General features: G+C 34.8%; 20 protein-coding genes, 2 long non-coding RNA genes, 1 other non-coding gene and 10 pseudogenes across 37 annotated transcripts in view; 18 read left to right on the top strand and 15 right to left on the bottom strand.

Annotated features, from left to right (window-relative positions):
- Positions 1–2,244: 2,244 nt before the first annotated feature.
- On the top strand, positions 2,245–6,888 carry LOC143552246 (cell number regulator 6-like). Of its 3 annotated transcripts, none has more exons than XM_077042514.1 (5): positions 2,245–2,347; positions 2,419–2,528; positions 4,814–4,928; positions 5,576–5,847; positions 6,427–6,888. In XM_077042514.1, exons 2-5 carry the CDS (start codon positions 2,424–2,426, stop codon positions 6,667–6,669), a joined length of 735 nt encoding a protein of 244 aa, XP_076898629.1. In that variant the 5' UTR covers positions 2,245–2,347; positions 2,419–2,423; the 3' UTR covers positions 6,670–6,888. The 3 variants fall into 3 exon arrangements, with proteins under 3 accessions (XP_076898629.1, XP_076898631.1, XP_076898630.1); XM_077042516.1 differs by having other exon boundaries at positions 5,576–5,872; positions 6,367–6,522; XM_077042515.1 differs by having other exon boundaries at positions 2,289–2,347; positions 2,424–2,528.
- Positions 6,889–8,860: 1,972 nt separating this feature from the next.
- On the top strand, positions 8,861–13,842 carry LOC143552215 (NO-associated protein 1, chloroplastic/mitochondrial-like). The gene is made up of 12 exons (XM_077042488.1): positions 8,861–9,288; positions 10,644–10,829; positions 10,982–11,068; positions 11,176–11,255; positions 11,381–11,483; positions 11,610–11,655; positions 11,788–11,906; positions 12,012–12,125; positions 12,700–12,802; positions 12,911–13,002; positions 13,265–13,371; positions 13,480–13,842. The coding sequence occupies exons 1-12, from the start codon at positions 8,905–8,907 to the stop codon at positions 13,727–13,729; spliced, it is 1,671 nt and encodes a 556-aa protein (XP_076898603.1). The 5' UTR covers positions 8,861–8,904; the 3' UTR covers positions 13,730–13,842.
- A 3,728-nt stretch (positions 13,843–17,570) lies between these two features.
- LOC143552213 (F-box protein At5g51370-like) lies at positions 17,571–20,338 on the bottom strand. Its single transcript, XM_077042487.1, has 2 exons — positions 18,792–20,338; positions 17,571–17,952 (listed from the first exon to the last, which is right to left on the bottom strand). The coding sequence occupies exons 1-2, from the start codon at positions 20,030–20,032 to the stop codon at positions 17,679–17,681; spliced, it is 1,515 nt and encodes a 504-aa protein (XP_076898602.1). The 5' UTR covers positions 20,033–20,338; the 3' UTR covers positions 17,571–17,678.
- A 2,091-nt stretch (positions 20,339–22,429) lies between these two features.
- On the bottom strand, positions 22,430–24,492 carry LOC143552245 (nucleolar GTP-binding protein 1 pseudogene; annotated as a pseudogene).
- Positions 24,493–26,896: 2,404 nt separating this feature from the next.
- LOC143552260 (QWRF motif-containing protein 7-like) lies at positions 26,897–28,282 on the top strand (annotated as a pseudogene).
- Positions 28,283–28,484: 202 nt separating this feature from the next.
- On the bottom strand, positions 28,485–30,410 carry LOC143552244 (large ribosomal subunit protein eL15y-like). Its single transcript, XM_077042513.1, has 3 exons — positions 30,218–30,410; positions 28,971–29,168; positions 28,485–28,880 (listed from the first exon to the last, which is right to left on the bottom strand). Exons 1-3 carry the CDS (start codon positions 30,332–30,334, stop codon positions 28,635–28,637), a joined length of 561 nt encoding a protein of 186 aa, XP_076898628.1. The 5' UTR covers positions 30,335–30,410; the 3' UTR covers positions 28,485–28,634.
- A 2,010-nt stretch (positions 30,411–32,420) lies between these two features.
- LOC143552243 (autophagy-related protein 3-like) lies at positions 32,421–37,260 on the bottom strand (annotated as a pseudogene). Its single transcript, XR_013138616.1, has 10 exons — positions 36,898–37,260; positions 34,295–34,365; positions 34,031–34,147; positions 33,790–33,956; positions 33,595–33,680; positions 33,370–33,421; positions 33,212–33,277; positions 32,992–33,119; positions 32,758–32,905; positions 32,421–32,639 (listed from the first exon to the last, which is right to left on the bottom strand). The product of XR_013138616.1 is annotated as an autophagy-related protein 3-like (transcript).
- A 3,681-nt stretch (positions 37,261–40,941) lies between these two features.
- Positions 40,942–44,323, top strand: LOC143552259 (auxin efflux carrier component 5-like). Its single transcript, XM_077042527.1, has 6 exons — positions 40,942–40,949; positions 41,041–41,667; positions 42,283–42,407; positions 43,323–43,480; positions 43,560–43,636; positions 44,251–44,323. Exons 1-6 carry the CDS (start codon positions 40,942–40,944, stop codon positions 44,321–44,323), a joined length of 1,068 nt encoding a protein of 355 aa, XP_076898642.1.
- Positions 44,324–58,549: 14,226 nt separating this feature from the next.
- On the top strand, positions 58,550–61,874 carry LOC143552251 (uncharacterized; annotated as a pseudogene). The gene is made up of 2 exons (XR_013138617.1): positions 58,550–61,339; positions 61,406–61,874. The product of XR_013138617.1 is annotated as an uncharacterized LOC143552251 (transcript).
- Positions 61,875–68,224: 6,350 nt separating this feature from the next.
- On the top strand, positions 68,225–79,948 carry LOC143552212 (uncharacterized; annotated as a pseudogene).
- Positions 79,949–89,190: 9,242 nt separating this feature from the next.
- LOC143552257 (uncharacterized) lies at positions 89,191–92,435 on the top strand (annotated as a pseudogene). Its single transcript, XR_013138618.1, has 2 exons — positions 89,191–92,049; positions 92,116–92,435. The product of XR_013138618.1 is annotated as an uncharacterized LOC143552257 (transcript).
- A 9,681-nt stretch (positions 92,436–102,116) lies between these two features.
- Positions 102,117–105,180, top strand: LOC143552241 (uncharacterized; annotated as a pseudogene). Its single transcript, XR_013138615.1, has 2 exons — positions 102,117–104,780; positions 104,847–105,180. The product of XR_013138615.1 is annotated as an uncharacterized LOC143552241 (transcript).
- Positions 105,181–110,766: 5,586 nt separating this feature from the next.
- Positions 110,767–114,131, top strand: LOC143552240 (uncharacterized; annotated as a pseudogene). The gene is made up of 2 exons (XR_013138614.1): positions 110,767–113,661; positions 113,728–114,131. The product of XR_013138614.1 is annotated as an uncharacterized LOC143552240 (transcript).
- A 1,405-nt stretch (positions 114,132–115,536) lies between these two features.
- On the bottom strand, positions 115,537–117,506 carry LOC143552237 (uncharacterized; annotated as a pseudogene). Its single transcript, XR_013138613.1, has 5 exons — positions 117,414–117,506; positions 117,157–117,304; positions 116,853–117,079; positions 115,928–116,185; positions 115,537–115,866 (listed from the first exon to the last, which is right to left on the bottom strand). The product of XR_013138613.1 is annotated as an uncharacterized LOC143552237 (transcript).
- Positions 117,507–120,418: 2,912 nt separating this feature from the next.
- LOC143552239 (ceramide kinase-like) lies at positions 120,419–125,128 on the top strand. Its single transcript, XM_077042511.1, has 12 exons — positions 120,419–120,698; positions 121,956–122,096; positions 122,402–122,569; positions 122,643–122,735; positions 122,818–122,910; positions 123,002–123,230; positions 123,748–123,832; positions 123,917–124,066; positions 124,182–124,283; positions 124,356–124,694; positions 124,795–124,861; positions 124,944–125,128. Exons 1-12 carry the CDS (start codon positions 120,558–120,560, stop codon positions 125,079–125,081), a joined length of 1,746 nt encoding a protein of 581 aa, XP_076898626.1. The 5' UTR covers positions 120,419–120,557; the 3' UTR covers positions 125,082–125,128.
- Positions 125,129–131,328: 6,200 nt separating this feature from the next.
- On the top strand, positions 131,329–134,884 carry LOC143552236 (uncharacterized). Of its 6 annotated transcripts, XR_013138611.1 has the most exons (9): positions 131,329–131,414; positions 131,777–131,899; positions 132,553–132,634; positions 132,856–132,919; positions 133,098–133,148; positions 133,701–133,787; positions 133,857–133,996; positions 134,314–134,384; positions 134,636–134,884. It is a non-coding gene; the product is annotated as an uncharacterized LOC143552236 (long non-coding RNA). The 6 variants fall into 6 exon arrangements; XR_013138610.1 differs by having other exon boundaries at positions 132,856–133,787; XR_013138609.1 differs by having other exon boundaries at positions 132,553–133,148.
- A 348-nt stretch (positions 134,885–135,232) lies between these two features.
- On the top strand, positions 135,233–135,928 carry LOC143552256 (F-box protein At5g07610-like). The gene has a single exon (XM_077042526.1). It carries the CDS (start codon positions 135,233–135,235, stop codon positions 135,926–135,928), a length of 696 nt encoding a protein of 231 aa, XP_076898641.1.
- A 1,217-nt stretch (positions 135,929–137,145) lies between these two features.
- Positions 137,146–140,733, top strand: LOC143552211 (F-box protein At5g07610-like). The gene is made up of 2 exons (XM_077042486.1): positions 137,146–138,547; positions 140,466–140,733. The coding sequence occupies exon 1, from the start codon at positions 137,296–137,298 to the stop codon at positions 138,484–138,486; it is 1,191 nt and encodes a 396-aa protein (XP_076898601.1). The 5' UTR covers positions 137,146–137,295; the 3' UTR covers positions 138,487–138,547; positions 140,466–140,733.
- Positions 140,734–140,883: 150 nt separating this feature from the next.
- LOC143552235 (uncharacterized) lies at positions 140,884–151,288 on the top strand. Of its 2 annotated transcripts, none has more exons than XR_013138606.1 (5): positions 140,884–140,994; positions 142,246–143,750; positions 143,896–144,852; positions 145,309–145,445; positions 151,117–151,288. It is a non-coding gene; the product is annotated as an uncharacterized LOC143552235 (long non-coding RNA). The 2 variants fall into 2 exon arrangements; XR_013138605.1 differs by lacking the exon at positions 140,884–140,994 and adding an exon at positions 141,031–141,141 and having other exon boundaries at positions 141,227–143,750.
- On the top strand, positions 146,302–147,525 carry LOC143552216 (F-box protein At5g07610-like). Its single transcript, XM_077042489.1, has one exon. It carries the CDS (start codon positions 146,302–146,304, stop codon positions 147,517–147,519), a length of 1,218 nt encoding a protein of 405 aa, XP_076898604.1. The 3' UTR covers positions 147,520–147,525.
- A 433-nt stretch (positions 151,289–151,721) lies between the features above and the next one.
- Positions 151,722–154,094, top strand: LOC143552233 (F-box protein At5g07610-like). The gene has a single exon (XM_077042509.1). The coding sequence runs from the start codon at positions 152,857–152,859 to the stop codon at positions 154,066–154,068; it is 1,212 nt and encodes a 403-aa protein (XP_076898624.1). The 5' UTR covers positions 151,722–152,856; the 3' UTR covers positions 154,069–154,094.
- Positions 154,095–155,474: 1,380 nt separating this feature from the next.
- LOC143552255 (putative kinase-like protein TMKL1) lies at positions 155,475–157,299 on the bottom strand. The gene is made up of 2 exons (XM_077042525.1): positions 156,807–157,299; positions 155,475–156,027 (listed from the first exon to the last, which is right to left on the bottom strand). Exons 1-2 carry the CDS (start codon positions 157,297–157,299, stop codon positions 155,501–155,503), a joined length of 1,020 nt encoding a protein of 339 aa, XP_076898640.1. The 3' UTR covers positions 155,475–155,500.
- A 2,686-nt stretch (positions 157,300–159,985) lies between these two features.
- Positions 159,986–161,561, bottom strand: LOC143552210 (acid phosphatase 1-like). The gene is made up of 3 exons (XM_077042485.1): positions 161,173–161,561; positions 160,293–160,502; positions 159,986–160,224 (listed from the first exon to the last, which is right to left on the bottom strand). The coding sequence occupies exons 1-3, from the start codon at positions 161,559–161,561 to the stop codon at positions 160,047–160,049; spliced, it is 777 nt and encodes a 258-aa protein (XP_076898600.1). The 3' UTR covers positions 159,986–160,046.
- Positions 161,562–170,726: 9,165 nt separating this feature from the next.
- LOC143552234 (ethylene-responsive transcription factor 5-like) lies at positions 170,727–171,602 on the bottom strand. The gene has a single exon (XM_077042510.1). The coding sequence runs from the start codon at positions 171,511–171,513 to the stop codon at positions 170,779–170,781; it is 735 nt and encodes a 244-aa protein (XP_076898625.1). The 5' UTR covers positions 171,514–171,602; the 3' UTR covers positions 170,727–170,778.
- A 4,531-nt stretch (positions 171,603–176,133) lies between these two features.
- On the bottom strand, positions 176,134–186,606 carry LOC143552254 (polycomb group protein EMBRYONIC FLOWER 2-like). Its single transcript, XM_077042524.1, has 22 exons — positions 186,467–186,606; positions 181,978–182,081; positions 181,745–181,895; positions 181,425–181,474; positions 181,166–181,277; positions 180,907–181,066; positions 180,756–180,815; positions 180,523–180,656; positions 180,373–180,435; positions 180,184–180,290; positions 179,928–179,992; positions 179,577–179,629; positions 179,431–179,481; positions 179,292–179,345; positions 178,719–178,765; positions 178,557–178,633; positions 178,290–178,476; positions 178,151–178,199; positions 177,620–177,703; positions 177,454–177,533; positions 177,204–177,293; positions 176,134–176,442 (listed from the first exon to the last, which is right to left on the bottom strand). Exons 2-22 carry the CDS (start codon positions 182,010–182,012, stop codon positions 176,319–176,321), a joined length of 1,833 nt encoding a protein of 610 aa, XP_076898639.1. The 5' UTR covers positions 182,013–182,081; positions 186,467–186,606; the 3' UTR covers positions 176,134–176,318.
- On the bottom strand, positions 183,315–184,348 carry LOC143552209 (ethylene-responsive transcription factor ERF024 pseudogene; annotated as a pseudogene).
- A 3,987-nt stretch (positions 186,607–190,593) lies between the features above and the next one.
- On the bottom strand, positions 190,594–195,028 carry LOC143552208 (ras-related protein RABD2a-like). The gene is made up of 8 exons (XM_077042484.1): positions 194,794–195,028; positions 192,272–192,344; positions 192,113–192,160; positions 191,945–191,992; positions 191,780–191,851; positions 191,530–191,685; positions 190,910–191,013; positions 190,594–190,839 (listed from the first exon to the last, which is right to left on the bottom strand). The coding sequence occupies exons 1-8, from the start codon at positions 194,805–194,807 to the stop codon at positions 190,740–190,742; spliced, it is 615 nt and encodes a 204-aa protein (XP_076898599.1). The 5' UTR covers positions 194,808–195,028; the 3' UTR covers positions 190,594–190,739.
- A 4,728-nt stretch (positions 195,029–199,756) lies between these two features.
- Positions 199,757–199,828, bottom strand: TRNAQ-CUG (transfer RNA glutamine (anticodon CUG)). Its single transcript has one exon. It is a non-coding gene; the product is annotated as a tRNA-Gln (tRNA).
- A 12,457-nt stretch (positions 199,829–212,285) lies between these two features.
- On the top strand, positions 212,286–220,498 carry LOC143552232 (soluble starch synthase 1, chloroplastic/amyloplastic-like). The gene is made up of 15 exons (XM_077042508.1): positions 212,286–212,602; positions 214,250–214,630; positions 214,758–214,835; positions 217,385–217,509; positions 217,591–217,672; positions 217,732–217,905; positions 217,980–218,061; positions 218,208–218,299; positions 218,441–218,503; positions 218,587–218,676; positions 218,765–218,889; positions 218,985–219,093; positions 219,194–219,249; positions 219,333–219,372; positions 219,973–220,498. The coding sequence occupies exons 1-12, from the start codon at positions 212,321–212,323 to the stop codon at positions 219,007–219,009; spliced, it is 1,599 nt and encodes a 532-aa protein (XP_076898623.1). The 5' UTR covers positions 212,286–212,320; the 3' UTR covers positions 219,010–219,093; positions 219,194–219,249; positions 219,333–219,372; positions 219,973–220,498.
- Positions 220,499–223,465: 2,967 nt separating this feature from the next.
- On the top strand, positions 223,466–225,813 carry LOC143552207 (uncharacterized). Its single transcript, XM_077042483.1, has 2 exons — positions 223,466–224,383; positions 225,645–225,813. Exons 1-2 carry the CDS (start codon positions 223,673–223,675, stop codon positions 225,696–225,698), a joined length of 765 nt encoding a protein of 254 aa, XP_076898598.1. The 5' UTR covers positions 223,466–223,672; the 3' UTR covers positions 225,699–225,813.
- Positions 225,814–226,371: 558 nt separating this feature from the next.
- LOC143552253 (protein RKD4-like) lies at positions 226,372–227,507 on the bottom strand. The gene is made up of 2 exons (XM_077042523.1): positions 227,034–227,507; positions 226,372–226,527 (listed from the first exon to the last, which is right to left on the bottom strand). The coding sequence occupies exons 1-2, from the start codon at positions 227,505–227,507 to the stop codon at positions 226,372–226,374; spliced, it is 630 nt and encodes a 209-aa protein (XP_076898638.1).
- Positions 227,508–236,386: 8,879 nt separating this feature from the next.
- Positions 236,387–245,201, bottom strand: LOC143552231 (RNA-binding KH domain-containing protein RCF3-like). The gene is made up of 8 exons (XM_077042506.1): positions 244,364–245,201; positions 239,787–240,260; positions 238,785–239,033; positions 238,387–238,635; positions 237,716–237,801; positions 237,517–237,625; positions 237,293–237,419; positions 236,387–236,641 (listed from the first exon to the last, which is right to left on the bottom strand). The coding sequence occupies exons 1-8, from the start codon at positions 245,090–245,092 to the stop codon at positions 236,622–236,624; spliced, it is 2,043 nt and encodes a 680-aa protein (XP_076898621.1). The 5' UTR covers positions 245,093–245,201; the 3' UTR covers positions 236,387–236,621.
- A 10,910-nt stretch (positions 245,202–256,111) lies between these two features.
- Positions 256,112–259,637, bottom strand: part of LOC143552230 (importin subunit beta-1-like) — a 6,318-nt gene continuing 2,792 nt past the window's right edge. Inside the window, exons 2-3 of the mRNA XM_077042505.1 lie at positions 257,204–259,637; positions 256,112–257,126 (exon numbers count right to left, since the gene is read on the bottom strand). The exon at positions 257,204–259,637 is cut by the window's right edge and continues 19 nt beyond it. Coding sequence (XP_076898620.1) covers positions 256,928–257,126; positions 257,204–259,626 — 2,622 coding nt within the window. The 5' untranslated portion in view covers positions 259,627–259,637 and the 3' untranslated portion in view covers positions 256,112–256,927. The remainder of the gene's footprint in view (positions 257,127–257,203) is intronic.

The following is a 259,637-nucleotide window of genomic DNA, read 5'->3' as shown; positions in this document are numbered from 1 at the left end:
CGCGCCCGATTGAATACGGTTATGGTTCGAGTAAGTTTTACTCTTCTTTTGAATTGTTTTATCAAGTTAGGTTAATTTATTATTTGATTATATGTGTTATAAGCAAAGAAGAATATTTTGTTTTAATTTTAGCATTATAGTTTTTAAAAAAAAATTGATTTTGTGTTTTTTTAGGATACACGAAACCCGATTAACCCGACCCGAAAAAACCCAAATCCGAATTACCCGAACCCGAAAAACCCGTGAGAGATTTGGGTCGGGTTTCGGGTCAAGATTTAAAACTTTGAAACCCGAATAACCCGACCCGAAAAAACCCGAAACCCGAAAAACAAACCCAAAGAACACCCCTAATGACAATCACTAAAAAAATTGTGCAATTGTTATTTTGTCTCTAAACAAAATATGTAACATAGGGGTGTACAAGAAACCCAAAAATCCGACCCAAAACCGAAAAAACCGAACCGAAACAGAAACCGACGTTTTGGTTTTATGTTTTTTTGTAAAAACCGAACTAACGATTTGATTTTGATTTTGCATGTAACAAAAACTGAAAAAACAGACCGACCCGAATTTCTAGATTTTTAGTTTTTATTTTAAGTAATTTATTAGAATTTAATATATATGTAACTCAAATACTTTTGGCTAAATGCCTAAATGTATGATAGTCTATAGGGCTGTGCAATGGTTCAGAACCGCGAGAACCGAACCGGAACCAAAAACGAGTGAAAAGTAGAACCGGAACCGGAACCTATTATAGTAAACCGGTTCGGTTCCGGAACCGCTAAAGCCGGTTCTGGCTAGAACCGGTTCGATAATTTATTTATCAAATGAGTTATGCAAACTTTGCAAATTGCAAAACAAGTTTATACAATTGTATGTCTTCTTTCACGGTAAAACTAATTTATATTACAACATGAACATCCGTTATTAAAACCTAAGTGTTGAAGTTAAATAAATCATTAGCAACGATAGATTAATGAAAGATCATATCATTTTATATTAAATTACCATGATAGCTTAAATCAAAATTGATCATGGTTGCTAATTCTTGAACGCAAAACAAGAGGATTTGAATTAAAAAATGATTGAATGGATGCCGGTTAATAAGTTACTCTATAAAAAATGAGGATTGGTAAATTTATTTAAAACGTTTTGAATACTCCGGTTCTTCGGTTCCAAGTTTAGAACCGCCGGTTTTACCCGGAACCGAACCGGGAACCGTTTAATGCAAATTTTGAGAATCGAGAACCGAACTGGTACACGCATTAGCGGTTCTGAGGCACCGGTTTAGTTCCGGTTCCTCGGTTCTGACGGTTCCGAACCGTGTTTTGCTCACCCCAATAGTCTGTTAGTTAACAATTAACAAAGAGTAAACTGTGGTTTTCGTCTGACTAAATACGTGGTTTTAGTCAAATAGTTTCAAATTTGCGATTTTCGTCCATGTGGTTTCATTTCACTTGTAAATTAACCCGACATCACTAACCCCGTTAAGTGTGGTTGTTAAACCCATTAACATGCACCTCATGTGAGGGGTAGTTTTGTACTTTTCTCCCAAATAAACCCCAACCCTAATTCCCAAGTCCTCTCACGTGAAGTGTTGGCGGTTTATCTGGGGAGAATAAGGACAAAACTGTCCCTCTCGTGAGGTGCGCGTTGATGAGTTTAACGACCACAATTAACGGAGTTAGTGGGTCGGGTTTAATTGCAAATAGAATGAAACTATAGGGTCAAAAATTACAAATTTGAAACTATTGGACTAAAACTGCATTTGAACAAAACACAGAGACAAAAACTGCATTTATTATTACTACATTGATTCATTATTTTCGACAAACTTTCTTTCCGATCATAAAATTCCAAAATCAAACTTTTGGTTTTAGCTTAAAACCGCACCTCGCACAGGCGCACATAGAGGTGGGAAAATAAACATGCTAACTGAACCGACCCGAAAACTGAACCGAAACCGAAGCGGTTTGAAACCGATTATGTATAAACCGGTTTGGAACCGATTGAAACCGTCAGTTTGGAACCGGTTTGTAATTTTCTCCCCCAAACCTGGTTCCAAACCGGTTAACCGAACCGAAACCGATCAAAACCCAAACCGAAACCGATCGTAACCTCATTAAGAAACCGGTTTCAACCCGAACCGAAACCGATCATAAACTGTTTTTACTTTTGTTGATCAAACCGAACCAGTTTCAACTCAAACCGGTTTAGAGTTTTAAACCGGTTTGTGCACATCTAATCAGTAGCGTCTAAAATTAGAAACCAACCAGTTCTTCTTTTGTATCACACACACACACACACAACGAAGTTGTGTTTGACCAGCAGCTGAATTCAGTCAAAGGTACGTTGTTCAATCCACCTAGGGTTTCATATTAATTAACTTGATCAATCACTCGTTAGTTATTGTTATAGATCAGATGGCGGATGGTGATAATCCGTCGCGGTACGTGAAATTGAACAAGGATCAAGCGCCGGTTGAGGTCAATCCCGGTGAGCTTAATCAGCCGATCGAAGTGCCTCAGGTTTGATCATCAATTCGTCTTTATTTTACGGATCTGTTAGTTGATTAGCGTTTAGATCGTGTTTTATTAGGGTTTTGTAGACGGTTAGAGTGAATTGAGATGTGTACATTACAAGTTTGTGAAGTTTTTATGGTTTAGGTGTAATAGCTATAGGTGTACTTGTTAGACATTTGAAGTAAGTGTTCAGATCTGCCAGTTTCACTGTCATTGTTGTAGTTTTTTGGATCTGTTAGTTGATTTGAGTTTAGATCGTGTTACGTTAGCATTTTTCGGTTTTTGTAGACGTTCAGTGTGATTACTTGTCCATTAAGTGGTATGGACTATGGAGATATGTTACATTACATGATCACGAAGTATTTATGTTGTAGCTATTAAAGCCCTAGGTTTTGAGGATATGACTGTGTACTTGTTAGAAGTTTGAAGTAGCCAGATCTGTATAAGTTGCACTGTTGTTGTTGTAGTTTTTCAGATCTGCTAGTTGCTTTGTGTTTAGATCGTGTTACGTTAGCGTTTTTCGGTTTTTGTTGATGATCAGTGTGATTAAAGTATTCAGATCTGCAAGTTCCACTTTCGCTGTTGTAGTTTTTCGGACCTGTGAATAGCTTCGTGTTTAGATTGTGTTACGGTAGGGTTTTTCGGTTTTCGTAGACGATTATTGCAATTACTTGTCTGTTAAGTAGTATGGAGATATGTTACATTACATGAACCCCCTAGGTTTTGAGGAGTATAACAGTGTAAGTTTTTGTAATTCTTAGAAATTTGAAGTATCCAGATCTGCAAATTGCACTGTCGTCATCAGGTTTGATTGCATTGTGTGTATTTTACGGATTTTTTGGCGGATCTATATAATACGTAAATTACGTGATCGCATAGTATTAATGTTTTAGCTGTAAAAACCCTAGGTTTTGAGGAATATAATATAATTGTATTAAGTTGTACTACCTCTTAATAATTTGAAGTATCCAGATCTACAGATTGCACTGTCATTGTTATAATGTTTCATGCTTGATACAATGAAATTGAGAGGAAATGTTGTCCCTGTATGATCATCTTAGAACAATTTCACGCTTATGATCGTTTATAGAAGGCCAAGCCTGATCTATAATTTGTCTTTTACTGAATCTGTGAACAGAATGCTTAATCATTGACTTTTTTTTTCTTCTTGGCGATTATATTATTGCAATAGGATCATCACGTGGTTTCTCTGCATCAACAATGAATCACCACATAAATTAAAATAAATTTGCATATTGTGTACAAAGTAGGTTTAAAGTGAGAAGAAAAAAAAGTTCACGAGCTATTAGCAACAATCAGTCTGAGATATTAACTGACATGTGTGTTTCATAATTTGAAATTAACATAACAATTATCTGCATCATCCAATAGCAGCATCACCTATATTTGTGACATCTTCATCATATTGGTGATTGTATTTAGCGTTTTCTTGGTTTCTTGATTAATGTTGTTGACTATCTTCGTTGGTTAGTGGTAAAATAGGAGGATGACCATGGGTAAACGGGAATCCATTTCGAGGTCTTTTCTAGGGGATTCGGTGAAAATATGAATATTGAATTCATGGTTACTCCCATGGCCATCATCCTATTTTACCACCTACCATTGAAGATGATGGATAACCTTAATCAACAAACCAAGACAGCGTTGAATTAAATCTAAATATGATTAAGACGTTATAGCTATAAGTGATGCTGCTTTGGATGCTACACGTGATTGCTATGTTAATTTTAAAGTATGGCAGGCCGAGGGCTGTTCAAAAAGCTCGCGGCTCAAAGCTCGGGCTCGTGGCTCGCTCGATAAATGCTCAAATATAACTAGCTAAAAAACTTGATTTGAAACAACCTGAGCTGAGTTGACTCATTTTTGTAACCGAGCCAAAATCGACCAAGCCTAGCTGAGTTGCCTCATTTAATTTCGAGCTCGAAACCACTCTGGCTCGACTCGTGAACATCCGGAGGCGTATGCCAACTAGTATCTCAGGATGTTTGTTTGCTAAAGCTCGTGATCTTTTTTCTTTCAATTTGAACCTGTTTTGTGTTCAGATATGTCAATTTGTTTTGGTTTAATGTATGTGGTGATTTATCATTGATGCAGAGAAACTGAGAAAGTATGTGCTTAATCTCACTGCAATAACATATACGACTCTCATGACTGAATAAGTGATTCGTTTTTGACATGACTATATATTAATATAGGTGCAAGTGTATTAACACACCCAAGAAATGATTGTTTTTGAGATTTTCTCATGATTATTTTTTTTAAATTTACAGCTGAGTGTTCGCAAGTGCAATGAATGTGGACAGCCTTTACCCGAAAGTTTTGAGCCTCCCGCTGTTGAGCCTTGGACAACTGGTATATTTGGTTGTGCTGAAGATACAGAAAGCTGTAAGTTTTTCTTATCTCAGCAGTCTAACAGAATTGAGCTTTAATGTTCTTTATCCCCGTTGTTAGGTGGTTATTGCAAATTTAAATTCAAATGCTATAGACTGAAAGTACCACACAATACAGAACCAATACAAAACGAATATTAGAGAACAGCCAGAGCTGCATAAGCACTTGTTAAATAAGGTGGGACATTTGTGCGGTTACATAAGACGAATATTAAGTAAAGAACTGCCAGAGCTGCATATGCACTTGTTAAATATATTGGGACAGTTTTGCCTCGTGCGGTTATGTAACCGTCTTATTATTTATGTATCATAGACATAGTTAAAGCAGTAGGTATAAGTGTTAATATGGTTTTTGTAGTTTTGTACCTAAACTTGGTTATGTGTTGAACTTCTCTGCATTATGCATATTTGCTCTCCGGTTTTCAAATTATTTTTAAAGATTAACATGTTAAGGCTACAATCTAATTACATGTCACACAAACATAAGCTGATTTCTTATGTTTTCTAGTATTTATCAGTACATTTGCATGTATTACTATTTACTAGTTTTATACGCCTTTGGTGAAAACTGTAATGTCTAGTTTTGTTGGAAATATTTTGCTCTTGGTAATTATTTGTCAAAAACTTATTATTACATGTCAGGCTGGACTGGACTTTTTTGCCCTTGTGTTCTGTTTGGGAGAAACTATGAAAACTTGAGAGACGATTATGCATCTGCAACAACTCCATGTGTTCTTCATGCAATATTCATTGAAGGCGGCTTGGCAGTTGCTGCAACAACAGCCGCGTTGCATGGAATTATTGACCCGAGGACATCGTTTCTCATTTGTGAAGGGGTGTTGTTTGGTTGGTGGATGTGTGGTATTTACACTGGCATTGTCAGACAAATGCTACAAAAGAAATACCATCTTAAGGTAACAATTTCAATTTCTTTGGTCGGTCGGGCAATGGATCAAAACAGGTTTGTATAAACAAGTTGCTTTGTTCCTGGTCCAAATTGGTCAAGTTGGGTTGACCCTGATGGCCCAAAACAATTGTATCCTTTATAAAAAAAGAAAAGAAAAGAAGTAATTAGTGTGTCAAATATGATTATAATAGTAATTATGAATATAACGATTTAGGTTGTTTTATGTATAAAATACACTTTGGATCCATTTGACCCGTTTCTTTATTTTTATCAGTTTTACCTGATACATATAAACGTAACCCTAGAGTAGTTGACCCATAAATTTGGATAGTTATTTTTATAATACAATTTTCATAAATGTATTTTGTACATTTGCCATGGTTAATTCATATCCATACAAGTACAAACTTATATAATATCATATTTGACCAACAAAAAATTAGTATCAAATGTGTACCCATTCAAAACACTTAAATTTCGTGCTTACTCATTTCATTAAATACAATTTGTAATATGACTATTACAGCTAAGTGTAATTGTAGTCTTTTGAATTATGATATTTGTGTTCGGTTGTTTAAACGCGCAGAACGCACCATGTGACCCGTGTTTGGTGCACTGCTGTTTGCACTGGTGTGCTTTATGCCAAGAACACAGGGAAATGAAGGGCCGTCTTTCTGACAACTTTGTGATGCCAATGACTCTGGTCAACGCCCCACCCGTTCAACAAATGAACTCAGCCGAGGACAATCAAGGGTCGTCTTCTTCTGCACCGTCATCCTCTGCAAATGGACATGAACATCATACCAGCCTAGAGATGCGACCGCTATGAGCCATTACTTTTTATATCTATCAAGTTTCTTTTGCACACATGATATTGAATCGGTTGATTTTTAATGTTCGTTAATTATCGTTCGTTTGATAGGAGGGAGTATGGACTTAAGTTTAGATTTTAATTTTGCGCTTTATGATGGTTAACATCATATTATAATTACTGTTATTTTGGATGGGTTTTAATGAAGATACATGCCAATGGCTAAGTTGGGCATTAGTATATGTCTTGGTGTCTGTTTGCTGCCAAACTTATTGTTGCAGAATGCAATTTTATTATCAGTTTTATAAAGTTGAAGGAAATTTATTTTGATTTTATACTTCATTTAAACAAAATTAGATTTTAAGGGCATCCAAAATAGCAAGTTTTGAAATAATTTGGTACTTGTGTTAACTCAAATTACAACCAAGTTTATGAGTAAATTGCCATTTTTGTCTATGTGGTTTGTCGCATGTCATTGAAATAATTAATCACTTGCAGCGGCACGCAAAGAAATGACGAACTACTACTACCTACTTGACTGGTGCAATAGTATGTTGAGTTATTTTTTCTCCGAGCATCAAAATTACTAAATTTGTCGTGTATATAGACGTGTACGGTATAATACAGTTAACACAGTATATTACACAATATACGTATTCAAGACACAAATACAACATGTTTGAGCTCATGTTATATGCATAAAACAGCATAACCTTCATTTAGGGGTGTATATGAGCCGAGCCGAGCTCGACTAGGCTCTATCTTGGCTTGTTTTGACTTATGAGAGTTCGAGCCCGGCTTCGGAGTTGTTTTTTCAAGCTCGGTTTTGACTCTTTTATTATTTATCAATTACGATTTATTATAATATTTATACATTTTGAAAAAACCTTAAACGAGTCTAAACTTGGCTCAAGCTCGTCTGTGCAGTATGAAATTAACACATAGAAGTAGGGATGAGTGGGTACTAGAGGTTAGGGGTGTGTTTTTTAACCGTACCCGAATAAGGAACCCGAACTGAAACGGCCCGAGACCCGAATAACCCGATCCGTATTCACCCGAACCGATTAAACTCTTAACCCGAACCCGAGATAAAATATTCGGGTTGGTATTTGGGTTGAAATACCCTTATTCGGGTTGACCCGAATAACCCGAAGTATGATACATCGATGTATGTATCCTTATTTTTATAGGGTAGTTTAGCGGTGAAGTAACATAGTGACCATATTTCAACAATATTAATACTCTAATGTATCAATTACCATAAAACATGTTGAGAATGTATCTTCAATTCAAAAACTTAAATAGTATAGTATTAAACCAATATTTATTGAGCATGTTTCTTCAATCTACACAAGAATTGATCCTCATGCTACAACACTCCATCCCGTCTGATGCATGCTTGTATGATAAATTTCATGTTTTACTAAATATTATAAGTTATTATTGAATAAGGTTGTATATTACGGTTTTATAACGGCTTAGAATATGGTTTTTTTTTATATTGTTAAAGGTGGATAAATTTTTTTAATTTGTTAAACTCGAAACCCGACCCGAATTAACCCGACCCGTTTAACCCGAAACCCGAACAAACCGAACTTATTTGGGTCGGTTCTTGGGTTAATTTGTTTTGAGCTCAAACCCGAACAACCCGACCCGAACAAACCGAAACCCGAATAAATAACCCGAAGAACACCCCTACTAGAGGTGCACAAACCGGGTAATTCTCAGGATCCGAAACCGGGTAGAATCGGAACCGGATATGGTCAACAAAAGTCAAAACCGGTTCCGGGTATAGTATGGTATTTGACCGATTCCATGGGGGTTTTTTCGGGTTTTGGGTAGGGTTGGGTTTTGACCGGGTATTGACGGAACCGGTTCCACCGGGTCCGGTTCCGGGTACAGTTCTCGGGGGAAAACCAAAGCCCGGTTCGTACCCACGGGTCGGGTACGGAACCGGTTCTTTTGGGCACCTTTAGTGGGTATCGGTACCGAAATGTTCAGTTTGATACATGCGGTGTACTACCGTATCGGTATTGAAGGTAAAATTTGGGAAATACCAAGTTTTATTCAAGCCCAAGATCGAAAATGCTCGGCTCATTTTGAGCTCGAGACCTCAAGTAGCTTCCAAGCAACCCGACTCAAGTGTTCAAAATATAAAGAAACAAAAGTAGAGGGTCTACACAAACCAACAATATTCTCACCATAACTATATTAACTAAACAATAACAAGACAATAATAACAATAATAATAATATGACTCCTAAAACCCTCTCATCCCTCACCTCATTCACTCCATTTCTTCCTCACCAATTCAAACCCCCAAAACCCATTAATCCAAACCGGACAATAATCATCTGCAAATCAATTAACCCACAAACCCAACCCGAATTATCCGTTTCTCCACCCGACCCACATGGGTCCGGACCCGCTGCCCCGACCCGAGGAGACATATTTCTTGAAAGGCAACAGATTTTGGCAGCTAATGTTATTGAGAAGAAGAATAATAAGAAGAAAAAGAAGGAAAAGATTAGTGGTGTGTTGAAAGGTGTAAGCTTTAGTTGTTACGGGTGTGGAGCTCCGTTGCAGGTTGTGGAAATGGATGCTCCGGGTTATGTTGACCCGAATACTTATGAATTGGTATGTCTTTCAAACCCGGATATATGTTTTGAATTTTGAAATTGAGTTTGTTTGTATTAGAGTATCGACTAGGCTAAAGCTCGGCTCGTTTTGACTCAAGAGAGCTCGAGCTTTTGTTATTTATTAGTTAAAATTATATACTTTTTTAGTTATTGTTTTATATATTTTGAGAAAACCTTAAACGAGCCTAAGCCCGTCTCGAGCTCGTTTAGTACGTTAAATGAGCCAAAATCTTGGCTCGAGCTCGGCTGGTGAGTAGTTTGTTTATATATTTTTTTATAGTTAGTTGCATATATATTCATAATTATTATTTTTTATATATAATATAATGTATGTTATTTAATTAATTTTATTATATTTTTATATATAATAATTTTTGTATAAATATAGTGGATACAAATTATATAAATAGAAAGGTTGATTCTTTTCAAAAAAAAAAGAAAGTTGTTTAAGTTCAGGGGCCGGCTCGAGCTCGATGTGTGTAGTGTGGGTTCGAGCTCGTTTATTAAACGAGCCTTGATAAAAGCCTGGGCTTGATTCAAGTTTTTGATGAGCCGATCTCGAGGCTTGGCTCGCTTAGACCCCTATAGCTAACATACTAGTATATTAGCTTGCAAATATACTTTAGTGAGAAGTTCAAATGTTTCTAGTTCTTTTTCTAAAGCTTGAGCTTGGCTTGCGAGTCATTTTTTCAAGCTCAAGCTCGGCTCATATACTATTTTCAAATTTCAATTAATTTATTTAAATTTTTAGTTATATTTAAATATTTATTTGATGAAAACTGTAACGGGCCAAAGCTCAGATCGAGCTCGGTTGTGTAGCGTGAAATTAATACGTAGAAGTACAAAGGAGTTAAAAATTGAAAATATGCTAGGCTCGTTAAGGCTTGACGAGCCTAAATGATCTTCCCATACAAAGCTGAGCTCGGGCTTGATAACTAAACGAGCTTTATTCGGGCTCGATAAGGCTCGGATCGTTTTGAGCGCTTTATTGATCCGATCTCTAGCAGCTCGCGAGCGGCTCAGCTCGTTTGCACCCCACCCCTAGTGTTAAACTGTTAGTTGATAACATGGTAGGTTTTTAATTTAGGCAAAATTATTAGTTATCTGAATAATGAATAATTTAATACCATGGCAAAATTATTATTAGAATATAAATCTGTTTCTTTTTTTGGTAAATAAGTTAATTATTCTTTGGGCAACTTTGAGCAGATTAGTCAGCCATTTTTTTAGAAATCATTATTATTTTATGTTTTCGAAACAGCTATATTGCTATAAAATATAATGCAACTTGACCCATTTTCACACATTTTGATTTAGTTGGTTTGTTTTTTGGGGGTGCTATTTCATTTGCAGAAGAAGAAACATCGTCAGCTGAGGACGATTCTTTGTGGCAGGTGCCGCCTATTATCCCACGGTCACATGATCACCGCCGTTGGCGGCAATGGCGGGTATGCAGGCGGAAAGCAGTTCGTTACTGCAGTGGAGCTTCGGGAAAAGTTACGTCACTTGCGTCATGAAAAAGCTTTAATTGTAAAACTGGTAAGTCCAATCTGTTTAGGGTTGTCTGCTTACTTAATGATCTTTTAGTTTTACCAATATTATTACTAAAATTGTCACCTCTAATTATTAGGTTATTGATCTTTTAGTTTACAATACTAATGGTTTAGGGTTGTTTGCTTAATCTGTTTTAGGTTGATATAGTGGATTTCAATGGCAGTTTCTTGGCTCACGTGCGCGATCTTGCTGGCGCAAATCCAATAATATTAGTAATAACTAAGGTAATAATATATGTTTTTTTTTTCATTTTCTTTTTGTGATTAAAAGTTAACCGATCTTAATACTTTGCTAATTTTATTTATTTATTTTGTTTGTGCGGTTAATGAAGGCCGACCTTCTTCCGAAAGGGACTGATTTTAACTGTGTTGGTGATTGGGTTGTTGAAGCCACCATGAAAAAGAAGCTCAAGTAATAATTTTTATATATTTGTAATAGTTTTAAGTGTTAACTTTCTTGTTTGCTTTACTATTAGTATCAATCTATATTATTATAATATTTTTTTGTAATCATAAAAGTTTTGGTTTTTGTTGCAGTGTTTTAAGTGTCCATATAACAAGTTCAAAATCATTGGTTGGAATTACGGGAGTCGTGTCTGAAATTCAAAAGGAGAAGAAGGGTCGGGACGTGTATATCCTGGTTCGTAAAATTCACAGTTTCACTACATAAACACTTAAAGCTTTATGCTTTAATGCGTTAATTAGATCCAGTTTAAAAATGTCACGTAAAGCATTGACCTTAATTTATTTTTCTTTCTTTCTTTAGGGAGCAGCTAATGTCGGGAAATCTGCGTTTATCAATGCAGTATTGAGTAACTTACTTTGGAGTTGAGATTTGAGATTTTTAAAGTTCAATTTATTTATTTAGTTAGTTATTTACGTGTTAATTAATTTAATTGGTTCTCATGTAATGCAAGTATGTAACTTTAGTTGTAAAAATACAGAGATGCTATCAGATAACGATCCTGTTGCTGCAATGGCAAGAAAATATAAACCGATACAATCTGCTGTTCCCGGAACCACAGTCGGCCCGATTCAAATTAACGTGTTCCTTGGAGGAGGGGTATATGCATGTTACTCATTTGTTTCACGTTAAATATAAGAGAAAATTTTAATCTTTTTGTGAAATTATATTTTGTCATCTGAAGTTTAAAATTGTTGTATACAGAAAGTATATGATACACCTGGAGTTCATCTTCATCATAGACAAGCTGCAGTGGTTCATTCCCAAGATTTACCTGCCCTTGCCCCTCGCAGTCGGCTCAGAGGTCAATCATTTACAGTATGCACAATTCCTATTTCTTTTCTCTTTTTTTAAATTTCTTTTTGTTAGTTGGTGTTTGGGTTTACATTTGGATAAACAAATGTTGCTTCTGTTAACTATATATACACATTTTAACCTTATTAGAGATTTTTACTTTCATTTCTTAACTTGTCTTTTTTTTTTGGGGCAAAAATGCCATGTCGGTCATTTTATCAATTACTTTATTAAATAAACATATTTTGCGAAGTACATGATTATATGATCACACAACAGAAACACGTCCAAGTATAAATAATTTATAAGAATTTTATAAATAATGTAATCTAAAATTTATAGCCCTGATGTCTAATAATCAATTAATTACTAGCTAACCACAACATTTAGGCCCAAATTCATTATATGGGTCTTTTTTTTCAGCTAAACCGAAACCGAACGGTTTTCAAAAACTAAAAAACCCGAAATTTTGCTTTTGGTTCGTTTTGAGCTCAAAACCGGCCCATGTGCACCCCTCCATAACAACCAAACATCTCCTACCCTTATTTTATGTTTTATTTTATTTTCTTGATTTGTATGTTTTTGTCACCCATAACAGCAAGAGGTTGCTTTGGATCAATGGGTAAGCGAAAAAATGGAGTTTAACAGCTTGACAGGTTTTTCCGTATTCTGGGGTGGCCTCGTCCGAGTTGATATTTTAAAAGGTATCTAACTTTGTAACCATCACTAATCATACAATGCAAAATCTTGCGTTACCGGCCTTCTTTCACATCATCTTACTCATTCTGTACATGTTATTTCTATATTTTAGGTTCTTCCAGAAACTTGTTTAACATTTTATGGACCCAAGGCGGTAAAGCTTCATATTGTACCCACAAATAAAGCAGATGAATTTTACAAGGTATCATTTAAATGTTTAATATTGATAAAGGTTGCAATAAAAATCACTTTATCCAAAAGAGAAAATGATCATTATTGTTAGTCCATAGTGTTTGTAATCATATTTAAAACAATAATTATTTACATAATTAAGAAAAAAAAAACAAAAAATGATCGCGGACAAAACCGACTCAATCTTACTAAAAATAACATGTTTTGACTACTTGGGTCAAATATAAAAGTCAAAATTTTGACTCGATGAAGAATTCTTGTAACTTGTGCAGAAAGAGTTGGGAGGTTTTTTAACGCCTCCAAGTGGACAACAAGTACAAGATTGGGCAGGGCTCGAGACGGCCCGCCAGTTACAAATAACGTTTGACGACACACAAAGGTATGAACTCCATAACAGTAATCGGGTCAAACTAGTCAAAAAGCCATCCAAGTTGTAAAAAACTGGTACAAGTTTTGATCTTTATATGCATGATTCAACAACTTGCAGGCCTGCTTGTGATGTGGCGATCTCGGGTCTAGGCTGGATAACGGTTGAACCAGTTAGTCAAACACTTAAAGAACCCGAGTCAGATTTAGTACAAGAGACCAGGGTGATTTCGTTAGATGTTCATGTTCCAAAGGCGATTGAGATATTTGTGCGCCCCCCACTTCCGATCGGGAAGTTTGGGTCAGAATGGTATCAATATAGAGATTTGACTGAAAAAGAAGAAGAAACAAGACCCAAATGGTACTTTTGAGATCCTTATATTAGGGGGTGTATTTGTCACCTTCATTTTGTATTGTATTCTAGTAGATGTAAACTTGTGCGTTACGGTGGGGTAGTTGATAATATTCAAAACTTTTTATAGAATAGGCAACCGTCACGTAAACATAGAGGTGGACAACAAAACCGGTTCCTGGAACCGGTTCGGTGGAACCGAACCGGAACCGAACCGGTTCCTACCCGTTTTTCGTAGGAACCGGTTCGGTTCCGTTTCAACCCGACGATCCGGGACCGGTTTGACATTTTTGGAGGTGGACCGGGTAGGAACCGGAACCGAACCGGAACCGGTTCTAGCCGTTGGAGTAGTTCTAGCCGTTGGGAAACGGTTTTATGGCCGTTTTTTGACCGTTGGGGTCAAAAATGGCCGTTTTTTGGCTCCCCAAACACCCCACTACTAGTATAAATAGGTATTTGGTGTAATGGGTTCATCACAACACTCAAAACGCAAACCCGAACGCAAAAAAATACAAAAAAACGCTATTACAACGTTCTGAGTTCTCTAATCTCTTGTTTTCTCTTCTTCTATATTCATATTTGTGGTTATGGCTGCCTCACAATCATCGGTTGGTCAAGGTTCCACCGCCGGACCAAGTTTCGTTCGTATTGTACCTCATAATCGTAATCAAGAGATTTGGTGCAGTTGGGATTTAGTTGAATTGAGTGACCATTCATTGAAGGCTCGGTGCAAGTTTTGTGGGATTTATTTAAACCCACTTTCGAATTCAAATTTGAAGAAACACATCGAAAGACCGTATTGCAGGGCGTTGAAACAGAACGTCGAGTCGCAACAAACACAAATGGATAGTGAAGGCGGAATATTTACATACCAAATTGATCGAGTTCAAGATCGTATGGCGAAGTTTGTGATTCAAGAAGCTTTGCCGTTTAGCCACTTCGACAACCCTCGCTTAACCGCCATGATTCGAGATACGCTTCAACCACAATACACTCACGTAAGTCGTCATACTCTTAAACGTTATTGTTTAAAATTGTGGAAGAAGGCCAAAGAGGTACTAATTGCATATTTTGAAAATATAAATATGGGAATAAACTTAACTAGTGATGTTTGGTCGGCTCCACATGGTCTACCCGAATCTTATCTTTGTGTCACCGCTCATTGGGTAGACCCGTCATCGTGGGAAATGATGAAACGCACCATTGCTTTCGAACTCTTTGAGTATCCACATCCGGGAGATAATTTGTTTGAAATTTTAGATTATGTTATAAAAACTTATAAACTAGAAAATAAAATATTTTCAATGGCATTTGATAACGCGTCGAATAATACATCGGCGGTTGATAAATTAAAATTAAAATATACGCCGATTTGCAATGGTGTATTTTTTCACTCAAGGTGTGTTGCACATATCATTAATTTAATCGTGCAAGACGGACTTGCTTCGGATGAGGTTACATCGGTTATAAACGATTTTAGAGTAATGCTACATGAAGTTTTTAAGAAAAGTAAAAAAAGACAAATGGATTATAGAAAATTTTGTAAAGATACGGGAAGAAAAGCTTTGGGAGCTAATTGGGATGTACCTCATCGATGGAATTCCACTTGCATAATGTTTCAAAGTGCTTTGAAACAAAGAGAAACTTTACAAATGTTTCATTCTAGTCTTGCCGAGAATGATTTGGCAATCCCCTTTTCAAATGAGAAATGGGAAATTATCAATGACTTATCGACTTTTCTTGAAGTTTTTAAAACATCAACTACGAAACTATCGGGAACGTATTATCCGACAAGTCCCTTGGTTCTTTCGGAGTTATTTTTAATCGTTAACAATATTAAAGAATTTGAAAATAAAAGTCCAATGTTTTCAAACATCATATTACCAATGAAGTTTAAATTAAAAAAATACTTTCTTGAATTGCCACCGATTTTTACTTGCGCCGCCGCTTTAAACCCAATGTTAAAATGTTACGGGGGTTGAATGTGTGATAGACGAAATTTTTTCAGCCTTAGATATGCATGAAGTTGACCCAAACTTTTCAATAGAGGCACAAAATGATTTTAACTTGAATTTTAAATTTATGTATGACTTTTATATAAATAAATATGGGTCAAACATACACATGCCTACGCCGGGGGGGTCTTCATCAAGTTCAAGTGCTACTAGAGTACGAGACCCCATGATTAGCCTTATGAACACCGTTCACAACGTAACGGCTAAAAAACAAAGGGGTAACACCCCTTCAAGCGAACTAGGAAGGTATAGTGCATATGATTTCTCTACCGGTTTATCCGAAGAGGAATATGGCACTTTTGATGTTTTGGCTTGGTGGAAGGTAAAGGAAACCGAGTTTCCGATTCTTGCCACCATGGCCCGTGATTTACTAACCGCCCAAGCTTCTACGGTAGCTTCGGAATCTGCTTTTTCTCTTAGTGGCAGGGTAATATCGGTGAGAAGAATAAGACTGAATTCGGAGTCGGTGGAGATGTGCATTTGCTTGAAGGATCACTTGGACTCAATCGATCGTGTTCAACACGTAACTACTCTGGAAGACGAAACACCACTTGATGTTCGAGTGCACGACGAACAAGAAGGCGTTTCTACAAGTAATTCTGTTGAATAAGTCGCCACTCAATAATTACGACGAACAAGAAGGCTTTTTCTAGAAATAATATGTCACAACTTTATATTTATAAGTTTAATGTTTTGTTAGTTTGTTTTTGAATATTTTAAAATATGTAACCTTTTTTTTTTGAACTTCTTAAAGTAAATAAAATGAATTTTATGTTAATTGTTTTTTTATTTAACATGTTATACAAATACGAATCGTATAACACTGCTCTTGATTATAATTCAGCATTTGACTTGCGTAAGCCAAAAGACTATAATACATAGCAAACTCAACAAATGTAACACGATACAGATTTAAGTTCACCATTACACGATACACGATACAGACTAATCAATTCAAACACGCTGACACTCATAGCATTAAGTTCAATATGTTGTTTACCATTGCTCTGTGGGTGAACAACAAAAGTAGCATGAGCCTCTTCAGAAATCAGAAGAACACAAATCATCACCTACACAAGCAGCGGAAACGAAAAACGAAAAAAAAAATAATATTTTACACTGTAACCGGTTGGAACCGGTTACAGTGTAAGAACCGGTTTAGGAACCGGTCAGAACCGGTTCCACCGGTTCCGGGTCCGAGGGTTGGGGAACCGGTTCGGTTCCCTAACCGGTTCGACCATGGAACCGGTTTAAACAGTGATGTTGACTAATGGAACCGGTTCTGAACCGGTTCCGGTTCCTTTGACCAACCCGATTTGATCACCTATACGTAAACGTGTGTGTTGTGGTGTGGGCGTTGATATTTGATAACATTGTGAATTTTATATAAAAAGAAAAATAAATAGTGCTGAAACATGATAAAACAAAGCATGTAACATCGACGCATAAGCATTGTACAACTCATTTATGCGATAGATGGGGTTAACAAAAAGTACGAACTTGAAACGTCAAGGTTCAGTTGCAAAAATATTTAAAACGTACTGAAGTTGCGTAGTTAGCCAAACCTCAGGTTTAAAACAATGTGAAATTTAATAAAAAAATACAAAATGACCGTTTTATCCATGACTTAACGTACAAAATAGACGGGGCTAAAAAAGTACTAAAATGACATGTTTTTGAAACGTGAAACATCCAGTTGCAATGAATTCAAAAACGGTACTGAAGTTGCGTAATTAAAAAACCACAGGCCACAGGTATAGAAATGATAGCTAACTCTTTGTTATATAATGAGATATGATGATTTTATTCAAGTCTTTCTATGTAAAAACATTGCTTTCTTGATTACAACAACAATGCTATAAAAAGTTTACCTTGTACAATAATAATACAAGTGCACTGCAATGCACTATTACAAGTACACACAACAATAAACAAATTCACAGCTTTAGTTCTTCAAATTTGCAACTTTTTGAAAAACTTACCCCCTCGTTTAACGAATCCCGAGCTCGAGAGACTCGTTGAGAGAAGAGATCGATTATTGGGTGTCCATTTTAAGTCTTTAAGATTATAAAACAAAGTGGAGAGTGCAGGAGTGACTTCGTCTTCCTTGATGTTTTTACATGATATAACCCGCAGATTTTTGAGTTCTTTCAAAGAAAGGACCACGGATTCTAGACCGCCTGTTGTTAGCCTTGAGCATCCTTCTAGTGACAAGAATTTTAGCCTCCTGTTAGTAGAACACAAAACAAGTTTAGATTTTGTTTGTCTAAGGTTGCCAATTTCGACCCGTTTACTAATTGAATTGGTTGATTTGGTGTATATCTTTTATTTCTAATGGGTCAAACAGGTAAAATTTTATCTCTAAAGGGTCAAATGGGTAAGATAGAGCTTTATCTCTAAAAGGTCAAAAATTTTCACTTTACTGGTCAAAACAGGTAACACATGGTTTTATCTCTAAAGGGTCAAACGGGTGGTAAAAAAAGGGTTTTACCTTTAACGGGCCAAAAAGGTAAAGTAGGAAAACGTTAGCTAAAAAGGTTTTACGCTAAAAAATTTACCCGTTTTTATGCATCCGCAAGCATGACCTTTTTTTATATTCCAACTTTATTCAATCTTTCAGAAAAAAGACAACTTTTATATTTTTTATTTTTATAAATATTTTCAACCTTTAATCTTTAAAAAAGACAATGAACAGGGGATATGAATCTGCAATCCTTAATCATTGCTACTAGAGGAAAGATTCAAACAGTTTGTATAAAAGTAGTTCGATTCGTGCATTGTATTTTATTAATAAATAAAACACAAAAAAAGTTGGCAGTTCAACCGGATCCACATTGAAAGATTTTTCATCAAAAGCCTCAACGACAACCCGTTTTGACCCGTTACCCAAACTGCCCATCTCTAATTAACACCTTTTGTGGCACCCTTTTAAAATTACTAAACTTAAACAAGATACAATTTTTAATATAGAAACTTAAACCAGATGACTGCAAGCAAATCTTTAACATACCAACAAATAAAGAACAATAAACACTAAACTGAAAAATCAAGAAAACACAAAGGTACCTGCAAAGACCAGCACTAACAAACATGCCATCTTTCAATCCCCAACAATCTTTAACCACCAATTCTCTAACCGACCGACACACGACAAAAATCGCCCTCAAACTCTGCTTATCCCTCAACTGACACCTCTCCAAATGCAACCTTTCAAGCATCCGACAACAACCCAAATGCTCATCAAGTCCCGGGCTTTCATCAATCCGCTTACACGAAACCAACCTCAAACTTTTTAAATTCTCACAAAACGAAAGACCCAATAACCACCCGTCGTCCATCCTATGATCACCAAAAGTCAACTCTTCAAGCATCTGACAACACTGCCCGATCGCGCGTATCCCATCGTAACTCCCTTCACATCCTCTGAGCTCAAGCTTCACTAACCTCTTACACCCTTGTGCTAAAATAGTCAACCCTATATCCGACACCAACGACAAGTATAACCCGTCAACCGTCCCGATCAACTTCAGTATCTGCAAATTCTTAAACGCTGCAATCCCGCGCAGAACCTGATCATGACAGTTATGCAAAACCAGTTCTTGCATAGTCAAACACCCCTCTGCAAGATTTAATAATCCAATTTCGCTACAGTTTGCAACCACTAGCCGTTGCAGATTCGGGTACGAATTAGACAAAATTTGCAGCCCAAAATCCACTTCCGTGACATTTCGTAAATTAACGTTACTCGGTAAAAAAACATCCGAATCAACACGAAACGGGCCGAACTCACCTACCGAAAGACCCGAACTTTTTATACAGTTACTTGACACCACAATCCCATTAAGCAAATCAACATCTATAAGATTCGGAAACCGAAAAAACATCCGACCCGATACAACAAAGTCCCAATCGAACACCCTAACCGACTTAACCAACCGCCCGTGCAGACCCAACCATTTTTTCGATACCAACGAAAGACCCGAACTTTTTGAGTCATCGTAAACTTTCGACACGATTCGGAAGAGGGTTTCGTCCGAAAGCGGTGAAATATCCGGGAAATCAGAATCTGGGATTTCATTGTTTATGTTTAGGGTTTGGTTTACAGTTATCAAATTCTCGGGCTGCCGTGGCGGTGGTGGTGATGATGGTCTTGGTGGGGCCGGTGGTGGTTTCCGGTAGAAGGAACGGCGGCGGATGGCGGAGAAGACGACGTGATCAAGGGTTTTCTTGTTCTTTGACCAGAGAGTTGACCAGTTTAATGGTGAAGAATTGTTGGGGTTTTGATTCTCTAAAGAACAGGAAGACATTTGGAGTTTGATTTTGGAAGTGGGTTTGGGTTTGATTTGATTATTTTTGAGTTTGCATTTGGGTTTCAAGATTTGTGAGTTAGGGTTTTGATGGGTTCTTGATTTGGGGGTTTTTGAATTGAGTGTTAACGGCTCTTTTTATGAGGGTCCCACCAAGGTTTGAGTTTATTAATTTGCAACTTGCTAGATCTTATTTTTTTATATCTTGTATTTTAATGGCATTAATAATGATTTGGGGGAAAGAAACTAATGAGAACATGTTAAACATATGATCTATTTTATTTGATAAAGTCATGAAAATTAAACAATGAGAGCATATTTTATCCGGGCATTAAAGCGGTGCTATTTGTGTTTGGTTACGACCATTGTTTTTTATTTGATGATATTTAGGTATTATGTTTAAATCAAGTAGTGGGAATAGGTAGGTAGTAATATTATCAGTTACATACAATATTTATATTTGAATAATTCTGATAATTCAATAAATTAATATTAAATTTTCCTTAAAGGCTGGTTCAATATTAAAAAGTTTAAAAATATATTAATCACTAATTATATTACATATATATATATATTAAGTTGAAAGTGCTTGGTACTCACAAAAAATGACTGTGCTAGGCCTACCAATTTTAATGCACGCTGTACTTACATGCATATAATGAATATTTTGCTTGTCACTTGTTTCTGTCAGTTATACGTGTTTTTTCAACCTTTTTCATTTGGATTACCAGAAAATTTGGCCCCTCAATTTTCAAGGTGTTTCTCATGTTAATCAAACTTAGAATTTACTATGCTATTAAAGTTAAATTAGTTCGGTCATGTTTAAATTCCAATGCTTCAAATGGGTCAATGTTGAAAGCTTTGCTAAAATTTAAAGATGACATGTGTGAAACACAAATTTGCAGATCTAATAATCTTATGTAGTAGAATTGTGTCACACTACTTTTCATGTTTTAGGAAGGTTATTCAAATGATAATATGAATATGAAGACAACTGTTGGGAGTTTGTTATTTCACCAGTTCACCTACGGAAGATATGCAATTTTTAAGGCCTATTTCATGTATTGTTTTTAGGGTTTCTCTTTTGTTTTAGAAAAATGGTCGAGATTGACTTGCCTTGAGTTTAGTTATTTACCGTCTATGTTTCACATTTAAATAAAGGTGATTATGAGATTAATAAAACAGTTCCGTTTACCTGAGTTGCATCATACAATGAACTCGCAGTTTATTAGAAAAATGGTCGAGATTGGAGGCTAAAAACTTTGAAGCCGTTGGTCGAGTGGTTAGAAAGTTATCCGTGGCATCAATCAACGTCCCATTGCTTCACGAGTCTAAGGTGTCGCTATTAAGTTATCGCAATCCTAAGTTTTTAAACATTACTTGATATGTGTCACGCACTTTGCATATAACGAAACAAATTACTATATTCTGTAAATAGGGAGATGTTGCAGATGTTCGTAACGCGTTAGACACCGTTGCAACACTCTTAAAGAATATCGAATGCACAATCCCAAAACTCTCACAATGTAATATTTTACTTTTTAAAAACACACATTCATCTGAGATAAAAAAGTTACACGAGTCGTATCCATATTTGAAACAGACGGAGTAGTCTTGTTATCTGTTAACTGAGCTTTCGATTATCGCAAAAGAAGAAACCGAGTTATTGACCGGGCTACAAACATGGATGACTAATGTCTGAAGGTGTTCACTGCTTCATTTAACTACATACTATTCTGTTTAGAAATAAACATTAGTTTAAACAAATGTTTATTATTACACAGGCAAAAGAGGTCAACTAATTCAAACAAACTGAAAACAGTGATGGCAGCCAAATGTTCGTACCGCCGACAAACAACCTATATCTCGTGTTGTAGTTTAGAAGTTTAGAACACCATTGAACCGCCTTTTCCGGTGAACTAAAACTATTTTAGGTTGTTTTCTCTCAGTATATTCAATGTTTTATGTTTATACAATGTAGTTGGCTTAATTAGAACTAGAAACAAATTAATATATCAAAACAAAACATAACAAGTCATAAAATATCTCAAATAAAAAAATCATAGCTCGGTTCCGACAATAATAAACCAAAAACATTCTGAACTCGAAAACAGAATCTTAAAAGTTGAAACTAACAGATAAAACAAACAATATCAAGCGATAACAAACCTTAAACTTATCAACGGTAACGACGGAGTGACAAAGTGCTGTTCCTCTTCCATATGTGATTGATTACAAGCTTCTTTTTTTTCTCTAAAGATTTCACCAACTCTGTTAAAAAACAATACCTAAACGCTTGGCACTTATTATATTATTACTGTTACTGATCACCGTCATCCTGTAAAAAACCAAAGGATCATCAGACGTGCAAACAAAAAAAACATGAAAATAAATGAGATCACAACTTGTAAGCAATACTTACCAAAATTATGCCATCATAATCATCAACGCCTATCGGTTTTGCCTTTAGACCGCTTGCCCGAAAACAAATGTTTAGGTCTCAGATTAGGAATAACTCTATCACCCTCACCCTTTCTAGCGTCTTTGTTCCTCTTCTTAATAGAATCCCTACCCAGTTTAAACGCCTTAGCCTTTTGAACAGAATCTTTGAATCCTTCACCTGGAACCACCACATCCGTTGGCGGTCTTGACCTTGACCTGGACCCTGACCTGGACAACGACCTCAACCTCGTCTTCTTATTCGAACCCTCATCATCCACATTCATATCATCATCATCCCTTGACCTCTCCCTCTTCCGACCCCTTGACTTGCTTCTGGCCCGTTCCATGGCTTTAGACGGGTCAAGCCCCAAAGACGACAGCTGGCGACCCATTCTTTCAGAAGTGAACTTCCTATCCTTGTCAAACTTTCTTGGCACGATGGGTCGGCTTTCTGCAGTGCTCTTTTTGATTCTGTGTTCTCTGATGAGTAAGCTTTTCTTTTTCCTGATTGCAGCTAGCTCCTTTTGCTGTTCCGGGGTTAGATCCTCAACGTCCATGTCCACCTCATCATCTTCCTGCTCCTGCCGAAGACCCTCTTCTTTCTCCAACTCCTCGAGCCTTTGTAAAATATCAGGATCCACAAAATCATAAACATTATGCCCGTCAAGTATTTCAGGCATGTTATCTTCTTTCCATTCATCATTTGCAAGAAGATAATGTTTCTTCAAACTAGCAGAATAAACACCCGCACCACCGTTTTCTTCTTCAAGATCCTTTTCAAGTTTTTTCTTCTCTTTTTCTGCTTCTTTAGCTCTTGCTTCAAGAACCGCTTGTGGTATAAAAGCGGGCCGTTCTTTCTGATCACGCGGTTTTGGAACCGCAACATGAAAACGCTGCAAAACAGAGTCTATCTTTTTAGACTTCATTTTAACTTCAACTCTTTGATCTAACAACCGTTCACACGCAGCGTTTTTAACAGCAATCACACCCTCTTCGGTCAAAGTGCTCATAGTCAAAAGCACATCAGCACCTTCTCTCGCCTCGCCGCCTTGACCGATTAACATTTTCATCGCTTCCGACTTCATTTCCTCAACCAACTTCTTGGCATCCTCAGATATCCCTTCCAGTGACTGCAAATCCGTCTTGTTGCAAACAATAATCAGAGGCTTGTTCATAAACAAAGACTTGATACTGTGAAAGAGTGCTGCTTGTTGAGCAACCGTGTATCCACACGAACCAGAAATATCAAGAAAGAACAAAACAGCAGCTCTTAGATGTGCCAACGCAGTTATACTACACATTTCAATGATGTTACGATCTTCAAACGGTCTATCCAAAATCCCTGGTGTATCAATCACTTGATACCTCAGGTACTTATAATCAGTATGACCAACAAATAAAGACTTTGTTGTAAAAGCATACGGCTGCACATCAACATCGGCTCTTGTAATCTTGTTAATAAACGAACTTTTACCGACATTTGGATACCCGCATATCAATATCGTTCTTGTGTTGGGGTCAATAGAAGGAAGCCTCGCCATGTGTTGTCTGATTTGGTCAAGATACGCCAAACTCGGACCGATTCTTTTGGTGACAGTACACATACGACCAAGAGCCGCAACTTTCAACGCTTTGCACCGATAAAGCGAGTCGCCATATTTCAACAACTTCACATAATCTTTAGCGATTTTGGAAATGAGATTTCTCGCGGTGTTGATTTGACCAAGGGCGAGTTTGTAATGATCTTTGTTGTAAAGAACGTGAAGAAGATCGCCATAGAAAGGATGAATGTCGTCAAGCCTCGGGAAATCTTCGATGATGGTGGTAAGCTTTTCGTGAAAATTGGTCTGTGTGAATTTGACTTTTCGCATGTAGAACTGACGGATGCGATTGATTGCATAGCCCTTGTGAACGACCGTAGGTGTCTGCCTTTGTGTTCGGCTGAGTACTATATCAACGAAATCTTTCCCCGTTGGGACTTTAGTGATTTTCTTGAAATTGTACTGCACCATATCTGAAAATTATACTGCAAAAATGACAGGCATAATAATATTAATATTTAAAGTAATCAGCCATTAAAAAAACTACAGGTCAAAACATTAGGGGTGAGCACCGTTTGGTTCGGATATTGGGTGAAACCCAAACCCAAACCGAAGCTATCGGTTATTTTAGAATACCATCCAATCGGTTCTCGGTTATTCGGTTTCGGTTATTTTCGTTTTTTTTTGTGTGTAGACATTAAAACAAGATAATTTAAAAAACAGAGTACCTCGTTTATATTGAATTCAAAATACAAAAATATTCTTTCATTATCTTATTAATCTTCAAAGTTTAGACTCAGTCTTCAGCATCTTCATAATCTTCATCACCGTCAATGGTAGAAAACATAGGTTCGACTAATCGGTTCGGTTTTTTTAAAATGGATAACCGAACCTAAACCCAAAAATCGGTTTTTTGAAAAACAAAAAAATTAACCGTCGGTTAATGCTTCGGTTTGGTTTTTTTCGGTTCAGTTTGTTCGGTTATTCAGTTGTTAATTCGGTTTTCTGCTCACCCATACAAAACATGCCAAGCTGCTAGCGAGCATGAGAATTAATAATTAACAAAACCCTAAGCAATGACATCATCGATTACAATAACGTAAAAGAAATAATAAACCTGAAGAGTAAATATTTGATTGAGTTGATGAACAGATGTAAACATATAACGAAATTAATCAATCACGAAGTAGAAGAAGCATGAATTAGATGCTAAAGAATTGAAGGAGTTACCGGCTGAATAGTTGAAGACGACCTCTAAAACCCTAGACCGGCTTGCTGGCTGGCTGGGTACTATGCTTTTATTTATTATACGCTTTTTAGTCTTACAAATTGCAATTAGGTTTGAATGCATGGGCTTTAAAGGGGGCTAAATACATATCACAAAAACGTTTTTTTCCACTCATAAATACACTATTCATTTTACTGCAATTTAATAATATTATATTATATTATATTTTCTTATTAATTAACTTTTATTATATATTTGTTATCTATATTTATTTATATTCTAACTTTAAAAAAATACATAGAGATTTATATATCACTTGGTTTTTATTACTTTTACTTATTTTTTTTTACAAAAATTTAACAAACAAAAATTTTAAACTTTAAATTTGGGTAAGTCTCGGTTTTACATGTTTTATTTGTTGGTTAAACTATTTTTTTAACTATGCTTTCGTATTTCTTATAGTTGGTCTTACAATGATCGAAAGTTTTATCATGATTCAAAAATATCCCGTTATCACATGTTTTTATATCCACGCTTCGACGATTGCGCCTTTAAAATATGTTTTTTTCTTACAAATTCATGTTTACAAATTTATGTTTTTGCCGCCGGTATTAACAAAATTTGCATCGGTTCACAACAATAACGTTCTGGTTTTTTTGGTTTTAGATATGATAATTTGTTGTATTTTGGCATTGAGGGGTCTATTTCTTTTGTTTAGTTTCAATGTTGTAACTTGATACATGATGAATTCGCGTAAACTCACAACGCGTTCGTGGTTTAACGTTTTTACGTATGTTTTTTCGGTTCAATATTGGTCCCGTTGTGAAGCGTGGGCCTAAGTCCTAGTTGAATTTAAGAACTAAACTATTATAAAAAATATTTTTCCGGAAAACACCACCTGAACGCCGCCACCAACACCAATTGACTCACCGCAAACCAACCACCACCACTTGAGCACCATCAGCCAATTCCGAAAATGGTTCTGGGGTTCCGGCGACCTTAATAATTGAGACTTTTACTATCGAAAGGTTCTTAAATGTCTGATACAAAGTTACCAAGATGTTTGGAACAAAAATGTTGAGTTTTCGGGAAAATTATGAGTTTTCCGGAAAAAAAACGTTTTTCCGGCAACCTGAAACTAACGACGTTAGAATTTTATTAGGCGCGAACCGTTAGGAACAAATACGTTAAAAGCTGGGACCATCAAAAGCCAGTTCGTTAGTTGGGACCAGCAGTGACCAAAAGATGATTGTTTTGATTAATAAAAACCAATATTACTTTTTTTTTATATATATTTAAAGGAAACTATACTGCTTCTATATTACACTATTTTTCCTAAATAAGAATTAAACTGAAACCTTCATCAAGAGACATAAGCTCTATCTTTGAACAACTAGGCAAGTGGTTTTGGACCCTTAAGGAATCACAAAAGCCCATAATGGGTTCAAGTACTTACGTCATGGGAAACAATCAGACAAGACATGCTCTCAAGTCTCATTGTCTCAACATTGCATGGCAAGTCAACGGTTGACCTCAATAAATATATGCCAAACGTGCCCTCAACATAACATAGATACATTATATGTCAAAGGAAAAGATCCATGCAACCATAAATACCTTCAATCATTTTCTAATAACCACAACATATTCAAAATGGATCATCTTCGTCGATCGCGTAGTCATCACACTGCATCGTCGGTTGGAGCACGCCCTCCGTCCCGCTTGTCACGTTACAAAGGCGACAACCCCGACACATCTCCTTCGTTCACCAGAAGTAAAACTCGGTCAACGTCTACGAATAAAGCAAGAAGGTATAAAAATTCTGATTCGGATTCGGATAGTAATTCCATGATCCACCTTCCATAGCCAATGACTATCAACACTAGAGTTACTAGTCCCATAGTCAAGAATAAGTCAACTCAAGACCGTGGGGCAAACACTTTGCCACGGAGAAAGCCAACTTCTCCGTCTGCGTGGGCGCTGTCTCCGGGGCGGGTTGCTCCTATCCCGTCACCATCACCACCTGTAAAGTCGCCAAGTCCTGGCGGCAGGGTTGGTGGTGAGTGTGGCGGTGGAGGAATTAGCGGAGTTTTTAAGTACTTTAGGCAGAAAAAAATGAAGACAACCGAAGAGGCGGATAAGCGTTGTTTTACTTTGATGAATAATCGGTTATTGCAATGGCGGTTTGTTAATGCTAGGTGTGAAATTGCCATGTCTACTGTTAGAACCAAATCAGAGGTAACTAACTAACTAACTAACTAACAAGATCATGTTTGGCAAAAATGACAATGTGTTGCTAATGGTTATGTTTTATATAGAAGAAACTATTTAACGTGTGGCTCGAGATACTTGCAATAAGAAACTCGAACATGGTGAAGCGAATGGAAATTGAGAAGCTCAAAAACGACATCAAGTTGCATCATATAATGAACTCGCAGTTGTTCTTATTAGAAAAATGGACGAGAATGGAGGCTAAAAACTTTGAAGCTGTTGGTCGAGTGGTTAGAAAGTTATCAGTGGCATCGATCAACGTCCCGCTGCTTCACGAGTCTAAGGTGTCACTATTAAGTTATTGATATGTGTCGCACACTTTGCATATAACGAAACTAATTATATTTTTTGTAAACAGGGAGATGTTGCAGATGTCCGTGACGCGTTAGACACCGCTGCAACGCTCTTAAAGAGCATCGAATGCACAATCCCAAGACTCTCTCACGAGGTAATAATTTACTTTTTAAAAACACACATTCATCTAAAAGATTACACGAGTCGTATCCATATTTGAAACAGGCGGAAAAGTCCTGTTATCTGTTGACTGAGCTTTCGATTATCGCTAAAGAAGAAACCGAGTTATTGACCGAGCTGCTAACATGCATGACTAATGTTGTGTCTCTAAAGGTATTCACTGATCACTGCTTCATTCAACTACAAACTAATTAGTTTAGAATAAACTTTTAGTTTTAACTATCTAAACAAATGTTTATTATTACACAGGCAAAAGAGAGAAGCTTAAGAGGTCAACTAATTCAAACAAACTAAAAACAGTGACGGCAGCCAACTGTTCGCACCGCCGACTAACGGCCTGTATCTCGTGTTGTAGTTTAGAAGTTTAGAACACCATTGAACCGCCTTTTTCCAGTGAACTAAAACTATATTAGGTTTTTTTCTCAGTATATTCAATGTTTTATGTTTATAGAATATACTTGGTTGTAATAGAACTAAAAACAAATTAACATACCAAAACAAAACATAAGTCATAAAATATCTCAAATAACAGAATCATAACTCGGTTCCGACAATAATAAACCAAAAACATTCTGAACTCGAAAACAGAGTCTTAAAACTAACGGATAAAACAAACAATACCAAGCGATAACAAACCTTAAACTTATCAACGGTAACGACGGAGTGACAAAGTGTTGTTCCTCTTCCATGTCGCCCTTCGTGAAGGACGCTGCTTGTGGTTCAAGTGACCCTTACCGCGCAGACCACGGTACTTCTTACCAGCAGATGTCCCCCCACGAAGCTCTCTGTGCTTGTGAACCGGTTTGCAGATCCAGTTGCTCCTGGGGTCATTACGGATCGCAGCATGAGCCGCGTCAACCAAGATCACCTCAAAGTACTTATAAGTTGAGTCCTGCATTACAATTTACAGACTTGTACTTAGCACCAAAATGGTGTATAAACGCGTTGATGACGTTATAAAACTGATACTATTATAGCATACCTGATTGAGCCAGTATGAGTTAAGAACCTTGAGACCGGCCAATTTCCTGCCAGCTCGTTCTTCAGCAACCGACCTCTTGCTACGTTGAAACTTGAGTTGAGTCACACCTTGGTTGGTTGGCTTTCCGTACACAATACCCTTGGGAACTGGCCTCTTTCTTCCACCACGCCTCACACGAACTCGGTAGACCACATAACCCTAAAATAACAATAAAACAACGAACTCGCAAGTCAAACGGCTGTGTTTTAGGTTGTTAACAAACTAAGCAAGTGCAAGCAAAAACATAAACAAACCAGCTCATACACGGCTTGTGTATTCTAACATGTTAAAGCCTAAAAATAAACTTATTTAAAAAAACGAAGCCAAGCTTTGCTTGTCGACCTCAAGCCGGCTTGTAAAATTTTGAAATAATTAATACATTTTTTTAAAAGCTAATATTATATTATGACACTAATAGATAAATAACTTTATTTGGCTATACATAAAAATTATAACTAAAAAAATAAATTAAATCTAACACAAGTAAAATACGTAATAAAAAAAAACAAGTCAAAGCTGTGACAAGTTTACAAAACTACTCACCACCCGAGCTCGAGCACAGCTTGTTGACACAACTAATCAATCCAGCTTTTTAATTTTTCCTTTTTGTTTTTTTAAAAAAATAATAACATTAAAAAAAACACATCAAAGCTGATCCAAGTTTACTAAACTACTCACTAACCAAGCTCGAGGCTCAAACTTAAAAAACTTCTCACGAGCCAAACTCGAGCTCGGGCACAACTTGTTAACACTACTAATCAAGCCAGCTAATTAATCTTTACATTTTAATTTTAAAAAAATAATGACATTAAAAAAACAAGTCAAAGCTGATCCAAGTTTACAAAACTACTCACCAACCGAGCTCGCGGCTCAAACTTAAAAACTTCTCACAAGCCACAACTTAAAAACTTAAAAACTTGAGCTCAGGCACAACTTGTTAACACAACTAATCAGGCCAGCTAGCTAATCTTGACATTTTATTTAAAAAAAATATTGATACTAAAAAAACAAGTATATTTTTAACATTTAACATACATTTAATAATAATCCATAACCAATAAGATTTATAACACCATATGCATTAAGTTTATGAATGTGCAATTGTGCATAGATCTAAATAATAATAATAATAATAATAATAATAATACTGAATATGCAAATATAATGTAACAATAATTAAATAAAAAAAGTTTATAATATAAATCAACCTGTTTGGCTTTGTAACCCAAACGGCGGGCCTTATCGGGTCGGGTCGGGTGGGTGACCCGAACAATTGAAGGAAGCTGACGGTACTCCCAGCACCTGACACGCTGCATAAACCTCATCACATCGGATTGCTTCTTCCTCCATATCTCAGATACGTAACTGTAAGCACCTGTTAACAATAACAATAATAATAATAATAATAGATGTGACTGATTGATTGATTGATTAATTGAATAGATCATAATGCGATTGAGGAGAATATGTTGTTTACCCATTGTTGCTGATGCGTATGCTAGGGCTACTGCTAATGAGCGTTAGAGATTATTAGGGTTTTATGGTGTTTGGTATTTAAAGGATACTTATTGTTTGGGCTTGTATATGGTCCATTGAGTTTTGTGTCTATCGGGCCAAACTGTGGAGTTATGAGTTTATTTTTATTGTTTTATATAGTGCTGTTCACGAGCCCAGCCGAACCGAGCGAAGGTTTGCTCGTTGCTTGGCTCATTTACAACCGAACCGAGAGGCTGAAATTCGAACTGAGCGAAAACCGAAACGAGCCAAAATAAAATCGAGCATTTTTCGATCGAACATCGAGCGATTTCGAGCATTATTTATTTCCTTCACTTTAAAACTTTCAATAAGAAACAAGTTTGAAGGTTGTATATTATATATTTTATATATAAAATTAGTATTTTTTAAACAAACGTGTAATAGATTGTAAATTTTTATAAAACATAAGTTTGAAGTGAGATATAATGATCATGTAAACAAACTTATAGTATTCTAAAAACTTGAAGCGAACAAATAAAACTATAGAATTAACGGAATAGGAAAATTTTTAAGGGGTTAAAATAATTGCAAGCTTATATTTATGTGTTTCGTCTCTATATTTATATATTTGTTCATATATAATTATATATAAAATAAATAATATTCGAGCCGAACCGAACCGAGCAGACCTTTGCTCGTTGCTTGGCTCGTTTACAAACCGAACCGAGCAAAGCGGCTCGTTTACAATCGAGCGAGCATTTTCCGAGCAATTTCCGAGCGAGCGGCGAGCGAGTTCGAGCGACGAGCGATTTGGACGGCCCTAGTTTTAGATGTGTTATTTAATCTTGGATTTTTATAGAAAATTCTATAAAACAAATAAATTTATAATTTGTTTTTTAATGGAAATTTGGATTATTGATGGACGTTGGTCCACCTGGTCTTTTTCGTTCTCTAAGTAAAGATTCTTGGGGTTCTAGGTTGGCACGTGCTCGAATGTAAGCTAATACATAAGTTCCGACCTGACCTGAAGAAAAAAGAAACTTGAACCCTATTTTGTCACGGGTGGGACTTGAATATAAGACATTCCATTTTAATGAATGCTTCATTGCTCTAGGTGTTTCATCTCACCCACTTGAGCTGAGATCATTGACAAATAATTAAATAACTTTATAAATTGTAAGAGGGTTTTGTCTTTTTTGCATGTTTAGGTTTGTGGGTCTCTATGGGTGCATGATTGTAGTGCCTCATCACGTGTTTAGGCTCTATGGGTGCCGAGTTGCTAAATCACTACGTGTAGAATGATGGTTGGTGTAACGTTGGTTTGTATGTTATTATGTGCCAGCTCAAAAATACCTTAGTCTACCGAGTGTGTTGATGTATCAAGACGTGATCGACTCTTTTTTTATATGATAACATTTTTTTAAAGTAAAATTTAAACCTTTTTTGTATCAACATGACTATCTTTAAAAATTCTCAGTGATTCAAGTTTGATCAATATCTTCAGTTAGTTTCTTGTTTATATTTTTACAACATATCATTAAGTTTGATTGTAATCATCAAACTCATATCCAATTATTCAAGTTTTGAGTTGTCATATTTAACCCCATTCAATAATCAATTGTGTTCTAGTAGTATACATGCTTAACCAATTTAGTTAAAGCACATCGTCTAATTAACCCGTTTATTATAGCCCGCCAACTTGTTCATGGCATGTTTTACGCATTTACAACTTGACCACAACCCATTTACAGCCCGTTAATTCATTTGAGTCGCTTACATAAACAAGTTAAAAGAATCATATTCGGTCAACACGACTTAAGGCTCAAGCCATGCAGGCCACGACTATACTTGAAGATGGTTCGTGTTAACTGTTAACTTACATTACAAGTTACCATCATTCATCATACACAAGTAACACAACCACAAGACAAGACAACACAACTTCTTCAAACAGTTCCAAATAAATAGGTAAATAAAATATAAGTTTTCCAACAATTTACACTCCCAACAACTTCATTTACTTAGTTTTCTTTTAGCAAATGACACCCTTATACAACAAACCAAGCACCCAGCAAGAGAAACAATCCAACACCATCTTACAAGTTACACCACTCTAGCTTTGCACCACTCCTTGAGCCCATTTCCGCTTATAACCTGAAGCAAAACAAAACATTACAAAAACCGGTTTCAAACGGAATTTGAATGACAACTTGACAAGTTACCCAACACAACCATCTTGGAAGTAGAAGAAATTATCGGGTCACGAACAAACCTTTCAAGAAAGTACTTGGGTAACCTCAGAGGGTAGGAGATTGTGAATGAATCAGGTGCTGGAGCTCCCGAGATCAAAGTCCATGGTGTAATCATATTCGATGGTTGGAATCACAGTAGCAACAAACTTCAAGAACAAGAAGAGGTACCTGTTTCAACATATTTAATGCTTTTATGTTAAATTAAATTACACAAAGTAACTGAGATATATTTCAGTAAGATGGAAGAAAATTACTTGTCAACTTGTGGTTCAAGTCCGGCTGCTATTAAGGGTTCAATTAGTTTCTTCATCACAGCAGCATGTTTGCATGGGTGTACAGATGCATGTTTCCCAAATAAGTGCGGACGGTCTTCAATAGTTACCTGAGTATGATCAAATACATTCAAAAAGACCATTGATTTCAATGGCTAAGTGGTTGTTCGAGAACTATACATTACAACTATGTAATGCTTACCGTTTTGCGAGCATGATCTTGACTGACATCTTCTAAAACTAATTCTGGCTCAAGGAGCATCCTTGACTGTAACAGATAATGAGCAAAATGGTAATATGAGCACTCATATATTTAAATATTCAACTAATATTTGTGTACTCATGATTGATGTTTCTAACCTCATCATAACCTGTAAGCCAAACTCGAGGAGTTTGATAATATTTGTCATACCTGAAAGAAACATAACAATGGAACGTCATATAAACAGCAAACCAAAACGAATCTAAACAAATAAATGTTTCATCATAAACAGCAAAACCAGGAGAACTAATAGTCTAATACAAATAAACTGTAGACATATATTAACTTTCACCATAAAACAGAAATAGTGAGGTTATACTTACGTGATGCTGACATCATATGTTCGAGTCCTTAAAATATTGTCATCATCAGGCTCCTGAGCAACAAGATATGTAGGCTGAAGGGTTGCCTGAATATCGCAATGGAAACTTTCAGTAAAACTTTCTAATCTTATAATAATAATAATAACAATATTAATTATTAATAATAAAAAGAGCAATAGAATATGACTATCTTACAGGATCTGCCTCAACAAGGTTGTCAGATTCGTCAAATTCCTCCATGTCGGGAATATCATCATCTTCCTCAGTGCCAAAATATGAAGGAATTGACAGGATTGTACTCTTCTTGCTTATTTCTAGGGTTTCCATAGAAGGCACATTCTCCTCCTCGTCATCTTTGGTATCTACGAAAATAGTTAAACTAAGTTTAAAATATTGTAAAGAAACTAATATTTATAATCTCTAGAAGGATACATACCTTTTGGCTGTCCATGAGTAGCTAGCCAGCCATCATTATCTTCATCATCAAGCAATATCTCACCACCAGCAGCTTCATATTCTTCTTGTATTGATGCAACTCTTCTCAAACAAGGAACTAAATGAAGTCCATATTAATTTTAAGACATATATTGCATGAAAACAAACACATATAAGGTATTATAGATTCATGCTTCCTTTTGTAAGTGACCACATAAAAAATCAAAAAACTCAAATCTGAATGCAGATGGTAACACTATTTTACCATTTCTAGTGATCAGAAACTGTTTATCAGCTGGCAAATATGACTTCCTCTTGTTTGGATCACCTGATTCCCTACAAAGAAAATGAAAGTGAGTTAACTCATTCTTGTTACCATTGATAGAAACTTCTAGAGAGAGCTCGTTATCATAGAATAAGGACTTAACAGAATCTAAATGGCTATGGATATAGGGTGTAAATTATAATGGGTTATTTTCACCCACCACAGGATCATTTGTTATGAACCTTATTTGTGTTCTAAAGCTCAAAGTAATGCTCATCAAAATAAAAATAAAAAACTTTCAGAGAGCTCATTATCATAAAATACGGCCTTACAGAATCTAAATGACCATGGCTATAGGATGTAAACTATAATGCATGAATTGTCACCATATGATTATATTTCCATATACCTTATTCTTGTTTTAAACTCGAGGGTAATGCTCATTAAAAGAAACTTTTAGAGAAAATTAATTGCAGAACTTCAGGCCTAAGAGAATCTAAAGAACGAAATCCTAGGGTGTAAGTCGTAATGTGTATATTTCTTCAGCACTAAACTGATTCATAAGACTAATAAGGTTTTTTGAAGCTAGAGGTCCCCCTGAAAGCAGCCTCTCTGTCCTTCAGGATAGAGGTTACGCTTCACAGACCCTACTAATGCCCTTGCTATTGGTGGGACTTTTGACTGGGTGCGGTTGTTGTTGTTGTATAAGAATAATAAGGTTACCCCAAAAAAATAGGAATCTAATGAAGTAGATATGATCTATGAATATAACATAACAGCAACATAATAAAAAACACACTTTTCTTTGTTCCATCACCATGCTTATTTTAATGCATTAAAACTATAACACAGGCACTTAAAAGCTACAGGTATAGTAGCTCAACCCCAATAATCCGACTTATTATTTGAAAAAAGAGTACTTTTGGAACAACAAGTCAATACTACACATTATCTTTCACACATAGCTAATACATTATTAATCAGTGTAAAAGCCTTTCGTTGATGAGAGTAACAAACTGAAGTTATCAATATAGTCCAAACATAACAGGCTACAAAGAAAATATCAATCAATATTTTCAGGGAGGTAAGACCATTGCTTAGCAGATAAGTATGTTCAACTACAGAATGAATATACCAAGACCTATACATGGTCCTGAACATAACTTTTCTGTATATGTTACACACTTCTTCACGCCTGCTAATAAGAAATTATAAACTATAGGACTACACCATGTTTGTTATCATCACTTCATTTCTAACAAAAATATTATTCTGACTTGTGTCTAGATACTGAAAAGGTTGTGACTTGTGAATCCTATAACAAAAGTCATAGCTTATTACTCTACCGTGTAAACAGCTTCCGGTGACAGCAGAAACCACCCTAACACCCAATTTCTTAAAAGCAATCAACTTATTTGAGCTCCTAGGCAAATTACCTTTTCCCCCTTAATATCAATCCTGTCTGCTAATTCTGATAAGTTTAACTACAATATAACATCTACATACGACAGTTTAATAACAGATAAACAACTTAACAAAACATAATTTTAATCTACAATCACAGTTTAATCACAAATATGCCAGTTCAAAGCTTCGTTATGGTGTCCCAAGCTATGTTGTAGACAATTGCAGCATAAACTTAAATATTCGAAACCAGAAATAGAGGTATAAAATATTTAAATAAAGGTAAAACATTTAGAAAAACACAAACATACAAGGTTCGGTTCAGGTTCAGTTTCTTAATTCAGTTAACAAAGACGCATTAACCGTTACCATAACCAGATGATCAGTTATTCAGAGGGTGTTTGACTAAGCTTATTTAACTCCAAAAGTGCTTATTTACTTATGGCTTTTCCAAAGTAGTTTCTTAAAAAAGTGTTGGACTTTGGATTAGCTTTTGTGGTTGAAAAAACCAACAAGTAGGTAAAACGACCAAAAAAGACATTTTTATATATTTGCTAGTTTTACAGATAATGTAATGGTGGGTATATTTGTAAGCATTTATTTTTTGGCTTATGCTTATATCCTTACACAAATAAGCTTCTTCAAATAAGCTAAAAAACCATCTTCAAACAAGCTTCTTCAAATTAACCTATATAAGCTAATAAGCATAAGCTTAAAAAGCTAAACCAAACACCAAATTAAGCTTATTTTGTAAAAAAAGCTAAAAAAGCTAGGCCAAACACCCCCTTGGTATTCCAAAGGCAAAAAGCAAAACAAAATGCTTGGATTTCTGGCTTCTGAAAAAAAAACAGCTTTTTAACCCATAGCGCTTTCGTGTTACCCAAACATACTTATTTGCTTTAAGCATGCCCTTAGCTTTACTAGAGGTATAAAATTTGGATAAAGCACAAACATAAAAGGCCGTAACCATAACCAGATGATCAGTTATTCAGCTTCACTAACCCATAACCGTCGGTTTCGGTTTTGTTCGGTTATGGCTTATTTCGGTAAACTTTTCGGTTTTCGGGTTTCGGTTTTTTTCCTAGGCAAATCACCTTCAATAATCATGTGACTACTAAAACCACACCTCATGTTTCAATTCTATCAATCATAAATCAATTATATATAAACAATATAACGAAACCGGAAAGCGAATATACCATGACCAGGTAGGGCATTTGGAGACGAGATTATCACCGGCGATAACAAACTCCTGAACGCTTAATACGCCTTTCTCCTTAAACGCTGATACCGTCCTAGGGTTTGTAATCCTCTACCGTACCTTTAAACGCCTCGTGAAGCTTCTGCGATAACACCATATCGATCGATTCACCGCTGTAATTGGATCTCAATCTAATCGGATGATCAATTTGATTAGAGGATTGGAAAGCTGATCAATTGGAATCGGATCACAAACCCTAAAACGGATGAAATTGGGGATTTGGATTACGTGGTAGTAATAATAATAATAATATAAGCTTTACGTTAACACGAAGGCCCGGTATCGAGTGTACGACGTTCCTTAAAATAAAAGTTTCGTTTAGTCATCGAGCATGATCTCGAGCCTAGTATGGGAACTTGTTTAGGCTTGTCGAAACTTAGGGAGTGTTTGGGATTGCTTATTTTCATCAATTTATAACTTATAAACTTTTTGAAAAGTAATAAGGTGTTTGAGATTGCTTATGTTGTGCGAGGAAAATTCTATAAGTTACAATGTTGTAAATTATTAACTTAATGAAAAGTTATAAAGAGACAAAATAAGGAATCCCAAACACCCCCTTAATGAATAACGAGCCTGTTCTCGAGCCTTGTATATTTAAGGTTTACCTCTTTTGGACTTCTATGTATCTAATTAACACTTCAAAACCGAGCTAAAACTCGTTTAAGGTTTCTCTCAAATTATATAAATTATATGGAAAGTTTATATTAATTAATGGTGTATTGGTTTTTAGTAATCAAAATTATCGTCTTTTGGTCATTGCATGTTTCAACTAAAGAATTGGCTGATAAGATCCCACCTTTTATCATATTTGTTCTCAATGGTCTGCGACTAACATAATTCTGACGTTGTTAATTGCAGGTCATCGGAAATATGTTTTTGGCCGAAAAACTCAACATTTTCGTGCTAAACATCTTTGTAACATGGATCGGACCTTTAGGAACCTTTTTCTAATTAGCGAGGTCGCCATAACTCTATAATCATCTTCGAAATCGGTTGGTTACTAGTGATGGCGGTGTTTATGTTGAATTTTCCGATAAAAATGTGAGTTTTCCAGCCAAAAATGTTTTTTAGCGACCTGCAATTAACGACGCTAGGATGTTGTTAATCATGGACCGTTGGAAACAAATACGTTAAAAAAAGGGATCGTCAGCAACCAATTCGTTAGTTGAGACTGTCAGCAACCAAAAGATGATAGTTGAGATAAAAAAAAATATACTTTAATTAATTAATAAATCATAAACGAACCGAGTCCGAGCTTGAAAAAACAATTCTCTAGCCAAGCTTTAGAAAAAAAAAAGCTCTAATTCAAGCCCTTGTAAGTCAAAATGAGCTGAGTTGAGCTTTCGGCTTGGCTCGTTTACCCCATATTGGTTATGTAAGTGTGAAGAATGCTCTTTTTTAAGATGTTGTAACACATTATGTTATTTAAACTATCTGGTGTAATTTTTTTATTAACATTGTTTAATAACGAGCTTTCTTAACAAGGGCTCACGGGCGGCTGTCCTTGAACAAGATTTCTTAACCCTAACACTAGGGGCATGTTCATCCATTGACGCGCACCCCCAAAAATTAATCAAAGGCCTCGATAAACAACTTAATGATGTCGATAAGATAATCAGTGTAACACCCCAACCCAGACGGGCTGACGTGTCACTATAACATTGGTTTAGAAACAAGAGACATAATTCCATAAGTTTTAATGCCGAAATTACAACTGATGGATAACTCAAACTCGAAATACATCTACATGATTATCAGAAATACAAAGCTATTGAGCATCTTCATATTAATTAGTGTTTATTCCTCTCACCTCATCCGACCCAAAGTAACATGTGAATCTGTGTATACAAAAGTTTTGTGAAATGAGTTGAACGCCTATAACAAATCAGGCTCAAGTAATCATAAAATATCATTAGAAATGATCTCAAGATATGTCATACGATGACTTTTGCGACGCAAGATAATGCATTTCAATGAATTTAATCATACCATATGGATGTGAATACAAGCAAAACTGAATTAATAATACGCAACGACACGTAGGTGGCTACTTCTGCATAGCAATCACCCGAAATGTGTGGGTTGGCATACCCAACATGCATCCCTGAAAATAAAAAATCTTAGGATCCATCCATACGCCTCCTAATAGCCATATGTATGGCGTCTCTTAAGTACAGGTGTGATACATGAGAACTAGTTCCACGACTTACTATACATATTTGTATAAAGAATAACTTATATAAAATTAAAAAAATACATATTATACATATATGTGTACTTTTGTTAAACCGATATTTTTAATTTTTTTTATGAAACCGGTATGAAAAATAAATTTTGTTGGTTTTTTCTTTTTTTATTTTCGCTTTTTGTTTTATAATTTTTTTTAAAAAGAAAATTTTCTGTGGTTCAAAATGGTTCTCAAATTCTCAACTTCTAAATAGTTCTTACATGATCATAATCCTCTCTTTCTCTCTATATATACACATATATATATATATATATATATATATATATATATATAACCGTTACCAATATGTAAAACAAATCGTATTATGACGAGAACATAAAAAGTTACCCAGAAAACGAGGGGTAGAGGTGCACAAACCGGTTTTCTTACATAAACCGGTTTCGGTTTAAACTGAACCGGGTTGAAATCAAAGTAGTCAAAACCGGTTTTGTATCAAACCGGTTAGAAACCGAACCAGGTTGAAGGTCTGGAAACTCATAACTGATGAAACCAGTTCGGGTTGGTTTCAAACTGGCCTTAAATCGGTTCAAAACCGGTTTAAGCTGTGAATTAAAAAAAAACATTTGCAAACATTACATATGTATATTTAATGGCAGTTATGTAATGGAAGCATAATGGAAGCTGTATATTAAGGGGGTGTTTGGTAGAGATATTTGATTGGAGAGAAATGGAATTAGAAATATTTCTTTTGTTTGTTTTCCACTTTTCATTTATATTTCTCTTTATATTTCTCTAAAACTAGAGAATTCCATTTCTCTTTAAAACAAAGAGAAATCCATTTCTCAGCAGCCTCCTCATAGCATGTCACCACCTCGTCTCCGGCCACCACCCCGTCTCCGGCCACCACCCCGTCTCCGGCCGCCACCTCGTCTCCAAGTCTGCAACCGCCACCTCGTCTCCAAGTCTGCAACCACCACCCCGTCTCCGCCGTTCGCAGTGGTGAACACAGAGATGGTAACCGGTTGTAGGTTGCAGGTGGTACGGGTGAACGGAGATTAGGGTTTCAAGTGGTGGTTCGTGGTAGGTTAGGGTTTTCAGATGGTCGGGTGATTGTGGTCGCAGGTGGGTGACAGTGGTGGTGGAAATCGGCGGTGGTCGCAGGTGGCTTCTGATTATCATCATCATCATCGCCACCACAACCACCACCACAAAATCTCCAAAGAGGCAGTGATGACAGATCTGAGCCTCCTTTTTCTATATCTTATGTTCCAAAAATTTGAATCTTTTTAATTTCTTGTGTACTGTGGTTGAAGAAGGGGATTTGGTGGCGGCAGCCGGTGGTGGTGGGCTGTGGTTGAAGAAAGGGCTGTGGTGGTGGTGCTGGTGGTGTGGGGCTGTGGTGGTGGGGCTGGTGGGGCTGTGGTGGTGGTGCTGTGGTGGTGGTGGTGGTGGTGGTGGGGCTGTGGTGGTGAGTGGTGTCAGGTTGGGTGGAGGTGGGGTTGGGTATGGTAGAGTTCTCTGTTTATTTTCTCGTGTACCAAACAAGAGAAATGATTCTCATTCTTCATACCAATTCTCTTTCTCTACAATTCAATTTCCATTTCTATTTTCTCTCCTTTTCCATTCTCTGTACCAAACACCCCCTAAGTGACATTATGGCAACAACGGATATGTTTAGTAAATGAAAAACTTCTAATTCGGTTTCCAATTGCAACTGATATTATTTCCTTTTTTTCTGTAGTTTTTTGTACGTTTTATTTTCATTTTATTTTTCCTTGACAAAAGGTTCTCAAAATGTACGTGTATATATATGTATATAAATAATACTTCAATTCAACCAACTACAAAGTATAAAACACACAATTCTTTCTATAAATAGCCCTTTCCTTGAAGGGTTTCTATATTAATTAATTTCCTAGACATAATAGGACTAGAGGACATTTACAAGGTGGTAGAAGCCATAGTGCCACTTTATGTGGCTTTACTTTTAGGGTACGCTTCGGTAAGGTGGTGGCATATTTTTACACATGAACAATGTGACGCCATTAACCGGTTCGTATGCTACTTTACTCTCCCTCTTTTTACTTTCGATTTCACAGCCCACATCGACCCGTTCAACATGAACTATCGGTTTATTGGTGCGGACGCGATTTCAAAAATTATTATTGTAACCGTGCTAGCACTTTGGGCAATGCTTACCAACAAAGGAAGTTTTTCATGGTCCATAACAAGTTTCTCTTTGTCCACTTTAACCAATTCACTTGTTGTCGGTGTGCCCTTGGTTAGGGCTATGTATGGTCAAGAATTCGTGAACCTTGTTGTACAAGGTTTAGTGATCCAAGCCATTGTTTGGCTCACCGGTCTCTTGTTTGTGTTGGAATGTAGAAGAGCGGCAAAGATTAACAGCTCTGTCAATGTTTCGGAGCTAAGGGATTTGGAAGGCAACACGATAAGTGCGGATCAAGTAGTGGTCACTACTAAATCGGCATTCGGGTCGCGACCAGTAACAAAATTATTATTATTATTATAGTAACAAAATTCGATGGAGAAAACAATTTAAATTGAAATCAATGGAGAAAATGATTTAATATTCAATACTTTTGGGCTACAAATTAGGAAACTTATCGATTTCCGTTTCCAATAATTCCTATGTTTACAAAATCCAAAGACAACCAATCATTTACTTTGTTTCCGTTTTATAATCAAAATTTGGTCTTTTTTATTTTATGTTATGGCAATTTGACTTTGTTAAATTATGTTTTAAATTGGGAACATTGAACCGAACTTTATGTGACATCATAACGGTTTATGTGACATCATAACGGTTTGTATCGAAATGAACCAACCCCTACGAACGAACATATCGAATACGCTTCCACTAGCGAATTGCGTTCCCATGCTGGAGCGAACCGCGATCTACGTGACTATGTTATGTACTTTTTTTTTAAAATAAACTATTTATCGTACTCCAAAATTACACCACCCCGTACAATTGGACTTGAACCATTACCGCTTACTAGGAATTAATCCACCTTAATTAATAACAATTTGTTACCCGGCAATGGGTTACTACTTACAAGTTAGCTTTTTTATTCATTACTATCTAATTAGAAATTAATCTTTTGTAATTTGAACAAACCTTAAAAAAGGATATTTTTGTTGTTGGTTTTGTAGGTTTAACTGGTCAATGCCGGATATTGTTGAAGGATCAGTACTGATCATGTCAAAGGCAGGTACCGGCACTGCCATGTTTAGCATGGGTAAGGCAAATGCTAATAGCTTACTTTCCGAATAATTATTATATATAACAATTAAGGGGTTTGGTGCCGCTGGATCTTGATTGGTCCACGTGGCACCAATCCCGTCTAGCCACTTCAATTTTGATTTTGTTTTCGTAAAGTCCTTATTGGGCCAACTTGCGGCACTTTATCTAGTCTTTTTTGGTTTGCTTTAGTTGCGGTCAGAACGAATGTCAATTTTGTATTTTGTTTTGTTTTGTGTTAGTTCTGGTATCATAACGAAAGTGATGAAAACCGACCGAATTTGAGTAGACTAAACGTCTTTTGTTTTAGTTTCAGTACCATAACAAAGATGACGAAAACCGACCGAATGCTGTTTTTTTATTTTTTTATTTTAGTTCTAGTTTGTAATGAACTTGACAGAAACCAATCCAATTTGCGTAGACTTACCGCCTCAACGTCCGGGATCGACAACGGTCAGGTTTTACCAACACCCGAGTTTACCGGCCGACGTCTCCCCATTAATCCACCTCAAATTTTATTGTTTTTTGTTTTTATTTTGGTTTTACTTCCGGTGCAATAACAAACGAAACCGACCGAATTCGCTCGACTTGCCACCTTAACACTTGTGACCGATAACGCTTGGTTTTTACCATCGCCCGGATTTTATCAACCTATCCGCCCCGCCGGATAAAATACTAGTTTATATATAAATTATAATGCATAACTAGACTATGTGTTGCGGTGAGGTGGGGGCGCCACTCCGTGCCACCTCACCTTCTTTAAAGCGCCAAACCCATCTTTAATCAAATCCAACCACTGTTCACAACACATAGTCTTATCGGGAAACTTGGCAGTGACATGATATCACTTCTGATTAAGTAACCAAGTAACCATCATCCACAACACATAGTCTTATTAGGAAACTTGTTGTAGGTTTGTTCATGGCAAAGCAGGAGAAACTGATTGCGTGTGGAACACCTCTTACGGTTCTTGCCATTGTTCTCAAGTTCTTTGCCGGACCGGCAGCTATGGCTATCAGCTGCATCGCCGTTGGTCTGCATGGAGATGTATTACGTGTTGCCATTATTCAGGTGAGCACTTGCCATTGACCTTAATTAGTTATAACTTCCATTTGCAATAAATGTATACTGATGTCATTTTATGTTACAGTCTGCTATACCTCAGTCTATCACTTCGTTCATATACGCTAAAGAATATGGACTGCATGCAGAAGTTCTTAGCACTGCGTAAGTTTTGGTTTATTGTTCTTTTTTCTTTCACAAATACAGTATAATCTAGGGGTGTGCAAGAAATCGAAAAAACTGATCCAAAACCGAAAAAACCGAAAAATTCAAACCGAACAAAAACCGAAGGTTTGGTTTTATGTTTTTGTAAAAACCAAACTAATAGCACGGTTTTGGTTTTGCATGTAACAAAAACCGAAAAAACCGAACCGAAACGAAATTCTAGATTTTTATTTTTTTTAGTTTTTATTTTAAGTAATTTATAAGGATTTAATAAATGTAACTTAAATACTTTTGGCCAAATGTATAATGGTCTATTAGTTAAAAATTAACAAAACTATTTCTACCTAGATTCATTATTTTCGACAAACTTTCTTTTCGGCCTAAAATTTTCAAGGCTCAAATGGAAAAAACCGAAACCAAAACGAAAACCGAAATCAAACGGTTTTAAAATTTCAAAAACCGAAGTTTTGGTTTTTGGTTCGGTTTTAGCCCAAAACCGCACCGAACAGCACCACGCACGCCCCTAATATAATCGATTATATATAGTAACAACTAACAAGTCTTTATCTAAAATGTTATTTATTAGTGGAATATATATAATTTGTATTTCTCAGGGTTGTCATTGGCATGATTGTGACTCTCCCTCTTATGGTTGGTATCTATGCTGTCTTGGAATTTTTGCACTAATTCCTTCCCATGCAAGTGATCTAGCAATTAACGTTTAAAACTATTAACATAATTTTGAATATGTTAGAAAGTGATTCTAGGCTCATGATGAACACGTTACGACATATGGATGCATTTGAATTATGAATAAAGCCGTTTGGCTTAGTTTGTTAGCAGTCTGAGTATCAAGCTTTGTTTACGTTATTCAAGTTGTTCATGATCCTCTAAAGATCAAGTGTTTTGAGTTCTTTCTTATGTTTATTCGTGAGAATTTGCTCTTAAATATACCAACAAATTTGGTATCAGAGCCAATGAGTGCTCAAATGATTGTGTGTGATTCAGTTCAATCGATGTAATGGCTGAAGCTACCTACTCTACCATGCTTCCACTCCAATCTCGATCTTCAAAGGTGAAGGATACGAGTACTGGAGCATAAGGATGAAAGAAACTCTACGATCAAGATCTATGCTGCAAATTACACTCGGCATACAGAGTTGCACTTAGCTAATTAACAACAATTTCGGTGGCGTCACATCTTCATTCCTCAAGATATGAACTTAGCTAAGATGAAATTTTTTCTCAGTGGGTTCGAATTAACATGCTCTCTGGTTCTTTACCATACAAGATTTTGTGTCTTCGGGTTACTTACACTTTTCACTGTGAACCACAATCTCTTCTCTGGACACGTACCAAAGAGCTTATTTAGAGTATGACTTGAAAAGAACCAACTGTCTGGAAAAATCTCTCAAGATTTTGGGATATATCCTGTTAAATTAATGTTGACTTAGGAAAAGAAGTTGTACGAGAAAGTGGGAGAAGTAGTTGGAAGTTACTTGAAAGAGTAAATGGAGAACATGGAGTTCATGCTACGCGGGTTATGTTGCAGTTTGTTTTTTTTATCTATTTAAGTGATAGGCTAGTTTGTTTTTATTATCACTTTTCCATTCACAGTACTTTCAATTTCCCTTTGTAACTAGTTGTTTTTTTGAAGTTCAATATAAACCAGAAAATTGCCCCAAAATCTCTCTTGTTCTTCTCTGATTACCCCTAACATTTGGTACCAGAGCGTTCAAGGTTCGTGTATGCCAAAATATCTCAGATTCAACAACATGTCTGCCGTCGCTACAACCTCAACACCCCCGAAAGAAACCAGTTCCGTATCCCTTCAAATTCCAACATTAACGGCGAGCAATTACACCACGTGGGCGATCAAAGATGGAGACTGTGATGGATGCCCAAGGTATGTGGGAATCCATTGAGCCGTCGGTCGATACAGTAGATGACGAAAAGAAGAATAAAACCGCTCGTGCCTTCATTTTTCAAGCAATCCCGGAGGACGTCTTATTGCAAGTGGCAAAGAAAAAGACGGCGAAGGAGAGCTGGGACTCGCTAAAAACCCGGTACTTTGGCGCTCATAGAGTGCAGAGAGTACGGTTACACACGCTCAAGAGGGAGTTCGATTCGTTGAAGATGAAGGATGATGAAAGCATCGATGCGTTCGCCGGGAAATTGAGCGGGATGATATCCAAATACAGCAGTCTTGGAGAGACTCTTGAAGAAGGCATGTTGGTGCGGAAGCTTTTTGACTCAGTTCCAGAGAAGTATTTCCAACTAGTTGCATCCATCGAACAGTGTTCGGATATCGATTCGATGTTGTTCGAGGAGGCGATTGGTCATTTGAAGGCGTATGAGGATCGGCTAAACCAACGAAAGGGAGCAGTAACGGGTGATAACACCTTGTTATTCACCCGTAGTGTAACACCGTGAAAATTTCGAGTTCAAAGTATCAACTTTTCAAAGTCCAGGGACTGAAATTGCCAAATTCCAAACTTGAGGGTTAAAATGAAAAATCTATTTTCCTGACCCATCGCGCTACGCGATGAGTCAGAAGAGACTCCCATCGCGTACCGCGATGGGGTGTCTGACAATGTGTGACACGTGTGCCACGTGGCACACGGTGGCACCATGTGCTGCCACGTGGCAACAATGCCGCCACGTGTTGCCACGTGGAGCGGGCTCTGCCACGTGGCAGGCCTACACCTCTGCGTCATCAGGTCTATATCGCGGTGCGCGATAGGCCTGCCCAGGGACCTATCGCGTAGCGCGATGGGACCCAATTTGAGGTCTATAAATAGCGACCATGGGCACTTCATTCTGCACACCAATCTGAGCTCTCTAACCTCTCTCTACAAATACCATTCTCTCTCTAAAAATCCTCGTAAAACGTGCCATGATTTCCTCGATAAGCGTGCTTCGAATCTCTCGTTTGTGTACAACGTTTCCTTAAAGTTTGTGCTACCCTCCACCCTCATTCATCAAGAAGGCGTTGTTGTAATGGCAAAGAGTCCCGAAAGACGTGCTGACAAGTGTTGAAGTTGGCATATCAAAGTTGATCGAGAAAAGTAAAGCGGCGTCGGAGTGCTGCTTATTTCTCTAGAGTTTCGATACGCCACTAAGGCCGCGTAATAAGGAATACAATATAATTCAATATTATATTCAAGGCTTAAGCCTTAATTCGAGGTTATACTCGATGCCTCGATAAAAGAAAAGAAAAGAAAACATAACAAAGAAACAAATGAAAGTATGATTGTTGAATATTGTGATAACATATATATGTGTGTAAGTATATATGTATATATTCTTTGTTATGAGAATATTATTTAATGAATAAAGAATATTCTTAAATATTAAAAGAAAAGATTACGTTTCTTGGAGAAGAAGAAACGTCGGGTTTTCAATATAAATTAAAGGTTTATAATTTACTTTTAAACTGGAAGTTTTTAAGTAAATAAAGAACTGAACTAAAAGTTCAATCGAGGATTGAGATATAAGACTAAAGGTCTTAAGACGGATCGTGTATCCGACTAACAAATATTTATACTCGTACTATAGGTGCAATATAAAGAAAGGGAAAGACCCTTGGATGGTGAGTGAAGCCGATCCTAAAGAGATAAGGTGAATACGTCCCCAAACTTTTAAACTTTTTTTTTTAAATGAGTCAAACTTGTTATGTGAAATTGTTTACAAGGAACTATGTGTTCCTAAAACCGTTATAACTATGGGTATAAACCTAGCCCTCAGGCAGTGGTATACGTATGTCTGGATCCTTACATAGGTGGTACTATGCGATGTATGGGCATGATCGCACCACCCTTGGTCGTAGGACGCTTTCCTGCAGGGAGTACGACCCTATGTGGATATTTACGGGTACTTAACTAAGTCAAACGCTGCGGTGTTTGCTGAGGTGACCTAGCGTAGAGGCTCTAGTTTATAATGTGTTATTTGACTTTTGTTATTCCTAAGCCACGATGGGCCGAGGCAGGCGTAGTCTCGAGGGGTAATAAAGTAAAAAGAAGTTATTTTGTGTCAGCGTGTTCACCAGCATTCGTTGCTGACGTATTTTCTTACATTTTGCAGGTGAACAAGTTTAGCACTTGGAATGACGAAGTGCTTATATATCTGATGGCTCGGATTTGTTTTGTAATTACTTAATATGGTGGTTTGTAAACATAAACAAGAAATCTTTTGTTAACTTAAACGTGTATTTTATAATCCCGTCTTTATATATATAAGTTATATTTTCGATCCTTAAAGTTTTATAAGTCTTCCGCAAATAAACGTAACTCTGATTTATTTACAATATTGGTACCAACTGATGGGTCACGCTTCTAGGCCTAAGATAGGGGTTTGACACGTAGTGATGGGCAGCAAAACCAACGAGGAACCGGTAGAGGTTACTCACATGGAGGACGTGGTTGTGGTTCGTACCATGATCGAGGTGGTCGAAATGGGTCATGTGGAAGAGGTTCGAGTCGTGGTAGAGGAGGAAGCTGGGGTGGTGGTTCTCATCTGGAAACCGACAACCGAAAGGGGCGAGATAAGAGACACGTTAAGTGTTTCAAATGTGACCAAATGGGTCATTTTGCATCCGAGTGTACGGAGGGTAACGAGAAAAGGGGTGAAGCAAATTTTGTTAAAAAAGAGGAAGATGAAACAACTCTCATGTTGACCATCTGTGGTGAACAAGTACCAAAATTGGTACTATTAAATGAGAAGAATGTGTTCCCATGCACATATGAAAACCAAACAAAAGATAATCAAGAGATGTGGTACCTCGACAACGGTGCTAGCAACCACATGACCGGGGTAAAGGAATTTTTTGCTGAGTTGGATGATAAGGTTACGGGCCAAGTCAGTTTTGGAGACGGATCCAAAGTTCAGATCGAAGGGAAAGGTAAAATATTGTTCGAGTGCAAAAACGGTGACCAACTCTTGATCCCGGACGTTTATTCCATCCCGGCTTTAAGAAGTAACATCTTGAGCTTGGGACAAATGACTGAAGAAGGATATGAAGTGGGAATGAAGAAGGAATTCCTAAGGGTTTACAACGAGTTCGGGGACCTATTGATGAAGGTTGAACATTCGAAAAACAGGTTGTACAAGATCGGGTTAAAGACAACACGCCCGGTTTGCCTCGCTACAAAGATTGATGATGAAGCTTGGATTTGGCATGCTAGAATGGGGCATGTAAACTTCCGAGATATGGAGTTGATGGTTAAGAAAGGTTTGGTTAAAGGAGGGCCAAACATATCACACCCGGGTCAAATCTGTGAGGGGTGTTTAGTGGCGAAGCAGACGCGAGATCCCTTCCCATATGAAGCTGAGTGGCGAGCAAAGGAGCCACTCGAACTTGTTTATGCTGATTTGTGCGGGCCAATATCACCACAAACATTGGGAGGTAACAGATACTTCATGCTAATTGTTGATGATTATTGTCGATACATGTGGGTTTATATGATAAAAACGAAGGATAAGCTTTGTTGGTGTTCAAGCAATTCGAGGTAGAGGTCGAAAATGAAAGTTCACACAAAGTAAATATGCTTAGAACTGATCGAGGAGGTGAGTTCACCTCACATCAGTTTAACCAATTTTGCCAACAGGAGGGTATTCGAAGGCAATTAACGGCACCGTATACCCCACAACAAAATGGTGTTGTGGAGCGCCGTAATCGTTCTATACTCGCGGAAACCAGGTCACTGTTGAAGACGATGAAGGTGCCAGAGGTATTATGGGGGGAGCGGTGCGACATGCCGTTTATCTCCTTAATCGAATGTCTACAAAATCGGAGAAAAACATGACGCCATACGAAGGATGGAAAGGTAGAAAACCAGCACTTCATCACTTAAAAGTGTTTGGTTGTATTGCATATGTGAAGAAGCCCTCAGGTCATACCACGAAGCTCGATGACAGAAGTACTGCAATGGTATATTTGGGAGTTGAAAAAGGAAGTAAGGCTTACCGATTATTTAACCCTATAAACCAAAAGATTGTTATTTCTCGTGATGTTAAGTTTAATGAAAAAGGGATTTGGGCACCTGGAATGGTGCCCAAAATGAGCAAAGTGGGCCCAGCCCAAACTGGGTCAACATACAACTTCGTGAAGCATGTGCTGACCTAGGTCAAACTGAACAAACCAGCAACAACTATAATGACGGTGACACATCTACTCCTGTTAACAATCTCACACCTTCACCATCAATCAGATATGCAGAACAGGGAAGCTCGTCTGGTTCAAAATCAAACCCTAACAACACTATCTCGGTGAATCGATCAGAGTATGATCATACACCACCTCAAGGGTTTCGATATTTGAACGATTTATATGAAGAAACAGAGCCCATTGAAGATAATCTTGTTCAACTTTGTTGGTTGATGATGAACCAACAATATTTAAAGAAGCCACTGAGAAACAAGAATGACTGGATGCCATGAAAACTGAGTTGAGCTTAATCGAAAAAAACGAGACCTGGTCATTGGTCGAGTTACCTGTAGGTCACAAGGCAATTGGGCTGAGATGGGTTTTCAAGTTGAAGAAAGATGCAGAAGGTAAGGTGATCAAACATAAGGCCCGTTTGGTTGCAAAGGGGTATGTGCAAAAGAAAGACATCGATTTTGATGAGGTATACGCACCAGTGGCTCGAATGGAAACAATTCGTTTACTTCTGGCTATGGCAGCAAAGGAAGGTTGGTTTGTTCATTACCTAGATATCAAATCGGCTTTTCTAAACGGTGTTCTAATGAGGAAGTTTATGTGAGACAGTCGGATGGGTTTGTGATCCGGAAGAAGGAGAATATGGTGTATAAGTTGAAAAAGGCGTTGTATGGGCTTCGACAAGCGCCGAGAGCTTGGAACGTTCGGTTGGATGAAGTATTGAAAGAAATGGGTTTTGACAGGTGTGCTCAAGAACCAGCAGTTTATAAATTGAAAAATTTGTTTACTCTCCTTGTAGGTGTTTACGTCGACGATCTAATTGTAACCGGAACAGATGAGAAAAAGATCAATGATTTCAAGAAGAAAATGAAAACGGTGTTTGATATGAGTGACTTGGGTAGATTGTCTTACTACCTAGATATTGAAGTAGATCAGAAAGAGGATGACATCTCGATAAAACAGTCGGGTTATGCTAAACGAATCCTACAAATGGCTGGTATGTGGGGTTGTAATCTGGCAAAAATGCCAATGGAGTACAAGATAAGTTTGGCGAAAGATGAAGACGGGAAAGATGTGAACCCAACTGAATACAGGAGCCTCATTGGTAGTCTTCGTTATCTGATCCACACCATGCCGGATCTCGGGTTCCCGGTTGGTGCAGTCAGTAGGTACATGGAGAATCCAAAGGAAAGCCATTTTGCAGCAGTTAAACAGATTCTGAGGTACGTGAAGGGTACTATTAATTACGGGCTGAAGTATAAAAGAGGTGGAGATGGAAAGCTTGTGGGCTATTGTGACAGCAGCCATGGAACCGATGTGGATGATCGAAGAAGCACAAGTGGTATGGTGTTCTATTACTCAGGTAATCTAATAACTTGGTCATCTCAGAAACAGCGAACCGTAGCCTTATCTTCTTGTGAGGCAGAATTTATGGCTGCCACTTCTGCAGCGTGTCAAGCCATTTGGTTAAGAAATTTGGTCGGTGATTTAAAGGGTAATGAACCTGAAGTGGTCAAACTGTTAGTTGATAACGAGTCGGCCATCGCTCTTATGAAAAACCCTGGTTTCCACGGGCGTAGTAAGCACATCGAAACCAAGTACCATTTCATACGTGAATGTGTAGAACGAGGGCAGATACAAGTGGAACATGTGAGCGGGGATTTACAAAAGGCGGACATTTTGACCAAGGCATTGGGTCGGGTCAAGTATTGTGAAATGCGAGATCTGTTGGGTATGGATGAGACTGAAGGTCCAAGTCAACATTAAGGGGGAAAATGTTAAATTAATGTTGACTTAGGAAAAAAAGTTGTACGAGAAAATGGGAGAAGTAGTTGGAAGTTACTTGAAAGAGTAAATGGAGAACACGGAGTTCATGCTACGTGGGTTATGTTGCAGTTTGTTTTTTTATCTATTTAAGTGATAGGCTAGTTTGTTTTTATTATCACTTTTCCATTCACAGTACTTTCAATTTCCCTTTGTAACTAGTTTTTTTGAAGTTCAATATAAACCAGAAAATTGCCCCGAAATCTCTCTTGTTCTTCTCTGATTACCCCTAACATATCCGCCCAGAGTTGAAACTATAATTGAAAAATAATATAAAAAAATTGTAAATATATAAAAAATAATTAAGAAATAGTAAACAAGTCGAGCGTGATCCGAGTTTGAGCTTAAAAAACTACTAACAAGCTGATCTCGAGCTATAGAAATAGAGATCAAAACGAACGGAGTTGGAGCTCCGTGTAAGTTAATTGAACCGAGCTCGGGCTCGTCTTGGCTTGTTTGCACACATAATAATAATAATAATAATAATAATAATAATAAAAGCGGTCAAAATGGTTTTGATGGTCAAACATAAAAACGTAGTCAAAGCTAAGAAATATTAGGCGTGAACGTGTTCGGCAGGTAGAACCTGGCGGGGCTGTATTAAAAATATTTTACATTTTGGATATTAATGTGAAAGAGAGTTAAAACATGAAGTACGTTTTTTGCTATTTATTTTGCCAAAGAACGTCCACTGAAAAAACGATCAAATATAAAGAACGTATTTTGCAATTTTGACCATTCTTAATTATTATGAACAACAGGATCAAATACATTTTATTCTTAATATGAAAACGGTGAGAACCAATTTGTTGTTATGACCAGGTTTATTTTTATAGGTGTTTGCTGCTATTTTTTGTTCGTATTTGCTAATTTTCGATTATGAGACGTTATAAGTATTTGCTTATTTATATTTTGTTGTTATTATTAGATGTTTTCTTTTGCTGTTATAAGTATTTGCTGGTATATGCTGTTATTATTTTGTTCTTAATTTTGATTCTTTTGTTGTAGTTTTTAGGTTCTTTTCTTTGTTATTATAAGTCATTGTTTATGTAGATTGGTATTGTAGTTGGTATTGTTTCTTACGTTCGCATTTTTAAATAAATTGCCATTATTTCCTACATACTCATGTTAAAATCAAAATGTACATGAACCTTTCCCATTATGTTCATACCCTCCTTGCCGTGAAATGTTTTACTAAAGTAAATATGCTTGTCATAGACATCAGCATAGAAAAAGAGTGTATTCTATCCACTTTAAAATGTTAATTTAGTAAAGACTATTATCATTGAGAAAGCTCCCCGAACGGGTAGCCATGCCGATCAATATCCCGGGTAAAAAAAAAAAACACACACGATCACAACAACCAACCTTCGAATTTAGAACTAAACTTGATGAATTTGTAACCAATTTTTTTATGGTTTTAACTCGGTTCGATGATTTCTTAAACTCGTTGGTTACATGACGACCCAACGAGAAACATGATGATTTCTTGAACTCGTTGGGTCGTCATGTAATTGATTTTAGATTGGGAGTGTTGAATCGATGGTAATGGGTTGCCAGAAGTTAAGGGTCAGTGACCGTCTCAGAAGAAGAAACAATGTGAGTGCTCTTTTTTGGTTAAATGGACTTTAATTGGGCTGGGGTTACAAGCATAAAAACATAGATTAGGTTCCTAGTTACATGGTTAAATACTTAATCGGTTAAAGTCGAAAACTAATAGATGAATCTAAAACAAAATTTAAAAACATAAAAATCGGTGAAAGATGACTAATGTTACGCTTGAAAGATGGATTGCGGTGGATTAAAAGATGGCTAATTTTTTTTTAGTACAACAACTCACACGTTTATTATGCTATCTTTTTCTTTCCTCGTTTGGTTACATATTTTTTTGACAATCAATTACTATAAACCGTTTAAGCACACAAACAAGCATAAAGAATTGATCAACCGAAGAATTTACCAAATCCAAATCCAAAGTTAAAGTTTAAAGTACCAAAAATCTAACATACAACTCAACCCTACGCCCGGAGATGGTTATGAAGACTTTAGCCTTGCATCTTCATCTTAATAAGCTTGATTATGGAGTGGAAGGATGAAAGCATGGATGATTATGGTGATCGGTAGGTGTTAGGATGGTGTATGATGGCTCCAAAATCACCCAAGGATGTTAGGATACATAGAATAATCGATTTAGGGTTTATCCCGACTTAAATATGGAAGAAAACAAGCTCAAAACACAATTCCCGTCAGACCTGGCCGTAGCCTACGGCCAGGTCACCGTAGGCTACGACCCTTAAGCTCTGCCTTACGGCTCCCATTATATCATTTTCAGTTTCTTCTTGTTGAGAAACCCAAAATTCATATATTATGGGTTCCATAACGCAGTTCAATGGATTACTCATATCATATGGATGTGAATACAAGCAAAACTGAATTAATAATACGCGACGACACGTAGGTGGCTACTTCATAGCAATCACCTGAAATGTGTGGGTTGGCATACCCGACATCCATTCCCCGAAACTCAAATATCCTAGGATCGATCCATACACCTCCTAATATCCATATGTATGGCGTCTCATAAGTACAAGTGTGATACATGAGAACTAGTTCCACGACTTACTAAACGACCGATCACTCGCTATATGTGGTTGTTTTGCCACAAGTTTAAATCTGATGAGTCACATGACATGTATAAAGCTCGTTTTGCGGAAAATGGTTAGTTCAAACCGTGGGAATCGATTGTGATCAGACATTCAACATGGTTATTAAATTGAATACTATTAAGATCATTCTCAGTTTGGCTCTCTCACACAAATCATTCATCATTAGACGTGAAGAACACTTTTTTTACACAACCTATTAAGACCATTTTCAGTTTCGGTTTAGTTCATGTTCAGGTTCGTTTATTTTTTGGTCGAATTTTTTTCGGTTTTGTTTCATTTTTGTTCGTTTTGGCCAGTTTTCCCGGTTTCGTCCCGGTTCAGAATCGTTTTTTCGGTTTTAGATTTTTGTTTCGTTTTAGTTGTTTTTTCGGTTCGGTTTCGTTTTTTTATTTTGCTTCTTTTTGGTCTGGTTACTCGTAGCATACGTACCGGTGCTCGATTAAACATTTTTCTACCCATTTTCACCCAATTTTATCTTCGACCCATTCCAATTTTTTATATCTTTTAGTTTGACCCATTCTGACCATTAAGCATTTTACTTAAACCCAAAACAACCAATGGGGGTTATTATTATGACCCAAAATGACCCATATATAGTAACCCAAATGGGTTACATTTGCTAGGCTTACTTGTCTCATATCATGAAATTTTTAAAACTAATTCCATAACCGCTCCAATCTCCGTTGGGCTTTGGGTATAATGCTTTGGGTTTCAGGTATACCCGTCGGGCTCAGGTTTTCTGCCAGACCTACTCGCGAGCCCTTGTAGTTTCCATACACTTCAAATATAGGGTCGTTTGTCATTATGATTATTACAACTATCAAAGTGATAGTTTTGCAAAGTGTACCCTAGATTTTATTTACGGGATACTAACGTGGCCTCGTTGGCAAAATGGTGATGGCACTTTAATAACTAGAAGAGGTGGTCGACGATCCTGACTAAGTTATCGAGTACAGGTCCTTGGAGCCGGATCATAAAAATAAATTCAGCTTTTAAAGAGGTTGGAACAGATTTGGGCTTGTTTTCATGACTTGGTAAAAGACGGGACAAAGACATGGTTTTTGGTTAGATATTTGGATCGGGCCAATTCCTATAGGTGTCGATTTCCTAATCTACTCCGCTTGGATATTTGGTTGTGGATCGTCTATTTATGCTCGACGGGTGGATTTGTGGCTAATGGGAATGGATTAAAGAGTTTTCTGATGCAAATGAAATTGAGGAATTTAGACAACTTCTCCATCTCTTGTAAGAAATACTTTTGTGATTTGTTAGCAAGGGAGGATGTGGTCTTGTGAACTTGATGTTGAAAAAGTAAAGAAGAAATTTCTAATTAATTCGAATCCAGTCCGGGGTTTCCCTTTGATTAGAATAGTTTTGTCCTGAAGAAGGTCGGTTTTGTGGCTTGGAGGGTGGTTCTTGATCGACTTTCTACTTTTGATGTTTTGGTAAAACACAATATTTTGGTTAGTTTGTCTCTTTGTCCTATTTGTGGAGAGTTGGAGGAATCGGTGGAACACGTGTTAGTCTCATGTGGTTTTGCCAAAACCATGTGTAGTATTATTGCCCATTGGTGTAAGTTGTCTTCCATCTTTTTATTTAGTGTTCGGGATGTGTTGAAACTTCACAATCATTCGTCACTCTCCAATGAGGAAGCAAAAGTGACTCAAGCTATTTGCTTGATCGTGATTTGGTGCTTATGGAAATGGAGGAACTTGCTTGTCCATTCTGGGACCCCGATTCAACTGTCGAATTTGGTGGAGGAAATAAAAGTGATGGGATTCTCTTAGGAGGAGTAGTGTTCTTTTCAATTGTATGGGGTTGGGTGGGTACGTTTGTTTACTTGGATAGTTTCTTGTTTGGTGACTTTGGTGTGTTGGTGATTGTATCTTGGTATTTCCAGCGACTTGTTAGATGTTTTTATAATTTTTTTTGTTGATAAGAAAAAAAATATGACAGCTTTTGACATCTATTTTATTTTAGAAAAAAGAAAACTTAAAATAAACTAGATACATTTTGCACCGATTTATTTTGTCATATTTTTAAATTATGACACAACCTTTTGTTTGTGGTCGTCTTTCCATATGCAAAAAGAAGTCGTAGCCATAACGAAGGGTTGATTGCAACTAGTTAAAGAAAAATGCGCATGTGTTTGGAAGAAGAATTTGTAAAAGTCTTATATGTTAAGTCAAGATAACAAGTCGTCCACTTTGAAATGCTAAATTCGTAAAGACAATTATGATGTATATAGTGCTTGTGTGTTTAAATTTAAATACTTTTATCATGCAGGGAAAAACTAGTATAGCCTATGTTATTTGTTAATTCTTTAAAAGTTTCTTCATGTTTCTAAAACATTGATAACCTTTTTATACGATATTTTATACTTATAAAACTACATCATAAAATTGAGAATTTAGTTCTCTTTATTCAAAGTACCATTATGCTATACTTCTAAAATTTGATATATATTAAAAATCCAAATATGTTACGCGTATTAATACATACATATATATATATATATATATATATATGTGACCCGACCCGATTCAACCCGGCAAAAATGACTGAATAAAAAAAAGTTATATAGCGACTTTGACCAAACCCAAACGGCTAATTGGGATATTTTTTTCATATATAACTAAATTCCGGCCCAAAAATTTCCGACGCTGTAAGAAAATTGGTATGCCTTATATCACAGTACTATGTAACCGGTCCCATCATTTATAAATAGGGTATAGTGTTTAGTCCTAGACAACAGCTCAAAAACCAGTATAATTTAAAACCGTGTATTCTTACCCAACGTGGTACCGGGTACGACTTTTAGAAAGCGATTTGTTGGAGCATAAACTAGCTACCTATTTTTCATTTCTCTTCGATTTTTTAGTTGTTACCAATATTGTAACGCTTCTTTTTAGTATAAATATTTATAAGTGGATCTTTTGATCAATCTCAACACTCGGAAAGCTATATGCTCTTTTAAACCCTCAAAAACGCACTAAATGCTCCAAAAACACACACTAAGATGGCTTCCAAAAGTTTTCAATCTTGCGTTTGTGCTAGTTCTTCATCATGCCATGGAATCTTGATGGAAACTATTCCTACAACGACGAACCTAACTATTCGGGGACATTTTGGTTTATATAAATTGCCAAACGATCCAACAAAGCAATTGCCTTCACCATAGACTTTTTCAAGGAAGAGATTGTGGCCGTAGCAATCCACTTGACCATGAACTTTCCAAGAGGAGTGTAGGGATAAAATAGCTTAAATGTCCATTTTGAAATGCTAATTTTGAAAATTTGGAAACTTTAGAGTTTGAGTTTGGCTCACTTTAGGTTTTATTTTATAGCCAATCTGTTTCTAAATAATTTTTTGAGTTCAATCAGATCAGGCTCGTCTAATTTATTATTAATTAAAATATTTATATACATTTATAATTATTTAATACAAATTATTATATTTATATATAAAAATATATCTTATTTAGCTACTTTTTCATTATTTAATACACAACAATAGTTATTTATATATTATATATAATATTAAATAAAACATATATAAACAATAGGGGATCATTTAGCCATTTAGGTTCATGAGCATACTCAAGCTCGATACGCGAGACTCGGGCTTGGACAAGTTTATTAAAAAAACTTAATTTTAGGTCATAGTGTGCTTAAGCTTGACTTGATTTCAGATTTTAGCGAACATATACAGAATAGCTTACGCTTCTTTACAAATGTTAAGGCTCTATCATACTCTCATTTTTATAGAAAGTCCAAAGAGAAGAATTTGAATAAGGAGTGATTTAAATGTTATTCTAATTAAAATAGTGAAGACGTGGTGAGAATTCAGTAGGTGTCGGTTCGTTACAGTACTTGTATATATATATGCTATCACAACCCAATATAAACCTAAAAAAGAAAGTCATAATATGACCAAAAGGATACCCACACGTGTTCGATTTGTTGTGGTGACGGTTTAGTTATGCTCATTGAAACGTAACAAAAAAACGTTACATCGTAAACATAATTTTTATATAAAACCATGCAAATGTATCTAATTAAGCCCGTCTCGACAATTCCCCAGAGTTCTTGAGATATATAACCCTTTGGTAATTGACAACAATTCGATATTGAGGGTTATCATGATGAAGTGATAAGTCATTAGGGGGCCAATGTGTAATTTAATTTTCTATAAGTAATATGTCTTCTTGGTTACTAAAGCAAGTCTGTTGTGTGTCACATATATCTTACTGAGGTATACCATTAATTTGGTAACCTTCTAATTTTACAATCTTTCATGTCACTCTCCAAGGCGGTCATATTATTATTATTCACCTGTTATAATCTTTTGTGTGTTCCTACACTTGTGACTGCTACACCGACAATTGTAGCGTCTGCTCTTATAAAATGGAAAGCCAGCCTTGATAAACAAAGCCAATCAGCTCTCTCATCATGGGTTGGAAGCAACCCATGCCAAAACAACTGGACCGGAATCGTTTGCAGTAATGGTACTGCAGCTGCTGAAAGTGTGTAACAAGCATCATAGTTCAGTATGTAAACTTAACAGGTACACTTGATAATCTTGATACATGGTCACTACAAAATGTTGAAACTTTTGATCTTTCATACAACTCACTCTATGGCCACATTCCTTCCAGCATTGGGAACATGTCTAATCTCAGAAATTTAGCCCTGGCGTTTAATAACTTCTCAGGGAAAATTCCGTCCGAGATAGGAATGCTACGATCTTTGGGTGTGCTTTGGTTGGCCACTAACAGTCTTACTGGTCATATCCCGTATAGCATAGGTAACCTCACAAATCTAGCTTACCTTTATGCGTTCGATAACCTTCTTAATGGTCATATCCCAAATAACATAGGTAACCTCAAAAAACTAGTTTGGTTTGCCTTAAACGACAATGACCTTGAGGGACCCATCCCTTCAGAAATTGGAACACTGAGTTCGGTCCAAAACATCGACTTTTCTGCTAATTATCTTACTGGAGACATTCCTTCTTCCGTCGGAAATTTAACCACTCTCTGGCACCTTTATCTGTATAGTAATCACCTTTCTGGGTCCATTCCATCCGAACTTGCTAGGGCTCGGGATCTCCAAGATCTTGAGATTGGTAGGAACCTGATCACGGGTACCGTTCCAATTACCTTCCAAAATTTCACTAGGATAGAAAGGATTTACTTAAGTGATAACCTCATATCCGGGTCTATCCCAGAATATTTTGCAAATTACACTCAGCTTATAGAGTTGCACTTAGCTGATAACAAATTCAGTGGCTTCATACCCCCTGAATTAGGAAGGAGAGCAACCCTTGTTGCTTTGAGCCTGTTCATGAATAACCTCGTAGGTTCCATTCCTCTAGATATGAATATAACTAAGATGGAAATGTTTGCAGTGTCTAACAACATGCTTTCTGGCCCTTTACCAAACAATATATGTGTCTCTGGGTTACCTCAAATATTCGTTGTGAGCCAAAATCTCTTCTCCGGCCATTTACCAAAGAGCTTGAAAAATTGTAGTAGCTTAGTCCGAGTTCGGCTTGAAAACAACCAACTGACCGGAAACATATCTCAAGATTTTGGGATATATCCAGAGTTGGATTATATGGATTTGAGTCACAATATACTCTATGGTGAAGTATCCGGTAACTGGGGATTCTGTCCTAATTTAACTAGATTAAAGATATCCAACAACAATTTATCTGGGAAAATATCTACAGAGCTAGGAAGGGCAACAAAATTACTCGAGCTTAATCTTTCTTCAAATCACTTAGTTGGTGAAATCCCAATAACCTTTGGAAGATGAAGCTACTTGGACTACAATAAGATATCTGGTATTATTCCTTCGACGTTAGGAAATCTGTACAATTTAGAAGAACTTAACTTGGCACAAAATTCTTTTACTGGCCCAATCAATAACAATTTAGGGGAATACTTAAAGTTAAGGATCTTGAACTTAAGCAGTAATAAACTCGAGGGAGTTATTCCTGTACATATTTCCAAGTTGGAAAAGTTAGAATCACTTGACCTCTCTCACAATAATTTGACCGGAAGTATACCGCCACAGCTTGGGGGTTTGGCAGTTGTACAAACATTAAACCTCTCTCACAATAATCTCACAGGCTCTATTCCTTCAAGTTTCACTGCAATGTTAAGTTTAATCACAGTTGATGTATCGTTCAATCAGTTAGAGGGTCCACTACCAAAGATGCGAGCTTTTGAAGATGCTCCAATGGAGGCACTAGGACACAACAAGGGGTTATGCGGAAATCACACAGGATTAGTCTGTCCCATCCAACTAAGGAATCAAGGTAAAAACAAGAAGATTTCGATTGTGGTTCTGATCATACTTCCTACATTAGGAGTCTTGTTGCTTGTGTTTTTTATTATCTTCATATTATGCTATCTCCGTAAAAGAAACCTGAACGTAACCATTAGGCCACGAGAGACACAAACAAAACCTTTTACCATTTGGAGCTATGATGGGAAAATGGTGTACGAGAGAATCACTGAGGCCTTGGAGGACTTCGACTCGAAGTATGTTGTTGGTGTTGGTGGATACGGAACTGTTTATAAAGCAGAAATGTCATCTGAAGTTTTTCCGGTGAAAAAAGTTCACGCACCAGAAGATGGTGAGGTGCAAAATCTCAAGAGTTTTGAAAATGAGATACGAGCATTGACATAAATACGCCATCAAAACATTGTCAAACTCTACAGATTTTGTTCACACTCACGCCACTCGTTTTTGGTGTACGAGTTTTTGGCAGGTGGGAGCTTAAGGAACATATTGTCACACATGGAACAATCTGTTGAATTTGATTGGAAAAGAAGGGTGATGGCTGTTAAAAGTATTGCGAAGGCGTTATCCTATATGCATCATGATTGTTCACAGCCAATCATCCACAGAGACTTAACAAGCAACAATGTTCTATTTGATTCTGAATGGGTTGCTCATGTGTCTGATTTTGGCACCGCCAGGCTATTAAAGCCAGACTCATCCAACTGGACTTCTTTTGCCGGAACGTTTGGTTACATTTCTCCAGGTATAAATCAACCTTTTTACTACTAGTTGTATACACATGATGTTGACGTGAGATTTTGTTTTGCAGAGCTTGCATACACGATGGAGGTGAATGAGAAGTGTGATGTTTATAGCTTTGGCGTGGTGACATTAGAAGTTATAATGGGTAAGCATCCAGGAGATCTCCTCACATTTTTAGAAGACACACAAGGCGTATCTCATACTGAATTTTTGGACAAACGCCTTCCTCCACCCGTGGAACCAGTTGCTGAGCAAGTAAAATTACTTGTCGAGGTTGCATTCTCATGCGTGCATAAGAGCCCTCACTCAAGGCCGTCAATGATGAATATTACTCATAACCTCTCTAATGAGAGGCGTGCAGCCAAAAGAAACACGATTTCCGTCTGAACCTTTGAGAGGAACTTTCACTTCAAATATTCCTAATATATATCATAGTATGTTTGTTTACCTTTCATAGATAATACATGATCTGTTGTTCTATATTTTATGGATTTCTTGTTATCCCTCGTAACCTTGGAGAGGAACCTTTGCTTCAAATCTTAATATGATAATAGTTTGTTTTCATTTCATAAATAAACTTACATTCTTTGTCGTTCTATATTTTTATTAGAACTATAAACATTATTAGGTTTTATTTTATATTGTAATATACTTATTATTATAGGGTTAGAATTGTATTTTAGAAGTTAGGTTAATTGCTGCAGCCGTCATTAATATGCTTAACCGTCAAACGGTTATAGTGGCAGTTATCCTTATTATTGTGTATAAATACTCGATCAAAACTCTGGTATAATCACCAAGATTGATCTTACGTTAATAATACAAGAATCTTAGTTTATCAATTGTTGTTGTTATCCTAAATCGTTCAACCTGTGTTCTTTGATTTCCAATAATTTTTTGTATTTCTTTTTCGTATATGAACTTATTTTATGTACATTCAGTGGTTTGTTATAAAATTCACCCACAAGTTGCTCTCTTCTAACCAAATTAATCAATGGTTCATGCCATTGGGAGTATATAAAAACTGGTACGGTACCTGACTAGACAAAAACCTGTAATTCATGTTTATATCACAGTATTGGGTAACCGTATACTGTAAATAATTTATTTATAACTATAGATAACATATTTTAAACATAATACAAATTAAAATATCGTAAAATTAAAATCTAAACCGATTTGTGGAGGCGTTTTTTTCCATAGTGAATGTGCTGTGCACATCATTAACTTAATTGTGCACGACATAGTTAACCAAATTTCGGGTATAAAAGAATGTTTTAGACAAATTGAAGGGTTTACGGGGATTTCTTGAAGAACAAGTGGTTCTTGGCCAAAGTTGGTGAAATTCAACAGATAAGAAAGTCAAAATCGATTCAATTACACAAAATTGATAATCGATTCTTGTTTCTTCAAGTTTTTATCAATCTGAATCGTTTAAGAAGGTCAGATTTTAGGATCAACTTGATGATTCAAGCTGTGATTTCGTGATGTTGTGATCTTTTGGAGTCGGGGTTCGAGTTCGATATTTGGTTCAGAAATCTCAAAGTTGATGGTTGATGATATGTTTTAAGATCAAGTTGAAGATTATTTGATGTTCTAATACCTCATACACATCAATTCAAGGGCTTAATTAATCAGTTTTGATCAAATTTTAGCAATTGATGGCATCTCTGGTCAATCTTTATTCAATTATAAGATATGTGATTTAATAACCAGGGGCAATTTGGGTATTATAGTTTGTTTGGTGATTATGATTATGGGTCAAGTCACGGGTCAGGTTTATGATTGACTACGAGTCAACGAGGGAAAGTAATGGAAATTTGTTTTCTCATTTGGGATCTGGGCGAACTCGGAGAGACATCTTACTAGAAGGTTTTAACAATGAAGGAAATCCGATTTTGTAGGGACAATATTCTATATTAGTTTTAAGATTGTGTATGTCTTTATATTTGCTTAGAGTCGGTGTAATACGTACCTCAATACGTTTATTTTGTATCATGTTATGTAAACTTGGAGAAATGAGGGACCCTATATAAAGGGTCACTCAACCCATTTCTCCAACAACCTTTAAAAATAATCCTTTTGCAAAATCCTTGTTATCTAAAACTCTGTTTCTTTCTTCCCACCCTCAACTTACGGCTCCAAGCTCACCACCACAAGATCCGAGATCTCGGACCTTGCTAGTTGTTTCCGCCAACTAGTAGAGAGGTTGATCCAAGACAACTAGTTCTTAGTTTGTTGTGTTGTTTGATCCGGTCACGGGACCTACAGATTTGATAGATGTTGAATAATTTGATAGTAACCGAGCTTAAAACTCTTATGTCCAAAGGTGGATAAGAAGAATTGAACGAGTAACTTAGGAGAGTGTAATAAACTGGTAAAAATCAAAGTGAAAGATGTCGGGTGATTCATGAAGATGTTTGACAAAGTCAAGTAGATTTTGACAACATAATCCAAAAGGGAAATTGTCGGGTTAATTTATTATATGGATTGCGAATCAAAATAAGCGAGAACTCGATAACCTTTATAAAACGAAAACTGAGACAAATGTGAGAACTTCATCAATTTGTGGGAAAAGCGAGAAGCTCTTCAAAAGATAAAAATTTTTATGAGTTTTTGCGCAGGTGCCAGTTTCACATTTAGTGGGTTTTGTATATAGGATCGTATTTATTTAGTGTCACGTACTCACATGCGTATTCACTTCGGACTGGCATGGAGCTTTATGTGTATGTATGATGACTAATCATTTGTTCACGAAAACAATCATTTGATTATCAAAATACGCACATCCGTCTCATGAATATCAAGAAAAATTGTTTAGAGGTGATCTTAATTGGAATTTACGTTCGATATCATAACCTCAGTTACTGCTTTATTACCTATTTTTGTGTCCTGATTAACTCACACACTCTCTAATGTTACTTTTAAATCTACACATTTACTCACCATAAGTCCCATGTTAAAAAATTAATGTGTATATATAAATTTTCAAGTCTAGAATCCATGTACTTCAAATATATGGTCGCCACTCAATAGAGAAAAAATATTGCGCATGTACTGGGAGAGAATTTTTAATAGTCCTAAATGTTATGTAAAGATGACAAAGAATAAGCCGTCCGCTTTGAAGGTGGAAAACTTTTCATTATAAAATCCGATACACGCACTAACTCATGGATATGCTATTAAAATAAAAATTGCATCAGTGACCCCACTTCAAAGTATGCATATGCATCATATACAGATAATTTTTACCATGAAAAGTGTATAAATAACTAAAGTAATTATAACTACACTATTTTATTTTTTATAACATAGTTATTCTCGTTCAAGTAACTACACTGGTTATATGTAAGTTTAGTATATTAATTATATTTGTACCGGGTCTCACTCTTCAAAGTATAAAGCTAAGCTTAATTTCCTCCACCAACAAAAAGTTCATAGTTTTGATCTCTAAAAATCTTGGGATGGAGACATGCTAGCTTTATGGAAAAAAAAATCCTATCATTTCTTGTGTGCCCATTTTCTTGACAATTGACTAAAAGTTCTTATGGCATTCCACTTGGTCAAATCGAGAAATAAAAAATGGAGGACAAATTATTCTTGACCTTACAGTAGAGACGCATGCAGCCAAAAAGACAAGCTGATAGCATAAATAATAATATTTATATCTTCATTTCATAGTATTGGTTGTTTTATATTCTATGAACGTATTGCGCGTACACTCAGTGGCTGAAAACTAAAATTATATAACAAGAACATTAACCTGAAAGCTAGCATACAATATTAAGGAGACCAGGAGGAAGATCTTCATATAAACATAGACGTATAGATGAATAAATGTTAGATTACACACAATTTTGCAATAAACACCTACATTCAAAACACCAGGACAAGATGTATGGCATTAGTGAATGAACATATAGTCAAACTATCCTGTTGGCTTAAGAAAAATAGTCACTAAAGCTCTTAACTGAAAACATTTAATGACAGAATTCTCAGTCATCTTAGGTTCTATAAAAAGTTTTACCTACCTGTCTAGATGCTTAATCTTTAATACTCAAGCTTTCAAACCAAATAAGTTAAAAAAATCAGTAACATTCACGCGTTAGGGTAAGTAGGGTATACATCGTGTGCGTTTGATTAGTATAGCATTTTTTTTTATTATAAAACTAATGCAAAAGCTTTTATAGAGATTTATATAAACTATGTTGAACTGAAATGCCTATGATTAACATCCATTTAAATGCTAAAATATAACTATTATTCAACTAAGTAGGATTACCACTTGTTAACTCTATGTTCGATATAGTATCTTAATGGTTACATAGACATAACCTTTATTGATCGATTGACTAACTTTAGACAAAAACCACATCGTACGGCACCGACCAGACATCTACTACACATCTAGAGTCTCTCTAGGGTGAAATGGCACCATGGAGAAATTTGACAATAATTTGTCTAACAATTAACATGATCAACAATAACATCTAGAGTCTCCCTGGAACCCGACCCAAAACCCGATTGTAAAAATGGTATTCCTATCTAGGCTGGTACGGGTTTGACCGTTAGAAAGCGGCTTTATATAGCCATTGGAGCATGAAGTCATTAAACTAGCCGATTTTTGGTTTTTTTTCTACCATTGTAACCCTTCTTTTTTTTTTGCGTAAATATTAGTGGATGATTTGATTTAATTACAACACACCTATTTACTCTTTTAACCGCTCAAAAACACACTATAAACGCTCTAAATAACACACTAAATTGGCTTCCAATAGTTTTCTTTCGTTGGGTCTAGTTCTTCGTAAAGTCACAGTTGTGAGTTGGAAACTATTCCCACAATGAGGAACCTAACCATATGGGGACATTTTTGATATATGTAAAATGTCAGATGGTCACCTCAAAGTGCGACGCAAGCATTATCGTTTATTGTTATAGTAGGAGTCAAACACGGAATTAAAAAACAATTAGGTAATTATGTAAGGTGTTGAAAGGTGTTCCAGAACGAGGCCATGTAACAATGTCAAACGATGAAAATATTTGGAGTTAGGACGTTGAAGGCACTCGAGAAAGCATGGCAAAGTTTGTGACTCGAGATGGTTTGCCATTTGACCATTTTGCATGCCTCATTCAAAATGAATTTCCAAACGCGTTATAATTTAACCAACCCTTTTTAGAGCTTTATAAGCTTTAAGAGAGAATAAGGAGTAAGGGGGACACTCGCTTCATGAGAAATTTGAAACATGCCTTCTTTCTTCTCATGCGGAGCCTTGATAAAGTAACCGGTGGCAGGTTAGTACAGTTCTCTTGCGGATTTTTCCATGCGCTAATTCAGGAGCCTTCTTCTTTCTAAAAAGAAGAAGAAAGAAAAAAGGAAGGAAAAAAGAGAAGAAAGTGTGGTTAACATAAGTTGCACCACTCTTAGACACGATTAGTGGGAAAAAAAAAGGCTAAAAAGACTTTTACATTAAACTAACAACAATAATAACAATAATATAAATTATTAAGAATAATATATTATAGTAAAAGTATAATAATAAACAAAGTGGTCAAAATTAGAAAGGTGGTGAAAATTAACAAAAATATTAAGAGTGAAGTGTTCGGAGGGTAGAACCTTACGGGCTAGCAACTTTTGAATCTGTATATTCTTATGTTCATACCCTTCTTGCCGTGTCCATACCGTTCACCCCTAATAAGAACTCACCAACCGTTTAAAGTTTTCTAATAAATGTTTTATTAAAGTAAATATGCTTGTCATAATACATATCATCATAGAAAAAGGTACCTGCACATTTTTTGTTTCATTGTTTTCTTATTATGTAACGTCCAAACTTACGCTATCAAACTTGCACGTTGCAACAAGTACTAAACGAAGAATAAACTACAAAAATTTAACGTGGTTGGTTAAACGATTAGTTAAATATGTGAGTTAGAATACAAAAATAAAAACAGAATAAATAAATATTAATAGTGATAAAAAAAACCTTAAAATAAGACAAAGAAAATATGTAACATGGGAATAAATTGTTGTTTTGGCCTTTACTTTTAAGTTAGTTTGTTGTTTTGGCCCTTAAACGTTTTATCTTACTAAGAGATAATAGAAGTTAGTCTAAGGAGCCAAAACCACAATCAAATTTAAACGTTAGGGGCATAGTCAGATAAATCACGGTACACTCCGTTACGGGTATGCGGTTCGCTAGGCTAGACGAACTCGGTACGGAGGAGGGTAGGTTCATTTCGGTACGAACAGGTACAGTGTACCATGTAGTTCGGTTCAATGCACCACATTAAAATCTAGCTATTTATAATTTATATATATTATAAATTTAATTTAATACTTTTTATGTATAAATATATAAGTTTAATGATCAAATGTAAATTAGTGGTAATAGAGAGGGTTAATTGATAGAAACAAACTAATTTTACATCTTCCTCTTCCCGGCGAGGAAGTTTCAGTCTTAATTGATTTGAAATCGAAGAGTCGCAGGTTCTAACTGGTTTGGAGCGAAGTTCCAGAATTCCCTCCAAACAAGGAATGATCGAATTAAGTTAATTTGGATCGAACGTACCTTAAATTTTTTTTTTTTTCATAACTAAACATAATCATATTATACAAATATAGATATATAAAAAGAGCTATGAGACGTAAACCATATAGATGAAAAACAATTTACTCTTCAGCATATTAACAAGTAGCTAAGGTAAAATTACACTTATACCCATTCATTTAACATAAGAATGAAATGGAGGCTATGGAGCTAGTCATGTAAAGAAATGACAAGAAATGTAAACACATACATAATCTTTTCTTTCCTCATTCTATTTCCAAAAATACATCTTTGACCCTTCACATATCATCTTTTGTATACTCATGATTCTGAGAGTTATAGTTCTTTAGGGGGTCACCGTGTAATTTTATTTTCTATAAGTAACATTTATTCTAGGCATTGGCTTTCATAACCTTTTACTTCTATTTCCAGTATGTCCCTCTTATTAATTACACTTTTATTATTACTCTGTTGTTATAATCTTTTGTGTGTCCCTTCACTTGCAAGAGCTACACCAAACAGTGAAGCATCGGCTCTTTTAAAATGGAAAGCCAACCTTGATAAACAAAGCCAATCAGTTCTCTCATCATGGGTTGGAAGCAACCCGTGTCATAACAACTGGACAGGAATCGGTTGTAGTAACGGTACTGCAGCTGCACAAAGTGTTTGTGACAAACATCACCGTTAGATATGTGTACTTAACAGGTACACTTGGTGATCTTGATACGTATTCCTTACGAAATCTTGAAACTTTTGATCTTTCGTTTAATTTGCTCTATGGCCACATTCCTTCCAGCATTGGGAGCATGCCAATCTCAGACAATTATACCTAGGCGGTAATAACTTCTCAGGGGTGATTCCATCCGAGATAGGAATGCCAAAATCTTTAACTGATATTTCTTTGTATAGGAACGATCTTAGTGGTCATATCCCAGATACTGTTGGTAACCTCAAAAAGCTAGTTACTATTGACTTAGGTACCAATCAACTTGAGGGACCCATCCCTCCAGAAATTGGGAAAATGAGTTTGATCCAATACATTGACTTCTCTTCCAACAATCTTAATGGAGCCATTCCTTCCTCAATAGGAAATTTAACCTCTCTTTATTTCCTTTATCTGTATGGTAATCAACTGTCTGGGTCCATTCCATCTGACCTTGCTCGGGCTCGGGATCTCATAGATCTTGAGATTAGCGGTAACTATATCACAGGTACCATTCCAATTACTTTCCGAAATTTCAGTAGGCTAGGAAAGATGCACTTAAGTAATAATTTCATGTCCGGGTCGATTCCAAGTTATTTTGCAAATTACACTCTGCTTACAAAGTTGTCCTTATATAATAACAAGTTCAGTGGTTCCATCCTTCAGAAATTGGGACTTTGAGTGTGGTCCAAAATATTAACTTCTCTTTAAATAATCTTACTGGGGCCATTCCTTCTTCAATAGGAAATTTAACCTCTCTCCATTACCTTTCTCTGTATGGTAATCAACTTTTTGGGTCTGTCCCATCCGAACTTGCTCGTGATCTCATAGATCTTGATATTAGCACTAACCATATCACAGGCACCATCCCAGTTACCTTTAAAAATTTGACTAGGATAGAAAGGATTTACTTAGGTGAGAACTTCATATCTGGGTCGATTCCAAATTTTGTAACAAATTACACTCAGCTTGTAGACTTTGACATAGGTGCAAACAATTTCAGTGGCGTCATATCACCTGAATTGGGAAAGAGAACAGCTCTCGAAGGATTGGGCTTGCTCATGAATAATTTTGTGGGTTTCATTCCTCAAGATATGAATTTAACTAAGATGGAAATATTCTATTTATCTTATAACATGTTCTCTGGTCCTTTACCAGACAATATATGCGTCTCCGGGTCACTCACACATTTCACAGTGAACGACAATCTCTTCTCCGGCCACGTACCAAAGACCTTGAAAAACTGTAGTAGCTTAGTCAGAGTTCGCCTTGACAATAACCAACTGACCGGAAACATCTCTCAAGATTTTGGGATATATCCAGAGTTGGATTATATGGATTTGAGTTACAATAAGTTATATGGTGAGGTGTCTAGCAACTGGGGGTCGTGTCCAAAATTAACTAGCTTAAGGATATCCAACAACAACTTGTCTGGAAAAAGACCTTCAAATCTAGGAGAAGCGACAAGATTAGTAAGGCTTAATCTTTCATCAAATCACTTGGTCGGTGAAATTCCAACAAGCTTTAAAAGATTAAGCTCACTAATGAACTTGAACTTGGATGACAATAAGCTATCAGGTACAATTCCTTCAGAGTTAGGTAATTTGAACAACTTAGAAGAGCTTAACTTAGAAAAAAAAGTCTCTTATGGGGCCAATCAATGAAAAATTAGGAGAATGCTTAAAGTTAAGGATCTTGAACTTAAGTAGTAATAAACTTGAGGGAGCTATTCCTGTACAAATTTCCAAGTTGGGTCAGTTAGAATCCCTTGATCTAAGTGAAAACAATTTGACTGAGAGAATACCATCACAGCTTGGGGGGTTTGACTGTTATACAAACGTTAAACCTCTCTCACAATAATCTCACAGGCTCTATTCCTTCAAGTTTCACTGTGTTGAAAAGTTTAACCACAGTCGATATATCCTTTAATCAATCAGAGGGCCCACTTCCAAAGATGAAAGTATTTGAAGATGCTCCAATGAAGGCACTTGGACACAACAAAGGGTTATGCGGAAACAACACAGGGTTAGTATGTCCCATCCAACCAAGAATTCAAAGTAGTAAAAAGAAAGTTTCGACTGTGATTCCAATCATGCTTCCTATATTAGGATTCCTATTGCTCGTGTTTTTAACTGTCATCATATTATGCTATCTCCGTAAAAGAAACGCAAATGAAACCATTGGGCCACAAGAGACACGAGCAAAACCTTTTACCATTTGGAGCTATGATGGGAATATGGTGTATGAACGAATCATTGAGGCCTTGGAGAACTTTGACTCGAAGTATGTTGTTGGGGTTGGTGGATATGGAACTATTTATAAAGCAGAAATGTCACTTTTTATAAAGCAGAAATGTCATCTGAACTTTTTGCAGTGAAAAAAATTCATGCACCAGAAGATGGTGAGTTGCAAAATCTTAAGAGTTTTGAAAACGAGATCCAAACGTTGACAGAAATACGCCATCAAAATATCGTCAAACTCTACGGATTTTGTTCACATTCTCGCCACTCGGTTTTGGTGTATGAGTTCTTGGCAGGAGGGAGCTTAAGGAACATATTGCTTAAGGAACATGGAACAGGCTGTTGAATTTGATTGGAAAAAAAGGGTGATGGCTGTTAAAAGTATTGCGAAGGCATTATCCTATATGCACCATGATTGTTCACAACTGTAAAAAACAATGGATACCAGAAATACTAAAAACCTTTATTCACCAATCGATCTTGAATCTTACAGCGGAAGTCAACAACTCTTCAATACACAAGATCACAAACACAGTGATCTTATCACAAACTCTCAAACTATCTAACAGACTATCAGTTCATAGAACAATGAACCTAACCCTAGAACTTGCTATCGATTACAGAGAGAATAACAAGAAAAATCAAGAAGAGTTTGTTATTGTGTGTGTTAGATAATAAACTCTAACACCCCTTTTATATATCTCAAATTAATACAACTGAGATGATTAAGAGTTAATATCTCAGTTGTGATAAGAAATCTGCCCGAGGCCCAACAAAGCTCCAGCCCATCTCAGCAAGCTCCAGCCCATTAAAGCTCCAGCCCACCAGATCCAGTCAACGAGACCAATAAAATGAACCTCATTAAAAAAACAAAACAAACAATTACTTAAACAAAATATAACTAGAAAACAATATTGAATTGCAAGAAATAGAAAATAACATTTTACCATGAATATTTTCTACACCCCTCCTCAATTCAATAGCCGAAAACATCATGCATATGAAGCAACATGCACATCTTAGCATGATCATTTATCAACAATCCTTTAGTGAACACATCAACCACTTGATTCTTAGACTGAATGCTCACAGTTTTAATACAACCACTAGCAATTTTTGCTCTTAAGAAGAACAAATCCAACTCAAAATGTTTAGTCCTGTCATGGAAGACAGGATTGGCTGCAATAGATATTGCAGCAGTACTGTCACAAAACAAACTTATAGGTAAACAAACTTTTACCTTAAACTCACTCAAAAGATTTTTAATCCAAATTATTTCACATGCAGCTGAACACATTGCTCTGTATTCTGCCTCTGCAGAAGACCTTGACAAAGTATCTTGTTTTTTGATTTTCCAGGAAATTAAAGAATTTCCTAAGAAAACACAAAATCCTGTAACAGATTTTCTAGTTTCCAAACATTTGGCCGAGTCATAATCAGAATATGCACATAACTCAAACGAATCACTTTTGCTAAAAAGAATACTTTTACCAGGTGCCCCTTTTAGATACCTTAGTAACCTTAAAGCAATTTGTAAGTGTGATTTGCGAGGTTTATGCATATATTGACTTAGATAATGCACAGCATAAGCAATATCAGGTCTAGTATGACACAAATATATTAACTTACCAACAAGTTTTTGATAACCAGTAATATTAGTTAACATTTCATCACCTTTTTTCCACATATTGGCAATAATGAAATGTTGATCAATTGGGTTACTTACAGGTTTGCATCCTAACATGTCATACTCTGCAAGTAAGTCCAGACAATATTTCCTTTGTGATAAACACAATCCCATATCACTTTTAATTACTTCAATACCAAGGAAATATTTTAGTTCACCAAGATTTTTAATTAAAAACTTGGTTTTTAAATATTCCTTAACTTTCAAAATCTCAGATTGAGAATTACCAGTTAACACAATATCATCCGCATACACAAGTAGAACTAAAAATACAGATTTGTTAGACAAAACAAACATAGAATAATCACACATACTTTGAACAAAACCTAGTTCAAGTAACACTTTTACAAGTTTCTCATTCCACATTCTAGGAGCTTGCTTTAAACCATATAAAGACTTTTTTAATTTGCAAACCCTAGAATCATTTTTTGAATGATAACCTTCTGGTAAATCCATATAAACATCCTCATGTAAATCTCCATATAAAAAAACATTGTTAATATCTAACTGATATATAGACCAAGTATTTTGAACTGCTAGAGATAGAATACATCTCACAGTAACCATTTTCACAACAGGTGAAAAGGTTTCAAAAAAATCTACACCTTCTTTTTGACTAAAACCTTTAGCCACAAGTCTGGCCTTTTACCTTTCTATCTCTCCTATGGATTTATACTTTATTTTAAAAATCCATTTACAACCTATGGTCTTTCTATTAGAAGGTAATTCAACAAGATCCCATGTATCATTTCTATGAAGAGCTTCAAGCTCATTATTCATAGCAATCATCCAGTTAGGATCATTTACAGCCTCATGAAAGTTCCTAGGTTCACAACTTTTATTTAACACAGAAGCAAAGCACATATTATGAACAGACAAATTAGAGTAGTTTATCACTTTTTCCAAACCATATTTCACTTTTCCTTCAATAACAAAATCATTTAAAGTTTTTGGAAAAACTACATTCCTAGTAGACCTTCTAGGAATAGTAGGGATGTTCTCTTCAACATTAGTTCCCCAGAATTATCACCTATATGTTGGTGCATTTTGTGACCGTCGCTATGCAATTCTGTTCAGCGGAAACGAAGTACGAAGTTAGAACAACTTCGCCATAGGCGAAGTTGTAACAAGTTCGCCTACAGGCCCAAGCCCAAGCCCGCGAAGTTGTGTATCTATATATAGGTGTGTCTTGTTTAGGTTTGAGAATCCAGAAAATTAGAGTATTGTGTGTTCAGTTCAAGTAGCTAGAGAGAAACAGAGAGGCAGAGTCGTGTGGGACGGCCCGAGGTAGAGCTCACCTCGGGTCGGCCGTGTCTTTGTTTTTGTTCGTTTTGTAACATGGTTTGGTTATGATATAAAAGATCTGCAGATGTGTTTATCCCATTCGTGTGTTTGTTCGTGTATGTGTTTGTGTGTAATTGTGTTCTTCGTCTTCTACACCATTAAACGAGTCTAGGAGGATTCCGCACTCCTAGACCTCGTGCGGATCTCGTATCGATCGGCGACGCCCCGGGGGGACCTACAAGTGGTATCAGAGCCTTAGGCTCTTATGCTATGGTTCGAGATCTGCGTTTTGGTGTTTCTGGCACGTTTCTGATGCGTTTTTGGCCGAACAGCCGCCGCAGGCGAAGTTATGGGGTTCAGGCGAAGTTGTCGCTTAAATTTTAGGGTTTATGCGAAGTTATCAGTCAGACGAAGTTATGGACATGCGAAGTTATGGACAGGCGAAGTTAAGGAGGGGCGAAGTTGACTTTTAGGCGAAGTTGATTTTAGGCGAAGTTAAAAAAAAAATTAAAAAAAAAATTAAAAAAATTTGTTTGGAGTTTTTGTCTGTATGGCCAGGTGTACACGATTATTGTGAGACCGAAGACGTTGTTCCGTCAACGAGTGAAACTTGTTATCTCTTGGTCTTACGTGTGAACAAATACGTGTCAACTCTGGATTTGGAGTTGAGGTTGTGAATGGGATATTGATTGAAACTGGATATTGACACATATTTGGGTGTTTGTGGGCAATGAAATAGTTGTTGTTCGAGGTTGACCAACTGAAGAAAGTCAAATTGAACTGAAGGTTTTTGTCATTACTGGATTACGGTCAGAGCATATTATTTATGTTATTTTCAAGGCGTTCGAGAATTGGATCCTGAAACGTGATGCTTATTTATTAAAGTGTAAATTCTGGAACAAGTTGGATTTAATCGGGAATTATAGTGTTTATGTTCTTGATCGTTATCCCTGGTGATTGAAGATGCTTCGGATTAATTAATGGTCATGTGTGTTAGATTCTGTCAAGGTGGTTTTGTGATGAAATTGATCACTTGATGTTGAGTAGTTGAAGATTAAACCTTATCGTGTGCCGACGTGTTGGTGAAGTCGTGGAGGGAGCCTAACTTCACGTGTTGGTGAAGTTAGAAGAACTTCACGTGTTGTGAAGTCAGAAGGACTCACGTGATTGGTTGAGATGATCAATTAGGCACGGGGATGCATGCATTTCAAAGACCTCAATCTATATAGTCGGAGAAGCTTACACTGAAGGGGAGATCTGATATAGAAGACGCTGGGTGATTGGTAGATTTGTGAAGCTACAAGACAGTTTCAGACACGGCTGGTTGAAGAGCAAACAGAAGATCATCAGTTAAGAGGGAGTCTGTTGGTGCATGTTTTGTAACAGATGATCTTTTGTGTTTGTTAGAATTGAGAGCAACGGTCAAAGGGGAGTCTGTTGGTGCATTTTGTGACCGTCGCTATGCAATTCTGTTCAGCGGAAACGAAGTACGAAGTTAGAACAACTTCGCCATAGGCGAAGTTATAACAACTTCGCCATAGGCGAAGTTGTAACAACTTCTGCCATAGGCGAAGTTAGAACAACTTCGCCTTAGGCGAAGTTAGAACAACTTCGCCTTAGGCGAAGTTATAACAACTTCGCCTACAGGCCCAAGCCCAAGCCCGCGAAGTTGTGTATCTATATATAGGTGTGTCTTGTTTAGGTTTGAGAATCCAGAAAATTAGAGTATTGTGTGTTCAGTTCAAGTAGCTAGAGAGAAACAGAGAGGCAGAGTCGTGTGGGACGGCCCGAGGTAGAGCTCACCTCGGGTCGGCCGTGTCTTTGTTTTTGTTCGTTTTGTAACATGGTTTGGTTATGATATAAAAGATCTGCAGATGTGTTTATCCCATTTGTGTGTTTGTTCGTGTATGTGTTTGTGTGTAATTGTGTTCTTCGTCTTCTACACCATTAAACGAGTCTAGGAGGATTCCGCATTCCTAGACCTCGTGCGGATCTCGTATCGATCGGCGACGCCCCGGGGGACCTACACTATATCACTAGTTCCTATCTCATCCTGAACCCTACCAGTTTCAAATTCAATACCACTAGTTTGCTGATGTTCAGCCCTACTTACAATGGTATTAGCATCTGTCTCTGGCTGCTCAAACTCATGAGAGGAATCATTGTTTGGATCCTCATCATTGGGTAAAAGATCATCCACAGACTGTCCAGGGTTTAAACAATCATATAAGTCAAAACAATTTAAGTGTGTAATTTCAGAACTAGAATTAGTTTCTTGTAAAACTTCATTATTTTTAAAAGGAAAAATTGTTTCATAAAATTTTACATCTCTTGAAAACAAAAACTGTTTTTTCTCTAAACTCCACAACTTGTAACCTTTTTTACTATTAGAATAACCAACAAATACACACTTTTTAGCATTACTGCCAAACTTATTAGATTTGTTTAAAATAGTGCTAAAACACAAACACCCAAACATTCTAAGATGACCTAAAACAGGCTTAAATCCAAACACACACTCATATGGTGATTTACCATTCAACATAGATGAAGGGGTCCTGTTGATTAAATAAGTAGCAGTTAGAATACATTCAGACAGACCAGAAGTTTAAAGGAATTCTACTTTGAAATAACAAGGACCTAGCAACATTAAGCAAATGTCTATGCTTCCTTTCAACAATACCATTTTGTTGAGGAGTATGAACACAAGAAGTTTGATGAATGATACCATTATCAACACAAAAACATTTCATTTGATTATTAACAAATTCTGTACCATTATCACTTCTAAAGACCTTTACTAACTTGTTAAACTGAGTTTTGATCATATTTGAGAAACATTTAATATGATAAAAAACTTCATTTTTATTTTTCATTAAAAAAACCCACACAGCCCTTGAGTAATCATCAACAATTGTTAAGAAGAATCTAAACCCTCTTTGCTTGGAATCCTATAAGGTCCCCAAACATCAAGATGGATTAGTTCTCCTAAATTTTTTGAAACATGATCACTTAAGGGAAAAGGTTCTCTATGTTGTTTAGCCTTGTGGCAAACCTCACAAGGGGTATCATTCTCAATTTTGTTTATCTTTAAAGATTTCTTCAACACTTTCAACAAAATGTCAGAAGGATGACCTAACCTAGCATGCCAAAGATTAACACTACTACAGCTAGTATAACACACCTTATCAGACATAGAAGAACCACCACAAAAATACAATCCATCAAGCTGTTTACCAGCACCAGGACATTCTTTGTTAAAGAGTCCTGAATATAACAATTTTCTTCATTAAAGGATACAATCAACTTGCTATATTTAGCTAACTTATAAACAGATATCAAATTGACACAGTAACCAGGAACCACAAAGACATCACATAAAGTAACATTATCATTTATTCTAATATTACCAATTTTGGTTACAGTAGCACATGTACCATTTGGATGTCTAACTGTTATATTCAGATCAGAAACATCAACTTGATTTATCAAGTCCTTATCAGACATAACCATATGTTGGTTAGCCCAGAGTCAATCACCCAACCAGGACAAGACTCATTACTATTAAAACTGTTAAAGCTATACCAGCAACTAGAGTTACCAGAAAAAACCAAGGATTACAATTACCTGACACATTACAGCTTTGAACATTGTCACCAGGCTTATCATTCAAAAGACTTAACAATCTAGAGACTTGATCAGGAGTGAGTCCACCATTAGGAGGATTATTAGAAACACCTGGAACATCACTAACAACATTGTTATTTGTCACCACTTTCTTTCCTAAATTATTTATAGGTTTCATCCATGAAGAATAGCCAACAATCTCAAAAAAATTTTCAACACTATGACCCATTTTATTACAATGAGAACATTTAACACCTTGATTAGGGTTTCTAGCAATGTTTCTTTATACTCAAAATTTTGATTTGTCTTAGAGACAATCCAATTCCTTGGGTTTGTCCCTTTAAAGAACCATTGCTAGAATTCCTATGAGACTCTTCCCTAGAAACAATAGCAAAAACATCCTTAACAGTAGGAAGCTCCTCTTTTAACAACAAAGCAGTTCTAACAGATTCATAACTACTATCAAGACCCATCAAGAATTGCATTAGTTTGATTAAATGATTAAAGTTGTTAAATTCTTGAGAAGCATCACAAGTACAGGAAGGCAATTGCAAAATTTGATCCAGTTGTTTCCACATTATGTTTAACTTGTGATAGTATTCAGTAACAGACTGATTACTTTGTGTAAACATATTAATTTTTTGATACAGATTGAAAACAACAGACCCATCCACTTTATCATAAGTTTCTTTCAAATCTTTCCAAACTTCAGTAGCTAGTTTAGAGTAAACTTGCCCTAAATACAATTCTTCAGACACAGAATTCAACAACCAAGTAAGAACTACAGAATTGCACCTATCCCACGGTCTAGAAAGAACTACATCAGTATCAGATTTTTCACAAGTACCATCTATAAAACCAATTTTATTTTTCACTTGTAGAGCAAGCATCATAGCATTAGACCAAACCTTGTAATTCTCAGTCCCCTTCAATTTTATACTCACAATAGTGAGACTACTTGAATCACTAGCATGTAAGTACAAAGGATCACTAGCTTCAAGTTTGCTAACCAACGTATTATTATTAACAACACTACTAGAAGCATTATCATCACCCATATTAACAAATAAAGAAAAAACAATCACATAGAAAGAAACAAGAAACACACAACCCTAGAATGCTTAATGCAACACAACAACCGGGCAATTACCCCTCTGGTAACAACAAGATGCCTAAATGCACAAGAAAAGAGAAAGAATAGAAAGATGTAACCCGAGAGCGCCCAAGTTAGGGTATTCCTTCCAAGAGTCAAGACTGTAACCTTCACTTAGGGTTACAGATCTATGACAGAATATTGATCACACGAATAGATGACTAGAGATACACCGATCTTGAAGCGAAACGAAACCCAAATATTAGGGTTTCAACTCGAAACCCTAATTTATGATTATCACCCAAGCGTCTTCAGAAATCAAGAGCAACGTAACTATGATACCGTAAAAAAAATGGATACCAGAAATACTAAAAACCTTTATTCACCAATCGATCTTGAATCTTACAGCGGAAGTCAACAACTCTTCAATACACAAGATCACAAACACAGTGATCTTATCACAAACTCTCAAACTATCTAACAGATTATCAGCCCCTAGAACTTGCTATCGATTATAGAGAGAATAACAAGAAAAATCAAGAAGAGTTTGTTATTGTGTGTGTTAGATAATAAACTCTAACACCCCTTTTATATATCTCAAATACAACTGAGATGATTAAGAGTTAATATCTCAGTTGTGATAAGAAATCTGGCCCGAGGCCCAACAAAGCTCCAGCCCATCTCAGCAAGCTCCAGCCCATTAAAGCTTCAGCCCATCAAAGCTCCAGCCCATCAGATCCAGCCAACCAGACCAATAAAATGAACCTCGTTAAAAAAACAAAACAAACAATTACTTAAACATAATATAACTAGAAAACAATATTGAATTGCAAGAAATAGAAAATAACATTTTACCATGAATATTTTCTACAACAACCAATCATCCACAGGGAACAAGCGGCAATGTTCTATTTGATTTTGAATGGGTTGCTCATGTGTCTGATTTTGGCACCGCCAGACTATTGAAACCTGACTCATCCAACTGGACTTCTTTTGCCGGAACATATGGTTACATTGCTCCAGGTATAAATTGACCATTCAACTACTAATAGTATACACATGACGTTGACCTGAGATTTTGTTTCGCAGAGCTTGCATACATGATGGAAGTGAATGAGAAGTGTGATGTTTACAGCTTTGGTATGGTACATTAGAAGCTATAATGGGTAAGCATCCAGGAGATCTCGTCACATTGTTAGAAGACGCACAAGGCATACCTCATACTGAATTTTTGGACAACCGCCTTCCTCCACCCGTGGAACTAGTTGCTGAGCAAGTGAAATTACTTGTCGAGGTTGCATTCTCATGCGTGTGTGAGAACCCTCACTCTAGGCCGTCAATGATGAATATTACTCTTAACCTCTCTAATAAGAGGCGTGCAACTAAAAGAAACACGATTTCCCTCTGAAACTTGGAGAGGAACCTTCACTTCAATACTCTTAATATCGTAGTATGTTTGTTTTCCTTTCATAGATAAACTTACATGATATGTTGTTCTATATTAATTCTATGATTTTCTTTTTAGTATATGAACTTAATTTACGTACATCTAGTCGTTAAAAACTAGCACTATTCATAGGACAATATTTATGGAACCTACAACTAAACAACTTCAGAAGCATCGAAAACTCTTCCTCAAATTGCTGAAGTGATCTGCCGACTTCGTTTTCTCTATTTAATTCCCATCAAAAAGGCTAGAAGCCCTCTTACTATTGCAGCCCAATTTGTTTGATTTGAAGCCCAATAACTCATGTCATGTTACTACTGGAGCACATAAAGCCGGTACAGTACTTGACTGAAAAAGCCGGGTATGACCAACAACACGGTATTGTACGTAACCAGTTCTAAACCCGACCCTACCTATCGGTTATACATAGGATATAGTATTTCGTCCTAGACCCTGACTTGATCAGAAACCAGTTATTGTAAACCCCAGGTATTCCTACATAGCCTAGTATCGGGTTTGACCTTAGCAGCTTTATAGCCGTTGGAGCATGAAGCCATGAAACTATACCAGTTTTTATTTTTTGTTTTCTTATTTATTGATTTTTTATTTTTTACATTGTAAATCCTCTTTAATAGTACAAGTATTTAGTGGATGATTTGATTTAATGACAACACTGTAACGCTATCTGCCATTTTAAACGAAAAAAATGCACTATAAACGCTCCCAAAATACTAACACACTAATTATAGGGCTTCTGAAAGTTTTCAGTCTTTTGTTTCAATCTTTTGTTATTGCTGGTGCTGTCAAGCCATAGGATTGTGTTAGAAACCATTTCTACAACGAGGAACCTAACTATCTGGGGACATTTTGATTAATATAAAATGTCAATGGTCCCAACAAAGCGCCATTCAAGTATTGTGGTTCGTTTTTATAACAGGAATCAAACACGATTTTTGAAAAAAAAAAAAAAGTTAGAAAGCATGCAAGGTGTTAAAAGCCGTTCCTAAACGATAACTAGTATAACAATGACTTTTAACAGAAATATTTGGAGTTTCAATGTTGAAAGCACTCTAGAAAGCATGACAAAGTTCGCAACTTGAGTTGGTTTGTCGCTATACCACTTTGATAACGAGTGCTTGACGCGTCTCATCTAAAAAGAATTTCCAAACATGTTATAATTATGTAAGTTACCAAAATATCTAAATAGGACATTTTTTTAAAGGAGTGTAACAGTTTACTCAACTTATTTTACCTCTTGATAAGTTAAAATTCAAAAGTCCTTTTTGTTTGCCAAACAATTTGTATCTTTTTGAAAAATTAATAAGTTATAAGGAGACTCAAATAAGCAATCCAAACACCACCTTTGTTAACAAACCCTAAAAGTCTTATCCATCCTTTGTTTCAAGATCGAAATTATTTCGGCGAAATACCATCGGATTTTAAAAGCTTAATAAAACCCACCAAGTAATTATCACAATCGCCTTCACCATAAGACTTTTTCAAGGAGGAGATAGTGGCCGTCGCAATCGACTCGACCATAGAACTTACGAGGAGGAAGAAGAAGTAGGAACCGAGAGATCCAACCACGTTAGATGACCAAATAGATTAAATGCTCTTTTAATTTATAGGACCCCATCAGCCCTTGTAATTTTCGTAACACTTCAAACACTGGGTCGTCATAGACTCATAGTCATATCATATCATTAAATTGAAAAATTGATTTAGGAGAGATTTTTCAAATTGAAAGGATTTTTTTTATATTTTTTTAAGTAGGAAACAAAAAAGGAGTATAAATGATTTATATGAGAGAGAATGAATGATTTTGGTTTGTAGGCGATTCACAATCTAAAATGATGGATCTTGAAAGCTTTACATGAGTTGTCAGCTATTGTCAAGTAACATGAAAGTTTTGTTGGTGTTTCATCATTTGAAGTGAAAAAACTAGTTTGAATATTTTAGGATCCGTCATTTGAAATGACATCTTAAATCATACTCGTCAGACAAGTACATCTTTGATTTTGTGTGACAACATTTATCATGGAATAACTAAAAATATTCAAAATAGTTCCGCAATTTGAAATACGGAATATCGACAAAACTTTCACGTCTCCATATAAAAGCTGAAACACATGTAAAACTTGTAAATCCACCAATTAAAATGACGGATCATCTAAAACACAAAAAATAGTTCTATATCCTAAAAGCCATTTTCCCAACACTTTTCTTCCCATTTTTAAAAAAGAAAAAATATAGAGGCCAAGATAACAAGAGGTCATCATGGTACATTTGTCCATTTCCAATTGTTAAATTTGTAAAGATAGTTATAATTTAAAAATTAAAATCGAGATAACAAGAATAAGTCGTGTACATCTGTCCATTTTGAAAAGTTAGTTATTATTAATTTGTGCTTGAGTCTTGACTTAACTGTTAGACATTTTTATGACAATTTGATCACGATAAGTTTTACATACAAGTGGATGGTGCTAACTGCTAACTGCTAACTTGCTAAGACGCATATCCGAGTTGATTCAGACATGAGAATTCATAGACTTGGACTCTACCGAGCACTAATAGGACCGACTATACTTTCAGAACCCCACAATACGCTTTTAACTACGTCTCCCACTATTAGAACCGACTATACTTTCTAGGATGTGTGACTAGGGGTGTAAACTTTAATGACTTGGGCTCGATTTTGAGGTTGACTCCTTTCAGGTTTTATTTCTATAGCACGAGCTCAATTTGTAAATTAATAGTTTTTCAAGCTCAAACACAGATGTGGCTCGCGTAGCTTATTATTAATAAAATGTATTTGTACATTTATTATTATTATTATTATCATTATTTTGATATAAATATATGCTTAAAATATTTATATATAAATAATATATCTTATTTAGCTACATTTTCATATATAGTAATAGTTATTTATATTATATATAAAATATTAAATAAACATGTATAAACAATATGGGCTCTGTTAAGTTCATACATTCAAGCATGATAAGCAAAGCTTTGGCTTGGGCAGGTTTATTATACAAACTTAATTTTAGTTTAGAGTGTGTTTAAGCTCAACTTAATTCCATATTTTAGCGACTGGGCTGATTTAGGTTAAGGCTCTATCATACTCTTATTTACAGAAAATCCAAAGAGAAGACTTGCAATAAGAAGTAGAAAAAATTCCATTTTAAATTAGTGGTACTCAACTAGTGTGATGTGGTGAAGACGTAATGGAAATTCGGTCAGTATTGGCCCTTACAATTTTGGTGCAGTTGTTGTATATATGTTATAGCAACCTAAAAAATAAAGTCATAATATGACCAAAAGAATATGCACACGGGTTTGTTGTGGTGACAGATCGGTTATGCTCATCAAAACGTAACCGCAAAAAAATTACATCGTAATTTAACAAAATTGTAATTAATATAAAACGATGAAAAATGTATTTAACTATATTTTAGGTTTCACTTTATATAAAATACAAAATATAATATTCAATCATTTATTAAAAGGGGAAAAGACAAACTAAAGGGATTGGGGGGGGGGGGGGGGGGTGTTGAACTAGCCAACGGAGGGCAAACATGGGCCTGGAGGGATTCGATCCCATGCCTCAGCGTAACATACGCAAGAAACTTAGTGAACATGCATATTCATTATGCTTTTTTATTTCCGCTCAAATATTAAAAGTTTAATGTCTAGTATTATTGACACAACCACCACTTTTAATATATACAGTATAATAGAACACCACAAGCCATTGTAATTTCCACACACTTCAAATATAGGGTCATTCTACTCATATCAGAACCCCACAAGGCATTGTAATTTCCACACACTTCAAATATAGGGCCATTATTTAAGAAAAATGCGTTTGTATCGGGAGAAAAAATTTTAGAAGTCTTGATAGTTAAGTCAAGATAAGAATAAGAAATCAAGAATAAGTCAGGTACATCTGTCAATGTTTCATTTGTGGATCGATAAATTTCTAAAAATAATAAAAGTTATCCTCTAGACAGTTATTTATTCTACGTCATGAATCATGACTGCTTTCCTGTTATTGATTAGTATTTATTTATTATCAGTTTTATATGTTCTCAAATTTTGAATTATTACAAAATTGAGTTTTAGGATGACAATTTTGATTTTAACATCTAACATACACCCCTCCCTCTGTATATAAGGGTGGATGAAATGAGAGCAGAAGGGACGCAATGCCACCTCGATATTGGTGAACACCACCTCACCTCCCTTGATACCGACAAAAAAAAAGAAAATTTGGCTTGGTGACGCCGCGCTCCATCCCGTCGTCAACGGTAATATTAAAAAAAACAAACAATTATTTTTACCCCATAAATTAACCTTTATTCAACCAATTTATAAAAACATTAAAGTTCTGTTTGGTTGAAGGCAGTGGAATGAATAAGGAATAGAATGAACAAAGTAATGAAATGAATAATTACTATTCATTTGTTTTCTTTGGTTAAGTTATGAGAATGAAATGAATTAAAACTTTACGTTGTTTGGTTGAAAAAAAACGTATGAATAAAATACAAATATTAAAGATACACATGACTAAAATTATGAAAAGAAAACTAACAAAAAAAATGACAATAGCGACGGGTTGATGGTGGTGTCATAAGAACATCTTCAGAGGTGCCAACATGACATCATTTGAAATTTCAACAAAACCTTAAAGCATGGATGACACCGTTGAGGCGTGACATTAGAATTCTAACAGTTGATAGTAGGGATGAGATTTTTCCTGAATACCCGTACCCGTACATTTTCAGTACCCGTACTTGTACTCGAACCTGTACCCGTACGTGTCTATTGGGTACGACTATGGGTACCCAAATTTACTGATTAGAGGTACGGGTACTTTCGGGTACAGGTACGAGTACAAGTACGGGTATTATGGGTACTGGTACCCGTTTAGAATATGTAGGGGCTTTTATTAGATTTTCAACATTCATTACTTAACTTTCAAGCCGAATTTTCAAAACATAATATATATTAGTTGAATAAGTTCATTCTCTATCAATATATGTATATTCATATATTGTGTATTCGTATATTATTATTTCATGCATGTGTAATTATGTATATCATTTAATAACATGTATTAACTTTCTCTCTTGTTTTTCTATAAAAATTGAGGAAGCAATAAACAAATAAAAGGAAAAGAGAATGAATTTTATATTATGGTTGATTTGTTTCATTTTTAATTTTGGTATTAAGTTTTGGTTGCGGTATTACGGTTCTGGTTGTGGTAGCTGTTTTGGTATTACAGATAATTGATTGTCGATAGCGTACCGTTACCGATACCTAGTTTAGTGGAGATTTAAAAAAAATAAAAAAATAAAGGGGCACCAAAGCGAGTACCGTACCCAAAGCACCTGTACCCGTACCCGTACCCGTACCGGTACCCGTACTCGTACCTTATAATTCAGGTACGGGTATGGGTACCAAGATTTACTGATTTTGGGTACGGGTACTTTCGGGTACAGGTACGGATACATGTACGGGTATAGGTACGGGTACGGTCCCGATCTCATCCCTAGTTGATAGGTAAGGACCGTCCGTAGCATGCATTGGAACCCATTTTTAATTTTTATATTTAATAAAATCAACCACCTCCCGTTTTTAACCCACTTTAATTTAATTTTTATGGACTTTTATCTTTATATTTATTAACTATCAACCCATCTTTAATTTTATTTTTGTGTTATTTAAATTTCTTTCATCTTTTAAATCAAATTTCAAAGTATATCTATTCTAGTAATTATTTTTTATTATTTAATTTATTTAGTACACATGAATTATATAATAATTAATTATACACTCCAAAAAAGAGAATTCTGCGATTTGCCTCCCTGGTATATGGACCAATTCGACAGGTTTTGCGAAGATTGTGCCATTACATTTTTCGGGCGGGTTTTTTTGTCTCCTACCGTCAGTTGACCAAGCGTTGACTGACGGATGCCAAGGGCATTTTGGTAATCATCTAATAAATAATAATAATAATAATATGTTAGCAGCACCATCGTCATCGTCAATGAACAAATATAATACTAATTGTAACATGTGGATTTCTTATTCAAAATTAAATCACAAAAGTCACCATCGTTATCATAATCCTTGACCAAAACCAAAACCCAAAATCACTATACTGTCGGTATCATAATTTATCAAGATTACAAACAATTAACCAAAACCCAAAATCAATATACAACAAATTATCATCGTCGACCAAAATCAATATACCGCAACCCTCTCTCTCGTCACTTCAATTTGAACAGAGGAAGGCAATCGCCGTTTAATCGAAGTCCATTCATCTAATTCCGGTTAATCAGAACCCTAATCGAAACCCATTCACCGTCTTCCGCCCTAATCGAGAGCCTAACCGGAGTCCATTCATCTTATTCCAAAAAATCGAAACCCTAATCGAAGCTCGTTCACCGTTTTCAGGAGGCTCGTCTTCAACCCTAGTTATTACAGATCTTCAATGGTGGCGGTGGTAATGGAGGATTTCCGGTGGATGGCGGTCGGAGGTTGGATGGTGGATGGTGTTGGTGGTGAGGAGGTGGTGGGGGGTGGATGAACGAGAGAAAAAAAGAAAGAGAAAGACAGACTTTTTTGGATGATGATGATAAAGATATGTTAAAGAGATTAAGATGATGACGAGGAAGTTTTTAATGAAGTGATGAATATATATTTCATATAGTATATGTATAACAAATATTAGTTCAGTTCAACTGGTTGGTGTTGTTTGTTGTTAAACCGGGGGTCGGGGGTTCGAACCCCACCCACTACACGAAATTTGGATATTTAGTTTTAGGTTTAATTATAGACTCAAGGGTGAAAGGGTAATTTCATCGTTTGTTGGTCAGTCAACTGACGGCAAGGAGTCAGATTGACCCGCCCAAATATCACGATGGTCCAAAGTTCGAAAAATCTTTTCCAGTGTCAAACCTGTCGAATTGGTCCATATACTAGGGAGACAAATTGCAGAATTCACACAAAAAAATTGGCCTTAGACAACCATTATCTTACAAAAATAGTTGTATTAAACATAATGCATCCTTTTTGTTATATAATGCAATTGTTCTTTTTTTTTAAGGTTATAATATACCACAAACCGAGCTACATCTGGATAATGGGTAAGCGAGTAACAAGCTGCGCCGTTATCCCCTTTTGAATCGCAAAGCCTATTCTACTAAATATAAATCCTTGGTTCCTCGGGCTCTGCGAGTCACTGTGAACCACCTTCTGCACCCGCTCCAAGAAGCGAACAGCCTCGGGGGCTAGGGATCCAAATGTGTCGAAGGCAAATGGAATGAACACGTGCTGATTCTCCAAACACGCTGCCTCATGCTTAGCAACCTTCCTAGATTCCGCCCTCAAAACCGCCTGTCCCAGTACACGTTGCCTCATGCTTAGAAACTGTTCTTTTAAAAAAAGTTGCATTAGGTCTAATGCAATTGTTTTTGTAAAATATAAGGGTTAACGCAACCCAATTTTATAGCGGTGATAAAAAAAATAAACTGATATAAATCATATAAATGTAAAAGCAGGTGATGAGGTGACGATTTGAAGCAATGACTAGAAATAAATGTTCATGTAGGTTTGTTTGAAATATAATGTAACACGCTTAGTTGACGGTTTGAAACAATGATAGGTGTGTTGCATTGGGAACTCTAAAGATGATTATGTTTTCGTTATGAGATTGTTGTTTAAAAGCTGCATGCATGTAAATAATAGTTGTAATACAAACTGACGCTCAAATGTCGTACACCCATGTCCAATTTGTAGAATCATATTCGATTCGGTCCCTCCATCATAGATAGTAGGTTTCAATCCCACCATCTTAGAATTTTATATGCGGGTTTATCACCAAACTCCATGTGAATTATATAGGTTTGAGATCGTCTTAGAGCCATTTAGGAATTTATAACTTTGAAAACCATTTAGTACTAAAAAAAGCTTTTTAAGAAAATTAAAAAATTTATAAAACAAAAAAAAATGCGAAAACAAATAAATTTAATTTTATCCCGGTTTCATAAAACACTCAAAAAAATATCGGTTAGCAAAACTATACAAAATGTATAATACTTATTTTTTTAATTTTACATGTTTTATTTTTTATACACATATGTATAATTAAGATAAATGATAATGTACATATGTATACATTATGTAAATGGAGATTAAATAAAAATATATATATGTGTATAATTAGTTTTTTTTATGAAATTGGGATGAGAAAAATAAAAAAATTGTTTCTTTTTTACTTTTTTAAAATTTTAGTTTTTTTTTGTTTCATAATTTTTAATGGTTTTTTGTAATTCAAAATAATTCTTAAAGTTATTAATTTTAAAAAAATTTCTTAGGATCTTCACCTACTTTGTCACTAGGAGAGAGAAATACATGACAATAGAAGAGTTAAAGTGTATCCTGATTTTTAGATAGCGGAATACCTAGTTCCCAAAACAAATCATGTCATGTACATTTTTTTAAACGACCAACTAAGTAACGCCGGGTACTCTGTACACGGCCCCATTGGTTAAAGGTAGCCCGAGCCGTCAAGAGTCCAGACGGACGGAGCCCCTAGGGGTCCACCTATTGAGGAATTCCCCGAATAAAATCCGACCCCACGCACGTCAAACGGCACGACAGCGAGGAGCCGGTAAAACCTGGTGAGATCAGGCTTCGAACCCTGACAAGCCAGTGTCGTCTCTCGTATCTCACATATAAATTGGTGATAACGAGGTTTGAATCTCTTACCTCTCACTAGTAAAATGAGTGTTCTATCGTAGAGCCACATCCAATATATCATGTCATGTACCTAATACCTATTACAATTTTCCTAAACCACTTAATTCAAAAAATAAAATAAAAAATCATATTATGAAACTATGAAAGCTTGAGAACTGGAAGAATATGTAACTGTGTCCAAAGCTTCTGTAATTCTTGATACATTGGGCCTTTGTAAATTGTAACCCTTTCGCATCTACAATTTGGTGGTATAATTGACAATAACTCAACATAGAGGGTTATCATGATGAAGTGATTGGCCATTAGGGGGACAATGTGTAATTTAATTTTCTATATATAGGTAACATGTATTCTTGATTAGTAAAGCAAGTCTTTTGTGGTTTACAAACCTCAACTCTTTGTTTCTGTCTTTCATACGTCTTAAACTTGGATCTTTTTCTTCCTTAAGATGAGAGGCATACCATTTGGTAACCTTCAAATTTTACGATCTTTCATGTCCCTCTCCATGGCTGTAACATTATTATTATTATTATTATTATTATTATTATTATTATTATTATTATTAACCTCTTGTTATAATCTTTTGTGTGTTCCTACACTTGCAACTGCTACACCGACAACTGTAGCGTCTGCTCTTCTGAAATGGAAAGCCAGCCTTGATAAACAAAGCCAATCAGCTCTCTCGTCATGGGTTGGAAGCAACCCATGCCATAACAAATGGACCGGAATCGGTTGCAGTAACGGTACTGCAGCTGCTGAAAGTGTTGTAACAAGCATCATAGTTCAGTATGTAAACTTAACAGGTACACTTGATAATCTTGATACATGGTCACTACAAAATGTTGAAACTTTTGATCTTTCATACAACTCACTCTATGGCCACATTCCTTCCAGCATTGGGAACATGTCTAATCTCAGAAATTTAGCCTTGGCGTTTAATAACTTCTCAGGGAAAATTCCGTCCGAGATAGGAATGCTACGATCTTTGGGTGTGCTTTGGTTGGCCACTAACAGTCTTACTGGTCATATCCCGTATAGCATAGGTAACCTCACAAATCTAGCTTACCTTTATGCGATCGATAACCTTCTTAATGGTCATATCCCAAATAACATAGGTAACCTCAAAAAACTAGTTTGGCTTGCCTTAAATGACAATGACCTTGAAGGACCCATCCCTTCAGAAATTGGGACACTGAGTACGGTCCATAACATCGACTTTTCTAGTAATCATCATACTGGAGTCATTCCTTCTTCAGTAGGAAATCTAACCACTCTCTGGAACCTTTATCTGTATGGTAATCAACTTTCTGGGTCCATTCCATCCGAACTTGCTAGGGCTCAGGATCTCCAAGATCTTGAGATTGGTAGGAACCTGATCACGGGTACCATTCCCATTACTTTCCAAAATTTCAGTAGGCTAGGAAGGATGTACTTCAGTGATAACTTCATATCTGGGTCGATCCCTAAATATTTTGCAAATTACACTCAGCTTACAGAGTTGCACTTAGCTGATAACAAATTCAGTGGCTTCATACCCCCTGAATTAGGAACGAGAACACCCCTTGTTGCTTTGAGCCTGTTCATGAATAATCTTGTAGGTTCCATTCCTCTAGATATGAATCTAACTAAGATAGAAACGTTCTCACTATACGACAACATGCTCTCTGGTCCTTTACCAAACGACATCTGTATCTCCGGTCTTCTTACACATTTCACAGTGAGCTACAATCACTTCTCCGGTCATGTACCAAAGAGCTTGAAAAACTGTAGCAGCTTAATTAGAGTACGACTTGAAAATAACCAATTGACCGGAAACATCTCCCAAGATTTTGGGATATATCCGGAGTTGGATTATATAGATTTGAGTTACAATAAGTTCTACGGTGAGATGTCTAGCAACTGGGGATCCTGTCCTAATTTAACTAGCTTAAAGATATCCAACAACAAATTGTCTGGAAAAATACCTTCAGACCTAGGAGGAGCGATGAGATTAGTCCAGCTAAATCTTTCATCAAATCAGTTGGTTGGAGAAATCCCAACGAGCTTTAAAAGATTAAGCTCAATTGTGAGCTTGCACTTGGATGACAATAAGCTATCGGGTACAATCCCTTCAGAGTTGGGTAATTTGAACAACTTAGAAGAACTTAACTTAGCAAAAAATTATCTTACCGGCCCGATTAACGAAAATCTTGGAGAATGCTTAAAGTTAAGGATCTTGAACTTAAGCATTAATAAACTTGAGGGAGCTATTCCTGTACAAATTTCCAAGTTGGAAAAGTTAGAATCCCTTGATCTTAGTGAAAATAATTTGACTGGGAGAATACCGCCACAGCTTGGGGGTTTGGCGGTTGTACAAATGTTGAACCTCTCTCACAATAACCTCACAGGCTCCATTCCTTCAAGTTTCAAGGAAATGTTAAGTTTAACCACGGTTGATGTATCTTTCAATCAACTAGAGGGCCCACTTCCAAAGATGAAGGCATTTGAAGATGCTCCAATGGAGGCACTAGGACACAACAAGGGGTTATGCGGAAATCACACAGAATTAGTCTGTCCCATCCAACCAAAGAATCAAGGTAAAAAAAGAAGGTTTCGATTGTGATTCTGATCATACTTCCTATATTAGGATTCCTGTTGCTCGTGTTTTTAACTGTCATCATATTATGCTATCTCCCTAAAAGAAACCCAAATGAAACCATTAGGCCACAAGAGACACGAGCAAAACCTTTTACCATTTGGAGCTATGATGGGAAAATGGTGTACGAGAGAATCATTGAGGCCTTGGAAGACTTCAACTCGAAGTATGTTGTTGGTGTTGGTGGATACGGAACTGTTTATAAAGCGGAAATGTCAGCTGAAGTTTTTGCGGTGAAAAAAATTCACGCACCAGAAGATGGTGGGGTGCAAAATCTCAAGAGTTTTGAAAAAGAAATCCGAGCATTGACGGAGATACGTCATCAAAACATCGTCAAACTCTACGGATATTGTTCACATTCACGTCACTCGTTTTTGGTGTATGAGTTCTTGTCAGGAGGAAGCTTAAGGAACGTACTGAATCACAAGGAACAAGCTATTGAATTTGATTGGGAAAAAAGGTTGATGGCTGTTAAAAGTATTGCCAAGGCCTTATCCTATATGCACCATGATTGTTCACAACCAATCATCCATAGGGACTTATCAAGCAACAATGTTCTGTTCGATTCAGAATGGGTTGCTCATGTGTCTGATTTTGGCACCGCCAGACTATTGAAGCCTGACTCATCTAACTGGACTTCTTTTGCCGGAACGTTTGGTTACATTGCTCCTGGTATAAATCAACCTTTCAACTACTAATTTTATACATATGATGTTGACTTGAGATTTTGTTTCACAGAGCTTGCATACACAATGGAAGTGAATGAGAAGTGTGATGTTTACAGCTTTGGGGTGCTAACGCTAGAAGTTATAATGGGTAAACATCCAGGGGATCTCCTTACATTCTTAGAAGACACAAAAGACATATCTCATACTGAACTTTTGGACAAACGCCTTCCTCCACCTGTGGAACCAATTGCTGAGCAAGTGAAATTGCTTGTGGAGGTTGCATTCTCATGTGTTTGTAAGAGCCCTCACTCTAGGCCGTCAATGATGAATATTACTCATAGCCTCTCTAATGAGAGGCGTGCCGCCAAAAGAAACACGATTTCCCTCTGAAACACGATTTCCCTCTGAACCAGAGGAACCTTTGCTTCAAATCTTAATATGATAATATGTTTGTTTTCATTTCATAAATAAACTTACATTCTTTGTTGTTCTATATTCTTTGTATTTCTTTTTTGTATATGAACTTATTTTATGTACATTCAGTGGTTGTTTATAAGATTCACCCACAAGTTGCTCTCTTCTAACCAAATTAATCAATGGTTCATGTCATCGGGAGCATATAAAAACTGGTACGGTACCTAACCCTACAAAAACCTGTAATTCATGTTCATAACACAGTATTGGGTTTGTATACCGTAAATAATTTATTTATAACTATAGATAACATATTTTAAACATAATACAAATTAAAATAGCATCGTGGTTGCACACTAAAATTAAAATCTAAACCGATTTGTGGAGGCGTTTTTTTCGATAGTGAATGTGTTGTGCACATCATTAACTTAATTGTGCACGGCATACTTAACCAAATTGCGGGTATAAAAGAATGTTTTAGACAAATTGAAGGGTTTACGGGGATTTTTTTGAAGAACAAGTGGTTCTTGGCCAAAGTTGGTGAAAGTCAACAAATAAGAAAGTCAAAATCGGTTCAATTACACAAAACTGATAATCGATTCTTGTTTCTTCAAGTTTTTATCAATCTGAATCGTTTAAGAAGGTCAGATTTAGGATCAACTTGATGATTCAAGCTGTGATTACGTGATGTTGTGATCTTTTGGAGTCGGCTTCTAGTTCGATATTTGGTTCAGAAATCTCAAAGTTGATGGTTGATTATATGTTTTAAGATCAAGTTGAAGATTATTTGATGTTCTAATACCTCATACACATCAATTCAAGGGCTTAATTAATCAGTTTTGATCAAATTTTAGCAATTGATGGCATCTCTGGTCAATCTTTATTAAATTCTAAGATATGTGATTTAATAACCAGGGGCAATTTGGGTATTATAGTATTTGGAATTTGAAAATAGTTGGTTTGGTGATTATAATCATGGGTCAAGTCACGGGTCAGGTTAATGGTTGACTACGAGTGGTGATGGCTTGACCCAAAATAGCAAAACGGGACATATTTTGCAAAAGGAGAGACGTCAGGTATCTCATGAAGATGTGTGACAAAGTCAAACGCATTTGGTATCATAATACAAGGGGCAAATTGTTGGGTTAGCAAGAACTTAGTAACCTTCAAAGAAAAGCAAAAAATGAGAAAAATGCGAGAACTTCATCATTTGCGGAAAGACCAAGAAGGTCTTCAAAAGTGAAAACCATTTACGAGTTTTCACATAGGTGCTAGTTTTCGCTTTTAAAATACAAGGATAAGAAATGATAAGATTGGATAGAGGAAGAAAGGAAAAAAAATTATATACTTAAAAGACATTCTCAAGTTAAAATACAAGAAAAAAAAGAAAGTGTTAATTACATTCTTGAGTAGTTAGATTGGAAGGAAAAGATATGAAAAAAAATTATAATTTTACAATTGTGTCCTCATAGCAACATGGAAAAGAGAATTAAAATATGGTAAATTAGTAATATGGTAATGAGCTATAAACTTTCCCTTCACAATCGGGCCATATTTGACTGGAAAGTTTTGGAGAAAAAAAGCCCTAACTTTTCTTCTCATTCTCTTTTTTTTCTTTTAAAAACAAAACTCGAGAATGAAAAAAGAAAAACTTTCTTATCTTTTTCAAACCCTTAAATAAAAAACTCAAGAACCCACAAGGTAACCATCACAATCACCTTTTCCATAAGACTTTTTCGAGGAAGAGAGAGAGACTCTAACGTGTACGTAGTGCACTCCGCCATGAAACTTATCGAGGAAGTAGGAAGCGAGATATTTTGCCTGTTGGGAGTTAGATGAACAAACAGATTAAATTTTCTTTTAATTAATAGGAGCCCACCAGCCTTGTAATTTTCCTAACACTTCAGACACGGGTCGTCATAGTCATCATTAAATTGAATAATTGGTTTAGGAGAGAATTCTTCAATGTTAGAAGTCAAGATAACAAGGATAGTAGTACATTTGTCCATTTCGAATTTAAAAATCAATAATTAAAAGAAATGTTAAAGCTCCAATAAAATCTCAATTTTCTCTTCATGCTACAAGAAATCCAGCCATTTCCGGAAATATTGCCTCATGTTCGCCGCTAATGGCATGCCGGTGATGCCCGATCTGTGTGATTCGTCAGCAAAACTCCTGGCCATTAACCATATTAAAAGTCCTTTTCGTTATTCTTAATGGTATAGTATGAAAGCTTGAGAACAAGTGAAGCCTGTTTATGTGCGTAAAATTAAACTAGTAGATAGGGGTGTTAATTCGGGTTGTACTTTCAGGTTTTTTGGGTCCGGTTCCTTGGGCTTGAGAAATTTATTTCTAGCATTCATACTTGTCCCTAATCATCCGCGGATTCTTTGGGTTTGGGTTATGAATCGGAGATGTAATAGCATTTATCACGAACGACTAGGTCAAACGAGTTATTTGGGATTTTCGCATGATTATGGATACTTTCAGGTTTCAGGTTGCGGATAAAAATGATAGTCCTAGACCCTGACTTGATCAGAAAATGGTTATTATAAAACCCAGGTATTCCTACATATCCTGGTACCGGGTTTGACCGTAGCAGCTAATTTATAGCCGTTGGAGCATGATGAAACTATACCCGTTTTTATTTTTTGCTTATTTATTTATTATTAATTTTTTTATTTTTTACATTGTAAATCCTCCTTAATTGTACAAGTATGAAGTGTCTAGTGGATGATTTGATTTAATCACAACACTGTAACGCTATTTGCAATTTTAAACGAAAAAAGGCACTATAAACGCTCCCAAAATACTAACACACTAATTATAGGGCTTCTGATAGTTGTCAGTCTTTTGTCAAGCCATGGGATTGTGTTACAAGCCATTTCTACAACGAGGAAACTAACTATCATGGGGACATTTTGATTTATGTAAAATGTCAACGGTCCCAACAAAGCGCCATGCAAGTATTGCGGTTCATTTTTAAAACAGGGATCAAATACGATTTCGAAAAGAAAAAAGAACATTTAGAAAGCATGCAAGGTGTTGAAAGCCGTTCCTAAACGATAACTAGTAACTTAGGCAACTAGAAAGCATGACAAGGTGTAAGTTGAAAAACTAAAAAGCTAAAGAAAACAAAAACAAAGACTATAAGGAACTTAGGCAACTAGTTTTGAAGTATTTAATTTAATTAATATTTGTCAGTGTGGAAATTTATTCATTTAGCTAACTTAGTATAATAAAACTAACAGAGTTAATGTGTTGAGCCAAATTGAAAAGAAAATGTATACATAGGGACACGCACGAGAGAACGAAATTTTTTGTATGAAAATGAAGAAAGTGACAGAACCATAAGTAAAAAAATGATAGTTTACTCAATAAAATCACTATGCTTAATCTATCAAAATGACTAAAAAGAGCATTCTTTTTTAAAATAAGTGTAAGGGGTTTTGAGGGTTTGAGAAATGTAATGGGTATTACCAAACCCATAAGTTAATAAGTTGTTCTCCAACTTATAAAACATCCATATTTTACCTTGGTAATTAGTTAAAATCCAAAAGTTCTTTTTGTTTACCAAACATCTTATATAACTTATTAACTTTTTAAAAAGTTAATTAGTTATAAGGAGACTCGTATAAGCAAATCCCAAACACCACCTTTGTTAACAAACCATAAAAATCTTATCAATCTTTTGTGGACACCATCGAATTTCAAAATCTTAATAAAACCCACCAAGTAATTATCACAATCGCCTTCGCCATCGACTTTTTCAAGGAGGAGATAGTGGCCGTCGCAATCGACTCAACTATAGAACTTACGAGGAAGTGTAGGTTCTCTTTAGATGGATCTAACGACCTTACTCGAATCAATTCGTGTTGTTAGTTAGCGGAAATCACTAACAACACTCGGATCTCATATCTTAGTTTATAAACACAAAAGAGAAAAAATAGAAAGTGAGGTAGGTGGTGGAGAGAAAACTTCTCTTTTATTTCCAAGAGTGTTTTTAAGTTGGTGGAGAGTTAGTGGAGAATTGAGTAAAGTGTCCCTTTTATAGGGTCTCCATTTCTCAAATTTTTACATTTCGCCCGTACAAACTAAACGTATCGAGGTACATAATACACCGACTATTAGCAAATATAAAGACATACACAATCCTGATAATAATATAGAATATTAGCCATACAGATAATCATACTAATAAAAATCTATTTGCCTGGAAATTGATATTCAAAATCGAGGAATAGGTTTAGATTGCAAGCTAAGCTCTCGTTGATTCGTCAATTAGGATTCTTGTGGCTACATCATAGAAACACGGATACGACTGATTAGAAAGGTTCCAGGTATAAAAGATACTGGGAAAAATGACTAGAATGTCCATTTTACTCGTTAAAGTAAACAAAATGTCTATTTAGCCAACTTTTTTCATGTAATGTCCAGTTGTCCACCCTCAACCTTATTTATCTGCACATCTTTTAATCATTTGCCAGCAAGATTTTCAACTAATTAACGAGATTCTGCCACGCGTTATAAAAATCTCAGTGGAAGCAAAAAGATCTCGTCGGAATATGAAAAAAATCTCGTCATACGCCTAAAAATTCTCGTTGGCTCCAACAATATGTTTTTAACCTATTCACTTGACGGCTTTGTGATCGTCAAAGAATCTTGTTGGTTGAAAATTTCGTCGGCTAATTATTAACAAATGCGCAGGTTGACGCGATTGAGGGTAGACATTATAAGAAAAATCTGGTCAAATGACATTTTGTTACTTTAACAGGTCAAATGAACATTTTGGTCATTTACTGAAAGAAATTCGGGTTAAGGGTCAAGGAAGGTCCAAAAAAATAAAATAAATAAACAGGTGTATAGGTTTTTTAACGGGTGGATTTGAGTAGGTTGAATGTGGCCGGGGATATGGTGTGTGTCAATTTGCTTATATAGATCCTATGAAGGGAACAAGTGTAACTATAGTTACTTATTTACCAGCATACTTAGGAGTTTGAGATTTCAATCATCTTATCTTAAAAAGTTGTTTTATAATTTCTAAATCTTTATTTTTATTTTTATGAGTAATGGTCACATTTTTGTTTAAATTTAACATGTTGATGGACTTTAACGTGTAAAATATTGTTGAGGGACTTTAACGAGCAAAAACAAAAAGTATGTTGGTTTTTTATGGTATTTTCCCAATATTTATTTTTTTTTTTATTTTTTTTTTTATAATTTGGATTACTTCTTTCATTATATAGAAACATAGATATTACATCAACATAGCAGGTAGGCGGGCAACAAGCTACGCCACCACCTCTTTCTGAATTGCAAACCCTAACCTGCTAAAGACATACCCCTGCCCCTTTGGAGTCGACACATTGCTATGCACAACCCGTTGGACCCTGGTTAGGAAACGGATAGCTTCCGGTGCCAAGGAGCCAAATGTATCAAAAGCCAAAGGGACAAAAACATGTTGGTTCTCTTCGCAGGCTTTAGCATGTTTCTCCACCTTCTTCGTTTCAGCCCTTTTCATTGCTTGCCCAGCTACAAACCCATTATCCCTCAAACCAGCTAAGGGAGATACCCATGTGAGGTCAACACAAGCGTGTTTTCCCCCGGCCCAACCAAAGACGAGCAAATATGCCGGCCGTAGAGTGGATATCCCTTCCGTGGGGTCTGTAAGGAAGTTTACGGGGGCTTCCATTTTAGCTGATATCCCAGCTCGCCTTCCGTAATCTTTATTAATTACGAATTATTTAATATCTTCTTTATTCAAACATGTACGTGTAGTCGATGAATGAATTTCAAACATAGTTAAATAAATAAACAAGATGGTAAAATGGGTTATAGTGGTCAAAACTAAAAATTTAATTTCATAATGTATTCGGAAAATGGAACCCGGGTGGGCTTGTTCCGAAGTGGTACCAAGCATGTCGGGCCGGTGTTTCCATGGTACCGCACCTTACCGTGTCAATACCTTTCCCCTATAATAAGTCCTTGTAGTTTTCGAAAAGCTTCAAATCACTAGGTCTGTGATAGATATATCAATATAGAAGAAAAATATTGTGTGGCCATCAGTTATTAAAGAAAAAGCAGGACACATCCACCTTTACTTTTGTTTTGTTTTCTTCTTTTTTTAAACGGCTTACATCCATCCACTATAAAATTTATATTAATATTGATTTGTATATACATTTAGGGAAAAGTTAAATTGCACATGGAGACACAAATGTGAGAAATGTTTGTGGGCTCAAACCCACCCCCCCCCCCCCCCCTAAAAATAATAATAATAATAAAGTATAACTCATATATAAAAAAACAAAAACAAAACTAAAATGTTTTCCCCATTTTTCGAGTTTAAACCCCCCCTCCCCCTCCCTTAAAAATAATAATAATAACAAAATGATTTGACTAAGTAGTGTATAGATGTTTGTTATTTGAAATGCACTTACACACTGAAATTTGATGAGTCTAATTTCGAATTTAATCCTTATCGAACATAATAAATAAGTCGGTTTAGAATTTAAATGCTCTTAGAAAAAGGATGTTCTCTAAATAGTTATAGAAGGATTACGAAGATGCCATTGACACTCCTCTTTGATTAGGTATAGTGAGAATTTTAGTCCTAAAATTCAAGCTTTCATTCGATTGTTTTCTCAATGTACAAAATAAAAAATCGGGTATCCAACACAAAATCTAGTACAAAAACCAACAAAAAAAACACACAAAGCACAAAAAATTCAATAAAAACATTTCAGCACAAAAAAGTTAAAATCAGTAAAAAATTCAATACAAAAAACATAGCACAATAAAAATCTGGGGCAAAAATGTTGTACAATGAAGGGAAAAAATCCACTTTTTGTATTGAAAAAACTCAAAAAGTGAACAAAAGTGGCTATTTAAATATACCCTTCATAACCTTTTTTTGTTTCCTACACTTGGATCTTAACTGTTGATTACAACAATGGAAGGTTAGGATGTCTTCATAACCTACTGATATGATATATTATATTAATTAAAGTTTAATATATTAATTAAAATTTATCTATTATTTACTTTCCATATTATACTTTAATTGTATTTCCTTATTATATTTTCTTATTTTATATGTTTTCTTTTCCTATAAATTGTAATCGTTTCAATAAGAAAAATAATCAGATGATTGTCTCAAGTTCGATTTCTATTCTTCTCTTTTGTTCTTGGAGCCTAACCCACTTTACGGGTTTATTGGGAGATTGATCATCTTGAATTGGTCTCTATCAATTTGATGCTTTCATCAATTGTTCCCATACCTCCTTCACCGGGTGAAGACCTGATCATGGCCATGGTCGACAAAACTGATCGGCTATTGATCCAACAAGAATCATTCGCTGCCCAACAAGCCGCCTTAGCCAAGTTCAACTTTAACTCCCTCATTACCACCATGAATCAAATTACCGCTAACCTTGCCGCCGGTCTCACCAGAATTTCTCTGACACCTCCTCGATAATAACCGACCAAAAACAAGCCCTTCCACCCCTAATCTCAACACCTCCTCGATAATAACCGACCAAAAACAAGCCCTTCCACCCCTAATCTCGGCATCACCAACACCAACATATGCATCGTGCACCAACAACTCCAACTTCAATGCCCATGTCGCCACCCCCCATAATACCACTGACCCAATTTTTTTCCCGCTCCAAAGTGCCAAATTCAATTCCCACCTACAAATCTATTACTCCATGTACTACTATACTTAGTAGCTCCCGTCCCACCACACCCCTACTACCGATGTTATCAAAAGAACCCAAGTCTCCACCTTTCATAAAATCCCACTTTATGACATTATATGATGCCACCTTCTTTAGATTGCTTCAGCTGCATATGTGATTGACCGATTTCAGAATACTTGGCATTAACATAAACTAAGATATAATATAGAAAGCTTCTATTAAGGATGTAACTTTGAGTACAACAATTACCCATCGCTTTGGACGACTGATATAGAGATTCAACACATGATCTAAAGCAACGAGAAAATCATTTTTACAATGAACATTCTGAAACAATGAGAAGATAATTTATAGAACATGACATATGTAGGATCTATTAGGCTGCACTACATATCAACATTATTGAAGATAACTTTGATGTCTGGTAACAAAATGTGACCCTTTGAAGTGTGGCTGCTTGTCTGTTCGCGACACTTCCCCTGCTTATAAATAGTGGTCGTTTTTGGTCATTTTAGTTGGTCGTTGAATAAGATTGTGTTAGGGCTCGTGTTAGCTATTATTATAAAAGAATAGCAAGGACTAAATCGATTGTATCGTATCGTTGCCTTTATCATTAACATATTATGTTTGTTACTTGAATCTATTGGGTTTTTTACTTATTCCTTGTCTTTATTCTCTATTTTGATTTGATTACCACATCTATTGGTAATATAATGATCTGAATTGGTGTGTGATCAAGCTTGCACGAGACCTAGAGATAAACTTCTCAAAGTCTTTGTTAGATTCTAGCAAATTGTCAAGATAAAAGAATAAGTGAGGTATATCCATCCCAATTGACTCCCTGCTAAAATATCAATTTTGTAAGACTTTGATAGATCAAATCAATATGAGTAAATAACACGTCCTGTATGTACCAAGGAAATATTGAGTTTCGTCCTTAAATCAAGAAAATAATAAAAATATCCTTCTAAGTATAAGTTTTGTGACAAATTTCATAATTTATTTGTCTATTAAATTCAGTCATGTGCACTATATGTAAGGTGTTTATTTTGGTCTTTTTTTAACGGCTTAAATCCGCTATTACTCCTATATTTACATCATCACTTGCCTGGGTTAGAACCCATGGCCTCCCACTAAAAAGCAAAAGTCTCTACAAAGTAAGCTAGCTAACTAGTCCTAAAAAATATATATTAACAGACTAATAAAATTAATAGTTAAAAGAAATAATGGTATTTTAACCTCAAAATCTTTATTTATGTGATATACTTAAAAAGTAATATTCAAAAGAAATATTGCTTCATTCTCTCTCAATCTTCGCTTCTCTGACTATTAAAGTAGTATTACTAGTAACTAATAAATAATTTAAATGAATATTCATGAGCGAGATATGTACATATTCATGTTCGTTCGCTAATTTAAGTGAAAAAAATTATATTAGTACTAATAAGTTTTAGTAAATAAACGAACACAAACATGTTTGCGTATTTTTCAGAAACAGAAGCGGCCAGGAAGAACTTTTCAGAAAAAACAAACACCACCTGAATGGTGTTCACTAAAGTTTTTCACTGAACATATAGTGTTTATGAAAGCTTGAGAACAACTGAAGCCTGTTTGCGTATTTTTCTAAAATTAAACAACTTGCAGACACTAATAGTAATCCTTTTGGATCTACAACTTGGGGTGACATTAACAATTGGTCAACACAGAGAGTCATCATGATAAAGTGATAGGTCATCAGGGTGTCACCGTGTAATATTATTTTCTATAAGTAACATTAATCATACCCTGTGGCTGTTAGTAATTAAGAAAGTCTTGAGTTCTACAAACTTATTCCACAACTCTTTGCATCTCATACCATTTCATAACCTCTTCTTTCAAATGAGAGGGTCTTTCATGTCTCTCTCACTTGCAATTGTATTATTATTATTATTATTATTATTATTATTATTATTATTATTATTATCTTGTTATAATCTTGTGTGTGTCCCTTCACTTGCAACCGCTACACCAACAACAGTTGCATCTGCTCTTCTGAAATGGAAATCCAGCCTTGATATAACAAAGCCAGTCAGTTCTTTCATCATGGGTCGGAAGCAACCCGTGTCATAACAATTGGACGGGAATCGGTTGCAGTAACGGTAAAAGCGTTGTAACAAGTATCACAATTAAATCTCTAAGCTTAACAGGTACACTTGATGATCTTGATATGTCTTCATTACGAAATCTTGAAAGTTTAGATATTTCATATAACTTGCTTCATGGCCACATTTCTTCCAGCATAGGGAACATGACTAATCTCAGATATTTACACCTGGAATCTAATAACTTCTCAGGAATGATTCCATCAGAGATAGGAATGCTAAGTTCTTTAACTAATTTTTCTTTGGCGGCTAACAGTCTTACTGGTCTTATCCCATATAGCATAGGTAACCTCAGTAAAATGGTTTATCTTGACTTAGGTTTCAATAAACTTGAGGGGCCCATCCCTCCACAAATTGGGACAGTGAGTTTGCTCCAAAATATTAACTTGTCTGCTAATCATCTTACTGGAGTCATTCCTTCCTCAATAGGAAATTTAACCTCTCTCTGGTACCTTTATCTGTATTATAATCAACTTTCTGGGTCCATTCCATCCGAACTTGCTCGGGCTCAGGATCTCAAAGATCTTGTGATTGACAGAAACCATATCACAGGTACCATTCCAATTACATTCGGAAATTTCAGTAGGATAGAAATGATGACCTTAAGTGAGAACCTCATATCGGGGTCAATACCAAAGTCTTTTGCAAATTACACTCAGCTTACATATTTTCACTTAGGTGAGAACAATTTTAGTGGTTTCATACCATGTGAATTTGAAAGAGAACATCCCTTGCTCAATTTAGCTTGCACATGAATAATTTTGATGGTCTCATTCCTCAGGATATGAATCTAACTAAGTTGGAAATACTATCTATATCTAAAAATATGTTCTCTGGTCCTTTACCAGACAATATATGTGTTTCCGGGTTACTTGTAGCTTTCACTGTGAGCGGCAATCTCTTCTCAGGCCATGTACCAAAGAGCTTGAAAAACTGTAGAAGCTTAGTCAGAGTTCGGCTTGAAAATAACCAACTCACTGGAGACGTCTCTCAAGATTTTGGGATATACCCTGAGTTAATTTATATGGATTTGAGTTACAATAAGTTCTATGGTGAGGTGTCTAGCAAGTGGGGGTCATGTCCTAATTTAACTAGCTTAAAGATATCCAACAATAACTTGTCTGGAAAAATACCTTCAGAGCTCGGAGGAGCAACAAGATTAGTCCAGCTTAATCTTTCATCAAATCACTTGGTTGGTGACATCCCAAAGAGCTTTAAAAGATTAAGCTCACTGGTTAACTTGTACTTGGATGGTAATAAGCTGTCAGGTATAATTCCTTCAGAGTTGGGTTATTTGAACAACTTAGAAGAACTAAACTTAGCACAAAATTCCCTTAACGGCCCAATCAATGAAAATATAGGAGAATGCTTTAAGTTAAGGATCCTGAATTTAAGCAGTAATAAACTTGAGGGATCTATTCCTGTACAAATTTCCAAGCTCGAAAAGTTAGAAACCCTTGATCTTAGTAAAAATACTTTGACTGGGTGGATACCGCAACAGCTTAGGCGTTTGATGGTTGTAGAAACGTTGAACCTCTCTCACAATAACCTCACAGGATCTATTCCTTCAAGTTTCACTGAAATGTTAAGTTTAACCACAGTCGATGTATCCTTTAATCAGCTAGAGGGCCCACTTCCAAATATGCGAGTTTTCGAAGATGCTCCAATCGAAGCACTTGAACATAACAAGGGGTTATGCGGAAATCACACAAGATTAGATTGTGACATCCAACTAAGGAATCAAGGTAAAAAAATGAAGGTTTTAACTGTGGTTCTGATCATACTTCCTACATAGGGATTCTTGTTGCTCGTGTTTTTTATTGTCGTCATATTGTGCTATATACGTAAAAGATACCTTAATGTAACCATAAGGCCACAAGAGACACGAGCAAAGCCTTTTACCATTTGGAGCTACGATGGGAAAATGGTGTATGAGAGAATCATTGAGGCCTTGGAGGACTTCGACTCGAAGTATGTTGTTGGTGTTGGTGGATACGGAACTGTTTATAAAGCGGAAATGTTAGCTGAAGTTTTTGCGGTGAAAAAAATTCACGCACCAGAAGATGGTGAGGTGCAAAATCTCAAGAGTTTTGAAAATGAGATCCGAGCGTTGACAGAGATACGCCATAAAAACATCGTCAAACTCTACGGATTTTGTTCACATTCACGCCACTCGTTTTTGGTGTATGAGTTCTTGGCAGGAGGGAGCTTAAGAAACATACTGAATGACATGGAACTAGCTGTTGAATTTGATTGGAAAAAAAGGGTGATGGCTATTAAAAGTATTGCGAAGGCCTTATCCTATATGCACCATGATTGTTCACAACCAATCATCCATAGGGACTTAACAAGCAACAATGTAATATTCGATTCCGATTGGGTTGCTCATGTGTCTGATTTTGGCACCGCTAGGCTTTTAAAGCCTGACTCGTCCAACTGGACTTCTTTTGCTGGAACATTTGGTTACCTCGCTCCAGGTATAAATCAACATTTCAACTACTAATAGTATACGCATGATGTTGACGTGAGATTTTGTTTCGCAGAGCTTGCATACACGATGGAAGTGAATGAGAAGTGTGATGTTTACAGCTTCGGGGTGGTAACACTAGAAGTTATAATGGGTAAGCATCCAGGAGATCTCCTCACATTGTTAGAAGACACACAAGGCATACCTCATACTGAATTTTTGGACACACGCCTTCCTCCACCCGCGCAACCAGTTGCTGAGCAAGTGAATTTACTTGTCGAGGTTGCATTATCATGCGTGCATAAGAGCCCTCACTCTAGGCCGTCAATGATGAATATTACTCTTAACCTCTCTAATGAGAGGCGTGCAGCCGTGAGAAACATGATGTCCCTCTGAACCTCGGAGAGGAACCTTTGCTTCAAATCTTAATATCATAATATGTTTGTTTTCATTTCATAAATAAAAACTTGCATTCTTTGTTGTTATATTCTATGTATTTATTTTTACTGTATGAACTTATTTTATGTACATTCAGTGGTTGTTGATAACTATAACTACATCACAAGAACTTTTCATAGTACAATATTTAATGAAACTACTACCTTAAGTATAAATATAATATGTACATTCTCTGTCAGTTTACCATGTTTGTATTTAGTAATTTGCTGTTAAAGGGAGAACAAAAGAAAGCACAACTATAAGTATAAATATAATATGAACAAAAGACAAAGTAGTTAGTCCAATTTTCTTATTAAAACTTGATTTTAAAGAAGAAAACAACCAACAAGACCTAGTGTTGAATAGATATGTGCAGCAAAGCTAATTGAAAACAATCAAACCGTAGTTCTACCGGAGCAAACTAAGAAGCCATATACATAAATTATGTAATAAATAATATTAATTTAACGTCCAGAGGTTGCTTCTCTGTTTCCTTGTGCGCGGGCTACCTCCTAAGAGGAAACCATCAAGAACTCTCCATCAAATCGCCGACTATGATCAAAAAGGCTTGAAGCCGTCTTACGGTTGCAGCCAAGTAGTTTGATTTGAAGCCCAATAACTGTTTAAACAAATTAATTCATGGTTCATGACATTGGAGCACATAAAAACCGGTACGGTAACTGAACACAAAAAAACCGGTTATTGTAAAAACCATGTAATCTTACCCAATCCAGTACCAGGTATGACCACTATAAAGTGGCTTTTTAGCCGTTTGGAGCTTGAAACTATTTGAATCTTACGTGCGAACGGATTTTGCACTTGGTAAACGTTCGAGACGGGTGTGGTAAATCAAACGACCGAACATAAATAATATAAAGATAAATAAAGGAACGATCTCGTTGTCGGTTAAAGATTGATACATTAACCAAGAACCGACCCCACCCAAGGTGAGCTCGAGCTCCCCTTGGGTGGGTGATTTACACATTAGAAAACACACACATACAAAGATAATAAACAACATTTTATAGTCTAACAACATTCTAGAAGTTTTCCCGTTGAAGTTTAAATACGTGTCGAAGCTCTTGTCTCGGATCCGGAATTCTCGACCTCATTAATTATTAACTTGACCGTAAATATATAACTGGTTTCGTACTTTGATATCGCAAGTCACATTTTTGCCTTACAACCACCCCCCTTGACCTATGATATCAAAACATTGTCAAACCATGTCTCGCATTTTCGCCCGATAAACCGAAGCCTCTTCGATCACCGCCTCGAGGTATGACCCACATAATTCATTCATGAAGACGTTCTCGCTTCTTTATCCATCTCGGATTTTCAAGAAATATAGGTTAAGAAGGGCTCGGAGAAATACAAGGGACAACGATCAAATGACAAAGCTTATTATTTCCTTTTTAAGCGTCTTAAAAAATATAGAAATAATACGCTTTGAACACGGTCCAACAATGACGAAAACCATATCAATTTTGACTTTCTTCAGTTTGGTCAACCCCGAACATCATCAACAAAAAATAATCAACCATCTTTAGCCAAAAATTAACTTACATACATCTGGCACCAAAGAGATAATCTTAGTAGCCCAAATAGGAAAACAATGAGCTAGTTCATTATTAGCTTCAGCCCACAACTGTTATAAATATAGTCCACAACATATTCAGCCCATATACAACACCATATACAACACTCCCAAATTTCCACATCCATATAAGCCCATATCCTTTAAATGATTTTGATTAGGGCACACAAAAAATAAGGGGGTGTTAGGGATTCCTTATTTTACCTTCTTATAACTCTTCATTAAGTTAATAAGTTACAACATTGTAACTTATGAAACTTTTTCTCTCACAATATAAGCAATCCCAAACACCTTATTATTTCTCAAAAAGTTTATAAGTTATAAATTGGTAAAAATAAGCAATCCCAAAACCCCCCCTAAAACAAACCAGGAGATGGAAGCAATTAAGACGCACCCGCCAACCACTCTATCGGTGACCAGCGCCTGAAAATCGGATTCCGATCACCCCATCCGCCACCATTTCAAACACCGTCGCCGCCATCTTTTTCACTCCACCTCCGGCCACTCCATCTACCTCCACCATCAACCCAGCCACGGACCACCAGATGTGACACCGGTGGCGGCCGGCCATCTCAGCTCTAGGTTTATAAACTTCTTGGTAAACACTCCATCGCCGCCAATCTCCACCACGGCTGTCGGTTCTGGCCAGAAAATTGTTTACCACCGTAATCATTCAAAAACCATCACCGATAATGGACCAAGATGGATTTGCATTTCGTGTTTAGCCACCATCGCCACTAGATTCATTGCTGGAAAGGCGGGTCATGTCGGACCCTAGACGATGTCAGCCATTCGTGCTGAAAAACGGGCTCCAGTTGCAACCAAACACCATTAACACTATATATTTTCACATGCTGCTTCAACCACCCTTCCATCGATGTACTTAACCACCAGCAGAACCACAATCATCGTACACTAGTGCCCGGAAAACTTTCTTTAAATGAGGTTGAGAATCCAGATCTGCGAACAAGACGAACTTCAAACACCTTTATTTTCTCAAATCTTCAAACTTCATTTCCAAACTTCCAACTTTATTTTCAAAACTTCAACGGAATTAACGGCTCGGTTCGGGTAATAGCGGAAATAAAACCCGAATATCAAGAACAAAGTTGAATCAGTTGATTCGACCCGCTCTGATACCACTTGTAGGCCCCAAACGACCGGATCTTACGCGCAAACGGATTTTTCACTTGATAAATGTTCGAGACGGGTGTGGTAAATCAAACGACCAGGCATACATAATATAAAGATAAAATAAAGGAATGATCTTGTTGTCGGTTAAAGATTGATACATTAAGCAAGAACCGACCCCGCCTAAGGTGAGCTCCTCTTGGGTGAGTGATTTACACCTTCAAAAACACACACATACAAATATGATAAACAACATATTTATAGCCTAACAACATTCTAGAAGTTTTCCCATTTAAACACTTGTCGAAGATCTCGTTTCGGATCCGGAATTCTCGACCTCACTAAATATTAACTTGAACGTAAATATATAACAGGTTTCGTACTTTGATATCGCAAATCACATTTTTGGCCTTAAAGGGAACACGTTATTAACTCCTAAAGTAGAAGATGGTGATGCAAACACATTATTTTATAAAACTAGAAGAAGATGGTTAACTTTTACTTCTTTAATTTTACGCTTTTGTCAAAAGGTTACCGAAATACTATTTTTTTTAACTATGAACTTTTATAAAGGCAAAACACCAATTGAACAACACAAGACCAAACACACACAAAAAAAAAACAAAGGAAAAAAAAACTTTTTTGTGTTTTTTGGTGTTGTGTTGTTATCCGACTTATGGAGGCAGGGGTGTGGTTGGGTGTTTCGCTGTTGATTTGTTTATAAAAGTTCATAGTTCAAAAACATAAACAAAAGCACAACAACGTAACATTAAAGCATAATATTACATTGAAATTGAAAGCGTAATTTATTAAAGGGGAACAAATCGATTTTAGTAAACCGAAATTATTAAAGTGGACCAAAGCGTAATTTATTAACCACAAAATTAGCTCATAAAATTGCAGTGGACCAAATTAGGGGTGTTTTCTGGTTAATATTTTAGGCTTTAGGTCAGGTTTGGGTTTTTGAACAGGAAAATGACCCGATAACCGGCCCATACAAATTCAGGTTGGTAGGGTTCTGGATGTTCGGTTTTCGGGCTGTATGGCATTCGGGTTTAGATGTAAAAAGGGAAAAAATTCACAAAATATCATCATGTTACTAAATAAATATCATAAAAATTCAATCATCATATTATGACAATGTTCAAAAGTCCCGAACTAACTAATATTTTAAATACCAAAGACTTCAAATCAAAACACATCTATAAAGAATGATAAGGCAATAAATGTTCGGATTGTTTGGGTCGGGTTGTTGAGAGAAAAAAAAGATCATGTAACCAACCCATATAAGTATATGTTCGGGTTGGTCGGGTTAGTGTTTTTAGGGTATTCTCTAACTCAGGTTCAAATGTTTTGGTATTTGGGTACGGTTAAAAAAACACACCCCTAGACAAAATGGATTAGCAACAATTCACATGGAATTATTTTGCAGCAAAACTAAACTGATTTCCATTCAAGTAAATCGAAAATTATTTTTTGATAAGGACTACGAGGAAGTCAATTTTGATAAAAACGTAATTTGAATCAGTAACACTTTAAAATTACTCCATACGGTTGTGAGAATCAAAGCGTGATTTCAGTTTTCGGATCAAGTTAGTCAATGATTTAATGAAATAATTGAACCACAAATTTGATCCATGTCGTCACAAAATCATTCAATAAGGCCATGGGGTATACATTCAAGCTTCTTAACTCCATGTAGGTACCATGTCACCTACTTTACCTCATTTCACTCCATCTCACCTTGAACAAATTGTTTAACCCTCATTTACCTGTTTTTATTTAATGTAAAATTGATTCTTAAATTATTGTGGTTGTGTGTGTAGATGATTTCAAAGCCCATTAATACTTTAACGTGCCCACCTTGCATTTAACGCCTCTTAACCCATGATGGTAGTGGTATGTCACTCGTTAATCTGGTCAACTCAGCTTTAACGCCCTGAACGCTAAGGTATACCTCTGGGCCTAATCATTCTGGACATCAAAGTGTGATCTCAAAACAAAATTTGAACAAAGTGTGATTTTTTAATTAAAGCGTGATTTCAATTTAAGCACGATTTCAATCAAACAGACTATTAATGAATAAAAAAACTTTTAAGAAACCTTTTACAACTTGATGTTTTAATTTGTTACCGCCTAAATTATATTATATAATAAAATAGTAATCTTATATCAACCTAATACAAAAGAATAGTAATACACCAATACTATATTAACCAGCTCCAAGTGCAACTTGTTTGAGCATCTACAGAGAACTTTAACTTTTGACTTTTTCATCAAATTTTTTAGATTTATCGGTTAGATCATATTCATACGTATGTTCCAGTATTTTAATTTCATATAATAGTCAGAATAGATTTATGGTAGTTTTATTAATATGTATTATGCATGCTAGCCAATAAATCATGCTTATTTTTAAAACTTTTGATTACCTTTAAATCTAAACAAGGAAAGGTCAACCTTCACTAGAAAGTTAAAAGTTGACTAAAAAAGTCAACAATCCCCAGAAAACCCCGTTTCGACCCATAATCAGTCAAACTTTACCCATGAGTCAAATATAAACAAGCCAACAAACCGGCTAAACAAACCGTTATCCGATCCAATGAACACCCCTATTGGCATCTACAACTTTGGGGTGTAATTGACAACAAGTCAATATAAAGGGTTATCATGATGAAGTGATAGGTTATTAGGGGCCAATGTGTAATTTAATTTTCTATAGGTAACATGCATTCTTGGTTAGTAAAGCAAGCCTTTTGTGTTTTGCAAATCTCATCTCTTTGTTTCTGTCTTTCATGTATCTTAAAGATGGATCTTTTGCTTCCTTAAGATGAGAGGTATACCATTTGGTAACCTTCTAATTATACGATCTTTCATGTCCCTCGCCATGGCGGTAATATTATTATTATTATTATTATTATTATTATTATTCTCTTGTTATCATCTTTTGCGTGTTCCTACACTTGCAACTGCTACACCGACAATTGTAGCGTCTGCTCTTATAAAATGGAAAGCCAGCCTTGATAAACAAAGCCAATCAGCTCTCTCATCATGGGTTGGAAGCAACCCTTGCCTAAGTAATTGGACTGGAATCGGTTGCAGTAACGGTACAGAAAGTGATGTAATAACCATCAGAGTTCAGTATGTAAAGTTAACAGGTACACTTGATAATCTTGATACATGGCCACTACGGAATGTTGAAACTTTTGATCTTTCATTTAACTCGCTCTATGGTTCCATTCCTTCCAGCATTGGTAACATGTCCAATCTAAGATGTTTAGCCCTGGCTTCGAATAACCTCTCAGGGAAAATTCCGTCCGACATAGGAATGCTAAGATCTTTGGGTGTGCTTTGGTTAGGTAATAACAGTCTTACTGGTCATATTCCATATAGCATAGGTAACCTCACAAATCTAACGGAACTTTATTTGTTCAATAACAGTCTTACCGGTCATATCCCATATAGCATAGGTAACCTCAGAAACTTAGCTAGACTTCATTTGTTTAGTAACCGCCTTACTGGTCAAATCCCAAATAACATAGGTAACCTCAAAAAACTATTTATTCTTGAATCATATGACAATCAACTTGAAGGACCCATCCCTCCAGAAATTGGGACCTTGAGTTTGGTCCAAAACATAGACTTTTCTTATAATAATCTTACCGGAGTCATTCCTTCTTCGATAGGAAATTTAACTCATCTGTATTTCCTTTATCTATTTCATAATCAACTTTCTGGGTCCATTCCGTCCGCACTTGCTGGGGCTTGGAATCTCATAGATCTTCAGATTGGCATGAACCAAATTAGCGGTAACCGCTACCTTCCAAAATTTCAGTAGGCTAGGAACAATGTTACTTGATAACTTCATATCTGGGACGATTCCGAATTATTTAGTGAATTACACTCAGCTTAGAGTGTTGCATCTTGGTAATAACAACTTCAGTGGCTCCATACCTCATGAATTAGGCATGAGAACACCCCTTTCTCAGCTGTATTTGTTCATGAATAATCTTGTAGGTTTCATTCCTCAAGATATGAATCTAACTAAGATAGAAATGTTCCAACTGAATGACAACATGCTCTCTGGTCCTTTACCAAACGACGTCTGTATCTCCGGTTTACTTTCATATTTCTCAATAAGCCACAATCTCTTCTCCGGCCATGTACCAAAGAGCTTGAAAAACAGTAGCAGCTTATTTAGAGTACGGCTTGAAAATAACCAACTGACCGGAAACATCTCTCAAGATTTTGGGATATATCCAGAGTTGGATTATATGGATTTGAGTTACAATAGGTTCTACGGTGAGGTGTCTAGCAAAGGGATCCTGTCCTAAATTAACTAACTTAAAGATATCCAACAACAACTTGTCTGGAAAAATACCTTCAAAGCTAGGAGGAGCAACAAGATTAGTCCGACTTCATCTTTCATCAAATCACTTGGTTGGTGAAATCCCAGCCAGCTTGGATAGATTAAGCTCCCTAGCGAACTTGTACTTAGATGCCAATAGGCTATCAGGTACAATTCCTTTAGAGTTGGGTAATTTGAACAACTTAGAAGAACTGAACTTAGCACAAAATTCACTTATGGGGCCTATCAATGAAATTTTAGGAGAATGCTTAAAATTAAGGGTCCTGAACTTAAGCGATAATAAACTTGAGGGAGCTATTCCCATACAAATTTCCAAGTTGGAGAAGTTAGAATCCCTTGATCTAAGTAGAAATAATTTGACACGGACAATACCGCCACAGCTTGGAGGTTTGAAGGTTGTACAAATGTTGAACCTCTCTCACAATAACCTCACAGGCTCTATTCCTTCAAGTTTCACGGAAATGTTAAGTTTAACCACAGTTGATGTATCTTTCAATCAACTTGAGGGCCCACTTCCAAAGATGAGAGCATTTGAAGATGCTCCAGTGGAGGCACTTGGACACAACAAGGGGTTATGCAGAAATAACACAGGGTTAGTCTGTCCCATCCAACCAAGCAACCAAGGTAATAAAAAGAAGGTTACGATTGTGGTTCTGATCGTACTTCCTACATTGGGATTCTTATTGCTTGTGCTTATTATTGTCATCATGTTCTGCTATCTCCGTAAAAGAAACCCGAATGTAGCCATTAGGCCACCAGAGACACATGCGAAACCTTTTATCATTTGGAGCTATGATGGGAAAATGGTCTATGAGAGAATCATTGAGGCCTTGGAGGACTTTGACTCGAAGTATGTTGTGGGGGTTGGTGGATATGGAACTGTTTATAAAGCAGAAATGTCATCTGAACTTTTTGCGGTGAAAAAACTTCACGCACCAGAAGATGGTGAGGTGCAAAATCTCAAGAGTTTCGAAAAAGAGATCCGGGCATTGTCAGAAATACGCCATCAAAACATCGTAAAACTCTACGGATTTTGTTCACACTCACGCCACTCGTTTTTGGTGTATGAGTTCTTGGCAGGAGGGAGCTTAAGAAACATACTGAATGACATGGAACAGGCTGTTGAATTTGATTGGAAAAAAAGGGTGATGGCTGTTAAAAGTATTGCGAAGGCGTTATCCTATATGCACCATGATTGTTCACAGCCAATCATCCATAGGGACTTAACAAGCAACAATGTAATATTCGATTCCGATTGGGTTGCTCATGTGTCTGATTTTGGCACCACTAGGCTTTTAAAGCCTGACTCGTCCAACTGGACTTCTTTTGCTGGAACATTTGGTTACCTCGCTCCAGGTATAAATCAACATTTCAACTACTAATAGTATACGCATGATGTTGACGTGAGATTTTGTTTCGCAGAGCTTGCATACACGATGGAAGTGAATGAGAAGTGTGATGTTTACAGCTTCGGGGTGGTAACACTAGAAGTTATAATGGGTAAGCATCCAGGAGATCTCCTCACATTGTTAGAAGACACACAAGGCATACCTCATACTGAATTTTTGGACACACGCCTTCCTCCACCCGCGCAACCAGTTGCTGAGCAAGTGAATTTACTTGTCGAGGTTGCATTATCATGCGTGCATAAGAGCCCTCACTCTAGGCCGTCAATGATGAATATATTTCTTAACCTCTCTAATGAGAGGCGCGCAACGAAAAGAAACATGTTTTCCGTGTGAACCTTGGAGAGGAATTTTTGCTTCAAATCTTAATATCATAATATGTTTGTTTTCATTTCATAAATTAACTTGCATTCTTTGTTGTTATATTCATGTATTTATTTTTACTGTATGAACTTATTTTATGTACATTCAGTGGTTGTTGATAACTATAACTACGTCACAAGAACTTTTCATTGTACAATATTTTAAGGTACTACAACCATAAGTATAAAGGGTTTGGATCAAATACAAATTAAGTTAACCTGCTAACTACGAGAATCAAGTAGTATTATTATATATACAACATAGTTTAATTATAATATAGTGTAATTACATAATTAAATTACTTGAATATATAATTACAATACTTGATTATCACAATTAGTACGTTAATTTAATTTGTGCGTTAACTTTCCTCAAGTATAAATATATTATTTTACCATGTACATTTTTAGTTTGCTATTTAGAGAAGGGGGGGGAGGCATAATTATAAGTATAAATATATTATGAACGAAAAACAAAGTAGTTAACCCATTGTTCTTATTGAGACTTGATTGTAGAGAAGAATTCAAGACCTGGCTAGTTGAAACCAAGTGTCAAATGTCGATTTTGAGATTTTAAAGAGGGTTTGTTTAACAATTAACATAATCAAACAATAGTTAATGGTCACAATTTATACGAATTCAAGTGTTGAATGCAAATACGTGCATCAAAGTTAAACGGAAAACAATCAAATTGTTGTCCTGATTGTGAGCACCGGAGAAAACTAAGCCGCCATATACATGAATAAAACAAATAATATCCATTAAACGTTCAGCGGTTGCTTCTCTGATTCCTTGTGCGGTGGCTACCTCCTAAGAGGGAACCACCTCTCTGCCGTCAAAAGCGGCCCGAGCCAATTCAGACATGGAGAGTCAAAAAGAAATTAACACAGGTTCTATAGTGTTGTTACCCTGAGTACTAATATGATACCTAATGCCCAATTATTTTGCATTTTGAGTTCTTCTGTGGAAATAAATATTCCGGTTACGTTTTCTATTTCTGACTATCAGTTGATATGTCGGTTACTTTCACTAGACTTTACGTTTCGGTTACCATTATAGCCTATAGATGAAGGCCTGGTTGTAATGTTTGAAGATTATTGTTGATATTATAATAAACTTTCTTTCCATTTGAGGTTTATATAAACATACTTTTTGTTAATGTTTTTGGCGTCGGGGTATCAGTAGCGGTCTCTCTATCCCCTTTGATAAATGAAATACACATAACCCGTCAATAACTCTGCTATGATCAGTGAGATTTTACTAGATATTTTCGTTTGTTTACAAACGTTACTAGAACGTATCTGGTCTTTTTCGTTTCCATCCTAGCTAGCTCAATTTTCGTTACCTATAAGTAGCCTTTTTCCAAAAAAAACAACAATAAATTATATTCTTTACATCAAACCAGATGAAAAATAACAACAAAGTACAACGAAACTGCAGCATAACACATTTTTATGAAAATCGCTTAGGAATTGTCGAAAAAATATTACTTATTTGGTATCAACACAATGGAACCCGTTGTTTTCCTACTCTCAAGGTCTGAATGGGCTTGGACCGCTTGCGACAGAGAATACTGGTTGACCCGAACTCGCAAGACTCCCTTTTCAATATTAGAGAATACCTCTTCTGAAGCTGCAAGGAGGTCGCTACGTGCTTCTGTGTAAAGCAAAAACTGTGGAATGGTAAAAAAATACCGATTTGTATGTAAGGTGCCTATACGTTAGCTCCGGTTCTCCAGATGCCATCCCAAATGAAACCATGTATCCACACGTCTTCACGCACGCCAACGATCCCTTCATAACCACAAGTAGTTAATTAATTATGAGATTAAGTTTTGTTACAACTTTTAGTTACCTCAAATGTGGCTTTCCCAATAGAGTCATAGGCTACATCAACTCCTTTCCCGGATGTGATTTCCATAACGCGATCAACAAAGTTTTCTTCGTTATATATAATGACATGGTGGCATCCGTCTTCCTTTGCTTGAACCGCTTTCTCTTTTGTTGAAACGGTCCCAATAACTGTAGCCCCAAGCGCGTTCGCCCATTGGCACGCTAAAGATCCCACACCTCCCGCCACTGCATGGTAAAGTATTGTATGCCCAGGTCCAACCTAGATATAGCAAAATGATAGTTACATATTTTTTTAAAAGGACATTGGTTTTTATTGGTCCCGACTATCGTCTTTTGGTCACTGCCGGTCCCAACTAACGAATTGGCTGCTAACGGTCCCAACTTTTAACGTATTTGTTTCTAACAGACTGCGACTAATAGAATTCTAACGTCGTTAGTTTCAGGTCGCCGGAAAAACGTTTTTGGCCGGAAAACACACATTTTCTCCCGAAAACTCAGCAATTTTGTCCAAACATCATGCTAACTTTGTATCGTACCTTTAGGAACCTTTTTATAGTAAAAACCCCAATTATTGAGGTCACTGGAACCCTAGAACCATCGTCAGAATCAATTCATGGTGCTTAAGTGATGGTGGTTGGTTGGCGGTGAGTCAATTGGTGGTGGTGGCGGTGTTCAGGTGGTGTTTTCAGACAACAAATTGACTTTCCCGGCCAAAAACGTTTTTCCGGCGACCTGAAACTAACGACGTTAAGATTCTGTTAGCCGCGGACCGTCAGGAACAAATACATTAAAAGTTGGGACCATTAGTGACCAATTCGTTAGTTGGGACCAGCAATGACCAAAAGGCAATAGATGGGACCAATAAAAACCAATTTTCCTTATTAAAAAAGTTGAGGAACAATTGATTAAAAGAAATTTTGAATTACCTTAAAGCAGCGGCGGACTAGCACTTGAGCGGTTAATCCCTTAAAGATGGCAGCGGCAGCTATGATGGGTTCGATAGATGGCGATACTTGTACTACCCTTTCAGCTGGAAGTATATGTTCTTCCGCGTACGCGCACACTGGGAAACCGGCATATGCCACAATATCTCCAACCTTACAACTGGTGACTTCTGGACCTATTGCTATTACAACTCCAGCAGCCTCCATACCTTCATTTTGATATAAGTTAACTTAACTTTTGACTAATATTAATCATGATTTGGATAATGAATTAAAACTAATATACCTGGTGTGTAAGGCAATGGTGGAGAGTAACCAACCAGTAGGCCTTTACGCATATAAACGTCTAGATAGTTTATTCCAATCGCGATGTTTTTTATTTTGATTTCTCCGGTTTTCGGTTCTCCTAACACTACATCATCTAGTTTCATCATCTGTATCATTAACTCAATTACATTATTAAGCAAACACTAGCAAGAAGCCGAGAATTGGAGACGAAATTGCTTGAATATTAACTATTTACATAAAATAGATGAATCATACCTCAGGGGCTCCATGTTCATAAAGTCTAATTGCTTTAACCATGGTAAATATGAAAAAAATTTGTGGATTTTGGAAATTGGTGAAGAAGAGTCTTTTATATATGTTGCTAGCTAGGACTATATGGTCTCAATTCTTGGAATATCTTTATGGCATTTTGCAATGTCAATGTCACATTGTCACCTATTAATTAATTATAGTTTATGTTATAAGAAAACTGATTGTTGGTACCGTGTTGTTAAATGAATAACTAGCTTTTTGGTGTGATATGTGTAAGGTTATTTCAGTCTTCATAAAGTAACTTACCCTATACACATGTATCCTTTGCTTATATGATATTATAATCAGTAATTCATAGAATTTATTACCATTAAGAACTAATTGCAAGTTAAGAACACCCACAACAACAATCATTCACAAGAGTTGCCTCATCAGGTTCCAAATTTCTTTTAAAAACATGCATTTTTTCATAATAACAAATCTCCACAAACCGTCACATGATCACATACTTCTACAATTGGCCTGAAATTTGGCCTGCTTTTGGAATTGTGGCATTGATTGAAATGGGGTGTAATCATCCAATTTTATGTTGAAATGGATGTTTTAATGAGAATTGTATAGTATGGTAATAATAAATGGTTAAAGGAATGTGCTTTATTATTTCTAGATGTTAGTTATTAAAAAAAATTCTAGCCATTAAAAGCCCATTTTTTTTAATAAAAATTTGTATTCTTGATTAAACCATTGAGGCTGTTTATAATGGGGCCCGTCTCACCTTGTCCGACATTGGTTCTGATTCCCGGACTTTTAGCCCACATCAACCCTCCTCCACCTTGGTCTCGTCCACCAGCGTCACGTCTAACGACCTGCAAATTTCCTATTGTGAATGCTCTCGATCATACATGTATATTACAAATATATATTTCTTTAGGTTATATCACATCGTCATCACCATAACCTTATATTAATTATTAGTTTGCCGGCCTCATTTTATTTTGCGATGTGTAATTATATATTTAAATTTGTGTAAAACGCCATTTTTGTACGACAGTATATGTTATGTCCCTTTTTTTAATTTAAATGACTAATAGTTAGTAGGACAAAAGAACACATGAAACTATGAAAGTATACAATTTAAATAAGTGTCGTCCTCCATAAAGCCACCAAGTCGATAGAGTTCAAAACAACCTTTTTCTTTTATTTATTTTGGACTTTTATCACAATATGCCGGCTAAAATATGCTTCTTTTATTGGTATAAATATTGGTGCATTAATATGACCTTCAAAGTATTTGTAGACAAATGTGTCATTGGTAATGCAAACACCAATTACCTAAATTATATTACTAAAGAGAAAATGAATAATTTGAAGAAAAAAAATCAAAAATATATATTTTTTAATTTCATGAGTTCGAAATAACAATTTATAAATTTATTAAACAATTTTTATCACGTAAAACTAATATTAAACTTCATCTAAGTTTGTTAAAGAAAATCTAAAACTTTTTGAAAAAAATGCTTCTCGACGAGGCAACGTCTAATACGGATTTTATAAGTAAAAACAAAATTTTGAATTATATAAAATTAATTAGCATATGTTATTAAAACAACATTTGACGATATCAGGAATCAGGATAATGTATTATATAAATTGCATGTGGCTTAATGATAGAAAACTCACTTTACTAGTGAGAGGTAGGAGGTTCAAACTTCATTATCACCAATTTATATAGGAGATATGCTGGCTTGTCAGGGTTCGAGTCATGTTTTACCGGCTCCTCGTTGTCGTGACGTTTGGCGGGCGTGGAGGTCGGATTTTATCCGGGGAATCCCTCAATAGATGGACCGCTAAGGGCTCCGTCCGTCCGGACTCGTGGCCGGCTCGGGCTACCTTTAGTCAATGTGGGCCGCGTACAAAGTACCCGATATTACTTAGTTGGTCGTTAAAAAAAAGAATAATGTATTATGGTTCACTACGGGCCTTTCGGTTTTATTCTCATATATTCGTTTTTGTGGGCTAGCTAGTTTCTCTAGGCAGGCTTGAAAAGGCCTAATAAGATATTGGGTTAGGACTTAAGAAAACGTGACTTAATAGGGTTTTCTCATAATAATGGGCTTCCTTCTTGATAATGTTCTTATGTGAGTCAGGTTTAGAATGTTAAAATCAGTATAAACTGTTGACATTTCGTCTCAGCAGTATTAGAGATGTTTTCAAACGCTTTTAAAAAAGATTTAAAAAAACCGAAACAACCATGTTTCTTTTCGTCTCAACACCCATAAAATATTATAAGTTTTCAAAAAGGTTTGTTGTTAAGAAATTACATAATAAATTATTTCCTTGGATGTAAAAAGTAGACTTGCGTTTTGACCATATATGCTAAGATCGTGTTTTAACCGTAACAAAATTATGATAATCATATAAATACATATACATGTTTTTTATGGAACGCGTATAGAGTTACCTAGTTGGCTATGAGATTAGGTGCGAGATTACTTTTAAAGTTTCAGATGTATATGCGATTTAATGCTATACCTGTTTACCAGACCAATTACGCGATAACATAACCCATTTACCTTATTTATATACCCAACATGATTTTATCTTTAATTTCCAAATCCCAGTATTGTCTTCGTCAATTTTCCTTCGTCTTCCACAAACCATACACGAACAAACGACGATTACAATTAACCTCTGGTGGCTTCAATCATGACACATTTGATAGATAAATGTGCCAAACGATTACCCAACCAATTAAGGACAAAATTGCCCTTCATGTGAGGGGCATACTGATGGGTTTAACGAACAAAGTTAACGGGTTTAGTTGAGTCAGGTTTAATTACAAATAAAAACAATAATAACAAAAACAAAATTATTGGACAAAACCACAAATTTAAAATTGTTGTATTAAAACCATAGATTTAGTGAAACCATAAAGACAAAAACCACATTACGATCTCTATATTTATAAACTATAAATATAAATATAAATATACTCCCTTTTGACCCGAAAAAGTAGTTGATTTTTGACTTTACAAAACATTTCACTAGATCTCTATCGAACATACATATTTCAACTACCAAATCAATAACAGCTTCATTATCCCAACGATAATAATATCTTTAATAGTTTTGTGGGGTTTATGAGATATGCAGAGAAACCCAGATTGTTCAAATCATGATTCTCAGTCAACTTTGACTTCAAAGTTCTTCATGGATCAAGTTGGTGAAGTTGTTGTTACACTTAAACCAGATGTCTTATCTTGGAACTCAACGGAATCCACTTCAAATGTTTGTTTCGTTTCTTAATTCAATACATGAGTTTGGTTTGTTTATTGTCATGCTCATACTTGTTATGATTAATATTAATCTTATAGTTATTTTAGCTCAACACATTCAGATCACTTCAAATTAAGGGTGGCAAATGGGTTGGGTCGAAACGGGTCGTGGGTCGGAACGGGTCAATTAAAAAAGGGTTGTTTTGGTTCGGGTCAACAATTTCAGTAGGGGTGTGCAACAAACCGAAAAAATTGACCCGAAACCGAAAAAACCGAACCGAAACAAAAACCGATTATGTTTTTGTAAAAACCGCACTAGCGGTTCAGTTTTGGCTTTGTATGTAAAAAAAACCGAAAAACCGAACCGAACCGAATTCTAAATTTTTGTTTTCTATATTTTATATTAAGTAATTTATAAGAATTTAATAAATATGTAACTCAGATATTTTTTATCAAATGTATAATGGTCTATTATTTTACAATTAACAAAATTATTTATACTTAAATTCATTATTTTTTGCCACCTTTTTTTTCGGCCTAAAATTTTCAAGTTCAAATGGCAAAAACTGAAACCGAACCAAAACGAAAAACGAAAAAACCAAAACCGAACGGTTTCAAAAATTCCGAAAACCAAAGTTTTGGTTTTCGGTTTGGTTTTAGCCAAAAACCGCATCGAACCGCGCCACGCACACCCCTAAGTTTCGGGCTAGTTTTTTTTTCTTCTCTTTTTTAACGAGGACAACGGAGGAAACATTTTAGTGTTTTTATTTTTTTTGTTTTTTATTTATATTTTGTGTTATGCTTTTTTTAGAGGCTTTTGAACTTAATAACAAGGTGGAATTTCAAGTGACCATTTGACCCTTTTAGTTAAAGTATCTGACCCAAACCGACCCATATAATTTTCAAAACAACCCAAACTGACTCATTTGAAATGCTTTCGGTCAAGATTGCCACCTCTAGTTGTACCTGAACACAACCCATATGTTTATTGGCTATCTAAACTAGTCAGACAGTTGACGAATTGTCGGGTTGTAAATGTGTCAAAAACAAGTTGGCGGGTTAACCTTATAATTATAAAATATACGTTTTTTAACCTTTTATTTTATGTTTAAACAGGTTTAGAATGGATGAAACCGCCTATTTAATTAATTAAACGAATTAAACATGACAACCCGAAACCTTATTATTTTCGTGTTGTGCAGGGAATTACTGCACATTAGTATGCAATGTTGACTTTATGCATATGTTATAATTTGACTTGAATAAACAGGACAGCTCAAGTTGTTTAGGAATACTATATGCTTCCAAAACCGATACGTTTATCAATATTTCTGAGGTTTATGCTGTTGAGTTCACTGATTGGGGCTTTTTACATGAAACCGCAGGATGCTTGTCTGGTCATTTATCCAAGGTTTGTTTGTCGGGTCAATGGATTTGGGTTACGGGTTAATACGGGTTATGGTTCAAACATGTCAGATGGGTCAAAACGGGCTATGGTTCAAACGAGTCAAAACGGGCCAAGATTCTTTCGCGAAGTAAAACTAGAAGTGAAAATATGAGCGGGTCGTATTGTTTAGTAACGGGTCAACATGAATTAAGTAAAAAAACGGGTCAAACGATTAGTTGTAGTCAAGACGTTTGACCCGTTAAAGTTAAAAAATTATTAAATTCGACACCTTTTAAGGGCCTACCTTAAATTTGATTAGTTTCTTGCAGATGTACAGGTTCAGAGTGCACGGTGTCCAAATGTCAAAGAGTCAACCTTCGCTTTTGACTCCAGTTGTTTACACTTTTGGTCATGACAACAGGCAGACATGTAAAACATGGGTTAATCAATTAAACACGTTGCTTGGCATGCTAACCGACAGGCCTAACAGTCTTCTGGTATGTTTAATAATTAGCTCGTCACTTACTCTTAACGACAATCGTTTTCTAGTTTTTTATAAATCGTGATCAGGTTTTTGTTAACCCGAGGAGTGGAAAAGGAAATGGACGCCAAATTTGGGAAAATGTTGCTCCACTCTTTTCTCAAGCCGAAATAAAAACAAAGGTACCACACAACACTTGTGATTCAAAAAACGTGTTTTCAAATATTTTCGGTTTGTTAAATATTGATAAGTTTTATTTTATAGGTTATTGTGACAGAGCACGCAGGTCATGCTTTTGATGCAATGAGTTCTATTACAAATAAGGAGCTTGCTTCATATGATGGAGTTGTTGCTGTTGTAAGTTTTGTATTTCTAAACACTTGATAAAAATTCTTATAGTGTTTTTTTTTTTTAATATTTGAACTATATTATATATGATGTGATTCAGGGAGGTGATGGTCTTTTTAATGAGATCCTAAATGGTGTTTTGTTGTCAAGACATAAAGCTCCATACCCGCCGGTCACACCGGACCATGGTCAAACGGTTGATACCCATAATGCCATAGTTGACCAACCGCTGCCTTCAGGTGAGGATGAGTCACCTCTCTTAAGTTCATCACTTGATGAATCCTCACAAGTTCCAAATATTTTTAAGTTTTTGCAAAATTTGGATACAAGTCCCCGTATTTTGTTTTTTGCATGATTTGATCCCTTAACTTTTAAGAAACTTAACGATGAAGTCCCTGGATTTGTTTGTTTAATCTTCAACACAGACTTTTCTAAAAATAACAAAGGTCCTTCTCATATGTGATTTAAGTCTCCAATAGTTTTGTTAGTCTCTGAAAGTCTAGGGATATAATCAGTCAAACAAATAGTCAAAGGACTTATTGATGAATTCTGCAAAAGTCTATTTGGTTTTTTACAACTCTAGTGATATACATTTATCTTTCTAAAAAGTTATACATCATAAAAAATTCTAAGATACTGAATTATAGGTGAATTTATTATTATTATTATTATTATTGCTGCTGCTGCTGCTGACTTATGCATAATTTATAGAATAAAATTATGATTATAGTTGATGGGAAATAAGGTGTCATGTTATGACTTTATATGCTAACAAAATATGATTGTCCTTTTTGGTCATTTTACAATATCCTATTTTGATTCAATATTACATAATCTTTTAACCAGACCAAGATCCCGAGATTTCTTTCCCGAACGATCGATTTCGCTTTGGACTTATTCCTTCCGGGTCAACCGATGCTATTGTCATATGGTAATTTTCATGTCAAATGATTTTATATAATTTTATTTGTTTAACCATATGATGTCAAGAACTTGATATTCTATTGTCTTGCAGCACAACTGGAGCTCGGGATCCTGTTACATCAGCATTACAAATTATTACCGGTAAAAGAATACGCCTGGATATAGCTCAGATTGTAACATGGAAAACATCACAAATATCCAAACACGAGCCTCGTGTGCGATACACTGCTTCGTTCGCTGGGTAGACTCCTATCCTTTTTTCCTCGTGTGATGTAATTTCTTTATTCGTATTTTTCTTAACTATTATCATTAATTAATTTTTAGGTATATTTTTAAATTTTATTTAACGTTACTAGATATGGATTTTATGGCAATGTGATCAAAGAGAGCGAAAAGTATCGATGGATGGGGCCAAAAAGATATGATTACGCCGGAACAAAAGTGTTTCTTAAACACAGGTATCGTTTAATGTTTACAATTTTTTTCCCGGTCAATACTAATATTTCAAACCGAACCCGTTTGTTTTTAAGGTCATACAAGGCGGAGGTAGCGTTTACGAAAGTTGAACCAGAGAAAACCAACATGCAGACCAATCGAAAAAGATTAACGACATGTTGGGGCCTACCAAAGGACCCCAAAAGGGTCCCGTGTCGTTCCAAGTGTCACGTTTGTAACGCAAATCAATCGATGGACCCACAACAGGAATCAAAGTTGGTTACAGATAGAGGGCGGTTTCTTAGTATTGGTGCTGCGGTTATTTCGTGCAGAAATGAAAAGGCGCCTGATGGCTTGGTCGCTGATGCGCATCTTTCAGACGGGTTCTTGCATCTTATTTTGATCAAAGACTGCCCGCGCGCTTTCTATTTATGGTATTGTTTTTTAATTTTAACTGGTCAAAATTTTGTATTAAAATAAAAAAATAAAATAAAATAAAATAAAAACTAATTTGTCTCTATTTACGACGAGTAGGCACTTAACGCAACTAGCAAGGAAGGGTGGAAATCCATTGAACTTTGATTTTCTGGAACATTATAAGGTACAAGTTTTCGTTACTTTTGTTGTTGAATATAAACCGTTTTCTTTGTTCGTGTGCAATGTCGGGTTAATTTTTTGTGTAGACGACAACGTTCACATTCACTTCATTTGGGGAGGAGAGCGTGTGGAACGTTGATGGTGAGGTTCTTCTGGCTCACAAACTATCTGCACAAGTCTTTCGCGGGCTTGTTAATGTGTTTGCTTCTGGTCCAGAAACATAGTTTCATCAAATATGGAATGACAGTATTACCCTTGTAAACGTATCTTATTTTTGCATACTTTAGTACATATGGTTTCTCTAGTGAATTGGATATTGTGTTATAGAACAATGTCATTCGTGTTTCATCCTCCGTTACGACAAGATTTCGATCTCTCCTGGTCTTTTTATCCGCAACAAGTTCGTCCCGTTTGATGTTCAAGACCGAAGCCCTTGTCCAGACTTGTACACTGATCGTAACGTAATCAGAATCTTGCATTCGTGTAACGGCTTGTCTTGAATCCCGTTTCTATCTAAATATGTATGAAATGCTAGAGGACCATTCGGGGTGGTTTGTCGAGTTCAAAGTAGAGCTTGATGATCTTCCGGGTTTTCATCAAGATATGATCATGAGCTACCAACATCAATCAAGCCCTCATTTTCACAAATTCAAAATCATTGATGTTGTTAGATGCCAAGAAGATAAAGATACATTCATGGTGTTAAGATTTTTGACGAAGATCGTAAGGTACAATATTCGGGATAAGAGTTTTAAGCACCTATTCAATCGGACACACAGAAGTTCATCGATATGTCTAATCTTTAAGTTCATTCTAAACGACAATAATAAAATTTCTAAATTGCGGCCAACCTATGTGTGAATTGACGATTGCGTTTAGTTCGCCATTTGATATCTTTCTTTTAGAGTAAGTTTTTAGCTTGAAGAAGTAAAGTATTTGATATAATGCTTTATTAACTTGGGTTTGTGTTTTATGAATTATCAATGCTTTATTACCTATGAAATCTAATTTGACATTTAATGCATGGGTACTTTTTCGCATGTTTCTACACTTACTAGATTGATTCATTGTAGATTATGAGAATTATATACTAATGTTCATCACTAAACCGAGTTTGTTTCACCACAGAGTACAAAGATTGTCTACAGTTAATCTGTGACTGGTTTTCATTCTCTACTGGTAACTAATTGAGCGAAACTATTAACTCGAGACATTTTTACAATACGTTTTGCTGAATGTAATCTAGATGAAACGATATCTGTAATCTTAGAGCGTAACGAAATAGTACTAAAAGGGCAAGAATTAAGTTGATAGAGATTTGTAGTATCTCATCTTGAGTCTCTTTGATAAGGATCATGACCCGTTAGTTACGTACCATTACAATTCAAAAGGTACTATAACGGTTGGTTTAGCCTCGATCGATCTTGTTAAAGTTTTGTTTAAACTTTAGCTAAATGTTAATTATGTAACTATTTTGCAAACTGACACGACGTTAAAAACACAATTCTGACGACCTTCAACTAGGCTTACCGTGATCATTTGTAATAATCTCTTCTTCAAGGAATCATTTCCATCAAATCGTTAATTATCTATTTGAGCTTCATAGAATGATTGATTTCTATTGTTTCATGTTTAATCGATCCGGTTAAGGGCCACCAATAACTAGTTCTAACTTCCCACGCCGCATATTGCCACTTCTTCCCCTTCATGCTTGTGTATGGGTACATGCACGAACGCAAACATCATAGAGTTACTAGATGGATTCATGGATACAAAAATGGTTACAAAATCACATATAGCGGCTTTAAACAAACACAAATGAATAACAAGATTCATTCATGATTACAAAGAGCGTAACCTATAGTCGCTTCAAATGTACTCAAATTAGAAATCATTGATGTTAGAGGTGAAAAAGAAGTAACATTCATGGTGTTGAAATTTTTGAGGAAGAACATAATATACAATTTCCTGAGTAAGAGTTTCTAGCAACTATTCAATACCATTGATGTTTACCTTAGAAGAATTGGGTACAAACAAGTTCATCATTAAGACCAAAGGATGAAATTCAGTTGAACATTAATTAAGCCAAATAAATCTTCCTATGTTTCTATAATGCTTCAATGACTTGTTTCTTATCAGTACATTCATTTAACTACTTAATAATTAATGCATATATTCCGTCGCAATAAAATAGGAAAAGAAATGAAAGGTAAAATTCAGTTAACTTAATACTAAACATAATCAATAGATATCTTTTCATTAATTACTACAATATATTTTGTTGCAAGAAAACAAATATAAATAGAGAGATAATAAGTACAATATATAAACATTCAAGAGGAAAATAAATAAAAGGTAACATTCAGGTAATCTAATTCTAAACAAAACCAATTATCTTTTCATTAATTACTAAAAGATATCTTGTTGCAAGAAAACAAATATAAATAGAGGGATAACAAGTACAATAAGCATTCAATTAACCTAAGTGATCAAGTAGCAAAGCTTACAGTACTATAAGCATTCAATTAACCCCGAATGGTCCTCTGACATCTCATACACATTTAGGTGGAAACGAGATTCATGACTGTGGTATTCACCATATGCAGATGGCTTCGAGATTCCCCAAAGTACTACAGCTGAAAAAGCTGCTATTTCCATCACCATTACTAGTGGTATATGCCACTGTACTTTGGTGAATCTCGAAACCATCTAGTTGTGGTGGATACTGACTGTCATGACTCCCGCTTTCTCCTGAGTGTGTATGAAATGTCAGGGGAGAGTTCGGGATGGTTTGTCATGATGTATGAAGTGGAGCTTCATGATGTTGTTAGAGACGAAGAAGAAGATACATTTATGGTGTTGAAACTGTTAAAGAAGATCATAACGTACAATCTTCTGGATAACAGTTTTATGTTGCTATTCGATACTAAATATAAAACCATGAATCTATTTGTCTTTTAAAGCTCCATTAATTAATTAGACTCCATTGGTAATTAAGAAATATTATTATGTTAAAAATATATCAATTTAATATCAGATACTAATGCTATATATGTGTATGTTCTTTTTCATGTGTTTTGTACATCTTGGGCTTCTTTCTGGTTAAACGGGCGATCAAGCCTCGCTTTATGTTCTCATGGCCCGGGTTATTCTTCTTCATCATCGCCTCCGCTCTCATCACAACATCTTGATGTCTCATGGATCCCAGCCTGTCTCTCCAAAGGCTCAATGCTTAACCGATTCAAGATCCCAAAATTGGTGCTAGCTAATTGGTTCATCTTTCTCCAAATAAGTGAGTCCTTTGAAGCTATAAATTGTAACCTCTAATGCAGGTCCAAAAACACAATTTTATTTCAAGTAGTTTGTAATCATTTGTTCTTGTTTATCAATTTCAACTATTTGAGTCTTTTACAATTGTATGTTCTTGAGAATCTGATCAAGTACCACGTTTTCTGACATATTATTCGTGTATAATTTTAATGGCCCTATATGCAATTTTGGCAGCCGAATGCACCCTTTAAAGTTGATATATGTGATTTTGCAACTCCTGTGAAAATTTTTGATAGTAACGATATTTAATATTTCAAATAAAAGAATCCAATTACAATAGAGAGGCGGGTAAGCGGGCAACAAGTTGCGTCACCTCCCCTTTTGAATGACAAAACCGATCCTACTAAAAACAAAGTTATCGTTCTTCGGCGTCGTTGAGTTATTATGTGTGTTCTTTGATGAATGCAAACTTATGTACAGCCATTGACTGCTTTTTCCTTTCCTTATCAAAGTCCACTAATTAAGCAATTATTCATGATCTTTTCTTTATAAGTAAATAGCCCTCTTCGACTTAATTGGAAAATAAATAGCTTCGAAAATAAAGACATAAAAAACAGGAATTAGAAATGATATAATAATATACATTTTTAGCACCCTTCATATTCATGAGATGCTCTTTTAAACAACTATTTCATACGTTACTTAAGAGTATCAAATCAAGGCGCGTCAGGTACGTACGTTCTCAAGAATCTTTGACACCAAGTTCATGTTGCCATTAAATAACTTTTTTCATTCTGCACATTCCATTTGAATCTTTGATACCATGTTTGTATACCCTTTTTGAAAGCTAGAGGCTGGTTGATCTTCATCGGGATATCAATGATCTTTTTCAAAGAGTCGCAGTCAGGATTGGAAAAATTGCACAAACTACACTAATAAAAAGAGATGATTAACCGATTCGCTAGTAGTTCCCAACAAACATAAGCGTTTTGAACGTTTTTTTATACCTCGTTTAGCTAGTTTTTCACTTGTAGGAATCCTGTCTTAGCAGCTTGCTAAACGAAACAAATTACCTTTATAGGAATCTATATAATCTGGCCATGAATATAGTTATATAACTTTGTTGAAGGTAAATCTTTTAGGAGCCAAGATCTATTACCATGCAACCCAAGCGACGAACTTTATGTGCTTTCTAGTTCGACAATTGCATACCCGTTAACCCATACGCACACGGTAATTTTTCACTTCAACGTCTCGATCCACAACCAACTTGAACGTTTAAAAAAAAGTGTGATTATGAAGCTGCCAAATCACAGAGATTAAAAAAAACCTTTACATGAAAACAATGGCTTTAAATTTTGAATTTCCCATTTTCAGAAAGAGATCTTGACTTAATACAAAGAAATAATAATAAATTTAACATAATCAATTGATGGGTAAGTTAAAATACAAATGGAGACAAAAATGAAAAGTGTGAGAATGATTTTCAACCACACAACAAAACCCCTTAAAAATACATTCAAAAAAAAATCATAACTCAAAATATAATTAAAAAACTAAAATGTTTCCGCCATCATTTCTATTAATTTTTATTTTTTTTAAATACAAAAAAATAAATTGACGAAAAGACACAATGCGAGAGCAAAAAAACAATGACGAAAATGAACAAATGACACAATTATAACTAGAAAAAACACAATCAAATCGCAAAATATAACACAACGCCGAACAAAATATAGCACAATGTTGAGTAATATAACACAATATAAAGAAAAAAAAACGAGATGTCAAGGAAAAAAAAGACACAATCAATGACGAAAATAAACAAAAAAACACAATAATAAACAATAAGACACAACGAATTTTTTCACTTACCATTGTGTTTTTTTATATTTAATAATGAGAACGAGAAAGACGGTGGAAACATTTTTGTATTTTTACTTTTTTTCGTTTTTATTAAATTTTGAGTTATGATTTTTTTAAGAGGTTTTTTTATGTAGCTAGAAATCCTTCTATCCTTCTCATTTTTTCCCCTTTGTATAATAACTTACTCGATCTTAGCCTTAATTAGATAATAATAATGATGACTTAATACAAAGAAATAATAGGTTAATAATTACTGCTAAAATTCTATTAAACCCACCTTCAAACCCCTCCTCAGTCTTCACTCACATAACGGAAAACACCCGAAAAACCCTATAAACATATTCCTATGATGAATTATCTCCATCTGCACATTTGATCGGTTCGAACAAAGACCTTTTAACCGAAATCCTTGTCCGGCTCCCCGCTACCTCCATTCTAAGGTTCAAATGTTTATCCAAAGATTGTCACTCACTTTTAACCCACCGGCGTTTCACCCTCCGTAACGACACGCTTTCGATCTCTCCTGGTCTTTTTATCCGCAACAAGTACGTCCCGTTTGATAATGAATACCGAACCCCACCGCCTTTCCGTAGTCTCAACTTCTACCCTGATGTCAATGGTATCAGAATCCTGCAATCATGTAACGGCTTTCTTCTTTGTTGTAGCCGTCAAGGACATGTAAAAGATCGTATGTACTACGTGTTCAATCCCACCACCAAGCAGTTTGCGATCGTCCCGTTGGTTTATTGTAAACCTGACCGTTTTGTTGGTTTGGCGTATCATCAAACACTACTACAAAAACAGGCAATTGCGATCAAAATTTGCTACAGGAAAAAAAACGGTGGCAAATTTTTCGACCGATCTGCGACCGAAATCCTAGCGGTCGCAGAAATAACAACCAACCCAGATCCGGTCGCAAATTCATCGACCGAAAATGTAGCGGTCGCAGAAATAACAACCAACCCATATCCAGTTGCAAACTCAGCGACCGTTTTTCTTTGGTCGCAACTCAATTTTAAACTTTGCGACCGCATGGGATAGTCGGAAATATATGATTGATTTAAATGACTATATATAAAAAATAATAATACTATCAGATGCTTTATTACAAAAACTGGGCCACCTACCTTGACGATCGTCTTCTTCGATTCGTTTCCAACAAACCCTAAACTACCTCACTAGATCTATCAATGGCCACTTCTCTACCATAAACACCAATACTCTCCGGAGCCGCAACCGCCACCGCCACCGATGCAGATCTGGTCTCCGAACTCCGGCAGTCATCCACCTATCCGCCGTTTCATCGCCACCGCCACCACAGATCATTCTCGTCAATCATCTCCACGACAAGTTCGAACTCCATCTCAAATCCTAATCAACAATTTCTGGTAATAGATCGCGTCAATTTCTAGCTTATTTGAGTAAGAATCTAGATTCGTTCTGTTTATAATTATTAATTTCTTAACGTAATCAACAATCTAGATTTGTTCACGTTGATTTCATTTCATGTGCTTTAACTGCTATGAAGTAATAAGAACTCTAAATTAGGGCTCATATTCCGTTTATCATCCACTGTGGTACGAATTACTTACTGGAACAGCTTAATACAAGCCTACACATAAATTAGGCTCATATTCTATTTATAGCTGCTATTTTGTTAATTTAACTAGTAATCAAGATTTGTTCATGTTGATTTTGTGTTTTAGGGCTCGTATTTTCTTTATCATCCATAGTCATTGCATTTCGCGCTCATCGATTTGTCCGTATTGATATGTGTTTTCAGTAACTCGAGATTTGAATAACGGAACTAGCAAATGTTTGGCAAATGGGAGTCCACCTTGTTCTCTTCAAGTTCAGTCCACTAGGAGCAGCAAATATTTCAACTGTGCACGCTTCTGAAGACAAGGTATGACTTTGGCCTTTTATGTGACATATATAATTATATAAAGGTTTATTTAATACTTTAATATCTCTGTGAATCTGCAAGTTTGATTCCTTGCTACATGGGATAACTGAAACACATGAATACATCAACTCTTATGCTTTTCAATTTTACATGCGGTTAGAATTTTAAGCGAATTGTCGTAAACCATTTGGTGGGAAGTTCGTTTATAGTTGTTCGTTTAACAAGTGAACAAATGTGAACAAGAAATTCCGTTCGGTTAATTTTATGAGCGGACATGAACAAAGGTAGCGTTCATTCAATTATGTTTGTGAAAGTTTAGTAAACTGCTCGTTTATTTATGTTTGGTCATTAAAGGTTTATTTTAGTATTTTTATATAATTATGTTACATACATAGCTATATATTTATTTTGAAAATGAACCACACGTTCAATGAACTGTTCATGAACCATTTGACAAGAATTCGTTAGTATTGAAAGAATTAAAATTTATGTAATAAATTATAGGGAGCTGAAAGGATCTTTTTTAATGTATAAAATAGAAACTTAGTACAGTTCACTAAGCTATTTTTGTCATGTTTTACTACTAGATCTCTGTATATACTCACATGTGTTATTTTGATATTTGGTTTTGTTTTTATAATCATTGATGTAAGAATTCATTTTGGATAAAGAAAAGGAAGAATTAGATCAAGCAATTGCACTCTCTTTTGGCCAAACGGTTGAAGAAACCAAATGGTATGTTGTCAATACTATGTCCTTTTAATATTCATATTTAGTGTTTATTTTTTCCTGTACACATTTAAGTTCTGATATATATGTTTTTATCTTTTAATGTTTATACCTCTATAGATTACATCATTTCTAGTATTAGAAGAAGCTCTACCAATATTACTAATAGCTATAGGACTAGATAACTATTGCATTTACTGCATTGAGTTTTCTTCTATCCGACACAGGTTATATTTTTGCATCCTGCTCTACTTCACCAGCACATTTATAGCAACGACCATATTTGTTTAGGTATGCATCAAATACCATGGTGTATCTTGTACATGAATTGCTGAAATTTTACATGTTTTTAGTCATTAGAAATATTTGCACATTTCCCTCCTTTTGTCTTTATAGTTCACTTCAGTACCAGGTTCAAAGTAAATGCTAATTACTTATGAATTGGTTTGATTTGATGAACTCATATCAGGTTTTCGCAGAAGTAATAATCCATCAACCGACAAAATCTAGGAACACGCATGTAAGTCCTGTTTATCTTTCAACTTAGATTTTATGTAAAATGAATAATTTTTGCTTCGTAAGTATTTCTCTCTCTATGGCTAGCTATTTGTTGTTAACATAAGTCATAAGATACAATCCAGTGTTTTGAGTTTAACATTCTTTACTAAAATTAGAGCACAATTTTGAATTGATAATACTTTTAAAATACTTTATCTCAAGTTTATAACATTACTCCTGTAATTTGAATTGATATTACAAACTCTAAAATTTCAAACGTGAATATCAATTATGCAACTAGAAATAAACAACGTGATGGCATATTTACCCTTAGATGCACAATCTGCTATTTGACTTTGATCTAATACACCACTTTCTACCATTTTTTGTTGCAAGCTTTAGTGACCTGTTAATAGATATGGGTTGCAGTAGATTTACCCCTGTTGTAAGCTTTAGTGACCTATAACTTGATGTTTTATTTAATAGTTCAATTTGATGACCCATCACTTGCTGTTTCATTTAATAGTTCAATTATGTTGTAGTCAATGTTTCTAAAGTTTTGTTCTCATTACAGAAAGGGCAATTAGAGTTTAGGATTTTGGTAAAAGTATGAGAAGACGGTATATGGTAACATACATAAAGCCCTGCTCAACTACATGAAGTGAGTTATCTCATAAGATATGCATAAGTGAATAACTATAGACTTTTGGTCGTAAAACATTTAATATAGTTGACTTGCAGGTTCAACCAAGCAAAATGATGGAACGATTTATACAACATCTTCAAACAAAACTGTTAGTAGCACTGATTTAAGAGGAACGATCTGGTTTATCAACTTTAGAGATTGACCTCAATCTAAGTGGATGATAGGTACTCTCTTTAGCCCTTGATTATTATTATTATTATTATTATTTTTATTATTATTATTATTTATTTTTTAAAACCGTTTTAATGTGAATGTTTTTTATGCGTTTGATTTAAGAACCGTAAGATTTTTTTATCAAACTTCATAACATATTTCCATTAAAGAAGCCATAAGTTTGAATTAATAAAGATATTCTTTGGCTAAGTATTAAACTTTTATAAAAGAGAAGTAGTCTTCATTGTTGCAGTTCTAAAACTTTATAGAAGTACTTTTGCAAATGGTTGCATGTAATCTAAATATCTGCTGTAATTTTGTGTTTCAGCCTGCTCTGTTATATATTATAGCAGTTGTTATTGGGTGCTCATTGCCTTTGGAATGGGGAAGGTCAAACCGGTAACCTTAATATAAGGTCATCGAGTGAGGATGCGAATTCGTAGTTAAAACGACCTGTTACGCAGCGAGTGTGTGGGTAGCATATGTTCAGATATTCTCAAGAAACAATCGAGCCCAACAGTAACATTCCCCGAGGTTTGATCTATAGCTCTATTTCTTCATTTGTTATACTTTAAACCCCTTATCAGAATGAATGGTTTTGGGTTAATATGTGATAGTGGTATGTAATAACGTGTGGCGTGTGTTTGCAGATATTGACAATGTTGACAAGTCCATATATGAAGCTACTACTTGTAACTGGACACATAAGTATGCAGTTGGCTGATATTCAAAGCATGTTAGTTTTGGTCTTTTATTTATTTTTAGCTAGAATAACATTTTTTAGTTGTTTATGGAACTCGAATATTTCTTAGTTGTTTATGGAATTCGAATAACATTTTGTTAGTATTGAACATATTTGATAGAAATTTTTAGTTTTATTTGTGTTTGCATCCTGATTATGTAAATATTGTGTGTAGAAAGATTTTTCAATAATTTCTTTTGCAAAAAAATTTGGCGACCAAAAAGCGGTTGCAAATCAGGTCGCAAGATTTGCGACTGCAGGCGCGGTAGCAAGATTTGCGACTGCCTTGGTTGCAACAATTTGCGACGGCAACAGTGGTAGCAACATTTGCGACCGCAACAGTGGTAGCAACATTTGCGACCGCAACAGTGGTGGCAAGATTTGCTACGGCACAGCGGTCGCAACAGAGCAATTGCGACCTGCGTTTTTCCGACGACATTTTTGGTTGCAAAACGGTTGCAATAGGGCAGTTGCGACTGTTTTGCAACTGGAAACGTCGTCGCAAATGCCTGGTTTTCTAGTAGTGAAACAAGATGTCCACATTACAAAGTATTTTTGTATTACTTTCTCGTATCCAGATCCTACTAGAGATGTTATTCTTGTCGAAATTCAAATATACTCGTCCAACGCAAGGAAATGGAAGAAGCTAAACCGTTATTTCTCCGAGAGTTCTTGTAATAAGCCTTTCGGTAATGGGGTTTACTGGAATGAGGCTGTTTACCGGCATCCTTCTGATCGTAATATTCTATCGTACTTTGATCTTAATCTAGAAAAGCTAAAAGAGTTGCCAATACCGTCGCCTAAACCACCTATGAAGCGTTATGGTTATCATAGCACGTATTTGTACTTTGGGGAATCTCGAGGCCATCTGCATTGGGTGGGTACTGCCAAGTATGGATCCCGTATATATTTACTTGTGTACGAAATGTCAAGGGACCATTCGTGTTTTGTCAAGTACAAAGTGGAGATTCGTGATATTCCGGACGTTTGTCCTCAGATGATCCGCAACAACCAGTTTGAAGTGATTGATATTGTTAGAGGTGAAGAAGAAGATGTATTCATGGTGTTGAAAGTTAAAAATAAGATCATAAGGTACAATATTCTGGATAAGAGTTGTAAGCATATGACCACTGTTAATAACCTTATTAGAATTGGGAGCGGAGAAGTGCATCGCTATATCCAATCTTTAACTTCATTCTAAACGGTAATCCAGTTTTAAAGTTTCAGAGTTTCAGCTGAAAGAAATTTCCCTATGTGTGATTAATTGAATCTGAGTTGCTGTTTGATTTTAATTTTTTTCTTTCCGTTACATGTCTGATATAATATGCAAGTACGATGTCTGTTATAATGTTTCATCGACTTGGTTTCGTGTTTGATGAAATGTTTCAATTTGTTTCGTACTCTATTAGTCATTAAGTATTTGGAACTACTAACTCGAGACATTTTTACAACATGTTTTGTTTAATGTGACTTTGATGAAACAATATTCGGAATCTTAGAACGCGTGCAAGAAAGCTAGAAAGACAAATGTGAAGAACAAAAGAGTTTCTGAGATTAAAGAGTGTTTAGAACTCAAATCACACATTATTTAAAGCATACTTTGTCTGTTTATAGACCAGGTATGAAGTACTGCATACCTATTTAAAGTTGAAACTCTTGTTTTTCTGTAACCACGCTACGTTCCCTCGAAAAATATGAATCTTGCTCTCTTCGAATCCAAGAATGCATCCACGCTCTTTTTAAATAAGTGGCGTTTCAGCATCTTGTTCAAATTAGGCATTGACACAGATAACTCATGTCTGATTTAAGTGTAGGAGATTAAAGTCTAATTCATACTTTTGTTGAGTAAGCAGTTTAGGTAATAAGCAAGTTCAGGGGCTGGTTGGTAATTTGTTCATAGTTAGAAGTTTGGTTCAATTTCAGCAAGCTGTTAAGTTTGGAGGACTGGATATGTAACTTTGGAAAATTATAGCACGAGACTTGCACGAGCGGTTGTGGTGAAGAATCTAGAAAAAAACTTGCACGCCTGTTTCTGAGAATCAATTAAAATTTTGGGGCATGGTGCAAGTAAAAAAAGAGCCACTAAAATCACATTTTGAGTTGCATTTTCAAAGCCCAATATGAATCAAAGAAAAAAAAGTTATTAAAATAACTTATATAAAACACAGAATAAAGTTTTTTTTCTATAAAAAACAAAACACCTACAATGGGACATTTTAATCATATAAAACAAAAAGAAAGTTTTTTTTCTAAAAAAACAAAACACCATAACTTAGTATTAATGATAATGTCATGAAGTTGGTAGACATAAGACATCACATAGTAACTTTTAAATAAAGTTCATTCGGAATAAAGATTATAAAAATTAAAATTCAATAATTGTTCTTCATTAATAAATTATAGAAAAATGGTTCGAAAATGTTGAATAATTCAAGTCAACAATAACAAAGTCTTAAAGCTTCCATAACAAGTTCTATTTCAGATTATAATCAGCTTCCATGGCAAGCTTTCACCATGACAACTAACTTAAATACACCCTTTCTCCATGATCCTTAAATCACTCAAAAAATGGTGAACAAAAGAATAAAAATCAAGAAAACCCGAAACACCCTCGAAGATTGCTTCTCTGAGGCAGTGTCCACAGCGTCTGGAGCTATAATTGGTTCCAACGATGACCTTCTGAATGAAATCCTTCATAGGCTACCCATTACCTCCATCATTCGGTTCAAATCTGTATCTAAACACTGGCAATCGTTTTTGAGTCATCGACGTTTCACCCTCGTTTATGACAAAGTTCCGGTTTCTCTTGGTCTTTTTGTTCGAGATTTGTATGTTCCGTTTGATGTTGAAAAGCCAACCCCTCTTCCTTTTCGTAGTCTAAATTTCTATCGTGATCGTTCTGGTATCAAAATTGTGCAATCTTGTAACGGGTTATTGCTTTGTTGTAGCAATCGAGGGACGGAACTTACACGTAAATATTATGTTTTTAATCCCACCACCAAGAAATTTGCGGTACTCCCATCGGTCATAGGAGGTTCAAGTGCTAGTAGAACCATCCGTTTTATGGGCCTAGCATTTCATCAAGTAGATTCCGAGCATTACAAAGTTGTTTGTATTCGTAGAGCAAATCGCTACGGGAATATGTTTCAAATCCAAATCTACTCGTCTGATACAGGGAAATGGAGAATTTCACAAGAATCTTTCCATGCATCTTATTTTAGATCTTTCGATTATGAAGTAAACTATGGAGTTTACTTGAATGGAGCGGTGCACTGGATTCCGTCTGGTTTTAATCTTGTTGCATACTTTAAGATCAATGTAGAGCAATTGCAAACGATGGTGTTACCGGTGATGAGTTCTTGGTCTAATGGAGGGAGGCGGTATTACTTTGGGGAATCTGGTGGCCATCTACATTTGGTGCAGGACGCGGGCAACAAAAACCCTCTACACGTTAATGTGTACGAAATGTTGAGCGGTTATTCAGGGTGGATTATCAAATACCGAGTGGAGCTTGATGAGCTTCCGACTGCTTACCCTTATCTACCAAACTATAAAATTGAAGTCTTTGATATTGTTAGGAGTGATGAAGAAAAAGAAGAATCTACATTCATGGTGGTGAAGACTCTTGGGAAGATTATAAGGTACAATGTCGTTAACAAGAGTTTCGAACAATTAATCGACCTGCCCAATATTCTCTACTATCAAGAAATCAGTTACACGAATGTTCATCGTTTTACCCAAAAGTTATCATCCTTCTGACGTGAGAATCTTGGATCATGAACGGAGCCAAGTCAACCTTTCATGTTTTTTTCCTTCTTTAGTCTCATTCTTGTACAACCACAAAATTACCTACATATGTCTAAAAACACAAGAAATGAATTCAGTCTTAAACATGTTTCATGCAAGTTACTACACACCATAGTGTTTTAGATGAATGAGATTTTATGCTTGTTGACTTCAAAAAACATTTTCTTTTGACCAGTCCTAGATGATGAATGAATCTTAAAGCTACAATAACATTTGAGGATTTGTGTTGAAAAAAATAACGAATATTCGCAAAGAATCATGAAATTTGATATGATAAAATTTATATGGTTAATTGTCGAAAACTTGTGGAAAATATATTATATGGTTTTTTATTTGTTATCGAAAATTTGTGAGAAACTTGTCACGATTTTGAATTGAGAGAAAATTGTAAGAATCTTTTGTAGCAAACAATCATTTTCTAGTAGTACGTGACAATGGCGCAACATTTAACTAAGCTAAAACTCTTAGGCCATTCGTATCAGGACTTGATCCATTTAAGGTGGCATCACTTGATCATATCACCATCAAGCTATTTCACCATGTCACGAGTCAAGTGAGGAAGGTGTAAGGAAAGGTGGGTGGCCGTGGTCACTTGAGAAAAATAGTTTTTGAAGCATTGGGATTCAAAATTGAATTAATGTAGTGGATTGCTTCATATATAAATGGAAGTAATTAAAGTAAGTTAAAAAAGGTCTAAACTTAAAACTTTAATATTACATAATGCAGTATAGGAATGCTATATTAACTAAATCCTTATTCTAAGGGATTGTGGATGTTATTGAGATGACATAAAATATTTTCCACTTTTGGTCTACCTCCTTTCGTTTTTGTAATGCTCACAGACCACAACGTTTATTCATAATTTAATACGACAAACAAAAGAAAAGGATGACACCAGATATTGTACCCCCCCCCCCCTTTGTTCCAGTTTTCCCGCATCTCGTGACTCTTCTCCAAGAATAGATCCTGCTACATCGTACTACATATTCGTTATTGGACCATCTTTACTTAACTCCATCTCACGCATTCCAACTGCTTTTAATTACGTTTTCTTTCTTCTACTCTTTTATTATCGTAGGTTCAGATGTTGGACCATTTTTTTTACCGTTCGAAAAAAAATAACATAAAATTAAAAATAGTAATTACACAAAAATTGTACGGCCAAAGTCCATTTGCCAAATGAAAGTTACAGATATCCAAGTCTGAAGTATGAGAGGGCTTATTGTCCACTACATGTAAGTATGATCAAACCCCTTCCAAGTGAACATTATACGTAGCCTTATAATTATTTTTTTCTAGAAGTCTATTGGGTCGACCCTAATCATGAAGAGGATATGGGTTTCATTGATGAAACAAGTGGTCGAAGTCAAGCTTTATATAGTGAGTATTTATGCCATATGGCTTAAAAGAAATACTTCTTTGTTGGGCATTGATAAGAACCTAGATTATCAATGAACCTTAAAGCTGACGACCATGGTTGACTTTTACAATAAAAAACTCGTGGGCTTTCAAATTCTGACACAAAACTTCTAGATTTCAACTTTTGAAACAAAACTTTTATATTTAATTAACCGAACTGACACCGACCAAGTTCCCGTTGTAATGCATTTAACACGCGGGTAAAAGTACTTGTTAATTACTCAATAAGCAATCGTCAGTTAATTTAATACATTTTGTCGTCATAAAAAGACTTAAAATGGGTGAAGTACTATAAAAGTTCAGTTAACCTAATTCAAGTAGGCAAATTTTGTCGACACCCACACCAGATAGTCTTATGATTAGTAAATATAAGTTGAAAAGAGAGAAAAGCCATTTAAATGCTTACCTAACTATAAAAATGGACGACCATCATTTCTTATAGAGGTCAGCAATAATTGAATCATTAATTAAACTAAAATCTGATGAAACTGAACTGAATAACTGAAAACCAGTTATCGGTTATTTTATGTGCGACCGTTTAACCAAGATTAGTTGAACATCAAATCATTCATATTTTCATGTATTTATAGCTTGTATACCTCATTTTCATGTATTTAACTATTTATACTTCCGTTTTATGTACTTATATCTTTATTTCATATAATCTATGCATCCATGTCACGTGCCTCAAGTAAAAAATTTAAGTTCAGATTTGATTTTGTTTATTAGCCAAATAATCAAACCAAATCAAAAAATTAACCAAATAAGCCGAATCAATTAACCAAAATCGATTAGTTAATTTGGTTATGGCTAATAACTGAACTGAATCGAACCGAACCGAACCGAACCGAACGGCGCTAACAAACTATTTTCAACAGTAAGCTTCATTCTTCCCGCTTCCGCCATGTACTCTCCGTTCTTCTGCTCTATTGTTTCCTGCTCTCTCTATAACCCTAGCTACTTTCCTCACCACCAGCCGCCGTACAACTTCCGTCGAACGCCGGTGACTACACAGCCGCCACGTGTCAGATTATCTCTGAGGTAGTTGTTTATTCGCTGCTCTTATTATTTTTTAATTATTATTATTATTTATTTATAGTTTTAGTTGCCATATGCTTTGAGAATTTTAGGATGTACTCATATTAGACTGTTACTGTTACATGTTGATTCAATTTAAACAGTTAGGTTGTAATATTTACGGAACTGATACGTCTTATTTAATTTCGTTCTCGTTGCTATTTTCGCCAATAGAACCGCACAGATTACCTCGGAGGCATTTTTTTATATTCTGCTCGTAATTTTGAATTATTATCTATAGTTTTGTTACTGACTTACTATTATATTACATGTTCAATCAATTTAAGTAGTTAGGTTGTAATGTATGAATAAGTAAGTGATAGGGAACCGATACGCCTAATATAATTTCGTTCAATTCGGTGCTACTTTCTCCTGCATATGCTGAGAAACGCGCAGATTATTTACGAGGTATTTGAATATGTTCTGCTCATATTTTTTTAATTATTATTTATAGTTTTTTATTGCTGATGCTTTGAGATTGAATGAAAGTACCTTGCTAGGATGTGCTTATGTTTTGGAATGTATGTTAGATTGTTACTGTTACGTGTTGATTCAATTTAAACGGCTTGGTTGTAATATTTGGGGAAACTATTAATCTCAGCTTAAGTTAGTGATTACTGGCTGGTTGTCTAATTTAGTTTCGTTTAACAATATCATTCCTGCAACAATAGTGTATTGTCAACATGTTTCAGTGGTTTATCAAATAATATTAGAAACTGAGTTCCTACCTGGATATTTGTGCTTGATATAGAAACTACTCTTAAAGCTTATAATAGTTTGTGTCTCTATTAGTGTCTTTTCAAATGCTTCTATTCCATTCTTCAGAGATGTATCTAAACACTGCTGGTTGTAATATCATTTAACAATATCAGTGCATCATCGATTAGCGCTTAATTAGAGTCCGAGTACTAAAAAATTAATCAGTGCATCACCAATTAGCGACTAGTCATGATTAAATATTATTTTTCCAACACTGCTGGTTGTTATATCATTTAACAACATCAAACATGCAACTGCAGTGTCTTCCATGGTGTCTCTAAACAGCTTAGAGAGTTATTTGTACTAAATTATCTTCTTGTGCTTGATGATATAGAAATTATACTTGAAGCTTATAATAATTCAGTTCACAAAAGACAGGTTGTTTCTCTATTAGTAGTTAGTAAGGTTTAAAATGCTTCTGTTCCAATGATTAACCATTTTCCATTTTACTGTTAGATCATGATGTGATTGCCAGACGATGCACAAGTCAGCAGTGAGTTGTGGGATGAGGTGGTTGATTGCGTTAAGGTGCAGGTTCCGGTCAGGGCTTTGTCTCGTTCTGCAAGTGATGCAGAGAACAGTGACATTGTGGAAACCTTACCTTTAGAACAGAATCCAGTGAGAAAACGCTATAATACTTTGTCTGCAGATCTGATTTGTTCAAATGACGACCATCTAACAGAAATCCTTGTCCGGATCCCATTTCCCTCCATCCTTGGGTTCAAATCTGTATCCAAACACTGGCAGAGGCTTATAAGTGACCGGCATTTCACCCGCCGGTATGACAGGCTTTTGACCTCTTCTGGTCTTTTTTTTGCAACAAGTACATCCCGTTTGATGGTGAAGACCAAAACCCTCCTTTTTGTAGCCTCGATTTCTGCCCTGATCTTAACGGTATCAAAATCGTGCAATCCTGTAACGGTTTACTGCTTTGTTGTAGCGAACGTAAGTACTATGTGTTGAATCCCACCACCAAGCAGTTTGCGATTATCCCATCGGCTCCCGGAGGTGATGACATCCGTTTTATGGGTCTGGCATTTCATCAAACAACTTGTCCGCATTTCAAAGTAGTTTGTATTCTGAATATAAATCCAAGTGAGGTTTTGTTTCTTATTCAAATCTACTCATCTGACACTAGGGAATGGAAGACAATCAGTTATATCGTTGATCATGATTACTCGTATGTCGGAAGTGGAGTTTACTGGAATGGTGCGATTCACTGGGTCCCATCTTGTCATAATTTGTGCTATTTCGATCTCAACTTAGAACAGTCGCAAAAGTTGCCATTGCCGATGCAGGTGAGGGTTGAAAAATTGGGTGGTTATCTCCTAATTTACTTTGGTGAATCTCGAGGCCATCTGCATCTGGTGGCTTATGTCAAACATGAATCTGGTTTCTACCTTAATGTGTATGAGATGTTAGGGACCATTCGGGGTGGATTGTCAAGTACAAAGTGGATCTTCATGATCTTCCGGATTTGTATCCTAATAAGAATGAGAGCGGTTCGATTTATAGTCATTGTGATCTTGAAATAATAAATATTCTAGAACCAACAGAATATCATTGGGGGTGGCTTGTCAAGTACAGAGTGGAGCCTCCTGGTCTATTTCCTGATAATATAGTGTACCGTCCATGCAGTATTGAAGTAATTGATGTTGTTAGAGGTGAAGATGAAGAAGATACATTCATGGTGTTGAAAATGCAAGAGAAGATCTTAAGGTACAATGTTCTGGATAAGAGCGTTAAGCAGCTATTTGATGGGATAATGTTCGAATGCCTTCCAAGAAGTGGATTCAGGGAAGTTCATCGTTATATTCAGTCTTTAACTTCATTCTAAACAAGAATCCGGTTTCAAATTTTCTGAAATTGCATCTAGGTCGCTTTTCTCTTCTATATGACTGATTGATTTGGAGTTGAGTTTTTAGCTTTAACAAGATTGTAGATGAAGTTTTATCATGCAAGTAAGGTGTTTGATATAATGTCTCAGTGACTTGGATTAGGGTTTGATAAAAATGCTTTTAATCTTGTTGAGATCGGTACTTGGATTAGGGTTTGATAATAATGTCTCAGTGACTTGGATTAGGGTTTGATAAAAATGTTTTATAGCCTTTTGAGAATTTAATAAGCTTGTTGAGATCGGTACTTGTGAAATCTCAGTTCTTCCAATTGTGCCTGCTAAATATTGTTTGTTTGAGAATAACTTCTTGTTTTCTTGTTCAGTTTTGATGATAAATGTCCACCAGCTAGTTGTAAATGTGTCATAAACGGGTTGGCGGGCTGACCTTACAAAATATATATTTTTATCGTTTTGTTTTAACTTTAAACGGCCCATTTTATTAAACGCTTAAATAGGTCAACTCAAACACGACATGTTTTATTAAGTGGGTTAAACATTTGTATGCATTGTTGGAAAAACAGGACAGCTCAAGCTGTTTAGCAATACTTTATGCTTCCAAAATTGATACTTTTATCAGTATTTTCCGAGGTTATGCTTCAAACGGGCTATTTAGTACTGGACAAAACGAGCCAGTTTCTTTCGGGAAGTAAAACTAGAAGTGAAAAGATGAGCGTGTCATGATGATTACCAATTGGTCAAAATAGATATGGTTTGAATAAGTTGGGTTGACCTGCAAACATTTTTTGGGCCCTCTTTGAATGTATATATATTCATACCAGATGATTTAATTAAGATAACAGAAGCTATATTATTACTGTAAGTTTAATAACTGCAATGGCTTTCTAAATTTCAAATTCAGCTTTGTTGTAATAGAAGGCATCAGTTTCGTGTCGTCTATAACATTAATGTTTTACCATATCAGCATCAGCAGCAACATCTCATAAAACATCAACTGCAAGTGTTTGTGATGCTTATTATAACAGTAATCCTTCTTCACTATCGACTGTCGTAACGCTTCTGTCGAACGCATCATTCAATTCGCTGCTATTTTCTCCTGCACACGCGATCCTAACAATTCCAAGGACTGTGATGCGTTTTTTCAACAGCTTCTTCGGTCTCTCATTGCTGCGGCCCGCAGAACCGCTGCTTGTCAGGGTATTTCGGAGGTATCTGTTTATGTTCTGCTTATATTTTTTTAATTATTAAAAATTTTGTTGTCATATGCTTTGAGATTGTTACCGTCCCATATTCATTCAATTTAAACAGTTAGGTACTCAGGATAAATTTAGGGAAACTTAAAGTTATAGCTTAAGCTAGTGATTACTGGCTGGTTGTAATATCATTGTTTGATAGGGAGCTATATGTCTAATTTGGTTTCATTTAAAAATATCAAACCTGCAACTTAAGTGTATGGTCAACATACTTCTGTGGTGTATCTAAACAGCTTAGAGTTATTTGTACTAAATTATCTTATACCATAATAAATTCTTACCTGGAATGTTGTGCTTAATATAGAAACTACTCTCATACCTAAAAGGCAATTTATTCTTCTATTGGTACATTTTCAAATGCTTTTGTTCTTGTTATCGTCCCAAACTAACCATTTTCCATTTTACTGTTAGATCATGGTGCAAGACGATGCGCAAGTCAGCAATGAGTTGTGGGATGAGATGATTGATTGCATTAAGGACTTAGTCAGTCAAACATGTAGTCAAAGACTCAAAGGACTTCTTGGTGAATTCCTCAAGAAGTCTAATCGGTATTTCTTCAACTCTATTGATATACATTTCTTTTTGTTAAAAGTTAATATTATAAAATAAAATAAAATCTAATATACTGTACTATAGGTGAATTTTTAAAATTAAATAATGAACAGTTTAAAAAAAATTGTATTATAGTTAATGGAAATAAATTGCCATAGTATTATTATTTTTTTTTTTTGTGACAATCAATCATACCCAGTAAAATCCCACCGACAGCAAAGCTATAAGTAGGGTCTGGGGAGGGTGGGATGTAGGCACACCGTACCTCTATCCAAAGGAATAAAGAGGTGGCTTCCAGAGAGACCCTCGGCTCTAAGTACATGTGTATGAAGCAAAATAAAGGAAATCAAAGTTTAACAGCTATATAAAAACTACTACTAATTATAATAATATTAATAATAATATTAATAATAAGATCACAGTTTAACAGCTATATAAAAGCTAATAATAATTATAATAATAATAATAATATATGTAAGGGAAATTTCTTTGTGACAAATTTCTTTTACTTTCCGGGACATGAACACAGGACCTTTGGGCGTTTAAGAGACTTTTGTCTCTGCCAATGGGACACCAACCCCAAGGACTGCTAACAATAAATATTAATGTCTCTTTCGGTTCATTCACAATATCTGAATCTGATTATTCAATATTACATAATCTTGTAACAGACCACGATCACGAGATTTCTTTCCTCAATGACCGATTTTGCCTTTGACTTACAAATTTGGTTTCACATCATATTCTTTTAATCGAAAGCTTACATTGCAAGCTTGTTTTCGTCAGCTTATAAGGCAGTCTTTCACCTTTAAAACCCACACCTCTTCTGTGTCCGGTATCCGCCGCTCTAAAATGGCAATTACCAGATCGAAAATTAGGAAAACCCGAAACGCTTTAAAGCCCTGCTTACCGCAGGCCTCCACAACAGATTCCGATCATCAATTGACTTCCTCTGCCGAACGGATCGGTTCCAACGACGACATTTTAACCGAGATCCTTCTCCGGCTCCCTGTTATCTTCATCCTTCAGTGCAAATCTGTATCCAAATACTGGGAGTGGCTGTTAAGTCAACGCCATTTCACACTCCGTCTTGACAAACTTCAGATCTCTCCTGGTCTGTTTATCCGCAATAATTACATCCCGTTTGATGTCGAAGACCGTAGCCCTCCTCCGTTCCGTAGACTCGATTTCTGCCCTGATCTTAACGGTATCAAAATCGTGCAATCCTGTAACGGTTTACTTCTATGTTGTAGCGATCGCGGCCGTATACGCGATCGTAAGTACTACGTGTTCAATCCCACCACAAAACAGTTTGCAATCGTCCCACCTGTCCCCGGAGGGGACCACGCTCGTAAGTATATCTGTTTCATGGGGCTCGCATTTGATCAAACAGCTTGTCCGCATTACAAAGTTGTTTGTATCCTTATTTCAAAGAAAACAAAATCCCGTCCCGTTGAGTATTTGTTGCGTATTCAAATCTATTATTCAGAAACAAGGGAATGGAAGACAAACAATCGTTTCTGTCATTCTGATTTCCCGGATTTCGGAAAAGGAGTTTATTGGAATGGAGCAATTTACTGGCCTTCTAAATTCAATCCATGGTACTTTGATCTTAACATAGAAAAGTTGCAAGATCTGCCTTTACCGTTGTCTGTGCAGAAGAATTGCTCCCGCCCAATTTACTTTGGGGAATCCCGAGGCCATCTGCATCTGATGGATACAGTTGGTCATGGATCCGATACCTACCTTATTATATATGAGATGTTGGCAGACCACTCGGGGTGGCTTGTCAAGTACACAGTGGAGCTTCATAAATATGATCTTCCTTTCGTTCATCCTCGTATGATTCAGAGCTACTGGCGATCCACTAATTTCACCTTTGAAGTACTTGATGTTGTTAGAGGTGAAAAAGAAGAAGATGCATTCATGGTGTTGAAGATTTGGCATAGCATCATAAGGTACTATCTTCTGGATCACAGTTTCAAGACCTTATTCGTTATGACTGACAGGAGCCTTGTTAGGATATACGATGATGCTCATCGCTATATCCAATCTTTAAGTTCGTTCTAAACGACAATCCAGTGGTAAGAAGATTGCAGGTGAAGTATATGATGCCACAATGACTTAGGATTTGTGTGTTGATTAAATGTTTAAGCTTGCTTTTTAGTGTTTCATGTCTTTGGGAATTTTATATGCTTTTGTTGAGATTATTACTTTATATCTTATTTGATATTTCCTGGGTGGGTACATTTTCAATTGTTGCTAGAATATTAGTATATGGGCCGGCTTTGTTTCAGTTTCTCCACCATACTGTTGAAAATTAGACTGGTTTTCATTTTGTATCGCTCGTTAAATATTTTGGTCATTCTTCTCTCTCTATGCGAGTGAAATTGCATCATGTTGCCAGCTGATCTTTCTTTCTTTCTTTTTTTCTTTTTTTTTTTTGAATGTGTGATTGTTTTGGAGGTGAATGTTTAGCTTAGGAAGACTGCAGGTGATATTTAAATATGTGAAACAGTTGACACCACACTTTTTGTTGTGTCAGGTTGATGAAATGACATTTGTGATCTTAGGGAGGGTACACAGAACTAGAGTTAATCATAAAGCGGTATATCTTGAAGCTGTTTTACATCTAGGATCCCTATCATACGTGTGTCAAAAATGATCGGTACAGATTGTTTTGACACTGCAAAACTCATCGCCAATTCATTTGGCGTTTAGTTTCGAAATTCAACCGCCATTTAATGTTTTAAGCTTCACCAGGTGATAAAACAAAACAAAACTCGTCTCGATGGCTTTCAAATTCAAGATTCCCACTCTCAGTGTTGCGCATACACTTTATCAGTAATTTGAGGATTCAAAACTCATCGCCAAACGAATTGGCAGCCAGTTTCACCTTGTACTAACCATTCTTAACACACGTATGATAGGGTTATGTGGGAGAAAACTAATTGTCAGCTGAATTGGTGATGACTCTGGATAATAAGGTAATATACCTTATTATGATTAGCTCACTGCATTGTATGCATAATACCCATTTTTAAAATATTCAGTTAACTTAAATTAGATTAGTAATGCCTCATCTTGAAACTTGAAAGATCATTTGTTTACAAAGTGAATTGAGTTAGTGGATGCATTCATGAATGTGAAAAGAGTTGCTAAATTATGTATGACTACTTTAAAGGATGCGATTATGGAACGAAGAGAGTTACCGAAACACACTCGAATTGGTATTCTTCAATTACCAATCAATCGAGTCTAATATACGTAATGAAAATCTCTTAAGACTAATCAGTTCATGGGATTAAAAAAGAAGCAAATACGCTATGTTCAAATCTACTTTTACAAATAAGACTACCTATACACAGTGGCGAATGACTTAGGGTAGACGAGGCACCCAACCCGAAGATATCCGGGTTCACGAACCCGCCGGTTCTGACCATCTTTTTGAGGCACCCAACCCGGAGATTTTCAGGTTCACGAACCCGCATGTTGTGACCGGCTTTTTGACTGTTATTTTCTTTTTAAATATAAATTAACCAATCTCTATTCATTTTATACAAAACCTTATTCTCAATATTAATTTTTCTTACGATCAAATTATTCAACCTCATATTTATTCAAATTAAAATGTCTCATTCTGTTTCGAATGGTCTTGGGTTCCCTCCCAGCTTTCCCGATTCCGACGGCATGTCACTACTTTTCGACTCATCTGAATCTACCGGTATGCAAGCTTATGTCCAATGCGGCAACCACGTACTTCGAACTTGAAGATACAAATACATCTATGATCAGCACATCAAGTTCTCATGAATGATTACTTTGTTGAAAATCCAAAATAAATGATGCAGAACAAAACCTCCTCCTTTCCCTTGGTCTCGATCTTTTGCCATGATCTTAAGGGTATCAAAATCATGCAATCCTATAATGGTTTATTTCTTGTAGTGACCGATGACATATACGCAATCATAAAAGCATTCACATCTCACACTTTATATTACTCTTTGTCTTTAAAATATGAAGGAAAATGTAACTTTTTACTTATTTAGCTTCCACCTAAAATATGAAAGAAAATGTAGCTTTTTTACTTATGTAGTAGCTTTCACATCCCATTATTAATACTTAAAAATATATAATAGAGAGTAATAAACTAATACTCTCTCTCTATTTATAGGTTACTATTTTTTTTGAAGGGCTACGCATTATAAGCATGCTCGAAGACCATGTATATTACTATTCATCATTTCGTATAATTATGTGGGTGTTTAAGGAAGTAAAATATAATAAAATAATTAAATATATGTTTGTGAGTAAAATATAATAAAAATAGAGAGTGAGACATGAGATGTTTTTATAATATAAGCAAAATTTAAAGAAAAATAATGTTTTTAGTTAACATATATAGATAGAGATGAAGAATGGAATGCGAATGCTCTAAGCATCACCGACTTTGAAGGAGGCCAGGATGGTCGACTAAAAAATATTATTTACAATTTTATGAAAAAAATATATGTGTTTTTGATATTTAAACTCAATTACTCAACTTATTGAAGCCCTAATTCTTGTTCAAAGTATGTTTTGTCGAGTTTAGTTCCGGTACCATAGTACACCTAACTGATAATAACCAGCTTTAATAATAAGTTGCACGTGTTCCAATATTACAAATTTATCTTTTAGATATATTTCGGGTCGGGTGGGTGGCATAATAAAGTAAAACATAACCCATACCGACTTAAGAATTCGGGCGAGCCGTGTTTTGGAGCCCATTTCAGCCATGGATGCAGAAGAAGATAGCTAGGGTTTTCAACCATCAAATTCAACCACCGCCGCTTCTCACATTATTATTATTATATTATTATGGAGGTATTTGTTTATTATTACACATGTTTTGCAGCTCTTATTAATTATTATTTGTAATATTTGTTTCCATATGCTTTGAGATTGAATGAAAGTAGTACCTTGCTTGCTTGCTAGGATGATGTGCTTATTATTTTTTGGAACTTATGTATATTAGATTGTTATTATTATTATTATTATATGTTCATTCAATTGAATATCTAGGGAAACTTTTAGTCTCACATATATGGATATCTTAAGCTAATGATTATCGCCTGCTTGTCACTGTTATAGTACTTGCTAGGCGCTATTTGGCTAGCAATTAGTCGGATTCGAATTTTTATATGTAACTTTCAGTTTGATATGTATACACACACACATTTTTATATGTAATTTCAGTTATATATACACAGATTTTTATATGTAAAATTTTCAAGTAGACAGGTTTTAACCCCTCCTCGATCCACTATGGAGCGAAATTGGGAATTAGGGCGATTAGGAACAATTAGCGAAGATTATATCGAGTAGCGATTAATTAGACCGATTGCCTAAAAATTAATAATGGCATCACCAATTAGTGACTAGTTGGCGTTAAAATCGATTTTTCCAACACTGCTGGTTGTAATATCATTTAACCACTGGAAGTTGGAACATAACTTTCTTCAATGGTGTATCTATTTGTACTAAATCATCTTAAAACATAATAAATTCTTACCTGGGATGTTGTGCTTCATATAGAAACTACTCTAAATAATTATGTTCATAATGAAGTTTTTTTAGTACCTTTTCAGATGCTTCTGTTCCATTTTTTAACCATTGTTCATTTTCTAGTTAGATCATAATGCGATTGCCAGACGATCAGCAATGAGCTGTGGATGAGGTGATGATTGATTGCATTAAGGTTCAGTGATTCGTGCAGTTTCAGTCAGGGCTTTATCTCATTTTGCAAATGATGCAGAGAACAGTGACATTTTTGAAACATTACCTCTAGAATAGAATCCATTGAAAAAAGCCATATGATGCATGATTCATCGGTTCTATCGATGGCCCAAGAATCTTCTGGTATGGTTAATAAGTCATTATTTACAAATACGCGATTAATCCCAAGTAGTGAGTATTTGTAAAAACCGGATTGAAATCCGGTTTTTACATTTGCTTGAGAAAAGAGAGGAGTAAATTTTTCTCTAAGTATAGTTTATCATCTGGTTTATGTTAATCCTGATTAGGTTTTTGTTATCCATTAAGAATCGTTGGGAAAACATTACTCCTTTGTTTTCTCAAGCCAATGTAAAAACTGGATAATGGTCAAACCGTTGATACCCATAATGACATAGAGGACCCTGATCCAACTGCAACTATGGCTGAACCGTTGCCTTCTGGTGAGGATGAGTAACCTCTCTTGAGTTTATCACTAGATGAATTGCAAGTCCCAAATACTGGTAAGCTTTTGCTAAATTTGTATACAAGTATCCCTAGTTAAGCCTGTAAACGAACACAGACAAATATTTGTGTTCATGTTTGTTCGTTTAATAAATGAACATGTTCGTGTTTGTTTTTGACCGTTCATTTAAACTCTAAATGAATAGGTCATGAACATAATTGAACAAAGATAATAAAAAATAAATAAACGTATATGAACTTACGTAATGGATACAAACAATCATAAATGAATACAAACGAACAAATATAAAACATATTAAGGTGATATAATTTGTAAAATACAAATAATATTCAAATGTTTTCTATGAATATGTAAACGAACATGATTGGACATAAACAAACATAAATGAATGAACGAAACATGTGTCATTTTCGTTCATTTAATTAAATGAGCACAAACTTTTTGTTCATGTTCTTTGTTTATTAAATGAACAAACATAAACTAACTTTCGCCGAACGGTTTGCGGACAGTTAATTTGTGATTCATTTAAGTCTCCAAAATTTATAAAAAAGTTTTGTTTTGATAGTTTTACAAAGTCTGGAGATTTAATTAGTCAAACATGTAGTCAAAGGACTTATTGCTGAATTCCTCAAAAAGTCTATTTGTTTTTTTTACAACTTTATTGATATACATTTCTTTTTGTTAAAAGTTATTTTATAAAAATATCTGATATACTGAACTATAGGTGAATTTATTAGAATTAATCAATGAGCAGCTTAATAAAAAAAATGTATTATAGTTAATGGAAAGCAAATTATCATATTATGTATTCATATGCTAGCAATAAATATATTCTTTTTGAAAGGCAAATTTCTTTTACTTCCCGGGACATAAACCCGGACCTTTAGGTGTTTTAAGAGGCTTTGTCTCTGCCAATGGGTCACCGACTGCTAACCATAAATATTAATGTCTGTTTTGGTTCATTCACAATATCTGGATCTGATTATTCAATATTACATATAATCTTATAACACACCACTATCATGAGATTTCTTTCCTCTTACGACTTATAAATGAGTTTTCACATCAAATGATTCTTAATCGAAAGCTTGCATCGAAAGCCAGCTTTCATCGCTGTCTTGCCTCATTAAAATTCACACCACTTCCGTCCGGCCTCCACCGACTCTACAATGGTAAGTACCAGAGCCAAAATTAGGAAAACCCGTAACGCCCTAAAAAACTACTACCCGAAGGAAACCACAACAGATTCCGATCATCAATTAACTTCGTCTGCAGAACGGATCGGTTCCAACGATGACCTTTTAACCGAAATTCTTCGCCGGCTCCCTGTTACTTCCATCCTGCAGTTCAAATCCGTATCCAAACACTGGTGGTGGCTTTTAGGTCACCGAAGTTTCACCCTCCGGTATGACAAGTTCCCGATCTCTCCTGGTCTTTTTGTCCACAACAAGTACGTCCCGTATGACATTGAAGATCAGGGCCCTCCTCCTTTCCGCAGTCTCGATTTCTGCCCTGATCTAAACAGTATCAAAATCATTCAATCTTGTAACGGTTTACTTCTTTGCTGTAGCGATCGAGGTCATGCACGTGATAATAAGTACTACGTGTTCAATCCCACCACCAAGCAGTTTGCGATCATCCCTTCGGTCCCTGGAGACGATGGTGCTTGTAAATCAATCCGTTTCATGGGGCTCGCGTTTCATCAAAAAACTTGTCCCCGTTACAAAGCTGTTTGTATCCTTGGTGGTGCGGGTATATTTGTTATTCAAATATATTATTCTGAGACAGGGAAATGGAAGACTACAAACAGTTCTTTCTATGAGGAATTTTATATGCCTTTCGGAAGTGGTGTTTACTGGAACGAAGCGATTCACTGGAATCCGTTTGGTCGTAATCCGTTATATTTCTATCTCAAATCAGAACAGTTGAAAACCTTGCCATTACCGTTGCCGGTGCAGTTGTATCTCCCTAAGTGCTTTGGGGAATCCCGAGGCCATTTGCATATGGTGAAAACCACCATTCATGAATCCCTTATCCATCTGACCGTGTACGAGATGTTAGGGGATCATTCGGGGTGGGTTGTCAAGTACCGAGTGGATGATGATGATCTGAATGGTTATCCTGGCATGATCCGGAGCTTCCCACGTGATCGTTATTGCGGTTTTAAGGTAATTGATATTATTAGAGGTGAAAAGGAAGAAGATACATTCCTGTTGCTAAAATTTGCAAGGGCGATCATAAGGTACGATGTTCTGGAAAAGAGGTTTAAGTGGTTAACTAATATGCCCACCGACTTTGAGGTTGGAAGACATTGGCGCAGGGAAATTCATTCGTATATCCAGTGTTTAACTTCATTCTGTACCGGTTACAAAGTGTGTTGAGGGTTTTTAGCTTTAATAAGTTCTGATATATGCATGTTAGCTACTTAGCTGTGTTGATGTAATGACTTAATATTTGATATGAAGTGTTTAGTTTGGTTTTTAGTCTTTTGAGCGTTTAATATGTTTGTTGACAGTATAGTTATGAAATCTTATTTGTACTTTATCAATTTGTTCCAGTTGCTGCTGATTAGAACTTTATCTTCATAGAAACGCTGCTGTGAGATTGTACAATTGATTAGAATGTGAATAGTCTTGAACTGTTGCTGATATCATATCAAACTGCTTCTGTGTAATTTCTGTTGCTACTTCAGATCAGTTTCTTTGTTGATGCTAATCAAATAGATACTGTTTTCTTTGACCATATAGCTGCACAAATGCTGTCTTGATTACTGTTAGGCCTGTAAACGAACCAACCGTTCATGAACTTTTCTGCAGGGAGTTCGTTTATGTTCTCGTTTATTTAATAAACGAACAAACATGAAAAAAATTGTTTATTTTATTAAACGAACAAACGTTTTTTTGTTTATGCCCGTGCTCGTTTAGGTTTTAAACGAACGAATATGAATGAACACGAACATTCCCGTTTTCTTAATTAACGAACATGAACACAAAAATTTGTTGATAATAGTGTTATGTTAAGGTTAAATTCACAAACATGCCCCTGTCCGTGTTTGTTCGGTTCGTTTACAGGCCTAATCACTGTACTACAGACTTGACCAGAAGGGAGCAACAAAAGTGGCTGGAAACTGTTTTAGTCTTATTCGATTTAGATTCATCAATGCGGATGCCATAGACTACGCGATTCATGACTTTTGCTGTCTGCAAGTAAATGTGTGCTGATTGAAGTTTGAGAAAGTCCCTCATGTGGAAGACTTGCATTTAAGATTATTGACTGCTCGATGCTCGACAGTGAGTTTTTTCTTTTTCTTTTTCTAATTTTTTTTCAATTAGTAATGGAAATTTATTGGCATTTGGTTTTATTGTTTTGTAAGCTGTTTGTTACTTTTGTAAGTTCATTGTTAAGCTGTAACTTGTATTGTTGTTCATAGTTGATAGCTAATGATAGTTCAGTTTGTTCTGTTTTTGATTACTTGATACCCATAGTTTACTGTTTTGATTCTGTGCTGTAACTCAATTTGTCGGTTCAACCAGCCTGACTGGCTCAAATGGCAACGGTTCAAATGAGCTCAATCGGACTGGTTATCTAGCCGGCCCCCAATACGACCAATCCGGTTCTGATAATGTTTTCTTGGTGTATGTTACAAATATTATTTTATATACCAGCTAAAAATAATATAAGTTTTATAACTTAAATCGTAATAAACGATCCTAACCATCATCTCAAAAACATACTAGTTTAAGGCATTAGCTACAATTTTTTTCGGAAGAATCCTCTTAACATTTAAAACAACCATGATCAAGTTATTGGTCATCATGATTCGATTTCTTGTAGCTTCTTGCAAATGTACTTTATGTCGGGCCTAAAAGAAGGCAATGGCGAACAACAAGCCATTGCAAGACGATACAATTTCAAAATGTCGTCTTTGTCAACTGGACCGAATATACGATGATCCAACATTGAGTTGGAGTTAAAATCTTGATTACGGTTTGGTTTCTCATTCGGTTCTTTACCCGTAAGTAATTCAAGTAAGATCACTCCAAAGTTGAAGATATCGGTTTCAACACTCGTATCATTTATTTTAATCAACTCGGGTGGCTTGTAACCTTCAACCGCAGCATCTTCGATCATTTCTTGAATTGTGGATGGATTTAAGAGCATATGTAGGCCGAAATCAGATACCAATGGTGTATGATTTCGGCCTAAAAGTATGTTTTTCGATTTTAGATTGCCATGGATGATTGGCTTTTGAAGGCTTGTATGGAGATGGTTTAATCCTCTAGCAATGCCACTTGATATTCTGTAAATCACACTCCATTTCTGAGCCTCACCATTTCCATCTGCCCAATTCAAAGTAATTACCTTTATTATGTTACATGCAAAACAAAGTAATTATTAAGTATTACATTGCTAGAGGTTTATGTACCATTTCTAGCACGACGGAACATATTAAGGTTTTGAGTTATTTCTAACTCGTTTAATAAAAATGTCGTGTTCCGATTGGTATGTTCAAATCATTTAGATAGAACGAGTCGACAATCACCCATTTTAAAATTTAAATAAAAAGGTAAAAAAAATACTTATAAGGTCAACCTGTCAACCTGATAACTAGTTTAACTCATTTGCAATCCTAACTCATTTGTGACCCATTGATAATATTTTTACAACTTGTAATCTGTTTGACTCGGTTAAATAATAATATATAAAGTTAAAAAAGAAAGAAAAATAGATAGTAAAGTATTGTGAAAAACACACTTTTTTTCTTTAGGTCATTAGGTGTAAAGACAATATTTGTAAAAGTTAACAAAATTTACAACTTTTTCAAATAAATAACTTTTGTAATTACATTTGTTTAAAAATCATAACCTACAAGTTGGTACATACCTAAAAGACAAAAGGTGCAATTTACACTTTTTTTTATTAATACACATTTAACTCACTTACAACAGCTTATTTATAACTCAATTAACCCGTTTACAACCCGTCAACCTATTTAACTCATTTAGATAAATTTGATTTGATTATGGTTAATATATTTGACATGAATAATATATGGGTCATATTCAGGTTAACAAGTACAACCCGTCAACCTGAAAACCGAAAGAAAAAAGCGAATCACCTCTAATGAACTCTGCAAGATTCCCTCTCCTATAGAAAGGATGAACCATAAGCTTTTCACCTCTCGGACCAACATAGGTCCCACAAAGAGGAACCAAATTAGGATGCCTAACCGACCCGAGAACACGTACCGCGTGCATAACATCTTGTACTCTCCTAGTACAAGCTGGTCTCAAGAATCTTAACACAACAATTGTGTTACTTGTCACCAAATTAGCCTTATACAAAGTCCCAAAACTTGATTTACCAATAACTTCACCAGGAGCATCCAACACATTAAAACAAGTGAGATCTTCACCGCCTTCAAACTTGATCATTTCCTCCGTTATCATCGTTTCTTCAACTTCAAAACTTGATTCTTTGTTATCCCATGATTTATTTCTTGAATGGTTTCTTTTGCATATACATATCAAGGTGGTAGTGATTAATAATAATAATGCTAAAGAAGTTGATGTTAATGCAACCATTAGCATGATCTTGTGTGTATCCTCCATGTGTGTTAAGTAAAATATTTTTGATGATAACAGAAGGTGTTTAAGAGATTGATAGAATTAGTAGCCAATGTGGTTGGTGTTTGAAAAGAGAAAAACATAATAATTGATACATATATGAAAACAATAAAAGTAACCAAGGTGAAATAGAAGTAATGGTTTGGTTATGATTTTTATCACTTATGTCTTTTATTTGCTTGTGGTTATAGACAGGGCCGGCCCATGTGACAGGGCCCACTCTCTCTAAGGCTCATAGTTGTTTTTTTGTTTTATTTTTTTTTTTTTGAACGGCCAAGTTTAAGATTGTCTAGGTATAATCGTATTGGGTTATCATGTTGAATTGTATGTATACATTTATTCATGTTAAAACTCAACCTTAAAGTGGGTAGATTTAAAATAGTGTACTTGGAACACAAATCGTTTAGTTTGTATTATATTAACAATTTAAACGAGCTGGTGATTTATAAATAAGTTGTAATCAAGTTGTAAGTGTTTTAAACAAGAGTTAAAGGGTCATAGTGTGTTGACAATTTGACATTTTAATTAAATAAGTTAAATGTGTCAACAGGAACACTAGCTACTAAACCAAGAGGGTTATACATGTCAACACAAACGCAACACATGTTTTCATTAACGAGTTATATTCAAAAACTCAAATCATAAATATTTTAGCATGTGTTCCAATTTGTGTAAGAGCTTGACATCTTTAACCAAGTGTTAGATGTATTTTATCTTAAAAAAGAGAGATGTATTCATAGACATAAATTTGTACTTTATTTTTAAGGAAAAATTATTTGGTCTAATATAGGTTGTTGCAAGGTTACAATTAATATATAGATTTATGGGGTTGTTGGATAATAAAGAGACCTCACAACCAATGCAATTGGACCCATACCATCATTATGTTGTTTCCCTAGGTATGATAAAGAAAAAACAATAATAGAAGATTAATGCACAAAATTTCAAAAATATTCGATGTTACCATGAAAAGTATAAAATGATATCAAATTTTTTTATATAAAATCCTTGGATATTAGTATAAGAAATAGATGTGATTATATTAACTATTTGACTGTTCTAGTGTTCATCTGAAGATTAGGTCACATTAAGCCAAAAGAGTTTAAGTTAAAGAAATATAGAGAAAAAAACAAGTTATTGAAAAATCATACATTTGTAACCTTAACGGTAGTGGATCAAGAACAAAATTTCATGCGATTACATACAACTGCGATTACATACAACATATATACAAAAACTAGGAGGCTTTTATATGTGATTCAGTGCAATTGTGCGAAACATTTGTATTATCATATTATTCGATAGATGTCCTACATCTTTACTCGTAAACATGTATAAAAGAAAAAATAAAAATCATAAAATGATAAGTATTGTTGAAACTGTTCTCGTAAGTAGACATGTAAGACAACCATAAAACTGACTTTTACGTTTATAAAAAATCACACTCCAAGGTCTCTCCCTATCTCGAACACCCTTTGTCCAAAACGATATGGGCGACTTGTCTATGGAACCTCTTAGAGACGAGGAACGTTTCCAGAACTCTAAAGCACGCGACCATAAATAAACAAATGAAACACTTTGTTAATCATTAGTATTATATTTGACCGGTTGGTAACTTTGTATGATTAAAAGTTAAAAGAAGCTTAAAGTCAATAAGGATATCACATGCCAAAATAATGTTACTCATTAGTATCCATCTAATCATAACTGCCATGTTTGTTAATCATATTTTCATGCAAGGTAAATTACACCATCAATTGCAAGACGGGAAATACACAAAAGCTGTGACAAATTATTATTACTTCCGGCTTTGACGAAATATTTATGGTAAATGGTAAGTCGGAAATTAAGCTTAGAGTCGGAAACTACAAGTGTATCTTCAGACAAATGAAAAACATAAATAAATATAATATATAAGCATTCATATTACTCATTTGCTCCATTAACCCTAAGTTGGTTGTCTTCCGGTCAACCCGAATTTATGTGTGTGAATTACAGTTAAAATATTTGACATGAATAATAATATGAGCCAGGTTCAGCTTACACATTTCAACAACGTAAACATGGCACAATTGAAATCATAAAACTAATTATTTCACTAATTTAATGAAATAGAAGCCAACTTTAAAGTTTTTTACTTCTTTTTATTGGATTTTTATCTTTCATACTTTTACAGTGGTAACCTTTTCATTTTAGTATAGTATATTAGAAAAAAAAAAACTCTTATTTTCTTGTTTTAAGTTAATACACGTTACTACTTTTTATTATTTATTAACGAATAACTAAAAAAAGCCAGGTTATTTGGGTAAAATGGCAAAATGTCAGCTTATGCGCTCGTGATCGCAGACAACACTGGATAGCCTAAGTCCACCATCTCCTGTTCCAGGGAAAACCTATTGCCTTAAGGCCCAGATCGCTAATATCAGGTTGAGATCATATTTGAACTTTAGACCCTATGATCTCCAATCCAAATCTTCACTTCCGCTCCAATATTGATTGAACTAAAGCTCATTGTTTACAACTCAAACTCAAACATACAAAGTTGAAAAATCTACTAACACAAATGTATTGTATTATTTATAAAACAGAAATGAGTTGAGTGGCAAACATGTGATTTACTCATTCACATCAATTGTACACTTTAAAACGAGATCTCAACCTTGACACTCATATAATAATCACACAATTAACCCTAAAACATACAATTGTAATTGTTAAAACCAATCCAACACTCAACCTATAAAATACATAGGATTTGAAAGCTTGAATGATCTCATAGATACATATGAGCCTATTAAATCACTCCACTGATCACCCGAGTTTCCGATAATCCGAAATCCCTCTTCTACAATCTCTTTTCTTTTGTCTGATTTAAACACTAATGCGGTTTTTCCATCATCTTCGTCTCCCCTATAAGAAATTTGTTTATTAGCTCCAATAACGAAAAAAATAATAAAAGTATTGTTTTTAACGCTTACCTCAAAATGAGTCGGTCCCAACTCTCAAATCCCTCTTTTGTCAAATTGTTTATAGTGATAGTCCTCTTGTTCTCGGCTCGACCGGTTAGCAAAAACATCTTAAACCCTAACTTCTTAACCTCTTTGTAAAGCTCCAGGCTAGGTTTTATTGCTTGTGCCATTCCTTCAAGGACCCAATTGTCAAATTGAATATGATCAAAAATTTCAGACCTGAAATAGTACATTAAAGAAAGAAAGAATATAACTCAAACACAGCCTATATATCCATTCATGAAAAAATAAAAATAAAATATAAATCTAAACTGTACACACTTAAAATTATGTAACCGAACATAGCACATTCACCTATATATCCAAACGAGTCAAAAGGGGTGGTAGATTATAATCAAATTGTAAACATGTTAATTAGGGGTGCAAACGAGCCAAGCGCTTGCGAACTACTCGAGATCGGCTCGTTAATAAACTCGATCGGGAGCTTAATCGAGCCCGAGCCTAAAAGTTACTCGTTTAATAAACGAGCCCGAGCTTCACTTATTGAGCTCGAACTAGCTCGTGAGCCTAATTGAGTCTGTCATTTCTATAATTTTATTATATATATATTTAATAATTACTAATTAATATATATAATGTTACCGAAAAAAATCAAAATAACTAAATAACATATATTATTTTATACATTAAATTATAATAGAAATAAATATATAAAAATGATTATAATTATATAAAAAATAATTAATAAATAGTAAACGAGCCGAGCTAGAGCTAAGCTCGAGCTTGAAAATCTACTCACGAGCTCGGCTCGTTTGCACCCCTAGTTGCAAACATGTTAACCCGGGCATGACCTATTTATTAAACGAGTTAATTAAAACAGAAATCATACCCGTAGCCATGTTGAGAGTAATAATCCAAATTCGAAAGCAAAGTTTCATCAACATCAAATACCCAAGCATCCATTCCATCACCTTTCAACTCAACACTCTTCGCAAACTCCTCCGCTTCATTCGACACGATTTCAAGATCAATTACATAATCTTGACCCGACATATACTCCTTAACATAATCAACACATTCCGTTGGAACCGTTTTCCATGGACTTAACTTGTTAGCCTCAACCGCAACTCTCCAACTCGAACACCTTAGCCGAACTTCATCTATCGAACCATCGGTTCGTTGTTCCAAGTTTTCAGGAAGCTCGATCATCAATGGACTTTCGCCGAAAGCTAGTGGGATTATTATGCATAGTAATATAAATGTTTTGAATAAATCCATTTGAATGAAACAAAATTTTTAAACTAATGATGAAACAAAAAATGAATAGTTAAGTTTATATAATTAGGAGATTAATTGCTTGTTTAGCAAGTAATTATTTATTTAGACGCGTATGTATGTTATTAAAATATTTGCACGCGTATGCTTATTGGACTAGAAGTCTCCTTTATTTTTTTAATTACAACTTATATTATATTGAATATGTTCAAATGATAAGTTTATAACTTATCTTTAGACGGGTATTTATGTTATTAAAATAAATCAGCTCGTTTTGGCCCGATCTATTTTGGTCTGCACCGTTAAGTGAAATATAACTTTAAACCGCACACACTTAAAATTGTGTATTCATAAAACGACACGTTTACGTACTTATCTATTCAAACGAGTCAAATAGGTTGAGAGAAAATTATCAAGTTGTAAACATGCTAAATTTGGCTGGAAACAATGGGTTGAATGGGCTACAAACATGGTAGCGGGTCGACATGTCTAATTAAATCGGTTAACAGACATGACCCGTGACTATGCTTGCTTCGCGACTAACTTTTTTTCTATAATGACGGAGTAACTCATATTACATTTGATATAATTATATAAGTACATTAATATGCTTATGATTAGAGATACTTAGATGAGTTTAGTGCCGTAATGCTCCCAGGGCTTGAGCTAGAGCTGAGCGCGAGTTTGAAAATAGTTATAAATATATAAAGCATACGTGTATAATATGATAATTCTATCTTCCCTTCTCATGATTCACATGTATATTATATTTATATATAAAATTATAAATATAAGAAAATGGTTCTAATTATATATAAATTTAAAATAATGAAATAATACAAGCGAGTCAAGTTCAGACTAAACTCAAGTTTGAAAAACTACACGAGTCATAAACCCGAGCATTAAAATAAGCTTGAAAGAGCCAAGCTCGAGCTTATACGAACTCAAACTCGACTCGACTAAACTCAATACGGCATTTATATGACATAAAAGTAAAGCCCAACGAAGAGACTGAGGGGTTATCAAAGAATGGCCTATATTTGTTCTTTTGTCATATCTTGAATTCTTGATGAAGAACTTGTAGAACAGGCTAAAATATTTGTGGGTTATATTTTAGTTAGCCCAATTTTGCCCATATATATTATTGGGCCTTTAAACAAATAAATAGTGGCATAGTGCTTGTCGGCTTGTTGCTTGTTAGGTTACATACAAATACAAGCCTGCAAAATGCAAATGTAACTTATTTATCGAAATTTTGAAAATTGAAATTATAACTTAAAAAATTATAGTTAATCTTTATACAGTTAATATTTTGTATCATTTAAGCATTCATTGTTGTGTGGCATATCATGTTATCACAATAGGTATCTTAACATATCCCATTATCCCATCGCCTAAATAGTTATATAACACGAAACAATATACAAATTTAAGTATTTTTTATATATTTTGCCTATGATTATACTTGTTTTTGAACGCCTATGTTTAAATTAGTTATTTAATTTATCTTAACATAAATTAAGTATGAGAATACGAAGTAGTTTAAGTTCTTGTAGATTATCACGGTTAGGATTTTGGATGCGATGCCATAATATTCGTATATATAGGTGTCCAGCAATTGCATTCTAGGACCAATTTAGCGAGTTCGTAAATACAAAACCCATCATTCATAGCTATGAAAGATAAAAATAGCAAAAGGTTCTATTTTTTTCAACGCAATGAAGAATATATGAGGATGGTTCATTAGTATGGGTATCCTTTGCAAATAGGTGCTTTAAGGCCCAGAGCCCGCTAGGTCATATCCAATGAGAGCGCTAATCGATTTGTTTCGAGCTCAATGCCTAAAGCTCAAGTTTAACTCATGAGTAGTTTTTAAGTTTGAACTTGGTTTGTTATTGTAACATTTATCCCCTTGCACCACCAATATTGTCCGTTTTGCCCACGAAGAGCTCACTGATTTTTTTTTGGTTGCCTAGGTGAGACTTCCCAGAGGGTCATCCATCTGCTACTACTCCCACCTGAGCACGTTTAAGTGTTTAACTGTGGAACTCTCCTCGTCCACTAGCATTAAGCCAAAACGTGTCGGTAATTTAAGAAGTGAGACATTCACTTATGAATAAAGAATCTCTCATATCCACGACCGATTTGGAATTCGCCTAGGGTGTTATACATTATTATGTATTAATTATTAATTTTTTAGTTACATATTTATAACTTTACTCTATATACATCACATAATTTGTAGTATTTAATTATTTTATTAATATATAATAAAATTTATTATGTAACTATAAATTTGTTATATTAAAAAAAAATAGTTGAGCATGTAAAAGGGAGGTCAAGAGTTCAATCCCTCGAAAGTGCAACATATATCTGGTCATAATCATAATCATAATCATAATCATAATAATAATAATAATCATACATAAAAAAAAGACGTTTTAAATTAACGAACCTAGTCAAGGATAGTTTATGGAACTCGGGCTAAAGCTTGTTTAAGTTGGACATGGTTCGACTGTTAAATAAGCCGTTCTCGAATAACTAGCGGCTCGACATATTTACACTTTTACACTAAGAGCGGATAAGACTAGTTTGCACAAGTAGTATATTAATTTAGGGTTGTGAATAATCGGGTGGGCCAAACTCTCAAAACCAATCCAAGTCATGGTTTTGAACTTTTGTTCTATGTATCTTTTTCCAAGTTGCTGACTTTGGTCGACAACACATGTTTTGTGGTACACACCAAGTGGATAAAGGTGGGGGCTGTTACTTTGAATATTAATGACAACTTGTTTTTCTAGTTAGTTCACTCGGGTAATTTAGGTATCGGTAATAAGACTATGTGTTATGGTGTGGGTATATGAGGGTGTGAAACATCGCCCCCTTCTTTGTGAAGAGGGCGTCGGTGAGGAGACCATTGTAGACACATAGGGAAAGTTTTGAGTGTAAGTTTTGGTGAAACGATTTTAAAGCATGTCCTCAATGCAACAACTGAAACGATTTTAAAACATGTGACTAAAACATCACCTAGACACATATTCTAAATATGAGATTTTGTTTCTTCATCCTACTTCTCCATCCCGCCTGGTACACTTTCTTCTGTGTTGCCCCTTTAATTCGAAAGAGTCATTCCGCTTCTCGACCCACCTTCACTTCCGGTTGATGGAAAAGGTGGGACAAGAAACATGATGACTATTTCCAGGGCCGGCCCATGGGTCAGCGAAACCCAACAAGGGCTTTAGACCCACACTTGATTAAGGCCTCCATATTAAGTAAAAAAACAAACATTATATATAGAATAAATTTAAATGGGTTGAGTAAAACAAAAAATATGTATTTATCTAGTAGTAAACCTGTGTGTTGCTAAACTGCATGTCAAGAGTTCAAGACTAGTTATAAGCACTTTTCTTTTGTTTTTATTAATAAAATTGTCATGAAAAGGCCACAAAATCTCATATCGATTTACGCCTTCAAAATTATTGAACCCGGCTTGACTTTTTACAGTAGAAACCGCAACAAAGAAGAAAATACATCCCACCTACAAAGAACAAAATTTTTATTTTAGTGATCAGGGTACGAGCCGACATGCTTTTCTGAGCATAATAATTTACCAATCAATAAAAAATGATTTAAGGTGTTTCACAATCCATGCATACTTGGTAGCGACATGCATAAATATTTAAATAAAGTTATATATAGTGTAATGCTTAATCTTTGTTATACAATATTATTATGAAATGACCCCATGTCATTATCATCTTTGTCCATTCGTGTGTTAACTGAATTTGATATAAATACAACCCATGTGGTCCTTTACAACTACTCCGGCTGCTGCTCCGGCTGTCGCTTAGTGTCGGCTCGCTAAGCAAAAATTAAATAATATAATTACGCATGTGTTAACAATAACTTGAACTCGAGTTAGTAACATTACGAGCAGAGCTCGTCACTTGGTTTGTATTAACTCGAGTCAACTTAATTGAAGAAACCAAGTCATACGGCTTCTTAAGGGTTAACGGTGCAAAGTTATCGTCCATAGAATGGTCACACTATGTTGCTTTAATTTTCATAACTCAAAGAATTCACGACTCGAATAAATCACTAAACAAATTTTTGTTGGTCTGTTGCTTCTGGCTAGAAGCCTTGTCTAATTTACAATAATATAGCTCACGGTCGTTAAAAGAAATTGTATTTATTAATAAGCTGATCAGTTCATTGGATTCTGGCAAGGAACACTCACATAGCACAACTATAAAAATTGTATAAAATTGTATATATTAATAAATTGTGTTCATTGAATTTTGACAACCAAAGTTTCAAAGACTTTGCATGTTGTCTTCTCAAACTTAAGATTTCTTTACAATTTTGTCAACAAAACGTAACACATATAGGTGTTGCCCCCTCAACCTTTATGTCATACAATTTGACCACAAAAATGTTAAACGTTTACGATAAAACTTTTAAAGTTTCAGTTTTTGCCACAATTCTAAAAAACTTCAAGATTTTAACCATTTGCTATAATGAACCGAATTGATACATACCAAATTATCGTCACGTTTGTGTTGCAGCGCGCAGCAGCTTTTTAACACACTGTCGGTTTTGAACTTTGAAAGAGGGGGAGGGGGGGGGGGTGGGTTCATACCCAGTTCCGGGAATGAAACTGGGTTCGGGTATGACTGGGTATTGGCAAGTATAGATCGGGTATTGGAAAAACCCGGTTCCGGGCATGAAGTGAGTTCCGGTTTTCGGGTATTACCGGGTACAAATCGGGTCCGGTTCAGGTACAGGTTTTGGTATTAAAATGAATACGCTATCCGTACCCTACGGTTAGGGTTCGGTACGAGTTCGGGTATTAAAAACCCGGATATATAAAAAAAACCGGTTCCAGGTTTTTTTCGGGTCTGGTTTCGGGTTCAAGTTTTTTATACACCTCTACTCCTAATCGCCCCGGTTTTTTAAAAAGGAAAAATGTTTATTTTTAATCTTAAAACTCAATTACCCAATTCATTTAAGCCCATTTTTATTATAAAAAAAAATTACAACTCTATAAGCTTATTTAAAAATTGAACATTTTAAATCCAATAAAAAAAGGGAAATTGGATTTTAGTAATCCCAACTTAATGCAGTTTGCTGATAATAATCCCAACTTTGAAAGTAGCTGTCACTGGACCCAACGTTCACACTATTTATTTTCATTGGACCTCTGTTAAAAAAAACTTAACGACGTTATGTTTTTTTCCAAATTTCAAACTGATATTTTAGGGCTTTTGATCGGAATGAGAATATGAGTCGATTGATGTAAAACTTAACTCGAAACGACGCTTCAAACAGCTTGATTTTTGTTAATGGTTTATTGGATTTTAATAATACAAACTTTGGTCTATTGGCCGATATTAATCCCAACTTAAGAAATTCCCTAGATTAATCTCAACTTTCACTCTATTGGCCTCTACTAAGCCTTTTCTTAACAGGAACTAACCCAGTTAGTTTTAGGGCAAAATATGTCATTTCTACAAATTAAGGGGGACAAACAAAAAATGTAAATTAACTTAATAACTCAACGACACGGGCTCCACCACCACCGCGGTCGCCGCCACCGACACCACGACCCTCGACACCGCCACCACTACGACCGCCGCCGTCGACACCGCCATTACCACCGCGACCTCCGCCATTGCCTCCACCCCCACCACCGGTGGCGGAGGCCGTAATGGTTGTGGTGACGGTGTCGACGACGGCGGTTGTGGTGGTGGTGGTGGCAGTGTTGAGGGTTGTGGTGTCGGTTGTCACACCCCGACCAAAGGCGGCGGAACATGCCGGGGTGCAACGATTGCTCATAAGCGCATGACACTATTTAAAGCGACAATATTTAACAAACTCATTTCATTTCACAACATCGAAAATGTCACGTAACCAAATATTTATAACTCAAATACAACAAAATATAGCAAATCAAATATTGTTCATTTTTTGCTAATATCCTAACGGTATTTGTGACGTTTTCTTCACCGAACTCCATAATCAACCTAGATGCAAACCTGTAACATTTCATAAAATAAAGTTTATCAACACAAAGGTTAGTGAGCAATTCATAAGTTTGAACAATAGATATATAGTATGAAAAGCCACAAAACTAGTATACAAAACCATAAATAATAACTATAAACTTGGATAAATAGTTATCGCTAACAAGTTAGCGACACCCAACTATAAGGGGTTGCCAAATAGTTTAGGATTTTATAGTTATCGTTAATTGCATTACGTTAACGACACCTTGCCATGAGGGGTTGCCAAATGGTCTAGGATTTAAAGTTCCACCATCCAAAAGCGATAAACACATAGTCAAATAAGCATAGAACACCAAATCGAGCAATTATTCAAGTAAGGTATACAACAACGTTTGTGGTTTAAGACCCAAGTATAAAACATTTAGTTTAGATAAGTTGAAATGTCACCCCAAAAATAAAAGATAGAAAACGGGGTATGAAGTTACTCACGTTCAAGTAATAAACTTGAAAGATTGATTATTTGGAGATTTGCCGGAACGACGAGTTTAACGTATGAAGCCTAAATAAAAGAAAGTCTTGGATTTAGAAAGGTTGTCTTGAAGATCTTTAAATAAAATAATTGTTGCAAAAACTAATCAATTAAAGTTCAAGGTTTAAAATGTAACTATTTAAGAATTTATAATAATAACCCTTTTAAAAAAATGTAAATTTGCTCAAAACCGGGTTAAAGTATCTACCCTTAATATTTACTTAACCAATGTTAAGTAATAAGGTGGGGAAAATGCTAAAATGCAAGTTCCATTAGGCTAAAGATACTAAAACGGGTTTTTAACGAGTGTTCGGGTTGTCGGTTCAGGTCTTGACAAATGGTCGAACCTAAAGTCAACTTTCCAAAATATTAATTTTTATGAGATAACTCATTAAGACATACTAACACTTAACCAAGTATGTAGATCTATTGTTTAGAACTAACAACGCACGTTAAGCGAGTGTTCAGTTTTGTCGGTCCAAACTATGTTATGAGATCAAGTTGGATCCAACTATTCCAAGTACTTAAGAAAATAATTAAAATCAGTTTGTAAACTATTTTTTTAAAGAAATATACAAGTCTTGATAGCTAAAAACACACTTGTGTGTCTTAAGCGAGTAAAAGTCGGTATAGTTCGGTTTGGTTCGGTCTCCATCTCACAAATAGTTCATAGATGGTTTCTACATGCCCAAATATCATAGAACTTGTATATTGGTTTATAAATGAAGAAAACTTAAATTTTACAAAAAAAAAAGTTAACTACAGGTCTTTTAAGCAAAAGTTTCGTTTAGTTCGGTTTCCATCTCCCAACGAGTTCATAGATGGATTCCATATGCTTAATATCAAAGAACTTGTAAAAATGATTTTTGAAACTCAAATCTAGCAATAAACATGTTTAAACAACTATTTTAACAAAACTAGTAAACAAAAGTTCGGTTTCCGGTTTGGACTAGTTTCGGTTAAACCGAGGTTAGTCTTATACAAACCCACACCATGGAACTTGTAAATAAGATGTACAAACTAAAGGGTTAGAAGTTAGTCATAAGTGATATGTATAATAAGTTATGTGTGTGTAAATATATATCAAGAACACGAAGTCCTCCATGAAGCCTTGCCTTATGACATTCGAAACTTAACCAACCAAAGTCGATGAAGTAACAAATAAAGGAAACAAGGGGTGTGTATTATATATATGTTGTACCACCATATTCAAGAGTTAGTAATGTTAGATGAACAAGTTAGAATGAAAGACTATAGTTAGTTTGACTTGAGAGGTCAAAACTTCAAGAATACATAAGAAATAACAACCTTGAATCTATGGAGTTTTGAGAGAGTTTTTGGAGATGTAGCAAGAGTAAAATGAAGAATATGAGTGTGTATATGTAGGGAAGGAGTGAAGGGTTGGGTATAAAGATTCTTTTATGGTTTGCATAAAAATGGGTATGTTTAAATGGTCAAACAATGCATAATATAAAAAAAAACAATATTTTATATATTTTATACATTTTAAATGACAAGATCCAATATTTTATATATTTGAAATGTTCGGGTTACAAACGGGTCGGGTTTACATAACAAAAGTGACCCGAAATTGACGAATGTCACATCGGTGGCGGCGACCGCGGTGGTGGTGGCGCCCATTTCGTTGAGTTTTTAAGTTAATTTATATTTTTTCGTTTATCCCCTTCAATTTGTAGAAATGACATATTTTGCCCTAAAACTAACTGGGTTAGTTCCTGTTAAGAAGAGGCTCAGTGGAGGCCAACAGAGTGAAAGCTGGGATTATTCTAGGGAATTTCTTAAGTTGGGATTAATATCGGCCAATAGGCCAAAGTTTGGATTGTTAAAATCCAATAAACCTTTGTTAATTAAAAGTTTAAACATCGAAATTGAAGCTTCCTTTAGTCGTTTGGACCACCGTTTGGAAGTAAGTTTTACATCAATCGACTCGTATTATCATTCCGATCAAAAGCCCTAAAATATCAGTTTGAAATTTGGAAAAAACATAATGTCGTTAACTTTTTTTTAACGGATGTCTAATGAAAATAAATAGTGTGAAAGTTGGGACCAGTGACAACTACTTTCAAAGTTAGGATTATTATCAGCCAACTGCATTAAGTTGGAATTATTAAAATCCAATTTTCCATAAAAAAATGTTATCACTTAAGGCCCAAACCTTTTATCGTATTCGATTGAAAAATATTTAACAATTCTCATAGACGAACATGTTAAAACATGCAATGCATTTAACACATTTCGTCACAACGAGCAAATAGAAATACTCGTTAGAAACTTAAAAAAACATGTACATTCATGTACTTTTAGGTGTCGCAAATACACTTACCATCTCATATTTTGAAAAGCTTGAAAGCCATTAACAAATTTATCATAACCATAGAGTACTACCCTTCATCATATATAAAATTTTACATCAAAATATACTAAACACTAATCAAACTAATGAAGTAACCATCAAAACCATATAAATAAAATCAACAAATAAAATGAATATTAGCAACACATTTCCTACTTGCTATTTCTAATTATCTATAGTTCTATACTAAAATATATACACGTGTCCAGCACGTGACATTCCAAATCTAGAAACTCGTTAACCTAATTTTTTAATTAGAACGACGACTTTCTTTTGGTATTTTGTTTTCGTCAACACAATTAGACGAAAACTTTATATCAGGATATATGGTGATAACGGCGGCACTTCGAATATCCCTTTCCCGTTACTGTCACCACCAATATCCCAAACCGCCGTCCAACTTGACGGCGTTAACGGCACCACACCACTTTCCGTCTTAACCACATCAAACCCCTCCGTTTCCGGTTCAACTTTCATTTCCTTTCGGTTTTTATTATTATCATTATCATTATTATTATCATTAACCGGTTCAATCTCTCCGGCACCTCTTTTCCGACCACCACCACTCTTCACCTCCACCGTCACCTCCGCCGCCGTGGTACTCCCAATCTCCAACGGAAAGTTCAATATCGCCTTATTACCACGAAGCTTAAACGCCGCACGGTCGTACGCACGTGCCGCCTGCACCGCCGTGTCAAACGTACCTAACCAAACCCTAGTTCCTTTCTTATTCGGATCTCGTATCTCCGCCGCGAACTTTCCCCACGGCCGTTGCCGTACTCCTCTATAATGCCTCTGTTCAACCTCCGCCGTCAACTTCACCGTCGCCGGAGCCGATTTCGGCGGAATTGAGATATTAATCGATGGTTTTCGGTCGGTTAAGCTCGTCCGATTGCTCTGTACGGACTCGCCGGAAAGAGTTCTGTTGAGAGAAACTAATGATGAAGATGAATTGCTAAGAGGATAGGTTTGAAGGAAGGATTGGTCGTCGATGAGTAAGTGTTGACGGATGAGGTCTAGAGTTGATGATTCGTTAACAGAAGCCATTGATGATGATGAATTGAGTGTTGAATTTGAAGATTGAAGTGGAAATTGAGTGGTGATTTATACAGGTAGTGAGTTAGGGTTTGAAGGTTCTGGGATGAAGGTAGGAAGGATCAGTACATGGTGAATGAGTTTGTCGTTTTATTGGCCACTTGGATTATTATTGTTATCCATTTAACTTTTTGTTACGAGTCACCTTCTCGTCTGGTTTGTTTACTTTGATATCAAAAGTAGAAATAATAATAATAATAATAATATCTTCGTCTCGTTAAAAGTGTTACGTTGAAAAACGCAAAGTTTAAGGTACTCTTTTGCTTATTAAATAATAATAATGTCCTTGGAAATTAGGTCAATCATTATTGTTATTATTACTAGTTGTGTGTGTTTAAGAGTAAACTTGAAAATTTACAAATAAATTTTTAAAGTGGACATTTGTAATTGGACAAATAAATCAGGAAATATGAAAACTTTTAATAGGACGGATAGAGTAATAACCATCGAAGAGTAGGGGTGTGTGTAGTGCGATTCTATGCGGTTTTAGCTAAAATCAAACCAAAAATCAAAACTTCAGTTTTGAATTTATGAAATTGTTTGATTTTGGTTTTTTGGTTTCGGTTAGGTTTCAGTTTTCTTCATTTGAGCTTAAAAATTTTAGGTCAATAAAAAAGCTGGGAAAAATAAGTAGAAATAATTTTGTTAATTGTTAAGTAGTTTATAATTATACATTTGGTCAAAAATATTCGAGTTACATATTAATTAAATTCTTATTGATTATTTAAAATAAAATATAAAAATTTAAACATATTTAAAAATTCAGTTTATTTTTTCGGTATTTTCGGTTTCAAACGCTTTTTTCGGTTTGGGATTACTTTTGAAAATTTCCACAGGTTCGGAACGGGTATGAGATTTACAATATGCCTGATTACTCGGCCCAATAACCCGATAACATTATCATGTTTACCCGTTAATATAACTGTATTACCCGACATAATTTTCTGTATTACTATTTAATACAAACTATCATATTTCTATATACAACAAATAACTGTTATAAAAAGAAGGGATGAAACCCCCCTAGACATAAAGAAGGGCATGGCTGGCTCATTGACGGAGTGAGCGACCGCACAGGGCCTTAGTTTCACCGTAACAAACTACAATATTATCAATTTCCTCAATTCATATGCAGGTTCCATACAAGAAGACGAGAAGAATGCATAGGAGGGAACGAGTGGGTTGTAGCCAAAAACATATAAACGAGTATGTTGGTAAGGAATCTAATTGGGACGGGTAAACTTTGATATCAAAATTGTATGGACAAGTAGATTGGTGCCACACGTCTTCTCCTAAGTGGCTGCTTAATCTACTTGTCTTGCTTTCGAATATACTCGTGGCGAACGTTTAGGAGGAGAACTTAGGGTGTTAAATTTATTTGGAGAAATTTCTTGTTTCTCTCTCTCTCTCTACAAAAGGGACAAAATGAGAATTTTACTTCGCTCAATATTGGGCTTTAGAAATTATGTATTGCATACTATTGAGCTCTGGAAATGCGATCTAATTCAAAAATTATTAAATTATTTATCATATAATTGAGAATGTAATACTTGAGAAATTAATAATGAAGAGTTTAATCAACATCCTTGCTTCCAAAAATAATAAGAGAGCCTACGATGCGTATGACTACGATTGATATCTATTTGTTTAACTCCCTCGTGGAAACAAAAAGAGCATAGCATGGGCCATGGTTAAACAAGCAATCATCAAGTTGCAAAACAAGTTGTTCTCCATGGTCCCATTTCATAATTCATGTCTCTATCTTCATTTTCAATACTATTCAAGATGTTCAAAGTCATATTCAAGTTAGGGGGACGTTAGATATATATAACTAATTTTAAGCATAAAACAATAAGAATTTATAAATATTATTATACATACAATATTCATTCATATAATGGCTTATCTCATTCTCTTTTAACTCTCATTATATCTACTAAGCACTATATACAAATGTATTATGTATTTATGATAATTTAATACATTTACGATAATTTCTACTTAAAACTCATCGTGCTTAAAACAATATTGTTATTTGTTTAAAAACAACTTTAAACACCAAAACCACCTTACCTTACAAGGATTTGGACCCGCTAGTATATTTATGGAGGGCAAGCACCGTATCACTAAACCAATAGATCACGAGAGAAACAAGTTCTTTTATCTAAAATAATTATGTTTTACATTGGAAGGGACAGTGTGGGTTGCTTGTAGAAGTGTCATTTCCTAAAATATTCAATGTATACATACGGGTAGGTCCCTCCTTTTTCACCCGAACCCAATAACCATGCTTGATCCGAAGAGATCCGGCCCAAGAAACATCAAATTTGTATTACCCGAACCCATGGCCGGCCTTGAGGTGCGTGAGCCGCACGCCCGCACCCTCAGCCGAGGCACAATTTTTTTTTCGGGGTGAGGGGGCAATTTTTTTATATATTTAAAATAATAATTCTTATGTATTATAATTGAATTTTGATCTCTGTTAAAATTATCGTGCCCAAAAAAAAAATTTATTCATAATGCTGGATAAAATTTAGGTTATTAGCTTATATATTTCATTATTCGTTAGAGCCTACGAGTCTTTTTATTTCGGCTCGGCCGTGGTATATAAATTCTCGGAGACGGACCTGCCAGAACCCGAGGGTGTTGGACCCGTGCAGGAGTTCTTTGACTCATAGGATAGTTGAGGGCTTAATCTGCACTCAAACCTAGCTTCGAGATAGTTCTACTTCAAGCACTAAACTATGACTGAAGAAGAAAATTGGAACACAGTCCAAAAAATTAATAAAGATATTTTTATTATTAGTAGACACATACATGAAGTTGGCAATATCAAGTTGAAGACCGGAGCTTGAAGATATATATGATATTTATTTTAGTGGATTGGACTTTGTTTTTCTTTTGAACTTCAAAATGGCTACTTGTTTCAGCCTCATAAACTCCATTTTCGTCATTTTAGTTCATCTCGATTTTGACCAAGGGTGTTTCCGAAATTCCCTGGCTTGAGCCTAGAGGTGTACAAAACCGGTTTGATCAAGCGATGGTCAAAACCGGTTTGACTCTAACCGGTACGGTTTAGAAACTGGTTTACATGCAAAAAAGGTCGAACAGGTCCAACTCGGTTTTTTTCTCAAACCGGTCCAGTTTTAAAAATAAAACCAATTTGGTAGTTCAGAAGGGGAACTGATCCCAAATCCGGCGGGTTGGTCGGTTTGGGTGAAACCGATTTTCTTGTCAAACTTGTTCGGGTCTGTTTGCAGTGAACTGGTTTCCAAACCGGTTTTTTTTACCTCTCTATTTGAGCCTTGAGATGTGGTTTGATAGGCCTTACTTAAGCCCAACATAGCCCACCAAAATGACAACTTGTTTAAGCATTTCAAAACCCATAAAAGCCCAACAAATTGCAGCCCATTTACATCCTTCAATTAACCAAAACCAAAATCACACCAACCCGACATAACCATAAATAAACCCAAAAGCCATTAAACCCAAATCCAGAATGGTTTGGTGGTTATCAAGTTATATATTCATCTTTGAAAACCCGAAAAACTCAACCCGATAAACCCGAAACACAATAAAATAACTTGAAGAACATCTCTACATTCGGGCATATATCGAAGGTGATTCAAGTTTTTGTGGGTTAGGGTATAGTTAGAATTATTAAAATCCAATTTTTTCGGTGTTAACGTTGGAAGATAACCGAAAATCTGGGGTTCAATTATCCCTCTACTCTACGCTCTTCTCAGCCGATTTTGTCCACTAGGGGTGTTTAAAACCGGATATCTGGAGTTTCGAAAGAACATTTCGGATAATGAATTTCATTATCCGAATTCGAATCCTTCGGATATCCGAAATTTTGGATTCGGATATCCAAATGTATATCCGAAATTTTGAAAAAAACTACTTATAAAAAAATGTAAAGAATTATCTAAAAAAATATTCCGGAAATCTGAAAATTATTCGAAACATTCAAAAAAAATTATCCGAAATAACCGAGAGCCATGCAAAATATCCGGAAAAAACTGAAATTTATAAATAATATTTAATTGTTTAATAATTTTAAAAATATTTCGGATAAAATGTCTGAAAATGTTTAAAACCGCTATCCCAATCCGAATCCGAAAATTCGGATATTCGAATCTCGGATATCCGACATTTTGAATATCCAAATTTTTGGATAACTCAGATTTGAATTTATTTGAATAACATATCTAAGTTTTTTGTACAAATTACAAGTCTACGGCATGTTGGATTGAACCTACATACCAGTAAGGCAGTAATAGGTGCATTAACAGATAAATTTTAGTTTTATGGGCTCAAACATTTCAAGCCCGGATATAAAACCAGTAACCAAACCATAAGATAAACCAAAAAACCGAAAACCAAACCATAAGAAAAACCAAATAACCAAAACCGATCAATTTCCTAAAACCAAATTTTTAATTTGAAACAAAAGTGGCCCAAACCAACCCTGACTCGTAAGGCTCGAGAGGTGAAGGACAAGGTTGCAAGCATCCTTGAGGGCTTTTAGTTTTTTTTCTGATAAAATATATTTTTCGATAAACAATAAAAAGCAACAATGAAATGAACAAATCTATTTTTGATGGATATAAAAATGAGTTCATCATATGGAGTGCAGTAATAACTAAAATAACCATTTGTCTATAAAAAGTACCAATGTAATAAACTGAGCAAGTCTAATTATTATATCGGGGTGCGGTAATAACCATTTGCACATAATCGCTCACAAGCGGGCATTACACTTGAGTTGTAGCAGGATGAATCTTCTTGTAGTTTTCCAGTATCACGCTACAGTTGTTCATGGCTTTTGGGTCAAGAAGACCGTGATTCCACAACTTAATCATAAATAATTTCCAGCACCTGCCAACACCACATACATGCACACAAGGAATCAATATAACTCATTAACTCCCAACTTATAACTAAACATGTAGCAACCCAAATGAGCCGACCCGCTCAGAGACCATTCAAGATTGCCTTGTTAGAATCTCGTATACGGATCGTCATTAGGCTTGTGAGTAGGGTGTAAACGAGCCAGTCACTTAAGATTGCCTTGTTGAAGCAAAACCAAGCCGACTTTAAACAAGCTCGGCCCAAAAATACGCTTGTTTAATAAACGAGCCAAAGCTTCACTTACCGAGCTCAAGTAGGCTAACGTCTAGCGATCCTATTATTTATATTATATTTATTTAATTATATAAAAAATTATTTAATAATTACTTTATATAAAACATTTATGATAAAGATAACTAGATAATATAGATTATCTTGTTACAGAAATTATAATTCTAAGTATAAATGTATATTAATTAACTAATAAATAATAAACGAGACGAGCTCGAGCTTGAGAATAGTCACAAGCCGAGCTTGAGCTAGTCTTGTTTACATACATCGCTACTCGTGAACCTAGACGAAATAATTTATACAAACATAATATTTTTCATTTAATAAAATAATTATGCGATTATGACAACAAAAAATAATTAAATAATATATATTATGTTATATTTTAAAAAAATAAGTATTAAAAAAATATGAAATCGATTATATATGTATATAAGCAATAAACAAAATAATTAATAAATAATAAACGAGTCAAATAGTGGAATACAGATGGAAACCAGGTTAGTGCTGGATTCTGAACAAAGAGCGGTCCATGCAGTTTTGAAAACGCCTCGCATGCCCATGGAACATGGCTATCCGCTAGCACCCTGACATCATCATAAAAAAAAACTTTTTAAGTGCTATTATCATAAATATTAATTTAAAACTGAATTTACTGAGAGAATGAATGTATTTTTAACGTGTCTTAAATTTAGACGAATAGAGTATTATTGAGAGGATATAAATTATTGAAACAATAAAAATTACCGTTGCTTTCGGATGAAGGAATTCCAGAGATGCATCATATGCTTCTCATCACTGGTGACATCTAAAAAGTCGTCAAGCATCTGAAAAAAATTTGAAGTAATATACACGTCAAGTACACACATATACATAGATAATGAAAGCAATATATTGTGTTTTTAGCTCATACCCTTTTATCTTCTAGATCAGCAACATCATGATCAACTTCATCTTCGCTATCATGCTCTTCAAAAACTTGTTCCAGGGCCATTGGCTGAAAAGTCATCAAAACAGAATCGTAAGTTCGAATATTTGACGGCGGGTTGCATTTACCACAACTTATAAACAAAATTCAAAATATGAGAAAATCATGATAAGAATCAATTTCGCATACCTACTTGGCTACTTTATATTCGCATATCATAATAAATGGCTAGAAGTGCACAACATGACGCACTTTTTTCAATGTTTTTTTTGAAGCATACAATGTTTTTATTTACAAACGACCTTTTTTATTGAGTGTACGTTGTTTCTGTATATATTTGATTTTCTCTAAAGGTAATCTGTACATTCAAAGACATTTTCATGATTTGCGAATATAAAGTGGATACACAAAATTTGTACGTGTATTTACTGGCTGTAGAAGTAAAACTTTGTCTGACATGGATATTGCCTTATAAATATACTCTCATTTATAATGAGTAACATGTTATGTGATAACCTGAGCTTTGCGCGAATGAAAAAACTGCTTTTTTTGCAATTGTTCTCGGCTGCAATTAAAAAAAATGAAGTAGTTACATATGTATCATCGTTACATGCATCTAAATCATTGAAATACCACGGTCATCAACATACTGATTTAAAAATTTACAGCTTGAAGCAGAAAAAAAAGGAAGAAACCATACATTTTAGGGTCAGATTTTTCAACGGAGCACTTTGTTGTCTTTGTGCACTGCAGCATAGGTGGTACAGATTGCACAGTATCTGGCTCAGTCATTCCACTCGATGTGCCTGTGATCGGACTATTGGTATTGCCCTTGGTACCGTCTGTAGTCAATTAAACAATTCTAAATAAAAACAAGCCTTCTTAACCTAAATGAATTACAGTTTAAATAATAGTCATTTACCTGACTCCAACAAAAGCGGGTGCGCGTCATTTGCATCTTGAGTTTGACTATTGTCCTGGATTCTTAAGCGTGTATGGCTGTATAAAAGTGAGTTGCACCCTCATTAGTAAACATTTTTTTCCTTAAATAAGAAGTCAAAACTATAAGGAATTCATAATTTACCCAAACGAAAATGTGTCTTTTTTGGGATTTATGCCATTACCCGCAATCTGAGCAGCATATGAAAGAGAGAAAAGTGTTAAAAAGAGACAACAGAAATTAATTACAAAGAAACAATAAAGTATATTCAGTGTATGCTGAAGACACAACAAAATGAGCAGCCAAAATTAGCATTTCCTAATCAAGGATATATAAAACATGTAAAAGTGGCAATTTTGACCTATATTTATGAACGGGTTAATTCGAGTTATGATTTTATCTCAGATGGGTCAAATGGATCGAACGAGTCCAAAGTTTCCCACGGTGTATATTCCACGCAATAAAATAGGTTATACAATAATAAAGATTATTATTAAAACAATATAATTTCTAGTCATGTTTGAAACGATAACTATTTAATTCAGCACCTTTATTAACAAATACGACCATCTCTGAGTGCAAATAGATAGGAACATGAGCATGTGGCGTCCACAAAATATTAAACATCTTAAATACTTTAAGTGTAATTAATAAAAGAGACTGAGCAATAAGTACTTTTCTACAAAAACAATATAAGGGTGATAATCCAAATCTTACCATAGAATTGAATTCATCAGTCTTCACAGATACATTCACAACATAGTAATCATCCTACACAAGACAACACAATTATGATGATAAGTATCCTGGTTAAAAGTGGCAACAAAATAATAAAATATTCATGTAAGGTACCAACCCAATCATAGTGAAATAGATCATGAGATGAGGTTAAGTGAAATTTTACGCCCTGAAGACATCAAGATAACCAGAAAATATCACATAACACAAAAATTATATGCATACTACAAAATGATATTGAAACTAAGTCAGAATCATATCTACCTTATAACTTGCACATCTCACCAAACAAAATGGACACGAGAAGTCTTCAGTAACTGCAAATTTGGACAATTAATTAGGTTTAAGAAGACACCAAAAGCATCTAATAACACATAATAAGCATATATATGCATACACACACATAAATGATATGTTCATACATATGTTAAATACTTAAAACACTTGCGGGCAAAAATTATTTTCAAAAGGAAGCAAATAGATTATATTATTTAATGCAGGCTGCAAAACACGTCTATTGTTGGAGAACTTTTATGCTTTTAGTTTTGTAAAATAAGTAAAGTAGAGACGCCGAATAGTAACTATAAAATATAAATTATTATTTAATGCATCTACCTTCAGTCCTCTGCAACATATTGTTGTAATACTTGTAGTTGAAAAAGACATTTCCAGTTTTCAACCTAATAGCAAAGACAGCATAAGTTAAAATTTCCATTCCAAAAACAACAGAAGGTAGTGATAGATTTCGGTTAGAAATCACTATTAATAGAAACATATATAAAAAAATAAAGTTAAACAACCAAAGGAAACAATGAGAGACGTAAATGTAACATGCTATATTCATATATCATAATTGTAAGAGCATAACCACCTCATATTACGAGGCAAAGAATAATCCGGCAAATCATAAGCAGATGCACCTTCTTTTGCCCTAATCTCCTCTGCAAAAACAATAACTGGGACCTGTTGCAATATACTCTTTGCCACCATAAAATAAACTTGTGAGCAGTAAGAATATAAACATAAAAATAAAAATAAGAGAACTTACAGAAAAACATACCACAGCTTCTGAATTGTGTGGGAACTGGAAAGACACACATTTTTCATTATCCAGAGCGCTCAACTGCAAAAAAAAAAAAAAAAAGACAACAAAAATATTGTTAAGCAGATTAAATAATTCAGTTTTTTTCTATTGTTACAGAAAGTTTACCTTCATGTAGCAGGAGCGCATGCTAACATTTACCATCATCTCAGCTCTCTCGCGTAAGATTAAGTTTGTAGATCTTTCAAAATGATGCAGATCCATTGGGATCTGACCCAACAAACAGTAGCTACCAGTATTTGCTGTCAATTTGTACAGATAAGAAAATAAATACCAAAAACAATCTTTATAAAGATCCAAAACAAAATCTAAAATATAATATTATCCAAAAGCACACATACACAAAGAAGAAAAATTGTCTTCCTTAGTTAGATCGATTTCTGGACGACTTGTAATATCAGCTGTAAAGTAGATAGAACCCGTTATTATGTTAACAAACTGAAACTGACAGAATATAACAAGGTCATTTAAATATGCAACCGAAAGTCATACCACAGCTCACTAACAACATGACAAGAGAGCCAGATTTGATCTCTGCTGATAAATTGTCAATATCTGGTAGAATAAATTTAGCTTGAGCAAAACTCGCGGTTTCAGCTCCATTGAAAGCTGTCAGTTTACTAGCCTTACTGAAGTGATAAGCAGCAGAACGCTAACAAGCATAAAATAAAATACAATATAAATATGAGAAGTGGTTAAAAAAATTCATACGAACGAGAATAAGCATAGATTCATAGGACTACACTACTACCTCCATGTTAGTGGTGGAAAGTGGTCTTGCCAATATTATGTAAAAAGGAAAGAGGTTCTGAGTATGCAATCCATCATTAACGGCTCCCGATATGGATACTGAAAGTTGAATCCTGGAATAAACAGAAGCAGTAAATGTCACAAGCTTTAGAACATATTTTGATCCAAAGCTTAAGTGATGGTCTAACGATATATTGAGAATGTAATTAATGAAGATGGTAAACAAAAATCAATTTGAATTTGTGTAGCAGTATTCTTACCTTTTCTTCGCTTTTAACTTGTAACTCAAGCATCTTTGCAGAAATAACGGCTGCGCGAAATTATACCATCAGTCATAAACACAACATAAGGTTAAACTCTTCACACGTATCACTGAAATCATAACTTAAAATTTCATGAATAGGATACAATTTAGACATCAACATATATAAGGAATATCATTCAATATTTGCGACGCGAAAAAACATGACTGATAAAAAACCTAACAATTCTAGTAAGTTATTCTACTGATCAAACCCTAAAAGATAGTAAGTGGAAAAAGAAATGAATGAAATACACGCTGCCAGATTAAGTGGATTACATTTCTTATCGCACGCCGTTGAAGAATGTTGTAAAATTCCACAGGCCTGCAGTACACTGTGAGGCTTTCTTCAGCTGCAATTTGTTCTTCTTCAGTTAACTGAGCACGAGGTTCTCGTTGACGTGACAAGCTAGAGCCTCTGGAACAATTCCTGTTCCGTGAAATTGCATAATATTAAATTCTATAAACATTCATAAATTATGTGATCCACACCTAACAACAACAAATCATACATAGTCTGTCGAGAAAATAAATTGATGCCTGGCATTCTTTTAAACAATGTCCAATCGCAAACTCATAGCTAATATTCAGACAGCCATTTGTGTTCCGGGAAGACCTGCAATAAACACCTAGTAATTAGTCCCAAATCCAGTATTATTATCCCTTACATTACCATTTCTAGATGCTAATTACTAGCATAACGTAATTCCTCAATAAATTAACGATATAAACATACAATTCATAACATTATATCATCACACTGTTAAATCAGTCTTGCGGATACTTAAATTCAAAACGATTCGATAATCACTGAAACAAACTAAATCAAACAGTATTATTATGACTTACATTACCATTTCCATATGCTAATTGCAAACATATCCTAAATCCTCAACAAATTGACAATGCAAGCATATAATTCTCGAATACTAATAACATGACAGTGATATCGTCTCATTGTTGATCAGCCTTGCGAATACCTAAATTTGTAACGATTTGATATTTATAGAATCAAACTGAATCAAACAGTATTATTATCACTTACATTACCATTTCTAGACACTAATTGCAAACATAACCCAACTCCACAACAAACTGACGATATAAACATATAATTCACTAATAAATTACAAGGAACCATGGTTATCAAAAGCGGCGGAGGCGCTCGTCTAGGCGCAATTTCAGAGAAAAGCGAATAGTGTTGGTCGAGGAAAAAAGCGAACATTTTGGAGAAATTTGCTATTTTTTCTGATTTCTTTTGATTTATCAATAACTAATAAATAACGATTCCCTGAAAAATAGTCAAATTTACGTAAATTAATAACTGATTACCTAAAAAAGGCATATTTACATAATTTACCATTAACATCAAACATAATTCTTGTTTGTGTATCATATTTATTTCATTTATTCAAGTTAAGATAGATTTATTCTGTAACATCATACATATTTATTCTTTATCACGTTTTATTTACATATTTATTTTATCATAATTTTTATATAAATATTATTATTTTATAAGGTTTTAATTATTTTTTGTTCCTTATTTCTTTTGCATTTTCTATTTCTTCTCTCTTATCTAAGTTTAATATTCTGGTTAGCAAATGGCTTCTCAATCTCAGTTTGATGTTGGAACCTCACAATTCAACAGAACAGATCTGGGATGGAAGTACAATTTTCTTATTAAGATGTTTAACTTTAGTTAAAAAAAAATTTTAATGTGCGCTTTTTTTTTAAAATCAGGCGCTTTTTTTGCGCTTATCGCCTAGGCGCTAGACGCATCTTCATCGCTTTAGAGCGCTTCTAGCATTTGATAACTATGCAAGGAACCCATCCATTGACTAAGAAAACCCTAAAAGTTAATTTCTTTTTGGTCAAACATACCTATCTTATTGGAACCGTCAATTTTAAGATCAAGTATCCATTTCATCATTCAAAGTGTTGAGTAGGTACCTTTGTAAGGAACTAAGATCACATATAAACAACACTCAAAACGTATAATATACATGGAAAGGTTTGGTGGTGACCATCGCCATATTATTCTTATGAATTACATACTTATTTTTTTACTTTTTTTTTCTGGCGACGATCATATGCACTTAATACAAAACTTTAAATAATATATCTTCGGTTCAATAATAATTCCACAGGTTTGGATCCACTTCATTACCGGCATCAAATTCTTCGTTTATGAGGTCAAACCGAGGAGGGCTAAGTAGCATACCTTCAGCCATACTGTTTATTAGATTAGGCATATTAAAAACCAAATCCTCATCCATAAACTCATCGGCAAACCAACTTGGCGATGGCGAACTTGTAACTCTACCACCATGACAGCCTTCAAAGGCATCCATGGCTGCCCCAGCGGCGGCAGCGGCACTGGCCTCAGCCGCCTGGATATCACGAGACGATGAAGAGCTAGGCACCGGCAAAGACGAAGCTGAGTCAGGGAAATTAAGGTGGGCATCTCCGCCTTTGAGTGCCAGTGCTGCCACATCGTAAGCCACAGCCGCCGTTTCTGCAGTCGGGAATGTTCCAAGCCATATCCGGTTGGGTGATTTTGGCTCACGGATTTCTGAAACCCATTTTCCACTAGTTCCTCTGCGCCGCACACCGCGGTAGATAGGGTGTTTCTTGGGAGAACAAGTAATAGGGGCAGTAGTGTTTTTGTTCATTGTAATTAATATGATTGCCTGAAACTTCAGTGATGTTTTTGGAGATGAAGATCATTGTGGAAGCCATGCACTTAAATATGGTTGAGGGTTTAGGGTCTACGATCTGCGAATTTTTGTAAACCAGTTGGCGATGAACTGCCTCTTGGGAAGTTTTTGGGTGTAAGGCAAAATATGTTTAGCTGTGTATGATCAGATGAGAAGACAAGGCACTAGAGATATAGTATAGCGGTTAATATCTAATATGAGTCATTTGTACCAGACGTTTTTAGTTTTTGTTACACACTCAGGGAACATCTAATTTATCTTAGGTCCCACCATATGTTAAATTTGGTAAGGGGTTAAAGTCCGAGTGCTAGTAATCTATTAGGTCCCAGTTCCCACTAAATGCTTTTTGTAACCGCGGAGAGATCCAAGATGCATATTGAGGATTTAGATAGGATATTGTAACTCACTAACTCTTTCTTTGATCTTTGACCGGGATGAGGAATATGAGTTCGTTTTCATCTTTATTTAAGTTTGTAAACAAAACATACACATTTACATAACAATTATTTCATCTCATTGTTAATCAGCCTCACAGATACCTAAATTCGCAACGATTGGATAATCATTATATATATTACAATTTCTAGATGCTGATTGCTAACATAACCTAATTCCTCAACAAATCGACTGTATAAACATATAATTCATGAACAAATAACAGTTATATCATCTCATTGTTAATCAGCCTCGCGGATACCTAAATTCGTAACGATCTGATAATTACTGAATCAAACAGTATTATTAACACTTACATTACCATTTACAGATGCTAATTGCTAACATAACCTAATTCCTCAACAAATTGACTGTATAATAAACTTATAATTCACGAACAACATAACAGCTATATCATCTCATCGTTAATCAGCCTCACGGATACCTTAACCCTTAATGAATCGATAATCATTGAATCAAACTGAATCAAGCTAAGTATTATTATCACTTACATTACCATTTCTAATACTAATTGCAAAATAACCTAATTCCTCAACAAATCGACGGCATAAACACATAATTCACAAACAACATATCAATTTCTAGATGCCAATTTCTAACATAACCTAATTCCTCAACAAATTAATCGTATAAACATATTATAATTCATAACATTTATATCATCTCATTGTTAATCAGCCTCACGGATACCTAAATCCATACTGATTAGATAATCATTACTTACATTACAATTTATATATGCTAACTGGTAACATAATCTAATTCCTCAACAAATCGACGGTATAAACACATAATTCACAAACAACAAAACAATTTCTAGATGCTAATTTCTAACATAACCTAATTCCTCAACAAATTAACCGTATGTAGATACTAATTGCAAAATAACCTAATTCTTCAACAAATCGACGGTATAAACACATAATTCACAAACAACATAACAATTTCTAGATGCCAATTTCTAACATAACCTAATTCCTCAACAAATTAACAGTATAAACATATTATAATTCATAACAGTTATATCATCTCATTGTTAATCAGCCTCACAGATACCTAAATCCGTACCGATTCGATAACCATTACTTGCATTACAATTTCTATATGCTAACTGCTAACATAACCTAATTCCTCAACAAATCAACATCATAATTAAACACATAATTCACGAACAACATAACAATTATATATATATATCATCTCATTGTTAATCAGCCTCACGGATACCTATATCCGTACCGATTTGATAATCATTACTTACATTACAATTTCTATATACCGATTGCTAACATAACCTAATTCATCAACAAATCGACAGAAATTAAACACATAATTCGCGAACAACATAACAATTATATATATCATCTCATTGTTAATCAGCCTCACGGATACCTAAATCCATACCGATTAGATAATCATTTCTTACATTACAATTTATATATGCTAATTGCTAGCATAACCTAATTCCTCAACAAATCGACAGCATAATTAAGCACGCAATTCACGAACAACATAACAATTATATATAAGCCTCGCAGATACCTAAATTCGTACCGATTCGGTAATCATTACTTGCATTACAATTTTTACATGCTAATTGCTAACATAACCTAATTCCTCAACATATCAACAGCATAATTAACACATAATTCATGAACAACATAACAATTACATATATCAGCTTCTCGGATACCTAAATCCGTACCGAATTGATAACAATTGAATCAAACTGAGTCACTACGTAACAATCGAACCTCGAATTCAACAATTCAATCGGAAATTAATGACAATAATAATAATAATAATAATAGATGTGATTGATTACCTTCGATGTTAACAAGTAAGAGCCCTAATCTTCTTCTTCTTCGTTGTAATTTGAGAACGAACTGGAGAGTATGAAATGTGAACAAAGAGTTTGTGTGTGTATGTAGCGGTGATTACGACTGCATAAGCACTGAGTTCAAGGGGTGTTGTACTGTGTATATATAATAAAAAAATATCAGGGTTTGTTTTATTTTAGTTAATTTTTTTAAACCAGAAAATATAATTTGCATTAAATACAATAAAGTGAAAAAGTATGTGAATTCAATGCTAATTATTATATTGTTTTTATACGGGTTAATTAACTTTTTTTTGTTGAGTTGATAACGTTTTTGGGTTTGAGTTTGAAAAATATTTATTGGCTTATTGGTATTTTTAAAAAGTTATTTAAAAAGGCCAGGATTTAAGGGTTTTGAACAACTCTTTTTAACCATTTCAAAAAACTAAAATAAAAAAAATTTTTGTAATTGCCAAAAACATTTTAATTTATTGGTTTTTGAAAACACCAATAAGATAATAAACATTTTTCAAACTCAATCTCAAACATGCTCTAAGACATCTCGACATTAAAAGACATTACATTTTACTCTCATGTTCAATTAAATAGTATTTTCACAAATATTAAAAAATAAATAGGGCCAACAATTTATTTCCAAATTTACAAAATTCACAAACTTTTCTTTATTTTACACCTACAACCATTTTTAATCATGTCCTACAATTTACAAAAATCTCACATAAATTTAGGGGTTGTGTTGGGATACTCTAAATATGTTGCACTCTTCATGGTTAGGGTTTGATCCCTTGACGGCTTGACCTCCCATTTTATACACTTACTAACTTACCATATGGGTAATTAGCTTAAATTCAACTTTTTGATAAATAACTAAAATACAATTTAATGTTATACCTATTATACATTATTTATTCAAGGTTTTTTTTCTTTTTTTTAACGACCAACTAAGTAACGCCGGGTACTCCGTACGCGGCCCCCGTTGGCAAAAGGTAGCCCGAGCCGGCACTAGTCCGGACGTACGGAGTCCCTAGCGGTCCACCTATTGAGGGATTCACCGGATAAAACCCGACCTCCAACGCTCGTCAAATGGCATGACAACAAGGAGCCAGTTTATTAACTGACATTATTTGTTGTGTTTTCCTGGATTACACGAGTTTTCTGAAAAACATATAAATAGTGTTTCTAGAACAAATTTTGTTAAATTTAAATATAAGGAGACCCAACATTTTAATATTTTGAAAACTGTTTAGAAAAAATATGTATTATTTTTAGATTATTTAGTTATAAAAAATAAAAAATATAATTTTTATGATAGTTGTTAGTTGTTTTCTAATATGGGATTTTTTTTTATGTTTGTGTGTCGTTAAATTACGGGGCGTTAATTTACCAAATTAGAAATTAGACACAAAAAAAATTAAAAGATTAAATCAACTACTAACTTTATATTTATAGATTCTTTTTGAAAAATCATGAGAATTAACGTGCGAGTAACAATTAGCAAGGCATGTAATTTTTATCAAGAGAGTATATATGTGTCTATATCTATAATATATATAAATGAAACTATAAAAATCCTACGTGTCGCGATGTGATCGCTTCCTTTTTTTTAGAGTCACCAGATTTACTTGATTTTTAAATGGAGGCTTTTATGCATTTGACCCGAATTTATGGGTACGGGTCTCATCAAACTCATATACTTCTTAAACGGGTTATAACATCTCATTAAATTAAAAACTAATTTCACCAAATATTTGATATAAAAATCATATAAAGTAGAGATATACTAAAAATTAATATATGATTTATTAAAAAACCAATTTTATAGTATAAAAAAATAAACGGGGTTTGGGTCTCATCAAACCCATATATCGTTTAAACCGGGTTATAATATCTTATTTATTTGTGAAACAATTTATTATCAAAGCATAAGTGTATTATTAACTTTAATACAATAAAAATAATAAAAATTTAGAAAATAAATAAATATTAGAAATAAATAATAAAAAACAACCTCCATAATACGGGGATAAAAACTGATAGATATATACATATATGGTATTTTATTATAATACCATGTCATTATCATTGTCATTATTACTATCATATCATATCATATCATACGAGACACATGGTTTAAAGTGGTGAGTTGAAAACCATGTCAAACAATTCACCCAATTTACATCTCAAGTTTTATTAATTACACAATTAACCTTACACACATAGTTACGTATGCTTATCTTAAATTTTAATTAATTACATGATAAATATATGGGAATGCTCTAATCTTATCTTAAATATATACAAACGAAATTTTTAAAAGCTTTCTAGTAGATTCCCGCCTCCTCTTAAGTCAGCATATTGTCTATTTTTTTTTGTAAATAGAGACTTCTCATGCATTTTACCCGATTTCATGAGTATGAGTCTCATCAAACCCAGATAGCATTTAAATAAGTAATAACATATTATTAAATTAAAAATTAATCTCACAAAATATTTGATATGAATATCCTATAACCTATAAAATATGAATATATTAAAAATTAATATCCGATTTAAAAAAGAAGAAGATATTATTTATAATTAAGAAATAAGTTTATAGTGAAAAAAAAGCGCATCATGGGTCTTACCAAACTCAAATAACTTTTAAAATAAGTTATAACATCTCATTTATTTGTGAAATCATTTTATCATCAAACCTTAAGTATATTATTATCTTCCTTATAATAAATAAAACAAAAATTAAAAAAATTATAAATATTATAAACGAATAATAGTATAAAACAACATCCGTAATACGGGGAATAAAATGATAGTAAAATATATAATAATATAATATCATATCATTTCATTATCATGACATTATATCATATCATGAATGTGAAAAAAGTGGTGGGTTGAAAACCGTGTCAAACAATTTACATAATTTACGTCTAAAGTTCATTAATTACACAATTAACCTTACACACCTAGTTGCATATGCTTATCTTTTCATTAATTACACAGTCAATCTCACTACTTTTTAATATAGTAACCCTCAAGTTTCATTAGTTACACAATATACCACACACCTTTTCACATGTGGTACATCACATTTTTCATTTAGTTACGTAATTAATTTCATTACTTTTTATATGGGAATTACCCTCACATTTCATCGGTTTGGCGATGAGGGGGCATGTGTAGACGTGCATGACACTGTCCATAACGATTCTTTTTTACACGAAATGAGGATCGCATTCATGTGTTGGTTCAACTTTTAAACGTGTCAATGGGTTAAGTGGTTGGGTAAAGATAAACAAAGGTAAATGGGTGTATGTAAACATTCGAAATATGTTTGATTGGTTCAGTGTATGTTTGTAAACAAGTTATGAGTGTGTTTTATGTAACGACAAGACATGGTTATTTTTTAGAGTTAGATAACCATAGTCTGATAAAGAAGGAAAGCAAGACATCCTAGTTGTTGTTTCAAACTATATGATTTGCTAATTCTTATTATGGATTAATTAGTTTATTCCTTCTTACTTGAAAATAATTAAAAGATTGGTTAACTTTCTAATAGTGAGATCATGTAAAATATAGTTATTTAGTTAAAAGAGTCAAGATAGAAAGCCAATTGAAGTTGGATTTGAACTTGTTTCAACTACTTTAATACAACTAGAAAAAGTGTAGTCACGTGACATGCTACTTGTTTTAGATTTTCATAACCGATAGTTTCTGACATGTTACTTTTTTTAAGATTTTCATAACTGATAGTTTCGGTTATAAACAGCTAGGTTAATTTCGTTATTGGAAAATATGGTTCGGTGAATTCGGTTAACCGTTCACTTTGGCCATTGGCGATATGCTATTCTCAAAATTTATAACGTCGTTTACTGACAGATAACATATTTTGACAAAAAACTATAAATGCTGATTTTATTGAATGTTCAGTGGTTATTTATACACATATGACAACCATAACCGAACTATACAAATCAGTTACAATGGTACGAGTTCTAAGTCGGTTCAACCAACTTAAAAAGTTTAAACCATAATGAATTCTGCTTGCAGTGGCTTTAGAACTACAACCAAAAACAGAGATAAAGCAACCAATTGTTTGCAATTTGTACAACCAATTTAAGAATAATCAAATTCTTGAAATAATAAATAACTATAATAGCTTTTATAGGTGAATTATATGGAAATAAAATACCAAAAAAATTGAAAAACAGTTGGATGTATGGTGATTCTTTATAATCAAAACAGCTGCAAGAATGGTAATCTAAGATGAGCAGCAACCACCACTCTTCTGACCAACAGGTTGACCCTTGAGCTGCATTGAAGGCGGCCTCCCGCTGTTCGGTCCCGGTTGACTCGCCATCCTGTAATAAATGATGATGTTGTCATCATACAAACAAATTATAATGTATTAACTTTAGGAATAAGGGGTACCTGTTTTTTATGTCAGCTGACATGGCCATGAAAGCCTGCTCAACATTGGTAGCATCTTTCGCACTAGTTTCCATGAATGGAATCCCAATACTATCCGCAAATTCCTAATAATATAACAAGAGTGCGGTGTTCATGTTTGTTCGTTTTAACTTTAACTGAACAAGCGATCAAACACGAACAGTTAAGCGAACGGAGTTGTGTTGCTCGTGTTCATTTGTTAAGTAGGTGGACATAAAGTAACGAATATAAATGAATCAACATAAACAAACGCAAGTGAACGAATGTTCGCAAACATATACATACAAACGGTACATGTGTTCATGTTTATTCGTCTAACTAAATGAACAAAAATGTCGTTCGTGACTTCGTTCGTTTACCAAATAAACGAACTACCCGCCAAACAGCACACTAAAAGTTTGGTTCGTTTAGAGGCCTATTAGGAGGTTTTATGCATTAACAATATTCTTTGGGAGACTTTCTACTTGTTCGAACCGTTTTGACATGTTTCCTTTTAAGATGACTTTTAAATTTAATCCGTTTGACACTTTTATAGATAAACTATAACCCAAATTGACCCATTTATAAGTAAACGGAAATAAGAAAGAAGGTTAAATGTGTACCTTAGCAGTGTCATAGGACACAGCTCTGCTTTCATTAAGATCACATTTGTTTCCAACAAGAAGTTTATTCACATTTTCACTTGCATATCGGTCAATTTCACTCAACCATTGCTTAACATTGTTGAAGCTTTCTAGGTCAGTCACATCATAAACTATCTGCAAAAATCAACCGGCAAAAATACTTTAGTTGACCAAATAAAATTCAGCGTGTTTTGATTATATTTTATCAGTTTATATTAGGAAAGCATACGATAATGCCATGTGCCCCACGGTAGTAACTACTGGTGATTGTCCTGAACCTTTCTTGTCCAGCTGTATCCCACTGATCAGTCCAAAAAGGAAGATTAATTGATACGAATCAGTGAAATAAATTTTTATCTACAATTATAAAACTCACAATAATTATAAAACTCACAATTTGAAGCTTAATAGTTTTTCCATCCTGTTCAACGGTGCGGATTTTCTGCAGGGTTAATGAGAAAATAAAACATTTATGATACTAAATTAACATGATAAACTTTAAATGTGCTTTAATTGAGATATTATTTTTCAAATAAGAGAATAAATAATAACAAGTTCTTACAAAGTCCACACCAATTGTGCTGATGTAGCTGTCAATATATGAGCCATCCTGTATTAAAAAAAATTAAAACAAGACGTAAGAAATACAACATATTTAGGTGAAAATATGGGCTCAGGGTGAAACAAGTCATTTTTATTATAAATAAGCTAATTTTCTTACAGCAAATCTAAGCAAGAGACAAGATTTGCCAACACCCGAGTCCCCAATCAGCAAAAGCTTGAACAAGTAATCACTGCAATAGACAAGGTAAAAATTATAGTCAGTATAAAAAGATAATAAGTTCTTGAACAAAGTTGAAAAGATATTTAATCGTAATGTTTACAGAAAGGCCTATCCTATGTGCTACTAGTTTCAAATCAATGAGCATAACACCTAAAAGTTGCACTTTGTCATCATGGAGACAACAAATCAATCCAACAATGATACTACAACGTTCATGACTTAAGAAACTACAAGGTATTCACAAATATTTCCATCATTGCACTTTATCCGCACATGAGCAACACTTTAATCTAACCACCACACATTTATTGTCATTTACGCCTCGGATACACAAAGAAAATGGCTAATAATCTAAGATTGTGAAAACTTTCCCGCCCTAAACAGAAGGCGGCATAATGTGTGCATCAAGTGATGTTAGTATGTGACAGTGACACCTAAGGCGAAAACCAACACCACATGCCCGCCTTGTGAAAACATTGCACGCCCTTCATTGATGCTCGAGGCATTATTTTTAAACCAAACATGCAATACATTAAAGTCATGTGGTGCTATAAGGCTGCATTATTTTATTAAAACCGGTCGCTAAGTTATTAAAGGAAAACAACTTGCGGACATTTTCCAGTTAATGCAACGGATGATGACATTTTACCTTTAACATGTTCAGCATTAATGTTGTTAGTGCCTACCTAAAAAGCTACTTTATGATGGAAAGAAGATCTCATTTAATGCTCCGCAATTCTTATACTCCCAGCAATGTATTATACAAAATCAACGAAAATAAATGTTTTAGAGATTACCTTCATTCAACTTTTAAGTATTTGTAATATAATATATTGAATACATAACTTATTCAATGTACCTTTGCTGTCTATCTATTAACGATCCCAATTCATACATAATTTTGTAACTGGTTCACGCATATAGCATACTGAATTCATATCTTGTGATTATAAATAAAATTTCTTATTTTCGAGTTTATTGGCCATTTCTTTCCATTTATGCATTATGCTACGGCCATTTAAAGACGGTAAACTAAGAAATACGAACAAAACTTCCATTTATGCATTATGTTATTTTCGAGTTTATCATTAACATGTTCAGCATTAATGTTGTTAGTGCCTACCTAAAAAGCTAACTTATGATGGAAAGAAGATCTCATTTAACGCTCCGCGATTCTTATACTCCCAACAATGTATTATACAAAATCAACGAAAATAAATGTTTTAGAGATTACCTTCATTCAACTTTTAAGTATTTGTAATATAATATATTGAATACATAACTTATTCAATATACCTTTGTTGTCTATCTATTAACGATCCCAATTCGTACATAATTTTGCAATTGGTTCATGCATATAGCATACTGAATTTATATCTTGTGATTACAAATAAAATTTCTTATTTCGAGTTTATCAGCCATTTCTTTCCATTTATGCATTATGTTACGGAAATTTAAAGACGGTAAACTAAGAAATACGAACACAACTTCCATTTATGCATTATGTTATTTTCGAGTTTATCATTTACATGTTCAGCATTAATGTTGTTAGTGCCTACCTAAAAAGCTAACTTATGATGGAAAGAAGATCTCATTTAACGCTCCGCAATTCTTATACTCCCAACAACGTATTATAACAAATCAACGAAAATAAAAGTTTTAGAGATTATCTTCATTCAAGTTAAGTTTTTGCAATCAATATATTGAATATATAAACTATTCAAGGTATCTTTATTGTCTATTTTATTAAGTATCCGAATTCATACAGACAAATTCATATCTTGTGATTATAAATAAAATTTCTTATGTTCGAGTGCATATTCAATTCATATCTTGTGATAATAGAATTTCTTGTTTTCAAGTTTATCAGCCATTTCTTTCCATTTATGCATTATGTTACGAAAATTTAAAGACGGTAACTAAGATATACGAACAAAACTTTCCCCGAAAAAAACATCAAATCCTAACAAATATGCATGGGCACATATATATATAAAACCGGAAAACTAATTGGACCTTGTATATAAATCATTAAAACCTCAAAAGTCAAAACTAATACTATGACTTTGCTATGTTTATTGCTATAACGTTATTCGTCATTTAAAAAATCAATTTATATAATTCGTTACGGCCTAAGGCCTTTTTTTCCGCCTCGTATAGGGCACTTGAATCCTCAGGACCGGCTCTACCGCTCTAGGTGCCAATAACATACCATGAAAATGACTAATTTCAATTAATCTAATGAAAACTGTTGAATTAATTGAATTATATTACAAATAATAAGATAAATAAACAAATAGATCCGATTAACAACAACCGCTACAGAGTAATCATAATCAGATCTAACAGGTGAAACATTTTAATACAATACGAGTAATGATCGTTAACCCTAGGTAATAATAATAATAATAATAATAATAATAATAATAATAATAATAAAAGAGATATCGAGGACTTACTATTCGTGATTCATGATAACGAATTTGCAATTATATAACAAATTACCAACGCCGACTGATCGGACCGATGGCCGGTAAGCTTAATATTCACCGGAGAACGAAGAATTATTAATATTATTATTAATATTATTATAGTGGTTTGATTTGATTTGATTTGATTGTTGAATGAACGGAATTGAGAACAAAATGAATGAGAGGTTACAACCGACAGACAGATATGAGAGAGGAAGTAACAAACATTGAAATTTAAGAGGTCTATTTTCCTTTTTTCCAATATTTTTTTAATTGTTAAATGAAATGAACTTAAGCTGAATGGTGTGTGAACCGTTCGGTAAGAAAAGTTTGTTCATTTAACTAAAAGAATAAACATGAATACATGTTTTTTTTTGTTTATGTTGTGAATGTTCGTTCATTTATGTTTGTTTATGTTCGTTTATGTTCAGATATCTTTGTTTGTTCATGTATGTTTAATCATCTTTGTTTAATTATGTATATGTTTGTGAACTGTTCGTTTATATTTTAAGCATACGTACGTAAACGAACACGAACCTATTTATTTTTTAAACAAATGGACATGAACACAAACATTTGTCCGATTAAGAGCATTCACATTCAATCTATCAAAAATTGTGATTGAAATTTCAATAATGTATGGAGTGGGTTAGGGTGTTGTGAGATTTTTCTGTATATTTGAAAAATTACTGTTCACACCATATAGTTTTTTAATATATTTTGAAAGTGGTTATGAGTAAAAGAAAGATAATTGGTAGTGATAAAGATATATAAAAAGGTATTGTTTAATTGAAATGATAAAAAAAATAGTGATTTTTAGTGTAAATTTGGATTTAGAGATAGGAGTATGGGTGTGAATGCTCTTAAGTGTCCATATTCGTGTAATCATGCATGTGTCGTTTAAAGTTAAATGAACGAACACGAATATGTCTTTGATCGTGTTCCTTCGTTTGTTTGCAAGCTTGATATTCAAGCTCCCTTAAAATCATGTTGGTTTCGGTGTAACCTGTATAACATTAATACAAGTGATATATGTTAACTCAGTAACAAATAACAATCAGGGGGTGTTTAAGTGAGCTTCTAAAACTTGCTTATTTGCTATTTGTTTATTGGAAAGCAAAATGTGCATGGTAAAACAACTCTAAAAGCTTCAAAACAGAGTTTTTCAAAAGTTGCGTTTTGTTTTTCAAAAAACAAATAAACAAAAAAAAAACAATTTTAAAAGCTCTCTCAAACACTCCTGAGTTACTTTGTTACAAATGATTTTTTTTTAATTATTCATTCATTTTATTATTATTATTATTATTATTATTATTATTTGGTGCTCTTTAGCCGTTATAGGTTTTCTTTCTGCTTTTGTTTTCAATTAACCAACTTGATTTTACATGTTAGCCGCAGATTCGAAAACATGAATGGCAATGATTGGAGATTGGGAAAATTCGTAAGATATTCATTATTTCGAGAGAGATTTTAAATAGGTTTATCTAAGAGCATTTCCATCCCATCCTCATAATTATGTGAGGGGGATTGGTGTAACATCCTACTTTCGGTTATATTAATAAAATAAAGTTCGTTTATTTTATAGCTGGTCGTTATCGGTTTAGTTGAATAGAATACGAGATGGACTTGTGTTGGGTAAATGGATATGGGTTATGGACTTGGGTTATGAAGGAATGAAGGAAAGACCATGGGCTTAAGCCCATGATCAAAAATATATATACCCTTAATCCTCCATTTAATTCATTTACACATATCCCTTACACCATCCAAAACACACACTTAAGATTCTCTCTCTAGTTCTCTCTCTCTCTAAACCGATATCAAGAAGGAAACCGAGAACCGACCCGAGGTAATGATAGTATTTTATTGTTTGAGCTTAAATCCGTTAGATATAATCATGAAACGACGAGCCGACACCGTTAAACCGTTTAAGTCACGAGATCCGGGTGGATTCGGGTATAAACCGAACCTATGATGAGCTTAGGAGTCACCCTGGCTCAGATCTGGATTGAACGGGACGAAAAACGGTGAAAAACGAGCTAAAACCCGTTTTTCCGGCGAAATCACGTTTTTCCGGCGGCTTTCCGGCAATGACGGCGCCGGAAACTGGTACGAGGTTAAGGGGGAATGTCAGGGAATGTTCTGACATTCCTGACCTAACCCTAGTTCGCTACAGGAATATAGCGAATTAAAGGTGATTCGCTAGCTAGTTCGTCCATGGGAACATGGCGAACTGATTACATTTCGTGTTAAATTCGTTAAGGGAAAGGGGTGACGAATCACCCTTGATTCGTTATGACCAGTTCGTTAAAGTAGATAACGAATTAGAAGGTCCAATTCCCTACTTGGACTGGTTCGCTACATGGACTGATTCGTTAAGAGTCCAGTTCTTTAAAGGTTCCAATTCGTTACAAGAACCAGTTCGTCATGGTAAGTCAGTTCGTTAAGGATAAGTAACGAATTAGAAGTTTAACAGAATGACAGAATGGTCCCTGGACTTAGAAAAGAATGATTTAATTACAAATAAACCCTTGAACTTTTAAGTAGCATATTATTCAATGATTCAAAATGCTAATGGAAAATGTGATAAGACAGTTAATAAAAATAAAATTTTTCCAAGATGACCTGGCAGCTTAACCCCAGCCAGGGGCTCTGCCCCTTGGACCTCGCTAGGGGCTGCCGCCCCTAGAACCCTGCTGCCAGGAGCACTGCCCCCGGACCCCGTTCGTTGAGGGTAATGATCAAACTAGAAAGACGATATGTGTAGTGATAGTTTACTGAAACGTATAATTATTATACAGTTAGTCGTGCACAGCTCAAGAAGGGAATAACCGTAAACGGTGAACGCAACCGCATTGAGGTGAGTTTCTAGCCCCACTTCCTTGTTATGTTTTTGGGGCTGTGTGCATACTCGATGTGATAGTTAATACACTTATCTTAAGTGGTAAGTGTATGCCTTGTATGATTTATGTATGATGATTGTTTGACGGTGCATGAATGATCTTCAGATATTGCATGTACCGTCAGGTGGTAGTTAAGATATGATTGATAAGTATGATGAAAGATAGGATGTATGTATGAATATATGATGTATGCATAATGTATGTATGTTATGATGATGGTACGTGAACGCTCTTCGGAGATTGCACGTATTGTCAAGGAAAGTATGTATGAACAGGTACGGTACAGTTACACGAAACAAAGGGACCAGACCCTAATAATATCTATGATGTTAGGGACCAGGCCCTAATAATATCTGTGATGTTAGGGATCAGATCCTAATAATATCTGTGATGTTACGGACCAGACCCTTATAATATCTGTGAGGTTATAGGGCGAAAGGCTCTTTAAAACGTATGATTATGTATGTAAAGGAAGTATGACGGTAAGAATGAAAGTATATGCACTTACGTGTGTATGTAAGAAAGTTAAGAGGTTAAGTATGAAATGTAAGAAGGTATTGTATGATTATGTGATTAACTAGAACTCACTCAGCGTAGCTGATTTTTAGTATGCACGCATGTGAGTAGGATGAGGCAGCTCGCTTGAGGAGACACGTGGCACTGAACAAGGGGCTGGCATCGGAAGACTCAAGACGTTTAAGTTTAATGTTTTGTTTATTTTGAAAGACAATATGTTGTTTTAAGACAATAGGTGTTTTGTTATGAAATGTTTTATGAAAGCTTTTATATTCCGCGAATGTTTTAATTAACTCTGATATTTAGAACTGCGTTTATGAGTAAATCCAACATGAAAGTAGGGCTATCGGTAACGGGGCCTTACAATTGGTAAATTATAGGGTGAGGTTTTGAATGATTGTGAGTGTAAATTATAGGGTGGAGAGAGAAATGTAGTGTTTTTTTGTAAATTTAGGGAAACATTTGGGGAATATTGTTTGTCCCTATTTATTTTTTAATATTTGTTGGATTGGTTGTGAGTAGAGGATAGATAAAACTGTAATGATAAAAGTATTATTTAATTAAACAGGAAAAAGAAATGTAGTGTTTTGTAGTGTAATTATAGAGATAGGGATGAGGAACGGGATGTGAATGCTCTAAAATTCAAACTTTTCAGTCTCTTTGTTAACTTGTCTTTGTCTCACGTTAGAAAATCGAGACAACATATTTCTTAACCCCGCGCTGTATTAGCTCATAACTTGTCGTCTCACCATTATGTTAGCTCAAAACATATCGCCTCCCCGCTATGTTAGCTACAAAAATTATATCTTATCTTTACTAAACACATAGATCCAAAACTTAATTAAAAAATATTTGAATATATTAAATTTTATTGGTTTTTAAGTTGTTGTATATTGGATTTTGGATAATAATATGATTTAGAAAGCTCATGTATACCATCAAATCATTTTATACGTACCTTGTTTAGATATAATTGTTTAAATAACAAGATTTATTAGATTTAACTTTTTAGCTAACACAGCGGGGAGGCGACGAGTTTTGAGATAATATGAAGGGGAAACGATGAGTTTCGAGCTAACATGGAGGGGAGGCGACGAGTTATGAGCTATTATGGAGGGGAGGCAGCGAGTTAAAAAACATGTCGTTTCGATATTCTAACATATAGGCGAAGACAAGTTAGTAAATGGAGAATATAAATTTTGAATTAACATACTTGGAATCTCTCTAAAAAGTTTGAAGAATTCATAGTTAGAACTTAGGAACAATAAAAGTGCATAAATTAGTTATTATTAAATAACTAACGCAAAAAAAACAAAACAAAACAAAACAAAATCCACCTTAGAAACCATAAGCGTATCATGTGAATTGTGAATAAATAGTTCCGATCGTATATATAACTTTTTTAAAAGTTACAGAAAAAAAAAGAAATTTAACTAGTTTATCCATAAATCCAGTAGCAAACTAGCAATAACAGCAGTCGTTATCATAAGTTGGGAAACCGGTAATGCTTAAAGAAAACAAAACAAAAAAGAAGGTCCTACCGAGATTTGAACTCGGGTTACTGGATTCAGAGTCCAATGTCCTAACCACTAGACCATAGGACCAATTTGATAACTCCACTGCCTTTCACGTATTAAAAATTACTTTAGAAAAATTTTTATGTTTGATTTGAGACGATAAAATGTATATATAATAATAAAAACTCGGTTTTTTCTATTTTTTAACACATTTTTCACTCAATCAACCCATAATACTTTATTTTTTTCTTTAATCAATTCATTATACTTCTTTTCTAGTCAGCCTATTATAATCTTTTTAGCTAGTTTTTGAAATTTTGTGAATCTATGTAAAATAAGTTTAGAAACCGAAATAAGAAACCCAAAGCAATTAAGCCAACATTTAGGTATGATTCGTTACCAGTATCAATACCACATATTTTTGAACGGCGAAAAACTTATAAATAAAGTGAAATCAAACTGTAGCAAGAAGCTAGAGCACGGACAATACATTGTACTGCAGATACGATTTTTTAAATAGACTAAAAGGTACTGAAATGACCACCTATTCCATTTAATGTTTTGCATTTTGCTCGGTTCATCTTCCATTAAAAGTACAATAGCTTTGACCACCTCTATAATCACTTTTGTCAAGTGTGCTTTTCCTCAAATAATTTAATTTGTATATCAAATAAACTCGACTAGCCGTCTTAACTAGTTATATGAAGTTTTACTAATAACTTTTGTAACTTGTAATTTATAGCTTTGAGACAACAAGTCCGATAACATCTGTCAAGTGAAATCCTTTTTAACTAACATTTTTTTTCTTCTAAAAATTAAACCATTTAACTTGAACTAAAGTTACCATCCTTTAACTTAGAAGTTAGCTAGATTTTTCGTTTATTTGTTATACCGCAATCAATTTGATTTAACTTGTTTGTTTTTTAACGGTAAACGAATCCTTCAAATGATTTACTGGCTAAATTCATCACATCGGGATACACTCGCATTCCGATTTGGGGAAAATCCTCACCTAAGACCAACGCCCTTGAACACTCGTCCGAAGGGACGACAATGCGGTGAGATAAAACTCGTTCAGTTTAAGGATCCAACTAGTGAACGCCTCATACTCGCCTAGTATTCTTTCATCAATGATGCCGCCTAAACTAAATGATTGGGTATGAATCAAACATAGATCACATGAAATACCAAGTCTCTTCCTTACCACTTCACCAAAAGCGCATTTTATATGGTTGTCTTCTTCATAACTCATTCTATAACTCCACCAAAAGCTCATTTTATATGGTTGTCTTCTTCATAACTCGTTTTCAACAGTTTCATGTTCATACTATTGTTCTATAACTCGTTCTAATACTTAACAACACTCGTAAACGAAGACTAAGGGATTTCGCCCCCTTAGAGTTCGTTACTATCTCGTTACCGACCCATTCCAAAGACCCAGATTATTTTTGTATGTTCATATTGTTATTTCTAATTAATAATAAAGGGTTGATATTACCTTTATACCCTTATCTTCATAGCTCATGGAATGAATTAACGGAGTTCTTGGATGACCACTAGTTAAAAGGACAAAAGGCGAGGCGCATTTTGTTTAAAATGCCATCGAGTGAACCCATTTCATAAATCAACTATGTTTAAAACACACAAAAAAATAATTATATCTTTTGATAATTAATTCTTGCGTTTATTCTGGTGAAAAAATAATTACACAAATAAATAAGATTTATAAGAATTTTAAGCAAATGAGAAAATGTTAATTAAGTTAAATTGACGAATATTATTCTAGATGCTGGAAAAAAATATAGATAAAACAAAGTTATAAAAACTGATAAAGTTTATACCATATATTAGAAAATAACATTTTTCTTTAGCTGTCATCACCACATTCAATCTCACAAAAAATTTGCTTAGGTGTCATCACCACATTCGCTCTCACGAAACTTTTGCCTTTTGCTAAGGTGTCATCACCACATTCTCCACCATCATCATTATCATCATCATTTCCCCCCTCCTTCCAAATCTCCTTCCCCATATTTGTCAAACTCAAAAATAATGTGGGTGAAATTCTAAATCGGCTTGCCGAAATCCCATCTGTAAACCGAGTTATGCCATATTCCACTTAAAACCACCACACAACACACTGATTATTCCACGAGACAGATTTGGCCATCCATACCTCGACGCCGCAATCATTTTCCGATCATTTCACATAGATTCAAGATTTTTATTCAAGGGACGTCAATTATTTATCTGAGAAAATTAACGACGTTTATTATTTCAAAATACACATGCGGAAATACACATGTAGCCTAATACAAGCATGATAAACAATAAAGTTGATCATTTTTAGAAAAACTTAATAAAAAGAAAGTTTACCTGGCTAGTCATCGTGACATAATTCTCGAGTGTGATTATTTTCAAATTTTATCTCAATAAACTACTAAAAATTGTGTTGAAAGCAAGCTTCTCATGTTGTGATTAACACACAATTTTTCATAAATTTGCATTTTTTTCCATTATAGTTCTTTACATAAGAACAAAAAAAATGAAAACACAATTTTGGTAAAAAGTTTTTCACAAACACTAATATGGTAGGAAAAAAAACTTCTCTTAATATCTACCGGACATACGTGTTAAAACCCTAAATAAGAAACCCAAAACAATTAAGCCAACATTTATGTATATTCCGCCACCAATATCAATACTATATATTTTGAACGGCGAAAAGCTTATAAATAAAGTGAAACCAAACTCTAGCAAAAAACTATAGCACGAACAATACAATGCACTGAACCTACAATTTTCTAAATAGAAGTATTGAAATTACCATCTATTCCATTGAATGTTCTGCATCTTGCTCGATTCATCTTCCATAAAAGTACAATAGTTTTGACCACATCTATAATCACTTGTGTCAAGCGCGTTTTTCCTTAGATTTTTTATCATATAAACTCGACTAGCCGTCTTAACTAGTTATATGAAGTTCTACTAATAATTTTTGTAAATTGTAATTTAGGTTATGTGTAGTGGAGGGATTACGAAATGGGCGTTTTGTTATAGCCTAGTCAGCAAATGTGGGGTTTTTATTTTAGGGTGTAATGGTGTTGTAGCCATATATATATATATATATATATATATATATAGGGGTAGGATCTAGAGAGAACTCTTCTAAATGAGAGAACTAGAGAACTATATTATTTCCATTGATTTCACCTAATCAAAACTGAAAATAAAAGAAGAATAATAACAAAACCCGTCAAAACCATCACTTTCTATCTCTCCTCGCTCTCCCTCTCTCTCCAGATTTCACACAGATCCATCTTCATCCCAACCTAGGGTTTCTTCAAACCAGACGAATGCAATAAATAGCAGCCGATTAAACGCGAAGAACACACAATCGAAGCCGAATAACACATAATCGAAGCCGAAGAACACTACCAGGTAATCATTCGATAGCCGATTCTCTGTTTTTCGTGCTTTATATCTCAAAATCGGGTGACAATATGTGTTAATAGCTCGTATACGTGTAATTGCACATATGTATTACAAGAGTCATTAGTATATTACACATAATCGAAGCAAACATATGATATTATTGTGCGTTTTGGTTGTAAATCAAACATTATTTTTTGTATACCACTGCACATACGCATTATTCTCTGTTTTTCGTGCTTTATCTCAGAAAATCGAGTAACAATATTGTTAATAGCTCGTATATGTGTGATTGCACATATGTATTACATGAATAATTAGTATATTACACATAATCGAAGCAAACATATGATATTATTTTGTGTTTTGGCTGTAAATCAAACATTATGTTGTGTATACCACTACACATACGCATTATACTCTGTTTTTTCAAGCTCTCTATCTGAAAATCGAGCAACAATATGTTGTTAATAGCTCGTATACATGTGATTGCACATATGTATTAGATGAGTCATTAGCATATTACACATAATCGAATCAAACATATGATATTACTGTGCGTTTTTGGTTGTGAATCAAACATTATTTTGTGTATACCACTACACATACGCATCATACTCTGTTTTTCGTGCTTTATCTCTGAAAATAGAGTAACAATATGTTGATAATAGATCGTATACGTGTAATTGCACATATGTATTACATGAGTCATTGGTATATTACACATAATTGAAGCAAACATATGATACTATTGTGCGTTTTGGTTGTAAATCAAGCATTATTTTGTGTATACCACTTCACATATGCATTATACGATGTTTTTCATGCTTTATTTTTGGTAAATCGAGTAACAATATGTTGATAATAGATCGTATACGTGTGATTGCACATATGTATTACATGGATCACTGGTATATTACACTTAAATCGAATAAACATATGCCGTTATTGTGCGTTTCGGTTGTAGATCGAACATTATTTTGCATATACCGCTTCACATACGCATTATACTCTGTTTTTTACATATATATTTTTTTTAACCAAACAATAAAACGTTGATGAAAATTTACTATTTTTTTGATTGCATATACGCATCACATAATTATTGTGACTGATTGAGTGTTTTATAAATAAGTTTGTTAAAACACTTTAATGTTGTCTTACATGGTCATAAAATGTATATAAATGCATATGTGTGTTACAATATAACATGAATAAAGTAAGGAACTGTATGTTGTTTGTTTAGGTATATGTACATGCAAACATATGAAACTTTTATCATGGTTACTAACACGTGGACATAATTCATACATGTATTAACAAGAAAAAGATGACAGTTTTAAAACTTACAAAGAAAGGCAAAAGAAATGAAACAGAATCTGAAACCGGAAGGCAATACAAGTACCTATAATGGATGACGAGCAGACGGATCATGTGGAAAAAAGATAAGAGTTGTATATAGCAAAAAAAAAAGTAACATAGAATCGGCTGTTGATACAGGAGTAGGTAAGTTATAATGTTTATTTATTTTTTTCGTTATTTTTAAAAGCACGAAATGGTCAACTATATATATATATATATATATATTAATTTTATACGTTTATTTATTTCTTTTACAAATATAGAAAAATCAAAGAAGTCATGGTCATCAGAGCATAAAAGGAGCAGGACATTGGATCAAGGAATATCGTCGGACGTTGAGGATGCAAGTCCAGGTAAAAAAAACTCTCAAACTCACACATAATTGTTAACACGTATTATATACATATATGATATTTCATATATTTTACAGCAAAAGTTGTATCAAGATCATCAAAATATGCATGCATTTTGAGACGTGGAACACCGAATGTTGACGTATCCAAAGGCAATGAAGGTGAGTACATGAGTATTATATGTTGTATTACACTTATGCACTACCAAATTATGTAGACACGGTATTAATGCGTCTTATGCGTTTACGCATATGCGTTACTAATGAGTCGAACGTTTACGTGGATATGGTGTATTAAGATGCGTCAAATATGAACGATTTGTATGTGTAGAGTCGGTTAGGCCTACTATTAGTACCAATTATGAGCGTTTTGTATGCGTGTTTCCATATAACGATAGCAGTCCATTAATTTACATGACTAGTGGAATATTACATAAATATAATACCTAAATGTTGTATCTCACTGCATAATTTTTAATTATGATGCACATATGTAATGTTGAACATAGTAATGTTAACGTTTTTTAGCATGTTTGTTTATACTTCATATACGTAATGCATCTGTAAAATGCGATAAGAAGATTTGATCATTTGTGTAGTTCAACTATGATGATAATGTCCATATATGATGATAATGTTAAGGTATTACATATATGCATTACTGATGTTTTACACTTATATGCGATTATAGTATATTGCAAATATGCATTATTGTTGCACTATTGTATATGTGAATAAACGTAATAATATAGCTGGTATATAGAAACAAAGGGTGAGAAAGGAAACATGGCATGAAACGAGCGACGACAGTAGACAACGAAGATGTTAATCTTGGTATTTATAATGAAAATAGCAGTGTTGCGATCACACATGTTTATATCAAATGACATTATATGTAATATGTTAGCCACAATGACATGCTAAACAGGTCTGAAAATAAGATCAACTAAAGAGGGCATGATCACGTGATGTGATCACTTTTATGTCACGACTTTCGACGTGAACGAGGTGAGGGCTTATATTTTTGACAACATGGTGTCGAGCGTGTACAACTTAGATGCAGTCTGGTTTTCAAGTACGAAGGCACAGCGTACAAAGTGGTCATTCAAACATAATTCAATACGGTAGTGTGCGTATACATAAGTTAGTAGTATTACATATGTGTATTATATTAACAATGAATATATTTAATAACTTAGTAATGCATATTCTCTTGATACATGTTTGATATAATGGCTGTATTTTTGTTTACACAGACTGGCATATTTTTCAATTACCTAAAATCGGCTGGACACCAAAACGCAAAAGCTATTAGTTTAGCAAGGGCAAGAAAAATGAAGTTACCATGGACAAAAACAGATAATATGGTAGATTCCTGGATATTCTTGATACAGCACATGGAGTGGTATAAAGGAGACAACCTGGTTGATTGTGATTTCAGAATGGATGATGTTAGGAAGGTTGAACACATCAAGATTCTTTGATTGAAATACATAGCTCGCAAATTGATTTCAGGAGCAAACATTGTCAAGAAGCATATGTTGGAAGATACTAGAGATTTGGAAAGCAAAAACTAAAAAAAAGTTTTAGGTTTAAAAAAATCTCTTTTAAGGGTTTTGATGGATAATAGTTTATCATTATGAATTAAAGAAAAACAATTTTGTAAAAGCATAGGGCGTCATGTTGTTTATGATACCGTGAATCGGTTTGACATGAATGCTTGATACATGCACGTGAATAAAAACGGTTGATCAGTATGGATGAATGTGTGTATGTTATGCATTATTATGTATGTTTGTTTGTTACATGGACGCGAAGGCCAAAGGCCTAAAACTAATCTCATGTTACTGGCACGTGCATTCAATCTTTTATGCATTAATGGTGTATAGTTACATGAATTAAACACAAGTTATACATTACATGTATATAATGTGTATGCATATGCGTATGGTATTAACAGCAGACACGTATATGATGTTTGGCAATACGAAAAAATAAGGGCGAAAGGGGATTTTACCTCATGGGATACACTTGATGTTTAAAAAAATATAGATAAAGCTCAAAACATTGCATATATGTGTAACACAACTCGCGTATATCTTGAAAAATATAAGAGTTTGTATGTAGTATGTAAATATGTATACAAATGTAGGACTACACGCATGTAACATGTGTATAAAACTAAGCGACACATGTGTACATCATTGTGAATATGTATATGTCAAGACGTGTGTAAACGATATATACCACATAGGTAATACGCACATATAATACTGAGCGGAGTTTGCCTATGTATGTCGTTCACATACATAATGTTTAAAACGTGAATATAACACTCAGATACGCATATGTATTACGTTCATCTAGGCTACTGTGGTCAATGTTCAATATTAATAACATTGTCCTAAAGCATAATATTCAACACATGAGTAATACATACTTATTGAATATATGTAACAATGTAATGAGTATACGCAATGTAAAAGGCACAAAATCATGTAAAAGCATTGCGGACTGATCGTCTGACATAACGGTTAACAATATGATCAGACGATGACCGGGTCGCAGTTGCATCAGCTGCAGCAGCGACTTCTTTAGCAGTATGGACCGTCTTACAATTGTGTTAGTCAAGATTGTTTGCATATATATGGAATTTGCCTTGCTCTATTTTGACTAAGTAGTACTTGACCATTTCTTGACCTGTTTACAACATGATTCCTTTCTCCCATAAGAATCCGACATGAAATCTCCTAATGCCAAAAACAGAATTAGTATAACAATAGTAAAATGATATCTGGTTAAGAGCATCATTCAAGCAAAAGTGTAAGAAACATGACAGTAGTTAATTAGATTATTTACCTATCCACCCTCTTCACCATAGCAAATAAAGAGCATCATTTAAGTGATTTTTACGTGTTCACGGGTCTGTACCTGCTTCACATAATACATACCTAAACCGGGTCGTTTCCCACTTATTGCTGAAAACCAAAATAAGAATCAGACTTGTTTATATTACCGATTATTCTAAACAATTTTTGTAAACCAGGTTCACGAGTCTAATACATAACATGCACATCCCTATTTAATTTCATGTATGCTACATTATATTACATATGTGCATTACATGGATCAAGATATCACTTTGTTGTTCAACAAAAGCGTATTGCAATAGATTTCTAGTATAGGTGCCATAATATGACGTTACGTCTGCAAATGACCTCACATATGTTATGATATTTCTTTTTAATTATTACATATATGTAGTACTAATCGTAATACACATATGCAATACTTAAAACTCGGTATTAAGCGTATGCAATACCCTGTTTTATGCATATATAACAATGTAATATTGTGCAGCATGGTATTTTTTATTATTATTACTTATATGTAATATTAACAGTATTACACATGCGTAATGCTAACAGTGTTACACATATGCAATACTCTGTATGACACATTATTACCCAGTTGTAATATTTATTTATCCCCTAATAATCTATTAACTCGTGATTAATCAACTAAACTAACAAATCAACACATGAAACAAACAAATTGTGTTTTTTTTCTAGAGTAATAGCCGATTTTGACCTAGAATCAACAAATTTTGGCAGTTTAGACCTTGAATCACCAAATCTGGGCCGCTTTTAACCAACAATCACCTAATTCTGGACTTACAGTATAATTATTGATTGTAGATCTTGCAGATAAAGCAATATCTAATCAATTTAAGAGGGAGACAATGAAAATCAGTAAAAAACATGTGAATTAGGAAGAGTTACCTTCAATTGTCATATTCAATGGTTGAATCGAAGACAGAGATACGATTGACGGAGGTGTATGCGTAATTACGCACAGGCAGAGAATCGATATTCAATAATTTAGGGTTCATAATCAAGATGTTTCTATTCAGGATCTGTAGGTTTTTTAAAATCTATTGGAAAATCAAATTTACAATTATAACCATAGAGTTAGTAGTTCCTTAGTTCTCTCCCTAATTAGGAATTCTCTCATGATCCTCTCCCTATATATATATATAGGGTAAGGTTATACTAAAAGGATCAATGTGTCTAAAAAGGATAGGAAGGAATGTAAACCCTTAGATCTAGAGATTAGTGGCTTAGATTGAAAGTTACTAAAAATCATGGTGTGTTATATTTTAAGTGTATGTTTTTTGCTTCAAAAGGGCATTATGGTCATGTGTATTTTAAGTTGTTCCTATAATTTAGCCTTGATTCAAGCAACACATCTAATTATATGAATTAAAACACAATACAACATTTGGTCATATGAATTAAAACACAACACGAAATCAAAGTAAAACAACACCAAATCTATTTTATTACGTATATGGTTTTGAATAAAAATTTAACACACTACACCTATAAAATAAAACACTACAATTATAAAATTATATATAAAAAAATACAACGATGATTATAAATTACAACAAAAAAAGAAAAATTAATTACTGAAACACTCTATCTTCTAAAATCAAAATCCAAAAAATAGGTGTGTTTTAATCAAACACACTATTCACATGAACCCGTACAAACAATGATCATCACGACAAGATCTCATGGCTCAATATTGTTTCTTCGTAAATTACAAATTTCGAATATGTAGAAATAAAATATATTAATTAAATCATATGTATTTATTCATTTATTGAGTATACATTAAATTAAACTGAATGGAACATAAAAAACAATACAGAATCGAGTACTGATCATCATGATGGGTGGGGGTGTCATATTTGGGAGAAAATATTTGGTAGAATGATAACAAATTTTCTAATCTGTTCAACTTACCATTTTTACACTTTAAGAAAATTAAAGGGTCAAACTTCTTTTTCTAATTAAGTAATTATATAATAAAATAAAGAGGGGAAATAATAGAAAATCATAACTTGCAGGTTTTTCCCATTAACCCATTGATGGCGGTTCTACAACCTCCATTCTCACTTATCAACTAAATATAAAACACAATACTAAAACATTATTGAAATGTTAGGTCATTAAAGTGTGTAGAATAGAATATATAAAAAAACTAAATGCAAACGTGTAAAATGTAAAATGAATAATGGTTTTTGTTTCACCCAAAATACATACGATAAGGGCAAAAATGTTAACACAACCATTGTTTTAAAAATTATAGTACACATGAAAGCATCCTCCAGATGCACCTGTAAGACAATTATAGATAAGACGAAAACAATATTAAATACTTTTAAAAACAAGTTGAAAATAGAAAACTTGGAAATAACGAAATATATGAACTAGTAGTTTTGTTGAAGACTTTAGTGATAATGGTGATGAATGGTAATCTCGTAATGTTAGTTACAAAAGTTATAATTGATAGAAGTATAATTGATTGCAATAATATTGGAAACTAAAAACTACCAAAATTAATAAAACATGCTAGACAAATCTATCCTTTGTTAATATGGTGTGTTATTGTCACATGTCATCATCATGGTTCTTCTTACACTTTCTACAAAAGCTTTTCTTTTTATTTTAACATTCCTCTATATATATATATCTATAATATATATAAACAAAAACATAAAAATCCTACGTGTTGCGATGTGGTCGCTCCCCCTTCTTTTGGAGTCACCAGATTTGCTTGATTTTTAAATAGAGGCTTCTCATACATTTGACCCGAATTCATGGGTATGGGTCTTACCAAACCCAGATATTTCTTAAACGGGTTATAACATCTCATTAAATTAAAAATTATTCTCACCAAATTATTGATGTAAAAATCATATAAAATAAGATATAATAAAAATTAATATCTTATTTACTTTAATATATATATATATATATATTATTTAAATTAAAAAACCAATTTGATAGTAAAAAAAATAAACGGGTCTTGGGTCTCGTAAAACCATAAGTATATTATTACCTTTCATAAATATTAATTATAATTAAAAAACCAATTTTATAGTAAAAAAAATAAACGGGTCTTGGATCTCATCAAAACCATATAGCTTTTAAACCGGGTTATAGCATCTCCTTTATTTGTGAAACAATTTATCATCAAACCATAAGTATATTATTAACTTTCATACAATACAAAAATATAAATTCAAAAAATAAATAATTATTAGGACAAACAATATAAAACAACCTTCATAATACGGGGAAGAAAAACTAATATATATATATATATAAACTATTAAACCCAAAAATCTTGTTTATAAGATTAAGAAAAAGAACTCTCTTTCTATTCTAATTTCTCATTTTTATGTATACTAAAATTACTAAGCTTTTTCTATTTCTTAGTTAGAAAAGAGTTAGTTTTCAAATTTTTACTTCACTTAAATACTCAATACAATAACAATAATAAGAAACTGGAAACGACAATATTTATCCCGCATCCATTCTTCATATCTTTATATGATTGAAAAAAAAATATTGGATGCAACGAAATGGAAATTTTTGGTACAACAAGCCGCGATCTGATAGCCGTATATGTGTGTGTGTGTGTTTATGTATGTATGTATAAACTATTAAACCCAAAACCCACACTGGCGACAAATTCCCGTCACCCCCACCCTTGTCGCCTAATTTGTCGCCCGGGGGCGGTGTTCTCGCCCCCTGTCGCCCATTTTTATTTTCCACTATACATAGCCTTATAACTTTGACACACCAAGTACGATAACATCTGACAAGTGAAATCATTTTTAACTAACATTTATTTCTTTTAAAATTTAAACCATTTAATTTGAATTGAAGTTACCATCCTTTAACTTAGAAGTTAGCTAGAGTTTCCGTTTATTTGTTATACCACAATCAATTTGATTTAACCTGTTTGTTTGTTTAACGGTAAACAAATCCTCCAAATGAGTTATTGGCTAAATTTATCATCGAGATACACTCGCCTTGTGATTTGGGGAAAACCCTTACTTAAAGCCAAACACCCGTGAACACTCGTCCAAAGGAACGACAATGTGTGTTGGTAGGTTGTGAAGGAATTCGAAGAAGTTGGATATTAACTTATTTTTTAAGATCACAAAAGCACTTTTCAGATATTAAAAAACAAACAAACTGTATTCAGATACTTATGTCCCCATTACATACATTTTAAACAAAAACAAACAGAAGCATACGAAGCAAAGTTTGTAGTTTACTCAACAAAGACATGTGAAAACGAAACAAAGGGGTAAAAACTGTAATAACGTCAAAGTCAGAGGACTTCTTCACACACGTGAAACCAAAACCTTTCACGTGACATTGCCAGCTTAACTTCACTCAAGTCGGCAACAAAACGACGTCGTATTAATCCACTTTGATTAGTTACACCGTAAAGTATTTTCGTATTTCGCGCTTTAATTAATTAACTATAAAAACTTATCTCTCACAGGTTCAAATTCAATTTCAATTCACGATACTTTACGTCTTCAGTTTAGGTTTAATCAATCACCAATGGAGATTAATATTATGCGTATCAACACTCAGTTAGGTTTTGTTACGAATTTGCCGGTGAAATTAGGCGTTAATAGTAATAATAATAATACGCGTTTTGGTGATCGGACGGTTGCGATTAGTAAACAGAGATGTAATAATAATAATAATAATAATGTGAAATTGCAAGTGGTAAGTAAGAGATCAGAAGACGGATCGTATTTCGTTGAAGATGTGATGAAGAAGAAGAGTGAGGTGTTGTTAGGTGCTGACGTGGACGAGTCTGGCGCGGTTGTTGGATTCGTTTCGTTTCTCAATACGGTGAGTTTTGATTTATGAGAGCTCGACCTTGTCTTGTTGTTAAATTTTTTTTTTATGCTCGAGCTCCGGTAGTGACCGGTGAATCAATTTTAAAGCTCGAGTCTGGCTCATGTATTATTTATTGATTGTTTATATATATTTTTAAATTAATTTTTATTTGTTGAGAAAGTGCATAAGATCGGCTCGTTTTGAGCTATTATATTAAAATCTCAAGCTCGTTAAAGCTCGAATTTGGCTCTTTTATTAATTATTGATTATTTATATACATTTTTTTAAAATTATTTGTATCTGTTGAGATAGAGTCTAAGATTGGCTCGTTTCAAGTTATTTTCTTAAAAACTTGAGCTTGACTTGTGACTTGTTTTTCAAACTCGAGCTATTTATTATTTATTGGCTATTTATATACATTTTTTAAAATTATTTTATATGTTGAGAAAGAGTGTAAGATTGGCTCTTTTCGAGTGAGTTTCTTAAAACCTCAAGCTCGACTCGTGAGTCGTTTTTTAAAAACTCGAGCTTTTTATTATTTACTGATTATTTATATGCGTTTTTAAAATTATTTTGTATGTTGAGAGAGAGTCCAAGATCGGCTCGTTTTGAGCAATTTTTTTAAAATCTCGAGCTCGTGACTCGTGTTTTTCAAGCTTGAGCTTGGCTCGTTACTTTTTATTGATTATGTATATACAATTTTCTAAATTACATTTATATGTTGAGAAAGAGTCTACGATCGGCTCGTTTCGAGCTATTTTCTTAAAATCTTAAAATCTTGAGCTCAACTCGTGAGTCGTTTTTTCAAGCTCGAGCTTGGCTCGATTCTTATTTATTGATTATTTATATTCATTTTAAATTTATTTTATATCTTGAGAAATAGCCTAAGTAAGCTTGTGTGTAGTACCTTAAATGAGTCAAAGCTTGGCTCGAGCTTGACTGACCAGCGTGAAATTAGTTTATAAAAGTCTAAAAGAGTTCAGTGTGAAATTAGTTTATGAAAGTCCAAAAGAATAAAAAACTAGAAAACACACAAGGCTCACGCGTGGGCTCGATAAGCGAGCTTTATTTTAGGCTCAATAAGGCTTGGATCATTCTAAGCTATATATAGATCTGATATCGGGTAGCTAGCTAGCGGCTCGGCTCGGCTCGTCTTGTTAGCACCCCTGCCTTTTAGCAGTTTGATTTCATTCGATTTCGATTTGAGTATGTTATGAGATCCAGTTTTTGGTAATTTGATGGTAATTTTGATTATTCAATTGTATTCAGTTGGTAACTTATTTCGGTACACAGAAGTTTTGTTGTTTAATAGAAAATGTGCTTGAAATCCGATATGAAAATGGTCGGTGAATTATTTAATTTCACTAAAATTTTGTAATTAAGTCTGATTATGTTATGATCGAGAAGTTAACAAATAAACCAGGTAAGCATCATTGTTTTCTAAATTAAAAAGATAGCTAGCATAAAGTGAGTATTTATCCTGACTGGCCCTTTTAAGTATGGTTGTGTGTAGTGTAAACTAGCTTCTGTTTTTACATATTCATTGGCTATATGCAAGTATGCAACGTTTTTTATTGTAGATAAGTTATGATTAAAGTAAAACAATTTGACCATTGTAAAAATCTTCATGATAACAATTAGCTCATGCTTGAACTTCCAGGTGACACACAAGTTAGCAACACTGGGGATAACATTTCAGATGATAAAACAGAACTGATTGTAGATGATGAGTCGGCAGAAACAACATCTACAAAAGTGGCACACAACATTGTGTTTGTTACTTCTGAGGCATCACCATACTCAAAAACTGGAGGTTTAGGAGACGTGTGTGGCTCTTTGCCAATTGCACTTGCAGCACGTGGGCATCGTGTGATGGTTGTTACACCTAGATATTTGTGTGGCGGGCCTGCAGATAGGAAGTTCGATAGTGCTGTTGATCTTGGTTGTAGAATTAAGGTTTCTTGTTCTGGTGGGGTCCAGGAGGTTGTGTTCTTTCATGAGTACAAAGCAGGTGTTGATTGGGTAAGAATGATATCCTAGATTTCTAGTTACTTATTCATCAAGTTTCTGTTTGAAGAGGCAATATTGTCTTAGAAGGTCAAAACTTGGTCAATTTTGGTTTCTGTTAATCTTATTATGGTGTTTTCAGGTATTTGTGGACCACCCTTCTTTCCACCGTCCTGGAAACCCGTATGGTGATGCTTATGGTGAATTTGGAGATAACCAGGTACTAATTAAGAGAATTATTGTAACACCCCAACCCGGAGCAGGCTGACACTATTACAGATATCATAGACCAAACAAAAACCATTTAAATGAAATGAAAAGAATCCCATGGCAACCAAAAGAGTTAAAAACACTGGAAGAAATTCTAAGTCAAATTTATTAAATGCTTAAATAAAAGAAAATTAAATCAAGTCCTTATTCTTGAGCTTCATTTTACTCTCATCACTGATCTCCCCGATTTCCCGAATTACCTGATAGCAAATAAGACAGACACAAACAAGAAAATACGGCTAAGCCAAAAATTGCCCAGTAACGGAGAGAACAATAGATAGTACAGGTAAAGACATACATAAGACAGAACACATACTGAAATAAAACTGAAACTATTGCGGATATAAAACCACGTTTTAGACCGAACTATAATTAAATGCGAAACATAATCCGATACACGATCAGGACGTAATCTGAATATACTCAAATTTAACCAAATGCATATACACATATCAAAACGGACCAGAAATATAGCGAAACAAAATATAATTACTAAAATACACGACGATGATGTTAAAATAAATAGGTCGCGTAATACGGAAGCACCCAGAGCCTAAACAGAGGGGTGCACAGCTAGCTAGTCCATGCACCAAGGAGACGGTGTGGGTGGCGTGCACACATTGTTCCATCTCAACAGAAGTCAGGAGTCAGGAGTCAGGAGTCGGAGCTAAGATCGATCTATACGCCTCTAAGTGGCCAAGGTACTACATGAGTACTTTCAGAGACGCCGTGAACTTTGATTACGCACTGTCACGATAAGTGCCATGTCGTTGACGCCCCAACGACAAGTCAGAAATGCTCGGGTAACAGAGTACTGAACTAAAGTCGTATAACTAAAAGATATTTAAACAGGAACATGCAATAATGAATTCAAAATATATATAACCTATTGCATGCTATAAAATTAATATAACCATATCATACGAATAAACCGAACTAGATAACAAAAATCCGCACTACGAAGTGACGGACATCGAATATAAAATGGACTAGAACCAATACTATGAGTGAAGAAAAACAGAATCCGTACTACAAAGTAACGGAATATAAATAGTACTAAGAGGAAACAAAAACAGAAACCGTACTATGAAGTAACAAGAAACAGAATCCGTACTACGAAGTAACGGAATGTATATATAATACTAAGAGTAAATGATAGCAGATTCCGTACCTTATAAGCGAGTAGCGATAATCGTAAAAAGACTTAAGCTTGATTAAACGTCGAGAGAACCTACAATTATTGTTTTATTGTAACTTAGATCATGTTATTTCATTCGGGTATGCTTACAATTCATATACTATTTATTCGTTATTTAATAAAGAAGTTCATGCATACAATGTTAAACAATAATTATTCTTTTCTATTTGCTATCAAATTTACAACTTTAGAACTTTTTATATGAACGTTTATATTTTTGAATTGGATGAGACATGATTATTATTTAATTTACCAATCATCTCAAATAACGTATACTATTCTCATTAGCTTTAACATGGTTCCAACTAATAATTATCCTTTTCATAATTACTTATTCACTTTGGGTTTCATAACACAGTTAACTTCCGAAAACACCGACAACAAGATTTAGCAAGTAAAATATAACAACCAAAATTCAGATTTATATATGACATCGTGTGTGTGTGTATATATATATAGATATATATATAGTGAGCCATCAGTCTCTGGTAAACTAATTAGTGAAGTTTGTTTTCAAAGTTTGTTGAACATATATATGTTTATCTCTTCTCGTTAAACACCAGATTTTAAACCCATATTTTCAAATCAGAACGAGCGAGAAAGATAACAAAATAGTGGAATCGATCATGCATTAAGCTGTTACCTTCAAGATGGTGGATTCACGGTGGTGGTACTTAGCGGGTTCCCGGTGGCAGCGGCTTAATGCGGAAACACAGAGAGTGGAGGCGAGCGGTGGTGTGTGACTAGTTTAGGCTCCAGCGAATAGCGCGGCCTTCCTTCTAACAACCAATGGCGTTGACGGTTGTTTCCGGCGAGTTGTAGGGCGGCGGCGGTGATGGGTATTCGGCAGAGAGAGATTAAGGTTTAAGGTTTTGATAAAAGAAAACAATAATCGTTCTTTGTATTTATGATAGTCGACCCCCTGAATTCGCGAAATCAACAACAGTTTGTTTTTGAGTCTACCACGTTCTCTCGTCGGAAAGGTCGGGAAGAAGAAGATAAGCATGGTTTTCAAATTTTACTTTAGTTAATTGCAAAAATAGCCCTTCTAGTCTAGAATAGTTTTTTTTTTAAACACCCTAAACTTATTGTTATATTATATCGATTGAGTAACATTAATTAATATATCACATTCGGTTAGTTATCATTGATATTCGATCAGTTTTTAATAATTACCGATGCGTTATATTAATTCGATATTTAATGTTTTAGGCTTTCAAATTCTCGTATATTACAATTATACTTTATTAATCATATGTTTTTCAATAATTTTTTTTAACATTATTACGTTTTTGGAGCAGTTTCGGTTCACCTTACTTTGTCACGCTGCATGTGAAGCTCCTCTAGTTCTTCCTTTAGGAGGGTATACATATGGTGAAAAATGTTTGTTTCTTGCCAATGATTGGCATGCTGGTCTTGTCCCAGTGTATGTCCTTAATTCTTCCAAAAATGTGTGTTTTTTGCTCATTTTGTAATATCCGAGTCCAACATATGTATTATGCTTTAGACTATTAGCAGCAAAGTATCGCCCGTATGGAGTTTACAAAGATGCTAGGAGTATTGTTGTGATACATAATCTTGCACACCAGGTATACAAATTTTATAAAATGTGCATTTAGCGTGGTGCATTAATATTATTACTTTGTAGGGAGTTGAGCCAGCATCAACTTATAGGAATTTTGGATTGCCACCCGAGTGGTATGGAGCTTTGGGGTGGGTGTTTCCTACTTGGGCAAGAACGCATGCTCTTGACACTGGTGAAGCTGTTAATATTCTGAAAGGTGCAATTGTCACTGCTGACCGGATACTGACAGTTAGCCAGGTAATAAAAAAAGACAAAACTACCCTCTAAGATATAAACATCTAGGATTGCTTATGTGTTTATGTCGTGATCAGGGCTATTCTCGGGAAATCACAACCCCAGAAGGTGGAAACGGTCTAGACGAGCTTCTCAGTAGTCGAAAGACTGTTGTTAATGGTATGCATTTTGCAGTCCATATATTATATTAACTTGTTTATATTAACATATTATAGTTCACTGGTAGTTATCATGATGCTTTAGATTGGTGTTGTCACTCTTTTTATTTATCATTTTACAAGTAGTCTAGTTATATGGCAATGCAGGGATCACAAATGGCATTGATGTAACAGAATGGAATCCGTCTCTGGATGAGCATATTCCTTCTCATTACTCTCTCGATGACCTTTCAGGGAAGGTTGTTATCTTTTCTTTCTACTATGAAATTTGATTAACGACATCAAAATAGATGATGTGGCATGTTTGACCATATCCGTTTGACCCATTAGAGGACTAACTTAACTCAAATCAACATTCATAAACATATTGTGTTATGCAGATTGAATGCAAGATTGCTCTTCAAAGAGAATTAGGTCTACCAGTTCGGCCTGACTGCCCATTGGTAACATACTACACAACCCATTGTCACTTTTCTTCTTTTGTGGTAAAATGCTATACAATTGACTAAGTCACTACTCTTAACAGATAGGATTTATTGGGAGGTTGGATTACCAGAAAGGTATTGACATAATTCTCTCGGGTGCTCCTGATTTGCTGCAAGATGATGTTCAATTTGTAAGTAAATTAACTCAAATTGTAGCACGTGTGTAGGAATTGGATAAACACTCAACCTTCGTATGAATAAAGATTAAATATATTTCAGATAATGCTTGGATCTGGAGAAAAACAATATGAAGACTGGATGAGAGCCACTGAAGCAACATTTAAAGATAAGTTTCGTGGATGGGTCGGGTTCAATGTTCCCATATCTCACCGGATAACCGCAGGGTAAATTATACCCGTTAATGTTTTAAAAAATAAAAAATAAAAAGAAATGAGGATAAAGTTAATAAGCTCACACAACACTTTTACTTAATATGCAGATGTGATATTTTACTAATGCCATAAAGATTCGAGCCGTGTGGTTTAAATCAGTTGTATGCAATGAGATATGGAACTGTACCAGTAGTCCATGCAACTGGAGGACCTGGAGTGAGTTAAAAACCTAAAATCAAAAGTTTAATTTTTGTTGTTTAATAGTTAGTATTGTTCTAAAAAGATCATGACCAAGTATAGACTTAATTTTATTCAGGACACTGTGAAGACTTTTAATCCATTTGCTGATGAAGGAAAAGGTGAAGGTACCGGGTATGTATTTGGTCAAATGTGTTTTAAGAAACTGTAAAAGTTCATTTACATATATTTTGAAAATTTTTAATTGTGTTCTACAGGTGGGCTTTTAAACCTTTGACAAGAGAAAGCATGCTGGATGTAAGTTAATCCCAACTCCAGTTTTGAGCAATTTAGTTAAAAACGGGTCAATTCCATCTCTAACGGGGTAACAAATAAAAGAAAGTCGCTAAAATAAAACATGTCAAATGGCTTGAAAGTCGCATAAAGTATACTTTAAAAGCATAAAATCTCCTAAATCATGCTATTTAAAAAAACAATTTTGTTATTTAAATAATGTCAATTTTTTTGTTTTCGACGCAGGAATTTATCATTTGAAAAAAATAAAATTATTAGACGAAAAGTGTTTTCGGCCTTTCGGGTCAATTCGACGCAGCCCGTTTTGAGTGATACAAAAAACAGGGAAAAATACCAAAATGACCATTTGAACCAATGAGTTTGATAAAATAACCTTGACTTTTTTCTTTAACAAAAATATCATGACTTGTTTTTAGTTAAGAAATTGTTTCAGCCAACTAGAAGCTTCCACATGGCACACCCTGCTGCGCCAATGCATCATATTTTGACATGGCGCAATAGATTTTAAAATCTCATTGGTCAAGACGGTCATTTTGGTATTTTTTTAATTGTTTTACCAAATGATCAATAATTCTAAAAACTTTAAAATGTTGGACATTGTAGGCATTATGGGTAGCTATAGAGACATACAGGAAACATAAACCTTCTTGGGAAGGGTTAATGAAGAGGGGAATGGAAAGAGATTACTCATGGGATAATGCTGCAGTCCAATATGAACAAGTTTTCGAATGGGCCTTCATCGATCCACCTTACGTCAGATAATATATGCGAAAATGGGCCCACGGGCTGAAGAAACCGAGATCTGTTCGACTGTTTATACTCGCAGTTCGTCTACTACAAGGATAATTATTTCATAGGTTTTAAACATCTGTTTAGAGCTGGTTCGGACCCGCACGGAACAGGCTACTGGAATGCAGACTGGTCTTGGTTTAGAGGGTGTATTTCAGGTGAGTGTATTATATTAAGGAGATAGGTTTTGTAATAACTTTCTTATAAACATTATAAACACCATTTTAAAAAATTATACCGAATATTATTACATGTTGAGAAAGAGTTGTAGTTTATGTTATGGGTGTCAATCGTGTTTGGTTGACGAGTTGGCGGGTTGAATTGCTTAACCCGAACACGACAAATATTTTTATACGAGCCGACACATCCAAGACAACACACATTTTAAATTGTGTAATGCGAAGATGACTCAAATAACTCAATAATCTAAATTCTAAACGTGTCAAATGGGTTGGCTGGTAGTAATCAAGTTGTAAACATATGAATTAAATTGTGAAAGGTTTGTGGGTGGACCTTTTAGATATAAAAGTTTTAAAGTTGGGAGAAAATGTTAAGGTGATATTAAGAACTTTAATTGGGGTTAATATCAATTAAATTACATTCAAGTTCCATAGATGTTATTCAAGCATTCAGTCACTAACTTTCTTTTATCAACATTTAACTCTTCAATAAAGCTTTATTGTCTTCAATTGTGATATATGCTTTTATCGTCTTTTGTTGGGAAAATAATACCATTTTTAATAGCGTTTGGAACTCCCCAATACCAAAGTGAACATTTATGAGACATGATGTTATCCGTCTATATTGATTTTGACGTTCCAGGTCAGACTCACCCAGGAACACAATCGAGGAGGATACCACCGATATTGAAAAACTTTATTGAGTCAGGTTTAAACCTGTGACTTTATGATCCCAATTTTCAAGCCTTAACCATCACCCTATGTCATTAAACTATTAGACTAGAAGGTCTGATGGTGAAAACAATACCACTTAATTGATTTAAGGCAAAATTTTAAATCCGCCACCGTTAAGTAACTATCAACATTATTGAGGATAGGTTTTGAATATAAAGGCAACGAAACCAGTGTTACCTTATAGATCATAACTTTTTATATAAACAAAACAAAAACCTAAACTTTTATAGGTACGCATACCAAAAATTAGGACACTAATTAAATTTGTTAGGCTAAAAGATTTATCATACATGTCTATGTTAATATTAAATTGTATATCACATCATATTATCTTTATTACTTGAAATGCATAAACATGACACCACAATGTAATCGTCATTAAAGTTTTAGTAACTTATAACCGTCACTAATTAGTTTTAGTAACGGCGTGACTTAAAGATGAAGTAGTGCTTCTATTAAATCTCACATTTTATCTACTCTGATCATGGTGTTTTTTATAACATATGTTTCGGGCTTCTTGTTTCTGGGCTCTGGCTAAAAGTATCTAGTTTCGTTTTTTAATACATTGGCCTTCAAAAAAAAAATTATTTCACAAAAAGTCTTCTTTTTCATTTTCTCTAAAACTTAAAATTAACATACAACATCAATATTTACACCACAAACATATGTTTAAGTGATCTAAGTGGAATTCCTAAAAAGAATTAAACAAATTCTCTAATAATTATTAGACATGTTATTAAATTGTTGTTTTGCAACATAAAAAGAATCATGTATAGCTTGAACACTTCTATAATATATATTATAATGTTTATTCGTTGTTGATAATTTGACATAATTATATGACTGTTTAACACATAATGTAAACATACACACATTCGTTCATATGTGTCTAACTCAACCCCCTCATATAGTTTTGTTAGTGTTTGTAATACCTTATGTGCGTTCACACATCTTGATTTTTCCTCTGTAGTTTAAAAAAAACATGTTTAATTAATTGCGGATGATATTCATGAACCCCGATCGCCTTTAATGGGTTTAAGCGTATTCTTCAACTTATTCATGGTTTATTGGTCAAGGTCTTCACATTTCCGATTTCACCATCCTTGTTGACATGATATAACAATATCTAAATTTACAAAAGAATTAGATATAACTGGGACGAGGACAGGGTACGACGAGTAAAAAATGGGGCACGTTTAGTCGTTTAGCTTAACCCTTATTATTCTAGACGTAATAGTTTTAATTTGTTTATATAAACTAAATTGATTCCTGTTATATTGAGTTCTAACAAATTACAAATATAAAAAACAAAGCTAAAATAAATTGGTTGAATTGGTCCACATACACCTAACTAATTACCTAAAATGTATACAATTAAATCATATGATATCACAAATTTGTTTTATTAACATGTTTATATTATTATTTTGATGACATATTTTTAATACATTTTAAGACTCAAAAATTTGAAAATGATAATACTAAAGAAAAACAAGAAAAATAATGGTGAGTTAAAATGGCATTGACACAAAATCAATGAATTTGCATCTTTTCAAATGGTAAGGAGCAAATGTCATTCATATAGCAATTAAGAAGAAAGGTTTGAACCAAATGTGGACCACGTTATAGTTTGGTGCACCAATCATAGTAATTGTAGCACTTGGTCTGTCATGTTACATACCACGTAATACTAAAGAATAATTTATTACGAGAAGAAAAATGATAGAACTAAATCATTTATTTTTTTTTACTAATTGTTCATAGCTTTTTAAATATTAAGCTAAATACAAACCCGTATTTTATAAGCATATAAAAATTATTAAGCTACTTTGTTCATATGCTTTTTTCAGCTTTAAAACGTTAACCTTATATATAATGTAGATGAGTTTGGATCAAATACAAATAAAGTTAACGTGCTAAACGTGAGAATCAAGAAAAATAAATATATATATATATATAAGTAAATAATTATGTAATGCAATTACTCTATGATGTAATTACATAATTACTTTACTTGTATATATAATTATTCTACTTAATTCTCACGTTTAGCACGCTAATTTTATTTGTACGTTAACTTTTCCCTAATGTAAGCTCCACATACTTGGACATGTGTAGTTTCCACAAATAAACAGATTTTTTTCACATTTAAAAAGGAAAAAAAATCAATAAACATCACACTACAAGTAAATTTTTTAATATATATTTTGAAACTAAAAAATTTAATATAATATAAAACTCAATCATAATGTGTCATCTCAGATAACTACCATTATATTTTACCTGTTTTTAGTGTAAAATTTTAGACCAACGTCTATGTGACATGTTTTAATCTTTTCTTTGTTTTATTTTTCATGATGGAATGGTCTTATAGACAATGATATTGCAATAAAGCAATCGACTGTATTTGTTTTTAAAATAGTACCATTCATTAATCTAACACATTATTACAAGTCCAAAATGTTTTTAATTATTTTGTACCTTTTATCATACAAATGAGTCCTTTCACATAATACTAAAACTATGAATACATATTTTCTTTTCTCGTGAACTTGAAGGTGTAGGAGCGTTCACCATAACACCAATATTCAATAATCAACATGACCCCCACCCTTATACAACCACCAACATATATACCCCTACCACCTTATTATCAACCTACATTATACTCCAAAATGAATACTAACAACAACAACAACAATAATAATAATAATATTCCGGTACCGGAGTTCCAACAATCCACACCACCTAAACTATCACTCTTTTCACTACCATCTAAACCACCACCCGACGGTGTTACTCCGTTACCAAACACCGTTGCAACCATCCCGTTCCTATGGGAAGAAGCCCCCGGAAAACCCAAATGCACCACCACTAGTACTAACAACCCACCAAAGTCCAAAATAGTTAGGTCACTAGACCTCCCTCCAAGACTTACAACCTTAAGTCCTAATAATAATATTATTGTACCGTCTCCTACTACCGTGTTAGGGGGGCCTTATGAAGGCGTGCATGGGTCCAATGTAACGTTAGAGTCGTGTCAGAAAGTGGTGGTTGGTAGTAGTAATGTTAGTAAAAGTAGTAATTATATTAAAGGGAAAATTAGGATGCCTTTGAGGAAGTTAATGAGGAAAGAGCCGGTTGAGTTCCGGTCATGGAGGTGGGATGGGGAGAGTTTTAAGGATATTTTCGATGGTAGATCACCGGAGATTAGGTTTTGCTCATGGAGGTGGGATAGTGGTGGTAAGATCGGAAAAGTTTCAAGGAAAAATAGCTTCGTCTTAGACAATGGTTCTACTTCTGGCTTCTTGGTAATGTTTAATGTTTTCGTAATTGTAATTAAGTTTAAACGCGTCTTACACTGTTACCTTTATTGGTAGAGTGTAGTGTTTAATGTTTTTATAATTGTAAATAAGCTGAAACCTGTCTTACCTTATTGGTACAATGGTAAAACGGGTTTAATAAACAGAATGGTTCACCAGTAGGATTAGTATTAAAAATCAAAGTAACGCGGTAAATAGATTTGAAGCATATATCATGTATAACTTTCATATATAACTTTCATCTTGTAAATTTTAATTAAATTTACAAGATGTAGTCGCACAGTGATCTGGTTTGTTGCACGGTGACATAACCGGTCTATCAAAATGAAGGACGTGGACCCAATAGAACCGGTTATCGTTAATTTACTTAAATCCTCAAAATTTTAAATTTTACTTTTAAAGTTAAAGAATGTCTAAAACCAAAAAGGTTCTCAAATGTCCATCTCAAAAAATTGTCGAATGTCGCTGATATTTTACATCTACAATAGAAGGTCACATGCAAAAAAAACTTGCGGAGTACAAAATTTTTGTGACATCCAACGAATTTTTTGAGTTCTTAAAGGATTTTATTTGTGAGTTCTGAACAAATTATTTTCGAGTTCCGATAGATGAGTTCCTACAATTTTTTTGTGAGGTTTGATTGAATTATTGTGAGTTCTGATTGAATTATTTTAGAAATAACATTTTTATCAACATATTTTATTTGACAAGTGGCTTCTTATAATTGATTAACAATATCGTCGCTTGATGTGTTAAAACAGTCTGGTCCGACAAATTTAAGATACGGAGTATATATTTAAGGAGTTTTTTTAATCAAATGTACACCGTGTTAAGACTTAATTTAAATAGACATTAATATTCTACTAATTTTCCCTTTAATTTGTGTTTCTTTTCTGTTCTTATTTTTTATGTCACTTGGATCATCATTATACAATACATGACTACAATAAATGTTCATATACAACCTTTTTTTATATATTTTATTACATAAATATTTACTAGTGAATACATGTACGTAAATATAATATTTTTGAAATAGTGGGGGTAATAACTAATCAATGTATTCCCTTATAAATAAAATTACTTCTACTAATTGTTTTTAATTATTTTTGTTCCTTATTAAACTCATGTCATATGAGGAGAACTTTTGTATAGATATTATTTTCTCCCAAAATCTCTAGTCGACTTATATCACAATTTCAAGAAGACACTGCCTTTTATAAACACCAATGATTGTTAATTTTGACAGGCTAACATGTATGGGACCCTTAAACTAGCGATGCCATGGAAATCACAAAGATAAAGCTTAGTACATTCGAGTAACTCATTGTATGGTCGTCAATATGATGACCTAGATTGATATCGTAAGTGTGTTATTTGTTTGGTGAATAGATGATATACTATGTTGAATTATAACGGTCGGTTATGTACCGATATAATTGTTAATTTTAGCTAATCACTTTAGTTTTTCATAAAACAATCCACTCTTTTAATTTATAACTACATTAAGAAGTGTTTTACAAACATATTTATGATTTGTAGCAACTTTGCGCATTGGTCATGGTCCATTTTGTTGGGGGGTTTTACGTTAAAACTAAACGTGCTACGTAGCAACATGCCAACAACAAGTCTAAGAGTCGACGGTTTGTGGTTTTACTATTTAGCGTCACATATCGTCACACAGACCTTTCACCTTGAAAAAACTCAAAAACAAGTGAAACAATAAATCCAACACATCATATATTGTCACAAAGATTTGTCACCTTGAGAAAACTCAAAAACAAGTGAAATTAATAATCTAACACATAGAATAAACATTAAAATGCACTAATCAAAGATGCTTTCAAAATGACTAAACTACCCCTTGAATAATTACAAAAAGATGGTTTACTGAGAGTTAGAGGGGACTAACTAGTAGTTAATCATGTCATAGCAAATGACCTAAATACCCTTGGACAGTGAAGTGGAAATCATGGTTAACGAGTGCAAACAGATCTTCTCTTCTTGTAGGTAGCCTTGAAGCAAGCTTGCCTTAGCCTCTTTGTTCTTTGTGTCAAATCCATTTGTGGCAACTTTTTAATCATCCTCTTTTGTTCTTCCAACATCTCCATTTCCTTTTCCAATCCCATCTCCTAGTTTATTACAATTAATATAAACGAAAATCATAAAAATATACATTTGACAAGGCATATTTTATAAAATAATATAACCAAATTTGAGCACAATATACACGTTTAAAGTACAAAACATATACAAAATAATAAAATAAAAAATAAACACAATTCACAAAAACTAGCCATCTGACAACATTTGTAGTTAGTGATGCAAGATTGTGTACTTTGGCGGCTTTAATATCTAATCAGTACAAAAAAGTTGAACTATTTTCACATCAACATCTGAAAAAACGTCAAATTAACCAGAGCTTAACAAAAAAAAATCTTCTAATTTTCTAAAAAGTTAAATTCATTTATTTAATGAAGAAAACCAATGACATTTTGTAAAAAATCTGTAAATACCCATTTTGCCCTTCAATCAACACACACACCGGTTGCGAATTACATGCATGAGCAATAATGATGAATTGATGATCAAACTAAAAACAAGGGTATTAAAGTATTCTAGCATTATAGCAACTTACCTTAACATTTTGCATTAGTGACTTAATACTCTTAAGCTTCCTATGAGGCCATCTCTTTATATTAAGCTCTCTACATCTTTTCTTCAACATTGTCAAACCAACATTCAACTTCTTAGCCGCTTTAGTTATCGGCATCTCGAAACACCTCTCGATATCCTCAAACTCCAACGGTCTAGCTCTTCGGCCACCACCCGCAACCATAGTTGTCTTAACTTCAACACAAGTACTATGATCATCATGATCAATGTCATGATTAATGTCACTAAGCAATGGCAAGTGACCATCATCCCAACAATCCCACAAGCTTAAATATTCATCAATAGGGTCAAAATATGGAAACTCAAAAGCTTTGTCTTGTTTAAGTGGTGAATACACTCGGTTCATATCTAGTAGGTTGAAAAATTGCATGTAAAGTTGTGTGTCATCTTGATCAAAGTAAGGCCAGTGATCAAGGTTAAAAAGGTTATGATCCATGTGAGAAATGAGTAGAAGGGTAATAATGTCTTGTAAATATATATATGTGTGTGTGTGTGTGTGTGTGTGTATGTGTATGAGAGAGTGGGAAATGTGGCTACGGTTACGGGAGTTACGTGTATATATATATTGAAAGTTGTAATGAATAGGGAAGAAGCATAACATTTTCCAATTAATTCATTATTACACTTCATCATGATTAGTTAAATTAATTAAGCAATAGCTTTTCATATAATATAAAAGAAATAAATATATAACGAAAAAAAAATAGTTTTGGTCGGTATTTCGATTTACGACGGTGAGTCAACTTGAATTTGGTCGGTATTGGTTACATTTGTTACGGTATAGATATCATCGGTAAAATTTGAGCTTCAAAACCCAAAAATTAATTCGTCAGGTTAACATGGATTAAAATTGATATATATAAAAATAAAATATTTAAAACGGTGTATATTTGGTCGGTAAACCCAGCCATTGAGGCGGTAACTCGACACGAATGTTGTCGGTTTTTATTACGTTTGTTACGGTACCATGGGGGGGTAGGGAGGGGGTCGGTTAGTAAACTTGTATGTGGGTAAAACACGAGCGTTGAGGCGGCGAGTCTACGCGAATTCGATCGGTTTCCGTAAGGTTTGTTATGGTGCTGGAACTAAAAAAATTGATATTTGGTTAGTTTTCATTACGTTCGTTATGATAATTGAACTAAAAAAACAAATTTATGTACCAATACCGTGGCGCCAAGTGGCCCAATAGAGCACTTGCGGCACCAAAGTTCTAATTTTTATATATAATAGTAATAGTAATAGTAATATTGTTTTCTTTTCTAGAAATAATATGTAAAACTAGTTCCGATTTGGTATGACATTTTGGTTCGACATGCTTTATAGAACGTACTATATGACATGCTAGTAAAATAGAAAACAAATATAACTATAACTCTACTTCTTTTGTAAAAGAAATTGATGAGATTGTTAATGAGTATTTGAGCTAAAAAATAGTGTAGACGAGATATCTATATCCACGAATGATCTTAACGACGCGTCATAGGAAAATGTTAAGTTTCGTCTAAGAGCATTCGTAACAGACTAACAGTTATACTCACCATCATGTAGGATGATAACTTCCACAACACCACTACAAACCCGTGTTTTAGGAGTGTTTAATTGCTTCAGTCCCGTCAGATCACTCACATCGCTTTTTTTTTTTTACAATTTTTAAAATTAAACATTTTTTTTAATTACATTGGATTAGTGAAGTCATGGAGTTGTAACTTTTCTAGTAGTGGTTGTTGCTAATTTTTTTTTATCAAAGAGTTGTAAAAATGTATATACTTTTAAAAAAATAATAAATATAAACTAGTTAAAAAATAATTAAATGATAGCGAAGTGTATTTATAATATTTATAGTATTAACTATATAACTAACTATAACAGAAGAGAATAATTATTGATCATAAGGCTAAACGTAATGGGCGAGAAAAGTGGAAGTTTTAGGGTGATTTTTTGGAGGAACACCCCCCCCCCCCCCGATAATTGGGCGAAAATGGACGGGGGCGGCATATATTTGTCGCCTGTGGATGTTTGAAAATAATAATAAATTAATAAATGGACCGTTGTGAAACGGTCAAATTTAAAAAAAAATTAAACAATATATATATATATATATATATATATATAAACATACACCCTTCTTCTCCATTTTATACACAAATCATACCCAATTTCTTACAAAAAATAAACAAAATGAATCCTAGAAACAACCCGAACCAACCGAACTACCAACTCCCTGCTTTCGGTCAAGCGTATGGTTCGCAATCGAGCCAACCGAACCAACCGAACTACCAATTCCCTGGTTTTGGTCAAACGTATGGTTCGCAATCGAGCCAACCGAACCAACCGAACTACCAATTCCCTGCTTTCGGTCAAACGTATGGTTCGCAATCAAGCCAACTGAACCAACCGAACTTACAATGGAGCCAACCGAACCAACCGAGCTATCCGTATCAATTTTCCGACCCAAACCTAAACATGTACGCCAACTTTCTCAGCCCCCAAAACACATTGTCGGCGTTCGGGTCTACACCACCGGAGTCGGAGCCGGTGACGGTACCGGATACGCAAACGTTACGGGCCTCCGGTTCAAGCAAAAAGCCGACCCGTAAACACAAAAAAAACAACCGGGGGAGACGATGGCGCAACGTGATCCATACAAGCATTGAAACGAGGAGGAGGAGGTGACCCTTGCAAGGGCTTGGATTAACATTTCGGAGGATCCAGACGTCGGTAAGTTTTTTAATATTAAGTATTTATTAAAAATGTATTTAGTGTTTATTAAAATATATACTAATTGTTACAAATAAATTTAATTTGTAGCTAACTTTCTAGCCACCGGGGTGTTTTGAAAGAAATTATTTGAAGCCTGGCTCGCGATAACCGGTAAACCCGAAGACTACCGGGGAAAAGAAGCGGTTCAAGCCCACTGGAAGGGGCTTAACGCCGATTGTCAGAAATTTGCAGGGATAATCAACCGGCTGAAGGGGTCCGGCTGGCGTAGCGGAAATAACGACGTCGACATTATAGGTCAAGCCTTGAGCGACTTTCGAGCTCAGGGTCACACTGTTGAGTGGCCCGGGAAACCGTTCAAGTATTTGAGTTATTGGGAAAAGCTACGTCGTTGCTCGAAATGGAATGTGGTACCAACCGTTCCGGCCGCCCGACGAGCCGAGTCATCCCGGTCTTCAAAAAGGTCGAAGACAGCGTCGTCGACAAATCCGAGCACACCAAACACACCCTCCGATACTCGTAGCTTCTTCCTCGACGACACGGTCAATTTAGCCGACGATGTTGATACCCCGACGACGAAGAGGTAGAGGAGTTGCCTCGACCACGCGGGAGATCGAGGAAAAATAAGGGGGAAGGTTCGTCGTCAACACGATTCAATACGGAGCCCGTTGAAATAAACGAGTTGGTCGATCGTTTGAAAACAAATGCCACCGTAATTGGAGCCGACATTCGAGCATCCAACAAACAACAAGAAAAGCTGAACCAGGCGTTCGAATTAAAACAAATGAAAGAAGACTACGAATCCCTCAAAGCGGAGGGGTTTCACGAGGATGCCGCATTATTGATGCAACGGCGACGTGAAAAAATGCGAGAATATTACAAATATTAGTTTCTTTTTTTAGTTATGTTTTTTTTAATTTTTTTCTTTAGTTATGTTTTTTAATATTTTTAGTTATGTATTTTTTTTAATTTTAATGCATTTTTATTTAATTATTTAAATAAATTGGTTTTTATTTAATTAGTTTAATTATAAAAAGAAAATAATAAAAAAAGACACCGTGGGCCCAAATTGTAGCCCCTTCACCATTACACCCCAAAAACAAATTTTCACTCCATGCTGACTGGACGCCACGTTTCACAATTCGCCCCCCAATTGTAGCCCTCCACTACACATAGCCTAATATCATATGATACGTGCTTTCTCTAAGGCTATGTGTAGTGGGCGATTTGTTTGGGCGAATTTGGGCTAAAAGGGGCTACAACACCGCCCCCTGGGCGAAATGTGCGGCGGGGGGGGGGGGGGGGGGCGCCAAGTTATTGTTGCCTGCTTGTGTTGTTTGTTGGGGCGAAAAGTGCTTTTTTATTATTATTTTATTGAAATTGAGAGAGGGGGGATATATACATATATACATATTTATATTTATATTATTATTATATTATATTGTGGGTCCAGTATGTAGCCCCTTCACCATTACACCCTAAAAATAAATTTTTACATATTGCTGACTGGGCACCACAAGACGCAAAACGCCCCAATTTATAGTCCCTCAACTACACATAGCCTAAAGAATTTTTAATAAATTCGACATTAATACATATTCAATATGGGAATGGGGTTGCATATAACATTTTAATTAGCTAAATACTTAATTATGTTGCGAAGTCGATCTGTTGTTATATTTCTGTTTTTAATTTTTAACAACTAAAAAATATACATTCAAATATATAATTAAACTCTAATTAATAATAAACAAAAGGACTATACAAAGGTTGTTTTTAATGGATGGATTTGGCCTTTGGACCCGGAATAGATCAAATATGTGGGATTTAAAAGTATTTAATATGAAAGAAATGGAGTTTTTTTTTTAAAGTTTACGTATTGGTGTAGAACTGTAGATTCATGAGCTCGTAATTTGTATTTGATGGATTGTGTATCCGGGTTTGTTAGCAAATTGTTATGCCGTTTGACATTTAGTGAATTTTTTTAGAGTATCTGTTTTCATACATTAAATAAAATGATTCAGTTACAATAGAAATGTTGGTAAGCCGGTAACAAGTTGCACCAGTACTCTCTTTTGAATGACAAACCTGATCCTGCTGAAAACAAAGTTATAGTTTTTTTTGGTGTTGATAAGTTCATGTGCACGACCGGTTAAACTCTTTTAAGAAACGTAATAGCTTCGGGGACAAGGGACTCAAATGTATTATAAAGCAAAAGGACTGAAGACGTGTTGGTCCTCGACATATGCTTTTCATGCTTAGCTTTTTTTTCTGATTCCCCTTTAACACAACTTGTCTAACAACAAACCCGATATTCGTAAGTCCAACAACCGGGGATACTCCAGTAAGGTCTATACAAGCGTGTTTCCTCTGCTCATCCAAACAAACACAATAACGTCTGCTAACCAGGGAGTAGACCTCCCTTCAAGAGAACTTCAAGATGAAATTTGATTTGATCGTTCGGAAAAAACTTGGTAATATCAATATTATCAATATACAATATTTCGGAAGGTTACTTGTAAAAATGTAAATAATAATAATAAAGACGTACGTAAGCAATAATAATTATAAGATTTGTGATAATCGAGTATTTTAGAGGTAGCCGTCACAAATGACACGACGGCAATGATAATAATATCGTATTCCCAATGTTGGTGGCACCACCGCCAATCAACTTCATCTCCACCGTCTTACGGCGGCTGCCACCAGTAAACATCTTATTGGTGATACTCCTATCAAGAATACGTATTGGTCACGAGAGTCGATCTAATAATAATAATAATAATAATAATCATTTTAATTCATTTCATACTTCTTAATAAACACTTTAGTATAAGTTTTAATAATCATCAACCAAATGATTTTTTGTGTGACAACCCACAACTACACAACAAAGCTACTACTCACGTTTTGGTATGTATGGAAAATCAGATAAATATATTAGTGGTGAATATTGGACAAGTTCGTCGAGACCAGGGGTGGGGACTCAAGCTGTATTAAAAATTCATAAACACGGGGTTCAGACTCAAACTTTAAGTTGACAACGGGTAAATGTACACTAACTATACAATTTTTTGGACGAAAACAGATAAATTTACACTATTTGCGTAAAAAAAGAGGGGGGCCGGGCCTCCTCGTGCCCTTACTAAGCTTCGTCCTTGAGTGTAGTGGCAAATGAATACTTACTTAGAAAAACTTGTGATCACGAGATGGGGTTTCGCTCGTCTCGCCATGTCATATGTGGGCCATATTTATATCACGTGACCGCGAGACTAGTGGCGTAACCAGAATATTTTTTCTACGGGTTCGGAAAAATTCAAAGGACGAACGACTTATTGTTTATCACTTAGATTTGGGTTTTCTACGGGTTCGATTTTGAAATTTCTACGGGTGCGATGTTAAAATACACTAATTTATTTATTTATTTATTTTTTATTTTTTATTTTTTTTTTAAACAAAATAAAATTTATATTATATATTTAATAAGAAACATAGATATTACATCAACATAGCAGGTAGGCGGGCAACAAGCTGCGTCGCCACCCCTTTCTGAATTGCAAACCCTAACCTGCTAAAGACATACCCCTGCCCTTTGGAGTCGACACATTGCTATGCACAACCCGTTGGACCCTGGTTAGGAAACAGATAGCTTCCGGTGCCAAGGAGCCAAAGGTATCAAAAGCCAGAGGGACAAAAACATGTTGGTTCTGTTCGCAGGCTTTAGCATGTTTCTCCACCTTATTCACTAATTTATATAACACTAAAACAAAATTTTGTACGGGTTCGGCCGAATACGTTCCCTTAAAGCTGCCTACGCCCCTACACGAGAGAGGATGTCAGCATGTCATCTCCTACTCACGCACAACACGCTGTATTCGCGTGATTGGTCGTGAGCCTAGTCGTAGAAATGCCAAAAGTTACCATTTTTCTTCTTGACAGTTGGTTGAAAAAAAACATGTGAAGGTCTCACAAACTTATTCTTTTAAACAAGAAAATTTTAAAATGAATTCATCATCATCATCATCATCATCATCATCATCATATCTTCCTCCAAGGTGGATGAAATTTTCATGGCAACAATATAAAGCGTCAAAGCACGACATAGATATTAGTACAAAAAACTCGAAACTCACATCCAAGAACTAGAATAGTTCGTTTAGATCAAGACTGTGAAGCTGCTATTAATCTTCTAACCAACGACTATTTTTCAAATGACTCTATATACTAACAAAATATACCGGCATCATTATCAAATGAGCCCTCATAAACTATCTCTACGAATAGTTGACGATTTAGAGAGAGAAGTGTTGTCACTGTTGTAGTTCCAAGTTTCAACAAAAGTATGATGCAAGAGGTAGACTTGCATTAGGTGTCCTAAAAACAACGTTGCCATATCATGCAAAATCTTGTTCGAATTTGGTTTAAAATACTAATAAGCTTGGTTTAAATGGCGACAATGGATGAGTAAAACCATTTTAAATGTGAAGTTATTTGTTTATTTGTTTTTTCATAATTGATTAAAATAAAGATTAGGAGCTGCTAGAGCCATTCAAATGTAAAAATCTGATTCATTCAGACTTCAGACTGTTTGGTTCCAAACAGAAAAACATCTGAATAGTTAAAATCAGGTCTAAATCATTCAGACTTGTTGCTGCTGAATGGGACAGAGGCTCATTCAGATCTGACTCATTCAGATCTGAATGAACCAAACAGCCCCTAAGTGTTGTTAATCTCTTTGTTCTTATCTAAATCTATTTAATAAGTATACCCTAAACTCTATTAGAGTATTAAAGAAAATCACTCATACTTAGGCTATTTGTTATGCTCATCACTTATCAATCACTTTCACCTATTCGACACATCACCACTTTCGTCTCTCAAACTATATTATTCACATTGTTAACCACTCACTCTTTTTTTTAATAATTTTCTAATACAATTAAGATGTACAGCCCTTCATTGCAATATACAACCCTACGTTGCTAGATATAAAGTGAATGATATTCGCGGTTCGGTGGGCACTCCCACCATGCAAAATTGTGGAGTGAAGGACGACGGTTTGGTGATCAACGCAGCAACCACCTCATCATCTTGCATGTATAACACACCCCCTTACACTCACTATAACACATGGTTAGTAAGTGTGAGTGTGAGGTCTCTTCTGCTTATGTGGCGTCTACGTTGCTTGCGTCATTACTCACGAGAGTAACTCGTGCGCTTTGAATTAGAGGTGCACAAATCGGGTTCACCTTGAAAACCCGAACCGGTTCGGAACCGGTTTTTTTCACACCGGGTAGAAAAGGAAACCGGTTCCAGTCAAGAACCGGTTCGGTTCCCGACCCGAACCGATGCCCAGAAATGCAAACTTTTAGGAACCGGGTAGGGTTGGAACCGGACCGGTTATTACGTAAAAACCGGTTCCACCGGTTTTTTTTGAAATTCAAACAATATAGCCGTTAGAAACCGATTCCAACGGCTATATAGCCGTTTTTGACCGTTGGAACCGGTTTTATTACTGTATTTAGCCATTTTTCATTCTATAAATACCAATGTATGAGTGTGTACTTGTTAAATCACTTCCAAAACTATAAAACACACTCCAAAACACAATTAAGCTTAAACCGACAACAAATGGCAACTAATGACGACGTTGTTATGGTGATCGAAACAACAAGATGCCCCGATATATTACCGTTGGAACCGGTTACAACGGCTCTATTCTCTCTCAAAAACCGGTTCCAACGGCTATATTACCGTTGGAACCGGTTCCAACGGCTATTTTGTGTCTCAAAAACCGGTTCCAACGGCTATATTACCGTTGGAACCGGTTCCAACGGCTAATTTGACCAATGTTTGACTAATAAAAAAAACCCGCCGGAACCGGTTTTTTCGGGTAGGAACCGAACCGGTTACAATTAAGAACCGGGTAGGAACCGGGTTGGAACCGATGGGGACATACAAATAGGAGAACCGGGTACGATTTTCGGGTACAAAAATACCCAAACCGGGTATTTGGCCAACCGGGTAGGAACTGGAACAGGTTCCGGTTCGGTTCCACCAGTTAGGTTCCGAAACCGGTTTTTTTGTGCACCTCTACTTTGAATAGGTAAATTTGTGTAATTTCTACTTTGTTAATGTGTCACAAAGTTAAGAACACTTTAGATACATATATAAATCTTGACTTGCTTATATCTCAAGTGAGATTCATTGACATCAATTTCCAATAGTCAATTTCACATGAAATATGTGCTTTTTGATTACTATTATTACCATTTTGTTACTTTAATTATCTCTTAATATCCAAGCATTAATAATTCATATAAACTTCTATATATGAATAGAACGGTTAACTCACACACTTTCTTAGAATACTTTTAAATCCATATCAATATCCAATACAAGATTATAACTCTCAACCAAGGAGCATTATCAGTACTACACACTATAATACCATTAGACTGCAAGCCCTTTGATTTATTTTAATTTTCAACAATTTGGTTTCGGTTTTACAGTGATAAAAAAAACCCGACAAGCCAAAACCACGAACACTCAAAATTTTAAAACAAACTAAAATAGACAGGCGTCCGAATAAAAATTATGTTCAAGAGCTCATACAACTCAATGATGCATCATCAAGCACAATCCTTTTCAAGCATCAACACAATCACACATAAAACACTAGAGTACAACATGAAAATTACAACTATGATGCTCATTTTATATCTTAATCCTATAACACTAACTCATGTACCTAGTTTAGCACTTTCATCCCACCTTGTTTGGGACTATTACATCTTGTAACTCCACAACATACATGACTCCTTGATGCCTTTTAAGGCCCATCTTCTTGTGCTGCATGATTACACAATTGAATAAAAATATGCTAAAAAACACATACACGCACACAGCGGCGAAGCTTGGACATACACGTCGAGGGGGCTGGACTCAATATTTATAAAAATATGTAGAAACTATAGAGGGAAGTGGGCTCAAATTTCGGTCGGAAACGGGTAAATTTACACTATGTATAAATATTTTCGGCCGAAAAAGGATAAATTTACACTACCGAGAGAAAAAACGGAGGGGCATAGTTCAAAATTTCAGTCGGAAACGGGTAAATTTACACTATGTATACAAATTTTCACTATGTATAAATATTTTCGGCCGAAAAAGGATAAATTTACACTACCGAGAGAAAAAAACGGAGGGGCATAGCTCAAAATTTCAGTCGGAAACGGGTAAATTTACACTATGTATACAAATTTTCAGCTAAAAAAGGAAATTTACACTACCGAATAAAAAACAGAAGGGGCCGGACTCAAAATTTCAGTCAGAAATGGGTAAATTTACACTATGTATAAAAATTTTCGACTGTAAAAGGATAAATTTACACTACCGAGCAAAAAACGAAAGGGGGCGGGGCCACCCCTGGCCCCAACTGACCTACGCCCCTGCACACACACACGTATATGCATAAAAATATAGAAAGAACGTGATACGTACTGCTCAAGATAAACCCTTGAAGCAAACTCTGGGCTCTTTCGGCTTGCTCTGGAGTACCGGATATTTGGATGATATGCTCGGTTGCTTCTGGGCTTGTATCAACCAGTTTAACATTGGCTCCCGAAAGCTTGTTTGTTTGCAATACATTATTAATAACATACGAGTCAAAAACTCAAAACACAAAACGCATACCATTAACAATACCAAAATATAACTAGACTTACTTCACTGATCTGAGCAAGTTTATTTCGTGATTTTGTTATCAGCTTGGGAACTGCATACTCGGGTATGACGACTTCCAGTATGCTCCTGGTAACCAGTGGCACAGCAATCCTAAAAAAAATATATAAATAAATAAATAAATATATGTTGGGATTGCAATGTACAGAATTAAAAATTAGTAAAAATGAAAAAGACCACTACCTGTTATTAACTGCAGCAGCTGGTGCATCTTCACTACTAACACTTTCGGTTTGGTTTACAGCTTCATTATTAGATGTCGCGTTATTCTACACAAAACAGGGTCAAATGAGTAATTTTGGATGATTCAGATCAGGTAACTAAACCAAAACCATTTTTTCTTCCTTTTTTAATAGAACGCATATATAGAGTTGTAAATGAACCGAACAAGGCATTGTTCATGCTCGTGCGTTTAGTTCGTGGTTTTGTTCACGTTCGTTCGGTAATTTCATAAACGAACAAACACAAACGGGCCTAAACAAGCATTAGTTGGCATAAACGAGCAAACATAAAAGCTTATGATTTCGTTCATTTTGTGTTCATTTATATTTGTTTACGTTTGTCCGTACTGTTATTTAATTAGCGAACAAAATCATTTCCTTAACAAACAAACACAAACACAAATTTCGCTCGATTACATGTCCGTGAACCGTTTCTTTGTCCTACCAAAGCTTAGCGAACAAGCATGAACAATGCCTCGTTCGGTTCGATTCGTTTTATAAAAAAAGAAACTTAAACCGCTAAACCAAATGTTTAAATCTGGTTCCAGTCTGGTTCGGCACCGAACCAGCTCTAAACTGGGTGAAAATGCCACATCAGCAACAGATAAACGACCCTGATCAAGTCTAAATTACCTTTGCAGGAACTGGTGCTGTTGTAGTTTGGTTGGACACGACAGTACTTTCGTTTCCAGTATAAGTTTCCCAGGAAGTTGTATTATTGCTAGAAGCTGCTTCCAAATTTGAAGCACTCCCGACAGGTCTCGGTGCAAGAAATTGACTTTGTTGACCATCTTTTTGAAATGGCCCTTGAAATATGTGACTCCTTAATCTCAAAGTCAACTCCACAAGAGCTTCTCTAGCAGCACTGATTTCTCCAACAATCTAAACCAAAAAGGAAAATAGTAATTTATTATTATTATTATTAATTTATTATTTTTTATTAATATTATTATTATTAATTTATTATTTATTATTATTATTATTATATGATTTATGAAATTAGGATTTATGTGAAGGTGTAAGTAACGAACCTGCACAAGTTCATCATTAACTGATACAAACTGTGGTAGACTCTCTCTGGGCAGAATCTGAATATCTGCACCAGTCATTTTCTTGGTTTCAGCTAAGAATCCATCTCGTCCATCCAAACACCCGACTTCGCCGGCAGACAGTAAAAGACGAGTGGTTATAATATTATCTTTTTCAGGAACAAGATCCAAAATTCGAGTCTGAATATGCAAAAGAGCCTCTTGAGCAGGAAATAGATCATCATCCGGGCCCTAAATTTACATTTGTCACAGTCACAAAAGTGTAAGTGTGTGTTTGGAGGGGAGGGGGGGTGAGCTATAAACATACGATGATCTAAATTCTGAAAGAAAAACAGTTTCGTGAATTTATGCATTTGAATACACTTTCGATGAAATTCAATCAGTGTGATTCATTCGAGTTCTTTTTAATGAAATCTTTTTAACTTTTAACTCACTTGACACGTATTCTTTTGAATAAAATCTTTGACTTCAAGTCATTTGAATCGTATTCTTTTTAAGGAAATGTTATAACATTAACCCATTTGACCTGTCTTCTTTTTTAATAAATTTTTATAACTTTAATCATTTGACTCGTATTCTTTATAAAATAATCTATTAACTTTAACGCCTTTGACATGTATTGTTCTAAATAAAATCTTTTAACTTTAACCCATTTGACCCGTATCCTTTTTTATGAAATCTTTTAATTATAACCCATCTGACCCTTATTCTTTTTAATAAAATCTTTAAACTTCAGCCCATTTAACCCTTACTCTTTAAAAAAAAAACTTTTAACGTTAACCCATTTGACTTGTATTTTTTTAATGAAATCTTTTAACTTTACCCATTTGACCCTTATTCTTTTTAATGAAATCTTTTGACTTTAACTTTACCCATTTGGCCTTTCACAAAAAAATAAAAATAAATAAAAACAAATAAAAAAATAAATAAAAACTCTTATTTATGGTGTATTATTATTAATAAAAAGATAATGAAAACAAGTACCTCATCAGAAGAAATGATAATAATTTGTTCATCTGACCCGACCACACGATCAGCAACCCTAACATCCACACCAATTTCATTCTGAAGCAACTCCATAAACCCATCCGATTGTCCAATAACACTATCAACCTTGCTACTAGGACAAAGTATTCTAAAGACAAGATCTTCTGCATATAGCGACTGAGCATTGTCACCTCCGGTATCATTAACATAACCAGATGGACGCGAGCCATGGCTAAAGCTTCTAGAAGTGTTTAAACCGCCAGATAAGCGGGGCCCGTAGCTAGCCCCGTCCATTGATTGTCTACGCGTTATATTACCTGGGTGATGCATAAAATCATCCTCGGGAGGAAAGAACCGGTCTGGTGATTGCAACCGATTGTTAAAATGACTACGGTCACGATGTTGACTTTCCCTCAACCGTGAGGAAATAATTTCTATTGCGTTCTTAACTGAGATCATGTCACCAACAACCTGTGGTAAAAGGAGAATATATTTATTACATGAAGCAGAGCTTTAGCATCTATACATAACACATTCGAAAATCACTTAATAAACATCTTGCACAAATTAACTTTAATTTTCCTCACAGACAATGCACACAATTACACAAGATTGCATACAGTTCTATGTACATAGAAATTAAATATAATTTCCAAATTTGTAAAATACAGTTCTATGTACATAATAATTAAATATAATTTCCAACTTTGCAAAAGTTTCAAGCTTTGTAACCCGAACAATTTCCTCAGACACATTGAAACATCACGGTTAAGTACTTTAGTGGGACATTTAGGAAACTAAAATCTACTTATCAAAGAAACATTACAACATCGTGGAACCGACATGAAGCAAAGCTTTAGCATCTATACATAACACTCAACAATCACTTAACAAACAGTTTGAACAAATTAACTTCATTTTTGCTCACAAACAATGCACACACTCACGCAACAACGCATATCGTTCTATGTACATAACAGCTAATTATAAAATCCAAATTTTCAAAAGTTTCAAGCTTTATAATAACCCGAACAATTTCTTCCGATATATAAACACACCGCAGATGAGTACTACAGTAAGACATTAAGGAAACTAAAATATACTTATCAAAGAGAAATTAAAGCATCACGAAACCAACATGAAGCAAAGGTTTAGTATCAATACATAACACTCACCACCACTTAACAAACAATTTTCACAAATTAACTTCCTTATTGCACAAAAACAATGCACACACTTACACAACAATGTATATAGTTCTATGCACATAATGATAACTTATAAATTCCAAATTTGCAAAAGTTTCAAGCTTTATAATAATCTGAACAATTTCCTCAGACATATCGACACACCGTGGTTAAGTACTTTGGTGGGACATTTAGGAAACTAAAATCTACTTATCAAAGAAGCATTAAAACATCACGGAACCAACATGAAGCAAAGCTTTAGCATTAATACATAACACACTCGACAATCAGTTAACAAACAATTTTCACAAATTAACTTCATTTTTGCTCACAGCCAATGCACACACTTACACAACAATGTATACAGTTCTATGTCCACAACAATTAATTATAAATTCCAAATTTGCAAAAAGTTTCAAGCTTTATAATAACCTGAACAATTTCTTCTTACATATCAGCACACCGCGGTTGAGTACTTTAGTGGGACATTTAGGAAACTAAAATCTACTTATTAAAAGAGGCATTAAATCATCAAGGAACCAACATGAAACTAAACTCTATACATAACACTCGACAATCACTTGATAAACAATACACAAAAACAAATTTCATTTATGCTCACAGGCAATGCACACACTGTCTTACACAACAATGTATACAGTTCTATGCACACAACAATCAATAATCAATTCCAAATTTGCAAAAGTTTCAAACTTTATAATAACCTGAACAATTTCTTCCAACATATCAACACATCGTGGTTGAGTACTTCAAAGTTACATTTAGAAAACTTAAATCTACTTATCAAAAATACATTTTAAGCATCATGGAACCAACATGTAGCAAAACCTTTAGCACAATCACGTACACATTTTGCACAAATTAACTTCATTTTCGCTCACAAACAATGCACACAGTCACACACTAACACAACAATGCATACAGTTCTATGTACATAACAATTAATTATAAATTCCAAATTTGCAAAAAGTTCCAAGCTTTATACTAACCTGAACAATCTCCTCTGACATATCAACACACCGCGGTTGAGTACTTCAGAATTACTCAACATGAAACTTAATATATTATCTACTTATAAAAAAAGGCATTAAAGCATTCATGGAACCAACATGTTATAATAACCTAAACAATTTCTTCCGACATACCAACGCATCGCGGTTGAGTACTTCAGTAAGACATTTACGCCCTGTTCTTGAGTTTTTTTAAAGGAGGGAAAGGAAATGAAAACTAAGGATAGTTAAAAAATGGGTGTTCTTGAGTTTCTTTTTAGGATGGAAAGGAAAGGAGTAGGAGGAGTTAGGAAGGATTAAATTAATGTATTTTCTCAATAAGTTATCCTCCCAAAAATAGGATGATTACTAAGGATAACATAGTTATCCTTTCCTTTCCTCTAATTTCCTTCCAACTCAAGAACACACCTAATTAAAAAAAAATTCCTTCCATTCCCTTCCCTTTCTTATCCTTCCCTCTCCTTTCTTTTTCTTTCCTTGGTTAAAAAACTCAAGAACAAGGCGTTAGGAAACTTAAATCAATCAATCAATCAATCAATCAATCAATCATACCCAGTGAAGTCCCACCAACAGCAAAGCTATAGGTAGGGTCTGGGGAGGGTGGGATGTAGGCACACCGTACCTCTATCCAAAGAGATAAAGAGGTGGCTTCCAGAGAGACCCTCAACTCTAAAAAACATATGTATTAAGCAATACAAAGGAAATCAAAGTTTAACAGTAATAATAATAATAATAATAATGATAAAAATAGCAATAATAATAATAATAATAATATATATGAAAAGAATATACTATTATGGTGTGTGACCAAAATAAGTTAAATAGAAGCCCTAAGTTATTCCTTTCTCCCTAAAAATCCTTAACTTTAATTCTACTTCTCCACGAATTCCTATCCTCAACCATGTCCTCGGAGAGGTTTAGGTCTATCAAATCATGCTTAATCCTCTCCTCCCACGTCAATTTAGGTCGTCCTCTACCCCTCCTCCCTTCTATAGTAATGTTTTCTACGGATCTAACAGGATTCGTCGTTTGTCTTCTCTTCACATGTCCAAACATCTCAATCTCCACTCTCTTATCTTATCTGCTATGTTCTCTACCCTAATCTCTCCCGAAACACAACGTTTCTTATTCGGTCTAACCTTGTGAGCCCACACATCCAACGTAGCATTCTCATTTCTGCTATCTCCATCTTCCGCACTTGTGCCTTCTTGACTGCCCAGCAGTCTGTTCCATATAGCATTGCAGGTCTAATTGCGACCCTATAAAATTTTCCCCTCAGTTTAGTTGGGAAACTCTTGTCGCACAATATACCTGTGGCTGCTTTCCATCTACACCATCCTACCTGAACTCGGTGGGTCACATCACTGTCTAATTCCCCATCGCTCTAAATAAATGATCCTGGATACTTGAACTTCGTTACCTGCGGCACCACCTAGCCTACAATGGTGATCTGTACGTCCTCATTGTCAATTCCCCCACCAAAATCACAGTGGAGGTACTCCGTCTTAGAGCGACTAATCCTTAAACCTTTTGTCTCTAAGGTTGTTCGCCACTCCTCAAGCTTCATGTTTAGATCTTGTTTTCTCTCAGCAAGTAAGACAATATCGTCTGCGAACATCATGCACCACGGAAGCGTCCCCTGGATCGACTTTGACAACTCATCCAAGACTACTGCAAAAAGAAACAGACTCAGCGCTAACCCATGGTGAAGACCTACCTCTACCGAGAAGAAATCAGTGTCCCCCATGGCGCACGGACCCTTGTTGTACTCCTGGTATACATATCCATAATTATCTCAATGTATTTCCTGGGTACTCCTCTACCCTCCAAGCACTCCCAAAGCACATGTCGTGGCACACTATCGTAGGCCTTTTCTAGGTCAATAAACACCATATGAAGGTCACGCTTCTTCTCTCTATATTTTTCCATCAATCTACTTATCAAAAATACGTTAAAGCATCCCGAAACCAACACGAAGCAAAGCTTTAGCATCTATGCGTAACACTCGACAATACTGCACACGCTTACACAACAATGTATACACTTCTATGTACACAACAATTAATTATAAATTCCTAATATGCAAAAAGTTTCAAGCTTTATAATAACCTAAACAATTTCTTCCGACATATCATCGGTTGAGTACTTCAATAAGACATTTAGGAAACTTAAATCTACTTATCAAAAATACATTAAAGCATCACGAAACCAACACAAAGCAAAGCTTTAGCTTTAGCATCTATGCATAACACTCGACAATAATTCACACGCTTACACAACAATGCATACACTTCTACATACACAACAACTAATAACAAACTCCAAATTCACAAAAAGTTTCAACCTTTACACTAACCTGAACAATCTCCTCCGACATATCAACACACCGCGGTATCGTATGATCCCTCGGCAAGATCCTAATATGCGTCTTCGTCTCCATCCTCATCTGCTCAATAATCTTCCCACCTTTCCCAAGCAAACACCCCACATGCAACCTACTCACCACCAATCTCGAAACCAACCGATTCCCATTCCCACCCCCTCGACTACCCCCGTAAACCTCATCCTCCTCCTCACCGCCGTACCCTAAACTATACCCCCCACCATCACTCTCTAATATCCTCTCATGTATCAACAACAACGCCTCCTGCGCAGGCGAGAAATTCGGCATTCGCCCGTCCGGGTCCCGCCGCCTCGTATCCGAGATCTCAATTATCCTCTCCTCATCCCCACCCAACAATTCATGAACATTAATCCACGCACCCGTGTGCTGCCGAATCGCCTTGATTATACTACCCGACTTACCGATCACACTCCCGGCTTTCGCATCGTGGCAGAGGATTCGGTAACTCGTCGTAACCATTAAAGCCGACGGATCCTGCATTTTCCGACCACCGCCGCCGCCGCCGCCGTTGTTGTTGATGAAGCTCCGGCGAGGCTGATGGTGGTTGTTATTGTTAGGGTTGTAATGATGGTGGTGGTTGTTGTTGGTGTAATTGTTGTTGTTGTATCTGGGTTTGGTACGAGGTAGGGTTTGGTCGTAGTCTTGGTCGTAATAGTAGCGTTTGGAGCGTGATCGGTCCATTGTAAGGTGTAATTGAAGATCTGGAAGAAGAAAGTTAAAGCATTTAGTGGGTAATGTGTTGCAGGTTTGAAGTGAATTTGAAACCCTAGGATTATTATTATTATTATTATTATTATTATTATTATTATTATTAGGAAGAAGATGATGATGATGAATAAGATTTGATGGAAATGGATTTGGGGGTTTTGCTGAGTGTGTGTTGATGAAACTGTGAATTTGTAATTATTTTTTTTTAATATTATCCACACGGATTTTAACGCTTTCGTCTATTTAAAAAAATTGTAGGAACACTTACTTAAGTCACGTTTCGAATACGAGAATCTAAGAGTGGAGGTGCATAAACCGGTTTAAAACGCAAAATCGGTTTGTGAAACCGGTTTAGTTTGGTCAACAAAAGACAAAACCGGTTTTATGATCGGTTTTGGTTTGAGTTCGGTTAGGGTTTTGCCCGGTTTTGTACGATTAACCAGTTTGGAACCGGTTTTGGGGGAGAAAATTACAAACCGGTTCCAAACATACGGTTTCGATCAGTACCAAACCGTTTATACATAATATGTTTAAACCGGTTCGGTTTTCGGCTTGGTTCGGCTAACCGGTTTATTTACTCACCTCTACCGAAGACAATCTTTATATCTTAATCGGGAAAGAATCGTAATTGATCGATGCATTTCTCGAAACAAACGAAAGAGGAAACCTAAATCATGGATCAACTAAGTTATCTCGGGGACTTTCTCGATGAGGAACGAAATGACAATTTGTTCCTTTAAAACAATACGATTGAATTGGAAATATAGTTGTGGAGTCCAAAGAAACGAAAAAGACAAAAAAAATAAAAGGGAGGGGAGAGGGGGTGTTTAATTTGTTTCAATTTCATCATTAAACAAAAAGACCAACCGGTACATATGTAATATTATTTTGTAATTATTTTTTTAACCAACAAAAAATTTGTAATGTTTTATAATTAATTTAATTTTGATGTTTTAATATAAATTTTTTTTGTTTGTTTCTGAATTAATAATAATACATTGTGAAAACTATTGTATTACTTATTAATTGTACAATACAATTCTATATAGTGCATTAAATGTGACATGTTATATAAAATATTGTATTTGTTATTTTATTATTTTTTACTGTTTTTATTATCTCCTATGCAAATTATGTGGTTATTGTTGTTCTTGATATATCAGGGATCATGTTGTTTTGGGGAATTTAATAACTTTGGAATACCATTTTGGCATTTTGTAATATTTCATAAACATTTTTGTTGTTTTAATATATAAAGAGAGACTCTTGTTTAGTAATAAATAACTAGTAGATGCCCAGGCGTGTTGCGCCGAAGCTTTAAATTGCATGCGTTTTTGGCCTGTTTACTAAATTTATACTTACGCGTGATAGTACCCATTATAGTACCATATGCTAGTAGCTTTTTACAAAAAATTTACTTAAATCCAAATTCATATTTAAACTTTCTTGCATCTCATGTTAGATTCACACTTACATACCAAAGTTCCTGGCATTTACATTCACATTTAGTTGCATCTCTAGGTATGCCAATCAGATTTACTCAGTTTTGCATGCTAGAGTAGGAGGTCTCTTCACTGTTCGTTCTTGCGGGTATTCCTGGGACTTTGTTACCTTGATGAGTTGATGTTTTCTTTTTGTGGCTAGTTGTTGATCACAAAGGCGGCTTGGTTTTTTGAAACGACATTCTTGGTTTTTTGTTTTGGGTGGGACGCTAGTCCAAAGACTTGGACTTCTTTGTGCTGTTCACACCTGCAATAGATGTAAACTTACTGTAAAATCACCACAGTTAATATTCAGATATCCATTTAACACTAATCCGTTTGCATCAGGCAACAAAAACCCCTAGTTATCACATCAAGCTTACCTTTTTTAGGTCTCTTAAATTCCATCGAACGTTGTACATCATCTTTATTTGACGAGTCGTAGCGTATTTCACCCCTGAAAAGTACCATAAATCTGCATAAAAATTATTTTACTCTTTTACTTCCATCTGTACACAATAAACTAAACTTTCCCAAATTTTCAGCCGAAAACCATCCTTCAAAGTCGTCCTAACAATCTTCTAAAACATTTTAAGTTTTCTCATCCTTCATAAACTACATTATAATTATTATTTACTTTTAAGGTTTTGAATTAGAGTTATTATTTCTCACCTTATTTCTTGTAATGTAATCAAATTAAATAAGTATCGAATTAGATTTAAAACCTGGAATAATATATTTGTGCAGATAGTTATTATTCACCTTATTTACAAAAGTAAACACAAAATTACATTAAAGCTTGACAGCTATATTCAGTAAACCCATCAAATGGAATTTTTTTTGTTCATTTATGAGCCAAAATAAGGGTTAAATTCTTGTTCATCTGCAACTAACCTTTCTATCCCTGTAGCTCATATCCTTTAATTCCTTAAAACGTAAGAGTTGGGTACTAAAGGTCAAAAGTAAATACATCAATTAGTTGCTAACCTTCAAGTGTTTAATGCGACCAATATATAATTTCCAAAACTGAAGAATCTGACTTTAAATGACCGGTTATTTTGACCCAATTTGACTACACTAAGATTACTGGCAATAAGAAGTTAGATTCGATAGAATTCATAGGAAGAGAGAAGAAAACAAACCTAATGCGTTATATATAGTATAATATTAATAAATTGAGAATTATATTAACCAGTATATTTTGTTCGTAGTGTGTTAAATGTGATTTATAAGACGGTTAGTGACTATCACATTTTTTTTTCTTTTTTCACTATTTTATTGTCTTTCATTTATTATGTGCAAATATACTAGTAGTTCTTGAAGTTTCGAAATGAGTGTGTCCTGTATATATATACACACAGTTTAATATTATGAAAACTAATAAAATGCAATCGGTTTGATTTTAATATTATAAAGTTGTTTAGTATATATTTGTTAATGTTGAAAAAATAAATCTTATTTTGGACACACTTAAACTACTATATAACGGAATACAACTTGGGTTGGTAAAAACAAGTTGGCATTATTTAAATAAAAATGGCTCGTAAACTCGTAATAATATGGTAAATGGATTGACACGTTATAAACCCGATGTAATAAAGTTGTAAACGAGTTGTATCCATCATTGGAAACACCCCTTCCCGTCTTTTTGATGCTGGATTTTGAGAAAAAGGGGGGGGGGGGGATCTGAACACGTTTTTGTTAAGCTACTATACCTCGTGTACTCGCTCTTTATCATTAATAGTTTGAATTCAAATGATATATTTTTAAAAGTTAGTTATTTTATTACAATCCAAACATGAGATGATTATTAATATTAGATATGTTAACCCCAAAAGTGGTTATTTTATGTCAAGTTAATGTTTTCAGGTTGTATTGATAATGGTCACCCCTAGCTTACGAAGAACACTTTGTTAGTTTTTATGTCAATTAAATTTATGCCATCCAATCTGATAAAAAATTTGTATCTATGTTTGCAATTTTTACACACCTGAAACTCTTCTTTATCAACTACAAAAGAGTTTAATGGGTTACAAGTAACCTTTGTAAAAAATCACAGTACTAGAATGCCAAACAAATTAAGAGATTCTAACATACAAAAACGGGTTAACGCATTTGTTCATGCAATCTACGAAAGTATACATATATTTTATATAATATTAATCATATATGTTATAGTATATTATTTTAATTTATTTATTGCATTGCGTTATATTATATCATATTATATTATGTCATATGATATTATATTATACCGTATTGTATATATTACAAATCAGGGTTCACACTGACACACATTACCCTTTGGGTCTTTGTAATCCAAATACATATAGCCTCAACATAATCATTCCGACCTATTAACGTATAAAAACAAATTAAACTTGATGATTTTAGTACCATCAAGTTATTTTGAGAAATTGAGATTTTTTTAAATATTGATACGAGTTAGGAGATGTGGAATACACACGCATTTAATGTTATTATGACTTCCAGGCAAAGGAACCTCTATGGTTCTAGTACTATGAGAAGGCTCCAAGGGTCACCACCAGGGCCGGCTCCGAGAATTGGAAAAAAAAAGTTGGGCCGAAGGCGAAAAATATTTTGGGCCTAAGTAAAAAGATTATTTTGTTGGGTTTAAACAATTTTATTTTTAAATTGGCTTCCTTGGTTATGATTCGGGTTGTTTAAAAAAACTAATGTACAAAAATAGGCTAAAAAATGTCTCAAATGAGGCTTGAACCCACAACCTTTGGGCTGAGAGTCATAACCCTTTACCAATAGACCAAGTTAGTTTTTATGTAATTGTGTTAAAACATTAAGTATAAGCATAGTTTTTCAATAATATTACATATAATTAAAAAAAATTGGGCCTAGCAGAGAGTCGGGCCTATGACCGTCGACTACCTTGCCATACGCCATGGCCGGCCTTGGGCACCACCCTCGTAGGTCAAGTGGTTGGCCCCATGCGAGGTCTAAGAGGCAATGCCTCTAGTTGGGTCGCACTTGATGGCGAAAAGTTATATGGAAAATGAAACTAGAACAATTAATCAAAACTACGTTATCATGCTCCTCACTATCACTTTCTTCTATATTATGTGCACAACAAGAGGGCAATTTAGTACTTTCTCATCCCCTAACATCTTGCCTGCCTATGAATGAACATGGTTCCTAATTAAGTAAATTACATTTTAATACTCCTAATTTCACTTTTAGTGAACACAAAGTTAACGATCATGGTGTAGCTTATTGACAAACATTAATGCCTTTAATAATTATGTCGTGTTTCATTAATTTTTTTTATGACAACCCGATCATAGGATTCTATATGAATATTTGGCCCCTCTTATCCCATCATTTAGCAATGAATTAAATAGTCTATACTTTAATTATTCTGACTTGAAATTGTTGTATATGTTCATTCATCTCACTATGATCATGTAGTTACAATACTCGCCTCGCACTCGACTAGCTTATTCATACCCATCTGGCATCTCGTACCATTAATATTGTTTGATTTGTCTAATAGTAGCTCATAGATTTGTTTTTAGTTGTTCGGGTGGAAATTTGCCAAGTGGTCACTCATTCATACTTCTCCAACTCGAGCATGTTTAACTTCGAAGTTCTTTTTCATTCACAATCATTGCACCAAAAACGCATTGTTGAGTTTTGAGACGTACGCAACTATATACAGACCATGCCTTTAGATGCGTTAAAGACCCCCCCCCCCCCCCCCCCCGCGGCCCCAAACACTACTTGGATGCCTGTTATCAAATCATCATGAACCACGTAGCCAGTTTCATTGTAGCAAGTTATAATGAAATGCAGAAGAGATGTATTTTTCTTGTTTGAAGTTGTAATAATAATCACATACACCCCCAAGTAAAGGTAGTAACCCTTTATTTATTCAAGTTTGAATTACTTAAAAAATTTAAAAAAAATAACAATAATAATAATTATAAGAATAAAAGATGAAACATCTTTTTATTTTTTAATATGTAGCTCTAGCCAAAGTACAGTAATTAATAAACCTGTTTTAGAGGCACATACACTCATATATAACTCCTTTAGATTACTCTGCCCACAAAGGCATCTAAGTAATAATACTTAGCAAAGATATAATGCTATAAACAACAAAGAGTTATTGAAAGCCAACCCCCGATCGAGCTTAAACTCCATCACGGGTTTCTTCCACCCCTTCCCCTCCTTGGATCATGCTTAGGATTAGGTCCAGCATCGTCGTAGTCCAACACCGCGTCAAGCATCAAAAGCTTCCTTCCATATAACCGCAAACCATCCTACATGGAGAGAACAACCTTACATACCTTGTGCATAAAAATACATAAACATGCAACACAATAGAAAGAACCTTAAAAAAAAGGAGGATGCTAATGAAGACAAACGCGACAAGACTCAACATGACCTGACCTGACCCGACCTGATCCATTGGATATTAGTTATAGCAACAAATACATGCCCTACTTTTAACCCTAATTCTTAATGTAAGTAGTGGATCAAATATTTTCAACCATTATATCTATGCACCTTTTGTTAAACGTGTCCAACACTAAATCAGATTGAAGACTCCTAGTATCTAGAAAAATATTTAATATAATAATTAGTTTATTATTATAAGATAAGTTAGTCTTATTTTATTTAATCCTATTTGTTTTGGATTCAAATTATGCATTTGAGATAGTATAAGATTAGAACTGTGAGTTTATATATACCATTGGTTCTATGTGTTAATTATTAAGTTTTTCTTGTTTGTCGTTTCTTAATAAAAGAGTCGTAGAGAATTCTACAAACTCGTGTTCGTGTTCTTGATTCTTTGCATAAAGTTTAACACCTTTTACAACATTTGAAGGGGATGCATTACAAGTTACTATGCAATTTTCTTTTGTAGTATTCTTAAGCATACCCTAACTAAAGTAAAATTAAAAACAAAATATTTTAAATGATGATACATATATATATATATATGTGTGTGTGTGTGTGTATATGTATATATATATATATATGTGTGTGTGCATTACATTTTAAATATTTGTGCATATATATCATAATCAAAATTTAACTTGGATCCAACACTGGGTTGGCTTCCATCATGTAGCGTGCTTAAGATCAAGATCTTGTCCTTTTAGAAGATGTTAGAATATTAGTTTAGGGCTAGGTCGTTTTTTAAACGTTACCTACTCGAAACTAACACTCAATATACAAAGTTAACTAGTAACATATATATGATCAATTACCTTGTGGAGAGAGTAAACAGGCCGGACTGAGCCATTAACACTGCTGCCATCCACTATTTACAAAGAAGAAACGACACGATTAGTTAACGAATTATGATAGTTGTTTTAAACAAACTTAATGGTAGAAAATTGAAAAAAGTAATTAGATAGTAACCTGAAAATATGTAAACAAGGAGTAGGAATGAAATGAGAAGGGTAGTTTTGGTAGAATTTGCCATGAATACTTGTTTTTGGTGCAAGATGCAAGGAAGAGAGGATATAGAGAGATGGTTATATATATTTCAACTCAATAGGAGGAGATAGTGGCTTTGATAAGATGATACCAACCCAAAGATGATGAGTGATGATTGCATGTAGCAATATATACAAAAGATGAGGCCACAATATTGTGAAGTCAACTTCAGTAATATAACCTTTCAAGGGTTGAGCACTGCCAATGAATCTAGCTAACATTCATTAGTTTTGTGTTTTTAACTATCTTGGAGGTCAATTGTCCAATGTAGCATTTGTTTTACCTTAAGCTATATTGGTGGGGTTATGTGTAAATTTATTGATAATGGGTTCTCTCGCTTATGTATTGCGAGAACATGAATAACAAAATAAATCATTTTCTTAATCTTCAATGGTTTTAACATATACGAAAATTGTTGAATTGCAATGTCTACTCATCTTTAATGAAATTTAAATATATTAACAAATTATATTTATTTATAGAACCTACACATGTGTAAGTTATGTGAGTTATATTACCTACAGGCTATAGATAACATTCACATACATGTAATTAATAATAAACGGTTTAAAACATGAGAAAATATTAGTAACATGGATGTTTTTATGAAGATATATAGGATGCACATTTTTATGTAGAAATTACAAAATTTTAAAAATATAAACTATTGATATTATTATTATTATTTTTTAAAGATTTAGAGTTTCTTTTTATTCTAAAAAAAATGTTAAAGCATGCCCTAAAATTTAAGGCACCGTTCATGAGTTAATTTTCTTTTACACTATGAACAAAAATCTGTGTCACCATATGTTCGGTTTTGCTAATAAAATGTTTTTTCCCTAAAAACTATAAAAGAAAATTAACACATTTCGTATTAAATTTTTTAGCATGTAAAAATAAATTGACACTTATAAAATAAAAAAATCTGACTTCATGCCTAAAAATTCAAGACACCATTTTACACTTTTTAGACAAATAAAATCTACTTTTTAGTATACATATAAAAAATGAAAAGATTGAGGGCACAATGGTGAAGTCAACTTCATTATTTTATGTTACATCAATGTATAAGCAACAATACACTATAGATAATGCATGTGGATGGACATCTTGCAGTAGCTACTATTATCCCTTTGCATGCTGCTTGCTTATATTTTGCCTTTTATAAGTCATAACTTGCTTTCTGGTCACATTATGAGCTCATGCCCAAGCTTGCATTTTGTCATCTTTTGGGTGCCCATCAATTTTTACACTAACTTTTTGCACTGTGGAAATGGCGCCAGCCGACAATTGTTGACACGACCAGAAACATGACCTGAACCTAACACGAGAAGAAACAGGTTTTGGGTTGAGTAATAAAATAGGTCTAATCTGGACGGACCTGCATAAAAACAGTTCGACCTGTTAACATGTTTAAGTTTTTAAAAAAACTTTCGTGATTATATTTTTGTCATTGTTTTTTTCTCGCTTTCCATTATTCCGAGGATACACTTGCAATTTTCGATTCATTTTCAAGATTTCAAATATATATATTTCATTTACTTTTGCTCTAAATTATATTATAAATACGCTTTTAATTATTTTTTTTATCTTTATGCATGTGTGGGATAGACTTGAGATTTTTAACACGAATAATAATATGAGTCATGTTCAGGTTGCACATTTTAACCCATCAATCTATAAGCTGTCAACCTGACACGATAGACACCCTTATACAAAACACTATCAGTTTGGGATAGATATCACCAATAAATTAACTACCCATTTTATATATTTTTACTTCTTATTTAATATATATTTTTTATAAGAATCACACACTTTTATTCAGGATTATTAAAATACTTTTTTCAAAACTTGATTATTAAATACAAGATTTTTGTTTCTGCTTCCCCCTTCCATCATCTTTGATTTTGACTTTTGGACTTTTATATTTGCATTTTGGTGGTGAGGGGAAGTTGTGCTCATGTGAGTGTTGCTTACTGTTTGCATCATATTAGCTTTTGTGTATGTTTACCAACTTTTTATATGTACTTCTGTTTTGTTTTACATGTATTATAGTGTACGATAGTTGACTTAGTAGTGTACCATACAACTTATTATCGTGTAATACTTTAATGCACCTATGTCAAGTCAGAGTCGGATACAAAAATTTTTGTACGGATGACACAGTACATATGAGAGGCAAAATATGAGAAGTTGGAGTAGTGTCTGGAATGGCAGAAGTTGATTCACGATGACAAGGTTCATTTAAAAAGCAAAATTAACCAATTATTATTATATTTTTATTGGTTTGTGCCTTGGATTTGAAGTTTAAAGGGTGAACATTTAAACTAAAACAACAAAATTGAGTTATCTTATTATGCTACAAATTAGGATTCGAGGCCACCCTTCTAACACACTGAATTCGCCTATGGTCCACGTTCAATCCAACTTTTTTGTGAGTATTACATATTCTAAAATTATGACATTTTTTTATTATAAATAACAATAATAATATTATTTTTTCTTAAAAAATTTAATATGTGGGAATATGATGACACGATTTTTTCTTTACAATTTCTAAAGGAGACATTCATGAGAATAGACAACTTGGCCTTTAAGATTAACAAAAATAGATATTGAAACTAAGCAACCAATAAAAAAGATAAATCCAAATTGGACAATCAAGAGATGACAAATGGGAAGTGTTGGCTAAGACAACTAGATTTCACTCGGCACAAAATTACTTCAAAAGTACAATAAGGTTCACGAAAACAACAAATCAAAATTACGAGTGTAAAGCGGGGGCTATGTACTAGACGGCGGCAAAATTTTAGCCCTCATTACATGTGCATGAATTATTTAATTGGACAAAAACATAGGCTAAACTTTAACCAATAGGATTTAGCGTTGCCTAATTAGCTGGTTTGAATGTCTGTTTTTTAATTGTCTAAAAGTCAATGTCTATTTTATTAATTTCAAAGGTCGACTTCTTTCGAATTTTAAGATGGTACTTTCTTCATTAATGTCATATTATACTTTTACTGATTTTAGATTCTAGATAAAACATTTATTGAATTGGATTTTATTTGAAAATCTAAAGGCAAAGTTTTTGATAATTTTGGTAAATGATGGAAAACACTGCAAGTAGTGGAAGCAGTAGCACTAGGAAGAGGATGAGCACAACACAAAACACTTTTATTTTAATATTATTATGAAAATTAAACCTAATTTTATTAAAATGATAATATGATTAAAATATTAAACAAAAACTCCTAAAGAGGAGACCAAATGTTGGGTAAAAGTAATACGCAGCAACTCTACATTACCCTTGAAGAAAAGGAAACAATAATAATTTGCTTTTTAGTTTAACTTTTAAGTTTAATTTCTATAATATATTTAAGATTTTGGAGGATTATTGAGGGATCATCAACAGGGGCGTTTAACGACGGATGGTTGCAGCTGTTAACCGGCTTGTTTTTGGTAAGATGAAAACTTCACACATTTTAGACAAGATGAATTTCAAACGGCTTGTTTTCCGTAAGATGAAAACTTGTAACCTAACTTGAGGTTTTGTGTAGTCGGCCAGTTGGGTGACCCCCCTGCCACCTCACCCGCTAATTATATTGTCACCTCACCGGCTAATTATTTTGTTTCCACTTGGCATACGCACCTAAAATGGAATAAGCCCTATTAGGCGCTAGGCGCTAAATAGTTACAAAGCGGAGAGTAAGGAGTGCACAGCAAAAGCTTATTCCAACAAATCAATTGCACTCACTAATATTAATTAATATTAAATAATAATTGTGTTTTCAATTAAAACATTACACTTTTTCAATATAAAGTTAGTTAGAAGGCCTGACGTCTACATGGTAGCGACATGGCGGCCATACATTTTTCACTTTTCAGTTAAAACACTTAAAACCACTGCACATAGTCTAATTGCAAAATAAATATATGCCAAAGCCCAAATTATACAGCAAAATAAAGAAAAAAATTCAATACATATAAAGTTTGGCATTCACACAAATCCATAAGTGGTTGTTATGTTTCACTTGATAGCAAAATTAATATGCCAGATTCCAAAATTACAAAAAAGTAATCCCATCTCCTATCAAGCAACAACCAACCTTCATCAAAATCCTATTCCCACACACCTTTCATCACAAGCTGTGACATTTTTTTTAACAAAATGCCATTTTTACTACATTTTGGGAATATCACAAAATAGGATTTACACATTTCAAAACATATATGCTTCAACCTTTTTACACAGACCAACCATCAAAATAGAAAAACAAAGATGATTTCTTTCATGACTCCATTGTATTTCAACAACTTCAAATACAAAACCTACTGACAATGCAAAAACTCTTTTTAACGTCCTGAACGTATGTGACAGACACATGATGCCGACTAATGCAAGACTCAAAACTGACTCTCTAAGAGCATAAGATTTAAAAAAAGATGGTATGAATGGAATGGAATGAAAAAGAAAAAAAATGTATGATGCAAAATGCAATGTGTTCCTGATATGTGTGCTAACCCCCCCCCCCCTAAACCCCCTTTTCCCAAACCGACCCGAATGAAAAACAGCAAGCACGATGTGTTTTTGTGACCCGTACCCCGACAACCAAAGCCACTATGCTCTTTTTGACATGTCACCGCCGTTTTTTTCCAAAACCATGAAATTGCCAATTTACCCCTGGTGACAAAAGCAGCTAGATACCAGCTTGACTTGACCCGAACAGACCTGACCCGACCGTTGAATGCAACCCTGGACCTTGACCTGACCCCGACTCGACCAAATGCATGCAGGGACTTCTAAATGAAAAAGGAAAAAAAGAGTTTAGTTCTGTACCAAGCCTTAAACAGAAATGGCACGACTGATAGCCAGCTTGGCCCACTCAGCAGATTCCTTAATCAAATGATCATCCGAAGACAAACACTCGTTCAGAAACTCTTTGCTTGAAAGTGATTGTTGAATCAGAGACCCCGCGTTAGTTCCAAGTGTATCAGCCAAATCTCCAAGAACACCGATTGCAGTTTTCATCACCACTTCATCCCTGAAACATCAACACAAAATCTTTAGTTGCAGTTCAGTAAAGTTACATAAAGAAACGACTTATAAGAAGAAACTCACATGTCTTTCTCCATGTAAATCAGATCCAGAAACTGGAGAATATGTGGAGCATATGGAATCAGCAGCTGAGTTTTAGGCGAGTTCTTAAAACCCTGAAAGATTCCAGAATAAGCCTCCAATATACCGTTTCTCAAAAGATTGGAGTACTCGATCATTTCATCGTCAGCGCCAGAAGTATGTGAAGATAGCTCAGCAGCACTTTGAAGCATAGGCATAGCATACATCAAATACTTCTCAAAATTATCCCCAATCGCAAGTGAAATATCACCAAAACATGAAAAAATTGGAGGCTTAACAGATCGATGCAACTGATTGCTTGATAGATCTTTAAGAAGTTGAGTCATGATCCCGTCGCACCATGGCAACACTTTTTCTTCAAGTGCCCTGCAGATGTCGCCCACCACACCTACAGTAACTGCACAGACTTGATATTCTTCAAAGTTTTGTAGGCCCAGTTCCAAATACTTGTGGAATTCTGGCATGTATTTTGCAAAATCAGGCCCGGTTGCATAAGCAAGAGCTCCAATAGCAAGCATGGCTTCTTCATGAACTGTGGCACTTCGAAATGCAAAGACCCTAAGAAAAAGGCTCATGATCTGATCTGCATGTTGCATGAAAGCGTACTTTGTTGCATCTGATGATGCTGCAAGCTTCTGAATGAATACCTGCAAGCACCCACACAGTAACCCTTGCAGCTCGTTTTGTTTTTCTCTTTCATCAGAAGAAAGCTTTTGTTCTTCAAGTGTTTTGTGGAGTTCCATCATGATAATTGGTACCAACTGTAACACCATGGGAACTGTTTCATCAGTAGAACACCTCACAACTTCGTTTAATGTTTCATAAGCAGCAGTTATCAATCTGGATTCTCCAGCATCTTCTCTGTGAGTAACAGTCAAAAGAGATTGAACAATTTCTTGAAAAAATGGAGTCAAAGGAGATGACGGGCCAATGTCGTCAAACCCTAATGCGAGAAAATAAAGGGCCCCACAAGCTTTCTCGGCCACATTCGTTGCATCTTTCATGCTATGTAAAAGAACTGTGATAATCTGCTGGCAATTTGCTGAAGTAACGATTGGTGTCTCCATAGTCGAGCCATGAAGAAACTCGAATATTCTTCCAAGGGTCCAAGCAGTGGTGTCTTTTACATGGCTGTTAGGATCCTTAGTCAAAGCGGTCAACATGAAGTTGAGAGCAACGTTTACAAGTGGAACTAACTGGTTTGGTGACGGGCCTTCTAGAATGGAGCCAAATGCATAGGTAGCAGCTTCTCTTTGCCTCCAATCAGGTTTGGTAATATTTTCTTCAATGAAAGGCATAACAAGTGGAACAATATCATTTCCAACAGTTCGAGCCACCAAACCAAGACACGTGCCACCAGCCATGGCTAGATTCCACGCACCCTCATCTTGATCCTGGTCTTCTTCTTGCTTCAGTAAAGTTTCTAGAAGCATGGGTACAAGTGCAGGAAGAGCTTGTTTTATAAAGTAAAAACAAGGGATATCAGAAACAGCAGTAGAGAAATCACCACCATATTCTTCCAATATATCTATTTCCTCATCACAAATCGAGCTCCAGAATTCAATAGCTTGTAATGCTACTGGCTCTTCATCCTCTTTTACAGCTTTAGCAGTAATATTAAAGATATCTTGCATGTAAGGGCCCAGCTTCTCATAATAGCTTGATGAAATAGAAACCAAACACTCAAAAGCAGCTTGTCGAATTTTCACTTCTGGCGAGAGTGTTGCCTCACAAACAACTCTCATAATATAATCACGCTCCATATCATTAGTAAAATTTGCTTGAGCAAAACCAAGAGCATTATACAAAGCTCTTGTTGCAGCAAGTCTCACATCATTGCTTGCCTCACTAGCATTCATGCCTTGAACAACAGCCGTGAGTATTTTATTCACGTGATCTTGTTCAACAGCATCTGGTGAAACCTCTTCACACAAATAACCAAGTGTTTCTAAAGTAGCTTGCTTCACATGAGGCGGAACTTGGTGAATACTTGACAAAAGTGAACCAATGAGCTCGGGCCATTGTTTTTGTGGCAACTCAATGCCAGCAATCTTAGCAATAACCTGTGATGCAGTAGATCGTGCCTCAGAAACAGTAGATGTGAGTGTCTGCAACAGGTATGTTTTGATTTGTGTCTTGACACCAACATCTATTGATAACCATCTTTGTATCAGTTCATATCTTCTGTGCTGCTCTTTTGCATCCAATGCGTTTTTTAGAACCAAACCAGCTAATTTACGACTGTCAACAGGCTTCTCATCATTAGCAAGTTCTGTAGATAGAGATAATAGAAATCCAGATGGATTTTGGTCTTGAAATTGCTTTAAACTTTCTTCAGCATGTTTACGAACAGATCCATCAATCGACTGTGCACTCAACAGAATTTGAGTAACTTCAAGTGCCATAACTTTTTAGT

This window comes from Bidens hawaiensis, unplaced genomic scaffold, assembly GCF_021521415.1.
Source record: "Bidens hawaiensis isolate Kalapana, Puna unplaced genomic scaffold, B.hawaiensis_p1.1 tig00016829_1, whole genome shotgun sequence".
Classification (NCBI taxonomy): domain Eukaryota; kingdom Viridiplantae; phylum Streptophyta; class Magnoliopsida; order Asterales; family Asteraceae; genus Bidens; species Bidens hawaiensis.
This window is presented reverse-complemented; position numbering and strand designations above follow the sequence as displayed.

Bases quoted from the DNA above. Each gene is read 5' to 3' on its own strand.
- LOC143552246 (XM_077042514.1), top strand. From the start codon at position 2,424: ATGGCGGATGGTGATAATCCGTCGCGGTACGTGAAATTGAACAAGGAT. The intron at 2,529-4,813 runs GTTTGATCATCA...TTAAATTTACAG, and splicing joins AGCCGATCGAAGTGCCTCAG to CTGAGTGTTCGCAAGTGCAA. The intron at 5,848-6,426 runs GTAACAATTTCA...TTAAACGCGCAG, and splicing joins AAAAGAAATACCATCTTAAG to AACGCACCATGTGACCCGTG.
- LOC143552215 (XM_077042488.1), top strand. From the start codon at position 8,905: ATGACTCCTAAAACCCTCTCATCCCTCACCTCATTCACTCCATTTCTT. The intron at 11,069-11,175 runs GTAATAATATAT...CGGTTAATGAAG, and splicing joins TAATATTAGTAATAACTAAG to GCCGACCTTCTTCCGAAAGG. The intron at 13,003-13,264 runs GTATCATTTAAA...TAACTTGTGCAG, and splicing joins AAGCAGATGAATTTTACAAG to AAAGAGTTGGGAGGTTTTTT.
- LOC143552213 (XM_077042487.1), bottom strand. From the start codon at position 20,032: ATGTCTTCCTGTTCTTTAGAGAATCAAAACCCCAACAATTCTTCACCA. The intron at 17,953-18,791 runs GTACCTTTGTGT...TTCTACTAACAG, and splicing joins GTTAGTGCTGGTCTTTGCAG to GAGGCTAAAATTCTTGTCAC.
- LOC143552244 (XM_077042513.1), bottom strand. From the start codon at position 30,334: ATGAGGTTTATGCAGCGTGTCAGGTGCTGGGAGTACCGTCAGCTTCCT. The intron at 29,169-30,217 runs GTTGATTTATAT...TTGTTATTTTAG, and splicing joins TGGGTTACAAAGCCAAACAG to GGTTATGTGGTCTACCGAGT. The intron at 28,881-28,970 runs GTATGCTATAAT...ATTGTAATGCAG, and splicing joins ACTCATACTGGCTCAATCAG to GACTCAACTTATAAGTACTT.
- LOC143552259 (XM_077042527.1), top strand. The intron at 41,668-42,282 runs ATTATTATAGTA...TGTAATTTGAAC, and splicing joins CCAGTAACAAAATTATTATT to AAACCTTAAAAAAGGATATT. The intron at 42,408-43,322 runs GTAAGGCAAATG...AACTTGTTGTAG, and splicing joins CACTGCCATGTTTAGCATGG to GTTTGTTCATGGCAAAGCAG.
- LOC143552239 (XM_077042511.1), top strand. From the start codon at position 120,558: ATGCAGAGAAACCCAGATTGTTCAAATCATGATTCTCAGTCAACTTTG. The intron at 120,699-121,955 runs GTTTGTTTCGTT...TTGAATAAACAG, and splicing joins CAACGGAATCCACTTCAAAT to GACAGCTCAAGTTGTTTAGG. The intron at 122,097-122,401 runs GTTTGTTTGTCG...AGTTTCTTGCAG, and splicing joins TGTCTGGTCATTTATCCAAG to ATGTACAGGTTCAGAGTGCA.
- LOC143552256 (XM_077042526.1), top strand. From the start codon at position 135,233: ATGCCTGGTTTTCTAGTAGTGAAACAAGATGTCCACATTACAAAGTAT.
- LOC143552211 (XM_077042486.1), top strand. From the start codon at position 137,296: ATGGTGAACAAAAGAATAAAAATCAAGAAAACCCGAAACACCCTCGAA.
- LOC143552216 (XM_077042489.1), top strand. From the start codon at position 146,302: ATGGCAATTACCAGATCGAAAATTAGGAAAACCCGAAACGCTTTAAAG.
- LOC143552233 (XM_077042509.1), top strand. From the start codon at position 152,857: ATGGTAAGTACCAGAGCCAAAATTAGGAAAACCCGTAACGCCCTAAAA.
- LOC143552255 (XM_077042525.1), bottom strand. From the start codon at position 157,299: ATGGAGGATACACACAAGATCATGCTAATGGTTGCATTAACATCAACT. The intron at 156,028-156,806 runs GTGATTCGCTTT...TGAATTGGGCAG, and splicing joins TCTTGCAGAGTTCATTAGAG to ATGGAAATGGTGAGGCTCAG.
- LOC143552210 (XM_077042485.1), bottom strand. From the start codon at position 161,561: ATGGATTTATTCAAAACATTTATATTACTATGCATAATAATCCCACTA. The intron at 160,503-161,172 runs GTATGATTTCTG...GTACTATTTCAG, and splicing joins TACTCTCAACATGGCTACGG to GTCTGAAATTTTTGATCATA. The intron at 160,225-160,292 runs GTAAGCGTTAAA...AATTTCTTATAG, and splicing joins TGGGACCGACTCATTTTGAG to GGGAGACGAAGATGATGGAA.
- LOC143552234 (XM_077042510.1), bottom strand. From the start codon at position 171,513: ATGGCTTCTGTTAACGAATCATCAACTCTAGACCTCATCCGTCAACAC.
- LOC143552254 (XM_077042524.1), bottom strand. From the start codon at position 182,012: ATGCCAGGCATCAATTTATTTTCTCGACAGACTAT. The intron at 181,067-181,165 runs GTAGTAGTGTAG...TATGCTTGTTAG, and splicing joins TTTCCACCACTAACATGGAG to CGTTCTGCTGCTTATCACTT. The intron at 179,630-179,927 runs GTAGATGCATTA...CCAAATTTGCAG, and splicing joins TATGTTGCAGAGGACTGAAG to TTACTGAAGACTTCTCGTGT.
- LOC143552208 (XM_077042484.1), bottom strand. The intron at 191,993-192,112 runs GTAAGAACTTGT...TTAACCCTGCAG, and splicing joins GCACAATTGGTGTGGACTTT to AAAATCCGCACCGTTGAACA. The intron at 191,852-191,944 runs GTGAGTTTTATA...TGGACTGATCAG, and splicing joins AAACTATTAAGCTTCAAATT to TGGGATACAGCTGGACAAGA.
- LOC143552232 (XM_077042508.1), top strand. From the start codon at position 212,321: ATGGAGATTAATATTATGCGTATCAACACTCAGTTAGGTTTTGTTACG. The intron at 214,631-214,757 runs GTAAGAATGATA...TGGTGTTTTCAG, and splicing joins ACAAAGCAGGTGTTGATTGG to GTATTTGTGGACCACCCTTC. The intron at 217,510-217,590 runs GTATGTCCTTAA...ATTATGCTTTAG, and splicing joins CATGCTGGTCTTGTCCCAGT to ACTATTAGCAGCAAAGTATC.
- LOC143552207 (XM_077042483.1), top strand. From the start codon at position 223,673: ATGACCCCCACCCTTATACAACCACCAACATATATACCCCTACCACCT. The intron at 224,384-225,644 runs GTAATGTTTAAT...TAATTTTGACAG, and splicing joins GTTCTACTTCTGGCTTCTTG to GCTAACATGTATGGGACCCT.
- LOC143552253 (XM_077042523.1), bottom strand. From the start codon at position 227,507: ATGGATCATAACCTTTTTAACCTTGATCACTGGCCTTACTTTGATCAA. The intron at 226,528-227,033 runs GTAAGTTGCTAT...GTAATAAACTAG, and splicing joins CACTAATGCAAAATGTTAAG to GAGATGGGATTGGAAAAGGA.
- LOC143552231 (XM_077042506.1), bottom strand. From the start codon at position 245,092: ATGGACCGATCACGCTCCAAACGCTACTATTACGACCAAGACTACGAC. The intron at 237,626-237,715 runs GTAGTGGTCTTT...TATTTTTTTTAG, and splicing joins GCTGCTGCAGTTAATAACAG to GATTGCTGTGCCACTGGTTA. The intron at 237,420-237,516 runs GTAAGTCTAGTT...CAAACAAACAAG, and splicing joins AACTTGCTCAGATCAGTGAA to CTTTCGGGAGCCAATGTTAA.